Genomic DNA, 260,226 nt, shown 5'->3' with positions numbered 1-260,226 from the left:
CCCTAAACTGATGTGTTTGCTCTAATCGGCGCCGCGTTTTCCTCAGGCACCTTTCCGCCTTAGTCCTTTTTAGCTGACAGGAATAATTGAGCATTTGCGAGGATGCTAAGCTAAAAAGAAAACTCTGAAAATTCTACACAACTTCTTGCCCTACGTGCACGTCTGTCTGTGCAACGCGGTTTCCACATCTCCGAGGGAGGGCTTTTATTCACAAAGACTGCGGGTCTTTAGGGGCTTTTTAGGGCATATGGAAGGAAAATTGCAATGGAGTTAATGCCTCGGGGTAGAGAGTGAGATCAAGCCCTCACACCCTTAGAATTCAGAAGGTTCTGTTGGTACCACAGTTCCGTAGTCTGTTTAGGTTTTGTTGTTGTTGTTGTTTTGTTTTGTTGTTTTCCTATTTGCAAATTTGGTTTGACTCAAGCACCAGGATAGGGGAGGGAGTTCCATCCAACACCTTGCAGGGTCAGCCAACTTGGGTGGGATTTTGCTGGAGGAGAGGGGAGAAGGTGATGTGTCTGGCGCCATGATCGGAAGTCTGGGTTTAATTCTTAGCTGCAAGGTGGAAAAATTATGTGGGAGGGCGATCTTAAGAGGTGAAGTCTAGTCGTCCCTTCTCTTAGTAGGCAGAAGGGTTATTCTGAAGGCTGGTTTTGCTGGTCTTTCCTTATAGCTAGGGGCAGTTCCAAAGAGGTCTTCATAAGTGCACTCCGAAAATCACACTCTCTGCTTGCTTGTTCAAGTCTTCTTTAATCTCTTTATCTGAACTTGATGTAAATAAATCTCCACATTCCTTAAACTGGTTTCTGTTATCATATATATCAGCTATAATTAGGGGTTGTAGTAATACTTGCACAGAACTCTAAGACTCTTTTTAGTTGAAATATTTTTATACTGTTTACCCTTCAGGCAAAGAGAAGTTTTTCTATATAGTAAAATCCCTTTTAAAAAAGAGAGGAGCATATGCTTTGATTCATTAGTTTTATTTACTATATTTTATTTTGCCTAAAATGTCTAAAATAAGAAGCTGGTATTACTTTAACATTTGGCTTTCAAGAAATTATATCTAACACTCAGGAAAACAGGATTTCATTATGTTAGAAGGGCAGAAAGTTTATTAATTGGTAGTATATTGTTTTCCTTCAAATTGGGATCAAGAACTTAAGTATTTATTTGCCGGGGATGGAACTCCTGGCTCCATGCAAACTAGGGCCTCATGCATGACAGGTAAGCACTCTAAACCTGAGCTACATCCCACTGTAACCCTGAGTTACATTCCAGCCCTATTCTATTTTTGTTTACACAAAATTTTCCTAAGAAACATTAACTACCCTTATACATATATAGGGTAAATTATATAAAAAAGAGAAAAATGGTCTTAGGAAATTCACATGAAGAAATACATGACACTAACTTGGTAAGAATAATTAGTAAACAACTAGATATTAAACCCTTTCCTTTTTGTTGTCTTTGTAATATCTCAGTTGGGACATAGTTATTCACTACAGTGAGAAAAAAACATCAAAGAATCAGAACTTGGCAATGACTTAGCCACTACATACACAGACAATACAAGTCAAGCTTAGGTGAGAACAAAGGACTCATACTTGCAGTGAGGTCTGGCATCTATACTAAATCAGGATAAGTAGATTGTAACAACATCCCCGAAATTTCAACAAACAGCTTATTGCAACAAAGATTTATTTCTCACAGATTAGTTCTTTGATACAAGTCATCAAGGAACCTATCATGAATGAAGTTCACCAGGAAACAAGCCCTAAAACTGTGAAATTTGTATGCAGGAGGTTATTGAGTAATGCTCCTTGGGGACTGAGGAGGCAAGATTGAGTAGAGGGAGCAGTTGAACTATAATACAATTGCAAATGATCCTTCACCCAATTTCAGCATTGTCCTTCATTGAGTCAGGGGGTTAGGTCTTTATGCCCTTTCAGCAGCCAGTTACTGGCTATGGGTTGCACCCAGGGAAGGAAGTTAACCTTAGCCAGGAACAATCTCGGAGAAGGACTCAGCTTTTAGCCACCAACATTTCCAGTATTTGGAGAAAAAAAAAATGCTTCATATCTAAAGGGTGGATCTAGGGAGCTCAGCATAATATCCACTGCAGGGACCCTGCTCATTGTAGTTACTGAGATTCCCAGATTGATAGAGGCTTCACTGGAATATATGCTTTCTAGAATTGTCACAGTAGAAAATTTAAATCCTAGGGCTGCATCATCTTGCCCTAGCCATTAAAAAGTTTCCACCTAGAAAATAATGTCCTTACTTCCATTCACATTTTATTGGTCATTGAAGTCACACGGCAATTATGCCATGATACTAGGTGGAGCACCTGGATACTTATGAATAGTTTAATGACTACTATGATATCCAAGGGTAAAATAATACCTAGTACACTAATCACCAAAAGTCCAACAAATAGAATGGTATTATCCTCAACCAGATATCGAAGGGGAGCAACACAGAAATCCAGGAGAACAGACCAATAGCACCAACAAGACTGATAGATCCTTACTATGTATTACAGCCCCTCATGAATTATATCTTTCCTTTGAATTGGAAGGATTGGCAAAAGCAAATGGACATGGTTTTAGGAAAAGACAGAATTACTAAGCAGATTCTTAGAATAAGAATTGGAGTAAGAACTCAGGCAGAATTTCTGTTAAATGAATGAGAACACACAGGAGTTACCTGGGCCCAGGAAGACTGAGTACTTCTAATAAACTTGTGACCATAAAGGGGTAGTATCAGAGAAAAGTAGAAGAAAAATTCTTAACTCTACTAGAAAAACAATATGGATGCCCAGAGGTTAGCACTGGGACATCTTTCTAAATCAGAATAACAGAAGACAACTTAAAGCTGCTTAGAACTTTAGAATTTAATCTTTAGGCTTAAACTGAGAACATGGTATAGTCTCTTTTTGGCAGATCAAGGTATACTTATGGGGAGATAGGAAAACCCAATTGTGAGGTAAGAAGATGAAATTAAGATTGACCTCCTTGACATCCCAAGACTTGAAAACAACTTTAAATCTCTCTCAAACCTTTTTAAGGAAAGTAAATAAATAAATAAGAAGAGCTATTGAAACCTAAATCTATATTCCTGTCTTTTCCCTTTCCTTTTCATCTATCTTTTGAAATTTTAATTAGCTCAACTAACCTAGGATCACCCTTTCCTTCAAGAACAAAACAAAATCATCTGAGCCTCCCATCTTGAGTGACTGTCAGCAGAAAACCCTAGCTTCTCCTCAAGCATTTGAAAAAATCCCAAGGAAAACTAATATTTACCACACTTTTACTTGATTTGCTCTGGACTTCTCTATGGACATATTCTAAGAGTTTTTCCTTGCGAATGCTAGACACTGAGCTTAACATTCCTCCAGAGGATAGATACAGGGCCTTTCATTTAGTCTCCAAGCTACTCTATGCCCATATGTGGTTAAAATTTTGGGTGGTTAATTTGTTTTAAGATGGTTGCAGATGAAGAAGGAGAAGAAAAGGAGGAAGAAAGAGAAGGAGAAAAGAAGAAAGAGGAAGGAGAGGAGGAGGAGAAAAATGTGTATTCCTCTTCAAAACTATTATTCCTTAACCTGTAGCCAACAACCATATTCTTAGGATCCAGTCCCATCCTCTCCATTCAACCATCAATTTATGTAATCAGCAAATTTTGTTGTTGTTGTTTTGTTGAGACAGAGTCTGGCTATATTAAACAGTCAACCAGTCACTGTTGTAGGTATTAGAGATAAAGCTAGGAACAAGGTAGATAAGTTCCTTCCTTTCATCCTCTCGTGATACTGACTTATGCTCATTTTCTATTGTTGGGTAACAAATTACCATAAACTTACCAACTCAAAACAACATATTTGGTTGTCTCAGTTTCCATGAGGCAGTTGTCAGCAGTTTAGCTGGGCTGTCTGTTCAGGGTCACGAGGTTGTTTGTAATCTATGGGTCATCCAGGCTGTGTTCTCATCTGGAGGCTTAACGGGGAAGAATCTAATCACTTAGATGCTGGTTGTTTACTTCTAGCTTCTAGGGCCCCCACAGTTCCTCCCTATGTGGACTTCTCCACAGGCATTCTCAAAATATAATAGTTTATTTCTTCAAAATGGGGTCTATCTTATTTCCTTCTGCTAAGGACAGAATCTTACATAACATAACAATCATGGAAGTGATATCCCATCACCTTGGCCGTAGTCTAATGGTTAGAAGTAAGGCACAGGTTCTACTCCCACTCAAGGGGAAAGGATTATGCAAGAATATAAATATCTTGGTGAGGGGGAGTATCGCATTAGGATGTTCCTTATGTTGTCTTTTAGCAAGAAGAGACTATGAGAGAAACAGCTGTTTTACCTTAGAAAGACTCATCAGGGAAGGCCTGTTTGAGCAAATGAGACTTGGCCTGAGACATGAATGAAGAAAAGGAACCAATGGCTTGGCAGAGATCTAGTAGAAGAGACTTTTGGACTTGGAAAATAGGCAGAGGTCCTGAGCTAATAAAAACAATGTTGAGCTGGGTGTGTGGCACAGGCCTATAATCCCAGCAGTTCTGGAGGCTGAGGCAGGAGGATTACAAATTTAAAGCCAGGTTCAGCAAAAGCAAGGCGCTAAGCAACTCAGTGAGACCTTGTCTCTAAAGAAAATATAAAATAGGACTGGAGATGTGGGGCAGTGGTTGAATATCCCTGAGGTCAATCCCTGATATTCACTCCGCCCCCCCCAAAAAAAAAAAAAAAAAATGCAGGTATGATTTAGGAATGGAAAAGAAGCCAGATTATTGGAGCACAGGAGATGAAGTTTGAAAGGTAGGCATGTGCTAAGTGGATAGTAGACCATAATAAGTGTGTAGATCATTACCTATAGGTGCTCAGTTCCTTTCCTTCCCATTTTTTCTTCTTCTTCTTCTTCTTCTTTTTTTTTTTTTTGGCAGAGGGATGTTGTTTGTTATTGTTGTTTTTGTGTTTGTTTGTTTTGTTACCAGGGATTAATCCCAGGGACACTTAACCACTGAGTCACATCCCCAGCTCTTTTTTTTTTTTAAGATAGATGGAGAGAGAGAGAGAGAGAATTTTAATATTTATTTATTTTTTTAGTTTTCTGCAGACACAACATCTTTGTTTGTATGTGGTGCTGAAGATCAAACCCAGGCCGCACACATGCCAGGCGAATGCGCTACCGCTTGAGCCACATCCCCAGCCCTAAATTTTTATTTTTTTATACTCTGATATTTTCTGTAATACTAGATAGAGCTTTGTAATCAGGAAAAAATGGTTTGCTATTTTTATTTTTTAACTTTTTATTTGTTTTTTTGTTATTAGTGCATTATAGTTATACATAACATCAGGGTTCATTTTAACATAATAGAAGCATGGAATATAATTTGCTCCAAGTCACTCCCCAGTATTTCCCTTTTTCTTCCCTCTTCCCTCCCCCATAACTTTTCCACTACTCTAGTGCTCTTTCTTCTATTTATGTACAGTTTGTTTTTTTTTAATTAGTGCTTTATAGAGATACATAAAGGTGAAACTCCCATCCCTTCTCCTCACCCTCAATACCTTTCTTCCACTCCACTAATCTCTCTTTTATTTTCACAGGACTTCCCCACCATCACTTTTTTTTTTCTTATTTGAGTTTAGTTTCTGCATATGAGAAAAAAACATTTGACCCTTGATTTCCTGAGTCTGGCTTACTTCACTTAGCATGATGTTCTCCAGTTCCATCCATTTACCGAGCAAATGCCATAATTTCATTCTTCTTAATGGCTGAGTAAAACTTCTACTGTGTATATATGCCGTTTTCTTTATCCACTCGTCTTTGACAGGCATCTCTGCTGTTTCCATAACTTGATTATTGTGAATTGTGCTGCTATAAATATTGATGTGGCTGTATAACTATAGTATGCAGATTTTAGTTCTTTAGAATAAATACCGAAGAGTGGAGGTAGCTGAGTGATATGGTAGTTCCATTACTAGTTCTTTGAGTAATCTCCATATTGCTTTCAAGAGTGATTGTATTAATTTGCAGTCCCGCCAACGATGTATGAGTGTACCTTTTTCCCCACATCCTTGCCAGCATTTATTATTTGTATTCATGATAATTGCCTTTCTGACTAGAATGAAATGAAATCTCAATGTACTTTTAATTTGCATTTCCCTGCTAGAAATGTTGAACATTTTTTCATGTATTTATTTGTTAGCCATTTGTATTTCTTCTTTTGAAAAATGTCTGTTTAGTTCTTTTTGCCCATTTATTAATCAGGTGTTTAGGTTTTTGTTGTTGTGGTTTGATGTTAAATGTTTTTAGTTCTTTATATATTCTGGATATTAATCCCTTGTCTGAGGAGTAGGTAACATAGTTTCCTGCTTTTTGTTGTTGTTGTTGTTGTTTTTGTTGCTGTTGTTGTTGTTTGTTTTGCAACCACGGAGAGAACCAGGGAGAGAACCAGGGAGTGCTTAACCCTGGGCCACATCCCCAGCCCTTTTTTATTTTTTATTTTGAGACAAGGTCTCGATAAATCACATAAGGCCTTGCCAAATTGCTAAGGCTGGTCTGGAACTTGTGATTTTCCTGCCTCAGCTTGCATGTCACTAGAGTAACAGACATGCACCACTGTGCCCAGCTCAGTGTTAATCTTTGAAAGCTTATTATTTCAGTATGATTAACATGACATGTTGTCAAGAAGTGATAAAAGTGTTAAGTTTTTTCCTCTAATTATTTCATGTATAATTATTTAATGTGTGAAAATCTTATTTCCTAGAAAGATTTATAGTAGTGACTAAATCATATACTGTTACATACCCAGAAAAAGTTCAATAGTTACTGAAGTGAAAAGCCAGCCAATTGAGGACATAAAACAAATCAAATATTTAATCCTATGTAAGGTTATTTGTATCTTGAGGATTAGGGAAAAAATCATAATGAATATTTTATTATTTCACATTCTACAAATGTTTGGTACATTTCCAGTACTTTCTTCAGTTATTAAGCATGTCTACATTTTTCTCACTTAGTGGCTAAGGATGTTGTATACGCATTTGAAATGCACTGAATTTAAAAAACAAGACCTTCTTATGGCCTTGCATTCTAGTTTTTCTGACTTTTGATAAATATTTATCTGGCCCTTCCTAATGACCTCCAAATAACTGTGCTGGACTATCTGCTTGCAAAAATTACACAAATAATCTCAAGAGCAGTTTTTGTGTAATAATGAAGCTACTGTAATACACACCCTCATAACCTTCACTCTAGGGAAGATAAGTACATATTCATCCTTTTTTAGAGGCTCCTAAAACACATAAATATCCATATCAAAACTTACTTTTTTCTTTCTTAATCTAGAATTATCATAGTTAAAATTGATTAGATATTTCAAGCTGAATGTGATGCTTTTATTTTTCAAACACAAAACTAACCATGCTTTAAAATGTAGATTTCTTCTTCCACTTGAATGTATGACCTTTTCCTTAAAATAAGTTTGTTTTGTTTTGTTTTGTTTTTAGTAACAGGGATTGAACCCAGGGGTGCTCTACAACTGAGCTACATCCCTTGCCCTTTTTTTTAGTTGTAGATGGACACAATATCTTCATTTTTTTTTTATTTTTTATTTTTAGATGGTGCTGAGGATGGAACCCAGTGCTTCATAGTGCAAAGCAAGCGCTCTACCACTGAGCCACAACCCTAGCCCCATACCTTGCCCGTTTTAATTTTCATTTTGCAATGGGGTCTCACTACATTGCTCAGGCTGGCCTTGACTTTATGATCCTCCTGCCTCCACCTCCTGAGGAGCAGGGATTACAAGCATGAGCCACAGTGCCTGGCTCTTTATTTCTGTATGTTTTTCTATATATGTTAATTTCCTACAATGTATTTTTTAAAATAAGAATTATTTTAAAATATTAGTTCAGGGCAAAGGGGAAAAAAATAAAATGTAGTCCTTAATGTCCAGAACAAAAGTTATACTCAAGGTAAGGAAGTGAAAAAATATATATATAAACTCTCTGCTCATTATCAAAACTCAGTTGCTTCACAGATGATTCTTATTATAAGCTCCATATCCTAATATTTATTGAAGCCTTCTGGGTATGTTAGCATTCTGTGTAGCACTCTGATTTATAACTTTATTCTTTTAAAAAAAACATATGATTACTTTATCATATTGTGTGATTCTAGTAAGCCTCCTAAAGCCCTTGGTGGAATAGAAAGGGTATAACTAAGCTATTCCAAGTGCCAGAATTCTGATTGTTTCTGATGGGTAAAAAAAGTATTTTTTTTAGAGATTCAAAGTGAGTTCCTTTATTTTTTTTTTAATATTTATTTTTCAGTTTTCGGCGGACACAACATCTTTGTTTGTATGTGGTGCTGAGGATCGAACCTGGGCCGAACGCTTACCAGGCGAGCACGCTACTGCTTGAGCCACATCCCCCTGCCCCAGAAATAAGTATTTTAAAAAAGAATGCTTCCTTAGAGCAAGAACTAATGAAAATAGCAAAAATAACTAACCAAGTGGCTAAACTCCAACACAAAGTATAAAAGAACTTTCATATAGTCAACACAAACATGTTTATATGCAACAAACTATAAGTGATAGGTAGAAGCTTCTGATATTTATTTCCATTTTCTTGTCATTATACAATAGTGGAAATCCTTAGGCATACGTGGCTAAGTTCTGTTTTCTATATGAATTTATCTTCTTGTGTTGTCCAGTGCTGATTTTCATTCGTGTGTCCTATTTTTACACGTGCAGGTCTGGCTAAGAATGCAAGGTGGTTTCCAAGATAGTGACTTTATTATCTGTGAAAACAGAGAGGGGATGTGGCTCAGTGGTAGAACGCTTGCCTAACATACTTGAGGCCCTGGGCTCTATCCCAGGGTAGGGGGAAGGGGGAAAAGAAGAGTGATATTTTCTAATCCTATAATTTCTGAATGATGACATCAAATAAAGATTCTATCAGTGTATTGTTGAGGTGTTTGGCCAGTGCTTTGCAAAAGGTTCCTGTTTTATTTAATCCTAGGAAATGACCTTTCTCCTGTTCTACCCTGCAAACTCTGCTGTGATGCCAGCATCTTTCATTCAGCTGCCTTCATGTTTGATGTGATCAGCATTTTCTGTACTATTTTGACTGATGAGAGCCAAATTTGGTATACTATGACTTTTTCCACTTAACACAAAAAACTCCATTGTACTTACTGCAACATTAGTTAAAACCTTCTTGTCTGTATCTCTACAGGGGTTTTACTGTTGAGCAGTTTTAAATCTCACACTGCAAAATCAACAATAGTATTTATAGCATTGTGTTACAAATTATCTCCTTAGGAATAGAGATTGTGGGTTCCTTAAGGTCTGGGACTTTAGCACTAAGATTTAGCATAAATTGGATGGATCTTGGGTCCTCAATTATTCAATGCTTATTTCAATGAATGAATAAATAAGTGAAAATAAAGCATAATTTTCCTAAGGAGCAGAGAAACATCAGGAAAAATTCTCAAATAAATTGAAGATATGAACAATTTCCTGAAGTAAAAGTGAAAACCCAATTTAAGAATGGGCAAAGCATGGGCTGGGGATATAGCTCATTTGCACAAGGCCCTGGGTTCAACCCTAGCACCGCAAAAAAAAAAAAAAAAGGGCAAAGCATCTGAATAGACATTTCTACAAAGAAAATGTATAAATGGCCAACTGAGCCTCAGCAAAAGCAAGGTGGTCCTAAGCAACTCAGTGAGACCCTGTCTCTAAAGAAAATATGAAATAGGACTGGGGATGTGGCTCAGTGGTTGAATGCCCCTAAGTTCAATCCCTAATACCAAAAAAAAAAAAAAAAGATGCTCAACACCATGAGTTTATTAGGGAAATTAAAACAGCAATGAGATTCCACTTCACACACACTACAATGGCTAAAATTAAAAAAAAAAACAGAATCAAAAGAATAATAAGGTTGATAAATTAAAATCTCGATGCATTGCTGATAGGGATGCAAAATGATTCAACTTCTTTGGAAAGCAACTTTACAGTTCTTCAAAAGATGCAATTTTGCTGGGTGCAGTGGTGCACGCCCATAACACCAGCAGCTTGGGAGGCTAAGGTGGGAGGATGGAAAGTTCAAATCCACCATCAGCAAAAGCAAAGTGCTAAGCAACTCAGTGAGACCCTGTCTCTAAGTGAAATACAAAATAGAGATGGGATGTGGCTCAGTGGCCGAGGGCCTCTGAGTTCAGTCCCTGGTACCCACCCCCCTGACAAAAAAAAAAAAGATGCAATTCTACATATATAACAAAAGAGGTGAAATTAGATGCCTAGCAATGGGAATGTAGCTCAAAAGCACTTGCCTAGCATGTACAAGGCCCTCCATTCAATCTCCAGATTGTAAGCAAAAAACATAACCAAAAATAGATAACAACATAAAAACTTGTACACAAATGTTCATGGTAGCACTATGATAACTATATGGTATCTATGATAACTATAAAGTTGAAACAAACCAAATGTCCACCAAGTGATAAATGGATAAATAAAAATGGTATAGACATGCAATGAAAGATTATTTAGCTATAAAAGGGATAAGGTACATGCTACACACCTTAACATGGGTGAAACTTAAAAATATGCTAGCCAAGCACTGTGGTATATGCGTGTAATCTCAGCTATTTGGGAGACTGAGGCAAAAGGATCATGTGTTCAAGGCCAGCTGGCAATATGGCAAGAACTTACCTCAACAACAAAAGACATGCTAAGTGAAAGAAGCAAATTACAAAAAGGTTACAAATTATGGATGCTCCTCTACTTACCAGGGGGCAATATTCCAACAAACCCATTGTAGGCTAAAAATGTTGTAAGTCAAATGGATTGAATCCACCTAATCAACTGATCAGCAAAGCTTAGCCTAGCTTACTTTACACATGCTGAAAACACTTACATTAGCCTACAGCTGGGCAAAATCATCTAACACAAAGACTATTTTATAATAAAGTGATGAATAACTCATGTAATTTATTGAATACTGCAGTGAAAGTAAAAATCAGAATGGTTATATAGGTATACTTTGGCATCATCATAAAATTGATAAGTCAAAACTTCGTGGTTCAGGGACCCTCTGCAAATAGTTCTTTTTATATGAAAAGACCAGAATAGGCAAATCTAGAAACAGAAATTTGTCAGGGATCAGAAAATGATATGCCAAAATATGCCACTTGGACTTTTAATTGAGAGCACCTGGAAAGCAGAAAATGTAGGGGAGGGCTTTCTCTGAAGTTCCCCTACCTGTTTTAAAGACTGAACCCTCCAAAGTATAGTCTTTTTTGTGAATCCCTTCCCCAAATACCTCATCAACCAGGGGAGATTAATGGGAAGGAAAACTAGAGGTGACACCACATTCAGAGCCCAGACAAACTTTATCCCAGGATATTGTCTGTTCTCAGGGTCCATTCATTTCTCTGAAAACTTATTTACTTTTCTAAAACTGTCAACATCCTCCTTTTCCCTCTCCCCCAGGAAGAAGGTTTATAAGCTTCTACATCTTGTGGATTATTGGGCACTTTCTTATGATGCCCCCTTACGTGTAATAAACTTGTATACCTTTTCTCCTGTGAATCTATTATCTTTTTTTTTTGCAGACTCATTTATTTATTGAGCATCCAGAGGGCAAAAATAAGATCCTTTCACATCTACAAATTATATTAGTGGTTTCCTAGGGTTGGAGGGTGTGGAGGAGAGTTGGTAGTAAACAGGGAGTCAGTCACTACTATTGGGTAAAGAGTTTCTGTATGGGGTGATGAGAATATTCTAAGATTGATGTGGTGATAGTTCACAACTCTATGAATATGGTAAAGACTAGAAATGTCCACTTTAAATGGGTGATCTGTGTTCTATGTGAATTACATCTTAACAAAAGTGTTTTAAAAAGCAGCACTGTACTCTCATGTATATCTAAAAAGAACAAATTTTAAAAATTGTTAAAAAAAAAAAAGCAACTGGATGTCAGGAGTGGTCCACAGGTTGCATGTGGGTCACTGCACATGGAAATTTAGTGGACAGAGACATCTGGTGTCTGGGAATGACCAGTGGACATTTTCTCTTGTCAATTGCCCAGGGACAATGTGAATTACTATCCCATTCTTCCACGGCCCACACAGCACCTGAGACAGGTGTGACCTGCCAAGATGTCCATCAACCTGCTGACTACAAGATATCAGGAAGCAAGACTCCACTCTTGAAACCTTATGCCTGCCTTTGATGTACCTCCTTAAATAAACCACCGGAGCCATCTTTTCTTTGTCTAACTCCAGAACCCATGAGGACTAGATCTATCAGGGGCTTCACCTATTGTAAATATATTTCTGAATATGTGTGTTTTGTTATTCACTAATTATTTGAGATTTTAAGTTTTAGGGTGACTTAGGTTATCCTGGGCAGGAAGAAGAACCCTCCAATGAGATACTGGCGGGGGCTGGGGATGTGGCTCAAGCGGTAGTGCGCTAGCCTGGCATGCGGGCGGCCCCAGTTTGATCCTCAGCACCAAATACAAAAAAGATGTTGTGTCCACCGAAAACTAAATAAAATATTAAAATTCTCTCTCTCTTAAAAAGAAAGAAAGAAAGAGATACTGGCTATTGACACTGATAACTGGAAGCCAGGTGTGATGGCTCATGCCTATAATCCCAGCATCTCGGGCTGGGGATGTGGCTCAAGCGGTAGCGCGCTCGCCTGGCATGCGTGCGGCCTGGGTTCGATCCTCAGCACCACATACAAACAAAGATGTTGTGTCCACCGAAAACTAAAATAAATAAATAAATATTAAAATTTAAAAAATAAATAAAAAATGATCCCAGCATCTCGGGAGATTGAGGCAGGAGGATCAAAGCCAGCCTCAGCAATTTAGCAAGCCCCTAAGCAACTCAGTGAGACCTTTTCTCTAAATAAAATACAAATAGTGCTGGGGATGTGACTCGGTGGTTAAGCACTCTGGGTTCAATGCCCGGTACCAAAAAAAAAAAAAAAAAAAAAGCAACTAGAAGACATCTTGTAGCACTGTTAAATTACTAAGAACAATGATATAGCTCAGTGGAAGAGGACTTACCTTGCATGCACAAGGACCTGGGTTTGATTGCCAGCATGGGGAATAAAAACACAACACACACAAAGAGTCCTTATATTAATCTTACAAGTAGGAGAAGATCAAGATGATGAAATTAGATCACTCCTTTCCCATCGGCCTTTACCTGATATTATCATATTATAAACAATTTGGCTTGTTGAAAATAATACCTGAAATCTTATCCTGTTTTAAGATGTATGATGGAAAAACAACAAACAAAAACCTTAACCTGTAAATTTGAGGTCTCAAAACAGATCCTGGAATTTGTAAACTTTGCTTTAAATTACCAGTGGCTTTTCTACTCCCCTTAAAACTCTTTCAATGGAGTATTAAGCAAGAGACAGACTTGCGATAAGAGGAGAATATCTCATAATAAAAGTGCGTCTGACCCCTGCTGAGATATCATCTTTTTGGTGACAGGTTTGTTTTAATTTTTCTCAAAGAACTGCCAGCCAGTAAAGCTGGCACTCAATCCCATGCAACAGTTATAGCAAAAGAATACTTCACAGAGCATTTCAGTAAGGGCTAGAGAAGAAAAATTAAGGAGATCAGAATGGAAAACAAACGACAAGTCACTGCCTTGCTAGGATATCCTTAGGAAATCAGCAGAAGTCTGCAGGCATTTTTGCACAGAATGTCACTTCAGGAATAAGAAGGTGCTGGAACACCTTCAGAACAGTTCCAGGAAGATGGGTTTCTATGACTTATTTTAACAGTGAAGTGAAATACATTTAATTTTGCAAATTACAAAGCACTTCCACATATATTTGCATTGGAGCCTCCATGGATGGGCTAGAGCAGGTCTGTCATAAGAAATCACCCTTGCAGAGTTCTTAAATCCCAGGCCAAAAAAAAAAAAAAAAATGTGGATCCCAGCATTTTAACCTGATGAATGTTTTGACTGAGTCAGAGAGAAAAATCAAACTTCATGGAAATCATAGCCATAAAAGAAAGTTCACAATAGCCGTAGTTAAAATTGACAGTTTGATGAAGATAAAAACCTGATGACTTGGGGCTGAAGATGTGTCTTAGCGTTAGGGGGTTTGCCTGGCATGCAGGAGGACCTGGGTTCATCCCCAGCACCACAGAACAAACAAACACCCAATGATTTAAATGAATTTCATTTTAAAATGTACATGAAAAAATTTATCTTAAGAATAGACATTTCAATAAAGTAAAAACAGGAATAGAAAAAATAGAAAGCCTCACTGTAATGCATAAAAAATTTTATCAAAAATTAAATTGGCTATAATAATAGCTTAAAGTGATATACTTATAAATATACAGTTCTAAACGGCAAGAGGCTGGGAGTATAGCTCAGTGGTAGCACTTGCCTGGCATGCATGAAGCCCTGAGGCATTGGGTTCCATCCCAAGCACTGCAAAACTAACAAGTGAACAAACATAACAGGTTAAGATCACACAACTGATTCAAGGGTTCAAGCACAGGGTGGAACATGGGGAGGTGAAAATAATATAGCATTAAATAGAATTACTGAGCTGGGTGCAGTGGCGTACACCTGTAATCCCAGCAATTGGGGAGGCTAAGGAAGGAGGATTCTAAGTTCAAAGCCAGTCACAGCAACTCAGTGAGGCCCTAAACAACCTAGTGAGACTCTGCCTCAAAATAAAAAATAAAAAGGGCTAGGAATATTGCTCAGTGGTTAAGCACCCCTGGGTTCAATCCCCAGTACCAAAAAATAAAAATAATAAATAATAAAAGTAAAAGCATTATTGCTAGGCTCAGGGGCAAAAGGAATGCCTGTAATCCCAGCTACTCAGGAGATTGAAGCAGGGGATCACAAAGTTGAGGCCAGCCTCAACAGTTTAGTGAAACTCTGTCTCAAAAATAAAAAGAACTGGGCTGGGGCTGTGGCTCAAGCGGTAGCGCGCTGGCCTGGCATGCATATGGCCTGGGTTCGATCCTCAGCACCACATACAAAGATGTTGTGTCCGCCAAAAACTAAAAAGTAAATATTAAAAAATTCTCTCTCTCTCTCTTAAAAAATAAATAAATAAAAATTAAAAAAAAATAAAAAGAACTGGGCAGAGGCAGAACACTCCAACTAACACACACACACAAATGGCATTATTGATTTGATGGTTAGAATCCTGCCTCTTAAGCCTCCTATGTAATGTTAAATAAGTCTATCAGGTTCTCTTTTTATCTGTGAAATGAGAAGTATAATGGTTGGAACTACTTCATCATTTTATAGATTAAAGTACCTGGCACAAGTGAAAGGCATTTTAACCCTGTCTTTTTCAAGACTGTATCTTAATCCCAGCTGCCTGGAAGGCTGAAGCAGGAGGATCACAAGCTTGATGCTAGCCTTGGCAACATGGTGAGAACTAGACTCAAATGAAATTTTTAAAAAAGGGTTTGGCATGTAGCTCAGTGGTAGAACGGCCCCAGCACCACACAAATACCATGTACACACATTGTGTCTTAGCCTTAAGGTGTGCCAGGACATTTATCCTAAAACTCACTCTCCTACACACTGAACCACATTACTTCATCTGTAAGTACATTTCTTGTTTTGTTTATTGTGCTTCATTTATTTATTTTGTGTGCTAGGGATTGAACCCAGGGCCTTGGAGACATGGGAGACAAGTGTTCTACCACTGAGTTACACCCCATGCCACTACATTTCTTGTAACTGAAGAAATACCCAAAGCAGATTTTAGATGTTACTGTAATCAGACTCTATCTCTGATTGTTTATTTATGGATTTTCAAATAGAATTCAATTTTAAAACATTGTTCCAATCAACCTTTGTGGTATAGAATAAATTAAAAATACTCCAGATGGCTTAGTAGTACAAACAATAAAAATACTGTGTTTTAAAAATATTTGACATGTAAACAATTATTTTAGTTTGGTCTATTAACCAAACAGTTGCTTTATCACTTCAAAAAAATAAATAAATAAAAAGAACAATGGCTAATGAAGTAATAACATTATTAGTTTCACTAACAATAAGGAAGCAAGGGATACTGGGAAATCATTCAGCCTGTCAGTCTTCTCATGTGGAAAATACACATAATAAAATACACTCGCTTCACAGAATTGTTATGAGACCTAATTAAAGTCTTCAAACTGCTTTGAAATTCCTATATGAAAGACACTCTGATCTTTATCTAGGAGAGATAGATAAGGCATCTATGGAAGAAGCTAAAATTGATTCTTGCTTGTGTAACTTGAATTTCTACTTGGCAAGAATGTAATTTAGCAGAGGAAATGATGTTATACAACTTTTAAAATACATGTTTCAAAAGCATATAATATTATTTTTTTCATTATTTCATCCCTCACAGTATCTATGTAGTACTAACCACCCCCACACAAAGCTCTCAATTCAATAATCAAACACAGATAGTACATCAAACTATATTATTTATTTATTTTTATACTTCTTTTCTGTACTGGGGATTAAACCTAAAAGGCCTCACATACACTAGGCAAGGCTCTACCACTCAACTCCATACTCAGCCCCTTTTTTTTTTAGAACTGTATTTTGAAACAAGGTCTTCTTATATACATATGTATATATCCATATTTCTATGCTTTCTTAAAAGTTTGTACCAATTTACACAATTACATATATTATTCATTTATATAAATATTTTTCTGTCATTTATAATTTTAGCCATCCTAGCTGGTATATAGTGGTTTCTCATTGTGGTTTTGATTCAGATTTCCCTAATGGTAAGGATGTTGAACATCTTTTCATGTGCTTGTTGTCTATTTGGATATTTTCTTTGGAGAAATGTGTATTCAGATCCCTTGCTAATTTTTGTTACTGTTGTTGAATTCTTCAGATATTTTGAATATAAAGTCTTATTGGATATAAGGTTTGCAAATATTTTTTCTTATCCTGTGGACTGTCTTTCTCTTTGTTGATGTTGTTCTTTGAAACAACAAAAGTTTTAAATTTTGGTGAAGTCTCATTTATCTATGTTTTCTTTTGTTTCTTATACTTTTGGTGTCATGTCAAAGAAACTATTGCCCATTCTGAGGTCATGTACATTGATATCTAAGTTTTCTCCTAAGAGGTTTTTTTTTTTTTGGGGGGGGGCAGGCAGTTCTGAGGATTGAACTCAGGGGCACTCGACCCCTGAGCTACATCTCCAGCCCTATTTTTGTATATTCTTTAGAGACAGGGTCTTACTGAGTTGCGTAGTGCTTCGCTTTTGCTGAGGCTGTCTTTGAATTCATGTTCCTCCTGCCTCAGCCTCCTGAGCTGCTGGGATTACAGGCATGTGCCACCACGCCGGACTCTCCTAAGTGTTTCTATAGTTTTAGTTCTTACTTTTAGGTCTTTGGTCCATTTTAAGTTGTTTCTATATATAGTGTGAGGTAGATCCCATCTTTAGAACAAATAAAAAAAGTCAGAATTTGGGGGCTCTCTAAATACTTGTCTTCTCTATCCTAGTGGTCTAAAGATGCCAAACATCACAATACTTGGTTGTATTGTAGATACTGAACCTTTAATATCAAACAAAAATGTAACTTAGCAATGTGTCCATATCCAGAAACCAGAATGTAAATCAGATGTTATGTTATTTGTTTTACCATCCTTACCTTGAAAACTGTCCTCTCATTTTAGTTCATTTGTCAAATGACTGAGATTTAAATTCTTACATAGTAGTATACTCTTTTTTGCATAAGAGAACCCTAATAGTTTGGTAAAGTCAAAAAGAAAGGTATTTTAGTTAATAAGCAAATTCTACATCTTACTTCATAAAACATCTTAATGTAATATAAAAATGAATTTATGATTTGATTGAATTAATTTAATTTGTTTAGGTAGTTTAATGCTAAACTGTCCTTGCTTAAATTATGATTCTGAAATTACTTTCCCTTATATCACTTAAAACCTAATGCATTAATACCTAATGCATGCATGTAGAATATATTTTAGAATGTTGGATTTAACACTTTGAAATACATCATATAGTAGTATAATAATAACAATAATACTTTAGGATCCTAGGCAATGCATATTTGTATACTCATTTGATTTGCTGAGTTGACCATACCTTATCGTGGCAAGAATTTCCCTTTCTTTGTAAACGATCCTACCATGTATGTTTTCTTATTCTCATGCATCATTAAAACTTTAAGAGCTGAGTACAATGGTGCATACCTGTAATCTTAGTGACTTGAGAGGCTAAGGAAGGAAGATCACAAGTTTGAGGCTAGTCTCTGCAACTTAGCAAGACCCTGTCTCAAAATAAAAAATAAAAAGGGCTGGGGATGTTTGTATCTCAGTGGCAAAGCAGCCCAGGGTTCAATCCTCAATACTTAAAACAAAAACAAAAACAACAACAACAAAAAAAAACTTTTGGGTCAAATTTTCCCAATCAGCAATGTCCTCAGGTCCAAAGCAGCTCTCTCATTCACACTGAGGAATTTTTATGTTTTGAGCATTATTCTAAGTGCTTTACACATATAACTCAATACTCATAGCAACTTTTTTATTTATTCCATTGGCCTAAAATAAATCACTTGATGTTTCTATGGTCAGAAAAGGTTTGAACTCTGAAGAACAGATATTTGGAGGTGGTGGTGCATGCCTGTAATGGCAGTGGCTCGGGAGGCTGAGTCAGGGGGATGACAAGTTCAAAGCCAGCCTCAGAAATTTAGCAAGGCTGTAAGCAATCTAACAAGACTCTGTCTCAAAATAAAAGGGCTGGAGATGGAGCTCAGTGGTTGAACACCCTTGGGTTCAGTCCCTTATACCAAAACAACAACAATAATAATAATAAAAAAAATAGGCTGACAGGTTGAGGATGTAGTATGCCCAGCATGTATGAGGTTCTGGATTTGATTCCCAGCACTGCAAAATAAATACATAATAATGAAATAAATCAATTCATTTTGTTCACAAATCTGTAATTAGGGAGGGATTCAGTAGAAATGGCTCATCTGTGCTTCAGGATGTATGGAAACTCAGGTGATGGGACTTAAAGGCTGACTTGGCAGCTGAAACCAGAATTTTCTAAAGCCTCCCTCACTCAAATGTCTGAGTAGTTGACTCTGGCTGTCAGATGGGACCTCATTTGGGGTTGTCATGTGGTTTCTCTTTGTGGCTCCTTGGACTTCCTCACATTATGATGACCAGATTCTAAAACTGAGCATCCCAAAAGGCCGAGCATGGCAAGCTGCGTGGCATTTTTGTCATCGAGCCTAGCTACTCTTTATACATAGTCACAGTGGAGTCACAGAGACCCATCCAGATTCAAGGGACACCACTCAGTGAGAGGAGTTTTTTAAAATTTAGAAATATATTTAAAAACACTAACAATTGGGCTGGGGTTGTGGCTCAGTGGTAGAGCACTCATCTAGCACAAGCGAGGCCCTGGGTTTGATCCTCAGCACCACATAAAAATAAATAAATAAGGGTATTGTATCCAACTACAACTAAAAAATAAATATTATATTTAAAAAAAACTAAAAATTGATGGCTGTATGTAGAACAGCAAAGCTCCTTTTATGACCTCTATTAATGGTTAATCTGGAAGAATGACCTCTGTGGAAGCCACATTGAGTTGGATTCCCAAGTTTATGGGCCAGCCTAGATATAGCACAATGTTGAACTTTCTCCACTGAGTTTAAAAATTGTTTCTACTGAGCTCTCACAAAAACTCAGTTGAGGTACATAGATTAATGGTTAAGCGTTCTGACACTTTCTCAATTGTGTGACCTTGAGTAAATTAACTAACCTGTTGCTAAATTTTAGATATTAAATGTCACCCAAAGGTTCCTATGTTAAAGACTTGCTACCACAGTTATGCTATTGGGAGATTTTAGGACTTGAGGAAGTGGGGCCATGGAAGGTGTCTCTAGATCACTGATCATGAACTGGAACCTCCAAAACAGGAACCAAAATACACCTTTTATTTTTATATTAATTACCTCAGATATTTTGATATAGTAATAAAAGCTAACTAAACACCTGTCAATGTTTTAAGTTCCTGATACGAAGAATGGAGCTAATATTATCTTCCTCATAGGATTATGAAAAATCTTTTTTTTTTTTTTTTGGTACTGGGGATTGAACTCAGGGGCACTCAACCACTGAGCCACATCCCCAGCCCTATTTTGTATTGTATTTTATTTAGAGACAGGGGCTCACTGAGTTGCTTGGTGCCTCACCTTTGCTGAGGATGGCTTTGAACTCGTGATCCTCCTGTCACAGCCTCCCGAGCTGCTGGGATTACAGGCACACACAACCACCCCCGGCATGATAAATCTTAAATTAGTTAATACATGTAAAACATTTAGACGAGTGCATAGTATACAGAAATAACTCAATAGATGTGTTAGCTTTTCGTCACTACAATCAAAATACCTGAAAAAAACAAAAGGAAGAAAGATCCACTTTGGTTTATGGCTCCACAGTTTTCAGTCCATGATTGGACAGTTTCTTTGCTTTGCGCCTGCGCCTGAAGTGAAACGGAACATCTTGGCAGAAGGGTGTGGCAGAAAAAAGCTATTCAGTTCATGGCAGTCAAGGAGAGAGAGGGGATGGGGTTGTGGCTCAGTGGCAGAGTGCTTGCCTAGCATATGTGAGACACTGAGTTTGATCCTCAGCACCATATAACAAATAAAATAAAGGTATTCTGTCCATCTACAACTACAAAAAAGTGGCAGGGTGCCAGGGATAAAATATCATCCCAAGGTATGCTCCCAGTGACTACTTCCTCGAACCAGATCTTACTTCCTACAGTTTCCACTGCATCCCAATAATCCATTCAAATTATTTCAAATAATTAATCCATCAAATGAATTTATCCACTTATGGGGTTAGAACCTGCATTATCTAATCATTTCCTAAAACCCCCACCTCTGAACATTACTGCATTGGGGAGCAAGCCTTCAACACATGAGACTTTGGGATACATTCCAGATGCAAACCAAACAATGTTATTCATTATTATCAAGTTTTCTTATTTTGGAATATATGGAGGAGCTTTATATATTCATTTTCTTTGGAAATGTTTGGAGTATACTTGCTAGAGTGTTCATATTTTACCACACTGTCAATGGTTTTCCATATCTGCAAGATCCTAAGGACCATCAAATATCTTAGGGGCTGGGGTTGTGGCTCAGTGGTAGAGCGTTCGCCCAGCACGTTTGAGGCCCTGGCTTCAATCCTCAGCACCACATAAAAATAAGTAAAATAAAGGTATTATATCCAACTACAACTAAAAAATAAATATTGAAAAAATAAAATAAATATCTTAGAATTGTTTGCAAACTTTCATAATTTGAAATTTTGTCTAGTCTATGTAGAATTATAAGTATATTATTATAAGTATTATTATTTATTTAATTTTGGAGATGCTAGGGATTAAACCTAGGGACTTACACAAGCATTCTACTATACCACTAGCCCTCCGATCTTACATTTGTAATCAGAATTTTTAAATAGTTTAAGGATAGAAAAAAGAAACCTGAAAGAAATATTGAGGCATTTTATTTTATCTTTTTGTTTGCTTGTTTGTCTGTTTGATACCAGGGATTGAACCCAAGGGCACTTAACCCTTAACTGAGTCACATCCCCAACCCTTTTTTTATTTTTTATTTTGAGACAGGGTCTCACCAAGTTGCTTAGGGCCTCACTAAGTTGTTGAGTGAGGCTGGCTTTGAACTTGTGATCCTCCTGCCTCAGACTCTGGAGCTGCTGCAATTACAGGCATGTGCCACTGTGCTTGGTGACATTTTATTTTAAAAGCCAACTTCACAGAAAACATCAATATCATCACCCTTCTCCATGTTAGCACCAAATGCCAGAACGTGATAAAGTAATATTACAAACTTTGAGGGAAAATTATTGTGATCCAAGAATCCTTTACCAAGAGAGGCTGGTTTTCCTAAGCAGCACAACTGAAAGTATTATCACACAGTTTTCATTCATTCAAAGGCCCATAAAATATACTATGTACACTTTGCAGAAAAATGTTACTGAGAAGTATTCTAGTTGACCCCAAAATGATCAAAGACCCTTGAATACAAAAGCTATAATACAATAGAAGGATATGAAGAGTGATCAAATATGTAGAATTTATGAGTTATAATAAAAAAATTCAACTTAGTAGCCCAAAGTGGTGGCAAATCCCTATAACCCCAGCTACTTTGGAGGCTGAGATAGGAGTATCACAAGTTCAAGGCCAGCCTTGGCAACTTGGGGAGACCTTGTTTCAAAATAAAAAATAAAATGGGCTGGAGATGTTGCTGGGGGCAGAGCAACCCTGGATTTATCTCCAGTACCACAAAAAAAAAAAAAATGAATAAACACAAATGGGCAGGAAGAAAAAGAAAAAACATCACCTAAATTTATCTAATTGTTTATTAAAAGTTTCTTGAGCAAGCAGGGCACAGTGGCACACGCCTCTCGTCTCAGCTACTGGGGAGGCTGAGGTGGGAGAATGTCTTGAGCATAGGAGTTTGAGACCAGCCTTGGCAAAGTAGTGAGACCCTGCCTCAAAAAAAAAAAAAAGGATTTCTTGAGAAAAGACAACAGCTTTTTTTTTTTTCAGCTCCCAGTTAGGCGTTTTTAAGTGAAGCTCTCTTTTGGCAAATAACACCTACTCACTTGAGAAATTTTCTTTATAAAGTAGAGGTGGGAAGAAATCAGCCTGGAGGTGTTTGGGCTGCACACTACAGCTGCGTGATCAACTGCCTATGGTGACTCAAGCCAAGTAATAAACAAAGGGCGAGTCTCAATGTCTGAGCAGGACTCAACTTGATAGGAAATCAAGGGAATTCAAAAACAATCATCCAGCATTACATGGTTTGGGCCCTTGTTTTTCAGAACACTATAATTTTTCATAATCTTTGCCTTGAACTTTCTGTTATTAGATATATCCCTTCCTGTGGATTCTTTTATAAGTCTCTCATCAGTCCTCCTGAGGGTCAGATTTGTTCCAGAAGTGCAATGAAAATAATACCAGACATCATCAAAATGCTTACATTCTAGTCCAGCTCTGCTAGTTAGGAGAGTGATCCTTGGGCTAGTGATCAAAGCACTTTTTCTGAGTGTTAATGTCCTTATTCCTCACTGCTTCAGTCAGGATCAAATTAGTGGTTGCAGAAATGCACTGAACACTCTGAGATGCTATATAAAGGTAAAATACTGTTATTACTCTTTTACTCCAAAATCACCATTATTAAATCAGTCTCGATCACTTAGCACCCTTTATTTACCCTTAAGATTAATATCAATCTCAGTTTCACTGTCATCATGTATTGACTGAGAACCAGAAATTTTCTGTAAGCCATAGCTACCCCAAGATGAGAGTTAATCATTAGCATTTCCACTTCTACCTTTCTTTCCTCTTTTTCCAGGGACACTAATTTTTTTTTTTTTTTTGTGTGTGTGTGTGTGTGTGGTGCTGGGGATTGAACCCAGGACGTTGTGCATGCAAGGCAAGCACTCTACCAACTGAGCTATATCTCCAGCCCGAACATTGATTTTTTGTGCTAGCCCACAACATTCAACCAATCTGTAAAATTAATCAATAGACTAATTTATTATAAGATACTAGTAATGTGTTATCCTTAAGTGAGATATTTCTATTTCAAAAGAAGAATCTTGTCAGGCTTGGTGACTCATGCCTGTAATCCCAGCAGTTTGGAACGATGAGGCAGGAGGATCGTGAGTTCAAAGCCAGCCTCAGCAAAAAGCAAGGCTCTAAGCAACTCAGTGAGACCCTGTCTCTAAATAAAATACAAAATAGGGCTGGGAATGTGGCTCAGTGGTTGAGTGCCCCTGAGTTCAATCCCCAGTACCAAAAAAAAAAAAAAAAAAAGCCAAAATCAGAGAGGAAAGAGATCTTTGGGAAATTGCTGTGTTACTAATTCCTTGTAATGTTCAATGCCAAGTTCAATGAAAAGGCCTCTAAGGCCTTCATATCAAATCCAAAACTAGCCCAAGTGCACTGGCATATCTCTATAATCCCAGTGACTCAGAAGGCTGAGGCAGGAGGATTGCAAATTCAATATCAGCCTCAGAAACTTAGTGAGGCCTGTTTCAAAATAAAATATTAGAAGGGCTGGGGATGTGGTTCAGTGGTAGAGAGCCCCTAGTCTCTAGTACCACTTGGGACGGGGGTGGGAACCATAGCTACTTCTCCACTTTGACCCATCAGCCTAACCTTTCCCTTCTTGCTTTACACCAAACATGTTCTCACCTCTGAGCCTTTACTATTGCTATTCTCTCTGCCTGGAATGTTTTCTCTACTTTCCCATTTTCCCATGTCTCACCCCCTCACTTTCTTCAGCCTCTGCTCAAATGACATCACCTTGGAGGTCCTTCTCTGGCCACCCCATCATAGAGCTCCATTCTTTTACTCTGAATTACTTTTCTTCAAATCATTTATTGCTATAAAAATATATTTATTTATTTATGGGTTTGTCTCTCCCACTAGAATGCAGTCTCCATAAGTAAAGGCACTTAGTTTATTTTGTTCATTGTTGCATAGAGCTGGCATAGGTCCTCAGTAAATATTTGTGGAATGAATCATGAGTGAAGAGCTCTAGACCTTTGAAGTTCCTAGTTTCTCTAAATATGCCAAGAGTCTAGTAACCCTATCTCCAGAGCATCAGAGATTGGGTAGGTACAAAAGTGGAACAAGAGAAGAAGGCACAAGAACTGTGAAGGCTATTTGCAAGTTAATAAGTTAGCCTGTTGCTATTTCACAAATGCTGGCAATAGACATGAAACTCCTGAGTCAAAGGCAGAGTACTTTATCACTCATGGCACAGCAAATAACATGAGCATCAGCATATGTGCATTGGTTCATCTTGCCCCAAAGTTCTGGCAGGACAATGCCAAAGACTGGGATGACACTTGTATCAGCAGTGGGTTGCATTACAGAAGAGGGGCCAAGGGGGGCTGGGATGTGGCTCAAGCGGTAGCGCGCTCTCCTGGCATGCGTGCGGCCCGGGTTCGAGCCTCAGCACCACATACAAACAAAGATGTTGTGTCTGCCGAGAACTAAAAAAATAAATATTAAAATTCTCTCTCTCTCTCTCTCTCTCTCTTTAAAAAAAAAAAAAAAAAAGAAGAGGGGCCAAGAGCAAAGGGCTGAGCAAACATTATAGCAAGCAGTAAACAAGGAAATCCTCTCTTTGGATAAGGTTCATTACTATAAAGAACCACTTCCATTTGTGCAGAAAAGGAAATGTTCTCAAATAAGAAGGACATCTCAGGGAAGGAAATAATCCCCCAAATGTATATCCACTGTGTATTATATAAGTAAAGAACCCCAGCTTCTACAATAAATAAACCCCGAAGACCTAGCAGTTTAATAAAAGTTTACTTCTCTTGTTCACAGTCCAGTATGGGTTGGTGGAAGGGTAGGGGGTAGAGGAAGGAAGAGAGAAAGAAAGAAGTAAGAGAGGAGAGACAGAGGAAAGGGGTAGAAGGAGCAGCGTAAAGAGGAGAATGGGCTATGCTCCAAATAGTCATTCAGGGACCCAGGCTTTTCCCACATTGTGGCTCCACCCTTTTCTTTGTCCTTCTCTTTATCCTTTCCACTCAGCAGGAGAAGGGATGGCAGAGAAGTAAGGATTGTGCTTGAGAGGTTTTCATGGACCTAGAAGTGGTGTCCACCACCACTCCTGTTCACATTCCATGGGCCAGAGCAGGCACATGACCAAGCCTAACTGCAGTGGAGGTTGGAAAATGTACTCTAGCTTTGGGTCAGAAAAAGAGAACAAAATCATCTGTGAGCACCCATAGTTGTTGCTACATATAAGGAAACATGTGACACAATGTCAGCTAAGTCAGAAACTATTTTTTCTTTCTTTAGAATTCCTTCAGTATTTACATATCATGTTTCATCATATTTGATTATGTATTATCTTAGATTTATGTCTTCTGCTTCTATATTTATATCATAAGCAGGGATCACATTCTTTAATTGCTTTGATATTTACCACGGTGCAGCCTATAATATAGGCACTATAAATAAATTAAAAATCATGCTAAAGAATTTCAGTTAAGACCTAAGAGAATGGAATTTGTGAACTTTGACAGTCTGGAAATAAGTTTGGTTTAGTTGCTATGGCACAAATTAATGATTTAAATATGTAGAAGAATATTTCTAATAGTAAAGAAGCAGAAAGCAAGTTAAATATCCATTAAGGGTATATATTAACTTATGGTTCACTTCTTCTTACCTGAATTTTCCTACAGTGAATCCAGATTACTAATGTAAATTTTTTAATATTTAATTTTTAGTTATAGGTGGACATAATATCTTTATTTTATTTTTATGTGGTGCTGAGAATCAAACCCAGTGCCTCAATCATGCTAGGTGAGCACTCTACTTCTCAGCCACAACCCCAGCCCACTAATGTAAATTTTTTAACAAGTAAAAGAATCAAAGTGGTTAAAGATAGGGTTGTGGGTGTGATTCGATAGTAGAGCATTTGCCTAGCAAATATGAGGCTCTGGATTCCATGTCCAACACCACAAAAATAAAAACAAAAGCCACATTACTGCCAGGTACAGTGGTGCACACCTATAATCCCAGTGGCTCAGGAGGCTGAGGCAGGAGGATCTTGAGTTCAAAGCCAGCCTCAGCAACTCAACAAGGTCCTAAGCAACTCAGTGGGACCCTGACTCTAAATAAAATACAAAAAAAAAAGATCTGGGGATGTTGCTCAGTAGTTAAACACCTCTGGGTTCAATCCCCAGTACCAATAAAAAATAAATAAAGACATAAATAAATAAAACCACATTACTATTGGTAGAGCACTTGCTTAGCATTCATGAAGCACTGGGTTCTATCCATCCCCAGCATCATAAAAAATGAATAAATAATAATAAAAAATAAATAAAAGGAGTTAAATGTAAACCATGAGTCATTAAAATAGCAACACAATCAGATTAGGAAAACAATGCCTTTCAACCACCCTGCCCAAGTATTGTGGATGGAACCCAGGGGAGCTCTACCACTGAGCTATATACCCAGTCCATTTGAATTTTTATTTTGAGACATGTTCTTGCTAAATTGTTCAGGCTGGCCTTGAACTTGTCATCCTCCTGCCTCAGCCTTCCAAGTACGTAGGATTACAGGTGTGTACCATTGTGCCTAGCTAGGAAACCATTACCTGTTTGTTTGTTTTTTTTCCTTAGCTGTAGTTGAACACAATACCTTTTTATTTTATTTATTTATTTTTATATGGCGCTGAGGATCTAACCCAGCACCTTGCACGTGCTAGGCGATCGCTCTACTGCTGAGCCACTACCCTAGCACAAAATCATTACCTTTTAAAATTACTTTTTTTTTTTTGGTACCGGGGATTGAACCCTGGTACTTGATCACTGAGCTACATCCCTAGTCCTTTTTTATATTTTATTTAAAGACAGGGTCTCGCTGAGTTGCCTAGGATATTGCTAAATTGCTGAGGCTGGCTGGCTTTGAACTCGAGATCCACATGCCTCAACCTCCTAAACTGCTGGGATTACAAGTGTATGCCACCATGCCCAGCTAAAATGACATCTCTTTTGGACTCATCGAGGAATGGTCAAGTCCATGTATATAATGTTAAGAATAAAGTGCTTTAGAAGATAAATAATTATCTTTCACTTGTATGTTTTTAAAATTTTATTAAAATGGGAATGTGTCAAAGGGACACAGAGATCAACCTGAAGGAGCTCTAGAAAGCAAAAGCTGGAACAATCTGAGTGACAAAATAAATAACATAGTATTGGACTGTAACCCAAAATGTAAAATAAGTATATCTGTGTTTGTACAGATATTAGTGAGCAAATAATCAGGGAAAATAAACAATCTGTTAGAAAATAAACAATCTGTTAGAAAACATTGGAGAATCTTGATTTGAGGGAAATTCTACAAAATACCTGATCAGACATAATGACCAAATGTAATATACCCTGAATGGAATCTGCAACAGAAAAGAACATTAGGGAAAAACTAAATAAAATTCAAACAAAGTGTGTTTAGTTAATAGTTAATAGACTAATACTAGCTTCTTAGTTGTGAAAATGTGCCATAGTACAATAATATGTTAACAATGAGGGATATGAAGTATGTTACCTTTGCAACTTTTTCATTAACCTAATATTAATGTAAAATAAAATTTATTTTTAAAAACTTTTTTTTCCAGTACTAGAGCTCAAACCCAGGACCTCACACATGCTAGGCAAGTACTCTACCACTGAGCTCTTTCCCTAGCCCTAAATCCTTATAAAACTTGTGCTGTGCCTCACGCCTATAATTCCAGTGACTTCAGAGGCTTTGGCAGGGGGACCACAAGTTCAAGGCCAGCCTCAGCAACTTAATAAGACCCTGTCTTGAAATAAAAAATTTTAAAAGAGCTAGGGGTGTAGCTCAGTGGCAGAGCACCCCTGGGTTTTATCCTCAGTACTAGAAGAAAAAAAAATCCTTATAGGAAATGAGAGAAAAGGTAATTCTTTGGAGGGAGCCACAGGTGTTAAAATGCACTTTTTTTTTTTTAAAGAGAGAGAGAGAATTTTAATATTTATTTTTTAGTTTTCGGCAGACACAACATCTTTGTATGTGGTGCTGAGGATCGAAACCGGGCCACATGCACGCCAGGCAAGTGCGCTACCGCTTGAGCCACATCCCCAGCCCTAAAATTCACTTTTAAATAAATTATTCCTCCCTTAAAATGGTCCTAACAAGGGAGAAAGAAAGAGGCTACAAGGGTGTAGTGCCCTTTAGTGCTTAAAGTTAAGGATCTCTTAACTTCATAAACTGTATTTTAGGGCAGAAAAGATTAGCATTTGATCTAAGAACTCCAGGCTAAGCATTTATGAAGATTTTTTTTAAATGTTCACATAAGTAACATAAGGGCCAGCCTGTCCTTGCCTGTGGCGTTATTCATCTGTCCTTGTTTTCTGATAGAAGCTGGGATTTGACTTCTAAGAGAACATTTTCCCACTGATTTCTCAGGCTAGCCTGGGGCCTCCTAGAATCAGGGGGGTGAGCCATCCAGCGGAGCTCTGCCCTGCATTTAGTGAGGGCCAGTGGGAGCATGATTATGCACACAGAGCCTTCTGCCCGATTTTTCCTTCCTCTGCTTGGCAGCACAAGCACAAAGTTTTAGAGATAAAAGGCTTCCATTAATACCAAACCAATGGAAGTCAAAGAGATTTTTTTTTTTTTTACTATGGTTAGGTCATAACTACAGTTTCTGGTTTTCTTTCATTCTTTCATCCATTCATTCTTTCTTTCTTCATCTTTTTTTTTTTCCAAACATGTTTATGAATCAAAGTCAGGATTTTGACGCTCTTGGGCTATTTTCCAGCCTCTAAACTCTGGGAGTGCAGCAAAGAATCAGACGCAGTTTTGTTTCTAAAATGAGTAGGGACAAATGCCTTGATCTTTGGCAGCTTCTTTTCCTTCCAAGGAAGGAAGTAGGGAAGCAAAAGAAATAGTATGGTTTTCTTACACATCTTTGTCCTGTATTTCATAGGTATTTACTTCACTCACCATGCAGAATGCTGCCTCTACTGCATGTCAGGGACTCACCCACTCCTATACTCACTGGACCTCATCATTCCTGGTCCACTTCCTTCACTAATGTGCTCTCTGGTCACAGCCTCCTTTCTCCTTTGTTCATTTATTCATTGGAAAGCTATTGAGCACATCTTGTGAGGGTGTGTATGCTTCACACAGTACTGGAAATCGAACCCTCATGTCGAGCAGGCACTCTACTACTGAGCTGTGCACCCAGCCTGAGCACATCCTCTTATACTTAATTAGGTGCAAGGGATAGGGAGATACACAAGATGAAACTGACCCAGTTTTTGGAGATTTACAGGAGATCAGAGGAGGCATAAATGGATAGGGGGTGCGGAATAAATAACTGGATAATGAAAAGGGTTGGGGAATGGGGCAATGTCACCTCCTTTGAGGAGGTAATACAAGAAAAACAAACTGAATGATGGGAAATTAACCCTATGAATTGGAGGAGGAGTAGTCATGGGTCCATTACCAATGGGGATCTGTTCTGAGAAATGAATCATTTAATCAGGTGACATAGCAGCATGCCTGTAACCCCAGCTACTCAGGACGCTGAGGCAGGAGGATTGCAAGTTTGAGGACAACCTTGGCAATTTAGGAAGAACCTGTTTCAAAGTAAAAAAAAATAATAAAAGGACTGAGAATGTAGCTCAGTGGTATAGGCCCCCGGGATCAATCTCTAGTACTTCATAAATAAACAAAATAAAATAAATAAAACAAATCATTCAGCAATTTTGTCACTGTACAAATATCATAAACCTCATTTGGTATACCCTAATATAGACTCAGGCTACTTGGTACAGCCTATTGTTTCCAAACTACAAATCTGTACACCAGGTTACTTTACCAAAGACTATAGATAATTGTAACATGGTGGCAAGTATTTGCGAATCTGTGTCTAAACATAGAAGCGGTATAGTATATACTGTGTGGTGGCACACACCTATGACCAGTGACTCAGGAAACTGAGGCAGGAGGATTGCAAGTTGGAAGCCAGCCTGGACAATTTAGTGAGACCCTATCTCAAAAAACTTAAAATAAAAAGGGCTAGGGATGTAGCTTGGTAGTAGAGTGTCCCTGAAAAAGAAGAAGAAAAAGAAAGATTTTATAATTTTGACAAAAGTGTAGTTATCTAAGGAAATGTCCTTGTTTTTAGGAAATTCATGAAGCATATTTATGAGTGAAGGGGCATAATTGTCTGAAACTTACTCTCAAATGATGGAGAAAAAAATTGTATATAAAATTGTGTGTGTGTGAGAGAGAGAATGAAAAGGACACACACACACACACACGCACGCACGCACGCACGCACACACACAACCCAATCAAATAAATGAGGCTAAAACATAAGAGAGGAGGGGGATGGGATGGGGAAAATGGTGGGATGAGACCAGCATTATTACCCTAAATACATGTATGATTGCACAAATGGTGTGACCCTGTAAGGGTCCGGCGAACGTCGGAGGAAGAGACCACCAAGGGACTGCGGCTCATGCAACAGCAAAAGGGGTTTATTGGGATTCCAGCATGCTGGGGCTCCGTGCCCACTCGAGAAAGGAGAGCAGCCCAGAGCCCAGAGCAGGGATTGTGCAATGCTTAAGTACACTTTTTGGGGAGGGCGGGGACTTTACATACATCACAGTCTCCCTTAACAAATCATCATACACCGCGGGAAAAATTAAACAACAACTCCTAAACATGATTAGTTCATTCATTGGTGGGAACAGGTCGGGCGGGGGTGATAGGTCAGTTCTAAAGCGGGGTACACATTCAAACTGATTGGTTCAGGCCCTGCGATGCCTATGTGCAAGATCGCACAGGGTCCTGGGTTATTAAACAACCAGATGGTCAGGGGGAATATTTACTGGGCAGTTCCGGTATTGTCCTAACAGCTACAGGAATTTCAGGTAGCATAGGAACCTAACAATACCTGGTCCTTTACATTTTAACTCAGGCCTTGCAGCTTAGAAACTTTACAATGCCCGGTCTTTTATACTTTAACTTTTACACTTTAACTTCAATTTCTTTTACCCTTACAACCCTACTTTGTGTACAACCAGAGAAGTGAGAAAATGTGCTCCATTTGTGTACAATGAATCAAAGAGCTGCTGTCAAACAACTGATTAGAACAAACAAACAAATAAAGTTTAAAAACTGTAAGCAATTAGTGAATTTGAGTAAAGGGTACATGGAAAAAGTTATCTCTTCCAAAGAAAAGTCACTGTGTTAGTCCCCTGCTTATAACTCTATAATGGCTTCCCATGATGGTTAAAATGAAAACTCCTCATGAGGACTTACAGGGTCCCTGTGATGTGGACACTGCTTCATCTGGCTTCATCTCCTTTCATTCTGTTCTTATATATTGAATAAATATTTCACTACTGGGGATTTAATCCAAAGTGTGTACTGCTAATGAGCTACATCCCCACCCTTTCTTATTTTTTTTCTTTGAGACAGAATCTCCCTAAGTTGCCCATACTAGCCTTGAACTTGCAATCCTCCTGCCTAAGCCTCAGCCTTCCAAGTAGCTGGGGTTACAGGCACCACCCCTTGCCTTTCATTGTCTTTTCTTTTGGTTCTGGAGATTGAACTCAGGAGCACTTTACCACTGAGTAATATTCCCAGCCCTTTTATTTTTCATTTTGAGACAGTCATTGGTTACAGGTAAGCACCACTGCATCTAGTTCAAATCAGGAAATATAACATTGAAATAGTGCTACTATCTAATCTGCAGGTCATATTAAAATTTCAGTACTCCCATTAATATTCCTTATGACTACTTGTATCCTAGTCCCAGATCCTATTCAGGACAAGACATTATACTTAGTTCATTCTCTTTTTTTTTTTTTTTTTTGATTTTTTTTCATTGTAGATGGACACGACATCTTTATTTTATTATTTATTCAATTTAAAAAAATATTTATTTTTCAATTGTAGTTGGACAAAATGCCTTTATTTTACTTATTGTTATGTGGGCTGAGGATTGAACCAGGACCTAGCACGTGCTAGGCAAGTGCTCTAGCAATGAGCCACAACCCCAGCCCTATTTTATTTATTTTTATGTGGTGCTGAGGATTGAACCCAGTGCCTCATGCATACTAGGCAAGTGCTTTACCACTGAGCTATAGTCCCAACCCAGTTGTTAGTTCTCTTTAGTCACCTTAATCTAGACCAGTTCCTCTGTCTTTCTTTGTCTTTTCTTGACATTTTTGAAGAATGTAGTCACTTTGTAGAATGTTCTTCCGTTTGGGTATGTCTGATGTTTCCTCATGATTCTATTCAGATTATGTATTTTTATCAGCATATCTGCAGAAGTGATATGTTCTTTTCAGTGCATCATCAGGAGGCACCTGATTTGACAGTATCATGGATTTACACTTAAAAAGATAATTAGAACTTGAATGGAGAGAGGGTTACAAGATGATAGGAACAGAAGAAGGAAGAAGTCATTTCAGTGGACCAAGAAAGAGATGATGGTAGTTTACAACAGGTAATGGAAATGGTTAAATATGGAAATGGTTAGAGGTGGACAGATATGTGTATACTTAGAGCAGAGTTGCTCAATTATCCGCACTCCCCTAGTTCTCTGCTGACTAGCCCATTGACCCCCCAACTTACATTCCTTAGGCCCTATCTTCCCTCATTCTCTAGCCAACACCCTGTACTCCTCTGTCCTTTGTCTCTTCATTGCCCTTGCCTGAAACACTCCTGGCCTGGAAGACTCCAAGGTTTTGCTTTCCAGGTACCCACACTTGGGCTGTTAAATGTGGCACACCTGGGCTGACCTGCATCCCTCTACATTCATGAACACAACACTTCACAGTGGCTATTTCCAACCTTTCCCCTTTTCCCCAGATCTCCAATTTCTTTTTCTTTTTTTAGATTTTTTAATTTGTTCTTTTTAGTTATACATGGCAGCAGAATATTTTTTAGTTGGACACAATATCTTTATTTTATTTATTTATTTTATTTTATTTATTTTTATGTGGTGCTGAGGATCAAACCCAGGGCCTCGCACATGCTAGGCCAGCAGAATGTATTTTGACACATTATACATACATAGAGTATAACTTCCCATTCTTGTGGTTATACATGATGTGAACTTACCCTGGTTGCATATTCATATACGAACATCCAGATCTCCAATTTCTTAGACAACTCTTAATTTCAATAGATGATCTCTCTCCTTTCCAGGAAAAAAAAAAAAAAAAAAGAATCCAACTCAATTCCACAGACAAGTGAAAAATCCACCCAAATTCACAACTCCTCTTTTCTTTGTACCTGTTAAAGGAGATTTCCGTCTTTCTTTCTCTCATGTCCTCTTTGGATTTTGTGCTATGGATAGTTATCTCTCAGTCTCACCCTCTGAACTGGCTCATTCCTATTAGCATAGGAACACACAAGTACTTCTTGTACACGCACGGACTTATCACACACACGTGAACTTCTCACATCTCATAAACAAAACATCAACAATAAAAAGACCTCTGTCTGGATCCCACTTTCCCTTCCAACTGCTGATCGCAGTCTCCTTCTCTGGAAGTTTCTTTACCTCCTTCCTGCAAAGCCACCTTCCCTCTACCTAGACTGCTCATCTTCTTTTACCTCTCCTTCACTTGGTTAATGCCTATTTCTTCAGGTCTCAACTTAAAGTTCACTTCTTCATAAACAACTAGAGGAAGTGAAAAGAATAGAGAGAATTACTGTTGGCTCAATTAATTCCCCTGAGAAAAGACTTAATGACCTACCTTATGCCAACTCTTAACGCAGGGTCTGACTGAGTATGGAAGGTTAAACAGGATGATCTTGTTGATGTCTGGCAGAATATCTCTTCAAGAACAATCTTGAAATGCAGTAAAACTTTAAAAGACCCGTGTCATATAATTTTGTAGAAGTAGAGATCAACTTAACATCGTAATTTTAAAAATTGCTTTTAAAAATGATTTCCAGTTTTTGGAGAATTTTTTTGTAAACAGATAGTCTATGAAGAACAGTCATCATAAAAAGAAAACAAAAACAAAAACAAAACTTGTTTCCTCAAGGATACATGCCCTGGCTTCTGAGTCAGAAAGTGTCTTTGATATGTGTTTTCATAGAGTCCTGAACTTTCTCATATCATTACTAATATGTTGTTAAAAATTCCTCTCAAGTGCACTTACTTTCTCCTTTATACTCCTTAAGAATCAGGACTTTTTTTTCTCACTATTAAATCCCCAGCATCTGACACAGTGCCTGGAACACAGTTAGTACTCAATAAATAATTGTTGAGTGAATATGATCTTCAGTCATGTGGGAACTTGCAAGGTTAATATATTGTCAAAGTAAATGCTATATGTAAAGATGGTGTTAAATGTAGCACACATTTGATATTTTGAAATACCAACGATTTCTCCATATAGATTGCTAAATTAGGAGATGAACAGCAGGTGAAAAACTGGCGGTGATAGCAGTGGACACAGGGAAATTGAGGAACTTGCAAATTTCAGGCCTTTTTCTTCAGTGTAGCTCACTCCCTATCCAAAATCTCTTCAACAGCTCCAGCCGTTGTGGATGTCTGTTTCAGGCCTTTGTTCAAGCGCAGAAGCTGTAGGGTCACAGTTTGGCTTGAGAAATTTTGCTCCCTTTGGAGTAGAAATCCTAGTTTCTACAAATCTACAGGAGTGGCCCTGCTAAGTAACCTCCTTTTTTCTCTGACTATAGCCCTTACTGGGAAATCTTTGACAGCAAGAACCAAACGTCATAGGAATTAAGATTCTGGGGCTGGGATTGTGGCTCAGTGATAGAGCACTGGCCTAGCATGTGTGAAGCACTGGGTTCAATCCTCAGCACCACATAAAAATAAATAAAATAAAGGTATTGTGTCCATCTATGACTAAAAAAAAAAAAAAAAATTCTGAAGCCACATGGCCTGGGCTCTAATCCCATCTAATCCCAGCTCTTGCACTTTCTAGCTTTGTGGTTTTAGATGAACTACTTACTCTAAGTCTGTCTTCTTCCTTTACATATGCCTCATTGACAGTGGCATGTGAGAAAGAGAACAAAAACAAAGCTTTTAGCACTATGCTTAATATGTAGTAAGTGCTCAGAAAGGCTACTGTTATTAGTGCAGCAGAGCCTAAGAGTGTTCCTATCATCTGGGCATACCTCCTCCCTCAGATTCCTCAGACTATAAAGGGAAGTGGAGCCAGTGTTAGTTAAGACTAATTGCCCACTTTCAAATCATCCTTCCTTAGATTCTGAATTACCATTATTATTCAGCATTATTATATTTTGACACCTTCGTATCCAATTTATTTTAGAGCTAGGCTGCACCTCTTCTGTTTCATGAAGCCCCAGGAGCCTCTGAAATTAACTCTCAAGCCTGAACATCTGTCTTATCTGACTTCATAGGAACTAAGGATGGCCTTAAACCATAATTTCAGATTTCCCTGAAAAATGACAATTTTCAAGTCCAGCAGGCAGCTGGTAGGGACACTGGGCACATTTCATTGGGGGGCCTCATTTTAAGTTATGCAAATATAAAGACTGTCTTTGAACATGTTTTATATTTGCTTATGAATCAGACTTTGCTGGGGCATGGTGGTGGCACATGCCTATAATCCCAGTGACTAACTGGGGCAGGAAGATCACAAGTTCGAGGCCAGCCTGAGAAATTTAGTGAGACCTTGTCTCAAAATAGAAAACAGAAAGGACTGTGGGTTGCAGTGGCACATGTGTGTATAATCCCAGCAATTCAGGAGGCTGAGGCAGGAGGATCGCAAGTTTAAAGCCAGCCTCAGAAACTTAGTGAAGCCCTAAGCAACTTAGTGAGACCCTGTCTCAAAAATAAAAAGGGCTGGGGATGTGACTCAGTAGTTAAGTGCCTTTGAGTTCAATTCCTGGTACCAAAACAAAAAACAAAAACAAGGTGCGGGCATGGGGATAAGTTGGACATCATTACCCTAAATACATGTATGAAGACATGAATGGTGTGAGTCTACTTTGTGTACAATCAGACACATGAAAAATTGTGCTGTATATGTGTACTATGAATTGAAATGCATTCTGCTGTCATGCATAACAAATTAGAATAAATAGATAAATTAAAAAGGACTAGAGACATAGCTCAGTGGTAGAATGCCCTTGGGTTGGGTTCAATCCCCGGTATTTATTAAAAAAAAAAAAAATCAGACCAGTTTTAGAAAGAATGGGTCAGAATGTGACTTAGTATAATTTTTCTTTAAGTGAAGATCTAACAAGGAAAGTTAGTGATACTTGGAATGGTGGTGAGGGAGATGGAAGGTCAACTTGGTTTTGAAGTGGACAATTAGTGTCAATGAACCAGGCTTAGATAAAATGAAGAGTTTTGTTTTGTACACAGTAAATTTGAATAGCCCATGAGATGTCCAGGTGACACTACAGAGTATAAATTTTTTTTTTACATATGTATGCTCATATAAAAAGAGTTCTGGAATGACATACACCAGTGATTTTTTTTTAATATTTATTTTTTAGTTGTAGTTGGACACAATACCTTTATTTATTTATTTTTATGTGGTGCTGAGGATCGAACCCAGGGCCTCACATGTGCTAGGCAAGTGCTCTACCACTGAGCCACAACTCTAGTCCCTATACCGGTGATTTTTTCAGTAGTTATCTGAGTGATTCTAATTTTCTTTTATTTGCTGTGATGAACGTATTTGCATTATTTGTGTATAAAAGAGGCATGGGGGATGATCCAGAGGCACCCCTGGTTGTTCAGAGCTCCAATCCCAAGACTCTTGCTTTCACCTACTTCCCAGTTTTCTTCCTGTCAATTCAAGATTTTCTGAATTCTGACCCCAGGATTTTAATTTTCCCTCTTAGACTCTTTCTTTTTGAGAAAGGTCTTTCACTAAATTGCCCAGGCTGCCTCAAACTTGCAATTCTCCGGCTTGCACCTCCCAAGTAGTTGGGATTACAGGTGTATGCCCCCAGACCCAGTTCAGTTTGTGGAATTTTATAGGACTTTGGAGAGAAGGGCAACAATATGAATTAGAGGATGGGGGCGGGGGTATCTGACAGATTTATGAAGTATGTGAAAAGGACAAAGCTTGAGTTTTCAATTACCTCATGATAACTTCCTTAAGAGGTCCTTAAAATGAACTAGATGACCAACTGTTCTCCATCTCTACTGAGGGAAGACCAAGAAAAAAAAATGGACTGGACTGAAATTAAAAAAAACAAAACAAAACGATTCTGGTTAGATCAGGGGATTTTTAAACTTTTAACTATGAAACTCTGTAAATAAAGCAAAACCTGGGAGGCCAAAATACAAAACAGAAAAAAAAAAAATGGAAAAAGGAAGCCTGGGAGGCATATTCTGTAGCCAAGATAGTCTTTCTCCCCCTCAGATGGGTTGCCAAAGCAGTTTGAAAACCACTTCCTTTAGATCAGGGATCTGCAAACTATACACAGTTTACGTGGCCCATGAGCTAAAAAAGGCTTTTCCATTTTTTAATGGCTGGAAATTAAAGGAATAGTGTTGTATAATATGTGAAAATTAAATTCAATTTACGTTTCAGTGTCCATAAATAAAGTTCTATTGGAACATAGTCACGCTCATTTGTTTTGGTATCACAATGCTGCTTTGGCATTACAATGATGGAATTAAGTAAGTAGTCCCAACAGAGATCATGTGGTCTGTGAAGCCTAAAATATGTACTGGTTCTTTGCAAAACCAATCTTTGGTTTATTTTACTCTTGCAGTACTGAGGATTGAACCTAAGGCCTCATATATACTAGACAAGTGCTCTACCATTAAGATACACCACAACCCCAACCCCTAGTTTAGGTGAAAGAAAAGGTTTCATGATTGGGTTTTTAACATTGGCGATCTGTGATCAACAGAATTTATATGGTTTCTACTTTTAGAAGGCATTAAAATTTGCTAGACTGTGGTTTAATGGAGGTCCTGCTTGTATGGTAGAGAAATGACCAGGATCAACTCAACTCTCAGGATCCCTGAAAGTCCCTCCCTTCCAAGCCTGGAGGATGTGGTTTTACCCTCGGGCTCCAGCCAGTCGCCTACAGATGGCTAAAGGGAAGAAGGAGGCAATTACCTGGCAGTGTGCCAGCCTCACCCCACCCCCACCTCCCCCTTTTTGGAGCCTGAAATTCCTGGCAGTAAAAGAAAGGATTTCCTCCAGAACACAATTACAGTAATGCTCTGGCTAGCCAGTCCCTAGTTTTCACAGGGTGGGAAAACATCTGTGATTTGGAAAGGGAGAAGAAAACCCAATCACAAGAATTGATGAGAAATGAAGGCAAACTCTGAGGAAGAATGTGAGAAAAAGAAAAGCACATCTAGAGCACGTAGAGAATGAAGAGCAAAGTCATAAATATCTATTTGTGCTTTCCTTTCAATCATTACAGATCGTGTAAGATCAAATCAGGTCATTTGCATTAATTCCAATCAGCATTGCATAACATAATATTTCTTCAACAAATTAAACAGGTGGGAGCTGCAGTTGTAATTCTGTCACCATAACTCTTCTGAGATTACAGTTCTTCTGCTATAAAATGAAGATGAGGCATTAATTAATAAGTGATGTTTTGGCCTGAGGTATAAAGAATAATAATTGGAAGCTTATGAACTATGTACAGAGAACTGATGCAACTCAAAGAATTTGTCCATTCATACTTCTCTTCCAACTAAGTTTCTTACTGGAAAAACCCTACTGATAACATTGTTGAAACCACAAAACTAAACTACAAAAAAAAAAAAAGAAAAGAAAAGAAAAAAAATGCCTCTTAGATGGGCTCAGTGACATGTGCTTGCAGTTCAGCCTAAAGAGGCTGAGGCAGGAGAATTGCTTGAGCTAAGGAATTTGAGGGCAGCCTAGGCAAACTAGTGAGAACACATCTTGAAAACCAGCCAGGTGCAGTAGCACATACCTATAATCCCAGAAGCTCGGAAGGCTGAGGCAGGAGTATCTAAAGTTCAAAGCCAGCCTCAGCAATTTAGTGAGGCCCTGAGCAACTTAGAGAGATCCTGTCTCAAAATAAAAAATAAAAACGGGCTGGAGATGTGACTCAGTGATTAAGCACCCCCTCTCTCAATCCCTGGTACCTCTGCTCCCCCCCCCCCGCAAAAAAAAGAAAACAACAACAAATTCCCTCATGAACTCTGCAGGCAAAAAACAAACAAGCAATAATAAGATGAACAGCCAGCATCACTGCCTATAGCTTTGTTTATTTTTTTAATTTTTTTTTGCTGTTGGGAATTTTTTTTTTTTTTTTTAGAGAGAGAGAGAGAATTTTAAATTTATTTTTTAGTTTTCGGCAGACACAACATCTGTTTGTATGTGGTGCTGAGGATCGAACCCGGGTCACACACATGGCAGGCGAGCGCGCTACCGCTTGAGCCACATCCCCAACCCCATGCTGTTGGGAATTAAACCCAGGAATGCTTTACCACTGAACTATATCCCCAGACTATTTTTTAAAAATATTTTTAGTTGTAGATGGTCACAATACCTTTATCTTATTTATTTTTTACGTGGTGCTAAGGGTGGAACCCAATGCTTCACGTGTGATAGGCAAGTGTTCTACACTGAGCCACAAACCCAGCCCCTGACTTTTTATTTTTATTTATTTTTTTTTTACATTTGAGATAAGTTCTTGTTAAGTTGTTTAGGCTGGCCTTTAACTAGCAATCCTTCTGCCTCAGCCTCCCAGGTTGCTGGAATTATACCACGTGCCTGGCTAGTTTATGTTTTTGTCTTTTTTTTTTTTTAATGAAAATGTGAGACAATGACACAGGCATTTTTTTTTTTTAATGAAACTATGGAAGGGAACAAAGAACAAAAATCTTACCACCCTCTGATTTCCAAACCTCAAATCCCTGTCTCCAAAGGTGGCAAATGTTAATAGTTTCTTGTACACAGGTCATAGGGATAGGGGTACATACACATTGCTATGGTTTGGATATGGGTGAGTGTATGACTGAAAGATTCACATGGTGGTCAGTGTGGCAATGTTGAAGAAACAATTTTAAGGCAGTCCTCTTGGGTTAATTCTTTCAAGAGGGGTTGTAGTAAAAATGCAAGATCCTCCCCACCCTCTGGCTTCCTGTTTATGTGATCACTATTTATCTACACACTCCTGCCATGATTCCATCTGCCACGAGGCTCTCATCATAAACCAAACTAGTAGGGCCATCCACTTTAACTTCAGCTTCCAAATCTGTAAGTTAAATAAACTTATTTTCTTTATAAGTGTTCAGCTTTTGGCATTTTGCTGTAGTAATGGAAGACAAATTAGTACACATATCTTTCAAAATACTTTACAGGGCTGGGGTTGTGGCTCAGTGGTAGAGTGCTTGCCTAGCATGTATGAGGCACTGGGTTCGATCCTCAGCACCACATAAAAATAAAGATATTATGTCCACCTAAAACTAAAAAATCAATACTAAAAAATGTTTTAAAAAAAAATATTTTACAAACTAGTTCCACACTGTTCTCTGCACTTTGCTTTTCCCACTATAATAGTTCATCTAGGAGATCCATTTGTATTTTAATGGCTAAATTAAAAAAAATATATTTTAATACCTTTATTTCACTTATTTATTTTTATGTGGTGCTGAGGATTGAACCCAGAGTCTCGCACGTGCAAGGAGACCAATCTACCACTGAGCCACAGACCCAGCCCCTAAACTTGTTTTTTATACTTTTATTTTACTGATTTATATGTGGTGCTGAGGACCGACCCAGGGCCCGGCATGTGCTAGGCAAGCGCTCTACCACTGAGCCACAACTCCAGTCCCTTAATGGCTAAACTTTTTAGTCATAAGATGAACTACTAGCCATATTTATGGGATATTATAGTTGTTTCTGGTTTGTTTTGCTATTATAAACAAGTGCTTTAATGACTTGCTTGATTATATACGTACAAAACTAGCAGTAGCATTGCTTGGTTGGTATTTTTACTTTTCATAGCTATTAGGTAAATATTCTCCCTTCAAGCCTCAGTACTGCTGAGAAAAAAAAAAGAAAGAAAGAAAAAGAAAAAAAAGAAATATTCTCCCAGTGCTCTGGACAACAAAGAGTATTATTTATTTGGCAATTTAACAAAGTATAACTTTTCTTACATTCTTTGATCATTCATCTATGTATACTTTTTATCCTAGAACTGCCTGTTACTTTCTTTCATCTTAATTTTCTTAATCTCTTTACATAGTAAAGAAAATATTTCTTATATTTTGACTATCCCACAGTATTTTTGCTAACCAAGAAGTATTTTTCCTACACAATTTTTTTTTTTAAATGTCTGTGATACTAGGGACTAACCCAGGGGCATTCTATCACTGAGCTACATCCCTAGCCCTGTTTTTTAAAAAAATATTTTGAGATAGGGCCTCACAAATTGCAGAGGCTGGCTTTCAACTGCGATTTTTCTTCCTCAGCCTCCTGAGCCACTGGGATTACAGGCATGTGCCACTGCGCCTAGCCCTAGCCCTTTAATTTTTTAATTTTAAGACAGGGTCTTGCCAAGTTGTCGAGGTTGGCCTTGAATTTGCAATCCTCTTGCCTCAGACTCTCTAGATAATGGAATATGCCATGTGGCAGGTGCTGCTATGCCTGGCTATCCAAAAGTTTTAATATAGTCAATTTTATTAATCTTTTTATTTCTTCTTCCTTTTGTATTTATTTTGTGAAACCAAACCTAGGACTTCATACATGCTAGGCAAATACTCTATCACTGAATTTTTTCCTGTTTTCTGAATTTCTTTTCTTTTTTTTTTTTTTTTTTCACATCACCAGAGGCAACTGCAGGGCCTCTGCTCTGCTTTATTGACTTTAGAGCATATTTGGATACAGTTTAAAAAAAAAGAAAAGAAACACATACATACACAATGGAAACTGGGAATCCAGGCTGGTGTCACCTGATCCCAGAAGAATTCCCCAAAGTAGGTTTATACAAAATGCTAGAGGAAAAAAATGAGGCAATGTGGTGCTTAGTCCAGGGGTGGCCAGTTGACAGAGGAACAGTCAGTGACAGTGCTGGTGGGTCATGCCTCTTTCTCGTAAGTGCGAGTGCACACTACACTGCCACGGGTGAGTGTCAAGATGAGTTTCCCATCATTTAGCTCCCGCACAAGTGTAGTTTCTTGCCCGTCCCACTTCTGCACGTGGACAAGTTTTCCTCCATCCAGCGTCACAGTGGACTTGACCTTCCTGTCATCTGCTATAGTCTCATCAAACTCCTTCCCCAGATGAAAACTGATCTCCGTGTTCTTGAAGGTGCTCTGTGTTTTTAAGATGATGGTGTCCCACCCACTTGAATCAAAGTGTGGAATATGATATGTCAAGAAATTTGTAATGTTTTGAACAACCCACAATAAAAAATTAAAAAAAAAAAAAAAGATGATGGTGTCCCCATTCTTTTCCAAGATTGTAGTGGGCTTGGTCATGCTGGCCACTTGCCTGGTAGCAAAGCCCACACCAAGTGACTTCATGTAGTCATTGAAATTCTTGCTGTCCACTAGTTTCCAGGTGTCCATGAAGGCGTCCACCATGGTGAGGCTGGGCTAGGCTGAGAAGCAAGCTGCGAGAAGAAGCTTGTAGACTCCGGGACGGCCCTGTTTTCTGAATTTCATGTTGTGCTTTCTCACCCCATAATTATAATTTTCTCTCTCCCTCTGAAGACCTTAATGATTTAATTATTAAGTTTTGTTCCTTGGGCTTTTAAAATTGGGTTTGAATTTTTTCTTTGCTACACTTTTGGGGGCACTGATGAATTGAACCCAGGGCTTTGTGCCTGCCCTCTATCACTGAACTACAACCCAACCCTGCTTTGCTACATTAATTCTAAGTGTAAAACAAACAAAAACAGACAAAAATATTTTTGAGTGCATGACAGGAAAATATATTTGATTCAACAACAACTTTTTTTCTTTTGTTGTTAATACTGGGGATTTAACTCAGGGGCACTCAATCACTGAGCCACATCCTTAGCCCTATTTTGTATTTTATTTAGAGACAGGGTCTCACTGAGTTGCTTAGTGCCTTGCTGTTCTGAGGCTGACTTTGAACTTGTCATCCTCCTATCTCAGCCTCCTGAGCCGTTGGGATTACAGGCTTGCTCCAATTTGACTTTTTAAAAACTATGTGGGCCAACATTTTATAAAGCAAATAAAAATATTTTTGTACACAAATCTGGACCCAAAGTAGGCAGTTTACAATCTCTGATCCATGAACTCAAGAATCCTAATTTTCCTTCTCATCTTTGAAAATGTGACTGTTAAAAAAGATTTAGTTTAAGATGGTGGGGCTGGGGATGTGGCTCAAGCGGTAGCGCGCTCACCAGGCATGCGTGCGGCCTGGGTTCAATCCTCAGCACCACATACAAACAAAGATGTTGTGTCCCCGAAAACTAAAAAATAAATATTAAAAAAAAAGATGGTGTATGACAGTTACAATGCTCCTAAAACAATCCAAAATGTCTTAGGTTGAATTATGTAAAATTACCATGTTTATAGGTCAAAAGTAGTCAAACATTGACAATTTCACATAGTTCAACCTAATGTAAGTGGAACAAACGTAGCAAAAGTCTAAGTTGGATGCTCCTGATCTGTGAGGAGCTCTTCTCCATACTACTGTTGATTCAGGACCCCAGGCTTCTTCTTTTTTTTTTTTTTTTTTTTGGTACCAGGGATTAAACTCAGGGGCACTAGACCACTGCCCTATTTTGTGTTTTATTTATACAGACAGAGTCTCACTGAGTTGCTGAGCACCTCGCCACTGCTGAGGCTGGCTTTGAATTTGCAAGTCTCCTGTCTCAGCCTCCCGGGCTGCTGGGATTACAGGTGTGTGTCATCGCACCCGGCTTCTTCTATCTTGTATCTTCTTTGACAGTATCTCCAAAGTCACTGTGTCTGCAAGGGCCAGCATCTGAAGATTGAGACTTAAGGAGTGTAATTTTTTTTTTTTTTTTTTTTATGAAACAGACCTTAAGTGATGAGCATGGCTGCCACCCATTACCATCCCATTGGTTAGAATTCATCGACAGGGCCACATCTAACTGCAAGGCTGAGGAATAGTGTAGGTGTATGCCCAGAAATAAAGAAAATGAGTATAATAAACAGGTGGCTGCTAGATACCACACAAATTGACCTAATTCCTGTTATGATTTAAATATTAGGTATCCCTCAAAAGCTCATGTGTGAAACTATGCAAGAAAATTGCATGAAATGATTGAGTTATGAGAGCCTTAGCCTAATTGGTGCATTAATCCACTTCAATGGATTAACTAGGTGGTAACTGTAGGCAGGTAGGGTGTGGCTGGAGGAAGTGGGTCTCTGGGGACATGCTTTTGATATATATATTCTGTCCCTGGAGAGAAGAGTCTCTCTCTCTCTCTGCTTCCTGGTTTCATGTCCTGAGCTGCTTTCCACCATATGTTCAACCTCACCTTAGGCCCAGAGCAATGGAGTTGGTAGTTTATGTACTGAGATCTCTGAAACCATGAACTCCAAATATACTTTTCCTCCTCAAAAATTGTTCTTATTAGGTCTTTTGGTCACGATGACCACCCCCGCCCCCACCAAAAAAAAAACCTGACTAAAACATACTCCCATTGACTTCTCCCCTGGAATCTTTAACGCTTGCATTTTCCTGTTTTCTAAGTAGAACAGAGATTGAATAATAATAATACTTAAGTGTTCAGTTTATAAGGAACTTTAAAAAAACATATTTTCAGCTGTAGATGAACACAATATCTTTATTTACTGATTTTAAAATATTTTTTAGTTAGTTGTAGATGAACAATATCTTTATTTTTACTATTTTTTTATATGGTGCTGCAAATTTTAAAAAAATTATTTTTTTATATGGTGCCTGCCTCACACAGGCTAGGCAAGCATGCTACCATTAAGCCACAATCCCAACCCTATAAGGAACTTTTGCATAAATGATGTTTCCTGGATAAACAGAAATTTATGTCTGCTTTACAGATAGGGAAATGAGAGGGCACAGGTTGACTTGTTTAAGGACACAAATTAATAGATGGTGAAATCAGTTCATGACAATAGCAAGGACATTCCATAGCGACTTTTGGTTTATGCAGCACTTTAACATGTACTATTTTCTTTGACCACTAGTGCAGGGCTCTTTCCTTTCTGACAGTCATCTTGTGGCCTCTCCATCATGCTCAGTTGGTTATTAGCTTGTTGCTGGCCCAGCAGATTTTAAGATATAAATAGATGCACTTGTTGTCTGCTTGATTCTTTTCCTGGAGTCAGACACATTTAACCCTGCTAGGAACCAAGGCGTTCCCTTCTTGGCTCAGGTTAAAAAGGTAGCTTTATAAGGCCCCAAGAATGCACCTGATGGGCTCCCTTCATTTTTATGGCACAGAAAAGCTCTCCAGGTCAGTACCAAATTGCCAGAGCTCCAGGGACAAGTTTGGGGTGGGGAGATGGAGTACAATGTGTTGCTGCTGTATTTCCAGCTCTATTACCTGGCATGGCTCTCTTCTGCTCTCTAATTTTAAATGTGTAGTATCTTGTGGCTAGAAGAGAGGGGAGAAGGAGGTTTCTTTTCCATAACAGAACTTACACTTCATAGCGTTTGTCTGCTTTGCATAATTTCATAATTCTTATCTTTACTTGAGATCTCTATCTGCTGCTTCCCTGCTTTCCTCCTTCCTCAAGAAGGGCTTAAATGAGAACATGTCTACTCATTAGGATGGCTGGAGGTCTGAGGTTCATTCTGGGAACTCCCTATAGGCGAAATTGCTCCAGTTCTCCCTGCTATCTAATGAGTGCCTGGCCCAGTGAGTGTCCCAAATACTTGTTGGCCAAGAATGTCATAAAGACCTTGGAAGTTTTCGAAGAACTCAGAATTAAAGCAAAATAAATACCATGTTTTTGCTTTTTAAAATCAGATTTTTATTATGATCATTTAAAGTATACAGAAAAAAATGAATAGTATGAATTCCATATACCCAAATGCCACATATTTCAACAATTGTTTTCCATTTTTTTGGGGGGGTACTGGGGATTAAACTTGGGGGCTCTCAACCACTGAGCTACATCCTCAGCCCTATTTTTTATTTAGAGAAAGGGTCTCACTGAATTGCTTAGCGCCTTTCTTTTGCTGAGGCTGGTTTTGAACCTATCTCAGCCTCCTGAGCCACTGGGAATACAGGTTGCTTGCCATATTTGCTTCATCTATTTATATATTCATCAATTTTGCCGAACCATTAGAAAATAAATGATTGACAACAGGGTATTTCTCTCCAACAGAATGCATCTTTAAAAACTAAGAACATTCTCCCAATTGTCACAGTACCATTACCACATACAAAACAAGTTAACTAACTTCCTGAAATCAATCAACATGGTTTAAATTAAAATTTCCCTGTCTCATGCTGGTGTTGTACCTCAGTGGTAGAGCACTTGCCTAGCATGCATGAGGCACTGGGTCTGATCCCTAGCACCACATAAATTAAAAAAAAAATAAAATAAAGGTATCGTGTCTAACTACAACTTAAAAATTTTTAAAACAAAAAAAAAACTTGCCTTGTCCAAGCTTTTGTTTTTTGGAACCAGAGTAAATAAAGGTTCACAAATTGCATTTGACTCTGTCAAGTTCCTTTTTAATCCAAAGCAGGAGTCAGAAAATCTTTCCTATAAAGGACCATATAGTAAAGATTTTAGGCTTTATGAGCTATATGTCTTCATAAATACTAAATTCTGCTGTGGAAACACAAGCCAGACATATAGCTATAGATACTTCTGAAGTGAATGGGCATGGCTATGTAGTATTAAAAATTTATTTGTAAAAGTTGGCTTTGCCTAGATTTGGACCTCAGATTGTACTTTGCCCACCTGATATAGAAAAGCCCCTCTTCCCCACATTATTTCTTTTTAAATATATATATATTTTTAATTTGAATTCAGGATGGGTGTGGTGGTGCACACCTGTTAATCCCAGATATTCAGGATGCTGAGGCAGTAAAATGGCAAGTTTGAGGGCAGCCTGGACAGTTTAGGAAGACAGTCTCAAAATAAAATTTAAAAAGGACTGAGGATGTAGTTCTGCAGTAGAGTACTTGCTTACCTTTTGTGAGATCCTGGGTTCAATCACCAATACCGAAAAAAAAAATTATTATTACTTTTTTTTCTAAGCAATATATACACTAATAATGACATAATGAAACCAGTAGTCCTATATCCTCCACACCCCCCTTAATTCTGAAGCAGCAATCATAATGAAATTCTTTTGTAGCCTGTCCCCATTTTAATGTTACATATTCTGATCTGATTGCTTTCTGGGATTCCAATAGATGGATTCAAATGTTCAATTAAATGTGTAAAAAAAATTATATTGGGGATTGGTCTCAGGGCTTCTCACAGACTGGAAAGCTCTGTACCACTGAGCTACATCTCCAAGGCCCTTTTGAGATAGGTTCTCACTAAGTTGCCCAGGCTGGCCTCAAACTTGCAATCCTGCCTCACCCTCCCAAATTGCTGGAATTACGGGCATGTACCACCATGCCCAGCCAACACTTTTTATAAGACAAACTATTTTCTCCATATTGCTAAGAGAAAAGGGCAAACCTAAAATCCTTGGAATATGCCAGCACACTGGGTAAAGTGTGGTGAAGGTCTCTTTCAGACCAAAATCTTCACTTGCAGCGATAGAGCTGTACTAGACAATCTGATTCCTTTGGCCTCTAAAATCTCCTATTCTCCTCTGCTGGTACTAACAGACACATCAAATTTTTTGAGGAATTTATTGTCATTTTCCATTGTCTCATTTCCTTAAGTATCGTGACATCTACATAATCAGGGGTTGTAGTGTTTATGAGCATTTGTTCACCTTTGGTCACTTTTATAAGGGATGTCATCAAAGCTATGCTAATAATAGTGTGTCTTCCAACTCTGAAGGCTGCATTTTCTGCTATGATATAGGACTTGACATTGTAATGGCTGACTTGACCGGTGGAACCACAGGTGTACAAACACACTAGGCCAGATCTTGGGAACTACATCCAAAGCTATTGCTTGGTGGCCTGCTAGGTCTTTGGGTTTGGTTTAAATCACAGAATAGAAAATACTAGCATTGGGATCCTCAGGTTCAATGAAAAAGCTCTGGTGACAGCTATTTCAACCTATCTCTGCAAGGGTAGCCCACACAATTTATTTCTAGAATCAAACCATTTATTTATTTATTTTGAAATTATAAGATTCTCTTTAGGCTACTAAGAAAAATGTTCCAACACAAGAGTAGCTTGCATTTTTCAGAATCACTGGCCACTGGCCTTAGAGGCAAAATGCCTTCAATATTCCCATATCCCATTGTTCCCAATGATTTAAATGGCATCAACCAAGTTCCTTAACATGTTATCAATTTCCTCATGTGTAAGCAGGCAAGATGATAGAATCTGTTAGAAAGGGTTGTTAGACTTAAGTTAATTAAAGGGCTTGAGGAATGCTGGATACAGAGTAGTAATCAATAAAATGTTAATTATCCTTTTAGGCTTATTACTTTGAATTTTCCAATTAAGTGATGGTAGACCAGAATTACTGCTTGTTAAAAGTAGTGCAGGATGTTCACTGCAGAAAACCAAAATTCAGGGGCAGACACCTCCTAGTCATTGACTTACATTCCCCAAAATCTTCTGGTACTTCAGCATTACAGTGTTGAAGGGATACCTTTTTCTAGTCACAAATTCCCTCTTTGGATTAGTAGTTAAGGCTGAGTGGGAGTGTATGAGCTTCAGTATGATTTCAATGTTGTACTGATAAAGTAGAATTTTCTTATCCATCTTAGACTACAGAATTTTAAGAGGACACTATCCAGTTTAAAACCATTTGATTAAAATACCATTAAAAAAAAATGCTGCTGTGTCTAAAAGTGTGTAATGAGTAGGTGGGACAACTCTCTTAAAAAGATGAGAGTTTCTGAAATAGTGGCTTTCTAATATTGTTGGTTGGACTGAAAATTACTACTACGTTTTGAGCAAACTATCACTATTTTACACTTATCTATTCCCTTTGTCACAATAATTTTACATCTAAAAAATTTGCGGTGCTGGACATGGAAGTTAGGCCTTAATGCATGCTAGGCAAACACTGTACAACTGAACTACAACCCCAGCCCTATCCTATTTAAACACAAGCACATGATAAATGCACAAAAGGCATTCACTGAAGCTTTATGGCAACAAACAAAATCCCAAAACTAAACTTCAAAGAAAAGTACTAAATAGTAGAGATACTTGAATATTGTTTTAGTCAGCTTTTTTGATGCTGTGACCAAAAGACCTGACAAAAACAATTAGGAGGAAATGTTTATCTGGGGGCTCACGGTTTCAGAAGTCTGAATCCATAGATGGCTGACTTCACTCCTCAGGGCCCAAGGTAAGGCAGGACATCATGGCCAAAGAGTGTGGCAGAGGAAAGCAACTGGGAACATCACACCAGAAAGCAGAGAGAGACTAAGCTCACAAAATATATACATCAAAGGCACAGCCCCAATGACCCACCTCCTTCAGCTATACCTTACCCACTTAGTAACCACTCAGATAATCTCTGTGGGGGATTAGTTCACTGATTGGGTTAAGGCAACAGTCATAATGCAGTCATTGCATTGTCTCACATGTGCTTTCGGTGGACACCTAATATGTAAACCATAACTAATATGAAGTACCAGTCCTTGTTTATAATCAACCAAAATAAGTCAAGGATATGCTTGGTCATTTACATTTGTGGGACTAGTCATAAGTTTATTATCTAACTAATGTTTCTTTCAAATGATTTTGCATTACATGTGACCTTTTTGCTGTTTGTTACGTGCTGTTTCAAATGAGCCCACAAATTTAAACAACTGGTTTTTCCTCATTTTATACAAAATGTACACAGAACACTCACAGAAACAGGAATTAAATTAAAAAACTAAATTCTGATACACAGGAAACAATAATTCCAAGTATTCTTTAACTATGTAGGAAGAACATTAGTCAGATTGTGCCCAGTCCCAATGTGCTTCTGAACAATTGACAGCAAAACAGTTCAATTGAGGCCTGATGGTGGTATCTTGGCCATAAAATTAGGTTCTAGTTTGGAGAACTGCAGAGCTAGGTAAGATAATGGAAAGAAATCCTCCTAGAAAAGGTACTGTCCCTTAACCATCATGAGCTGGAATTTGTCAAAAATGAAAATTCTTGCCAGGTTTGGTGGTCCACACCTGTGATCCCAGCTACTTGGGAGACTGAAGCAGGATGAGACCAGTCTGGGGAACTTTGAGATCCTGTCTCAAAGAAAAAAAAAAAAAAATCTGGGGTTGTAGTTCAATGGTAAGGCACATGATTAGCAAGTGTGAGGGCCTGAGTTTAAACCCTCCCCTACCCCCATGTCCTCTGGGTATATCTAATCCCTACCAAAGCTTTTCGTACATTTCTAAAAAATTACTAAAAAATTTCTCCTTAAAACCAACCCAAGCATCAAAATTATTAAATACTCCAGAAGATCTCTAGGAGAATCTGACACTTGCTTTAATAAATGTTTTTGAACAAAAACTTACTGAAACCAGGCATGATACGACACATCTATAATCCAGCCATTTCAGATGTGTGCCACAATGAAAGCAAGCCTTAGCAATTTAGTGAGGCCCTAAGAAACTTAGTGAGACCCTGTCTCAAAATAAAAAGTAAACAGAGCTAGGGATATGGCTGAGTGGTTAAGGACCCCTAGATTTAATCCCCAGTACCAAACAAAACAAAATCTACTATAAATTAGCATCTACAAGCAGTTGTTCACCATGCACATAAAGCCCAGGGTTCAATACCCAGTGCTAGGGGGGAAAAAAAAAGAAAAAAGTACTTATAATGTTGTTATAATTAAAAAATAGTTAACAAGCTTTGACTTGGTGATGAGTTGCCATAGGATAAAGCAGATTAAAAACCTTAATAAATACTGGCTCAACCACCTATGCCCTTAATATTAAGTTAATGGGGGCTGGGGTTGTAGCTTAGTGGTAGAGTACTTGCCTAGCACAGGTGAGGCACTAGTTTTGATCCTTAGCACCACATGAGAAAATAAATAAAAATTCTTATTTTTTTAAAAGTTCATGCTGTTCTCAAGGCATCTGCAGAAAAACCAGAAAGGGCATTCTTTAATCAGAATAACACATAAAATTAGTAATTTCTCCATGAGCCATATACTCATTAGTGAACATTAAAGCCTATTTTATGCCAGGAACAATTGCTGATAGTAAGAAGAGTTCTACTGAAGATGTCAAGCAATGCAGAAGGAATTTTTTAACTCTTCACAAATACCTCATTCCTTTAAACAACCCAATTACAGATAAAGAAAAACAGATTCTATGAGTTTATTTACCCTAGTACTTGGCTACTGTGTGCACCTTCTACTTACACTACCTGAGACCTTGCTAAAAATGCTGTCTGTCATGGGTGCTAACCTAGACTTGATTCAGATCAATATAAGTTTGAGACACTTGGCCTAACTGCATGTCATTTAAGTGATAGAGTTGGGATAAAGGATGAATCCAAGTCACAAGCTTTTTTTTTCGGGTAGTGCTGGTTATTGCGCATGGCTGTGCACATGCCAACCAAGTTCTCTACCACTGAGCCACATTCCTAGCCATAGAATAAATGTTTTAAGAAAGGATTATTTTATGTGGGTTCATAGAAAATAATTCAAATTTGCTAACCAAAATTAGGTATAGGTGGGTGCAGTGGCATGGGCCTATAGTCTCACCTAACACAGAAAGGCTGAAATTTAAGGATCATATGAGACAGACTTTAAGGCTTTCCTCAGGCCTGTAGAGAACTATTCAAAACCACTAGAAGTTTTTAGTTAGCATTCTCAGTCTAAACTTTTTTCAGATGTAAAAGCTTTTGAATATACCACTCTTGGTAGATCAATGAATTACTTTCATGAAAGGTGTTAAAAACAGCCAGGTGTAGTGGCACATGCCTGTATTTCCAGCAGCTCAGGAGGCTGAGGCAGGAGGATCTTGGTTCAAAGCCAGCCTCGGCAACTTAGCAAGGTCCCAAGAAACTTAGTGAGACCCTGTCTCTGAATAAAATATAAAAAGGACTGGGCATGTGGCTCAGTGGTTGAGCACCCCTGGGTTCAATTCCTGGTACCAAAAACCATAAACAAAACAAAACAAACAAACAAAAGCCTCATACAATCTGGGACACATCCTACTGGGTACTACAAAACGACATTGTTTTCTCAAAGCAAAATAACCACACTATTAAAGCTAACAGCAAACTAGGAATCTGAAGTAGGGTTATTGACTTGCTTGTGGTCACAAGAAAAGCAGAAATCAAAGCTAGAGTCTCTAGCTTCTTCCGTCTGCCAAATGCTTTTATTGACTCTTACTTCAGCATTATGTCCACAGGATATAAAGAGGCAAGATATAATAGTTTGATAAACTTATGACTGTCATGATGATACAGAAAACAAGTTTCTGTTGGCATAATAAATACTGTTTTAAAAAAGTAAAGATCTTTCTCTAGCATTCTTTTGTAAGTTTATGCCTCATTTCTACTGACATTTTTTTCTCTCCAACTGTTTTCCAAGTGACATTGTTTTTCTTTTTGGTACTGAAAACTGAACCAGGGTGTTTTAGTAAGTTACAAACACAGTTTCTTCCTTTTTCTAGAAGAGTCCCTGAAATGGTTTGTTCACCTAATTTTAAATCTGAACATGAAACAAATCTTTATTTAAATAAATACAGAGCGTGGGTGGGTGGGTGGGTAGGTTATGAAAAATAGTCCAAAAAAGTAATAATGAGGTACTTAAATCGGTCCAATTTATCATAATTACAGCCTTCCAAAAGACTGTTTCAAATTAAGCATACCATTAACAACTTTTCAACTATAATGATCAAAACAATAATCACCAGATGTCAAATAAAGTATAGAAAAGACCAAAGACTCACTACTTAAATGTCAAAAGATCACAGACCTGCCTTAAAATACAAAGAAAATATTTTTATTTATATATCAAAGACTCTAACAAATGTTGACATAATAAGGTTAACAAGAGTTGACATAAAGACACAAGTGTGAAAAGCTAGAGATGATTAATCACTGTTTCATTCAACCTCTCCTTGATGATTTTAGAGAGCATCTCTGGCATACTCCCAACCGAATCTTAAGCATGATGTTTCCAGGTGCCAAAATTGTTTCCTTTTCCATTAGTCCTCAATGTCTTTCTTCTTCTTCTTCTTCTTCTTTTTTTCTGGACTCTGAAATAAGCAAAAAGAATGCTTTTTAAAGAGCTGCAATTGTATGCATGAGGAATAACTTTTCCTTATAAAATACATCAATGTCCCTTAAACAAATTTGGGAGTAAGACTAAAATATAAAAATGACCCTGGAGTGTGGCTCAGTGGCCCAGCACTTGCCTTATGTGCATAAGGCTCTGGGTTCAATCCTGAGCACTTAAAAAAAAAAAGTAAATCATGTTTTCTTCCTTCCTCAAAGCAAACTTTTTTGTAATAAGAAAATAAATTTGGAAAATGGTCTTTAAAATGGGAACCTTGGCACACGCCTGCAATCCTAGCAGTTCGCAAAGCTGAGAGGCAGAATACCAAGTTCAAAGCCAGCCTCGAAACTCTTCGAGGCCCAAAGCAACTTAGCAGGACCCTCTATCAAAGAAAACAAAATAAAAACCTGGGCATTAATAGTACAAATAAGACAATTTTATTTACTCCCCCATCAATGAAAACCATTTTTTTAAATGCTTACTCATTTCTCATAGAGAAGAGATTAAAATATGGAGACTCTGCCCACACTGAGACAGTACTGGTTAGTTAAAAAACAGGAATTATTTAAACATACAGGAATTGCTGTGCTGGTACACGGCTCTTCCTCAGAAACTGGTTCTTCTTTAATGTGTTTCTTTTTATCCTTTTTCTTCTTCTTCTTGGTAGATGTCTCTTCTTCTACTAGTACTACTTCTTCCTCCTCCTCTTCAACTGAATTGGGTAAGTACAAAGATCTAACAATTAACATTCAACCACACCTCAATCCACCCAAAATCTTCTTGGTTTTTTTTGGTCATTCTGGTCAACTATTCAATATTTATATCCATCTTGTAATTGAAAATGTCCTTCAAGGACTACTTTTTCTAATGCCATGAACTTTACAAATGATACAGATACAGCTCAGAGATACATACTTCTCTCTTAATCATGCAGTTACATATAAAACTTAGGACTAAAACAAAGGCTATCAGATTACCAATGCCATTGTTTTGGCAAGGAGGCAATTACATTAGAAATGGTTAGGAGATGGGCTGGGGTGTGGCTCAGTGGTAGAGTGCTTGCCTAGCATGCATGAGGCACTGGGTTCAGAGTGCTTGCCTAGCATGCACGAGGCACTGGGTTCGATCCTCAGCACCAATAAATGTAAAATAAAGATATTGTGCTCACCTAAAACTTGGGAAGGCTGAGGAAGAGGATTGCAAGTTTCAAAGCCAGCCACAGAAACTCAGGGAAAATATTCTAAATATTTCATTTAGGAAATAAAAAGGGGTGGATATAGCTCAGCGGTTAAGTGACCCTGGGTTCAATCCCTGGTACCAAAACAAATAAACAAACAAACAAATAAAAATATTTACCTTACTGGACTGTTACGTGAATTTAAAGCCTCTATTATGAATTTTATTTTAGGGGGAGAATGAAAATACAAAGCAAATAATACTATATACAATAGGAATTAGTGTTAAGGATAAAATGAAACAGGAAGAAGGGGAATGTAGAAGGGCAATTACATATTGACATTAAGACAGAGTGGTCAGGCAAACATCAAGACAAGGAAATGAATGATGGTATATCTGAAAGGAATACTCCAAGGAGAAAGAAGAGAAAATGGTAAGATTCCAAATATCTGGGGAGGGGTATTTAAGAAACTTCAAATAGGTCAATGTGGCTGGAATAGAGTAGAAATTTAGAACTCAAACAGAAAACTAATGTGAAGTATGTATTACCTCTACGGCCACTACATATTTTCAAAGTAGAACAGAGAAGATCTGATGCCAGAATAGGTTTGGATTATAAGAAAAAAGTTGAAGTTTACAGCCAAAATAACAAAAACTGCTACTTAGAGCATGGGGAAAATTGCAGGCAAAATATTAGGAATACACAAAGATCCAGTCACATTAATTTTGAAAAGCTTATCATTTAAAAAAAAACAAAAACTGGTGAGGTGGGGAGATAAAATTTAGAATTCAGTGATTCAAATTCTAGCAATGAGTTTAGGGATTTTCTTGATTTTTCAATAAGAAAACAAAAGGAATTTAAATAATTGCCTGTGTCCATTCTTGATGACAGTATGTTTTTGACAACTAAGCCATTTAGAAACCAAATTGAAGGGCTGGGGCTGTAGCTCAGTGTACAGCGCTTTCCTTGACTGTGAGGGACTGGGTTTGATCCTTAGTACCACATTAAAAATAAACAAAGATACTGTGTTTTACTCTTTCTAGACTGGCAAGAACTCAATAAACAGGTGCATCTAACAAATGGGGCACTGGTTTAATCAACTTCATAAGACAGTTTGGTTGTCTGGTGAGTACTTATTAAATATCACTATAATAGCAACCTACCATGCAAATATTCCAATTTATTAACCAAATAACAAAGAAAACCACTGATGTTAATAAGTCTACTTTCATTTAGTCATTTTCATGACTAAAAAATATCTTAACATCCAACTTAGAAATCACTTTATTCTTTTTAAAAAATTCTTAATTGCTAAAATAATGTACATAGAAGAAACTAAGTATTTTGGTAAACCTAGTTAAACACATAATTGTATGTATTTGAAGTTATGTTCTCACATTCCTATGAAATCTGATGCCTTTAACGATTCCACTTACTCGCAGGGAACATAATGACATATTGAAACACCACTGGCTTTCACTCAATGGTAAAGGTGGATACTATTCCAAGATTCACAAAGTCTGTAATTTTTAAGTGTAAGAGTAAGTACAAGAGTGTATCATCATAATAGCATAAGTGGCATTTAAAATTTTTAAACCAACCTTTTACTTTAATCTTGGCTTTCTTGGCTTTCTTTTCAGTTACTTCCCCCTCTTTGTCTACCTGTTCTATTTTGCGTTTTTTAGAACAGGTTGGAAGTGTGGAATCACCAGAGGGATCATAAGTCTTCACTTCACTAAAAGAACAAAAGAATTTTAGAAAATCCCTACAAATATCTGTCACTAAAATAATTCAAGACAAAAGAGAATGTCACTAGATGATACACAAGCATACAAGATAGCTTTATTTTAGTGGATTTGATGTCGTTCATGAGGACTTAAGTTTTCCCAAAGGTAAAAAGCATTGCCAGGTGTGGTGGCACACACCTGTAACTTGGGAGGCTGAGACAGGAGGATCTCAAGTTCAAAGTCAGCCTCAGCAACAGCAATGTGCTAAGCAACTCAGTGAGACCCTGTCTCTAAATAAAATACAAAATAGGGCTGGGGATGTGGCTCAGTGATTGAGTGTTCCAGAGTTCAATCCCCAGTACCCCAACTCACCCCCCACAAATGGAGAAACATCTCCACAATTAGCAAGAAAGTAAAAACTGAATCCCATTTTGAGAAAGTTGTATAATTAAATGAAATAAAATAAAAACCAAAATTTATACAGATATCTTCATCACAATATCCCACAGGGCAAAGGAATAAAAGGGGATTAAAAGGTTAAGGCAAGAGAACTGTAAGTCTCTTAAATTTAACTAGACCCTGTTTAAAAAAAAAGAAAGAAGATCTGAGGGAGTAGACCTGTGGTTGAAGGTCCCTGTGTTCAACCCCCAATATCCCACTCCCGCAAAGAATATGCAGCTATTGTAAACAACTTAGAAATTTACAATTAAAGTGTTAATGTCCACAGTGCATGCATTTGGCTTTTTCAAAGTATACAGGAAAAAATTTTCCAAACATGTATTTTTAATACCTGCATGTATGAATAGATACATAATTATATATTGCTTTCTCTGTTTAATTATTACAGCATAACCTAGCATGTGTGAGGCACTGGGTTCAATTCTTACCATCACATATAAATGAATAAAATAAAGGTTCATCAGCATCTAAAAATATATTTTAAAAAATTTTTTTACAGATGAGACTGGGGTTGTGCCTTGTACATGTGAGGCCCTGGGTTGGACCCTCAGCACCATATATAAATAAACTAGTTAATAAAAGTATTGTGTCCTCTACAACTAAAAATTCTTCAAAGTAGAATTAGGTTAATGACTGACTAGGAGCACTTTGAAGGATCTTGATACATAATGTCATAATGTTTTGTTTCCCAAAACAGTTGTATCACTTGACTTCTATCACCACAACCTGATGTGAATATGGAGCATTAAACCAAATGATAAACAAAGAACCCCTCTATACACAAATCTTGTTGACAGTGAGATCTGAGTATTTCATCATGCCTATGAACCATTTTTAAACTTATCTTCCATCTTTGACTTTCTTTTTAAGAGTTTCCTTTGTAGATTAATCCTAGATAAACTTTCTTTTTTATAAATAGCATAATTCATAGAGGAATTTTATACGAAAAATATTTAGTACTAATATCTGGAAGTTAGAAACTAGAAATTAGAAGTGATTAGAAACTAGAAATGAGTTTGACATGGAGACACACACCTAATCCTAATGACTTAGGAGGCCAAGACAGGAGGATTACAAATTTGAGGTCAGACTGAGAAATGTAGTTGGGTCCTAAGCAACTAAGCAAGATCCTGTCTCAAGATAAAAAATATAAAGCACTGGGGATAAAAAAATAGAAATGAGTATAAAAAAACTAAATGAGAAGGAAAAAAAAAGATGTGTAACATGGTGACTACTGTCAAACACAGCAGGTAAATTTTAAGTGTCTTACCACATAAAAAAGTAACCTAATGCATGTTAGCTTAATTTAGCCATTTCACAATATACATACTTGGCAAAACAACACTTATACGATAAATGTATATAATTTTTTAATAGTTAAAAAGATTGCGAGCTAATTAGGTGCTTAAGTTTATAATTGAAAAATTGCTGTTGCTGGTTGTAGTGAGGCATGCCTATAATCCCAGTTATGTGAATGGCTGAGGTAGATTGCAAAGTTGAGGAAAGCCTGGACCCTGGGCAACTTAGTGAAACCCTATATTAAAAAAAAAAAAAAAAATTAGGGGATGTAAGGGGGCCATGTATGTGCATGCTGTTGATAATTAATAAACAATGTGTTCATTTATTCCCCTAAATATACTCACCTTTTGTGTTCATACTTTTCTGTTTTTGCTAACGCTTTTCCTGTTCCACTTATTTTTCTTATCTGAGAAGAAAAATGGAAATTACTAATGAAATTCCAAGCATAATATCTTTTTTTTTTTATTTTTATTTTTTTGTGGTGCTGAGGATTGATCCCAGGGCCTTGTGCATGCAAGGCAAGCACTCTACCAACTGAGCATATTATATCCCCAGCCCCCAAGCATAATATCTGTATAATACATTATGTCTAGAAAGTTCAGTGGACCAACAGGCAGCAATATCTGATAATTTTTCTTTACTCTGAACAGCATATCTTAATGACAAACGTGATTCAATACATTAATTCTTGGAAAATAAGAGAAACTTAACAGCAGGTACATACTAAAGTGGATCACAAAACAACAGTTTCATAAGACTATCATTGTTTATTAACAAATCACAGGAAACATTGTGCAATTACTGGAATATGGTTCTTACCCCTCTATCCTCCAAGGTTCTCAATCTGGCCTCTAATTTAGCTCTATTCTCAACTCCCATTGCAGAACTGGAGTCTTCACCAAATGCATCATAACGTATAGCCAAAACGGTTTTGGCTGCTAGCATTCGAGAAATCTAATAGAAAACATGAAGTTAGAAGCAATCAAACTATATTCCAAGCTCAGATGTAAAATTCTCAGCTATTCATGAGAAAAATTATACCAAATCAGCATATTACCATTCATTCTAGATTTTTTTTTGAGGGGGTGGGGGTGCTGGGGACTCAAACCAAGGGCCTTATGTATGGTATGCGAGCAGTTATACCATTGAATTACATCTGCTAGACCTCATTTTAAGATGAAAATCAAAAGTATTATAAGTCATACAACTCAAATCACCTACTGTATTTCTTCATCTTTGCTACAGTATAATGGCTTACTGGTTATACATCACTGTTAATACTTTGGTGGACAAAAACACGTTTTAACAAATTTGTGTTTAAAATTACCTCAAACTAATAATTAGCCAAGCATGGTGGCGCATGCCTGTAATTCTAGCAGCTAGGGAGGTTGAAGCAGGGGGATCACAAGTTAAAAGCAAGTGAGGTGTTAAGCAACTCAGTGAAACTCTGTCTCTAAATAAAATTAAAAATAGGGCTGGGGATGTGGTTCAGTGTTTGAATGCCCCTGAGTTCAATCCCCAGTACCAAAAATAACATAATATAAAATAAAGTAAACTAAAACTAATCTTCCAATGTCTACCTTTAGTTTCACACAGTGATACTATTTCAATGCCATAAGAGGTCCGCTAGAACAACTATATTCATTTCTCTCATAACAGTCTTAACTATCGCGGGTACTTCTTTAAACTGACATTGTTTCATTGAACACTTTATTTCCATTACTGTGCTCTTAAGTTTATAAAATTTTAAGTTATTTCTGGGGCTGGGGATGTGGCTCGGGCAGTGGCGCACTAGCCTGGCATGCGCGGGTAGCTGGGTTCAATCCTCAGCACCACATAAAAAAATAAAACAAAGATGTGTCCACCGAAAAAATAAGTATTAAAATAAATTACCTCTCTAAAGAAGAAAAAAAAATTTTAGTTATTTCTGTTAAATCAGGAATTCTTAAACACTGAAAGTACTTAATTTTTTAAGTCTGTTTTCAATATCTGTAAAACAGGAAAGTACATACTATTATTACCATTATTATTCTTTTGGCAGTGCTGGTGATTGAACCCAGCCAGGGGTTCTCTATACCACTAAGCTACATCCCGAACCCATATTTTAAATTTTCAGACACGGTCTCTCTAAGTTGCTGGCCTTGAACATGGGATCCTCTTGACTCAGCCTCCTGAGTAGCTGGGATTACAGATGTGCACCACCATGCCTGCCTATGTGCTATTAGTTTTAATAGTTGATAAATGCGGGGCTGGGGATGTGGCTCAAGCGATAGCACGCTCGCCTGGCATGCGTGCGGCCCGGGCTCGATCCTCAGCACCACATACAAACGAAGATGTTGTGTCCGCCGAAAACTAAAAAATGAATATTAAAATTCTCTCTCTCTCAAAAAAAAAAAAAAAAAAAAAAAAAAAAGTTCATAAACGTTAGACTGGCTTTCTTGCAAAATCCTTTTGTGAATCACCCACAGGTGAATCCTAGGAAAAAAAATAATAGTGAAAGAAAATGGCTACAGATGGACCAATAAACTATTTCTTCTAATCTTTTCTTTCAGTACACACAAATGCTTTTAATTTAAACAAAATTAAATGATAAAGACAATAGAAAGACTGAATGTGCACTATAATTACAGGAGAAATGTGTGTTTTTAGAAATAAAAATAGATAGAAGATAGATGGAAAAGGCTTAACTTCAGAAAAGTTGTAACTCACCTTCCCTTTGTGTTTGGGACTTGACTGGCCCACAAGTGAAGCATGATAAATAAGACCATATTTAGGGGTATCCCGTCTAGATTTAAGGGCTCTGAAGAGTGCCTTTTCAGCTCCAAGAATCTGAACTGTAGAAGCTGCATGCTTAGCCAAATTCAAAAGAGAACCTACAAAAAATAAATAGTAGTCACTAATAAAGCACTACCAGATATGTACATTCCATGTATTAAATAAAAGACATAGTTTATTATAGCTAGAGTAATAAATTTAAAAATCCTCAAATGATGCAGAATTATGTAATCTTGTATAAATTCCCTGAAAATTCTAATGCTTCATTTGACTCTGAGGCAGAGATTTGTGATGTCTATGACAAAGTGAAGGTTAAGCTTAACTTAAACTTATTTGCCTGAGATGGTATTTCTACTGTATATTCATTAGCATTCCCCAAGTGATTAATATATAAACACAAGTATTTACACACATCAATCTATCCCCCATTTCCTGAGATTTTGGACATCCAATATTCCATTGTTCTAGATATGTACTAGGTAGTATCAACTATATGAATATCTCACTAGTATTAACTGAAAAAATATTCTCACTTCATTTAACTTTATTTCAGATATGGATTAAGAAGCAATATGCCTGGAACTAAACTAAGTTGCTTTCTTGGATATGTTGCAAAGAATACTTTGTATCAAAAAACAAAACAAGGGCTGAGTACACAGCTTAGTAGTATTAATGCTTGCAGAGCATACCAAGTACCACAAAAACAAAACACTACACACCCAATGTTAATGTTAGGAGCTCAATTACTGAAGACATGTTTGAAGTGCAAAAAACTCGTATTTCTGTTAATCTCTGTATGCATATGTTACCACCATAAGTTTAGATACATCTACAAAACTGGGTGAAGCCAAGGAAACCAGGCTAGATGATTGTGATCCTGTAGTGAAGGGTACTTGAATGGAATATTGTCTCATTAAAAACGTAGATAAGAGAGTTATTCCAGTTTAAACACTTTGATGTAGATAATAAATAAGAACTATGATGGATTATAACAATGTCTCTAATAGGACAAAAATAAATTGGGCCTGGGGTTGTGGCTCAGTGATAAAGCGCTTGCCTAGCATGTGTGAGGCACTGGGTTCGATTCTCACCACCGCATATAAAAAAATAAAGGTCTGTCAATGACTAAAAATATATTTAAAAAAAATAAATTGGTACTTCAACTATACTAAAGGTATTCAATTATACAGTGATTTTTGTTGTAGCATATCACCCTTACAATTTTACTACATACACATTAAGTTTATTATAAATTGATTCTTCAAAACACTTTGAAAGTCAAATACATTAAAAAATAGCATATTCAACAATGAAATTCACATAATTTATCAAGAATATACATTGCCTGAACTATATTCATCTTGGTCTGATGTGGGTTTTTGTTTTGTGGTACTGGGAACTGAACCCAGGGCCTTGTGCATGTTAGGTGAATGTTCTACAACTGAGCTACATCTCCCAAACTCATATGACTTTTTCTTTCCACATCTTTTTTATTGGTGCATTATATTTATATAAAATTATGAAATTTTTATATGTTTGTACATATACGCAACATAACAATATAATTTGGCCAATATTACTCCCCAGATCTTACCCCCCTCCCTCCTTCCATCCTACCCCATTCCCTTTCCTCTATTAATCTCCTTTTGATTTTCATACTCTTAACTCATGACTTTTTTTTGAGACAAGTTCCTGCTAAATTGCCCAAGTTGGCCCTGAGCTTGTAATCTGCAGCCTCAGTCTATTGAGTAGCTGGGATTACAGGAGTGTATCACTGTGCCTGGATTCATAAGTACTTAATATTATGAAAAATGATAAGTAATTATATTCTTCTGTAATTATCTGATTTTTCTGATTAACCAGAGCAAACATCTGAAAAAAGAACCACAAGTGTCTCAGAAGAGGTAGTGACTAAAGATGCCTTCATTATCCAAAAGGAAATCCAGCAAACAAAAATCATCATTGAACACTTGGCTGTTACTTTTTAATAGTTGTAAAGACCAAAATCCAGAAAAAATGACTTTAAATACTCATGTTTACAAATTACATTAAAACAGTCACCTGCATGAGCAATAAGCCTTGCTCCAACTAATTCACCAACCATAACTGTAACATTGGGTGCAATGGCCATCATTCGATTTTGTAGATATTCATAGAGCTGAGTCCTATATTCCGAAATTTCAATCACCTAACAAAAGGAATAAAATGAGTAAGTAATAAAGACCTATCAGTAAAAACAGTGTCAAATTTACATGACTAAAACACTCAAGTACAACAGCTTAGGCAAAGTGGCATGTGCCTCTAGTCTAATTACTCAGGAGACTGAAGCAGGTAGGTCATATAAGGTTAGGAGCTTGAAGCTAGTGTGGGTTACATACTGAGACCCTAATCTCAAATTAAAAAGGTCTGGATTCCTGAATTATCAAAGAACTGCTTGACCCTAGGTAAATTTACTTTTAAAACTGGTTTTCTATAAAATGACTTCTGTAAGTCTTGAATTAAACAAATGTATGTAAACCACTTACAGTATAGCTTCTGAAAAAAAAAGTTTGTCAATACTATTCTAATAGTTTTCAAAAAATTCCATCAGCTACACATTTGTGTCATCTGTAAATTTTTTTTATATAACTATCAAATTTGGGGCAAAAAATTATCATGGGCTATAAACACAAACTCCAATAACTCAAGCCATATTTCTTGTGCTTCTTAATAAATATGCTAGTAGTACAAATTACTTCATTCCACTATGTACTTCCCCTTCTAAGTATACCAAATAAGATGGCATCAGATGAGGTAGTGACTGAACACCCTCATGTTTTTATCAGGTGAACAATAACTATAAAAATCATCATTGCCATCAGAAAATTATTATAAAGCTGGAAACAGCTGGATTCACTATGGATACAATTTACCTGGGTACAAAGATGCAGAATGTTGCAAATATCTTCTTCAGAAACCTCTGTTCCCATAGATATTTCTGCTGCTGCTTTCACTTCAGCTTCAACTTCTTCTGGCAGAAATTCAGATAGTGTGGCAGAAGCATAGTTCCTCCTATCACCTACAGAATGTTTGCAGAGGATGAGGGAGAATCACTCTAACAAATTACATAAAATCCACCATACAGTCAAAAGAAAAGTAGATATAAGCCAATGTAAAGGATGCCTAAATGAGAGCTGGAGATATAGCTCAGTTGGTAGAGTGCTTGCCTTGCAGGCACAAGGTCCTGGGTTCAATTCCTAGCACCATCACCACCCCCAAAAAGGATGCCTGAGTGAAACAAAAAACAACTAAGTCATACCTACTAGTTATCCTGATGTGTAAATGCTTGATTTTAGAGATAAATTTCTCCCCACTATTTCCCTCCAAAATATAATTGTGATAAAAATAAGACAAAACATTCCATAAAAACTTAAGTTCAGAAAGGTAGCAAAAGTAAGTACAGGACTAATGTCAATTTTATATGGAAGATGGGGCCATTAATTCTGAAAATGTTAATGAGACAAGCAATTTGCACAGTACAGAATATAACATCAACAATATAGACAGCTATATTACTGTAAATACTAGATACAGTTAATATACTATAGGATGCCCTCAGTCTACAATTGCCTCTATTATTAATTAGCTTACCATAAGAAGCTACTTAAAGAAAAACTCAGAGAACCATTTTCTCTGTTGTATAGGTCAAAGTAAAAATTGATTTTAACTCTGAAATCAAACAGATTAAGTTACTAAAATTTGTTTTGACATGCAACCAAATTTAGTTATTTTCAATGTCTTTAAGGATATACAAATTTCTCACCAACTTTCTGTAAACACTTGCAGTATGTCAAATTATCTGAAATAATTTTTCCTAATTCTGGAAAATGCCAGCCATACCACTCTCTACATCGCATAATGTAGTTGTTTAGTTCTTTATCCAAGTCATCTAACAAGGCTGTAGTAGATAAAAATGAGGACACACAAAAAAAGTTTATTACAGTACAATATATGTATAATAAAATTCACATTTAACCATTTTCAAAATTACAATCCAGTAGCATTAAGTACACTCTCATATTTACATTCCATTCCCAGAACATTTTCATTATATGAAATTGAAAATTCAATAGCCATTAAAACATAACTGCCTATTATTATCTCCCCAAACCCCTACTAACATCTATACTACTTTGTCTCCATGAATTTATCTATTCTAGAACTTCATAAGTAGAATCCGGTATTATTTCCCTTTTACATTTATTTCAAGGTTTATCCACATTGTAAAATGTATCTGATGTGACCTTCCATTTTAAGTATACAGATGTTTTATTTATCCATTCATCTGTTAATAGATATTTTGTTTTTCTCCATCTTTGGCTACTGTAAATCATATTGCTGTAAACATGGGTATAACAATACAGGAGACTAACCTGAGTCACTAATTTCAATTCTCTTGGGTATGTATAAAGGAATAGAATTACTATAGGAATTTTAAAGATTCAAAGAGCTATGACAATGTTACTAAAAACAGTTCTCCGTGGAGAATAACACATTATTTAAAAGCTAAGTAAAAAAGACAATTAAATAGATCCTACCCCATTTTTCACATTACTAGAAGAAAACACATCAATTTACATTTTAATACTGTGATTCATGTTATCCTATACTAATCAAATTATGGGTAATTTCCTTCTTTACTATTTTTGTGATCTATCAACTCAGTAATAGCTTAACTCCTTTCTCAACAAATAGCTTCCATAGAAACAAAAACATGAAGAACAGAGAAACAGATTAGACCTTGCCATGTACTATACTTACAAATCGCCTGAACAATCATTGTATCCACTTTATCAGCACTAAACTTTAATCTGTATCGAGACAAGCTGAGGAGGAGAGAGAAAATGGCAAATTAGTAAAGCATTTAAAATTAACATTCTAGGTGTGCTGGAGCATGCCTGTAATCCAGTGACTTAGGAAGCTGAGGTAGGAGGATCAAGGCCAGCCTGGGAAACTCAGCAAGACCCTGTCTCAAAATAAATCCTAATTTGTTATATATGACAGCAGAATGTAATACAATTCATATTACACATAGAGCACAATTTTTCATATCTCTGGTTGTATACAAAGTATATTCACACCATTCATGTCTTCATACATGTACTTAGGGTAAAAGATGGTGGAATGAGAAAAATTAACATCTTAAATTCAAATCCAAATCTCTGTCCTCAGTTATACTGTTTTCAGCTTTTCTAAGTAGGAAACCAAGTCAAATATAAATGCACTTATGAAATATCACAAAGCACACATTTGCTACAACCTGCACTTCTGCAACATGAATTAGTTTATATGTGAATAACAAACAAAATAATGCTGTGTAGAGGTAAAAGTCATATTGGCTCATATGATTTTTTTGGTAGCACATCAAGGCTTTATATCACCTCTTTCAAGAAATATTCTAGGGCTGGGGTTGTAACTAAGTAGTGGAGTGCGTGACTAGCATGTGTGAGGCACTGGGTTCAATTCTTAGCACTGCATATAAATAAATAAAAAGGTCCATTGACAACTAAAAAAATTTATAAAAATAAATATTCTAGTCTCTTAACATCTAAAAACAAAGCTATAGAACAATTTCTTAATCTTGGCAATACTGGCTGGGGATGGTGGCGCATGCCTGTAATTCCAGAAGACTCAAATAGGAGGATCGGGAGTTGAAAGCCAGCTTCAGAAACTTAGTGAGACACTTGCAACTCAATGAGACCCTGTCTCTAAATAAAATATAAAAAAGGGCTGGTGATGTCACTCAGTGATTAACACTAAGTTCAATTCCCAGTATAAAAAGAAAAAAAAATCTTGGCAAAACTGACAATAATTATTACTTATAGGAGGGTGCCAAGCTATGCTTTGTAGGACATTTTCAGCATCCCTGATATTTACCAATTAGATGTTGGTGGCATACTCTATTACAGCATCACTTGCGATAACTGAAAATATCTCTAGATAGTCAAATAACTCAAGGGAACATCTAATTGTCCTTAAGAGAACCACTGGTATACACATTGTTGTTTAATCCTATATTTGAGTAATGATTCAGTTTCAATACTTATTCTTAGAGAAGCTCATTTAAAAATTCTTCCTGGTCTCTACTCTTATATCTATAATACAGCAGCTTCAACCTTTTCATTAGTCTATATTCACCCCTGTCCCTACTCTGTAGTTTGAACGCGGGGCCTCAAAAATGCTAGACTAGTCCTCTGCTCACTTCTTAAAATTTGTGTTAGAGACTACTATTTATTGTAATAATTCTTTCTTTGCACTACTGGGGATTGAACAGAGATGTGATCTACCACTGAGTTACATCCCCAGCCCTATTTTGTATTTTAGTTAGAGACAGGATCTCACTAAGTTGCTTAGCACCTCACTTTAGCTGAGGCTGGCTTTTAACTTTCGATCCTCCCGCCTCAGCCTTCCAAGCAGCTGGAATTATAAGTGTGCATCACCATGCCCAGCATGTAGTATTTATTTAATATAAACTTCATAAGACTTTTTAATTGTGCTGTACCACAAATAGAAAGAATCATTTTTCAAAATATATTGTTGTTGTTCATGAACCTTTATTTATTCATTCATGTGCAGTGCTAAGAATCAAACCCAGTGCCTCACACACTAGGCAAGCCCTCTACCACTGATCTACAAACTTAGCTCATAGAATCATTTTTGATAGTGCTACCTATACAGTTGCATAGGTTTTAAGTATTCTACCTATAATCTCTTACTTTCTTCAGAAACTATTTTTAGTACACCAGAGTATCAAGCTTTTTGTGAACACAGCACAGCAGCAATGTGCACAATAATGAACCTGTCATTAAACGTGGGAGAATTAAGATGCCTTATTCTAAAAAATTATTAAAAAACGGTAAAAAATCAACACTGACACACATATACAAAATGGAAACTGACACACACATACAAAATGGAAGGAAATATAGCAGATTTGAAAATTCTGGGAAGTGGCAGTGGGTGGAGGCACAGTATTAGAGTTGGTAGAGATAAAATAAAATGAGGGATCCAACACTAGAATGGTAAATAATTCCTATGATGAAGTTTTAAGAACCCAGCAATAGGGCCAGGTTGTATGGGTTCAAATCCTGGCTTTATCATTTATCAGCTTTACTATTTCACAATATTAGTTTCCTCATGAGGTTAATATGAGGATTAAGTTAATATCTGTAACATTTTGGGAACAGTTCTACGTAATTGACTTTATATTTACAGTATTTCTCACCTGTGGGCCAACCCAAGACACATGGCTGACATTTCACGTGGTTCTACACCAGGGATTAATCCATCCATTTGTGATCGGATTCCTCTCATAAGTTCATTAACGACAGGACTATGGATACAACTGAGATTCAGTTTTTCCTACAAGAATAAGAACATTTCTAATAAATAAGAGATTTCCTGAAATTAGTTCTTATATGTTAATGTACTGATTCGAGCACATGCATTTTCAGTTTGATGAAGTTTCTTATATGTTTATAAATACTCGAGTATATTGTGGATAGAAGTCAAATCTGTACAAACTTCCTGGAAGACAGCTTGACTAATCGAATTAAAAGCTGTAAATGATGAATATAATTTGACTTAGTAGTTTTGTTCCCTTTTTTAAAAAAAGCTTTGAGGATCTTTCATTACTTTGTTATTTGACTTTCAAATGTAATTAATTAAAAACAAAATTAAAGTATAAAGGTAATACACTTGTAAGATTATAATGAAGCCGACACGCCTATAATCCCAACAGCTTGGGAGGCTGAGGCAGGAGGATTGCCAAATTCAAATTACCCACAATGGGATAATTTTTTCTTTCCCCTGCACACCTTCAATTTTCCATACTGCAGTGTATTGGCTAACTACTTCACACAGGTCTACATAGTTCTAGTCTATCTCATGCAAATATTAACAGGTATGCAAAACGCATTTAAGAAGAAAATATATAGCTGGGTACAGTGGCACACACCTGTAACCCAGCAATTTGGGAGGCTGAGGCAGGAGGATTGCAAGTTCCAGACCAGCCTCAGCAACTTAGCAAGACCCTGTCTCAAAATAAAAAATAAATAGGATTGGGGATGTGACTCAGTGATTAAGTGCCTCTGGATTCAATCCATGCCCCCCACCCCCTGCCACAATTTAGTATATCATACATGATAATCTGTATAAAAACTTACTAAGTAATAAAAATAATTTTAAAAGATACCCATCATCAATATGCCCTTTTGCATGCCTTTGTAGGTATTCTTATACCACAAGTATGAACACTTGATTCAAGTACTGCTTACTATATTCTCTCAGGCTTTCATTCTCTTGAGTACAATGTCTACATTCAGAACTCAACTTGGAATTTGAATACTTCAGTTCATAAAGATACTGAAAATGTCTGTTTCTTCCTAATGTGCTAAAAGTTATAGCCTTTAACAAAAAAAAAAAAAATATATATATATATATATATATGTAAAGTTAAGCCTGTGTACAATGCAAAGGATGGAGAGACTGAAATCATCAACGAAAACCTCATTGCCCAATAGTATTAGAAGTAATCTATTTAAATGAACTTCTTAAAATTAACCATTGACTTATTACTAAAGCTCTTAAATCTTAGCACTTTGCTACCATTTCACATAGTTCTTTCCTGACTTCATGATTCAGAGGTATGTTTTATGATCACAACAATTAGCCTGTGGCAGAAATATTTACTTTAACTACTAAACTTCAATCTATCATGAATGGATCTCACTGTTCTACTTTTTGAGTTTGGTATGCTATTTTTCCAGTCTTTCCTTCCACTCTATTTCTAGCAAGTATATCCCCCTACTAAAGATTTCTAATAAACACCTAAAAAATAAAATCATGACCCCATTTTTGTTGAAAAACTGTACTCTGTATGTGTAATAAGAATTGTAATGCATTCCAATATCATATATAAATTTAAAAAAAGAGATTATGAGTAGCAGGGATAGGGCTAATTTTAATCTTTTTTTGTTAATCTGTATTTTCTACAATGAACAGGAACTACTTATATATATGTTTGGTTCTGCTAATACTAATGGAAATTATTATGTAGCTTAGGAAAAAAGATGTAATATGAGAACTTACGACAACTTATTACAAAGGCTAGGCTTTGTAATTAGAATCCTGTGAGATCAAACTAGCAGGCATAAAAGAAAGTCATGACTTTAAATTCATTCATTCGTATGTTCATTTTAGTGTTTGCGGGCCTAACACAGGGCTTTGTGTATACTCAGCACATACTCTTATCATTAGGCCTAACCCTGACCCCTACTTTACCTTTATGACTCCTCCTAGTTTAGCATCAGCTACAGCCAGAGGTTCATGTGCTTCTTTCACTATTTTCTTTAGAACTTTCTTCAACTGCTTATTGATTTTGCCCTCCATCAGAGCTGTGAATGCTTTTTAGAAAAAAGAAAAACACAAGAGTTACCTCAGATTTTTAACTGCAAGAACGTATTTTAAAATTTAAAGCAAAATACTTCCTTTTGAAAGGCCCAAATTTAATGTCACTTCTGAAACAATCAATGTGAATGGTTACATATCTTATAGGAAAGGTTTCTATCTTTACGTCACACAAATGTTCTCACAAACTCTAGGAGAGGATAGTAAAGTCTTAGATTCATTCTCCTGTCATTTCAGATAGATTAGCTTGATGTCCTTGACTGCAAAATACCCTAAAATCATATCAAAATGAGTATTAGAAAAAAGGAAGGCTGTGCAACAGTGTAAGCATGTTTGAGTGGAGGGAAGCCTTATTTTTGCTAATCCCCAAACCAGATGTATCATCAGGCCTGTGCCTGTAACTCTCCTGTTAACAAGCCCTTCCTTAGATAAGTATATGTACTTCCAGACCCATATGTACTTCTCACTTTGTCTGAGGTTAAAAGTATGCCTAGCAGAAAGAAAGACCTGCCAGTTTCTAATGTCAAGCAGTTTGCTTCATTAGCCAGGTACCTGGTTCTTCCCTCCTGATTCCATGTCATCCATTTGAATTACAAGTCCATTGCATCAGTTATCTGGGAAGATTCAAGGTGAGGACAAAAAGCATCTGGCTCTCACATAGCTTTTGCAGGTTTCTAAACTCTTATAATTTTTACATTGATTCCTTAAAATCTAACAGTCTTCTTTGCATGCCAGTAACCCGAGTTGACTCAGGAGGCTCAGGCCCTAAACAATTTAGTGAGACTCTGTCTCAAAATAAAAAGAATAGAAAGGGTTAAGGATGTAGCTCAGTGGCAGAGGGCTGCTAGGTTCAATCCCCAGTACCAAAAAAAAAAAAAACAAGAGAGAAAAAGGTCTTCTTTATATTTTTTCCTTATGTAAGGTTTTAAACCCTCAGATTGGGGATGTAACTAGTGGCAGAGCACTTGCTTAGCATGCTTAAGGTTCTGGGTTTGAGCATCACGTACCTACCTACCTACCTACCTACTACATGTACGTAAATAGAAAAACTTCTTAATTGAAAAGTTTAAATTTAACTTTTGCTTCCTGTTCCTAATCTTCTGTATCATCTTTTATTTATAACCTAGTGTTCATCCTCATTTCTTAAGTTAAAAATTCCTACTCTAATAATTATACGTATCTTCCCCATATCAAAATTTATTATTATATTTAATATAAAACATAAGCAAGACTAAAAACAAGCCTCTCCATACTAATGGCATATGTGAACTTCTGGTACCCATACAGAATTTTGGTTTCACACTCCATTAGACTCTAATTTTTAAAGCTATGGGATTTAAAATATACATAGTGACATTTACAGATACAAGTTTGGTGCTATCAATGTCAAAACTGGAATGAGGCAATCCCCAGTACTGCAAATCAAAACTCTAAGGGGATGTTTCCCTTACTGGTAAAAACAGGAAAAGGTACCACAGGTTTCTATGACTGGATTCCTTAGAGAACTTACTCGAATTCATATACCCCATGATTATAAATCCTGTATAGTCAGATGCTGTCCTAGAATCTAAAAATTTGCCAATTTACAGCAATCTCTGCATTGTGGAGATTAGACCAAGGCAACTTAATTTTTTTTTATTTTTGGTGGTTTTAAGAATTGAACCCAGAACCCAACACATGCAAAGTATGCACTCTACTATTGATATACTTTCCTAGCCAGAGATATGACTTAAAATAACAATGTGATAACATACATTGTTATTTAAAGTCATATGATCCGGGCTGGGGATGTGGCTCAAGCGGTAGCGCGCTCGCCTGGTTCGCCTGGCACGCGTGCGGCCCGGGTTCGATCCTCAGCACCACATACAAACAAAGATGTTGTGTCCGCCGAGAACTAAAATATAAATATTAAAAACAAAAATCTCCAAAACATTAGCAATGATATAAAAAAAAGAATTCACAAGATACTAGGGATCAAGGATGCAGCATTTCACAATTTGAGGAGGAACCGGTAATATCATGATCTATGCAAACAATGCCCCCTACTGTTGGAGTATAGCTAACACAATATTGCTTGGGATTTTATCAAAATTCTACCCATACTTAAGCAGATCTTTTAAAGAATTCTCCAGGGCAACAATATCATTGTTGTGCTATATGGCTGAAGGAGCCTTAGAACTACTTATTTAAAAAAAGAAACAACCTGGGCAGGCAGTGGTGCAGGAATGTAATCCCACCAACTCAGGAGACAGAAACAGGAGGATCCCAAGTTCAAGGCCAGTTACAGCAACTCAACAACACCTTGTCTTGAAATAAAAAATAAAAAGATTGGGGATGTGGCTTGGTGGCTAAAGCACCTCTGTGTTCAATGCCCAGTACCAAAAATAAACAAACAAACAAACAAACAAACAAACAAACTGGCCTCATTATTGGATCCTCATTTAGCCTACCCTCTTCAAGGATAGGTGGCCCAATAATATTCAAGCACATTTATTTTCAATTTTCACTCAGAATCATATCTTTTCCCATGGTTGATGAATAAATTATTTTTATCTGTCAAATTCTTAATTTTAATATTCTTCCTTACAGATGTTCATTTCCTAATTTTATCACCCAAGTAGTTGGCTGATTTGCAATATAGAATTTCAGCAACTTTATCTATCCTTCTTCTTTTTTGTTAACTTAATATAAACAAACTATTGTGCTCCTCTGTAGTTTATTCAAAACAAAAAAACTATTAGTTTTCCTACAATTTTTAATTATATTGATATGCTTACCTGAATGTATACCCCTGGAGAGCCTTATCTTTTTTTTTCCTAATTGTGAATCCCAGCTAGTCTCAACTTTACCCTTGGATCAAACTATCAGAGAGCTGTGTACTTGACCACATTACCTTGGTCCCTTGCAGAACAGCTTTTACTGAATTGTGCTTCAGCATTATGCTGCTGGTTTCCACAGGGAGATCAATTTAACCACTTCTCACCTCTCATCACATGGGGAAAACCAGCCCTATGGTGAAAAAAGCTAACTCAATGTTGTCTCAGTGGTAGTGACGAATTTGAGTTAGATCACTTAAATTCAGTTCCATTAAGAATGCATCATTGACAACATTGAATAAGGTTAACTCAGGCAACTGAAGCAAACAACCTTTTAATAAGGAAAATAAACTACCAACACCAAAATAAATTAAGAAAAAAAGCTTCTAGTCTCTTACTTTACCTGCTAATGCTTCTGCTGTATCCTGAAATTTCTCAAAATGCTTTAGCTTTACTCTAGAATTTAAAAGAAAAGAAATATATTATGGAAGCACACTATTCTACAAAAGCCATGAAAAAAGTGTTGGTGTTCCAAAGTGTGTAGCAATAAAAGAAATTGACTGTCGATGAGAATCAAGGTACAAAATTAGAATATTCTTCTTAAAGTGACCAGTTCTTCTAAATGTTGGGCTAGTAATGTCCAGAATGGTACAAACAAAGTTATACACTTTGAAGAAAACTTAGGCCAAGAACAAACATGTTGAAGCTTCAACATAATCCCCGCTGCTATGGACACAGATGACTTTTACTTTACAACACAGAACTGACCCAAGGAAAAAATATTTGAAGCCCTCTTAAGGAAGGTATCTTAAGATATTCACATGTCTAACCAGTACAAATACCTTTTAAAAAGTCTACTGTTGCCCCACACCACCCCAGTGGCTTGGGAGACTAAGACAGGAAGATTGTGAATTCACCCATCTCTAAATAAAATGCAAAATAGAGCTGGGGAAAATAGAGCTCAGTTGCCGCAGTCTGGCTGGGCACACAATCACGAGCCACCACACAGCTTGTAGATTCAAACAGCAACTCTTTATTCCCGAACTCACACCAGCCGTCTACAATCACGTTCTGGGGAAATCCACGTTCTCTGCCCAAATCCACCTCCACTGGGCTTCTGTCTCCCAAATATACTGTCTGAATCCCGTGAGAACTCAAGGGGAACTCAGGCAGCAGGATTCGCCCTATTCCCAGCAGGAATAATCTTAAACCTTAAACCTGGAACCTAAACTGGGAACGCCCTAAACACGATTATCTTAAAACCGGGAACACCCTAATCTGCCTTGGTCCTTGAGCAAGGTCACCTACATTCAATGTCACTGCAACATGTCAGCAACATGGGGTACGCTGGCAAGGAAATTGTCATACCTACTTGGCTAATGGCTCCCAGCACTCAGTGGGGCCCTGAGTGCCCCCGAGTTCAACCCCCAGTACCCCCCCCCAAGTTTGTCACATCTGTTTCCTTAACTTTTTGTTTTGCCCCTTTTATCCCATATGCATTTATACGCAGGGTTACATTTTATGTAGAAAGAAATGTACATGGTTAATTCATAGTTGTCTCAGTGGTAGTGACGAATATTTGAGCTAGATCACTAAGATTCAGTTTCAATTGGAATACATCATTGACAACCATGAATTACCTTAACCCAGCAAAAGCACGACCCTTGAAAAAGGAAAATCAGTCTTCTATTTGCCTGAAACAACTGTTTTGTTCAAAAAATTGTAACTATTAATAATTATTAATTGTACATTACAGTGTTAAATAAGATTTTCTTACCTGACAAGGGAACATGGCGATCCCTTAAAAAAAAAAAAATTAAAAAGCTGGCGTGGTGGCTCACGCCTGTTAACTGCAGCAGCTTTGGAGGTTGAGGCAGGAGGATTTTGAGTTCAAAGCCAGTCTCAGCAAAAGCAAGGTGCTAAGCAACTCAGTAAAACCCTGTCTCTAAATAAAATACAAATTAGAGCTGAGGATGTGGCTTGGTGCTTGAGTACCCCTGAGTTCAACCCCCAGTACCAAACAAAACAAATATATATGTATACACATACATATATATAACGTATATGTAAAAAAAATTAAAAATCACTTAAAAATATAAAAATCCGAAGGAAAAGTAATAAGTAATAAATTCATCTTTTTCTGCCCCACCTTATCCTCACGTCTATCTTTTTTGAAGTGGCATTTGTTTGTGTCTCTCAATACTTGAATAAATGCATATAAACAAAGACACTACAAAAAATGAAATCACGTTAAACAAATTACCCTGAAGCTTGGTTTTCTGAGTTTCATGAACATCACTCTGTACTGTGAAGAGATTTATATACTACAGTTTATGCAACAATATCATTACTGATGGACATTCAAGCTGTTTTAATTTTGGGAGGGGGGTTCTACTACAAATACTACAATCTATATTTTGCTTCTTTAATTGTTTAGTATGCCATTTCTTTGGGTTTAACATTCTTTCATAGCAGTAGCAAGTTTCTCCTGTTTAATCTCCAGATGTGCCCTCCTCCAAAAAGAAGTTTCCTTTTACTCTTTTGCCTTTTGTTAGCAATAACAGAAGTATTATCAAATACCCGTTGGCATCCATGGACATAATCATATACAGATCCCTCCCCAAAACCACAAGTATCAAGAGGATCAGTGGTTCTTCCTAGGAACACATTTATCAAATATTTCACAAGTTGATTCAGAGATGGTGGAATAACTATATTGACTCTACCTTGAGGAAATGCCAGCTGTCCCTCCCACCACTCATTTCTTCAGTTGAGCTATCAAAGTTATACTCTACTTTCTTGCCAAGAAATCTTGAGGAGTCCAAGACAGGACTTTATCTAGAATTTATTAGCTAGTTATTTTATTTTACTAGGAAGTAGAAGTCATTAAGAATGAATATGCTGGGCTGGGATTGTGACTCAGCGGTAGAGCGCTCGCCTAGCATGGGCGAGACCCAGGTTCGATCCTCAGCACCACATAAAAAAATAAAGACATGTAAAAAAATTTTTTTAAGAAATATTTAAAAAAAGAAAGAATGAATATGCTAAGTAAAAAAATCTGAATATCAATGCAAGAAAATCAGTATTCCTTGCTTTATACAATTACTTTTAACAGAAATTTATACTTAATTCAATCAACTGTTTTCAAATACCTATAAAATATTCATTTTGGGGTGCTGTCCACTCCCAAATAAGCTGAGATGGCCTATGTTCCAAATAAAACATCCATAAATTAGGCTCATATTACCATTATTCATAAAGCAGATTTCAAAACAAAACACTGAATGTAACACTATACTAATGGAGTGGGGGCCACAATCTTAAATGTTAAGTGTTAAATTCTAGGTTTCAAGATTACTTACATTTTATTTGCTTTCTCTGGAGTTTCAAATTCTTTCCACAAACTATCAACCTCTTGAAGTTTCTTCTCATTTAGAACCTACAATAAAATATTTAAATAGTTTTCTTCAAATGGACCAATGCAGGCATTTGCTATATTCTTCAAGTACTATACATATAAAATGAGGGTGGTGAAGGCTATTTTTCTAACTGAAATAATGAATTAGGTTTCTAACCCAGTACAAACTTTTGATCAAATTACTAGTTCATGCATACTTTTAGGAATTACACTGTATGAATATACCACGATTTTTGCTTTAAGGATGTCTAATTTTTCCTTTTTAATGCTTCAGAAAAAAATTATCTTTGAACTAGATGCAGTGGTACATGCCTGTAATCCCAGCAACTCAGAAAGCTGAGGCAGGATTGCCGGTTCAAATCCAACCTCAGCAACTTGGCAAAACTGTCTCAAAATAAGAAATAAAAAGAGGATGGGGATGTGGCTCAGTGGAAAAGTATCCCTGGATTCAATCCCCAGTACCAAAACAAAAAGACCTTTGTACCTACACGTTATATTCAATAAGACAAGCGATTGGAAGTAGAGTTAATTGATCATGTAAAATAGGCTTATGTTGACAGATGTGTCCACACTGCTTTTAAGAGATCTTATCAGTTTCACTTAAATCAGTAAATAAAAGCCCAGCACTATGGCCTATGCCTGCAATTCCCCAGCTACTCCAGAGGCTGAGGCAGGAGGACTGTGAGTTCAAGGCCAGTCTCAGCAACTTAGTGAGCCTCTATTTCAAATGAGTAGGGGGGTGGGAGGGTCGATATAGTTCAGTTGTATAGCACTCCTGAGTTAAACCCTTAGTACCTTAAAAGGAAGAAAAAAAGAAACAATACTGCAAAGTGTGTAACTTAAGTTTTCACATGAGTAAGATAATTTTAAAAGATCTGTTGTTCAAATTAAACCTGACACAGCTTAACTAGATATATTTACAGAATTTGAAAAGTTGGTCAAAATAAATCAAACTGAGAAAATATTAAAGGAACCACAAGTTACGGAGCTGTAAACATTACAAAGTATACTGTTGGTATGAAAAAACTATAAACTACACTAGTTTTATTTTGCAAAACATGAAACTTTGGAATCCAAAAATTCATGACTTCACTAAAATATTTACTGAAATTTTTTTTTAATGGAGGCTCATATAATAATCCCAACTTTTAAAAATTATTCAGAAACTGCAGGAACCATATCCAAAGGTCACCAACTGTCAAAAGGATGTGTATCAAATAAGGGATATAACTCATACAATTCACATTTTTTGTTCTAGCTGAAAAGAAAAGTATATGAAGATAACATTTGGGTAACAAAATTGGCATATTAGAAGATATATCATCACCCTTAAATTGAAGTTAAAATAACAAAGGAAACTTTCTTAAGGAAAACAAACCATGAAGTAACATGGAAGATAATATTACTAATAAAAACAGAAAAGCTGTGTGAACAAAAAAATACATTTGTTTTACATTTGCCTCAAATTTATAAACATTCATTTTAGATAAGAAAACTTCAAACACCTGTATACAAAATCCATCTTAAGTTTATTTTGGATTAATACAGTAATATTTTCCATTTCTAAGTAGAATCACTATATAACTACTATTACCATTAAAAAAAATCTTTAGGGGCTGGGATTGTGGATCAGTGGCACACGTGAGAAACTGGGTTCCATCCTCAGCACCACATAAAAATAAAAATAAAGGTATTGTGCCTACCTATAACTAAAACATATATATACTTATATATACATATGTAAATCTTTAGAACTGCTATTTATACTGCTTGCTATTTTTAAAACATGTCTATTATCTTATGGACACATATATTTACAAATGAAATGAAATGTCCAGATTTGCTCCAAAACAATCTAGTGGAAATGAGTGATCACTAATATAAAATGAGTCTATGAAGGCTGTGTGACAGGATACAGGGAAGTTTATTACTAACCTTGCCCCTGCTACTTGAAAATTCTTACAGTAAAAAGAAAGAAAAATTCCTTAGTGTGCCAGAAATGACCAGAGCATCCTTTTCTATTCCAGACAGAAAATAATCTCTGACTAGGAAAGAGTGCCAGTACACCAAAAACTATCTTAATTTGCATTTCTTATTATTTGGGATTTTCTATTTTACTTGATAGTTGATGGTATTTTTTAAAGTTTTGCTTCATCACAGACAACATGGACAAGTAATGTTTTATGAAACTTGTTTGTGTACAAGATAAATCAATAATTTAATAGTGTAAGATGTAAATTACTCAAAAAAGTACCAATTGGGGGGCTGGGACTGGGGCTCAGCGGTAGCACACTTGCCTGGCATGTGTAAGGCACTGGGTTTGATTCTAGCACCACATATACATAAATAAATAAAGGTCTATCAACAACTAAAAATAAATTTCAAAAAAAAGGACCAACTAATACATGCAACATGAATAACTTCAAAAGCATTATGCCAAGTGCAAAAAGCCAAACACAACGATTAAAATACTACTGCATTTACATGAAATCACAAAATTATACAAACAGAAAGCCGATCACTGGTTGCCTACAGCTGGGATCAACTTGAAAATATGCAGAAGATAGATCCCATCTCACTCCAATCAGAATGGCAATTATCAAGAATACAATAACAATAAATGTTGGTGAGGATGTGGGGAAAATGGTACGTACACTCATACACTGCTGGTGGGTGTACTCTGGAAAGCAGTATGGAGATTCCTCAGAAAAACTGAAATGGAACCACCATTTGACCCAGTTGTCCCACTCCTTAATATAGAAAATCAGCATACTACAATGACACAGCCACATCAATGTTTATAGCAGCTCAATTCACAACAGCTAAACTATGGAACCAATCTAGGCACCCTTCAACAGATGAATGAATAAAGAAAATGTGGTATATATACACACGATGGAATATTGCTCAGCCATAAAAAAGAATGGCTTTATAACTTCTGTCAGTAAATGGATGGAAATGGAAACTATCATGCTAAGTGAAATAAGCCAATCCCAAAAAAACCAAAGGATGGATGTTCTCTCTGACATGCAGACGCTAACACAGAAGGAGGATGGGGGATAAGAATATGAAAGGCAATAGAATGGATCAGACATAACTTTCCCATGTGAATAAACCACCAGTGAAACTCCTCATCATCATGGATAACTACAAGAATGGGATCCTAATTGGAATGGGCAGTACTCCACGTATGTATACTATATCAAAATATACTGTCATGTGTATCTAAAAAAAAAAAAAAACCTTTTAAAAAAAGAAAATAGGCAGAAGAGGCTCCTGAGATGAAGCATCCTAGAATGCAGGGGTGATGGCACAACTGCATTTTCCCCCCTAAAACTTATCAGGTGAGGGGCTGGGGCTGAGCAGTACTGCACTTGCCTGGCATGTGCAAGGCACTGGGTTCGAATCTCAGCACCGCATATAAATAAATAAAATAAAGGTCTATCAACAACTAAAAAATATTTCGAAACAAACAAACATATCAGGTGAGTTATATAGCATGCAAAGTATATTCAATACAGCTGGAAAAATATATTACTCAGTAATTTTGTTGTATACAAGCATTTGGTATGCGCACCAGAAATTTTCCTAAGTTCTAAGAAAATGAAAAAACAGAATGCTATGCTATACAGCTGCACTATACAATGTGACCATTAAAATTAAAGTTATTTTTATTTTAAAAAATCTGCGTGGGTCTTGGGATACAGCTCAGCTGTAAGCATGTAAGAGTCTCCCTGCGTTCACTCCCTAGTCCCACTTCACCCCTGACCCCCCCAAAATCATCCCCTCATACTAGCTATATGACAAGCAGGAAAGTTTTACATGTGGTTAGTGGCTACTATATTGGACAGCACAGCTAAAGGCCTGGGCTTAGCAATACTAACAGCTGTCTGTTCATCTTATGCTGTGCCCCAAGTGACACAAATTGAGTTTTGTTAACATTCTAGAACTATATTAGTTATAAGCAATAATAGAAGTAACTATAATTGGGCTGGGGATGTGGCTCAAGCGGTAGTGCGCTCGCCTGGCATGCGTGCGGCCCGGGTTCGATCCTCAGCACCACATACAAACAAAGATGTTGTGTCCGCCGATAACTAAAAAATAAATATTAAAAAAATTCTCTCTCTCTCACTCTCACTCTCTTTAAAAAAAAAAAAAAAGAAGTAACTATAATTAATAGCCAGGCATAATTCCAGCAGCTTGGGAGGCTGAGGCATGAGAATCACAAGTTTAAGGGCAGCCTCACCAACTTAGCAAGGCCCTAAATAACTTAGCGAGACCCTGTCTCTCTTTTTTTAATATTTATTCTTAAGTTTTAGGTGGACACAATATCTTTATTTTAACGTATATGTGGTGCTGAGGATCAAACCCAGTGCCTCGTGCATGCTAGGTGAGCACTCTACCACTGAGCCACAACCCCAGGGCCCCCTCCCCTTAAATAAAATATAAAAACAACTGGGGATGTGGCTCAGTGGTTAAGCATCCCTGGGTTCAATCTCTGGTACCCTGCCCCCAAAGTAACTACAATAGTTGCTATAACAATCTTTGCATTAGTACATATAAAAAAACTCTTGTGTGTGTGTGAGACTAGAAATTGAACGTAAGGCCTGTACTAGGACACCTAGGACATACCTCCAAGCCCTATATAATCTTCTTAATGAGTAGTAAAACTTCTGAAATTACTTTTACTGTATATATAGAATTTTATGTGTACACTGGGTTGTATATTAAACATTCCACATAATTTGAGGTGAAAAAAATTTCTTAAAGCATTCTCAAAACAGGAATTTTCTTGTAACCAATATAACTTTATACCCCAGTATTTTTAAAGGCTATGGGAAGCTAATAAACATGTACTGTATATCTACCTTTTTGATAATTCACGTTATACAATATTTACCTTCTGAAAGTACATAATTTGTTTCACAAAATTGTGATCATTGCTGCTATTTAACTTCAGAACATTGTTTTATTCAGAAGAAATCAATAACTAATATTAATGCTAAAAGTCATAAAATAATCAGTATTTCTATATTCAAGCCTGATTTTAGGTTACAAAAACCACATTAGGGGCTGGGGATGTGGCTCAAGTGGTAGCGCGCTCGCCTGCCATGTGTGCAGTGTGCGGCCCGGGTTCGATCCTCAGCACCACATACAAACAAAGATGTTGTGTCTGCAGAGAACTGAAAAATAAATATTAAAAAAAAATTCTCTCTCTCTCTCTCTCTCCCCTCTTTCTTTAAAAAAAAAAAAAAAAACCACATTAATTTTGAACAGTAACTTGCAGAGAAATAACATTGAAAACTGTAACAAAATACTTATTTTTATAGGCCATTAATATAAACCAGAAACTCATCAAGAGACACGGTTGTATACTTTAGTTTTATGACCCACATCTAGAAATCAGACAGTTGCAAAACCAATTCCCTTTCACACAATCAGAGGCATCCAGTAGACTGTGCAAACCTGCTTCCTCCTAACATCCAGTTCAGAATAGCATTAAAATCAATCCACCAGACTCATTGATAGACACTGATTCAAAATATGACAGATCATATGAATAAGAGAATTTAGGGCATATCCAGAATTCTAAAAAAAGAATCTAGATTCCAAAAGACTGGAGAAAGGCAAAATAAACACATTTTAGAGCTCTAATGGGAACGAAGGCTCTAAAAGTTCCTTAAAATTGCTAATACTGCAATTACTTACAGATTACTCCAATGACAAGAAAAATAAGCAAAGCTGTATTTTGGCTTTAAATTATTATTTCATTGGTTTCCTTAAAAAATAAGTATATGACATAACAAATGCACATAAAAGTATATTTCCAAATGTCAAAAGTTAAGTTTTCTGTACTTTCGGATTCCTACGACAAATACAAACTTTTGAGTTTTTTGATTGACAACTGAAACTGTACCATGTTCTAACACTTTTGTCTTACATCAACACACACACTTAAAATATGAAAACTGTTTTTCGTTGCTATATTTGAAAAGCTCCTGACTAGCACATGGTGAGCACTCAACCTAGCTCTTTCCTTCTAAGACCCCAATAACATTCCACTATACAAATGTCTCACTGTTAAACCATTTCCGTGCAAACTTTTCCTATTAAAACAACCAAGTCTCATATTGGTATCACCAGCTCAGATTTCTCCTCTAATCTTCAAACCTGAAATTCTGAAGTGTACCATCTACACAATTTAATTTAAAAGTTTAAAAGACAATGCAAGTTTCACATACCCCAGATCCACAAATCTCCAGCAGCCATGGCCAAGAGCCTTCATATCTAACCATCTTAAACCAGAACCCACATGCGATCCATCAGCCAACTGTCAGTTCCTACCTTTTAGAGTCCTCACCGTTCCCCTCCATAACTTTCAACACAAGCAATCTCAACTTGTTTTAATTAATGCAAATACATCCTTGCTTCCCTCCCTGTAACATAGTCTTTACATAGAATAACCTTCGTCAAAAGACATATTACATCAGGTTACTCCTCTGTTTAAAAGCTTTCCATCATTGCTCAAAGAATCCAATAAAACTCGATCTCTTTAAAATAAATGCAGAACCTTCTTTTTTTAAAATTTACAATACAGAACTTTCCTTAACACGGCTCCTGTCCACCTCTTCAACTAAGCCAAATTCTCTAAAGCAGAAAGGGTCGCCCAAACGGCAGGGCCACGTGCTCACCGCAACACCGGACCCTCAGGCTTTTCACTTCCTTTCCGAGCCCGGCGACCTAAAAGGCATCCACACGATCCTCTGTTCTTTCGGCCTCTCCTTTATCCCTCTTCTGGCTTGTTCAATACAGGCCTTCCCCTCCAACGGCTCAATCTCCCACCTACCTTAAAGATGGCGTAGCCAACCGACGTTTCAAATAGCACCAACATAGTGAGGCCAGGTCACGGCGCCGCGCGGGCCGCCACGAGCTCTTGTACCAGTGCAAAAAGACCCACCAACTTCGCAGCCAAAAAAGGCCCGCTAAGCCGAAGATAAGAGCACAAACGTCCACGCCTTCCCGTGAAAGCTCAGACCACGCTGGCTAAACGTCCCACGTTGGACTGCATGAGGAACGCAGGTAAGCGCGTCCCTTCCTCCAAGGATTCTGGGATATCACGTCACTTCCGACAGAAGACTGCCGCAGAGAATGCAGTCACTTCCGGAATGTTCCCGCCATAGGAGGTGGAGTAGTGGGACACGAGAATGTCGCGAGATATTTCAGGGCTCCAAACGAGCTTTGTTGCAACCCGGCTGCGTTATCAAAGGGAAAAGTGTTCGCGTTTTATTATTTTTAAATTCTTCCCGCACCTTTAAAGAAGTGTGGAGCCGTCTCGGTGCAAGTCTGTTTCAGACATCTGGAATTCGAAATGCTAGATAGTACCATTAGATTTCCTCCCTCTCAAGCCTTACCTTGAAGGGAACGCCTCGAATGACACCATGACGGTATATGCGAGAATTCTTGGTCTCCTCTGTCTGCCCAAACTGATTTATAGCACAAATTTCTTTCAAATATATGTAAAAGTCTCCTGTTTTTTCTGTATGTGTTAAAATGACTCCAGGGTATGAATTTAGACTTTGTCTCCTTGTCTCAATGTAATCTGCTTTTCTGGGACCTTTCATTCTTAGTGACTGGGTTTAAATACCTAAGGTTTTCCAATAGTTGTTAAAATTTCCTACCACATTTACCAAGCCTATGTTCAGATTACCTGTAAACATTAAATTGAAACCTGCTGAAGATTACGGAACACTAAATGATTTGATTTTTCTCCAACTCCACAGCCTGGGATCAAAAGAATCCTGATTTGAGTAATAGAAAAGATGAAAGTGAGGTAAAATCAAAGGATGGGGGATATAGAGAGAAGACAAAGTGATTAATTGTAGCCTTAGCTATAATCCAGTGTGATCAGAGAGTCAAGAAAAATCAAAATAGCTCAACGAATGGGGGCTGAGGTGGATGCACTGTTTCTCTATAGTTTTATTTATCTTCATGATATTTTTCTGCCTTGTCTCCTTAACAAAAGCGCCATTTGCTACAGAGTGGAATCTATTAAATTACATTTTTGTGTGTGTGCTCATATAGAGCATTATGTTGTGCTGGTTGTGAACTAGGATCTCATTAGGTAATTCTAAATTTTTAATGAATGAATGCCTGCAGGAAGTAAGATTTTTTCCTTGCATCTAAAGCTTTGTATCATTTATTTATCTAAAATAAAATGAAACCACTTACTCAATAAAATCTCTTCACCATGCATCTCCTAGATTTTGCTCTTGCATACTGCCATTTACATAATCACCTCGATTTGATTCTTCAGAGCTGACTCTGATTTTTTATTTGGATCTCAGCCAAATGCAGTAATTGTCTGGAAACTCCCTTTTGCAAGGGAAAAATGAGAGTCTTAATGCTTTATTAAATAGTACTAGGTCAAGGGGAGATAGCATAGAGAAGTGTAAGAAATAAAATATGAATGAGTATAGATAACAAGGGCTTTTATTCCTGGGTTTAGGGTTTAGCTCTGATAGAGCACTTGCTTGCATGTGTGAGGCCCAGGGTTCAATCCCCAGGGCTTCAAGGAAAAAAAAAAAATACATATATATATATTATATTATATTATATACCTCACACAGTGAAATGACAGTAAGGAGACACATGGTTCTTCTGTTTTCTCAGTACACTTCAACTCCATCTCTGTTCCAACTAGAATATAAGTTTGTCATAAAAATTTGTCACTGTGGGCTGGAGTTGTGGCTCAGTGACAGAGCGCTTGCCTAGCATGTGTGGGGCACTGGGTTCCATTGTCAGCACCACATATAAATAAATAAAAAATAAAGGTACATCAACAAGTAAAAATATATATTTTTTTAATTTTTATTAACTTTTTTTCATGTTATTTATTTATTTTTGTGTGGTGCTGAGGATCAAACCCAGGGCCTCACAAGTGCTAGGCGAGCACTTTACCACTGAGCCACAATCCCAGCCCTTTGGGTTCATTTATCTGTCAAATTTTTTTTTTCTTTTCGGAATGGGGATTGAACCCACAGCTTCAATGCCAGGCAAGCGCTTTGCCATTGAACCGCTTCCCTAAAAAATATTTTTTAAAAATTTTTAAAAATTTGTCACTTGGGCTGGGGATGTGGCTCAAGCGGTAGCGCGCTCACCTGGCATGCGTGCAGCCCGGGTTCGATCTTCAGCACCACATACAAAAACAAAGATGTTGTGTCTGCCAAAAACTAAAAAATAAATATTAAAAATTCTCTCTCTCTCTCTCTCTCTCTCTCTCTCTCCTCTCAAAAAAAAGTTGTCACTTAATCCCTGGTAATAGCTAGTATCTGCCATATTTAAATGTGACTAGTGAATGAATAAATGAGTGAGTAGAATGAATGAATCAAAGGTTTAAATTATTTCAAGGGGCTAGTAGAAGCTTCAGGTACTTTTCAAGACTTTATGAGAATAATAAAAGATATCATTATGCTCACAGACCCCCCTTATGCCTAGTATCAGGTAGAGAATGTTCTGGTTAGTGAACATCTTTTGCATATTCAACAGATATTTGACTGTCTTAACTCTGTTTCAGGCACTAAAGACCTAGCAGTGGCTGGTGAGGAGGGGACACATACACATTTTAAAAATATCCATACTTTATGGAATTTATATTCTAGTGAAGTGGAACAGAAAACCAAAAGTAAAATACATAGTATATTAGATGAAACTTTATGTTACAGAGAAAATAAAGCAGGGTAAGAAAATAAAGTATTCCAAGATGATCAGGAAAGAACTTGATAAAGTGACATTAGAGTAAATGACTTTAGGGAAATAAGGAGCTAGCCATGAAAGTATTTAGAGAAAGAGTTCTCCAGGCAAAAAGAATGTCATAGTCAAACACTGATGCAGGAGTATGTCTGGTATGTTCCCAGAGTAGTAGGACCTGCATTAGAGTGACTGTAAGTCACTGTAACCATTTTAATAAATTAACGTTTTTATTGATGTAACAACTGATATGTTTGTTTCAAGTGTTTGTTATATGATGTAATCCTAGGCAACAAACCTAAGAAATAGGTATACTTGTTATTACCCTCATTTTCCTCAGAAAAGTTGAGTAATCCAGCATTACACAACCTCCCTCACTGTTTCCTTTAGGAATACTCAGAAGATAGACATGGCGATCACTTGTATCATATAATTATTGACCTACTGCCTATAGCTTTGATACCTTTGCTCTATTATCTGCTAGTACTCCCTCCAGTCCTATGCTTGGTCAACTGCTACCGCTTTACTAAATACAAGCACATATCTATATCATCATCTATTGCACATACCTCTCCAGCTTCCAGGGAAGCAACTTTTGTGTTTCCTATCTTGTTCTTTCAGAGGTGTTGGCCACTTGTGACATTTTTTCTTTTGGCTAAAGCCCTTTCCTTTCTTCCAGAGCCCATGGGTGTTTGGAGGAAACAGAGGCAATTAGAACACATGTTGGAAGATGAACAGAAACATGATCAAACTTCTGGTCATTTCTCTCTCTCTCTCTCTCTCTCTCTCTCTCTCTCTCTCGGTGCTGGGGATTAAACCCAGGGGTACTTAATCACTGAGCCACATTCCTAGCCCTTTTTTATTTTTTTTATATTTTACTTAGAGACCAGGTCTTGCCGAGTTGCTTAGGTCCTTGCTAAATTGATGAGACTGTCTTTGAACTTGAAATCCTCCTGCCTCAGCCTCTCTGGCTGCTGGGATTATAGACATGTACCACGCCCTGGATGCATGATGGTTTCCTCACTTGACTATTATTTCTCTCTCCAGTCCTGCATTTTCTGAAATCTTCCTGCCATCAAGCTAGTCCTTGTATGAATCTCAATGTCTTTTTCTCACTTTACCCTGTGGGTTCTATGTAAATCAAGGGTATCTATTTCAGTTTAGTTCCTGTTTTAGCTAAAAAGTTTCTTCAACATTCAGATGTAAAAGTCTGGAGGTTAGTCTACCCAGAAAACACAGAGGATATGGGTGAGCTGTGTTGTTTAATCTTACCAAGCAATACAAGAAGATCTCATCTCTGACCACCTAAAACATAGTAACATTCTTTCATCAGTTTCTTAAGATCTTGAACCATTTCCTCTGAACTAGTCAACTCTAGGTCTATGGGTAAAACTGAGTTTCTGATCTCTGTTGGTCACATCATGGTATAGCCCTGATGGCATTACCATCTCTGCTATACCTTAAAGATTCCTTGCCCTCCGGGAGTTTATAATCTCTTTCAAAATATTTTTGAACTCAGGAGCATTCTAACACTAAGTCTTACCCCTAGCCCATTTTTTAAAGTTTTTTTGAGACAGGGTCACTGTAAGTTGCCCAGGCTGGCCTCTAATGTATGATCCTCTTGCCTCAACCTCCTGAGTTGCTAGGATTGCAGGTATGTGCCACCATACCTGACTAATTATTCTTTTAGAAAAGAAGAATCATTTTATTTCTAGTTACCTAGAAAAATGTGGTAATTTACAACACTATCCATTTTTAAACAATGCTTTCTGAGATGAAATGATGTCTGGAGTTTTCTTTAAAATAATTTAGGAGACCGCAAGGAGAAGGAGGAAGAGGAAAAGGAGGACAGGAAGAAAAAAGTGGGCAAAGTCTTGATTTTTTTTTAATCTGAATTATGTGTATTTGGAAATTAGAAAATGGGCCAAAGGACCTATGATTTGAGTCTTGCTAAATAGAAAAGGGTGATCCATGTAAAGGGCCAAGGTGGTACACAACTATAATCTCAGTGGCTCAGGAGGCTGAGGCAGGAAGTACACAAGTTCAAAACCAGCCTCAGCAACTTAGCAAGGCCCTAAGCAATTTATCAAGACCCTATCTCAAAATTAAAAATAGGGGCTAGGGTTGTTGCTTAGCAGTAGAGCACTCGCCTCTCACGTAGGAGACACTGGGTTCGATCCTCAGCACCACATAAAAATAAATAAGTGAAATAAAGGTATTGTGTCCAACTACAACTAAAAAAATAAATATTAAAAAATTAAAAATAAAAGGCTAGGGATGTGACTCAGTGGTTAAGCACCCTGGGGTTCAATCCCTGGTATATATAAAAAAAGGCAGGGATAATGTAGTAGGATGAGATGGTCTTCTATTCTAAGAGAATAGTGATGTACTAATTATTTAATTTTTTAAAATTTAATGATGCTTTGACATCTTGGAAACTTGAGAACCCAGGGAGGGACTGCTCCTTTCAGGGTTAGCCAATTCCTAGAGATGGTAAAGGATTTCTCTGAGAGCATGACTTTGATATGCAAACCAATTGTTTTAGTCAGTTTTTTCCTTGCCTCAACCCAAAACAGATACTGACAAGAACAATTTTAGAGGAGGAAAAGTTTATATTGGGGCTCACAGTTTCAGAGGTCTCAGTCTATAGACAGCCAGCTCCATTCCTCAGGGCTAGAGATAAGGCTGAACAATGTGGTGAAAGGGTGTGGTGGAGGAAATTGGCTCAAGGTGTGATGATCAGAAAGCAGAGATAAAAAAAAAAAAAATAAAAAAAAATAAAAAAAAAAATAAAAAAAAAAAAGAAAGCAGAGATAAAATATATAACTCAAAGTCACACCCCCAGGGACCTACCTAGTCCAGCCATAACCTACATGCCCACAATCACCAACAAATTAATCTCTATCAGAGGATTAATGCACTGATTAGGTTAAACCTTTTGTAGCCCAACAATTTCATCTCTAAATGTTTTTGCATTGTTTTATACATGAATTTTGGGGGCACACCTAATAGTGAAACCATAACACCAACTACTCCTGCAGTCTGGAACATTGTTATCCAACTCTAATTCAGGCGATGTCTAGGTATCAGACAACTAGGGATGATTCTGGTAGCTCAGAGGTCTCTGATTTATTCAGACTGTCCAATCTTAAACATGCTCAGCTTGCTAACCCTGTCTGGCCTGTGTCCTTACAGAGAAAACCACAATAAAATATTTTACCCAAGCTTTCGTCTTCTCACTTCATCTCTTAACCTGGTGTCAGTGACTCTGCATCATATGCTGTGCCTCCAACATCTAGGAAACTGCTAATATAAAAACTTCTTCCTTTATGACAGTGTTTGTATGTCTTCCTGCATCTTATTAAAAAAAAAAAAAACCCTGGGTGCATTTTAAGACAAACATTATCTTCCTAAAATAAAATTATATGAAGAGTTAGAAAAATTCTCTAAAACGTAGGCTTGATAAAGTTAGAGGCTTTCCTTGGTTTTATTAATGGCTTGAAGTAAATTTTAAAAATACAAAAACAAACCATAACTAAACATACACCATTAATATAGCAGGTCATGGTGAACTACAATGAATTTGATATCAGTAGATGAAAGATGGTATGTGCCGCAGTCCGGATGTGCACAAAATAACCGAGCCGCCATGAGGCACTTGTAGGTTCAAACAGGAACTCCTTTATTGCCCGAACTCCTGCGCACACCACCCACAGGGCCCTCCCAGGAACACCACACACCAAGTGGAACTCCCTCCACAGGAACTTCACCAACCAACACGAACTCCCCGGGAATCCCCACAAGAACTCCAAAGTAGCAGGCGCCTGAGGCGGACAGCAGGGGTCTATATACAATTAAATACACAGCCTGTTTCAATCCAGCATCATCCAGTCACAGCAATTATAGACAGCTTAACTTAATTATCATCATCTTAATGGCTTGCCTCTCAACCATTACTTCTGGCAAAATTCCAGGGGCCATTCCAGCATCTCCCCCCTTCTGTTTAATTAAACATCAAGCATGTGGCTTAGGGACCTTACCTGTCTTAGGTTGTCCAATACTACATATGGACCATACCCGTCATCAGATGAACTGACCTCAAGGCATCAGCCTCCTGTCTTAGGTTGGTACCATTGCAATTGGGTCTTACCCGTCATTGACTACCGGTCCAGCATACAGGCATACTTGTGGACAGGCCTTTGCACCAGTGGGGTGGTGAGGTTCTTTGCCTCACCTCTGTTGCCCCCCAAATTTGGCCTTTGCACCAGTGGGGGGGTGAGGTTCTTTGCCTCACCTCTGTTGGCCCCCAGAATTTAGCTGAACGACCATCACAAGCAGAAAGGAGAGGGATACAGAAATGCCACGACAACAAGCCAATTGATGGCTCCTTTTGGAAAAATTGACCATCAATGACACCATCAGCAAAGATACTCCAGCACTACCACAATTCGCTGCACCAACAGATAGTTCACAATGCATACAAATGATACATAGTCCAGGTAAGTTCTGGGAGCAGTTCAAAGCAGAGGAATCTATTAATATGTTCATTTTCTCCCAAAGTAAATCGACTCCTTGATTGAGCATCACTTGTTGAGTTACATTATTCATTGATGCATCAGTTTATACAGTTTGTTGTGATAGCTATCGCAGAGGCTGTAGTTTGTTTTTATCTTTGTCTTCACGGGCACTGGGATGAAGATAGGAATTCTGGCAACGATGGCTAAAATAAAATTATGTAACATTCCAACAGGTACTAAGAAAACAATTTTCTGAAAAATTTACATTATCCTGAACAGAATTATTAAATATAATGAAAAGGAAAGGTGAAAGTAAACAAACAGATCTGTTAACCTCCTTATTTGTTCACATATTAAAACAATCCTCAACAGCTGTTTACCCAATTTAAATTAAACCATTTAAATCACGTGAATAAAAAAAAATTCGGATCCATTTTTTTCATGAGCGCTCCTCATATATGATATATGGACATATGCACATATGCACATACAGACATACAACACAAAAGAGAAATGTGCACACATAACATACAACACATAAGACAATAGTAAAGGCCTTGTAGCTTTTCACAGGTGAAATCTCCATTGCAATGTTTAAAAACTCCACAGTCAAAATATAGAACTGATCAGAAAAACATTAACCTAGGTCTGTATGAGCTCAAAAAATAAAATAGAACTTCATGATGTGGGAAAGGGCAATAATAAAATAGATATTGAAAAAAGCATCCTGGTTACCACCTGGGTTTGAATCTTCTTTTGATATCTCATCCTTCTTCCTATAACTTGCATATGGGTCTGAAGATTCCCACAAGCAAGCCCCAAGGTTTTTTACATTTGAAATAGGCTTTAATGGTGTTCATTATTCATTAGCCTCCAGGTGTGGGAGAACCACTATTGCAGATGTAAGGATATCAGCTGTTATGGATTTGAGCCAAATCATCTTCTTTTTGGTCCTGTAGAAATCACTTTAGTTAATCTCTCTGGAATCCAAATCAGCTGCTGTTCTCCCTGTGGAAACACACAAACAGACCCTGGACTCCAGACAATCACTGGGTCAGGACATTTCCATTGTCCTGTTAGAATATCCTTCCAAAGTACCTTGGGCTTCTATACATTTTTTGGACACATGTGCCTTTCCGCAGCACTAAGCCCTGATGAATCCAAATTTTAAAAATTTAGAGTAAAAAGGGTTATTTTAAGTTTATCTTTGGGGGATATATACCCCTTCCCAATTCCCTCTTTTTGCTTTAATAAGTACATTTTAATAGTTTGATGAGCTCTTTCAATTATGCCTTGTCCCTGTGGATTATATGGGATTCCTGTTGTATGAGTAATGCCAAAAGATGAGCAAAATTGTTTTAAAGAGGTAGAAGTATAGCCAGGGCCATTATCTATTTTTAACTGTTTTGGAACGCCCACAGTGGCAAAATTTTGTAAGCAATGAGCTATAATATCTTTAGTTTTTTCTCCGGCATGAAGGGAGCCCATCAAAAATCCAGAAGAAGTATCAACTGTAACATGCAAATATTTTAATTTTCCAAATTCTGGCAAGAGTGTGATGTCCATCTGCCAAATATGGTTAGGTATCAGTCCTCTAGGATTGACTCCAAGATTAACTTGTAGTAAAAAGGTCACACAATTTTGACATTGTTTTATTATTTGTCTAGCTTGTTCCTTAGTTATTTTTAAATGCTTTTTTAAAGTATTTGCATTGACATGGAAGGATTTATGAAAATTTGTAGCTTCTTCTAGCATAGAAAAAATATGTATGTCATGTGTAGTTTTATCTGCTAAATCATTGCCCAAACTAAGGGCTCCAGGCAATCCTGTATGTGCCCTAATATGTCCTATAAAGAATGGATCTTTTCTGTCCCAGATTAGACTTTGTATAGTGGAAAACAAAGAGAAAACAGTAGAAGAAGGGGAAATCCTACCAGCATCTTCAAGGGATACTATAGCATTAACTATATATTGACTATCGGAAAATAAATTAAATACAGAATCTTTAAACATCACAAAAGCTTGTAATACTTCATTAAGCTCTACCTTTTGAGCTGATTGTTTGGGTACTAAAAATGTAAAAGTTTGATCAGGGGCAACTACTGCTGCTGTACCATTATTTGACCCATCAGTGAATATATTTGGAGCATTCATGATAGGTGTTTTTCTGGTCATTTTTGGAAAAACTACAGGATGAGAAGACCAAAAAGACAACAAAGGATTGGATGGTAAGTGGTTATAAAATGAAACATTAGATTTACACATGATTATTGCCCAAGTATTTAACTCATTAGCTAACTCATCAATTTGATCCATTGTATATGGAGTAATAATTTTATTGGGAGAAATTCCAAACACTTCCTTTGCTGCTTTTATTCCTTTGAGTATTAATTGTCCTACAGCCTCAGGATACCTAGTAAGAATAGTGTTAGAAGAATAAGATAAATGTATCCATAATAATGGACCTTCTTGCCAAAATACTCCTGTAGGAATATTTTTTGTTGGTAGTACAATAAATAATAAATGCAAACTTATATCAATTCTATCCAAATGCATATTTTCCATATATGTTTCAATGATTTTTAATGTCTTTCTTGCTTCAGGTGTTAGCATGTGGGGTGAATTTGGATCTGATGGACCTTTTAGGATATCAAATAAAGGTCCCAACTCTCCTGTAGGTATGCCTAGATAAGGCCTTATCCAATTTATGTCTCCTAATAACTTTTGAAAGTCGTTAAGTGATTTGAGTTGAACTACTCGTATTTGAATTTTTGGTGGACAGACCATGTTTGAGGATAATAGAACTCCTAAATAATTAATTGGAAAATTTAATTGTACTTTATCTATTGCTATCTCTAAATTATAATTTTTTAATAAGTTTGTTGAGTGTGGCATAACATTCTAGCAATGTGTTCTTATCTTTGTGTGCTAATAATACATCGTCCATATAGTGAAATATTTGTAGTTCAGGATTTTGATTTCTAAGTGACTGGATTGCTTTGTTAACATAAATTTGACACATAGTTGGGCTGTTAGCCATCCCTTGAGGGAGAACTTTCCATTCATATCTCTGATCAGGACCTTCATGATTCAACACAGGGACAGTAAATGCAAAACGTGGACTATCCTCAGGATGAATTGGAATTGAAAAAAAACAATCTTTAATATCTATAACTAAAACATAGCAGGTTTTTGGCAAAGCAGACAATTGAGGAATCCCCGATTGAGCAGGTCCCATAATAACCATCTCATTATTAATGGCTCTTAAATCTTGCAATAATCTCCATTTACCAGATTTCTTTTTGATGACAAAAATGGGAGTATTATGGGGAGGTATGGAAGGTTGTATATGTCCCTCTGCTAATTGTTGTTTGACCAGGTCATGGGCTGCTTGTATCTTTTCTTTAGTCAGGAGCCACTGAGGAACCCATACTGGTCTTTCTGATTTCCAAGTAATTTTTATTGTCTCAGTGACCGCTCCTAAAAACCCAATCCATGTCTGTCTGTTCCTTGGTCTATTTGTATTGGTGCTGCTAAACCTTGTTCTTGTTCTCCTAATCTTTTTCCTTTCCTAAAACCTTGTCTAGCCATAATAGTGGGCGCATTTGGATTGATGTTATTTGTTAATGTCAAACCTAATTGATCTAGGACATCTCATCCCCATAAATTTATAGGAAGATGATCCAATACATATGGCTGTATAGTTCCTTCACATCCTTCAGGATCCTTCCAATCTAATACCATTGCACTTCTATGGAGATTAGTTGCCACTCCTAGGCCTTGAAGCGTTTGAGTGGCTTGTTGTAACGGCCAATGTTTTGGCCATTCTTGACGAGAGATGATGCTAAGGTCTGCACCTGTATCCAGTAGCCCATTAAATTCATGTCCTTGAACATTTAGTTTTAGCATGAGGCGAGAATGTAAGTTTAAAGAAAGCATAGCCCAATCTACACTTGTGGAGCCTAATCCCCTGGAACCTCTTTCTATAGTATGGCTGGAAAATTTATCATGTAGGCTGGGTATTATTAATAACTGTGCTATTCTATCTCCTGGTGAAATTACTGATATACCCCTTGGAGAACTGGCTATAATTTTTATTTCACCTTCATAATCGGGATCAATTACCCCAGGACTTATCATAAGTCCTTTTAGAGTAGAAGAACTGCGTCCCAATAATAAGCCTACTGTTCCTTGGGGAAGAGGTCCTTTCTCCCCTGTGGGAATGATTTGACCTCCCATCTCTGGAGTTAGTACTGCTCTGGCGGAGGCATAGATGTCCAGCCCTGCACTCCCTCTTGTTTGTCTGATGAGAGATCTAATGGACAATGTGTCCTGGGCACTACCCTGGTGGTGTTGCTGGGTTCCTCCAGTGCCCTGTATATTTGTGGTTGTGGACTCCGGAGCATTGGGCCCCCCTGTCCGTTCTTTGGCAATGGAGCCCGATGCCTTTCTCCATGATATTGTGGGTAAACACCTGGTCCTTGTCCATTTTTTGATAATGGAGTACCCTCTATGGTGGTTTGAGAACAGCATTCATTAGCCCAATGTCTCCCTCTATGGCATCGTGGGCAAATACCCCGTATTCTACCCCTTTGATACCTAGTTTTGTTAAACCCTCCTCCTATGGGGCAACTCCTTTTAAAATGTCCTGTTTGTTCACAATTATAGCATGTTTTTGGCCTGGCATCTAAAGCCTGTTGTACTGCAGCTGCCAAGACTTGCCCTTGTTCATTAATGTCTCTACATAATTTAATATATGTGTTTAAATCTTCATGTTTCCATTGTCTAATGACTTCCTTGCACCATTTGTTTGCTTGCTCATAGGCTAGCTGTTTAATTAGTGGCATTGCTTGCTCTGTATCCCCAAAAACTCTGGTAGCTGTTTGAATAAGCCTATATACAAATTCAGTGTAAGGTTCATTAGCTCCTTGTATTACCTTAGATAATTGACCTTGTAAATCTCCATGTCCTTGTAAAGTCTTCCATGCCCTAACTGCATCTGCAGCAATTTGTGAGTATATAGCAGGATCATATGCAATTTGTTGCAGCTGACCCTCATAAGGTCCTTTTCCTAACAACATATCTAGATTTCTCTGAGGATAACTGGCTGCTGCATTTCGCCTAGCTGTCTCTGTGCAAAATTCCTCTTGGCAACCTTCCATAACAGGTATTGTCTTCCATTTAGCACAGCTTTGCACATACTACTCCAATCTGCTGGTGTCATGTCCAAGTTGGTAATGGATTTGACCATGCTTACAGTGAAGGGTGCTTGGGGACCATAGGTGGTTACAGCCTCTTTTAATTGCTTCACTGTTTTGAAATCTAGAGCATGGTGAATTCGCTGCCCTCCTGCCTGCTCAAGTACAGGGCATGCCAATCTTTGAGGGTCCTGTCTCAGGATCCCATCTATCAACTACGGGGGTTGGGCACCCCCCAGCATATGTTGTCTCCATAGATGGAGCTGTTGGTTGGACACTTACGCCCTCTCGTGATAGAAAGGTGTTAGTAGCAGTCTCCTGTTGTAACTTTCCCCTGATGGCTTTTTCTGCTCTAAACTTTCTTCCCCTTTCTGACTATCTCGAGAGGCCTCCTCTTTTTCTTGATCTAAAATGTCTTCTCCTTGACTAAGCAAACAAGATTGTACCATAACAATAATGTGCCAACTGGCAGAGTTCCTGGGCTTTCCTTTTCTATCCTTTTTAAATCTTCAACGTATGCCCTAACTGTTCTTGATTTTACTGGGGTGCCTCCTTCGTCTAACAATTTACTTAACATTCTTTCGATTTGTTTTTTACTAATTTTTAATTCCATATTTCCGTGACAAAGATATCCCTCACTAAGATAATGCAAATAAAACCGAGACAAAATGAAACAAATATGGAACAAAAATTCATTATATCAGCCTTTCTATCCTCCTGAAATGTCCATCTGTCCTTTCTCCCTATCTTTTCCTCAGAAGCAAATAGTTTTTCCTCAGATGTGAGAGGTTTTTCTTCCATCCCACCCATCTCCAGGGACTAGCAACTTAAAACAAAAGGGAAACAAAATGAAAGAAGAATCTTTAAATGGTTACCCATTCTCTCGCCTTCCCTCAGGGGCGAGCAATTTCACTTACCTCCAAGCTTCAGGCGTTCCCTGCACGGGCCACCAAATGCTGCAGTCTGGCTGGGCACAAAATAACCGAGCCGCCACGAGGCACTTGTAGGTTCAAACAGGAACTCCTTTATTGCCCACACGGCCCTCCCAGGAACACCACACACCAAGTGGAACTCCCTCCATGGGAACTTCACCAACCAACACGAACTCCCCAGGAATTCCCTGGAGAACTCCAAAGTAGCGGGTGCCTGAGGCGGACAGCAGGGGTCTATATACAATTGAATACACAGCCTGTTTCAATCCAGCATCATCCAGTCACAGCAATTATAGACAGCTTAACTTAATTATCATCATCTTAATGGCTTGCCTCTCAACCATTACTTCTGGCAAAATGCCAGGGGCCATTCTGACTCAGCTGTGGCTCTCAGCAGGTATGCCCAGAGATGCAGTGGTAGAACACTTGGCAAAGTTGTTGCCTGAGGTTACTTGAGCAGCAGACCATGTGTCTACTGAGTCAGCAATCCTGGGGAAAGGGAATAGAAAAATAGAAACTTAACATGATTATTTTTAACAGTATTTGGCAAGATATTAAAATGAATAGATGCAATCAGAAAAGAATTCATGGATTTATAAGTAGAAATAGAAGGAAATAGAATAAAAAATTAGAGGTTTGCAGGTGGGAAATGCTGACTGCTTCTAGACCCTATGCTGTGTTTGGATAAGTGTCCCCAAAGACCTTTGTGTTAAAGGCTTGTTCCCTAGCCTGTGGCACTATTGGGAATTGAGAACTGGTGGAACCTTTAAGAGACTGAGCTTTGTGAGAGGAAGTTAGGTCATTGGGGCTGTGTCCTAGAAGGGAATTGTGGGACAGAAGTTTCCTAGAAGGGAAGCTTCTTCCTTCACCACACATTCCCAACCATGATGTACTACCTCACCAAAGGCCCCAAATCAATGGAGCCAACTGAACATGAATAAAATCTCCAAACTGAGCCAAAATAAGAATTTCCTCTTTTTTGAGGGATGGGATGGAGTGATTTACCACTGAGCTACATTCCCAATCCTTTTATATTTTTTATTTGAGACAGAGTCTTGCTAAATCAGTAAGGGTCTCACGATGCTGCTGAGACTTCTCTCAAACTTGCAACCCTCCCTCGTGCTTCAGCCTCCCAAGTCCCTGGGATTATAGATGTACACCACTGCAAAATTTCCTCTTTCTATATTGAATATCTTAGGTATTTGTGTGTGTGGGTGTGTGGTGCTGGGGATTGAACCCAGGGCTTTATACATGCAAGGCAAGCACTCTACCAACTGAGCTATATCCCTAGCCTTTTTTTTTAAACAGTAAAGGAAAGCTGACCAACACAGGCAGCTATCCCATCACTAGGTAGCAGGAATTTCTCAGCTTCATACAATGTCATGTCTGTGTTCAATCATTAATTATAATATTATGTGTAACATGCCTATAATTCATATTAAGAATTACATGGATGGAAAACAACTGAGGAGAGAACTGTGAATTGAAGATAAATCAGGAAAATCCAGACTAAAAAAATATTTTTATTTTTTCTAGCATAATAAATTCCCCTATGTAGGGGCTGGGATTGTGGCTCAGTGGTAAAGCGCTCTCCTGGCATGTATGAGGCCCTGGGTTCAATCCTCATAAAAATAAAATAAATAAATAAAGATATTGTGTCCATCTACAACTAAAAAAATATTTTAAAAAACTTCTCTATGTAGCTTTTTGGATTAAAATGATATATTTGGAATTTATATACAGTCTTTAATTTTTTATTGAGATGAAATTCACATACCATATGGCTAGCCATTTTAAAGTATACAGTTCATTGACATATGGTATGTTTATTATTCTGTGCAACTACCACTTCTTTCCAGTTTAAGAATATTTCCATTACCCAGCTCTGTATCTAGTAACTAATTATTCTCAATTCTCTACTCCTTCTATCTCCGGCAACACTAATTTGTTTTAGTTTCTATGGATTTGTCTATTCGATGTAGTTCATATAAAAGGAATCACATGCCAGGCACCATGGCGCCCATCTGTAATCCCAGCTACTCAGGAGGTTAAGGCAGGAGGACTGCAAGCTCCAGTTCAGCCTTGACAACTTAGTAAGACCTGGTCTCAAAATAAAAATATAAAAAGGAGGGGCTAGGGTTGTGGCTCAGCAGTAGACTGCTGGCCTCACACATGAGAGGTCCTGGGTTCGACCTCAGCCTCAGCACCACATAAAAATAAATAAATAAAATAAAGATATTTTGTCCAACTACCACTAAAAAAGTAAATATTAAAAAAAATTAAAAAATAAAAATGAATGGAGAATGTAGCTCAGTGATAGTGTGCCCCTGAGTTTAATTCCTCAGTATCACAAAAATAAATAAATAGGAATCATACAATATACATACGTTTGTGCCTGGCTTCTGTCATTTAGGGTAACTGTTAAGGTTTGAATATGAGATGTCTCCTGAAAAGCTCATGTTAAACAATGTAGCAGTGTTCAGAGTTGAAATGATTAGATTATAAAAGCTATAACAGGGGCTGGGGTTGTAGCTCAGTGATTGAGCACTTGCCTTGCATGCATGAGGCACTGAGTTCCATCCTCAGCACCACATTAAAAAATAATAATAATAAATAAAAATATTGTTTCCACCTAGAACTAAAAAAATTTTTTTAAAAAAAGCTGTAAACTCATCAGTGGATTAATTGACTTGAATTAATAATTGGAATTGATTATTAGGGGTAATAGTAGGTAGGTGTGGTGTGGATAGGGGAAGTGGGTAACCTGGATCATGCCCTTGGGGATGACATCTTGTTCCTGCTCTGCTTCCTGGTTTCATGAACCCGGTAGCTTTCCTCTGCCTTGCCCTTCTCCTGTGATGTTCTGCTTTACCTCAGGCCCAGAGGAATGGAGTTGGCCTACAATGGACTGAATCTCTGAAACTATGAGCCCAAAGTAAGTTTTTCCTCCTCTCAGTTATTTTGACCATAGCAATGAAAAACTGCCTAACACATGTTTCCAGTATTCTTCAATGTTGTAGTGTGTATCAGCACTTACTTCCTTTGTTATGGCTGAATAATTGTATGGCTATTCCATGGAATATTCATGCATCCATTGATGAATATTGGAATCATTTCAACCTTCTGGCATTTTTAGAAATATGTTTTCACTTCATTAGATTATACACCCAGGAGTGGAATCGTTGGGTCATGTGTTAATTCTATGCTTAACTTTTTCAGAATCTACCACACTGGTTTCTACAACTGCTGGCTCATTTTACATTCCTACTAAATGTGTATGAGGGTTATAATTTCTGTACTTCCTCACCATATTTGTTATTTTCCATATTTTATTATCCATATTAATGAGTATGACATAGTATTTTATTGTGGTTTTCATTTGCCCTTTTATTTACTAAAACAAATCTTTTTCTTACAGAGAATTACACAAATGGCACTTTTCTGTATCGATGTAGTTTAGGTGGATAATTATTGTTTATAATGTTGGTGCAGAGGAAGTGCTTATGATTTCATTAAGACTGCATTAGTTAGAAAAGGCCAAATTATGTCCTAAATTTTCAGTGGATTAAAACAATAATGGTTTCAGATTTCTTTTTCACACTATGTGTCTATTATATGTTGGCATGAGAAGGGTACTGTTCTCATCATAGTCACTCAGGCTCCTAGATTAATGGCACAGCCACCACCTCCAAAGATGTGGAACTCTGCACCAGAGGAAAACAGTTTCAGAGGCTCTCACACTGTCAATTACATGTTCTTCTGTAAATGACATTAGTTAGAACTCCTTGGGTATTACTTGCCACATGCCCTCAGTGAAGCATAGGGGATCCAGGAAATGTAGTCCTTGAAGGTTGAGAGTTGTTTTAGTCAGCTTTTTTATTACTGTTACCAAAAGACCTGACAAGAACAATTCTAGAGAAGGAAAAGTTTATTTGGCACTAAGGACTTCAGAAGCCTCAGTCCATAGATGGCTGACTCCATTGCTCTGGGCCCAAGTTGAGGCAGAACATCATGGCAGAAAGGTGTGGAGGAGGAAAGCAACTCAGGACATGGCAATCAGAAAGCAGAGAGAGGTCAAAATATATACCTCAAAGTCATGCCCCCAATGACCCAACTCCTCTAGCCACACCCTACCTGTTGACTGGTACCACCCAGTTATTCCCTATCAGAGGATTAATGCACTGACTAAGTTAAAGCTCTCACAATCCAAACTTTTCACCTCTGAACTTGTTTTTTTTTTTTTGTCTCATACATGAGCTTTTGGGGGACACCTCATATCTAAATCATAACAAGAGCATAAATTGTTTTGTAAGCAGTACTCATAAATGCCACCATCTGCCCTTCTGGTGATAGACACTTTGTTTACTCTCCTTCCTGCTGGTGAGATATGCTTACTATCCTCCTAGGGAGATAAACCTAAAGTGCCATTCAGGTATAGCATCAAATTAAAAAGCAAGGATTTCTGGGTAATGCACAGTAGTCTCTGCATCAGGGAACTATGGGACAATCTTGTTGGTATGCTTGGATGTTTTTCTCTTGATCTATAGACATATGAGCTAAAAGAGGCAAGATATTTGCACCATACATTCAGTATGCAATGGTGGAACAGGGATGGAGCAAGTACAATGAAGTACTTATTTGGAAAGGAATATGGGAATCAATAGCAGTCACTGCTCCAAAGATTCTTTATCTTTATTGTGTGGAATATGGTCTTTGTTTAGGCCTTAATTATTGCCCAGCAGAAAGATTCCTTTGTCTATCATTCTCTAAGTATTCTTGCTGCTGCTATCTGGGAGGTTTTCCTTTTTTGTTAGTCTCCTTGAAGAGAATGTTGTAGAACATACCTTTTGGGAGGTTTGATCAACTTAGGTAGCGTACTTTCTGCTCAGAAAAAGGTAGGGGCTGAAATTTTGTTTTCTTTTTTCTTCCTTTTTTTTTTTTTAACTCCCTAGTTGAAGACTTTTTCAATCTGGAATTATGGTTTCTTTGAATCAGTATAGCTCTTTCAAGAGCTGAGGTTTCCTAGGAAATTCTGCTTATTGCAGTGGGAGACTATATTGTTTTGGACTAACTGTCCTATTAAAACTCATTAGAAAAAGTGAACAGAAAGAGAGAATGGAGCTGGGTGCTGTGGAGCATCCCTGTAATATCAGCAGCTCAGGAGGATGAGGCAGGAGGATTGAAAGTTCAAAACCAGCCTCAGCAACTTAGGGAGGCCCTAAGCAACTTAGCAAGATCAGTCTCTAAATAAAATATTTTAAAAAGGATGGGGATGTTGCTCAGTGCTTAAGCACCCCTGGGTTCAATTCCCAGTACAAAGAAAAGAAATAATGGAAGATACTAGTATTAAGGCATCTGAGACTTACCAAGGCAATGAAGATTTGGGAGAAAATGAGCCCAGAGTAGAGAGAAACTCAGTCTATGTTTTGAATATAATTGTTCTCCCAAACTCATGCAGGAGTTTAATCCCTAAAGTCTTAATGGTATTTTTTTTTTTTTTTGAGAGAGAGTGAGAGACAGAGAGAGTGAGTGAGTGAGAGAGAATTTTTTTAATATTTGTTTTTTAGTTTTCGGCGGGCACAACATCTTTGTTTGTATGTGGTGCTGAGGATCGAACCCAGGCAGCACGCATGCCAGGCAAGCGTGCTACCACTTGAGCCACATCCCCAGCCCATGTTAATGGTATTAAGAGGGTGGAAACTTAATCCCACTATGGTGTTTAGAGCTGGGGTCTTTGGGAAGTGATTAAACTAGATAAGGTAATAAGGGTGGAGTCTCCATGATCCTAGAGGATTTATAAGGAGAGAGAGAGAGACCACAAAAAGAGATAAACATATTGTCGTGCCCTAAAGTAATGCAACCAAAACCAAGTTCTTACTTTTCGGTATCGCACTTGTCTGACATGTGTGAGGCACTGTGTTCGATTCTCAGCACCACATAAAATAAATAAAGGTCTATCAACAACTCAAAAAAAATTAAAAAAAAAGAACTTGTGCCATCTTGGTTGTACTTCTAACCCCTGCCACAGTCTGGCTGGGCACAAAATAACCAAGCCGCCACAAGGCACTTGTAGGTTCAAACAGGAACTCCTTTATTGCCCGAACTCCCGGGAACGCCACCCACCTGGCCCTTCCAGGAACACCCCCCCCCCCACTTAGAGAACTCAAAAGTAGCAGACGCCAGAGGCAGCAGGAGCAGCCCTATTCCCGAGCCTCCCTATTGCCACACAGCAGGGGTCCACACACAACTGAATACACAGCCTGCTTCAATCCAGCATCATCCAGTCACAGCAATTATACACAGCTTAACTTAATTATCATCGTCTTAATGGCTCGCTGGCGTCACCTCTCAACCACTCCTTCTGGCAAAAATTCCAGGCGTCATCCCGACTTGGCTGTGGCTCTCAACAAACCTCCGAAACTGTGATCTAAATAAACCTATTTTCTCTATGAAGCAGCCTGACTCAGTTATTTTTTTTGCACTAGTGAAAAGCTAACTTGTATACCCAGAGAAGCAAGCCCTGCTTTGTTGATACTTTTCCCTTTCTGGAATTTGCCAACCCCAAACTTCTAGCTCAGAGACAAACAATGCCTAAGAGACTAAGCAGCTTTTGATTGAGGTAGGGGACATAAATTAGTATTCTCTTGAAGAATATACAATCTTTCCAAGTATACATGTGGATAACTTACCAAAGTTGACCATATACTAGAACTTAAAGCAAGTTTTTGTTTTTTGGTACCGGGGATTGAACCCAGGGGCACTTAACCACTGAGCCACATCCCTACCCCTTTTTATTTTTTAGTTATGAGAGAGAGCCTTGATAAATTGTTGAGACTGGCTTTAAACTTGAGATCTTCCTGCCTCCTGAGTTGCTGGGATTACAGGTATGCACCACCATACCTAGCACAAAGCAATTTTCAACAAATTTCAAATCATAGAGATGTTCTTTGATCACAGTGAAATTAAGTTAGACATTAATAACAAATAAATAAAAAAAACTATATATGTTGAAAATTAGGGATAAACTTGTAAATACTCCAAGAGTCACAAGAAATTGTAGTGAATATTTAGAAAATATTTTTACTTAAATAATAAAGAAAATATTAGTACAACATGTCAAGGTTTTTTTTTTTTGAGAAGAAGCTAAAACTGTGCAAAATAAAATTCTTAGCCTTAAAAATATGTACATATAGAAAAGAACAAAGTTAAAAATCAATTATCTCAATATTAATATCAAGAAACTATGAAAAGAAAACCAATCAAACCCAGAGAAAACAGAAAAAGAGTTCATAACCAACTTGAATCTAATGCATGAAATATGATATGTCAAGAGCTTTGTAATGTTTTGAACAACTAATAATAAAAAAAAGAAAACAGAAAAAGAAAACAAGATAAAAGCAGAAATAAAATAGTAAAAACCTATAATATAGAAGATCAAGAAATCCAAAGCTGGGCTAGAGGTGCAGTTTAGTGGTAGATTGCAAGCTTGTCAAGCATGCATGAAGCATTTAAAATAAGTAAAGAAAGCAAGCCAAAGTTGTTTTTTTTAAATCACTAATAAAACCAATACCCAGTAGGGCATGGTGATGCATGCCTGTAATCTCAGGAGACTGAGATAGGAGGATCGTGAGTTCAAAGCCAGCCTCAGCAATTAGTGAGACCCTAAGCAGCTTAGCGAGACCCTTTCTCAAAATAAAACATAAAAATGGGTTGGGATATTGCTCAGTGATAAGCATCGCTGGGTTCCTCTCAAGGTTTTTGAGAGGAAGTCAAAACTATACAGAATAAAATTCTTCGCCTTAAAAATATGTACATATTAGAGGGCCTAGGGTTGTGGCTCAGTGGCAGAGCGCTTGCTTAGCATGTTTGAGGACTGGGTTTGACGCTCAGCACCACATATGAATAAATAAAATAAAGGTCCATCAACAATTAGAAAAAATTTAATTCATTTAAAAAATATGTACATATTAGAATAAAACAAACTTAAAAATCAATTATCTCAATATTAAATCTCTACTACCAAACAAAAACTAACAATAACCACCTGATGATGCTGTTCAAGAAAGAGAAGGTACAAACAAGCAATATCAGGAATAAACTAGGGGGCATCCTATTGATCCTACAGACATTCAAAAGATAGAGATATGCTGGGTGTGGTGATGTGCCGCAGTCTGGCTGGGCACAATTCAGGAGCCACTTGTCAAAAGAAACTAACTTTATTTTTAGAACCACACACACCAAACAAAACAGCTCCTCAGGAAAAACCCTCACAGCCCAACTGCCACCACCGGCTTCCCACAAGCCTCTCCCACAATCCTCCTGCTCTTGAGGCCGATTGGCTGGGTCACATGGGCGGAGCCAAAAAAGTCCCCCAATGAGCAGCTCCGTGGTCTGAAAGGGCAGGGAAACAGTCCAATGAGCATCACCGCAGAGGAGCCAATCAGCTAGAAGTTGCTGGGGCGGCTGTGAGCCAATCATCAGCCAGCAGCTGGAAGTTTGCTGGCAGCTGGAAGTTTGCTGGGGCCCCTTCGGCTGTGGCTCTCAACAGTGATGCACTCCTGTAACTAATTCCAGTTGGTCTGGAGGTTGAAGCAGGAGGATCATGAGTTAAAAGCCAGCTTTAGCAAAAGCAAGTAGCTAAGCAACTCAGTGAGACCCTGTTTCTGAATAAAATATAAAACAGGGCTGGGGATGTGATTATGACTCAGTGGTTGTGTGCCCTGGAGTTCAATCCCTGGTTCAAAAAAATAAATAAATAAAAGATAAAATTTACATTATTCATAATTGATATACAATAGTTTCAGAATAATAATACTGACATTATTAATATTGAACTAGTTTTAGATTTGCACTCTTTTTATGCCTAGAATATGTCAATTAAGGATATATAATCAAATTACTGTCCCCTAAATAATTTCTCACTAATAGATCACTGATTTCATACACAATTAGTAGTTTAACTATTTTTATTTCAAAGGAAAAACAAGCTATATGACTATGTTTATGTTCCAACTTCGTATAGCAAGTTTTATGAGATACAGTGATTTAGTTAAAACATTTGTTTGGTGATACTTCTATTTAATCTCTCTCTCCCCTTTCTGGGGGGGCAGTACTGGGGATTGAACACAGGTCCTCGAACATGCTAGGCAAACCCTCTACAACTGAGCCACTCCCCACCCCCATCACCCCTCAGTCTGCCCCTTTTTATTTTATCAGGGTCTCATTAAGTTGCCCAGGCTTGTCTCAAACTCAGCAATCCCTCCTATGTATCTGGTATTATAGGCATGCACCACCATTCCCAGATTGATATTTCCCTTTGATAAGTTCATCTTTTCATATGAATGGGTTATTTTCCTCCTGATCTTTAAAAATTTACTTTTAGTTTAGTCACTATATTTAACAAAATTTGTTTAAGAATCTGTGAAAATGAGCATGGCTTATAATTTTGAAATCAGAAACAAATAGGTTAGGTTAAAAAATCACCATTTCAAAGAGCATCCAAGTTGTATTTTGGCTCTAAAAATCAAGTGGAAGTGAATCACAGTAAGAAGTCAAATTTTTCATTTTACATCTTTTCTCTTTTGACCCAATTTTTTAAAAAAAAAAACTTCTTTTCTACCTTCTGACTTTTCTGACCCAAGTGAGAAAATGAGTGTGAAGGTTGTAGTGTGAGTCAGTTTCTAATTTTTTGTACAGTTCTATTCATAGAAGACAACAAGTTAGTTTCAGTGGCTGAGGTAGGAGGATGGCATGTTCAAGGTCAGCCTTGGCAAGTCAGCATGACTGTGATCTTGTCTTTAGGTTAAATCTTCCAAACTCATCCCCAACAAAGACGACATGTTAATTGTATTTGAAGTTTTATAGAAAATGCTTATTTTCCAAGTTATTGATAATAGCAACAATAGAGAAATTATTAGAAAAACAGAGATAGTTGAAATTTTTCTAAGACAATTGAATGATTTGACAAGGGATGGGAAATGCTTATGTTTTTTGTTACTTTGCTTTTGATTGGTACTGGATGCATAAACTGGTGGTATTACCTCTTCCTAAAGTCACAAGAAAAGAGATGTTTCCAGAGAAGGGTCCAAGGAGTTCTCAGGGGAGAAGGGGAACTCAGGATCAGTGGGGTTCTTGGCATATGTGATGGAAAAGACAAAGGCATGGACAGAGGTTTATTTAGGAAGAATAAAAAACTTTTAAGGGAGAATTCAGGCTGTCTTGAGATTGAGAAGTAGCCCTGACTTGGGCTGGCTGAGGGGGTTCCAATATTTATAGAAGGGCTGTATCAGGGGCGGGATTGGAGGTGGGTCCAGGGTGGAGCTACACAATTTCGCTGTGCTTACATATTTCCCTTATTTTACAAGGGCATGGGCCAAGGGCATATTGCTCAAGACTTACAACAATGCTTGTGGGTGTTTCCTTGATTCTAAATTCCTGTCTCACTAATATGAGCAACTCGGTATCACTGTTCTCCTTTCTTATTTTTGTCTTTTTAAGCTCTTAAAAAATATTCTTAGGGGGCTGGGGTATTGGCTCAGAAGTAGAGCACTTACCTAGCGCGTGCAAGGCACTGAGTTCCATCCTTATCATCACATAAAAATAAATAAAATAAAGGTATTGTGTCCAGCTACAACTAAAAAAATAAATAATAAAAAAATGCTCTCAGATTACCAATGGTTCCCACAAACAGGGTTTAACTCCTTCCTATGTTGAAAAGGTTGTTTACTGCTAAACTGAGGAGTTTATTCTGATCTGATTTGTCTGTTAGTTAACACAGCTGTGGAATGCTACTTCACCCATGGTACCAGATGGGTGTGGGAGAGACTTGTGATTCTTTTTTGGACAAGGGAAGAAGAGATAAAGGGTGCCAGAGCATGGCTAGATTATGTGTGCATAATAGATATCCAGGTAATGTTTAATTTTAATTTGTCCAGTAACCTTATTGGAGAAATTAGAAAATTGGTCCAAGTATTTCATGTTTCTAATTCTCTCCAGTACTACTTTGACCACCATTTTTGTTTAGAAACTGTCCTTTGCTTGTAATCCCAGCAATTTGGGCAGCTGAGGTAGAAGGATCACAAGTTTGAGGCCAGCCTGGGCAATTTAGTGAGACCTGTCTCATGATAAAATAAAAAGGGCTAGTGTCTCGAGGGGGCAAAATTGCAACATATGGAGTTGAGGGGAGAAATAAAGAATGTCCACGCGCTTCTGACCTTTTCAATGCTTTATTCACTCAAATTACTCAATACAATTTCATTCTATAGGTTCTTAATCAAGAAAATGACAATCCTTAATGCTAGGCACTGCAATAGAGATAATCAATTCATAGCAAACAATTCTAGATTAATTCTAAGCAATGCAAAACACACTTAATCATGACAGGCTAATGAAAGACATTCCCTCTGCATGCTAAGTTCAAATGTCAGATCAAAAGTCTTAAGCCTTAGGTTTTGTGTCCAGCAGATGCACACTCACTCAGACCGAGGTGACCAAGTCCGGAACAAAGGCAGGCGTTTTCCTGGTGTGAAGTGGACGACCAGTTGAGGAGAGGGTTGTAGGGAGAAGTTCCGGCTCTCACCAAGGTCCAGACAGGCGGTAGAGTTTGAGAGTGGTGAGGATCACGCAGATCAGAAAACCATATGACAAGTGATGGGATGTCATATCCTCATCAGGCTCTCCAGCTGGAGTGCATCCTTGTTTCAGCTGGCTGAATCCCTGTTCATTTGCTCTATTATTTATACTAAATTCTGGGGCTTTTGACCCCTGTTTCAATCCTTATCAGCTACCACTGGATTTCTCAGTGACATCATTTGCCTTGGGGTCAGAAACATCTGGTCTGGTGGTCTCTGATCTTCTAGCTTTTTTCTCTTATCATGCGAGGACAGCCTGCCAGGGGCTTCACCCTGTTTATCAGGGTGAGGAGAAGTAACTTGTTTGAGGCCATACTGCAGCTTTCTGTGGGTGTGCTTAGTGAGACTGTAGGTTTCTAACTGGAATTTTTAAAATGGAGTTGCTTAGGCTCAAGCCTAAGGCTATCCTCATAGCTGGGGATATAGCTCTGAGATAGAACACTTGCCTAGCCATGTATGAGGTTCTGGCTTCAGTCCTCAGTATCATAGAACAAACAAAAAACCTGTCCTTCCCCTTTATTGTGATCTACCAAATTCATTCATTAGCTCACTGACTTTCCTATATTCTCAAGATCTGCTCTTATCTAGGATGACATCAATTTCTATGTAACCTATCCAACTCCCTCTTATTCCTCTATCTCTTCATTTCTTGGGACACTTTAGTGACTCACTTCCAAGGCCACACCCCTAGTCCTTATTATCACCAAGAATTGTTCCACCTCTGAAATCTTATTGCTGTAATACATTTGCGGAATGTAACAAATGTCCAGTAATAACTGGTTTAATATGATAGTAATTTTCAAGGTGAGGATTGAGGAAGAAAGAAAGAAACTTTCAAGGACATTCATCTGAATCTCAGAGGTTTGCTTGATTTGAAAACCTACAAGGGCGATTTTTTAAAATATAGTTTTTAGTTGTTGATGGACCTTTATTTTTTTTTTAGAGAGAGAGAGAGAGAGAGAGAGAGAGAGAGAGAATTTTTTAATATTTATTTTTTAGTTTTCGGTGGACACAACATCTTTGTTTGTATGTGGTGCTGGGGATCGAACCAAGGCCACATGGATGCCAGGCGAGCGCGCTACCGCTTGAGCCACATCATCAGCCCCTGGACCTTTATTTTATTCATTTATTTATATGAGGTGCTGAGAATCTAATCCAGTGCCTCACAATTGCTAGGCAAGTGCTATACCACTGAGCAACAACACCAATTCCTACAAAGGCGATTTTCATGGGCCTCCTATAAGTAGTATTTCTTCTGCCTTCTCTACCTGTTGTAAGTCACTGAAAGAATGGGAATCAAAAATGAAAAAAAATTTTTTTGACTAGTTTTTTTCGTTTTTAGAAAACATGGTCCTTTTTCATTAAAAAAAAGCTATATATGCTAACATATAAAGGGTTTTGTTTTTTTCCAATGGATTAATAAAGATTTAAAACTTTTTTCAGTTTTAATTTCTAATATGATAAATATTGATAGAACACACATAAGCAAAAACTCTTTGATGTCTTCAGTAATTGTTAAAAGTTTAGCTGGGCGTGGTGGCACATCCTGTAATCTTAGCAACTCAGAAGGTTTAGGCAGGAGTATTGCAAGTTTGAGGCAAGAGCCTACAATAAAAATGAAAAGGGCTGGGGATGAAACTCAGTGGTAGAGCACCTGTGAATCCAATCCTCAGTACTACTAAAACAAAACAAAACAAAAGACAAACAACGCCCCCCCCCCCCAAAGTTTAAAGGAGTCCTTGGGTCAAAATGATGAAGCACTGCTTCTCTAGCTTATAGCTTATTTCAATTTACCCTTTGAATTTCAACTTATATGCCATTTTTTGCCTTAGATTTTCCTGAACATCCTGCGTGGATGTGTGTTTTCTACAGGTTTTCTTAATATACTTTATAAGTCATTAACAGCTCTGTGGGGCCATTGTGTGTGTGTGTGTGTGTGTGTGTGTGTGTATGTATAGTTTTTTTATATACATTGTTAATATATATAATTGTTAACCTTTTTTTAATATTTATTTTTTAGTTTTGGGTGGACACAATATCTTTATTTTATATTTAGGTGGTGCTGAGGATCGAACCCAGTGCCTCATGCATGCTAGGAGAGCACTCTACCACTGAGCCACAACCCCAGCCCTTGTCTCTTTAAAATGTTGATTTTTAAAATATAATTATAGAGTTGTGCAATTATCACAATTTTAGAATATTTTCAGTACCCCTAAAAGAGATCTTGTACCCATCAGCAGTCGCTCCCTATTTCCTTCCTAATCCCCCAGCCCCTAGTAATATGTTGATGCAGTCACTCAGTCCCCTAATTTTTTTTTTTTTAGTACTGGGGATTGAATTCAGGGCCTCACTCTGCTGGGCAAGTACTTACCACTGAGGTACATCTCCTGCCCCTAATTTACCTTTTGCCTATAGATTTACCTATTCTGCATATTATATGAATGAAACCCTACATCATAACTAACTACCTTCTTTCAATTAGCACAATGACTTCAAGGTTCATCACATGGTAGCAAGTATGGGTACTTTATTTCTTTTTATAGTCCAATGTTCCCTTGTATGACTATATCAGTTTGTTTATCCACTTATCAGTTGCTGGACAGTTGGATTGTGTCCACATTTTAGCTAGTATGAACAATGTTGCTGTGAACATTTGTGTACCTGTTTTTTTTTTTTTTATGGATATATATTTTCAATTCTCCTCGGTACATACCTAGGAGAATTGCTAAGTTTTAAAAGGAAAAAACAAAAAACAAACCCAAACAAACAAGAAAGAAATGAACAAGCAAAAAAAAAAAAAAAGAGATTTGCTGTTATATGGTTACTTTATATTTTATAGTTTGAGGAACTGTTACCTGTTTCTCAGCGCATTTTATATTCCCATTATTAGTGAATGAGTATTGCAATTTCTCATATCCTTGTCAATACTTGTTAATTATTTTTGATAATGGTTATCCTAGTGGGTATAAAGTGGTATCTCTTTGTCATTTTAATTTGCATTTCTCTGGGAACTAATGATATTGAGCATTTTTTCATGTCCATTTGCATATCCTCACTGGATATTCCAGTTTGCTATCTGTTTTTACATTGGATTGTCTTATTGAGTGATAATAATTCTGTATTATTATAAATATAAATATACCCTTATCAAATGTTTTACTTGCAGGTATTTTCTCCCATTCTTTAATTTGTATTTTGAACGATAAAGACAAGTTATAATTTTCATCAAGTCCAATTTTTCAGTTTTTCTTTGGTTTCTTGTTATTTTGGGATTCTAAAACGCCATCATCTAACCTAAGTCATGAAGATTTGTGTCTGTTTTTTCCTAAGAACTTTTTGGTTTTAATTCTTGCATATACATTCTTCTTCTTCTTCTTCTTCTTTTTTTTTAGAATCAGGCGCAATCAGGGTGTTGCAGGTCATAATTAAGCAGAGATGCTAATCACTTACCATTTGAACTTCAATCATCATGTTCTGTCTGCCCTCTAAAGGAGGAACAGGTAAGGATTATCCCACCTGACAATTACATATATACTTTTGATACATTTTAAGTTAACTTTGTATATCCAATTTCATTCTTTGCATGTGCATGTCCAGTTGTCCCAGTACTAATTGAAGACTGTTCTTTCGCTTTTGAGTTGTTTTGGATTTCAAATTGATGTAAATGTGAGGGTTCATTGATTCCCCCCACTCATTTTTTATTCTATTTCATTTATTTATATCCTTATCATCCATGCTCGTGCCAGTTGAGCCAATGTATTCTGAAGAAATCTTAAAAGGTTCATTCTTTAACTCAAAGCACCAATTCAAGGGTTGGAATTAGCTCCTCCCCCCTTGAGTTTAGAACTTTCAGCAGCATCTTTCATCAGTAGCCATCAAGATTGTGTTCAAGGAGTCGTTTTTTAGTTGTTTCAATCAAGGTCATTTGACAGGGGTGCGGAAGTTGTGGGAGCGAGAGGATAACCAAAAATAGTAGCTCTAGAAATAAGGACTGGCATTCAATTCCACACTTTTAGGGAGGGTCGACGAGCAACACTGGGAGGAGACAAAAGAAGTATCTTGGCTCAGAATTCAGGAACGCGCAAGGTGTTGGAGGGGGAGGAGTCTGGGTTGTCAGTATGGCTCCAAACATTGAGACCGGGAGCCGGGACCTTTTCTCCATGGAGATGGGCTCGGGTCTGAAGCTTAAGGCGTGGTCCTCCGAGGCGGTGATGAGACTCCAGTTCACTTGTGCGACAACAGCAAAGCGGCTTCTGGGGATCTCCCGCCTTCGGACTGCTCCCCCACTCGTTTTCCCGCCTCCCTTTTCCTCTGTTCCCCATTCCTCCTCCCTGCGCGTAGCGGAAGTGACGTGAGGCGTAGCGGAAGTCCCTGCAACCGCGGTGTTGTGCTGTGGGGAAGGGAGACGGATTTGTAAACCCCGGAGCCAGGTTCTACTTACCCGAGGCCGCTGCTGTGCGGAGATCCCCGGGTGAAGCCACCGTCACCATGTCTGATCAGGTACTGGGCTGGAAGCCATCCGGCGGTGGCGGCCGGGGCCTTACCCTGCAGGTCCGCCTGCCGCTCGGCTGGGGCTGGGGATGGAGGCGCGGGGGAGGGGAGCACGGACTTGGGGAGGGTCGGCTAGTGGGGATTGAGCGGGCGAGGGAGGGGAGCGGGCTCTGGCCGGAGACGCCCGGACCTGCCTCGGTGCTCCGGGAGCTGCCCCGCCCCTCTTCTGTCTCGCTCTTCACCCCCTGTGCCCCAGTACTTCTGGTCGCGGCCTCCCTCAAGTCGTCCCCCTTCTTTCTCCCGGGTCGACCAGGTGCAGAGCCCTGCTTCTACCTCCCTGAGAGGATCCCTGGGGAACCTGTCCATCTCCCTCCAGAGGACTGATTGCAGAAACGGGGCCTTAGGCCCCAGTTATGTAACGGGCGAGAAATCCCTGACTGGGAGGCTCTGTGGCCCTGAAAAGCGGCTGGACTCTACTTTCAGATTCTTGGTCCCGGAGGGCGCGGGGCGGCGAGGGAGACGTTGTCTGATATTGCGGGGAACCTGGAAAGGGCTGCTTTGCGTTCGGGTTGCTTCTAGGGCCCAGCCGACGCTGCTCGCCTCGGAGTCCTTTTCCGTGTGGGGGTGCAGAGCTGTCGCCTCTTTTCTGTACTTTCCAATTTCTTACTCGGGATTGGTTCATCGACTCTCCACTTGTAAGAGAGCACTAAGAATAACCAAGAAACAAAACAGTAGAACAGAACTGTTGGAGCAACCAAAAGCTTTTTATCTGAGCATTAACCTGCAGAATATTGATACTTTTGAGGAAAACGATAAGAAAACTTTGTGCTTGTAGAGCAGTTCCAGAACATTTGCAAAACCCTGCCTGTTAATGGCAGAGTGCTTCAGCTCAACGTTGTTCTCAAGACTTTGCTTGGGATTTGCATTCAGTCAGCAGTGATTGATTTTGCCTAAAGTTGTTTTTCCTCAACCTGTTCTAGTTAACTAGGTTTATGGCTAGTTTTTAATTCAGAGTTTTGATCTGGTCCTCGGTATGTTTTTTTTGCTCAGAAGACTTTGAGTTTTAAAAGTATTTTTGACCTTTTACTTGTTTTGTGATAATTATTCAGAAAAATATGTTTAACGCCAAAATGTACTTGAACTTTTAAATTTTACACACTTATTCCTTTGGTTTTTAACTCAGTTTTGTATCACATGGTGAAATCAAGTGAGGTTTTTGTTGATTTGTACTATTACAAAAAATGTACACTTCTGTATTTAAAGCTTAACCATAATCTAGATTAGTTTTGGGTGGATTTACTTAGTGATAATCTAGGTTAATTCCCAAGTTAGTATGGAAATGGTATTATAAGTACCTCTCTAGACAGTTGTTTACTTGGTAACCAGGGAAGAAAGAACAGCTATAAATGCTCAGTTTCATTTTGATGCTCAGAAGTAGCTAGAAAGCATGTTGAAATTTATGATAGCCTGATGAAAGAATAGTATGCAGAAAAAAATAAATTGTAGAATTATTTTTGCTCCAGTTTGAAGTCAGATAATTTAAAAAGGCTGTGAAGAAAGAAATAGAGGACATAGGACGCAAAGAGATTGTTTTCATAGGATCTGTGAGGCCAAAACTATTTTCATATTAATATTAAGACAGTGTGTGTTTGTTTATTGTCTTTCTTATTCTTCCATGGGTGTTAGTGAAGCTTTCTAGAAACTAACTTGACTTGTGATATCACAACAGATTGAAATATGGAAGCATGTAGAATATCCAGCTGTTTTCTATTGAGCCAGACGTTACAGAGATTTGCAAAAATGTGAAAGTGCTACTTTTCTCACTAATTCTGTTTTGGAAAATATTATTAATAAAATGTTATTTGTTAAATAATGGGTTTATTCTTATTTTAAAATGAATTAATAAATATTTTAAACATTTCTCAGTTTCATTATTTAATATCATAAATGTCAATAAATATAATCTTTTTTTTTTTTTTAAAAAACAATAGTTTTGTGGGTTTCAGAGACCAAAATGTTGGAGAAGTCTTGCTCCAGGCTGATTGACTAGCATCATTAATAATTAGGGCCCAGTACAAGTTCAGTGTTGGGTGCTAAAGATTTAACAAGATATGAAAATGAATCCGTACCTTCAAGAATCTTGTGAGAGCAAAAATGTCCATATTACTACTGTGTAATATGAAAAGTAAGATAACTGAACCACTATGCCCAGAAGACAACCTTAGAATGATGTGGTAGACTTTTGCCTAGCACCACCAAAAAAATTTTTATTTTCTGAGGCAACCCAGAATTTTATTGTTTGGTGCTAAGATAATGAAATAGAATAATAATTTCAGGTTAAAATAAGTGGACATTAGATCCACATAAAACTTAAATTGCTGGGTTCTCCATTGATAAATTAATTTTTTAAAAAAATTTGAGTAAAAACATTTTTATAGTTTTAACAATCCTATTATCTTCTGGTGGATTTGTGGACCATTATTGTCTGAAACAGGTTCTAAACCTAAGGGCCATAGATTCTGAGGGCTAAAAATCCACTGAGCTGTGTGAAGTGTTTTGTGCATTTTTTTTTTAAAGGGAGAAAGAGCCCATAGCTCTCATCATGGGTACATGATCTCCTAAAGAGGGTAAGGAACTGTCGTGTAACCAGTGACAGCCATCTGACTGGGATTCTCCTTTTGCCTAATTTCACTTTACAACAAAACCAAGCACTCATATAGAAGCTTAATATCAAACTGTCATTTAATCTGTACAAAACTTCCCTTACTCCTTTCTTATTTTCTAGTTTATTTCTTTTTTCTTTCTTTCTTTTTTTTTTTTTTTTAATGATAATCATCATCAAAAGCATCTTGGGCTGGACATGGTGGCACATGCCTGTGTCCCAGCTGCAAGGCTCTATGCACCTCAGCAAGACATTGTTGCTAAACAAAATATAAAATATAAAAAAAAGTACTGGGGATGTGGCTCAGTGGTTAAGTGCCCCTGGGTTCAATCCCTAGTACCAAAAAAAGCAAAAAAAGAATAAGAAAAAAAAAAAAGCATCATTATCTTGGACCTAAGCTCCTCAATTCAGGTCTGTTAATTGACAGTGCTTCTCTATAACTGAATCACCCCACCCCCACCCCAGAAAGAGATATTGATTAAATGATTTATCTCTAGACGAGTATTTGGAATCTTTATATAATTCTGGTTATCTGTTGCTTCCGAACAAACTACCTCAAAATTTAGTGACTTAAAACAATCTTTTATTTTGATGATTTTAGCTCTGTGGGTTAGATTCATCTCTGCTCCTTGGTGTGTGGGGCCTCAGCTGGGAGGTGTATAAGGCCTAAGATGCCTTGAGGGAGGTAGAGTAGGGTGGAATTCTGCTCTTCACAGAGTGTCATAGCCTCTCTGAGTAGAGCTAGACCCCTGGGTACTCAGATTTATGGCAGGTCAAGTGCTTATAAAGAGTGTGTTTCAAGATAACCTGAGTGGAAATAGTAAGGCTTCTGGGACCAGCTTTGGAAGTTACATCTGTATTCTCTTGCTCAGTCAAATCCTTGAGACCAGCCCAGATTCAAGAGAATGACATTTGGACTCAATTTTTCAGTAACAGAATTTGTACTTATCTTTAACACATAAATTGTGTTTTTTTTCTGTCTTGATAGCATTAGCAATGTTCTTTATAGATCCCTGCTAATGTTTACTGATCTTAGCAACTGTAGATGGGGGCTGCAGGAGAACTGGTTGTGTAATAAAATTCATAATTATGTGTATTATATATCATAAAACAGTTAAGCTCTAGCTATTACTCGAGCATGTGATTAGCAGTGGGTACCTTAACCATTTCATGCCCTTGATAGACATGGAGTGCTGCTGGTGGATAATGCAAGCATAGATGATTATAATGAAACACTTCAAATAAAATGTTACCTAAATAATAACTAATAGTATTTTGAAAACTGAATCTGATTGTAATGGTTAGAGTACTCATTAAGGTTAGTTGAGTAGTTCAACTTCAAAATTATAAAGCATTTGTCAGGGCTGGGGATGTGGCTCAAGTGGTAGCACGCTTCCGCCTGGCATGCGTGCGGCCAAGGTTCAATCCTCAGCACCACATACAAACAAAGATGTTGTGTCCGCCGGAAACTAAAAAATAAATATAAAAAAAAATAAATAAAGTATTTGTCAGATACATTATGAAAGCCATTAGCCCTATAGCAAAATATTAATATTATAACTCTTCTATGTAGTATTACAATTATTTACATTTTAAATATCTTTTTCCATTAATCTGTTTGCTTTTGAAAGTTGGAAATCAGGCTTTATTCATCCCCCTCCCCCAATAATGCCAGTATAGTGAATGGGTACTTCATTTTTTTGAAGGAATGAGTGGTCAGGTACATTCATTAATAAATATTAAATGTTATGTTGTCAGCACTATTTTAGACACTAGATTTGGAAGGTTGCCTCAAACACATGAAGTAGCGGGTATCCTCTCTCTGTTTCTGATTCCTTGGTATTGTTTTGTTATTGAGGAAGCATTGGTTGTCTCAGAATAGGTGTTTTTTTTTTTTTTTTTTTTTTGATGGTGGTGCTGGGGATTGAACTCAGGGCCTTGTGCATGCTAGGCAAGCACTCTACCAGATGAGCTATATTCCCATCAAAAACATCAAAATAGTTTTTTTTTAATATGATGTTTTTGCATACTTTATCTATTTCTCTTAACAATAGACCTGGTAACTTTATATCCAAAATTGAATGATTTACTTCTTCCAGGACATTGGAATTGTTATGGATGGTTTTGTCTTGACATCCTCAGCATTCCATTTTGGAATTTCCTGAAATTGTGGAGTTTTTTTTGGATAATTCTGTTACTGTTCTAGTTCTTAAAGTCTTGTAGGAAAGTTCACATGGATTCTATTGTTGAGCAACAGTTTTGCAACTAAAAATTTGTGTATTCTCTAAATATAACTATTTAAAGGTGTGTGTATATATAAAGTATATACATATTGTATGTGTGTATTTATTTGACTTATTTTTTTTTGCATTCAGTTGCCTTGTCTGTGCTAATGAGAATCTTGAAGGAAGGAAGGGTGGAGTTCTGTGCTCTGTTCTCAGTATCTAAGGCCAGTTATTTTTAATGGTTTTACTGAAGATTACTATACTTACAGTAAAGTGCACATTCATGTAAGTTTTGCTAAATTTTCACAAATAATACATCTGTGCAATTTGTACCCAGATCAGGAGCCTCTGTCCTAACTTTAAAACATATAGATTAATTTTGTCTGTTTTTGTACTTATAACATTTTATAAATGTATACATACAGGATGTACTTCTGGGTCTAGCTTCTTTTGTTCAATATTGTTTAGAGATTTGTCCATTAACATTTTGTGTAGTTGAGTGTTATTAAATCTTGTTGCTGTATTGCATTGCATTGTGTGACTACCACTTATTTATCCATTCTGCTTTTGAAGCACGTTTAAGTAGTTTTCTAGGATCTGGCCTTTTTTTTTTTTTTTTTTTTTTGGACCAGGGATTGAACCCAGGGGCACTTAACCACTGAGCCACATCTTCATTTTTTTTTTTTTTTTTTAAATATTTAATTTAGAGTCAGGGTTTTGCTAAGTTGCTTAGAGCTTTGCTAAAGTTGCTGAGGCTGGCTTTGAATTTGTGATCCTCCTATCTCTGCCTCTCCAGCTGCTGGGATTATAGGCATGCACTCCTGTGCCTGGTTTTCACTTGGGTCAAGTGAAACCTGTTTATAATACCTTCTGTGTCAATTAAGATTGCTTTTCGACTGAATAACAGAAAGTCTGATACATACTGGGTTGAACGTATGCTGTTAATTTTTCTTAGCAAACAAGAAGTCTAGACATAATTAGCTCAAGGGTTAATGAGGTAGTTCCACAATGCTTTCCTGCTCATTTCTCCTCCATGCTTAATTTATGATTCACTTTCATGCTTTTTGCCTTGTGGGTCAAACAAACAAACAAAAAAATTACTTTATGTTTTAGGCAGGAGAAAAAGAAGGAGAACAAAGGGAAAGAAAAATATGTTGTGTCTCTGACCAGCACTATGTTGCAGGGCCATAAAAGAAGCTGGGAATAAGAGCCAACTCTGATGGTACATGTCTATAATCCCCACTACTCCAAGTTGAGACAGGAGGATTGCAAGTGTGAGCCTAGCCTGGACAACTTAGTGAGACCTGTCTCAAAGTAGAAAATGAAAAGGGCTAGTAGTCTCTGGGTTTTGATCGACAGCAACTCAAAGGAAAAAAGGAAAGGGCTAGGGCTTGTAGCTCATTGGTAGAGCACCCGCCTGCCTTACACATGTGAGACACTGGGTTCGGTCCTTAGAACCACATAAAAATAAATAAAGATATTGTGTCCAACTACAACTGAAAAAATATTTTTTAAAAAGCTAGGAAATATATATGTATATCCTTAAGATATTTCTTTTTTTGGTTGTAGTTGGATACAATACTTTTATTTTCTTTATTTTTATGTGGTGCTGCGGATCAAACCCAGGGCCTTGCAGATGCTAGGTGATCGTTCTATTGCTGAGCCACAACCCCAGCACAGAAAATTTCTTTTTTTAAAAAAAGCTGGGCAAATTTAGGTTTCTCCTGGTAAGTAGGAATGGGAAAGAAGATGTTTTCTAATTTTGGATACAAACAACCTAGTTTGTTCCAGGTTTTGCCTAGGTCCGTAGTCTACAAAACCAGCAAAATTTTCAGTTATAATTTTTAGTTACTGATAATTTGTGCCTGTTTAGTTTTTATCACAATTCAAGGTTGAGTGTAAATATTCAGAAGGCCCAGTGTCTTGATGACTTTGACTTAAATCTTGAAGTTTTAGAGTTAAATCTGGTCAGTTCTATTCCAGATCTCCAGTACTATTTTATGTTTGAAGATGAAAGTATATGTGTTTTTTTGTGTTTTTGGAATTCTGGTAAATTTGTTGAATTATGAGGAAAGTGGCTTCTTGTAATTCTGAGTTTTTACCTTTTAATAATTGATGTAAGTATTAGGATTATATAGTTTAACCCTTGTCAAGCTTTCTTTATTAGGAAATAAAGTGAAATAAATTGATGCATACAGATTTTTTTTTTTGAAACTTTGAATGCCCTCTTTTTTTTTTTTTTTTGGTGGTGGTACTGGGGTACTGGGGATGAAACCCAGGAGGGGGTACTTTATCCCTGAGCTACATCCCTAGTCCTTTTATTTTTTGAGACCAGAGTGATCCTCCTGCCTGAGTATCTTGAGTTGCTGGAATTACAGGCATATGGCATCACACACCCACTTTTGAGTGCATTTAAAAAATTTTTTTTTTTTTTTGGTTGTAGATGGACACAACACCTTTATTTTGTTTGTTTACTTTTATGTGGTGCTGAGGATGGAATACCCAGTGCCTCACACATGCTAAGCAAGTGCTCTGCCACTGAGCTACAGCCCCAGCCCCTTGAATGCATTTTTAATGAAAAATTTTATAAAATTGTTAGTGTATATGTAGTGAAATCTATGTACCCTTCCCATGGCCTATTTTATTTAATCTGTGGGACCCCACTCCTTCATGTTATTTGGAAGCCAGTCCCAGACATTGTATCATTTTGTTTGTAAATATTCAGTATGTATCTCTGAAAGAGGACTTTTTCTTTTAACATAACCATAATACTGTTGTTATATCTTTAAAAATTAACATGCTAATATCACCAAATAAGAGAAAATTAATTTTGAATTTGTTTTGGGGTTTCTGCAGAATTTCTCCTCTTTCAATAACAATGAACAGTCTTTGACTGTTAAGTTTGATGATATGTCCATGTGACTGAATTGCCAAGGAACTGATTGCCAGAGTGCATCTTTGCACAGATCTTGTTTTGACTTTGAAATGGCATAATACATTACTTTTTATGATTTTTTTTTTTACTTTTGTAAATGAGAACTGTTATTTTTCATATCTATTCCAGTCTAGCCCTCTTTCCAGACCCAGACATCTATTTGCAAGCTGTTTGATCTGTAACTTAGAAAGTAGGGTTGATAGTGCACAGTACTTAGTAAATTCCTTTACCACTGCAGTTATCAGGGGTCAATCTCTGAATGACCCAGACCTGAAAGATTACGGGTTTTAGCACATACACTTATTTTTTGTTCCATCCCTAGTTTCTTCTGCTCTGGGGCTGTGTGTATCATTTCCAGCTGAATCAACCAGCCCTCTCTGGAATTCTCTTTTCTTTGATGATCAAGTGTCCCCGACCCAGAGCTGAATACTTTCACTGTTTTGTAACCATTGTGACATACTATTATTCTGTATTGACTGACTTTCTTTCTTTCTTTCTTTCTTTCTCTCTTTCTTTCTTTCTTTCTCTCTTCCTTTCTTCTTTTTTCTTTCTTTCTTTGAAAGAAAGCATACAAACGACACTGACTGAGATCACTGAAGACAAACTTTAGCTTTTTTTGTCCAAGATCTTCTCATTTTCCAGGCTCGTTTGTTAAAGGAAAAGATAAAACGGGCTAGGGTTTTGGATCAGTGGTAGAGTGCTTGCTTAGCATGTGTAAGGCACTGGCACTGGGTTCGATCCTCAGCACCACACAAAAAATAAACAAACAAACAAATAAAAGACAAATAGCACACAAAAAAACTGATGACTATTAAACAAGCATGGCTACTGTAAAACAAATGGTATAGATAATATCTGTTACTATAGTGATTCAACATTGGGAAGACATCACCAAAATGGAGTGCCTAGGGAAGATGGCAGTTGATTTTTGGAAATTTCAAATCCTAATGTTGACACTTTCTTATGAAATTGAAGTGAAGTCATTGTCTGTCTGCCCCCCCACCCCCATTCTCTCATACTGGGGATCAAACACAGGGCCTTGCCTTGTGTATGGTAGTTCCATTCTTTACCTCAGAGCCACATCCTCAGCCCTTTATTTATTTGTTTATTTTGGTACTGGGGATTGAACCCAGGGGTGCTCTCCCACTGAGCTATATCCCCAGTCCTTTTTCCCAAGTTCTTTAAATTTTTAAAATTTTGATTTTATTTATTTATTTTTTGGAGCTCAGCTACTTTAATTCATGAGAATCAGCTTTCAAAAAAAGTATATCATCTTAGAGAATATTTAATATGTCAAACCCAGGGAAATCAGTAGACTAAGTGAAAAAAGGGCTACTTTAAAAGAAAAGTTGGTGATCAAAATGTTGTAATATTGTTTAAAAATTTTAGCAATTGGACCTAGGAACCCGAAAGTGTACACATAATGAGAATTTTAAGTAAAGACCCCCATGTTCTGCTTTATAATCACTATTATACCTTGAAAGAATGGAGTGGGCTGGGCTGCTGTAATATATTCTCTACTAGTGTAGACCACTGTTTCTAAGTTTTAAAGAAACAAGATGGTGATACACATAAAAAAGACTGAAAATAATATTTGTCCCCTCTCTCAAAATAAAATACAATAGGAGCTCATCAACTTATAAAGGAAACTCTATCCAAATGTTGACCAGATTAAGCCACACTATCATTTCCCTTCACTGTCTTGGAAAGCTGAGCACAAGTGTTCCCTATGAGGATGAGGTGATGGGGTAGGGCCCAAGCTGTCTCCTAGTTGCAGAGCAATGTGGAAAAATGGCCTTCAGCTTCCCTGGAGTTTGTTTCTTCCTGTATAGAATTGAGGGGAATGGGTTAGATGGTTTTTAAGAGACCTTCCAACTAAAAGGATCTAAGTAGGCTTTGAGCAGACTCTTAGGATGGAAAAAAAAAAAGTCGTAAAACAGGTGGATAAAATATTCCTCACTTTTTTCTCTCATCACTTGGAACTATTCTGCACTACACTTTAAGGAAGTCTTTTTCCTAGTACTGTTGAAGGGTACACAAATGAGGCATTTGACAATTTTGATAAAAATGTAAAAAAAGAGGTCATGCCAATTTGGGTAGAAAAACAATGCACTGCCATGTTACTATCAGTAGTCAAGGACTTCTCACCTCTGAGTTTTGGGAACCACTAATCTGGTTGGGAAAATGCCCATGAGATGCACATTTAAGCCATTTGATACAAATTTAGCAAGCACATACCTATTAACCTGTTTTGTGAATTACTGTCAGGGAGGCAGTATTATTGAAACTGGTTCTAACAGAAAGGAATATGAGAATTAAGTGTAGGGTAGGATTTTTTTCTTTACATAACAATGATCCAAAAAGAGCAATGGCTTCTCATTTTCTGCCCCATATAGAGAATACAAATATCATGTGTTCTGGAATCTAACATACTGGCTTCCATTTTCAAAATGCATCACTTTATTTTCCTCACAAGGTGGCCACATATTATAAACCTTAGGCAAGTGACAGTGACATGATTTCTTCAGCAAGCTCCAAGGTTTCAGCAAGCTTTCCTGGAGTTTACAGCCAGAGGAGTCCTGAGGTTTCAAATATTAAAGCTTTCTCCACAGCCACAAGTTCCTTTGATGTTTGGGTTATTGAAGACAAACTCACTGGATAATTTGTCTTCAACATAGTCCATTTCTGTTCCTAAAAGTGTCAGCTGTGCTTTCTTTTCGATAAACACTCTGACTCCATCTTGAACAACTTCTTCATCAGAATCTCCCTTTGTCTTTGTATATTCCAGAGTGTAAGAAAGGCCATTACAACCCCTAGTTCGGACACCGACTTTCACACCTACCAGGGTGAGGGCGGCTCCGGTGGGCTGCAGCTTCCTCTTGCTCACAGCCCGGACAGTGGCCCGGACTAACGAGGCCGACATCTTTGCTGTCCCGGCGCCCGGGTGCCTCGGGCCGGAGCTCGGCCACCTCAACCTCTCTCCATGGACACCGTGGGCGCCAAAATTTTGATTTTATGATATTGGGGATTTAGTTCAGGGGCACTCTACCACTGAGTTAACACCCCCAGCTCTTCTTTATTGTATCTTGAGATATGGTCTTGTTAAGATGCTGAGACTGGCTTCAAACTTGTGATTCTCCTGTCTCAGCCTCCTGATTTGCTGGGGTTATAGGTGTGTGCTACTTTGCCTGGTTTAAATTTTGTTTGAGACTACAGGCTTCCTCAGTTGCCCAGGCTGTCCTCAAACTTGTGATCCTCCTGTCTCAGCCTCCTGGGATTATAGACTTGTGCCATCATTCCTAGTAAAGTAAATTATCTCTTATTTGCAACCATGAATATAAAAAACTGAAAATATTTTTGCTTAAACTGTTGATTATATACAGAAGTATGATGTGAGTAAAGTTTTATGGTAAAACCGATAATAGTGCTGTCAGCTTTATTCAGTGAACATTTCAATAATTGCCTTGTATTTCCTGGTATTATAGAGACTATGAAGGTGAAATAGCTTAGATGTTTGTAAATTTGTAAAGAAGACAATGCATATAAACCTGTCATAGAAAACCTATGTATTTTTTCCCATACTGGGGATTGAACCTAGGGGTGCTTTAGTGCTGAGCTACATCTCTAGCTCTTTTTATTTTTAAATTTATTTATTTATTTATTTTGGTACTGAGGATTGAACTCATGGGCACTTTACATTGAGCTACATCCCCAGACCTTTTAATTTTTATTTTGAGTCAGGGTCTTACTAAGTTGTTGAGGCTGACCTCGAATTTGTGATCCTCCTATGTCAGCCTCTTGAGTTGCTGGGATTATAGGCATTTGCCATTGTGCCTGGCTTTATTTATTTGTTTTTGGTACTGGGGATTGAACCTGGGGTGCTTTACCACTGATCCACATCCCCAGCCCTTTTTATTTTTTAGTTTGAGATAAGAGTCTTGCTAAGTTGCTTAGGGTCTCACTAAGTTGCTAAGGTTGATTTTCAATTTGTAATCCTCTGCTTCTGAAGTAACCCTCCCAAGTGACCATCCTAAGTAACCATCCTGAGTCTTTGGGATTACATGTGTGCGCCTTTGTGCCCAGCTTTGTTTTTTATTTTTGAGACCAGGTCTTGCTAAGTTATTTAGACTAGCCTTGAAATTGCAGTTCTCCTGTCTGAGCCTTCTGGGTTGCTGGGATTACAGGCACGCACCACTATGCCTCACTTGAAAACATTAATTTGTTGAATATCTTCAGAGTAATGGCTCTATCCTTGACTAGAAATATAAAGGACATACTAATAAGGAACTCAAATCTTAGATATGCAAACACATGGTTATAATAGATAAAGTAAGCAGTATGTGAGCATTTAAGAGGGTAATGGGGAAATCATTTTTGTAGAAAGTGATGTCTGAGTGGTCTTGAAAGGGGAGTAGCATGAGAAAGTACATTCCAAGTAGAGGAGATCAACATGTGCAGAGATAATTGAGATAAGGTAGAGAGGATGCCATGTTCAAGGAACTGTTACAGTTTATTATGACTGTAGGATAGGCTATACTAGCAGAGAGAGGTAAGGGACTAGCACATAAATGACAGTGTTATATCAGCAAAGGAGTTTGAATTTAATCCTGAAAAAAAAATTTTTTTTGAGGTACTAGGGATTGAACTCAGAGGACCACTGAGCAACATCCCCAACCCTTTTTTATATTTTATTAGAGACAGGGTCTCACTGAGCTGCTTAGGGTCTCGCTAAGTTGCTAAGGCTGCCTTTGAACTCGCAATCCTCATGCTTCAGACGTCTGAGCCTCTGGGATTACAGGTGTGTGCCACCGCACCTGGCTTCATCCTGAAGATTTTAAGCAGATCAAATTGCATTTTAGAGAGATGGCTCTTGTAGCAGTTTGGAGATTTAATTGGAGGGAGCAAGACTGGGGGTGTCTGTAAATGCTGTTCTAGTAGCATTATTGATCAGTGAATACCTGAACTAAGGCTATAGTAGAATGGAGAGAATTAGAGGAGCTCAAGAGCCAGCAAGCATTATCAGAATGATGAGGTATGAAGTTTAAGAGGGGAAGAGTAGCCAAGGATGATTCCAGGTTTCTATAGGCAAGTTTCTATGGGCAGCTGAGTGTATGGTAACCACTTATTGTAATTGGGAATCCTAGAGGAGTTGTAATTTTTTTTCTTTTGGTGCTGGGCATCAAACACGGGGCCTTGTACATACTAAACCTGAGTTCTGCTACTGAGCTACCTACACTCTCAGCCCTATAGTTTGGTTTTTAGAAAGAGGATTTAAAGCTAATAGAGAAGTTAGAGATAATAGGTTTAGTTTTGGACACTTTCATGGCAAGGTACCTGAGGGACATCCAACAACAGATGTTCAGGTACTTTGATTAAAAAAAGAGTCAAACTCAGTAAAGTTGTCAGGTTGGAAAGAATGATTGTGAGTCATTAGTATCTAAGAGATTGTTGAAATCATGGGTCACCCAGGGAGGCAAAGAAAAAAGCAGAGGTTTGAAGGTCAGTGATGCAAAGGAAGTGGCTGAAATGAGAAAATGGAATCTTGAAAACCAGAGTTTCCAAGGAAGAAGTCACCAGCATCTGTGTTTTCTAGAGTTAAAGATGAGACTTGAAAGTGTTGGATTTACAGTAAGTAAGGTGTCTAGCTGGTAGCCATTGGTAAGGGCAATGTTGAGCAGGATGGTAAAGCATAAACCAAATTACGGTAGGTTGAGAGTGAGAATGGAATAGGAAATCTTAGTACTCTTGTGAGAGGTTTGACTATTGAGAAAAGATAAGGACAACAACTAGATAAGTCAGGTCAAGAGGGGAGTAGTTGAATAAATACTGTAGAAAATATGAACAAATTGAAAATAGGAACATTAAAGGAAGAGAATGGTTGGGAGGATGCTATGGTTCCTAGAAGAGGGTTTTTTTTTTTGGTTGTTGTTTTGGGGTGGTACTGGTTATTGTACGCTTAACACTGAGTTATATCCCCATCCCTTTTTATTGTTTTTTTTTTTTTTTAATTTTGAGACAGAATCTAGTTTAGTTGCCTAGGCTCACCTCAAACTTGCGATGCTCCTACCTTAGTCTGCCAAATTATTGAGATTACCCGTGTGTTCCATTGTGCCTGACTATAAGAGGGTTTTTTTGTTTTTTATTTTTTTACGATGAACTTCAGCTTATGTGTGGAGTAGAGTAGACTTTTCTCTCTTGAGATGATTTCAGGAAAGGCTGAGAGAGGGTGTGTGTGTGTGTGTGTGTGTATGTATGTGTTCGAAATAAAAAAAAACTGGGGCCATAAAGGACGGAAGATTGAATATTGCTGATGGACAACTAGTCCAATTTATCAGAATCTTTAGGTTTATAAATGAATGGTGAGGGAAAAATAAGAGTTGAACTTGGTAATGGAAATATTGAATGCTGTGCTGTAGGATTTGGTTCTTTCAGACCTTAAAGTACTGGAAGCCATCTTTATTTATTTATTTTTTTAGAAGTAGTTGGACACAAACCTTTATTTTATTTACTTATTTTTATGTGATGCTGAGGATCGAACCCAAGGCCTCTCAAGTGCTAGACGAGCACTCTACCACTGAGCCATAATCCCAGCCCCCCATTTATGCTTTTGATCTTAGTAGTTATAGAATCAGAGAAGCTGTGTTTTAGAAGGAGAGTTCTGAAGTACTGTGGATGGTGGATTGGAGGAGGGGAAAAATTCTTTTTCTTCTGAGTAACCTCTTAGTTACCCTCCAGAAACGCTGGAGCGGAATCACTCCTATTGTGCTGATGTATTGCTGCTAGGGGAGGGGCCCTGTCCTCCTTTTTGTTAACTTAAACAAAGCTGTTTCCACCCCCTCTCCTTCCAGTTAAAGAGGACTTCAAGGCTTGGGTACTTTTTATTGCCCTTCACTGCAATAAATAATAAGCTATCTTTGCCCTCTAGATACTTAAAGGCAGAAGCAACTGTTTATTAAGAATATAAGTCATAGAAATGCGGTGAGATGGTATTTGAAGACTCGGTCTTCTGGTTTCAGGTGAAATACTGTCTCTCTAAAGAAGGTTAAGATTGATCACTACTGTAATATTAATAGCCAGCAAATGTTGAAAGCACTGCCTAATGAAAAACCAGCAAGGATTCATACTAATGAATCAATTCAGTTATCTAAGCATTTCCCTAGACTACCTCAAGTAAAAATCTACGCCTAGTTTAATACGTTCTCTTAATATTTGAGTGTTAAGGAATTTGTTAAAGTTACTGGCGTGAGATACATAGGTAATGATTCTGTGATTTTTTTTTTAACTTGCAGGATACAATATGGTTAGTTATATTGTTACCGAGTATGGGTTAACTCTTTGAAATTAGTATGAATGATAGAAGAGTATATATTAAATAAGTGGATAATTTGGTGGCCTAACTAAGGTATAGCACATAGGATACTCCTTTAATAAAAATGATTTACTTATTTTTTTATAATTTGTCAATGGACTTTATTTATTTATATGGGTGCCGAGAATCGAACCCAGTGCCTCACACATGCTAGGCAAGCACTCTTCCATTGAGCCACAATCCCAGCCTGGCTTACTTATTTTTGAGATGCATTATGATAAATTTGTTTTGCTAATTTATTCTGTTAACTTCATTTTCTTTTCAGTTTCCTTTTATGTGAAATTATTTTGTAATCCTCTGTTCTTGTCTTCCTATGGGTCTCTTTTTTTTTGTTTTTCTACTTATTCTGTTTGTGTGGTTTTTTTTCCCCCAGTTCCAGTTCAGTTCTCCTAAATTTTGTTTTCCTTCAAACCTTTTCTTTTAAACTTGTATTATAATGCTTCAGATAGTTTATTTTTTATTTTTTTAAGAGAGAATTTTATTATTTATTATTATTATTATTATTATTTTTTTAGTTTTCGGCGGACACAACATCTTTGTTTGTATGTGGTGCTGAGGATCGAACCCAGGCTGCACACATGCCAGGCGAGCGCGCTACCGCTTGAGCCACATCCCCAGCCCCTGCTTCAGATAGTTTAAACTAATAGATGACATAAAACTGATTTTTTGGCTCTATATTAGGCTAGTACTTTCCTATTTGACTTTCCTTTGGTAGTAAACACCTCAGGATAGGCTGTGAGAAGATTATCTTGGATTCATAATGTTTGGAGGAGAATTCAGAATTCATGGAGAAGAAGCTGGGCACAGTGGCACTTGTGTAATTCCAGCTACTTGGGAGGTTGAGGCAGGCAAATTGAAAGTTTAAGACCAGTGTGAGCAACTTTGTGAGACTACTGTGTCAAAATAAAAAGGGTTGGGATGTAGCTCAGTGGTGTGGTGCTCTTGGGTTCGGTTCCATTCCTAAAACAGGTGTGGGGAGATCTGTGGAGGATGACCTGGCATGGTGGCAAACTGCTGTAATGCCAGTGACTTGGAAGACTGAGGCAGGAGGAATACAAGTTTGAGGGCAGCCCAGGCAATTTAACAAGACCCTGTCCAAAAATAAAAAGGGATAGGGATGTAGTTTAGTGGTATACAGCTTGCCTAACATGCTCAAGGGCCTGGGCTTGACCCCCAGTCCCCACCCCTCCATCCCCACAACCACACACATACACATGAAAGAAAGAAAATAGGAAAGAATACATGAATTGAGGATATAGGTCACTAGTAGAGCTTGCCTATCATGTGCTATGACCACAAAAAACTAAAAAAAAATAAAATAAAATTTTGCCGAGGATTCACTTCCTCTAGTTTCCAAATGGTTTCTCTACCCAGCAAATCAGTATGACCTGGTAATTTGTTAGAAATATATTCATTCTTATTTCCACTCCAGAATAGAAAGTATGATGGGGCCCAGCTGTTTGTTTTAACAAGTCCTCCAGATGATTTTGATGCATGGTAAAGTTATATCCCATACTGTGGTATACACTCAAAGAAAGAGACCTCTTGCTTGATTTGTAGTGAACCAGTGTTTGGGAGAATAATTGACTTAGGACCCTTTTTGCTTGCCTGGCAGAGAAAATAAATGTTCTTTGTATGCTCATGTATAGATTTTGTACCCTGAGGGCAAGGAATGGATACTCATAAATGAGTAATTGAAATTGCATGTAAGAGCTTTTATTTTGAAATTTACTTTTCTTTCAGGAGGCAAAACCTTCAACTGAGGATTTGGGGGATAAGAAAGAAGGAGAATACATTAAACTCAAAGTAATTGGACAGGTGAGTTTCATTATTTTTCTCCTTTGACTCTCTCTTCCAACATGTATGTAATTTCTCTCACAGGAAAAATAAAGGTTTAAGTAAGGCACATTTATTTAAAAATGGCATTTTCATTTACTGTACATGCATCTTTTGGAGGTAGAAGAAGCAGATACTGTATTTTAAAATTATTTTGCTAGGCAGGTTTAGACTACCTTATGTGTTAGTCAGCTTTTTGTTGTTGTGAACAAAACACTTGACAAGGACAAGTAAGAAGGTTTATTTTGGCTCCCATTTCAGACGTTCAGTCCAGGGTCACTGACTCTATTGCTCTGGGCCCAAGGTGAGGCAGAACATCGTGGTAGAACATCAGGGCATGGTGGATGAGCACTTCTCCTCTCATCTCAGCCAGGAAATGGAGATAAAGGGACTGGGACCACAGGGCAGATGAACCCTTACAGTGTACACTCCTAGTGACCTTAGGAATGGATCCATTAGATTAATTACAGCTCTGACAGTCCAAACATTTAACCTCCAAGTATCCTTGCACTAACATAGACAGGAGCTTTTGGGGGGACGCCTCATATTTTAATTTCTCCAAATGGAAATTTACTGTTGACTCTTATGCTTCAGGGGCAAATACAATGAATATCATTAAATGGTAATTCTAGGGCTACCCTTAAACAAAAGAACCTGTCAGCCCTTTTCCTAATCCCACCTCCACACTTTGGCCTCTTCCGGCACCTCATTTCCTTGGACTCTAGTCTGCATCTTATTGATTCTTTCTGAGGTGTTAGTTATGGTAAGCTGAAAACTGTTGGAGGATGAATATTCATAGTTTCTCCATAGTTACTTTTTCTTCTTTAAAGGACAAAAGACAGAATTGGTGGCATTGTGGAGTCTTCTGATCAGATTGTACCAGTTCCCCACTTGTTTGGGAGATTATCAATCTTTAAATTTTGTGTCAGTGTGATAGGTAAAACATTTTTGTTATTTCTCCATTTTCCTAATTATCAGTCAGGTATAATTTTTTTTTGTCTTCTATGTTTTGTTCTTATTGTGTATTCATAGACGTGCATTTATGAAGGAACACATTCTTCCATGTACATACTTAGATTGACCATTTTAACACCTAAGACAGATATCTTTGTTTTATTAAGTTTCTTTTGTAATGGATATAAAACACCTTTGAGGATGATTCCAGTATTTTATAAAACCTTTTAGAAATGCTAAGAAGAATATCTTGGTGGAAAAAAATAAAGATGATTGGTTTATGTTTCTATTTATATTACATGTATAATTAAATAATTTGGTTCAAACAAGTAAATAGTTTATAAAAAGAGGGTAATTGTTTTTCTTTTATCTTCATAGGATAGCAGTGAGATTCACTTCAAAGTGAAAATGACAACACATCTCAAGAAACTCAAAGAATCATACTGTCAAAGACAGGTTTGTAAATTATGGTATTGACTACAATGGTTTGCCCTATTTTTTTTTTTTTTAAACTAAAGGTTGTCAAAAGACAAAATGATCTGTTTTATTATTGTCACCTTAGGAACTCAAGGAAAGCACTCTAATTTTATCATACTCTGTTTAATTTCCTTTTTCCTCTTGTGGCCTATTTTTAAAAGTTTGAATTCATAAGATGCCAACTCGTTTGAAAACTTAACTCTGTTGTAAAGATATATCAAGTGAATGCTTCTATCTTGATGGCTTACTAGTTATATAACAAGAAAGGCAAGTAATTTTTGGTGATTTCTATGACATTTCTCTGTGCTTCTAATCATCAATGTTTAGCTAAATGTTAAATTTAAGTAATAATATTGTTAGTATATTATCTTTTTACATAGGACTAACATTACTATATGCTGCTGATTCCATCCATATTTTCAACACCAAGGAATTTTCTTTTTAAAAGAAAACCTGGGGGGGAGCTGGGGTTGTGGCTCAGTGATAGAGTGCTCGCCTCACACGTGAGAGACCCTGGGTTCAATCCTCATCACCACATAAAAATAAATAAACAAAGGTATTGTGTCAATGTATGACTAAAAAAATATTTAAAAAAAAAAAAAAGAAAGAAAACCTGGGGTCTGAGGATGTTACGCAGCGGTAGAGCACTTGCCTACCATGTGTGAAGTTCTGTGTTTGACCCCAGCACTGCAAACAAAACAAATAAAAAATCTGCATGAAAGTCTACTTAATTTATTAATACCAAATCCTCATGGATTTTGGTTTTCATGAATTACATCATTAGAACAATAACTAATTCCTTTAACCTACCTGATTCATATTTGGGCTATGCCACTGCTTTTGCCTTCATTAGTAAAGGATATTATAGTAACACCTCACAAAGATAAATTGAGATAGCCTACAAAAAGTCCTTAACACGATGCCTAAAAATGCTTAATAAATGTTATTTATTATTATCCTTGTTAGTAAAATAGTTTTTAGTAAATATAGTTGAAATTAAATAGGAGATAACTAAGCTTTACTTCTAAATGAAGTTATGATTTAAAATAATTTACAAGAAATATGTTTAATCAGTGTCTTAAGTTGAATTTTAAAAAATATTTAATTGTATTACATGATATCAATTCAGGTATTGTAGGGCTTTTTTTTTAAGGTACTAGAAATAGAACCCAGGCATGCTTTACCACTGAACCACATCATCCCCAGCCCTTTTTTATTTTTGGTTTTGAGATAGGGTATTTCTATGATGCTGACTGAGGCTGGCTTGACACTTGTGATCCTACTGCCTCAGCCTCCCAAGTTATTGGGATTACAGGCATGCGCCACTGCATCTGGCTGTAGAGCGCTTTCTTAATTTAAATATTTGTGTATTTTTCTGATACTGAGAATTAAAGCCAAGGCTTTGCACATGCTAGGCAAGCGTTGTGCCCCTGAGCTACATAGTCTGTAGGTTTTTTTTTTTTTTTTTTTGGTGTGGGCAGTACCGAAGATTGAAGCCACGGGCACAATACCACTAAGCTACATTCTCAGCTTCTTTTATTACTTTTACTTTGAGATAGGGTCCCTCTAAATTGTTGAGATTGGCCTTGAATTTGTGATCCTCCTGCCTCAACCTCTTTTAGCTGGGATTGCAGGCATGTGCCACAATGCCTGGATCGCCTTGTAGGTTTTTCTTTAGAAGGTTTACTTTAAACAATTAAAATTTTTAATTTAGATAGAATTTTTGTATCAGAAGTCAGAGACTAGTTGTTAAGATTAGTAAAACAGCCGGGTGCAGTGGTGTATGCCTGTACTCCCAGCAGCTTGGAAGGCTAAGGCAAAAGGATCCTGAGTTCAACACCAGCCTCAGCAAAGGCAAGGTGCTCTAAGCAACTCAGACCCTGACTCTAAATAAAATAGAAAATAGGGCTGGGGATGTGGCTCTGTGTTCAATCCCCACTATCCCTTTGCCCCTACAAAAAAATAAAAACAGTAAAACAATATATACCATTGTATCTCTTGTTATAGCTTTTAATTAGTAAGTTCAGTAAAATTTTATTAATTGGGTCCCAACTAATTTACATTTGTAATAATTTTGATGTGAGCTAAAACTGAGGTAGAATTTACTCATATTTATTGAATAATCATGTACATGATACTATAAGTACCTAAGAAAAATGTATTTAATCTTTGTAACAATTGAAGATAATTCATATAGTTTCTTTTACCTCATCTATAGGGAATTGATTTTTGAGGAAAAACAGTGCAAAGTAAAGAGGTAAACCAAAGCTTAAGTGAAAACTAAAAATTGACCCCAAAGTTCAAGGTGCTAGGTTTTGGGAGAAAATTATAACATTAGTAGGATCTTTGCCAAGCTTCAGAGTAACTTTACAGTCTTTAGAAAAACTTTTTATACTTAGTTATAGACGCTTGGTAATTTTTCCCTTAGCTTAATGATATACAAGAAACAGGAAATTGCATTTATCTGAACTGTGCAACACTTACCTGTGAGTGGAAAGTCATAAACTTCTTTTTTCTTTTTCTTTCTTTTTGGCATCACTGGGGATTGAACCCAGCAGTGCTCTACCACTCGTACTTTTTATTTTTTAAAATAAGGTCTTGCTAAGTTGCCAAGCCTGGTCTCAAACTTTTAATCCCCTTACCTCAACTTCCTGAGTCACTGGGATTACAGACATGTGCCACTGTGTCCAACCTGTAAATTTATTATTTATTGAATTATTTTATCATTTTTCTTTTATAGATTGGTGGTTTCTACGGAAACTTTTTTTTGGGGGGAGGGGAAATGCTGTTGGTTGAACACAGAGCTTTTCACATTACTGGGCACACACTCTGTCACTGAGCTATATATAATCCCAAAGCCCTGTAGGAACTTTTTTGATTCTATTATAAGGTAATTAAAAAAAAAATTCTGTGAATCAAAGAATATTCTGCTTTTGTCACCCACTTTATTATTTTATATAACCTTGGAAGGAATTTAAATCAAATGAAAGGTAAGTTTTCATGGTCTCATATACTTATGTAATAGTGCATATTAACAAATAGTTTTAATTTCTTTGGGTATTTTGGGATAGTGTTTAAATACCCACAGTGAAAATCTTAATATTAGATATTGAGCAAAACTGTCGTAATAGTTTTGAACTAACTAAAAGATTCTTGATTTGTATTTACTTTCAGTTACTTCCCTTTAAATGAGACACCTCTCCCCTTTTAGCTATTACTGTTCAGTAAGTGATCAGAAAAAAATATATAATCAATACGTTTTATGATATTTGAAGTGCCATCTATGCCATTGTAGGTTCTTCTTAGCTTATCTGGCTGGCTAGCTGTTGTGCTCTTGATAAATTCCTATGATTTAATCTATTTAAAACCAAGTTTGCTTGTATTGTTGGAAGCTGTTGAGGATCTCATCTAATTTCTGATTTTGTTTTATGCTAGCTCATGGGTTTTAAGGGGAAAATGAATAGAATAGTGGTCAAGAGCACAGACTTAGAAGATTTAGGCTAAAGTTCCTAGCAGACTATGTTTTCTCCAAGCCTTAAGTTTTCCTAGTTATAAAATGAATATGAAGAACATTTTTGATTATGTGTATAAAGTATTTGGTATAGGAATAGACTAGCAGATAGTTGGTACTCAGTGTATGGTATTATGATTGAATTAGCTGTGTAGTTTTAAATTCTGTTGTAGCTTATTTAAGGCTTTCATACTTGCTTTTTGTGGATCAAAGTTCGTATTATTTCTTCTGAGGTTTGTTTGTGTATATGTACATATATATACTTTTTCCTTTTTTTTTTTTTTTTAACCTTTTTAGGGAGTTCCAATGAATTCACTCAGGTTTCTCTTTGAAGGTCAGAGAATTGCTGATAATCATACTCCAAAAGAAGTGAGTATAATTTCTTTTTTTTAATTAAAAAAAAATTTTGTAGTTGGGATGAACATCATGCCTTTATTTTGTTTATTTTTATGTGATGCTAAGGCTCGAACCCAGTGCTTTACCCATTGCTAGGCAAGAACTCTTTCACTGAGCTACGAGTATAATTTCTTCCTCAATTAAAAATTAAAAAGTTTTTTGAATGATTTGGTATACTGGTATTAAATTGTTCTTTTCTTAAGTATCCTCCAATTTAAGTGGTATATCATTTGTCAGAGAGGAAAAATAATCTTTTGGGTGCCAATAAAGGAACTAGGCACTTTCAGGTACATGCCTGAAATTCTAGGCTGAGGCAGGAGGATCACAAGTCCAAAGCTACATGGGCAACTTGGCTAGATTCTATCTCAAAATAAAAAATTAAAGAGGATAGTGCAGGAGATATAGCTCAGTATAGTTCTTGCCTCACATGCACAAGACCCTGGGTTCAATCCCCAGCACCACAAAAAAAAAAAAAAAACAGGATAAAGCTCAGTGTTAGATCACCCCCTGTGTCACCTATCCCCACCATCCCCAACATATACACACAAAGAAAAGTCAATAAAGGTAGGTAGCATCAGGGATTGAATACTGAAATTATCATAAGGCATTATTAAAACTTTTGAAGATGGATAAATATTCCTTTAATTTGGCAGATTGCTGATACTCATTTATGGTGAGGCTAACCTTAAAAGTTGGATTCTGATATTTGACTCATTTTAAGATTGGTTGACTCTGTTTTCTTGTTTTATGTGTGTTTTTTTTTGCTTCTGTGTTTTCATTTAGTTGTTCTATTGTATGGACTATTTCATTTGCTTATATGTTCCACTCCCCTCAAATAGGTATCTCAAAGTAAAGTGTGCATTTGAATCTATGTATATATGTTTATCTCCCTCTTCATATACAAAATAACATTTCTGATATTTCTGATGGTAGGAATGATGTATCATTACTATTAATTTTTACTTTTAAACTGTTTCAAACTTATAGAATTGTGAGATAGTGTATGTAATACAGTGCTACTGAATACCCTTCCCTATATCATCAGTTATGTTACATTGTGCTGTGTCTACTTTGTCACTTTCTGTATATACATATTATTGTTGACCCACTTGAGATTAAGTTACAGATACCATAGCCCTACCCCTAAATATTATCTCTTTTCTTGTTTTTATTTATTGGAACTGGAAATTAAACCCAGGTGTACCCTACCATTGAGATACGTCCCTGGACCTTTTTAAAATTTATTTTCATTTGAGACAGGGTCTTGCTGAATTGCCCAGGCTAGCCTTGAACTTGAGATCCTTCTGTCTCAGCCTTACCATGCCGGGTTGTTAATCTCTTAAGAGCCATCATTTACTTATTAAATTTAGGAGATTTGACATTGATATAGTATTTTTATTGACTCTACAGTTAAAGTAGTCAGATTTGTCTTTTTTCCTAGTAAGGTCTTTTTATGGTCATATTTTTATCAGATTCATTCAGGACATGCATTCTAACTGGTCAGCATACCTCTATAACTTTCTTTAATCTGAAATATTTTCTCATTTTTCTTTTCCTTTCTATTTTTTGTCACACTAACAATTTTTAAAAAGTTTAGACCATCTTCCCTTTTTAGAAAGTCCTTCAATTTGAGTTTGTCTAGAGTTTCTTCTTGATTAGATATAGTTTTGCCTTTTTGGTGGGAATGTCAAACAGAGTGAAGCTGTATATTCCTGAGTGTATCACATCAGGAGATATGTGATGTCTGTACAATTATAGATAATGTTAACTTTGATCACTTGGCTAAAGTGATAACTGCCAGATTTATCTACTATAAAGTTATTTTTTCCTTGTAATTAATAAGTAATCTGGGGAGATGCTTTGTAACTTTGTGAATAGCCTTTAGCTATTGGTAAGTGGGAGTTTCTTTAGTTTAACACAGGAATACTTGTGTCCTTTTTGAAATTTCTTCTTTTTGGTTTTTATATATATATATGGAAGAATTTTCAACTTACAGAAGAGTTGCAAGAGCCAGGTACAGTGGTATATACCTGTAAGCCCAGCTACTGGCAGGAGGATCATAAGTTCAAGGCCAGCCTCAGAAGTTTAGTGAAAAACCTGTCCCAGAATAAAATTTTAAAAAGGCTGGGAATGTAATTCAGAGGTAGGGGGGCTCCTGGGCTCAATCCTCAGTACCTGTGTGGGGTGGAGGTTAGGGAGGAGGAAAAAAGAAAAGTTGCAAGAATAGTACATAAAATTCATATATACTCTCTACCTAGATTCATGTATTTTTAACATTTTTTGACTTGTGTTTCATCTTTCTCTCTCCCTTTTTGTATATGTGTGGATCCAGATGTGCATGTTTATTTTTCACCTTCCCTTCACTAAACCATTTGGGAGTAGTGTGTACACCATGGCCATTTGCTTCTTAAAATTTCAGTTTGTTTATTAAGAAAAAGTGTATTATTTTATATAACCATAGTACTATTAATCAAATTTAGGAAATTTAAGCTTAAGAATATTTTTTATCTACAACCCAGTTTGCCATTTATCCCAGTTATGTTTTATAACAAAATTTTCGCCTGTGATAGGATCCAGTTCAGTACCAGCTATTTTATTTAGGTGTCCCTTTTAATCTTTTAATTTGGAGCAATTCTTAGTCTTTTTGGTCTTTTCATACGTTGAGGGATGCCCCTCGCCCCAGTACTGGCAGTTGAACTGGCATTTTGCATAGATAGGCAATCTGTCACTGATCTATATCCCCAACCTTTTTAAATTTTTATTTTGAGACAGGGTCTCCCTAAATTGCCCAGACTTCTTATACTTGAAGTCCTCAAAGCCCTAGCCTCCTGGTTTTTTTTTTTTTTTTTTTTTTTGGTGGTGCTGGGGATTGAACCCAGGGCCTTGTGCATGCGAGACAAGCACTCTACTAACTGAGCTATATCCCCAGACCCTAAGTAGCTGGTATTATAGGCATGCACCACCACACATGGTTCATACATTGACATTTTTGGAGACTACACAGCAGTTATTTTGTAGACAACCCTTCACTTTGGGTTTGTTTGTTTCCTCATGCTTAGATCCCAGGCAGTGTAATTTTGACTGGAATATTATATAATGATTACATGTATTTTTATCTAAAGTACATGAAGCTCCTTATTGATGATGTTAACTCCCTCTGCCCCCAGTACTAGAGATTGAACCCAGGGGCACTCTACCACTGAGCTACAATCCCCACTTTCATTTTGAGAGAGGGTCTTGCTAAGTTGACGGCTGGCCTTAAATTTATGATCCTCCTGTCTCAGCTTCTGAGTTGCTGGGATTCTAGGTGTGTAACCTTGGCTTATAAAGGCATTTTGAAGATCCTCTTTTTCCCTGCAAGAATTAAAAATGAATGGGCTGAAAAATCTTGCTTGTAAAATTGGAGACATTAAATAAGTGTTAGATGTCTAGGTAAGCTTTCTGCATTGAGAGTGATCACTATTGAAAAAAATAATAGCTATACACTTGAAGGAACTGTAGGTGACAAGGCAAACCATTTAGAAATAATCCTTAGGCAGTATTTTTCTAACTAAAACCATATATATATATATATATTTTTTTTTTTTTTTTCCCCCTTTATTTCTTTTCTTTTGGTACTGGGGATTGAACCCAGAGGTGCTTTACCACTGAGTTGCATTCCCAGCCCTTTTTATTTTAAGGCAGGGTCTTACTCAGTTGCTAAGGCTGTTGTCAAACTTACAGTACTCCTGTCTTAGCCTCCTGAGTTGCTGGGATTACAAGTGGGTGCCACTGTGCCCAGCCTTAAAACCATATATATTTCAAAGTGAAATCAAGTTTTTGGAAGAAGTGAAATTCTACAGTAATTACAGCTAAAAGTGAAATGCTTTTTAGAAAATAAGCCATCAAACTTTATCTGACTATTAAGTACATGTCTTGTTAGATTTAAAACTTCTTTAACCTGTTAATAACACTTGAGGGTTTTTTTGTTTTAAATATTTATTTTTTAGTTGTAGTTGGACACAATACCTTTATTTATTTGTTTTTATGTGGTGCTGAGGATTGAACCCAGGGCCTCACACATGCTAGGCGAGCGCTCTACCGCTGAGCCCCAGCCCCACTTGAGTTTTATATAGTAAATAAACTAGGAAGTAAAATTGACTCAGAGCAAAATGAATGACTATATAGGCATAGAACCAGAAGTAAAGGTATACCTCTATGTTCTTTAGATTAAGAAACAGGATTTTTTTTTTGAAAATTTTTTAATTTTTAAAATTTTTCGGTACCAGGGATGATTGAACTCAGGGACATTTAACCACTGAGCCACACCTGCAGCCCTTATCTTTTTTAGTACCTTTATTTTTTAATGTGGTCCAGTGCCTCATATGTGGTAGGTGAGCGCTCTGTGATTGAGCCACAACTGCAGCCCCAGGAAACAGGATTCTTAATCTTAGAAAGAGTATAATTAAGTATAGATCATTTTTGTATCTTTTTGCACTTTAAAATAGTGGCCACATAATTGTAGCCAGTTTAAAAATAGTGCTTTAATATTCTACTAACATTTTTCTTTTTACAGCTGGGAATGGAGGAAGAAGATGTGATTGAAGTTTATCAGGAACAAACAGGGGGTCATTCAACGGTTTAGATATTCTTTTATTTTTTTTTCTTTTCCCTCAATCCTTTTTTATTTTTAAAAATAGTTCTTTTGTAATGTGGTGTTCAAATGGAATTGAGAACTGGCACCCATCTCTTTAAAACATCTGGTAATTTGAATTCTAGTGCTCATTATTCATTATTGTTTGTTTTCATTGTGCTGATTTTTTGGTGATCAAACCTCAGCTCCCTTCATATTGCCCTCTCCTTTTAAAAAATTACACGTGTAAACAGAGAGGCCACCTTTTTCAGGACTGTGCATTTTCAGGCTTTTGGTGGTAAATAAGATCGACCAATGTGAGTGTCTATATAATGACTTTCCAGTTGGCCCTGAAGTTCTAGCATGTGACTGCTTCACTCCTGGACTGTGACTTTCAGTGGGAGATGGAAGTTTTTCAGAGAACTGAACTGTGGGAAAATGACCTTTCCTTAACCTGATGCTACTTTTAAAATCTGGGGGTCTGGACCAAAAGAGGAGGAATATCAGCTTTGGAGTCAAGACGAACAGACATGGTGAGAGTAACGACTAACTCCAAAGATGGCTTCACTGAAGAGAAAGCATTTTAAGATTAAAAAAAAAAAAAAAAAAAAAAGTCAGAAGATCCCGGAAAAGTTCTAATTTTCATTAGCAGTTAATAAAGTTATTCATGCAGAAGTGTATACAACCGAACACTGCTCCTTTGATTTTATTTGTACTTTTGGCCTGGGATATGGGTTTTAAATGGACATTGTCTGTACCAGCTTCATTAAAATAAACAATATTTGTAAAAACCTTACTAATGTTTATTTTATTTTAATTGTATAGGAAAGAAAAAAGAAAATGCCTAAAATAAGGTTTTCTTGCATAATACTGGAAATTATTTGCACATCATACAAATATTTCTTCAGTACTGTATAGTGATGATGTTAATGACTTTGAAGCACTGGAAGTTATTGAAGTGCCTTCTAAATCAAAGATTTAATTAAGGCTAAAATATCTCTTTAAAAACTCAGTGATTTGTTTTTTAAAAATTTGATATTCCTGTATGGTGCATATATATGATAGTTACCCAATCATGTTGAACAAGTGGGCACGCCAAAAGTTCTGAAATTGATTTATATTGATAATTTTAGTGTTCCCTTTAACTCTGCTTAGTTAAGGTTTGGTATATTTTGTTTATATTTTCCTTTTATTTCTTTATATATTAAATCTATAAAACTGTGTGTAAAATTAAAATACCATATTAGTTTGTTCATTTCAGAGTGCCTAACTTCTTTTTTTTAACTCATGAATACAGAATTCAGTATATCTGTGCATACATACAATCCAGTTTCATGTTATCCTAGTGTCATCTGACTACTTAAAAAGAGCAAATAAAACCAATCTTTTATAAACAATCATAGCTTATATACTCTATTCAAGTCACTAGATGAAAAATAGATTGACTTGATATTAAAAATGTTTAATATTTGACCCTAACTGAAAAGTTATTTGTATGTAATTTAGATCTTCCTGGCTTTTATCATTGTATTCATTAGTGACTGGAATTAGGCCCGTTTTTAGAGAATCTTTATGAGTTGTTTCTGTCAAGATTGAATAACAGATCTGATTGGCTATTAGAGCCATCCAGAATACATGAGCATTTAATCTTATATATATTTAAAACAAAAAAAAATTTTTGTAGTTGTAGATGGACACAATGCCTTTATTTTTATTTATTTTTATGTGGTGCTGAGGATCAAACCCAGGGCCTCACACATGCGAGGCAAGAGCTCTACCGCTGAGCCCCAGCCTCAGTCCTAATCTTATATTTTAATTTTGTTTGCATTTCTACACATCTGAAGGCTCTCAACGTTTAGATAGTAGAACTTACTTTAAAAGTAATTTTGTTTTTAGTTTATTGGATTCTTCTAAATGCACTGCACTCTGCTGTTCAACTTAAAAATGTGCTTATTTGTTGAAGTAGTGCTGATAAAATAGGTGCTTCACAGTAAGAATCTAATAAGAATATATTTGAAAGGGACTTTGAATCACATTTAGTGTAGCCACATTAGCTGGTGCTTGGCTGTAACATCCTACATGTAAAAGAAGGGAGAAAATAAAGTCAGTAATGATAATTTTCCCCACAAAGGTGTTTTCCTTGAGTGTTAATACTTATGTTCTTGGTTGAATTGTTTGAGATACTCTTATCTGATTGAGTACTTAATATTGAGTGAAGTGATTGTGCACATAGGGTCAACAAGCTTGATAAAAAAATTATATATTTTTTTAGTTTTAGGTGGACACATTATTTTGTTTTTATGTGATGCTAAGGATTGAACCCAGTGCCTCATGCATGCTAGGCGAGCACTCTACCACTGAGCCACAACCCCAGCCCGAGAAAAAATTTAAATGACGTGTTCAAATTCACTGTGATATTATTTAGTATGTTGGCTATTTTCTATAAAACAAGGAGTTGAAGTACACATTAGATCTAAGCAAGTACATAATTTAGCAATATAGAATCCAAATTAACTTCTGGGTTGTAGAGGTGTAATGCATATAGAAAGCAAATACCTGAGCATTAATCAGAAATCAGAGGGAATAACTTGTGAATATTAAGTTTTTCACTTGTGGACAGTGAAGTATAGAGTAGGGTCAAAGGAAATTTGTGAGAAAATGCAGGTTTAGATTCTGGGTTGATTGAACATCCTTTTATACATCTTGTTTCTAAAGCTCTTTCATAACTTTTAATGATGATTTTGTGATAGATCACTTTTTTTTAAAAGGGATGTTCTATTAGATATAAAAAGATGTTATCTGATGTGATGGCACATGCCTATAATCCTAGCAACGTGGGAGACTGAAGCTGTAGGATTGCAAAGTCGAAGCCAGCCTCGGCAACTTGGCAAGACCCTGTCTGAAAAATTATAAATGATTGGGGCTCAATCCCTAGTACCGTAGGGTGGGAAAAGAAAAAAAATATTTAAGATAAATTATCCCCTCAAAACTTCCTTTTGGAGTCTGTGTGATTATTAAAATTTTGTGAGTGGTTGATTTGTCCACGCACAGAAACAAAATCTCAAGATTTGTTAATTTTCAGGGATCAAAATAACAAAAACTTTTTGTCATGTTGGAAGTGTTCTACCGCTTAGCTGTTAGCTACAGTAGTCTTGTGGCCATTGAGTACTTGAAAAGTGGCATGTGAGAATTGATTCACAAAAAGGTCATCTTGTTTAAATGAACATTTAACAAGTGATGACCAACACAAACATACTTTGTTCTGAATAGACAGTTAATTTTGGATTCTTGGATTAAAAGATCATGGTTTTTGCCTTATGTTGGGATTTCTTAATATATAAATAAATGAACTAGCTCCTCTTGGCTAATTCAGAATTATTCGAATTACAGATTCTCTATTAACCTACAACTCTACTAAAATACATTGGCTGAAATGAAATACATTGAATATCCTAAGACTACACAAAGTGTTTCAAACTAAAATTATGGAATTATGGGCAGTTCCAGGCATCAAAGGTTTTGGATTTAGTTGGGTCTAGAGAAAATAAAGTGTTAAGTAGGCAAAGGGTTTATTGGGTTGAATGAGGTATCTGGTGCAGAGGTTAGGGTGGGAATGGTTGTTTTGGAGTAGAGAAGACCTTAGTTTTGGATTGAGGTTAACCAGGAGAAATGGAACTAATTGGGCTGAGGGCGGAACTTTATTATGAAAAGAAGTTTCTCTTTTTTCCATCACTGCTTCTCAACTTACTTTTTTAAAGCTTTCTTTTATCCTTATAGCCTGGGTATTTGTAGGAACTGGAAATAAGAGTAAACCCATGGTCTGGAAATGTTCTGTGTCCACTGCAGGCCTCTGGCTTCCTTCTGTAGTTCTCGATGGAAATGAAGATGTTTTTCCAAAGCAGCTTTTTGCCTAAGGAGACAACCCCAACCCCAATTTCAATAATGATTGATCACCCTAGAAATTGTCCTTATAAGTTGATAAAAGGTAAAATAAAGTCAGCTGGCATTAAGTTGTAATCCTTGGTGAAGTGGGCCTCCACCCCTTGGTCTGGTACTTTACTTGGTTTCTTGCTGTGAGCTACTTGGACTAGCTGACTTGTGAAATTTTCCACTTCCCCTCCAATGACTGTCAGTTTTCTTTTCTTGGAAAGTTGGAGCTCCAGTAGCTTGCTTTTGGTCTCAGTACTGCTGCTATGACCCCAACCCTGGTGTTATGATACACGGAATCCATATTTCTGAAGCTGAATCAGGCTTTGCTAATGATCTATTTTGTAGATTTCACATAATATCTGAAGAACATCCAGGAGAGGAACAACTCAAGGTTAGTGGAAATTCTTAAAACAAGAGTTGTTCTGGCTGCCTTCTCTTTTGGTCCTCTAAAGAGTATTTATTGTCTTAGAGTCAGCTTAAGTTGTGGAAAATGCATTTCAGGGGGAGAAGTGTTTACCGTTTAGTTTGGAATCAAATGATTTTCTGGATTGTACTTCTTTATCCTTAAGATAGATTGATTGATTTTTACCCTTCGGTTTTTATAATTCTCAAAAGGAATGACTATTAGTTGCTTTCACTAAGAAAGGGACATAGTGTAGCAACTACAGAGGACCTACTTTTAAAAGAGTATTGAAACCACATTACTCAAATCCTATTATCAGAAAGATGGATTGATCACTATTGCAGAATAAAGGGGGAAAATGTCCTTGGCTCTTAAGGAGTTTGGTGCTATTTCTTCTAATAAGGCTCTCTTTAGATTTGATCTTGGCCTTTCTCTCTGACTTCATTTGGAAGTGTTCTTTGTCCCCTATTAACTTCATTATAGCCTTATTCTTCAATACCTTATTCTCATTTCTTTGTTCAGACCTTTGCACTTACTGTTTACCTGCTGAAATATTTTCCTCCTAGATGTTTATGTGATTAACTCCTTGTCCTGCAGATCTCACTTTATATCTTACTTTGGCCAAACAGTCTGAAATAAGCTCCTGTAATCCTATCACATGTTTTAAATGTTTTCTGAATAGCATTTGTTGCTAGCTTTAAACAAATAAAGGTTTTTTTTTTTCTTCTTCTTCTTTTTTTTAGTCTGTTTTGCCACCCCGACCTATGCCATGGAAGATACCTTGTCTGCCTTGCTTATTCCTGAATTCCCGGAGTCCAGAAGTTACACAATAATCTCAATAAATATTTATTGAGGAAGGCAGTGGATTCATAATCAGCCGGTTGGTCTTAGATCTTATCCTGGCACTGTCTTTAACTCATTGGTCGGCCCTGATCAAGATCTTTCCCTTCTTTGGGACATACTTTCCTTCTCTTTTGGTGGTGGGGATCCAAACAGGGCCAAAGCATGTTAGGCAAGTGCTCTGTAGTGCCACTGAACTACATACTCTCAGCCCTTGGACTTGACTTGCTCATCTCTAAACCGGAAGATTCGGATTAATGGTCTCTAAAGTCCCATTTCAGCTTATTATAAGTTTTGTAAGCTATGAAGGAATCCCATGATGTTTCCAGCCAAAGAATCACTCTTTGTGTTTTAGTTTTCCAAACCATGCTGGCTGGGGTTGAGGGGTGGGAAGAGGACTTCGTGCAATTGCAGTACTAACACTAGCACCAGGCAGTTAAGCCCTTGAACAATCCCCCTACTCAATCATTGCCCAAATACCAGTACCTGGCTTGTTCCTGATCTTGTTTCATGGCTTCCTCCAAAGCCAGCTTAGCTGCTTCCTCTTCCTTCTGCCTTCTCTCCTCAGTCTCTGCCCGAGCCTTCTCTTCTGCTTCACGTTTCTGCCTCTGGTACTCCAGTCGTTCCTCTTCAGCCATTTCCATCAGGCGTTTTTGTTCTTCTGCTAACTGCATTTCCAGTTCCTTCTGCCTTTGCTTCTCTGCCTCTGCAGAATACATAAGGGGCATGGGCTCAGCAAGAGGGCACTGTTGGGGAAAACCATATATATATATATTTTTACCATGTAAGTATGTCTTTATTATCCTACTAGTAATATAATATACCAATATTAAATATTAAAGGAAATAGTTTAGGAGCTCTTTTAACATAATATGCTCTTCCATGAGAAAAATAAGTCAATTATGTGTTTCACAAGTATACTTTCCTGAGATGAGGTTCCTTGGACTTAGGTGTTTCATGTTTTCGTATCCTTGGGCATTGCTAAGGCAGGAGATGGGACCACACTTGCCTGGTGGAGCCAACACCGGCAGAATTAGGCTTCTAGGACAGTGAAGGCCCCCAACTTCACTGAAGTCTGGGTTGTGGCCTCAGGAAATAAGGAACGAAGGGTTGGGTAGAGCACTTGCAAAGTCCTGGGTTTGGTTCTCAGCAAAGGAGGGGAGGGGAGAGAAAGAAAGAAGGAGAGGAAGGAGTAAATCAAGGTAAGGGAGGAGAAGGGAAAAGAAGGGGAAGAGGAGGAGAAGGAAGGATTTGCCGTTGATACTCAGCTCACTCCCTAACTACCTGAGACATGCTAACAACATCCATGTGAAGACAGAAGCTATTTCTCCTAAGGCAAAAAGAGGGGAAAGAAATACAGCCAAGACATGGCTCTAGGCAGAAACTACATATGAAAATCTTCCCTTGGTCAACCTCGCAGTAAGGGCAGACTCAGAATGAGATGAGTCTCCCAGTCTGAGTGCCCGCGAGGGTGCCCACTGTGTATCAGTAAGGAAAGGGGATATTAACAGGGATTTGCCTGGCAGGCCTCAGGCCAAGGATGCCAGCTACACCACAGAATTAGCTTCACTGGAGGCTTCTTGGTGAGAAAGAGGTAGTCATGTGGCATTTTGTGTTTTAAACCTTCAATAAAAGCCAAGAACAGGAAAACCATATTTTGATTCAACTCTCAAATCTGATTTCGAAGGACTCAGTGTGAGAAATTTTGAAGCCTATGAGGCTGTCACATCCTCTGTGGGGATTACCTTGGGAATTAGTTTATCAATTTGAGTCCTTTATCAAGCACCTTCTATGTAGAGTGCATTGATGACTAATAAAAGTCTGTGTGGAAGATTCTTCCAGAGCCTGGATAGCTCATGGGGTGGTATGGAGCAGGGTTGGGATGGAGTGTGGTATCAGATCAGGGTCTAGAGAAAGTTGGCGCTACGTAGCTGAACTGGCCCATTTAAAGAGCCAGGACCAGGAGGTGGCCATGGCTTCATCTGCTGAAGTTACTACCTCTAGAAAGTGAAGCTGAAGAGATTCTGTGCAATACCTGAAAGCATGCCCTAAAGCTACCCAGGTACTTGTAGTTATTCATTTGCTAGGGAAGGAAGCAAGGAAGAAGGTTGTGTCTCCAATTTATGTAGTTCTTAAACAATGTTGAAAGAGCAAAAGAAGGGACAGAGTCCCAGTTCAGATTATTGAGTTGGGAGCAGGACCCTGGAGTCATTTGCACAAGTCAGTCCTTTTTATATTCTGACCATCTATTATCACTTCATTGTAGTCACACATAATAATCACTTTGAAAAAAAATAGCTCATACATTTAGAGTATTCATACACGAAAACCTAGGATAGAAATAAATGAACACCCACAGGAGGGATAAAAATATTTCTGCCCCAAATAGATGGGCAAGGAAAGAGCTCAAGAATCCTCCTCACCATCTCTCTCAGCTTCCTCTTGCTGCTTTTTTCTCTGTAGTTCTTGCAGTTTCCTCCGGAATTCCTCTTGCTGCTGCCTGGCTCTCTCCTGTGCTGCCTGCAACTGGAGCCGCTGCTTTCTCTCCACCTCTTCCTGCCGCTGCCGTTCTTCTTCCAGTCTCTGCCGCCTCAAGCTGAGAAAACACAAGATGGTCAGTAAAATGGCAGGAAACACTGGGGCGTCCTGGTGAGATAATCCAACAGGCAGTACCCCTGGGGAGACTTTGCAGCCTACAGTGTCTAGGGAGCATCCCCTTCCAAGGAGGAGATGACTTAGCTTTCCAAGGGAAGCCAGGATTGAAGGATAGAGGCAAGAACATAAGGGTCCTAGAAGGAGAAGCCTAGAAGTTTCAGTACACAGCTCAGCACTCTGGGTTAGAGACCTTCAGTTCTCAGAGCTTCATTTTCCATTCTTATAAAATAGATTTTGAGTTTCCTGCCTCACACGGATATTGTGAAGCTAAAATTAGAGTTAAGGCCCATGAAAGGGCCTAGTGCAATGCAGACAGTGTGGTAAAATTCAATGAATATTGGTGGGACTGAATCTCAAAGCCTTCCAAGAAGAGTACATGAACATCTATCTTGAGTAACCTGGGCCAGGTTGCTCCTAAGGAAAACTGAGGAGAGAGCAAAATGAGACATGGTTTTGCCTCATGTCAAGAGCCTCAGCTCTGAACCTTGCCCATCGAGGTGGTCCACTCAGGCCTTTTCCATCTACTTTCTAACACAGCCATGTCTCTTGGCTGCTGACCTACCGGTTCTCCTCTCGGCGTCTCTGCAGTTCCAGCTCCAGCTCCTCCTTCATCTTCTCTGCTCTCTCCAGCTCCTCCTGCTGGAGCCTGCTCTGCTGTTCCTGCTCCCTTCTCTTCCTCTCCACCTCCAGTCGCCTCATCTCAGCCCTCTCTGCTCGCAGCCTGTCCTGGGAAACCTTCTGCTGCTCCCTCTTAGTGAGGGCCTAAGAGACAAGAGTGTTCTCCGTCAAGGAACAGATGGGGCTGCAGCCCAGCCAGTGTTGTCTAATGAGAGATGGAGTCATGAAGCGGACTCCACTCTCTGACCACAGCCACATCTGCCCTGCCACCACCAGCTTGAGCACTGGGGTCCAGTTGACTTAGATTCAAGTCTCTTCCTCACTTACTTGGGATTTGGAGGTCACAATTTAATTGTCCTGATATTGTGATCTTCATGGGGCTGTTACCAGGATTCACTGAAATAATATAATGCCCAATATATCATAGGTTCAAGAGTTCTCAATCCTAGGTGCACTTTAGAATTGTCCAAGGAGGGGCTTGGGATGTGGCTCAAGTGGTAGCGTGCCCGCCTGGCATTCGTGAGGCACTGAGTTCGATCCTCAGCATCACATAAAAATAAAATAAAGATATTGTGTTCACCTAAAAAACTAAAAATTTAGACATTAAAAAAAAAAAAAAAGAATTGTCCAAGGAGCTTTTGAAAATGGCTGGAGGCCAGAGCTCCACCAAGACCAATTAAATGAAAATCTCTAGGTAGAGGGTCTCCTTAGGTTTAAAATAAAACAAAACAAAAATTTTTAACTTGAAGCTTTGGCTGGAAACCACAGGGTCTAGGTAGGGATATTGTACCATGGGCAATTGTAGATATGGAGAGGTCAGACTCATATTTAATCAGTAGAAACCCACCTTCTCAAAAATAGGTCTTTCAGTTTGCATGACAATTGTAGTTTTCTTTTTCTCCCTAATGATTGCCTCTGACTCAGAAGTATGCCTGTGAGGGGAACTTTAGAGGCTATTTCTTCATGAGATTTCTGTGTCCAACCCAAAGTGAAAGCTCCTTGCTTTTTACCTTTGCAGAGATAGGACAGTATTATGGATTGATAATAAATCTAAGAAATTCTGATGATCTAGCTGGCTCAGAAAAGTTCTGCCCATAGATTAATATTTTCATCTGTTGTGCAGAGCAGAATTCTGTTATCTAGGCTGCTGAGAGGGTTTGAGAACTACACAGGAAAAAAATGTCTAAAATCTTATTTGGAAGACATGGTACCATAAAATAGACAATCATTTAAAATAGTGATGAGTCCTGAATTTGGATTTAAATGATCTGAGTTTAAATCTTGGCTCAACCATTCAATAGTACAATTTCTGGTCCCCTGGCATTTAACTCACAGGTCCATAAACTGAGGTTAATCACATGTGGTTCACAAGTATGATAAAGGTTAAAGGAGACAACATTATTTACCATATGCACATGAAACTTAAGCAAGCTAACCACATACTTTGCTATGTGTGCATTTGTAGTGTTTAAAGATACTTTTTGTTTGTTTGTTTTATAAGATGTCTTACGATGTTTACAAGATGTTTAGTGTCTGCATCTCAGTGGAAGAGATAGTGATATGTTTCAATAGCAAAGGGAAAATGGGCTGTGTTGTTTTTACTGAGAAATGATGTATCTATATATGTGGCATTCTTTTTGGTGAACTACAGAGAATTTTAAGAGTAATTTTCCTCACACTCAGTTTTTATCTTTAAACCTCCAAAGGAGAATCTGAGCCTCTGGATCAAAACACCTCTTCTGTGAAAAGCACCTTGTAGAAGCAGTTGTGTGTATACAAGCTGTTGTGTACCACAGATAAGCAGATTCTGAAAGAAGGTATTTCCTTGGACTTGGGAGACAGGTAATAGATGAGCTCCAGGCCAAGTCCAGGATAATCACTTGGCTCTGAAGGCCTGTATCTACCTTTCTCTGCTCTGAGGAGATGTGCACCTCTCATGGGTGGGTGCTTTGCCCACCTCCTGCTCTTTAAGGGGTTAATAGGAAGCTTTAACAATTTTGGGCCTCATAGAATGCCTTACTTCAGAGGGATATCACCCTTCTGTGACTCTGATCAGCTCTGGCTTCTAACTAGGGTCAGAAGGCACCGAAGTAGACCAAAGAAGAGTAGAGCTGTTCCAGGGATTATAGTTTCATTCAGGCAGTTTTCCCTGTGTCCACAGTTGTGTCAAGTGAAGACAGAATTCCCTTGGCCAAGACTCTACCTCTGAAGGGTCTTCACAGCTTCTCTCTTCTTTTGATTCCACATTTCCAGTGACTGCCATGGTCTGGGTTTGTGATGATCTTCCATCTATAGAAACTTGGCTCTCCTGAGCATCGTATCTGGGAGAAAGCCAAGGATCCTCCACATCGGAGTGTGAAGGGAAGAAACCTCTATCTGGGATGTCATCAGGCCCACTCAGCTCTGTTGCCATCTCCACATTCCTTTCCTTCTGTGGCCTTTTCCTTTTGGCTCCTGCTTTTTTTTCTTTGGGAATTAGCTCTGATTTCTTTTCAGACATTGAATCCTTTGACTTGCCTAGGGGGGAGAATAATTGGGGACAGAGGTATAACTGAATTAAGGAAATGTGTCTCTGCACAACCTTTTAAGTACCTTTTAAACTTTAGCATGCAATGGAATCATCTGGGGTAAAGACTCTTGAGCCCCAGGTGGGTCAGTAGGAATCTGCATTTGATAACCACCTGTACTGTTTTGACTGGTTGTCAGACTACCTGTTGAGAAACTTCTTTATCCTATTTAGATCAATTGTCATTCAGCAGTTGTTATGGTTTAGATGTGAGTGTCTCCGAAAAACTCATGCAAGACAACTTAGAGGTGAATTGATTGGTTTATGAGAATATTAACCTAATCAGTGCATTAATCCCCTGATAGAGATTAACTGGTAGTAATTGTAGGCAGGTAAATGTGACTGGAGGAGGTTGATGGGGATGTGCCCTTGGGGTTTATATTTTGGCCATGGAGGGGGGAGCAGTCTCTCTCTGCTTCCTGGTGGCCTGTCCTGAGCTGCTCTCCTCCTCCACATCCTTTTGCCATGGTGTTTTGCCTCACCTTGGGCCCAGAGCAATGGAGTCAGCTGGCTATGGACTGAGATCTCTGATTGTGAGCACCAACATAAACTTTTTCTTCTCTAAAATTGCTTTTGTCAGGTCTCTTTTATTATTAGTCACAGCAGTGCAAAAACTGACTAAAACAGCAGTGTTGCTATTTTTAAAACTCCATTTTACCCTGACCTATAGGGGTGTCAAGACTTTGTGGGGAGACCTGAAACACAGCTGGAAAGTCCTACCCAGAGAATCTGACTTGAGGTTGCCCCTCTGTAACCTGGTGAAGTTGAATACCCTCAGGACTCAGTTCACCTCTGGGAGCCATGAAGAGTTCCTTTTCCTAATCCTGTCAATGCCAGGGACTACACAATGTAAATTCAGCAGGAGTTTATAAAGATAAACATCAAAAATAGATCTGACCCAAGAGTGTCTCCAGTCCTGTCCTTTCCAACAGCACTGGTTTTGTTTGGAGGGTCTTCTGAATCATGTGGGAGGTAAAGGGTGGGTGTTAAGTGTTAAGCTGAAGGATGTCTTCAGAAGCATAGGAATCTGGATTCCTTGTAAGGTGACTGAGGGAACTGAGAAGAAACATGGTTCTGGAAAGATCATTCAGAGCTTGTTGAACCTTCCCCATTCCCAAATGCTCTCACCACCCAATATGATTATGACTTACGGGTTGAGCATCCCTTATCAGAAATGCTTGGATCAGAAGTGTTTTGGATTGAATGTTTTCTGATTCTGGAATGTATTTGTTATATTTATATTATACCATATTACATCATGTTACATTATATTATACCTTAATGAGATAGGTGGTACCCAAGTCTAAACAGAAAATTTATTTATGCTTCATATACACCTTATACACACAGCTTGAAGATAATTTTATACAATATTTTAGTGTGCCTGCATTATGATCATAACCCATCACGTGAGGTCAGGTGTGGAAATATTCCACTTTTGGCATCTTGTCAGTGTTTAAAAAGTTCCAGATTTTGGAACATTTTAGATTTTGGATTTTCAGATTAGGGATACTCAACCTGGAGTCAAGTGGTACCAGTGCAGTGGTAACAGTGTGCATTGGGAGTCAAATAGGAAAGGATAAACCCTAGGTCCACCTCTTTACTATCTCTGATATTATGTAAGTCACCCACAGCAGCACTCACAGAGATGTTCTGAGGATTTCATGAGCTCCTAATGCAGCAGGTATTCAGTAAATGTGTGCTGTTATTATTAGTATTACCATTTCTTCCTTTGGTGACCTCAGGTCTCCAGAACCCCACCCCAGTCTCTATCCCTGTCTACTAAGATAGTGATATGCAGTAAGATAGCACTGCTGTTTAAACCAGGGTAGTCAAGGAGACTCAAGACAGTGAGCTTGCCCTACAGAATTAATGCTGATTCCAGGTACCACCTCCTACCCCTATCAGGAGACTTCTGGATTGTTCCTCACAGACACACTCTTACCTAAAATAGCCTTTGCTTCTCCAGGGACAATTCCTTCATTCCCCTTCTTGGGTGCTTTGGTCTTATCTGTCTTGATTCTTTTCTTTCTCTTGGACTTGTCGATCAACTCCCTCTCCTAAAGGTAAGAAATTAAGGAAAGAGACTGTGATACATGTAGGAAAGGAAAAAGCCATCAAGGGAAGATCGCATTGAACAATGTGACATAATGGCTTGAAATGGTTTGTGTGGGTTCTGAATCAGCAGAACAGTGAGTCTTAGAGAATTTGGAGCCAGTGGGGAGAGTTGAAGTTTGAATCTTTGATTTAAAACAGCTAGGATAATTTCATAGGAGAAAAGAGGAAGAAAATACACTTTATGACCTGCCTCCTTTTTTGATGCTAAATCATGATCTACAGAGCTGAATCCAGGTGAAGCAGTTTTCACCTTTAATAGATTGGTGCTGTCATGTCAGTCTTCACCTTTCCCATGGGCTGCCTCAACATGGAGGTTCCTCTTAAGACAGGATGGTAGTGTGGGGACATGGTTGCCCATTCAGTACCTTTGAAGGAATTAGCAATGGATTCTGCCCTTCAGGATGATGTTCCCTAATACTGAGGTGATGACAGCTGGCTGTCAGCCACCACGCCCTTTGTCAGGTGCCCTTGTATAGTGAATAGCTCATACCAGTGTATATGGTAGCTTTGGCAGGATCCAGGTAGGGTTTTTGAACCAAGCTTCAAGGTGTTCACACTCACATTGCTGATGCTGGCTGGTGCCTCCTGGTTGAATAATCTTGGTCCAATCTTCCCTTCTCTTTCTCTTAGAAGAGACATATCCACAGTACCAGTCTTCTCTGGAGACTCAGGCCTACTTCCTGGAAGTCCTCTGTACAGGTGTTGTGCCTCATAATTGCTGCCTCTTTTAAATGAGCAAAGCAACAGGACCAAATGAAAGAAAATTCTGGCAGTAAGGAAGAGAGTAGTGGACAGACATCAACTGAGCACCTGTTCTCTGGCAGGCACTGTGTGGGGTGTTTGACATACTTAGTCAGCTTTCTTTTCCTCAGCATATCCCTGGATAAGAGAGATGAGAGCCGGGCGCAGTGGTGCACACCCGTAACCGCAGTGGCTCGGTAGGCTGAGGCAGGAAGATCGTGAGTTCAAAGCCAGTCACAGCAAAAGCCAGGATGCTAAACAACTCAGTGAGACCCTGTCTCTAAATAAAATACAAAAAAATAGGGCTGGGGATGTGGCTCAGTGGTTGAATGCCCCTGAGTTCAATCCCTAATAATCCCCCCTAACCCCTCCCAAAAGAGAGATCAGAATGATCTAACTTAGTGGAAGAAATACTTTGCCTTTTTGCATTTGCACATTTATGCCTTTAATTAAATGAAATAAAAAGTTGTAACTGAAATTTCTTCCATCAAAGGCTTAGCTGAAAAAAAAAAGTGACCTTTAAAAAAGATTATCTTAAGAACAAGCAACTACTATCCATTTCTTTATCCTCTCTGAGTTTCATTCTTGATCAAATCCAGCCACTGAAAGGTCCTGTGCTTAGTTTTATCTGTTGTCATTGCTACCAATTACTAATGTCCTGAGGACAATTGATGTGTGCCCTGTGGGCAGGACACGCCATAGATTGCAGTAGCTGCTGCAACATTGAGTATTGTGTGTCTGCTGTGTGCCAGGCCCGGTTCTGGCATTTTCTCTTTTTATCTAAATCAGTATGATTACTGTGCTTTGCTTGTAAAAGGCCTTACTGTGGAAACTTGAGAAATGTTTGTTGAATGAGGTAAATGGAATTTCCTGTAAATATATGAGTCTTTAAATCATTCAGTATCACTCTATAAAAACCCATAGAAGTCTCCTTAGGATTTAGTGCTAGGAAAACCTTTCTTTTCCCGGAGGAACAGGTAGGCTGCAAATGAGCACCACAAGCCTGATTGCATGCTCTTTTCTTTCTTTCTTTCTTTCTTTCTTTCTTTCTTTCTTTCTTTCTTTCTTTCTTTCTTTCTTTCTTTCTTTCTTTCTTTCTTTCTTTCTTTCTTCCTTCCTTCCTTCCTTCCCCCTCTCTCCTGTTTAAGAATCTTTATTTTAAATCTGAAATTTAGTCATGGTGACTATAATGGTCATTGTGGGGCTTTTACGTGTTTTCTGGTTCTCCTGATTTAACAAAAATTCTCTTTGATTATTCTATCTTTTTTGATGGTGAGTTGTTGCACTAACCATTTAAATATGTGGTGGAAAAAGGGTGTAAACATTTTAAAATGAAATTCCTGTTGCAGTTGCCTCAATCACCCAAGTGCCCTTCTCCCTTGGTTCCTGGAGGTCAAAAAAATTTGACCTTATACTGCTGGGTAAGTGAAAATCTCAGGGAGGTCACATGGGGCTATGGGTTCCAGGTGGAGGCAGAGATGGCTACACCAGCTGCTGGGTCCAAAGGGGACTCAGGTCAAATGTCTGGGCCTGACTGGCTGAGCTGCTGTCAGAGAGCTCCTAATAAGCAACCAGGGAGAACACAGGAAGCACTCAACACACGTTAGCAATTATCAATAAGTGTTAGTATTATTAATGTTACCCAAAGATGAGAGAATGCTGAGAGGAGAAACCAAGTGAACTGATAGAAAGCTTTCTAGACATCTCTGTAGATCTCAGATATATGGACAATGGAAGAAGATGCCTCCAATACTGTTAAACTTCACTCCTCATCCAACTAGCAGAGTATGTGGTTTGAGTAGGAAACTCATCACAATGTAAATTTGTTTCTTTCCATTCTGGCTGTCAGCATGTTGTGTCAGTTGAGAATGCTCATGAGTCTCAGAAAACCAAACCAAACCAAACCAAACCCAAACCAAAACCCCAGAAACAAAATTAATTAAAAACAAAGAGAAACAAAAGCAGGGAAGTCCGCATTGTTACAAATTTGAACACTTACGTGTTTTTCATAAAATCTGCCTCAGGGGTCTGGATATGTTCAGCCAGGGAAGCACTGGGGGGGTCAGTCACACTCCTTCGCTCTGGGTCTGTGAAAAAACAGAAGATCCTCCATCAGCAAAGGACACCGGTAATTATCCCAGGCGGGGATTAGATGGGGAAGTGTCCATCTGTGTGAGTAGTCAACAGTCTGCAAATTGGAACAATGACGTATGTTACACTTAGAAAATTAGCAAATACTGTGGGAACCAGTACTGTCACAGGGCAAGTGACATTGAAATTAGTATTAAAATATCTTCGGGTAAAGTAATATAACAGTGTGTATCAAGAATCAGAAAAATGTTCTGGTCTTTGATTGGGACTCTTACTCCTGGGCATTTATCCTACAGAAATAACTCAAAAGAAGAAACAGTTTTTGAACCACTTATTTATTATGTTATTGTCAATAATGAAAATTAGAAACAGCTCAACAAGGGAGACTTTCCTTGTAATTTATGATGAATTACTTTGACACTTAAAATTGTTGTTAAAAAGAAAAAATAAATAATATGGAAAGAGTTTCTGATATAGGACAAGTAAAAATACGGACTATAGAATAGTGTGTTAGAACTCAATAATGTCTGGGTGGATAAGGACTGGAAGAGAAAACAGGAAAAGGAAATAATATGTTAGATGGGGATGTTTGTATATATGCTTCAATTTTTTCCCTAAAACCCCAGTGTGGTTATAACATTGAAAAGCAAATTAATTTAAAAAACAAACGTTACCCTATGAGGAAGGAGACACATGTCCCATTACCAGGGCTTCTTTGCAGCTTGAGTTCCTTTCATTCATCCCTAAGCATTCAGATGGCATTCACTCTCTCACACAACTTCCAGATTTTGGAGAGGGGACAAGAATGAGATTGAGAAAAATGGAAATGCTGACTTAGGGCTATGCCTGGGAATTAATTTTGCTTCCAATAATATGCAACATTAACAGAGAGCAGAAGCTGATTAGAGAATCTTCACAAAAAGAGGAATTCTGTGAGGGTTTCTTTAGAGTGGCTGGCTCAGAAAAAAACACAGGTCTTCGCAATTTTCAAACTTGGGTGCAGGGCGCAATGCAACCAGCAGAGGGCGCGTTTGCATTGCCCAAAAGCAGAGGTTCTACATTGGTGTAATTTCAACATTTTTGATTAGAATTGATGGGAACGACAGAAGGGTGACTTCTTTCCCTTAGTAAAGTAACTTGATATTTAGGAAGTACTGGAACAAATTAAGGCAGAACTTTGAATAATAACTTACAATTTTTTTAGTTGTAGGTGGACACAATATATTTCTTTCATTTTTATGTGGTGCTGAGGATTGAACTCAGTGCCTCATGCTTGCTAGGAGAGCACTCTACTTCTGATCCACAACCCCAGCCCCGAAATTTTAACTTCTTTAAAAAATATATACAATATCTTAAATGTGATTTACCTCCAAATACCATCACACTGGTGATTAGGTTTCAACATAAGAAGTTTTGGGGGGGAGGGACACATTCAGATCATAACAGCTATTTTTGGCTGTTATATGAATTTTAGGATCAACTAATCTTGCTCTGACAAAAAACCTGTCAGGGATTTTTAAAAAAAAATATTTTTAGTTGTAGATGAACACAATACTTTTATTTTATATATTTATTTTCATGTAATGCTGAAGATTGAACCCAGTGCTCACATGTGCTTGGCAAGTGCTCTACCACTAAGCTACAACTTCAGCTTCTGTCGGGGATTTTTTAAAAATTGGAATTTCATGAAAGTATAGATTAGGGAAATTGTTATGTTTATGATGGAGATTCATCCTATTTATGGACACCGTACACAGTATTATATAGAACATTATACTTATTCAGGTATACTTTTGCTTAATTTAATGAAATATAATTTCTTCATGAAAGTCTCACACATCTTTTTATACACTTATTGCCAGAATATATGTTATATTTAAAAATCATATTTTTATCTGTTTAAATCCACAAGTACATGATACTAAAAAAAAACAAGGTCACTATAGGAGGATCCTGGGGAACTGACTCATTATTATGACAACTGATACATAAAAGCATAACACTGAGCATTTATCCTTTCTTCCTACATAAGCTATACCACTGGATAACTAAATAGTAGATGAGGAAAATTTTATTTTTGTAGAGTTTCTTAACTAATACATGAAAAAAGAATGATAGCATTTCATTATCACTATTTCGCAAACTCTAATGAGTTGATGGACCTATAGCCATTGGCATCATGGAGATGAGGAAATACCATGTGTCCTTAAAGAGAAACACACATAAATTATATCAAGAGCTGCACCATCAACGAAATCTAGTCTGTGGGAAACCCAACAGGACACATGATACAGTTTCCTAATAAAGTAAAAGGAGAAAAAAAGAGAAATGAATGGAATCTATAATTTAAATGATACTTAAGACCATATTGAGCACTTGTAAACAAATTCAAAAACAATTATAAAACTCTGAAAACTGACTACTCATCTATAATAAGGAATTGTTTGGATTTTAGGTGTAATAATAGTATCATGGCTATGTCCAGAGTCTTTTTTTGTCTTTTAGAGATATATGCTTAAATATATGGGTAAAGTGATTTGATCCTGGAATTTGTTTCATAAAAACATGGAAGAGAGGAAGGCGTTGGGGTTATGAATGAACAATGTTGGCCAAGAGATGAGAACACAGGATTCATTTTGCTGTCCAGCTTCCTTTGTGAATGTTCAGGTTTTTTCCTACAATAACAAGTGTTTTAAAATTTCATTTTAAATTGTGCTTTTTTGCGTTTTGAAACACTGTTTTTCCCACAAGTGATTTCTGTGTGTTTGTCTATATTTAGTAATTTGGTTAGATTCTTTTGTCTTTTAAGGGCTCACCTGTTGTTATGGTTTAGATTGTAAATGTCCCCAAAAAACCATGTGCTAGGGGCTTAGTCACCATCCTGTGGTGCTATTGGGAGGGAGTGGACCTTTAAGAGGTGGAGCCTTGTGGAAGGAAGTTAGGTCATTGGGGGTGTGCTTGTGAAGGGAATATTGGGATTCCTAGCCCCTTCTGTGCTCTCTCTCTGCTTCTTGGCCACCATGAGGTGAGCAACTTTACTCTGTGGTGCTCTCTGCCATGATGTTTTTCTTTGCCACAGGCCCAATGAGATGGGACCAAGTGACCACAAACTGAAACCTCTGAAACTGAGCCAAAATAAACCTTTCCTCCTTATAAGTGGTTTATGTCAGGTATTTTGTCACAGCAATAGAAAGTTGACTAACACATCTGTAGAGCCCTTTCATAGAAGTAATAATATTGTCTGGGAATAATGACAGTGTCATATCCTCCTTTCCCTCCTTCCAGCTTACTTTTTCTTTTGTTTTCCTTACTGTGCAGACTAGGACATCGAGTATGATGGAGGAACAATGTTAGAGGGGATCCTTGTCCCAGTCGTGTCTAGAGACACTACTTTGAAGGCTCTATCATTTGTGTGTGGTGATTGATGGTACTATAGATATTTGTATGCTATCAAAATCAGGAAGTCCTTTTTTATTCGTAGTTTGATTTTTTTTTTTTTTTAGATGGGGGGGGGTCTTGCTATGTTTCCCAGTCTGTGTAGAATTCCTGGGCCACAGCCATACTCCCGCCTTAGCCTCCTCAGTACCCACTATGCCTGGCTGATAATTTTTAATCATAAATAGGTGAATTTTATAAATTTTACTTCTTTTTGCATATCTACAAAATGACCCTAAGACTTTCTCCTTTAACTTTTTAAAAATTTTTTTTAATATTTATTTTTTAAGTTTTTTTCAGCAGACACAACATCTTTGTTTGTATGTGGTGCTGAGGATCGAACCCAGGTGGCACGCATGCCAGACGAGCGCGATACCGCTTGAGCCACATCCCCAGCCCTAACTTTTTTTTTAATATTTATTTTTTAGTTGAAAACAATAGTTTTTTAAAATTTATTTTTATGTGGTACTGAGGATCGAACCCAGGGCCTCGAATGTGCTAGGCAAGCGCTTACCACTGAGCCACAACCCCAGCCCTCCCCTTTAAGTTCTTGAAGGGAATTACATAATCATATTTTCAAATCTTAGGCCATCTTTGAATTCCTGTGATAAACTCAATTCTGTCATGGTGTATTTTTTTTTTTTTTAAGTACAAGCTTATGGATTTGCTTGGCTACTATTTGTTTAGGAGTTTTGCATCTTTGATCATAAGTAAGATTGGCCTATCATTTTCTTTTTTAGGCTGTCCTTGCCTCTGGCTTCAGCTGCCTTTGGGTTTTGGTAAATTTATGTCCCTTTTTAGAAATGAGCTTTCTTTCCTGAAGGTGAAGAGAATTTTCAGAATAAAGGGGCAACAGCTGTGTTCTGGGGACTTTTTGGGGGTCCCAGGCTGGGCTGAATGGGGAATAAGCCAGGAACATTCTTAGGAATCTGCTACCACCCACCTCTCCTCTCCCAGCATGAAAGAGAACTTTGAAATCTTTTCTAGAGGAAAACCAAAGCAATGCAGAGTGTGTAGGTCATGTCATCTAGGTGCTAAGAACCAGCAGGATATTCTGAACCTAGGCTCAGGTAGAGTGCTGGCAGCATGCTGAGACTGAAGTCCTCTCTGGAGCAGTGTGGGCTGGAGGACCCCAGGAGCACATGACGAGGCTGATCTTCTTACAGGACGCCTGCTGGGCTCTAGATTCTAGTGAGTGGCACCACCTTGACTCCTGGGCACAGGCTTCTGCTCCTCCTATTTCCTCCACTTCTTTGCACAGGTTGGGTGGCCATGATATTTGATATAAGAACTGCCCTTGAGGAAAGACCTGTAAAACTAAACTGAACTAAACCACATACCCACAAACACGGGAAGGAGACTCCAGTTACCTTGGTTTTGATAATTACTTGTGGCTGCATAATTCTCTTAACTTGTAGGCCTCAGGTTCCTTCAACCATAATATAAAATAATTTCTAGGGACTCCAAATAATCTCCACGATTCATGCTAGCTTAAAAAAAAAAGCTACCATAATTTTTGTCATACATCTCTGACTTTGTAACTATTTCCTAGTCAAAAACACATGGTTGACATTATAACATCTAAAGAGACTAAGGCCTTGGAGTCATAGTAACTGGGGTTCATATCTCAGCTCTTCCACTTACTGGCTGAGTGACCTTAGGCAAGTTACCTAACCTCTCTGAGCCTCATTATCTGCACCTATGAAATAAAGATAAAACATGAGTCTTATAAGGTTATGGTGAGACTAAAATGAGACAAATAAACACAAAACGCCTAGCATCATGTCTTGCTTCATATTAGGTGCCAAAAATTACTTCTGTTTTTTCCATACTTCCAGTGACTATGTGGAAAACTAGCAGAAAGACAGCCTGTACAAGTTAAAAAAGACTAAATTGTTTGGGTGGAACTCCGAGGCTTGTCTGCCTCCCACCTTTCCCCTAGGTTCTTTGTCAGATTTTCAGACCTTTCAGGTCTGCAAGTCTCCACCTAAGGATGGAATCTATAGGAGGTCCTCATGCTTGTGGGGATATCACAAGCCGCCACAATGAGAAGAAGAAAAGATGACACAGCTGGGAGGCACCCTCCTGGGAGAGCCCTGCCTGAGCTCTTTTTGTAAGGACAGGGATGACCTCGCCCAGGGGAGAGGACCTCATCAGGAGTCTCCTGGTGAGCAAGCTCTTCGGGAACTAGGGAGCGGTATTATTGAAGTCACTAATGCCGTGATCAGGGACAGGAGCTGTGTCCAGGCCCTGCGGGCTGTGGCTGCCTTCTCTTTCTTCACTGGCCACCCCCACCCCCCCTTCTTTTCCCCTCTGTCTTAAAAAATCCTGGCAGAAAAATATTTTCATTTCGATTGCTCCACTTAGAGGTGGGGGGGGGGGGATTGATTTATTCAGATCTTGATCCCCCCTTGACCTTCCTGCGTTCCCTCCTCTACTTCAGAGCATCCAGGATTCACAAACCCACTCTCTTCGAGCTGTTAACAACCAGAAGAACTAATCTTGCAGCAGAACCTGGGAAGGTGGTCAGACCCAGGGCTTCTCCATTGTTCAGCTCTGGCCAAGGATGTGCTACTTAACCTCTCTGTGCTTGGATTTTCTCAAGTGACAAATGGCCTACCCAGGGATTCTGAGACACTTAATAGGAAACAGCAAGTGTGGACCGCTGCCCTTTTTGCCTCCACTAAACGTGGACAAAGGCACTCTGGGTTCAGTCACTCCTTCCTCCCTTGTTCAGGGAGCCCTCTGTGTGGTTTGGATGTGAAGCATCCCCAAAGACTCATGTGGGAAGCCTTGATCACCAGACTGTAGCTCTCCCTGAAGGTGGTGATACCTTCCTGGGAGGAAGTTAGGTCACTGTGGGTGAGTCCTGGAGGATGTTATGGTTTGGATGTGAGGTGTCCTCCATGTTTGAGGCAAGGCAAGAAAGTGAAGAGGTGAAATGACTGGCGTCTGAGAATCTCAACCTAATCAGTGCATTAATCTCCTGATAAGGATTAACAGGGTGATAACTGAGGGCAGGTAGGGTGTGGCTGGAGGAGGTGGGTCATTGGGAGAGTGCCTTTGTGGTGTACATTTTGTCCCTGGTGGGCACACCTCTCTGGGTGCTTCCTGAGCCATGTCCTGAGCTGCTTTCCTCCCTTCCACCATGATGTCCTGCCTCACTTTGGGCTCAGAGCAATGGAGTTGACCATCTCTGCACTGAGGCCGCTGAAACTGTGAGCACCAAATAAACTTTCCCTCCTCTAAAATTGTTCTTGTTGGGTCTTTTGGTCACAGTTATGAAAAAGCTGACTAAAACAAAGGGGATATTGGTACCCCAGCCCCTGCCCTCTCTCGTGCTTCCTGGCCTCATGAGGGACCAGCTTTATTTTGCTACCCGCTCCCTGCCATGATGTTCTGCCTTGCCACAGACTCAAAGTGGCAGGGCCAAGCAACCATGGACTGAAACCTCTGAAACTGTGAGCCAAAGTAAATCTTTCCTCCTTACGGATCCTTTGTCTCAAGTTTTTTTCTCACAGTGATGGAAAGCCCATTAACATACCCTCTGTGCCTTCTTGTCCTTCCTGCTCTGATCTGGATCAGCCACCATTTCTGTGTTCTCTCAGGCACCGCTGTGTTACAAACATCTACACACATGTCTTCTTTTTCCTCCAACCAAAGCAGGAGCTGCAGCAGGTACTACTGTGAAGATGTGGAACTTAGATGTGAAGATGTGATTCAGTAAATGTTTGTTGAGTGAACAAAAGAATCTTTCATCCATGCAGTCAGTGGCTAAAGACTAAGGAAGGCTTGAACCTGGTGGCTGAATCATGGAGCTCTATGAGTATTCTGTTTTTTTTTTTAGTTGTAGGTGGACACAATACCTTTATTTTATTTATTTTTATGTGGTGCTGGTGAGGATCAAACCCAGTCCCTCGCACTTGCCAGGCAAGCACTCTGCCGCTGAGCTATAATCCCAGTCCTGAGGATTCTGCTTTTTTCCTTAGAAAAATTAGAAACAATTCCAAGGTCATTGAACCACAGAAAATGAGAAAGAGAGATTGACCAGTCGATGCTGGTACTTTCAGAGGAGGAAGTGGAAACCTCGTGAGGCCGAGGGATTATTGAGGCCTTGCACGGTGCAGAAGACCATGGCAAAGCTGCCTTCTCATTTATGACCTGTTGGGCTCTCACTGGCTGCTGTCCCCAAGCTGGGGTTCACATGTAGCATGGGAGTGCCTGTCACTTCCTGGGCTGTCTCCGTCATCACCTATCCAAAACAGGGCTGGGTGTAGCAGAGCTTTACGTGGGACACAGTGAGGATGGCAGGCTGGCTCCCTGGGAGCAAGGTGGAGTGGAAGGAGCTTGTAAGGAAGTGTGGTCCCAGCTCTGGCTCTGCTGCTTGTCACTGTCAAACCTGTGTGAGCCATAGATGTACAGAGCGTGAGAGTGGGACATGTCCCTAGAGATTATCCAGCCCGACCTCCTTGGTTATATGGAAAAGGAAACCAAAGCCCAGAGGAGTGATGTACCCTGCTCTAGACTGTGGAACTCACCAAGGACAGAGCTGGAAAATGCAAAAATTTCAATTTGAATTTGAAATCCAGTGTCCTCAATGAGTCTATATTAGAGTTTTCTCAAAGGTTGACTGGCATGTGAATCACATGAGAATCTTGTTCAAATGCAGGTAGGTCTGGGTGAGACCCTAAGTTTTAGCTAGAAAGGATCTAGACAGCTGGTTCTCACAAACCCACTGGTCCAGACCTCCCAGTTGAGCTGTGATGTAACTATTTAGAGTCCTAGCCACTAATTAGGGCAGTCTCATCATGTTAATGAGGGTGCTGCAGCTTTGTTCACCTGGAAGCCAAAGGAGCCAGTGTCCCCTTCCCCACTGGTGGTGACTCTTGCTACTCTTGTCAGCTGCTTTTTGTTTTCTTTTTTGTCTCTGGTGGAGATGCAGGTCCTCATTGGTTGCTGTGTGTTCTTTCTATAAGTCCCACCAATTTGAGGTCTGCGACCTTCCTAATGCCTGCACTCACTGTTTCTTCCCAGGGAGTCTATAATGCCCAGAGCTGAAATCCTCATTGTCAGCTCTTGAGAATGGGGAACTTGGAATCATCATTTATGAATCTCCTCCATACTTGACATGTTCATTTATTTATTCATTCACCTTTGGAATATTTACTAGGCAGGAATAATGTCCTTCTCTTTGAGCACATGTAGATACGGGGCTAAAAAGTAGTGCACTGTGGCTCCCCAATACACATGTGTGAACTTGAATTAGACTCAGGGACTCCCAGGGAAGTGAAAGCACCATCAAGTGATAGAAAGTGTGATGAGGAGCCGTCAGTGTCAGCTGCTTCCTAATAAAGGGCTTATTTTCAAAGAAGAGAGCTGGGCTCCCTAGGCAGTTTCCATTAGGGTCACCGAAAACCTCACGGAAGGCTTTGTTCTTTTAAAAGTTATTGGACAAATTCACAGACACATTGAATAGTTTTCCTTCTCCCTTTTGACACCACAAAGACCAATGGAGGAAGCAGAGATACCCTAGTTCCTTTTTCCAGGCAAACCACAGGGCTGACAGCAACAGCCTGCAGTGTTTGTGGCTACCAGGGAATACATGTTGAGCTTAAAGAGTGGGCATGAGACTGAAAAATGCCTCTTTGGGCCCAAGAGGTGGGAAATTGTCAGCATCCATAAGGACAGAGACATCTGCCCACTTGTGGATAAGACAGTACTTGGCCCCCAGCATCCATCCCCCTTCTGCCTGTGGGTAGCAGATCCCCCTCAAGTTTTGGTATAGCACACACATCTAGCAAGACCCTCTAATTCCCAGGCTTCTTTGTGGCTAGGAAGGCCCGAAGGATTGAGCAAATGTGGGTGAGGAGCAATTCCTGAAGGGTGCACTTAAACAGCAGAACAAGCCCCACACTGACACTTTCTCTCCTATCCTGCATAATGAGGGAGACTTTGAGCCAGTCATGGACATGCATACAAGGGTCATGGCAAAAAGAAATGCAGAGAGAAACAGAAGGAACCTGGGTCAGTGCACAACCTCAAGGAGTGGACTGTGTCTCTTTCTACCAGCTCTGACTTTTCCATGAGAGTGAACTAAACCCTCCCTCTTGTCTCTCCTTGGCTTCCGTTAAAATGCTGCTAGCAACTATGGCACATCCATCTCTTGACCAAGGCAACAAGACTCTGAGCTGCTTTTTCTGCTAGAATAAGATAATAGAAGCGGCTTGCTGTGTACCCCAAAGAAATGCTTTTTGTTCCTCCCATTTGTTGTTCCAGGCTGTTCCTTGAAGGCTCCCTGCAATTCAAGCAGTGTGTCCTAAATCTCTCAGTCCTCTTAGAATCTTGAGGTGAGGACTTGGGATTCAGCTCTGCAGCAGAGAGCTGGCTTGATCCTCAGCATCAAAAAACAAATAAACAAATAATCTTTTTTTTTTTTTGGTATTGAGGATTGAACCAAGGGGTGCTTAATCCCTAGCCCTTTAAAATAATTTTTTTAAAACAGATACAACATTTTTAAAAAATATATTTATGTGGTGCTGAGGATCGAACCCAGTGCCTCACGCATGCTAGGCAAGTGCTCTACCTCTAAGCCACAACCCCAGCCCCCAGATACAACATTTTTTATACGTTTATTTTATTTATTCATTTTTATGTGGTACTGAGGATCAAATCGGTGCCTTGCACATGCTAGGCAAGCGCTCCACCACTGAGCCACAACCACAGCACCCCCAGCCCTTTTTATGTGATATTTTGAGGCAGGGTCTCCCTACATTACTTTTAAGGCCTCACTAAGTTGCTGAAGCTCATGATCCTCCTGCCTCAGACTCCTGAGCTGCTGGGATTACAGGCATGTGCCACTATGACCAGCTGGGGAAAAAAAAAACAACAATCTTGGAGCAGTTCTGCTTCATTTTAAGGAGTTATGCAAAGGCTGGAAAGACTGCCTTGTTTAACAAGCTCCAGGTGATACTGATGTGTGAAGTTTGAGAACCAGTGACCCAGGAAATGAGAACTGAAAATTCATTCTTTTCTTGAACTCTGTGGTGGGGTGGAGCAGTGGAAAGGAAAGTTTTGTACTTAAACTAAGAGTGATTTCTCCAATCTTCTCTGATTTGGATGTTGTTGATTTACTTTGTTTTGTGAAAACTTGCATGTAGTACTCTCACCAAGTCCAAGCCTCATGCTATTCTCACTGGAGGTGACATTGACTTCCTGCTTATAATTAACCATGAAGATCACTACTTAATTTGGAGTAGGGGAAAAAAAATCCTGACAATTAGCCTTAAGACTTATGGGGGAAGAAACTGATCCTAAAATAGTTGAAAAAAGTTCCTTAACACACCCTCCTTTTTTTTTTTTCTTCAAAGACTTGAAATTCTCTTTAAACAGCATTTATCATTCAGGACAGGAAAATGCCTTCTTTGACTTTCTGCAGTGATATTTCACTGCATTAGAGACTGAATAACCTTTATGGAACCCAGCCGGAGCCTGCTCTGCTGTCATGAGACAGGAAATCTGTTCTGACTGACTTGGTCATTTGCTTAGTTTTGGCCACATTCTGTACCGCCTAAAACCTCCACTGCACTTGGCCAAGACCTTGGAAGCTTGTCAGTATTCACGTTCTGCATATGTGATTTACGATATGGAAGATCTGAAGAGTGCTTTTTCCTGGCTAGTGTCACTTTGCTTTGAAAATGGAGGTGACAGGAGCATCATGTTAGCAGAGACCTTGCTTAAAAGCTTGACCAAACCCAGGGTTCAGGCTGCTATAATATATTATTGCTTGACATGCAGAAACAGTGAGACCTTTTAAAAATTAGTATAAAATTATTTTTGAATAGGACATTAACAGAAAGAAATGGTAAAAGATGTAGACAGAAAAAGATCAAATTTAGGCCTAGCAAATGTGAGGCCCTGGCTTCAATCCCCAGTACCACCACCCAAAATGCGAAAAGTTGGGCTGGGGTTGTGAGTCAGTGGCAGAGTGCTTACCTAGCATGTGTGAGGCACTGGGTTGGATTCTCCGTCCACTGACAACAAAAAAAATATTTAAAAAAAAGTGCAAAATGTTTTGGGTGAAATTCAAAACCTGTGACTTAGTACATTTCTCTCCAGTGTTCTCTTAAGGTCTCTCTCTTTTACCTGATAGGATCCACAGGAGATAGGAAGAACCATTGTGTCATTGCACAGATTGGTAAACAGTGATCATGGGAGGGTAAAATATATAAGTCGAGATGAATAACCACTAAATGGCTACTTTATGTGAACTTTTTCATTCGTTCCTCATGCAGCCAAATGCGATGAGTTCTGTTCCAACTTTTGCTGACAGATGAGGACTCTGAGGCACTGAGGGGTTAAGGCCAGCTCCAGAGTGCACACTCTCAGCTCAGCAGCTCTGACCTGCAGCTGCTATGCATCACCTTTATTTGAATTAGGAAATCAGGAATTTAGGAAATTAGTGAATTAGGAATTCACTGCAGTCCGGGTGCTGCAGTGAATGTGTCAGGCGGTGGAGCACAGGCTGGATTCCAGCCCCACGAGCTCCCTCTGCTGGACACCTTCGTGCAGCAGCAACAAGCACACGGCTTCTCTGTGGCCCTGCACAGACTGCCCGAGAATCAATAGTCTTTAATGTTTCCACTTCTGCAAGAAGCAATGAGGACAAAAAATGGCTCTGCCACCTGGGCCTAGCCAACGGAAGTGTCATAAAACATGCCCTGTGTGCCCTCAGGGTAGGGCTTCGAGTCAGTTCAGGGCACGAGGAGGCTTTAACTATGCTGAAAAACCCAGTGGTTCTGGGCCCAGTGTTTCATAGAACTCTCTCTCCTTCCTCTGACCCCTATCATCATCAAATGCAGGGTCATTTCTGGAGTAAGCTACCATCAAGCAACTCTTGTCACCCAGGGCTGTGGGTGATGGGGGCTGGGTCTGTAAAGAAGATGGTCCCTGTTCTGTTGGAATAGTGTTTCTCTAGGCAAGAAACCCCAACCCCTTTGCCAAACCCTCCACGAAGGCAGGTGGAACAGAGAGGTGGAAGTGCTCGGGGGGACTTTTTAATAATGTCCCCAAAGTTTTCACTCTCTTGCAACAATCTGCTGTTTCTCGCAGAAAAAAAAATGTTTTAATGTTTTAGTTAGCTATTTCACTGTTGTGACTTGAAAAGACCCAACCAGAACAAATGTAAAGGGAGAAAAGTTTATTTAGGGGCTCATGGTTTCAGAGATCTCAATCCATAGACAGCAAACTCCATTCCTTGGGGCTCAAAGTGAGGCTGAACATCATGAGGAAGAATATAGCAGAGGTAAACAGCTCCCATGATGATCAGAAAGCAAAGGGAGAGACTCCATTCACCAGATACAAATATATACCCCAAAACCATGCCCACCTCCTCCAGCCACATCCCATCTGCCTTCAGTTACCACTCAATTAATCCCAACAGGAGATTAATTCACTGATTGGGCTAAGGGTCTCACATTTCTCCTCTGAACCCTCTTGCTTTGTCTCATACGTGAGCTTTTGGGGGACATCTCACATCCAAACCATAAAACAACAGAACAAGGACATAAAATACATTATCATTTGCTTGTGTTTCACTAAGAACACAGAGTCTGGACACTCAGCAGTTTTTGGTCTGTGTTATGACTTTAAATTCATAACTGGAAAGGAAATGGAAGGGTCATTAACATCTTTGAACAGCACAAAGTTCACGTGATGATTATAGTGATAAGGTTCTACAAGCCGACTAGCTGTCCCTACCTTGGCTGACTTCATCATTTTCTCTGAGGGATCCTCCTGGTTCTTCATGAGAGTCCAGTTCATCTCCACTTTCCTATTGGGTTAATACAACACAAAGAACACAGAAGACAAGATGAATGCAAATATTCCTCTGGTCCATGCTCTTTGGTAAAAGGGAATTCAGTTTTCTTAGTTGTTTCTTCTTCTTTTTCTGCGGGTGCTAGGGTTGAAACCCCTGCCTAGAACCTGTGAGGCAAGTGCTGTACCACTGAGCCACACTCCGAGCCCTTTTCTCCTTCTTTTTCAACTTCTTTCAGCTTAAGTGTCCAGGAAGGCTGCTGCTAGTATGATTAGATTTAAAAGAACCAGGCAGACTTAGCAGTGGCACCAAGTACTCATGATCAGTTGTGCTTTTTCTTTACATTTTTTTTTCTTTCTGGTACTGGGGATTGAATAAGGGTTTTCTACTACTGAGCTGCACATCTTCAGCTTTTTTTTTTCTTCTCATTTTTAAAATTTTGAGATAAGGTCTCACTAAATTGCTGAAGCTAGTCTCAAACGTGTGACTTTCCTGCTTCAGCCTCCTAAATTGCCGAGATGATAGGCATGGCCATGCCACTGCACCCGGCTGTACTTATCTTGAAGGGGTCTGGTTCCATTCATCTGTGCACTGCTTGATGTGTGGCACATATAGGAGAAGGAGAGATGAATGTCATAGGGCAAGGCCTGCAAAGAGAAGCAGGGCATCTCCAGCAATTTGGCAGAGGACTAGACTGGCCAGAGCAGAGACTGAGAGAAGTGGGAAGGGTGGAAAGGGGTCAGAAGCCCAAGGCCTTGAAGGCAGGCTGAGGATTTTGTCCATTATTTTGAGAACAAATGGAAGGCATTGAGGATTAATAATAGCAGGGGAACCAAAGGGTCAGCATGGCCTTGTGTGGAGTCCCCAGGATCACCACGGTTCAGTTTTTTAGTGCATTCTCTCCCCTTTTCCTCCTCCTCCTCCTTTTTTTGTGGTGTTGGTATTGAACTCAGAACCTTGTCCATGTTGGACAAGTGCTCTGCCACAGAGCTACACAAGCAAGCCCCTCTCTTTCTTCTTTCTCTGAGTTAATCAGCTATTTGCAATCTCAACACCCCAAAATATCTAAAACAGTGGTTCTCAACCCTGGCTGTACATTAGAATTATTTGAAGAGTTTTTAAAAAGTATAATTCCAGACAATAACATCAAAATCTCTAGAGCTGGGCTTTTTTTTTTTTCCTCTTTCCAGTATTGGAGATTAAACCCAGGGGTGTTCCACCACTGAGCTACATCCCTAGCCCTTTTTATTTATTTATTTATTATTTTGAGACAGGGTCTTGCTAAGTTGCTCAGACTGGCCTGGAACTTGCAATTCTCCTGTCTCAGCCTCTTGAGTAGCTGTGATTACAGGTGTGTGTCACCAACTGGCTGAGTTGGGGCATTTTTAAGGTTTCTGCTTGATGTGTCTCACATGGAGGAGAAGAACCACATATTGCACATGTGGTTTCAACATGCAGCCAGAATCGAGAATTACTGATCTTCTCCAGAGGTTTAAAGGCAGCTCTTTAATAGTGGAAGAAACATGGCAGGTGGAGTTGGTGACTCAAGTAAAGCCCGAAGTGTCTAATGAGGCCTGTAATTGGCCTTTGTCACCTGGGTTCCAGCTCCAGCCACAGCTTCATTTAGGCAACAGAGCTGGAATCTAATGTGCAGGGCCTTGACAATCTGCTGTCTTATTCTCACCCATTAGTGACAATCAATTTCCTACTTTATCAAATACCAGCCTGCTTTGGGAAGAGACAACGGCTCATTCAGCACATTCTACAATTCCTTCCTGAGTTGCATCACTTACTGGCTTTTTATCATCTGTTTCTTACTTGTTAGTTGATAAGATATATTGACATAAAAAAGGTAAAGCAGGTAAATAATTTTCTTTTGTTTGGGTTTCTCACTTTGGAATAGGCAGATTTGTACTGGTACAGTGAAGAAAAAAAAATCCCTGAATAAATGGAAAGGTTTAAAAAAGTATAACAGGAAAAACAACAACAACAACAATAACAACAACAACAACAAAATCCTGCCTTAGTTGCAGTAAATGCCCTAATTAGAAGACCAGAAAATAGATACGTTTTTTAAGGGATCCCTGTGTAAAGCCTTTTAATCTAACAGGAAATTGGATTGAAAGTCAAAGTGAGAAACAAGCTTCCTCTTTTGGAAGAATTTCAAAGCCAAGAATAAAACTTACAGTCTTTTTTTTTTTTTTTTTTTGTGGTACTGGGGATTGAACCCAGGAGCATCTTACCACTGAGCTTCATCCCTAGCCTTCCCAACCTGCCCTTCCACCCCACCATTTTTTTTTTTTTTTTGAAAATTTTTTTTCTTTTTTTTTCAAGAATTTTAATATTTATTTTTTAGTTATCGGCGGACACAACATCTTTGTATGTGGTGCTGAGGATCGAACCCGGGCCGCACGCATGCCAGGCAAGCGCGCTACCGCTTGAGCCACATCCCAGCCCTTGTTTTTGAAATTTTGAGTAAGGGTTTCACTAAGTTGCTAAGGGCCTCACTAAGTTGCTGAGTCTGGTCTCAAACTTGTGATCCTCCTGTCTCAACCTCCTGACACTACACTTGGCAAAACCTTCAGTCTTAACAATATGTAGCTATGAGCCTTCAGGGCAAAGAATGTTCTCATTTCACAGATGGAGAGTTGGAGGCAGAGTCAGGGATTTGGAAAGCTCTTCAAGCAAATCCTTGTTAGGAAAAAAAGAGTCTTAATATGAAATTCTGTCCATTTAATTGTATGTTGCTTAGAAAAGTGTCCAAAGAGCTATCTTTTTAAAAGATATGTGAACACACATGTGAAATAACACCTAAGGTCATTCATTCATTGGGAAAGATTGGAAATAAATGTCCCATCAACTTGAGACTTTAAATAAATTATAGTAATTTGTACAATGGAAGACCATACAACCATTAAGAAGAACAAGGTATCTCTTTTTGAATTAACACAGAGCTCTAAGAAATACTAAATGAAAAATAACGATTCTGAAAAATATGTATAATATACTAAATTTGCACAAAAAGTCTTTTTAAAATTTGTTCTTTTTAGTAATCTGCACAAAATTTCTATCTCCTATTTATCTATATGTATTTCCTTATACATGCTTTCTACATCTCAGATAGGGCACATAGGAAACTGGCAATAGAGATAGTCTATGGGAAGGGAAATGGGCAGCTAGGAAACATACCATATTATACTTGAAAAATTGAAAACTTTGTCAGTACATTTTATTTTATTTTTTGCAGCACTGGAGATTAAACCCAGGGTCCTCTATTACTGAGCTACATCTGTAGTTTTTATTTTGAGACAGGGCCTCACTAAGTTGCCCAGGCTAGCCTCAAATTTGTAATCCTCCTGTGTCTGCCTCCCCACTTCCTGGGATTATAAGCATGTGCCACCATGCCCAGCATATATTTAAAATTTAAATTAAAAATAAACTAAAACTGGGGCTATTGTGGTGGCACATGCCTTTTGAATTTTTTTTCCAGATTTTGAAATATTTTCATATGTATAAGGAGATATCTTTGGGATGGGACTCTAGCCTAAAAATGAAATTCATTTGTTTCAGATATACTTTATACACATAGCCCGAAGATAATTTTACACAATATTTTTAGTGCATTTTTTAGTGCTACCTGTCATATAAGGTCAGTTGTGGCATCTTGTTGGTGCTCAAAAAGTTTCAGATTTTGAAGCATTTTGTTTCAGATTTTCAGATCATTGATGCTTATCCTGTAGTACTTGATGAATAAGTAAAATAAACTGAAAGATTGCAAATTCATATCTCAGCTCTGTTATTCTGGCAAAATCATTAGTTCTCCCTTTATTCATTCAGCTAATGAACATTTATTGAATGTCTGCTGTGTTTCAGGTACTGTGTGTGCTAGGTACTGGAGGCACAGAGATGAAAGATCTATTTGTAAGAAGCTTACTGACTTGTGGGGAAATGATGAGAAATCTCACAGTTGCAATGCAGTGTGGTAAATGCTGTGACAGATTATAACAGGTTTCCACAAGACCTCATGGGAGGTGAAACTAAATTAGGTTAAGAAGTTTTGTTTACCAGTGGACATAGTGCTAAGTCTTGCAGTGAAGAGAAGATAGGGCGATCCCAGGCAGAGGGAGTCGCCTGTGCTGGCTAGGGATAGTCTGATATTACTGCAGTGTGTGGACAGTGTAAATTAGACACAGGCCAGAGCCAGATCTTGCATGGTGCAGTTTGGAGTTTTAGAAAAATTGCATTTGTTTTATGTTCCCTGTTATCTTGTAACAGGAATATATCTTGATACTGGGAATTTAACTGAAAGACCAGTCTTTACACAGTAAAGACTTTCAAGCAAACCAGTGATAAGAACTGAGCTGCTTTGGGAAAAAGCAGCAGTATAGAAGGAATTATAGGTCTGGGGCAGGGAGGGAGGAGATTAACAAACTCTCTATAAACACAAAGGGTAATGCTGTAACCAGCACATGAGAGGCTCTTCCCAGACACTGGGTTGCAGATCCTGGAATCAGTCTGCTTGCCCTGAAGTCCTATCTCCTGCCCCTCATGTCTTACAGACCATGAGAGAGTTTCTTAACCTTGAGCCTCAGTTTCTTCTAATGGTTCTGCCCCTAGCCCTCATGCCTAGCACTCCATCTGAGCACAGTACTCCTAGTCTCATGGCAGGTTTTCCTAAGACACTGTTGGATGGGGAACATAGGATGCAGGAGAAAGAAGGGGCACTCCTCTCTGCCTCCTGTGACCTATATGACTTCTCATTGAACCGAAGTTTCTCTATCTGTGAAATGACAGTAGTAATGAATATTGTACAGAGTTCCTGAAAGGCTTAACTAGGAAAATACATCTGGAAATTTTGTATAATATGCCATATGATACACAAAAGTCAATTACTATTTTCAATACTTTCTTAATGATGGAAGAAAATGAGTATTTTATTTGAAATTTTCAATTTCAGGGTAGTCCAGTTTTTCTTGTGTACTTCATACTTCTTCTTAGTAAAGAAAACTGATGCTGGGGGTGTAGCTCAGTGATAGAGCACTCGTCTAATACATGTGAAGCCCTAGTTCCATCCCCAGCACTGAAAGAAAAAAAATCTCCTGGGGCAGTGGTGCTCACCTGTAATCCCAACTACTCAGGAGGCTGAGGCAAGAGGATTGCAAATTTGAGGCCAGCCTGGGCAATTTAGCAAGATCCTATCTCAAAATAAAATAAGATAAAATAAAAAGGACTGGGATGTAGCTCCATATAGAATGTCCCTGGGTTCAATCCCTAGTATAAAACAAAATAAAACTGACTCAAGAAAATCACAAGGTACCTTGTATGATTATTAATATGTTTAAGATGTTTTTTTCAAATCTCTGTTCTTTCTCAGGTTCTGAGGCCAGAACAGGGATGTATAATTAAGCTGGTCATGGGAACAGAATAGGCAGAACTCTCTCAATATGGGGTACTGTGGACTTTATGGCCTTGAAACCCAGCTCCTGCTGCAGGCAGCCATGCCACTGATCATATCTGAGCCTCAGTTTCCTTATCTGCATAGGAGAGTTCTGCATACTTACCAGGAATTGGGGAGTGAGGGTGGGGAGATTAAATAAGGCTTAATATATGAAGGACTTGGCCCTCAGCAGGGATCAGTGAATGTTCGTTCCTTTCTCTCTCACAAGGTGCGTCCTTTATAGATGTGAAAAATCTTTGAAAGCTATTATTTCATGTAATTCTCACTTCACCATTAAGAGGCAGGTGTGGAGTTCCCAGTATTACCATCTCCATTTTACAAAGAGGAAACGGGAGTCCCAGAGCATTTCAAGGTCACTCAGAGTCAGAGAAGACCCAGAGCTTCCCAACTACTAGCCTGACACCTTAATATTGATCACATTCCACTTTAATCCCAAGCTTCTTTCTTTTGAAAATTTAAGACTCGCTGTCCTGAATATTTTTTCCTGGAAATATTATTCGAATGTCGTGGAATCATTGAATCTTGAAACCGAGCTCTGATCTTGAAACCGAGCTGTTCCTGACAAGTGGTTAACAAAGCATATTTAAAGGACTCTGGGGATTGGAATTTATCTCCTAAGGTACCCTGCTCCATCTTTGGGCAGCATCTTAAGCCAAGCATTATTTTCCTGCTACTTTCAGTCTTTGAAATTCATGTTGTTCCACCTCAATGTGACCACAAGATTTAGTGGCAGTCCTCCTCTACTTGGAGGGATGTCCCACCTCTGTGGGAGGGCTGCTCTGACCTCAGGCATGGCTGGCTCTTGTGCCTGCTTTGAGGCAGATCCTTCCACCTTGCACCAGAGGACACCATGCTCTCACTGTGATGGCTGTAGAGTGGAAGTTTATTTCTCATTCTTTGTATTTTCTGGACATAACATACATACATTTTCATGCTAATATGGAGTATAAGTATATTTGAATGTATCCCTAGCATTCAGAGACATTATTGCCATTTTCTTTCTTACTACAATGACCTAACCCTGACAATTTAAAATATCTATTCTAATTTATTAATCACGTACCATTTCTTTTTGAAAAAGAATAGATTAAAATAGATTAAAAACAAAACATAGTTCAATTTTTATACAAACTCAGAGTTACTCAGGATTGTATTTTCTCAGATTGAAGCCTGACAGAAACAGGTTATCAGCTATCTTTAGTGTTGTAAAGAGGTTCTTAACTAAGCGGAGGATTCCATGTGCAATAACAGAGAAATAAATGGTTCTCTCTGGTAGCAACCCCAGTCTGCCTCTGCCACAACATTATGCTGATATTGTCTGCTACATTGTTTATCCCCCTCTTAGATTATAGGCTCCTGGAAGGTCGAGGGTGCAGATGATTCATTTCTTTATCCTCAGGGCCTGCATAGTATCTGATACACAGAGGATGCTCATTGTAAGTTGTTTGAAGGGAACTAAATGAATGCTGGGAGAGAAAGCTTTATATTTCCATAGAACTCAGGTAGGAATAGAGAAAAGGGCTGAGTCTTGCAGGATAAGAAAATCTTCCTATAGCAGACTGAATGCATGCACAGAGTGGAATTTTCTAGAAGGATTGTGCTGGAAGCTTAGTTAATATGGCCGGCAGTGCTTTTGATTGGATAGGGCTCAGCTGGGGTGTTCAGCAAAGCTTTACAGCAGATGATTGAGCACAAGTTCTGAAGCTGGGCGGCCTGCCTGTGAATCTGTGTCTGCCATTTACCACCTGACATTCTGCAAGTTACTTAACTTCTCAGTACCTTATTTTTCTCATCAGTAAAAAATAGGTACATTCTTACCTTCAGTTTGTGAATTAAATGAGTTCCTGCATATAAAACTTAGAACACAGCCTAATAGAATAAGTGCTCAGTAATGTTAGCAACTGTGATTATTTACATCTTTCCATTTTCTTTTGCTGCCTCTGTCTTATCTCCTACCCTCATCTCTTTCTATACGTATCAGGCAAAAATGAATAAAATGCCCCAGGGGTGGGCAGGAAATACATGAATGAAATGCATAGGATGGTTTGGTTCCCATGCAGCTCCAGCCTGGGTGCTTTTCTTTGTTTAAACTAACCGTTCTTGTCTGTTATAACCCTGAGATGGTGTCATTCTGTGATTCATTTCTCAAGAATCCAGGAGCTACCTGTCAATAGGGAGAAGGCCTAGGTAGGGTAAGCTGTTAACACTCAACGTTCCCAAGAGAAGGTGTGGTTTTCTGGGTAGGGACTTGTCTGGGAGTAGGTGTTCTGTGAGTCCGATGGAATTTCCATTCACTGAGTCTTGAGGAGGGTGGACTAGAAAGTGGGACTGAAGGATGTTGCATTTTTCCTTCTTTAGGGCTGTGCCAAAATTGCAGAAGAAAAAAGTGTAACACAAAAGCTTTGTGAACACTGAATATACAAAAAAATTTATTGTAAAGTTTCCCACTCTGAATACTTTGCTTATTTGCTAATAACAGATGCTAATAATAATTTGTTGCCTACACTAGTATGGAACAGGGTAGGATTTTGTTCTTCCCAGCCCCTGTGTTTTTGATTCTTATTTTGTGGTGCTGAGGATGGACACCAGGGGCCTCGCACATGCTGGACATGTGCTCTACCATTGAGCCTCTACCCCAGCCTATCCTGGTCTGTTTTGTTCACAGATGTATCGGATGTTCAGAAAGCGCAAGACACTTAGTAGGTAACCGGTGCTAAAATATTGGTTAAATTAATAAATAGCAATAATGATGATGACATCACATCCCAGGAACTACCAACCATAGTTCTTCAAGTCCTAAGGGAAGAACTAAGTCATAATTAAGAATAAACAGGATAATTTTACTAATATAAATAATAATGCATGTCAACAGTTTTTTGAATTCTTATAGCAAATATCTTTTTGTTTTTGCTGCCCAGAATCATTTTCCCTCCTTATATTTTTGTTTGTTTTTTGTTTGTGGTGTTGATTGAACCCAGAGTCTTGTACATGTTAGGCAAGCGCTCCATCACTGAGCTCTACTCCCAGCCCTCTTGTAGTTTAAAGCACCCGGTGAGACACCCTTCTTTTCTCTCTTTCTAGTCCTTGTGGCTCCAGGCTAGGCTGATGGCATTTCATCTGGGCATGTCACTAAAGACAGTTTCACATTTGGTTCTGGAATAATCTGGGCAGGAGAAGCCAGTGGCCATCTTACCACCGCTGGGAAAAGCCTAAGAGGAAGCCCAGGAAAATGCAGTCACAGACAGAGACACATTTGGGTCAAGTGCCTGACTCTTAATCTAAGCCCCACCTTGCAGAACTGGGCTTAGGGCAGCTCAGAGAGGTGTCATCTGAGAACTCTGAATTGGTTGAGGGTAGAAAGGTGACGCTCATGATCTCCAAAGTCCCTGGACCTGTCTACATAGCACTAGGGGTGCCATCATTATGAGCATTACAAGGGTCTCTTCTCTTTCCCCCTGTCTTTCTGAATCACTTCCTATCAAGGGCCTGGAATGGTGTCCCCTAAGGTAGTATGAAGGACCTGAGATCCTTCCATGCCAGACATGGCTTGGTTCCTGGTTAATTTCTTGGACTCCATGGTCATATATTTCCAGTTCAGTAAACTCTTAAGGAGGCAAAAAATGGGTGGGAAGGGCCCTAAACAAAAGGGCTTGGGAGGAAAAGGGTGGGCCAATTCCTGGAGCACTTGGTGAGCACCTTCCATGTGCCTGGGGATGCTAGGGTGGGAGGAAGTACTGCAAAGATAGACAAATGACATCCTCACCGCAAGAACTCTCGGTGGCCTTAACTAGAAACAAAGCTGAGCTTGGGAGATCAATGAGCTCTTATTAGAGAACAGGAAACAAGGCCAGATATCCAAAAGAGAATCTGCAGTTGACTTCTGACTAGTTAACTCAAGAATCAGTCTTCTTCACAGTAGGAGTATCAACTCTACCAAGTTACAGTGATAAACAGTAGCAATTATGTTAGCTACTGTCAAGATAAAATGAATTATATTTGCCCATTTTATCAGGTGGTTCAAAGTTATCCTTTTTCTTCTCTGTTCCCTGTCCCCACCACCCAAACCAGACACCCAACTGATTTGTTCCCGATGGCTGGCTGTGATTACTGTCCTAATTTGTTCTTTCCTCATCTGCTACAAACTGCGTATTTTCTGTCCCTTCTGATAAATCAGGAGCACTGAGGGACTTCTGAAGCTGTTTTTGTACCATGCAGAAGTGTATTAACTGGAATTCCTGTGTATGTGTCTATAAAACCCCTCGTCTTCTCAGTGTGAGATCACCTTCAGGAACGGCGTCATGTCGATGTGCAGCTTGCGTGTGTAAAATTCTTTTCTGTTTGAACAAATCAGCCCTTTATTTATACAACTTTGAGGTTCTCCCGTCTTCTGAGCTGCTGCCTCCAAGGACTGTGGGGCTCCCTGGGAGAGAAACAGAAAGCCCAGCTTTCATAGGCATGACACACAGAGCAACAAGAGCTAGTCCAAATCCCCCAATATTTATAAAAAGCAATGTTTTCATCATGGAACACTAATAATAACACCTATTTTTACCATGGAAGACACAGGGGACCCAAATGTGCAGAGAATAACTCAAGACTGGTTAATAATTAGTACCCAGGGAAGTGGAAAAATGGACCTTCCCAAGGTTGTAATTATTTCATTTAATTCTCTGGACAACCCTGTGAGACAAGTATGGTACCCCCATTTCACAGATGAGGAAGGGAAGCTTCAGGAATGTAAGCAACTTGTTCAAAGCCATTCAGCTGGCATACAGCCGACCTAAAATCACTGCCCAAGACTCCTTTTTAAATTAGATAATTTTGTTACTTTTATAGTTTCAAATAGCTAGGAATGGTTACTAAATCTGCCTTGCAACAAATAAGGTCACAGCAAGATTCCAATTTATTTCCAAGCTGAAATGTATTCAGTGTGTTAGGAAGAGTGATTGGAACAAAAGTGGCTGAGAGGGAAGGAAGAATGGGCTAAGAGAGGAGGCCCAGTGTGGGGTGGGGTCTGTCTCTTCTGCAGTCACCACAATGTGCAAATGATGTCACATTTCTTTCTTTATTGTGTCCAACTACAACTTACTTTTTAGTTGTAGTTGGACACAATATCTTTATTTTATTTATTTATTTTTATGTGGTGCTGAGAATTGAACCCAGGGCCTTGCACATGCTAGGCAAGCACTCTACCGCTGAGCCCCAACCTCAGCCCCAAATGATGTCACATTTCAAGTACCAAAAAGCTTGACCTGAAATTGCCTTCCAGCCTGTGCCCTGCACTACAACCTGGGTGATCTTTTCAAAAGGCAAACTGCCCACATTACCCCTCTGCTTAAAACCTTTAAAGGCCATTGACCTCAGGGTGAAGGCCAACAGGCTTAAAAGGTTTAAGTTTCCTGCCCAGCCCTGGACTATCTCTCTGGCCTTGTTCATTCATTCAAGGAATATTTATTGGATGCCTTTGCTATGGCAGAAAGAGTGAATCCAGCAGCGGAAGTCTGTACCCCCATGAAGAGTGCACCTCCATTGCACAGAAAAGGGAGAGAGAACAGAGAAGGAGAGGAACAATAAGTTATGTCTGAAGGTTATTTGTGATATAGAAAAAAGAAATACAAAGGTGTTGAAGGGCAGATGGGGATGGATGTGGAGACCTCAGTGTTAACCCATCATGTCCCATCTTCTATATATAGGTCACCTATAAAAATCTATAACATTGTATAGGACACCTACAAAATTGCTCAATTTAAGTTTTTATAGGTGCCCTATATATAGGACAGTGGGACAGAGTGGGTTAAGCAGGAGAGTTGAGGAACGCCCCACCAGAAAGTGAGGTTTGGCAAGGCTCTGAAGCAGGTGGGAGAAGGTGTGTGTGTGGCTCTCTGTGAGAAGTGTTGACCTTACTGTGGAAACAGCAAGTACAAAGGGCCACCACCCACACTGGCCTTTCAGTTCCTGGAGCAAGACATTCACTTGCCCTTCCCTCTCCTGGGAACACTCTTCCTCCCTTTCATGACCCCTCAGCCTTCAGGTGTGGCTCATCTGTGCCCTCCCGGGGCCACTCTGTCCCCATTGCCCATAGTGATGCTGAGACTGTGCAATGCTCTCCCCACGAGATGACAGAAGTGATAATGGAAGCAATGACGTAAGCTTCACCAGCTCAGGGACCATAGCTATCTTGTTCCTGTTGTCACAGCCGTGCCTGGCTCAGGGCTTGGAAATGAACATACAGTTGCTATATACCTGCGGGACTGATGGGTATTGGACACAGGAGCGAAGGACGCCAGAGGCAATCTGCAGACAGGGCCTGCCTCAGTTCAGAGGAGGAGGGGGCAATAGCACTCCTCCACAGGGAGTGTGTGCTGACCTCTGGAGGCCTGACCTCTGCACGTGGCACTGGCTGCCCATTCCCAAGGAGGAAAGTTATTTGTTAGTTTTGGGGGCTGATTTGCTGGGGTCATATACATTAGTGTGCTATGAGATCACCCTGGGTGTGGATTTGATCATTTCCATATTTTCTAGGAGACGAACTCTCAGATGTCAGTCTCTCTGGGCAGTTATAAACTCTCCCTCCCATAACTTTTATATTACCCACAAGTATTCATGAGGCATGAACAGTTGGTGGGTCCCCACAAGTGGCCATCATTCCAATGAACACCCACACCCTTTTCCTTTGTTTTGAAATGTGGCTTGAGATAAAGATTTTCCTGAACAAATACATATCCAATTTCTTGTCATCTCAGCCATATATCTGATTAGTTTCTCAGGGTGAGATGGCTCCTCCCCTTTTCCAGATCAAATGAAAGCTTTTGGTTCAAGCACAAATCATACAAAGCATTTCAAGCTTTCACGCCTCCACAATCTTGCATAAATCACTGGATGGAATAATAGAAATCAGAAAGTACTGATTTGAGGGAAATGTCTCCATTATCTCTAAAGATTTTGTGTTAGACAAAAGACATAGCCAAGACCAGTTCCAATGGATGGGATTACTTTCACTCCTTATATGGACTCAGATTGAAGACCAGAGACTCGAAGTGCTTTCAAGAAGGTCCCTCCCAGCCACTTGACCTGTAAATTTTTTTTTTCTAACAATTCTCTTGACTGTATGGCTCATCTCTCTAATGATTAGGGGCCATCAATTCTAGCCTAACGGAATGTTTTAGTGAAGGCTCTGTAACCCCTGGAATGTGTAGTACTGCTTTTGCCTATTATGTGCAAGTGTTCTATCAAATTAATGATAGTGAGAGGGAGTTTGGGAGATGGGAGGAAAGAAAAAGTTGAATGTATAAAGAGGATTCTGGAAGGTAAAGATAGGAGGAGAAAAATGTCAGACAGTTGAAACCAGGAAAGCAAGTCATGTGCTTGAGTTGTTTTTCATTTATTCATTAAATTGATACTTTTGGAGTGTTACCATGTGTCAGACAAATGAGCACATAATGAGATGATTTGAGGTGGTGACTCATCTATGAAGACAATGCAAGGGTAGTAGGATGGAAGGTGATGGGGAGGTGCTGGCCACTTGCCTTTAGTTGGTTAGGGAAGACCTCTCTGAGGAGGTAGCTTTGGAGCCAAGAGCTGGATGGCGAGAACTAGCCAGCTCTGGATGGATCTATCTTTAGCCGTCAGAGTAGTCTGTAGCTCTGTGGTCTGAATATTTGGAGGCTAAACTCAGGCAGGGGTTCTTTCGAAAGGAAAGCTGAGCATTCCTGATTTCTAGGCCTGCTCTGCCCCAGCCTCCTAGGCTCTATGTATCCTGTTTTCTCAGGGGTAGAGCCTTTGAACACTTCCAGCTCTTGGGTATGTTGAGAGCAAAGAGAACAAAATAAAGAGTAATCAGAAGTCTAGGTCTCTAAAAGCATAGTGGGGAGAAGAAAACACAAGGCTAGTTGGGTGCAGTGGCCTGGTATCTCAGCAGCTTGGGAGGCTGAGGAAGGATTGTGATTCAAGAGCTAATGAATTCAAGAAAATCCATGGATCACAAGTTCAAAGCCAGCCTCAGCAACTTAGTGAGGCCCTAAGCAACTCAGTGAGACCCTTGTCTCTAAATAAAATACAAAAAGGGCTGGGGATGTGGCTCAGTGGTTAAGTGCCCTGGGTTTAATCCCTGGGAAGGAAAATGGGGGACTGGAAGAAAGCAGAGAAACTTCAAGCTTTTTTGTTTACTTCATGTGCACACTTTGGTGGGAATGATTTAAAAACTGATGGAAAGGTTAAATGTTTACCAAAAAATCAAAACCCAGCTCTTCACCTATATTGTACTGTAAATAATATTTTATGTTCTCCTAAAAACACCTGGAAGCCTTTCTCTTTAGTAAGTGAAACAATAAAGATTAACTAGTTAATTTGGTAAAGCTGATTTGAATTGCACAGAAGGCATTGAGTAATACTTGGCATTTAAAAAGTTATCTGACATTTAAAAGGAGATGACTGCTAATGAATTCAAGAGCTAATCTTATACTCTGACAGAGTGAGCCATGGAAAATCCAGGATTATTATCTTGCTGTAAACATAATGTGATTCAATTGAGCTATCAAAAAAGGGAGCTATTGCTGTATACAAATATCCATAGGCACACATGTTTACCACAACTTAAAGGGAATGGCCATTAAAATTAAGTAAATTCTTGTCATTTTTTTTCTTTACCCATGGACTGTAATACCTGAGTTGAAGACCCAGGGGAAAAAAGCCTTCTTCCCAGTAATTTTTTCTCCTCCTTTCAGTTGGTATTTTAAAGAGTCATTATCAGGAGTTGGTTCTACAAACAGACCTCAGATGTCTAATGTAATCCCAGCTACTTGGGAGGCTGAGGCGAGAGGACTGCAAATTCTCGGTCAGCCTTGGTGATTTAGCAAGATTTAACAAGATTTAGTAAGATCTTGTTTCCAAACAAAGGGTTGAAGATGTAGCTCAGTGCTTGCCTAGGATGTGGGAAGCCCTGGGTTCAAACCCTAGAAGAGGGGAGTGGGGGCAAGGAGAAAGAGAGAAAGGGGAGATTCTGAACCCAAGCTGTCACATCCCCATGGGTCTCACAGTGTAACCAACCATAAGGATCTGTCCTGTAGGCGTCCCTCAGGCCTTCCTCCCACGGAATCTCCCACTCTTTTCTAATTGGGGTTCCCCACCTTTGTAGCTGCCGCTCAATGGCTCCAAGAAGAGCTATTGTCCCTCATTAAGAAGGCTGCAACACTCTGGCTGTCTAACTGCCTCCCACGCAGCTCACAACTTCATTCTGCCTGAGAGGGAGCTGCCAAGAGTCTCTGGGAACCTGTGGGCAAGCTGAGCTGAAGGAAGAAAACAGGAGGAGGAGGGCCTTTGTAGCCAAGATCTGAAATGCACGGGGAACACACCCCACCATTATCTTAAAGCATGGGGAGCAGGTGGGGAGGCCTTTGCTGAAACCCTTAAGAGGTCTATGAAGTTGTCATATCAAACCTCTGTGCACACAGGGCATTTGTCCCCTCCTGTGAGCAAACAAAGGAAAAGAGTCTGTCTCTCCTCCGACCACCAGGCCCCCCCACCTCGGCTGGGAGTTTGTTCCTTCACTTCCCTGAGTCCTGGTGGGGAAAGAGAGATCTGAGAGATTTAGTCACTGGGGGTGGGGGAGAAGGAGGGCTGTGATTTCGGAAACCCTCCCCCCACAAACCACCCCAGACCAAAGCCTGGAAGGGGCAACTCTTGCCAGGAGCTACTGGCTGAAGGGCCTGGCTAGTTTCCATCTTGGGCTCTGTTACTTCTTCCCATGGCAGCCTGGGGACCTTAAGTAGAAATGAGGACATGGATAAGACTGTGCACTGTATGGAATCTGTTGGTTCCCTGGGACTGGGCTGCCTGAAGAGAGGATCTGAGAGGGTCTTTGTACACTGTCAACCTCAGGTGAACTTACAGGGGACCTATCCTGCAGCAAGGCTGACCACCCCAGCCACCCGTGAGGCCTCTACGTGAGACCTTGCCTCTGTCTAGTTTCCCTGGCTTGGAGGAGGAGGGACTCTCTGGTGTACAGAAGGCCCCATGGGACACCCAGGATCTCAACTCAACAACCCAGCCTGCCTGCACTGCTTCTTTCCAGGGAGCAGAAAGATCTCACACTAGGCCTGCTTTCATTCACCACAAATGTGCTCAGCGGTCCTGTGCCAGTTCCCTGGGTCCATCCTGCTCATCTTGGCCACCTGAGGTCATGGTCCACTTTGTATGTTCTAAAGGCAATTTGGTGCTGACAAGATAGGCCAAGTAGATAAGTTTCAGGATAGTTCCACCAGCAGACAGGGTGGAGACAAAGTTTGGTTTTTAGCTAGAAAAAAGCTTTTGGTTCCTCTCCTGTCAGGAATTTTGTCTCAATCCATTCAACTCAATAAAAGGAGATTTTTTTACATTCTCCGGAGTATTTAGTAAAATTTAGCCCAAAAGCTAGCAAGCATTAATGTAGAAGAGAAATATAGCAATCTCCTATCCTAGCCTTTATGAAGGACTCATTTGCTAAGTCACTGGATTTTCGGTGCCTCAGTTTCCCTACCCAGAAAACAGGGTTCATCTCATTGTTCTCTTGAAGGAGATTTAGAATAGTGAAACACAGGACACTTTCATTCTAGTTTATTTGGAAGTAAATCTTTATCTGTGACTTCTAATTTATATTGTCCTCAATTTAATTAAGTGCTTTGTTGACACAACAGAATCATTGTTTATCTGGCTTAGCAGGAGCTGCAGAAGAAAAATTTTGAGCCAAAAGAATGAGCTGCTCTGCCCCTAGGGAGGCAGAAGCCAGCGTTTTCTGAGAGGGGGTGTCCAACTGTGCTCCAGCTGGGGCTTCACCACACTGGGTCGATGACATATCCCATCTTAGAGCAGAGGTGGGAGGTGGGGTGGAGGGCGGGAAGTGGGAACAACTCCCCAGCTCCTTCTGACCCCGAATTCAAATCTCACACTGTGTGACTTCCCTGTTCTGTTGAGTCTGCTATGACTTTTCCAATCTGACAACGAACAGACAGGGAAATTCCACTTGTACATTGATTCCAAAAAAGTTATTTTAAACCAGTCACTTTTCACTAGGGAATAATAAAAAAAAAAAAGTTACCCATGGTGCTTTGAATCCCAGATCTCATAAAACTTTATCTAATTCATAATTTAGCTGGACTGGGCAAGCCCTGGGAATGCTGGGACAGCAGAGGGCTGGAAGAAGAAAAAGAAAAATGTCCTTTGCTCTCCTCTGGGTCCTCCTGTCATCTGACCTCCCAGTTTTCCTCAGAAGCTATGTGCCGTGGGGTAGAGGCCCTGCTGGACAAGAGGCCCCATGGATTCCCTGCCTCCCCTCCTTCCCTCCTCCCCCAGGCCTGCAGCCCTGCTACCTCAGGTAGAGGTGGAAAACAAGTTTTTTTAAAAAAAAATTCATGAGATGGAAAAAACCCAAGGAATCTCTAATAGGCAACATTTTGGAGCAGTGAAACAAGGTCAACCCTCTAGACAGTACAGAGGATGCTCAGGAGGACGGGGTGTTAGGAGCCGGGGGTAGGAGAGACGGTTGGCTCAGTCTTCCTTTCAATTATTCTTGCTTTTCAACTTCTCCTTTTACACGTCTGAACACTTAGATTGTATACAAGCTCCAAGTCCTCTGTCTCATGGCTTTCAAGGCAGGAGACTAAAATAATAATCGTTATTATAATTTACTGGGGGCTGCAGAGTGCCTAGCGTTGTGCTAATCCCATCCCATATGTTGTTTCATCTTGTCCTTGTCATGACCCCATGAGGGAAATATGATTCTCCTGTACGCATGAGGAAAGTAAGCCTCAGAGAGGGTATATAACTTCTTCACAGCCAGTGAAGAAAAGTGGAATCTGGATGTAGCTTTATGGGCCTCTTACCTCTAGGCCTCTTTGTAAGTGCAGGTCATTGTGAATGACACCCTTTTGGTCCTGACATCTATTTCCTCATGAGTAAAATGGGAATAGTTACTGTGCCTACCATAGGGCTGTCATAAGGATTAAGAGAGATAATCTTACACCCTGCACACAAACCTAAAAAGCACTGGCTGTTATTACCACTCAGAAAGACCCTCTTACTCTGCATGGTGGTGCATACCTCTAATCCCAGCAGCTCAGGAGACTGAGCAGGAGGATTGCAAGTTTGAGACAGTCTTAGCAATTTAGCGAGCCCCTAAGCAATAAAAATGGTTGGGGATGTGGCTCAGTGGTTAAGTGCCCCAGGGTTCAATCCCTGGAACCAAACCAAACCAAACCGAAACCTCTCTTAAGGTACTGAGACAGGAGGATCTCAGAATTCAATGCCAGCCTCAGCAACTTGGTGAGGTGCTAAGCAACTCAGTAAGACCCTGTCTCTAAATAAAATACAAAAGAGGGCTGGGGATGTGGCTAAGGGGTCAGTGCCCATGAGTTCAATCCCTGGTACCAAAAAAGAAAAAAAAAAGGGGGGGGGGAGGGGGCTTTTGAATCAAGTTCTACAACCAAAGATATTTATAAACTCATGGAGGGAGGTGGGGAGAGAGAGCATGAGCATGAGAGTGAGGACCTAAGGGAAACAGAGCTGACTTTAGAAATAAAGCAAGTGTAGAGTTCCTTGCATTTCTCCCCATGGGAAGTACAGAAAGTTAATTCTAGTCGTCAGTGATCCTACTCATCAGCTTCACAGGGATCTCCAAGAAGGATGTCTGCTGACATCTCCAAGTCTGCACATGATCCAAAGCAAAATACCAAAATACCAAGTACCAAATGGCAACCACCAGCAGGAGGCACTGGAGGTTGTGTGAATTGTGAGAGAAATGTCAGCTGAATTTCATTGTCATTATCAGAGAAGATAAAACAAGTAAAAGCTCTGATGCCTCCTTCCAGGATTCTTGGCTCACCCTTCCTTCCTTATTCCTTCTTCCCCTTCCTTCTTCTTAGTACTGGGGATCGAACCCAGGGGTGCTCTACATCCCCAGCCCTTTATATTTTTTTATGTTGAGATAGGATCTCACTAAATTGCTCAGGTTGACCTTGAGAACTTGCAATCCTCTTGCCTCGGCTTCCAGAGTAGCTGGGATTATAGAAGTATGGTCTTTTTTTCTATGAATTATGTATTTCTATAGATGATAGGCTTCCTATGATATGAAATCTTTCATGTCACTGAAGAATTTTATTTGTTGATTTTTTTAATATTTATTTTTTAGTTGTAGATGGACACAATACCTTTATTTTATTTATTTATTTTTCTATAGTGCTGAGGATCCAACCCAGGGCCTTGCACAAGCTAGGTGAGTGCTCTACTGCTGAGCTATAACCCCAGCCCTATTTATTGATTTTTCTAAAAAAGTGGTATCCATGTGCCAGTAACTGTGCTAAACACAGGGATACAAAGATAAATTAGGCAAGATTAAAAAAAAAAAAAGTCTTTCAAGTCCTGTAGCTTGTTCTTTTTTTTAAAAAAAATGTTGTCGTTGTAAATGGACAGAACGCCTTTGTTTGTTTATTTTTATGTGGTGCTGAGGATTGAACCCAGTGCCTCACACATGCTAGGTAAATGTTCTGCCACTGAGCTACAGCCCCAACCCATGTTGTTTGTTCTTTTAGGTAACAGTTTTCCAAAATGTTAACCAGAATAAAGGGTATGGTATTGCTTTGAAGGACCACTGAGACAAAAGGCTACTTTAAAACCTTTGTACAAAACATAGTGGGTCCACAGGTGTATGTGTGGGTTTATTGTCATGAAAGAAGGCAGCTGACAAGAAATATGAAAAACATCTATGAACTCCCTGAGGAAACAGATGGGGTACACAGGATTATTCATCCCCAATCCTAGCATGCTAGAATTACAGGTTACTCTCTGAAATCCCAAAAGAGCAAATTTAGGACACATAGGATCAAATTGAACAGAATCTTTAGGACACTACTAAATTGTGTCTAATCTCCACAAAGCAACAAAAGCCAAACCCAAGATAAAGCATGTGAGAAAGGCTGTTTGCTCTCCCAATATTGGAGATAGTTGGAACAAAGAGAGAAAATCCATTAGGTGAGGCCAGGGGAGATACTCTTTTTCTTATTTTAGACAAAGTGATGCAAGGATTCTTGGGAAATCTAATTAGAGGTTGAGTTTGCTCTTTACTCTTTGCTGACAACCTCTTTGCTCTGTCAGTTCTTTAAACCACTGGGCTCAGAACCCCTGCCTTTGTCCCAAGCTGACTGGAGTTTCATACTTGAGACCCAAAGTTTTCTGAGAGCTGGGAGGGAGGCACAAATTCATTGTCTCCCTGAGCCTTACAGTCAGAGGGATAAAATGTTGAAAAAGGGTTGAGGTCTTTGAAAGGTGAATTCTGGTGGCTCTATTCAATAGACTAATAAAAACCTAGCTAAGGTTAAATACTTAAACCAATAGTAGTTGAAGAAAATGATGGTGCTATGGTGTTGAGCCCTGCTTAGTTTGCTGTATTCTTGTTGTATATTGTGACTCCTAGATATTTTAAGCTACCCTTGGATAAAATCAGCTCTTCTCATGATCCATCTTTCCCTTTTATAGGGAGAATTAAAAAAATTGAAAAAAAAAATCCCAGGAAAACAAAATAAAAGCAAAAAAACCTCAGCACACCCCAATTTCAAGTTAGCCTGATTGTACTTTTTTATTGTATCATTTGCAAGTCTTTTCCTTATAGATAGTTTAAAACAAAACAAACAGTAGTTTCAATTATAATTGTACTTTCAAAATATTAAATCAGTGGTTCTCAACTGAGATAGGCGATTTTGCTCCCCTGGGGACATTTAGCAAGATCTGGAAACATTTGGTTGTCACAACTGGGCAGGTGTGCTACTGACATCTAATGAGTAGAGGCCAGGGATGTCACTCAACAGCCTACAAGGCACAGAATATCTCCCCATCTGGTCCAAAATGTCAATGATGTTGAGGTTAAGAAACCCTGTGTTGAATCATTAGTATTAAGTCACAGTTTCTAGCATGAATAAAAAAAGTGCATGAATTAAACCCCTATGCCATCATAATAATCAATTCTCTGATAGACTTCTAGGCTGTTTATAATTTTTTCTCTATTAAGGAAATGCTGCAATGGACATGTTTACTCATTTTTTCCCCCTGCTGAATTATTTCCTTCATATAAATTTCTAGAAGTCAGATATACTGAGTCAATGGGTATGAATACCTTTTCATAGTTCATGAGTCATACTGCCATTGCTTTACAAATGAATCCAACCAAATTATAATACAGCATAAGTTTGTAGGTGTACCAGTTTTACCAACACCTTGGCAGCTCTGGGTGCAATCGTTTAAAAAAGTGGGAGGTGGCAGAAATCTCAATATGGAATTTGCCTCAATATGCATTTAATTTGCTACTCAGAAAAATTATTGCTATTAGGATGAATATTTTTTCCATATTTGTTTTCTATTACCATCTTTTTTTTTTTTTTTAATGGTGATGCTGGGGTTTGAACCCAGGGCCTTGTGCATGCTAGGCAAGCATTCTACCACTGAGCCACACCCCACCATCATTTTTTAATGTTAATTGCTTATGTCTTTTGCTTATTCTTTGGACTGGTTCTCAATGTTGATTTTAATCTTTATCGAGTATGGACAGTAATGTTAAAGTCAATGAAACTATTTTACTTTTTCTAGTTTTACTTTCTACCACTGCAGAGATATGTTAATGATTCTTTCAGGAATTTTAATACTCTTTTTAGGTGCTGGTCATCTCACCCAACCTGCAGCCTCCACAGAGAGGCCCTGGGGAGGAGGAAAAGCTCTCTGGCGATTGATGTCAGCTACCCACAGAGGGAAGAGCAGCGCTTGGTCTCTGAAGGTATCCTAGGAACTAATTTCCCTTAATGAAATGCAGGGCCTGAGGAGGAGCCACAAGGCAGAAAGGGAAATAAATCTGAAGAACACCAAATTCGGTGAGGAGTTGGGAGGACCTGCATTAAAAAAAGGGCACCGTACCTTTAGGACTTCAGAACTGGCAAGGCTCCATCCATATGCAGCTATTAATATGCAAAAAATGCCTTCATAAATACTTGATTCTGTTCACAGTGGGGAGGCAGTTCATTTGAAAGAGGAAATGGGAGCTTGGAGTTGAAACATGTCTGCTTGTCTCCTTTTTCTTTTTTCATTGCTCTTTTCATCTCCACATTTCCCCTTGTAGTTTTCTTCCCCCTCTTTCCCACAACTTAACCCCCTCTTCCAACTCCTAGAAGTTGCTCGTGGCAGTTGCTGCTTTCATTTCTACTGAAGGATTTACCGCCGAGGCCCTGATCCTCCTGATCTTCTGGTCAGACGTAGAAGGGGTGCCTCAGGGGTTCTTCTCACCTTTTGCTATCCTTTCGGAGTGTTCTGCAGGCTACTGGAGGCAGGATCCTAACCCGTTCTGCTCCGGCCAGGGCGTGGGGTGCTCAATCCCACCAGTAGGGGGCACCAGAGGCAACTTCCCAAACCTGGAAACTCCACTCAACCCAGGCTGCTAAGCACAGTCTCCCTGACTCTCCCACCCACAGATCGTCGTGGTACCAAAATATCCCACCTTTAGGGATAGCCCGCCCCACCCCCACACCTCAGCAGGCACTGTGATTTAAAAAAAATATATTTTATGTGGCTCCCTTTGGGGCCAGATCCCAAGGGAGGGGGGTTGAGTTAGTGGGGGAATTAATGGAAAAAAAAACCCAAAAAACAAAAACAAAACAAAACAAAACAAAAACAAAAAACAAACAAACAAACAAAAAAAACAAACAACAACAAAAAAGAAAACAAGGGCAGGAACGGCTGATGCTGATTACAATCAATTTTGTGTGATATCCTCGCCTGCTGCAGAGTGGGAAAGGCCACAGTGGAAGGAATCCACCCTGTTTGCCAGTGGCCCATCAAGGTAAGTAACTGAAATCTGCTGTGCAGAAATTTGTTTCTAAATCCTTTCCAGATGCTTTATAGTAAACATGAAATTAGTCATTTATGTGGAGTGGGTTGAGGAAGTGGTTAACATGGAAGTCAGTGATTAATCCAATAAAGGGCCATTAGCTTTGAGAATTAGGGGCTGTGAGAGGCCTAACCTTCTCCCCATTTTCTCTGGGTTTGGGGACTGGTGGGGCCCCCTAGACTTTTCCTCAAATGGTTTCTTATTCAGGCTTTTTTCTAAAGAAATAAAGACCACTGAGACTTTATAAGGAACCAACTGGTTCTGGAGGGAACTACCCCCTCTTTTCACAAAGGAGGTCCATGAAGTTCTCTTAGTAAGTTCTCATAGTAAAGCCTGTCACAGCTATGCAGGAGGAACCAGGATTCAATTTTAAGACCCAGGGCCTGGTGCTCTTCTTTCTAACAGCAAAGTTCATGATTGAGCCTAGGACTTAATATTACATGACTGAGGTTCTCTTTCATTCCCAGTGATGTTAAAATGCAGTCATGGGGCTGCATGAATTTGAAGTGTGGAGGAGGCATCTGCATGGCCTTTGGAGTTGTGGAATTACCAAAATATACCATATTATATTTTCCTTAGTCACAGGTTCTCTTATTTTTTTTTAAAGCCTCTAGATTCCTTATAAGGGGTGTCTTCAAAATAGGCATTTAAAAAAACAAAAAACAAAAAACCTTCATGGTTGGTTCTGTAGCAGGGAGGGGCGGCCCAGCTGTGTTTACCTCAGCAGAGGCCTGACCCAAGCCTGGGTTCCAACAGTGAGCTCAGGCCCACCTCAGAAGCCTGCATGGGCACTGGGGAAACACCCATTTCTATTGTTATTTTTAACAGGTGAGGGAGAGGAGGGGAGCCAGACTGTGGCAGGAAGTTGGAGATATGGGAGAAATAAGAGATCATGGCCCCAGAGACTGTCACACAGCAGGGAGAGACCTGAGTGCCCTGGGCTTTGCGCTGCTTCTGCCTCAGGTTCTTTGAGACTTGGATTCAGCTCTAGGAATTGCCCTGAGTTGACTCTCTAGCGGGAATCTGAAGGTGGTCCCAGCTTCAGAGCTTCCAAAGAAGAAGCAGACTTGTAAATATTTCTGCACATATGACCTTGAAACACTAATAGATATTCCTAGTATCTATTAATAGAGGAAATGTTTTCTTCTTTCTTCATGATCATCGCATTTTTTTCCATGACTGATAATTTTCCCCCCATTAGGGATGAAAATGTGTGCCTTTTGCCTCAATAGAGGATAGCTTTTTGGTGTTTCCTTGTTCCTTCTCTGACTTTGAACAAGTCAGGGAAAAGCCTTCTCAGCCTATTGATATACATGAAGATCCAGACAATAGTCCAAGCTCAGTTAAGACATTCCAAGTCTGAGTATAGTAACCTCTGTGATGTGATGGTTTATGTGCTTCATTTTAGTGAGTAGGCAAAAGAGGCTCAGAGAGGTAAAGAATCTCACCTAGGGTCACTCAGCAAGCTGGAATAAGAACCCAAGAGTCTTAATCCCGAGTATCATGCTCATTCAGAGTCAATACTGTACCTGCTTCTCTGTTGTTTGGGTCAAAGGTGAAATTTCATAAAGATTCATGGGAAGATTGGTTCCAGATTCAGTGTTTGCTATGTTGAAAATCGGAGAGAAAAAGAATCAGGTTGTCATATCTAGGTCTCATGAATTTTTATATGAACCACACACATGCATCCCTACTTCATAGGTATGTAAAATTATAAACACATATACACCTATGGAATTCAGATTTATCCACCAAATAACACCTGTGACTTTTACAGGCACAGACTAAACATCACACTATACATGGTGTTAAGACCTTGTATTCAAATTTGGATTTTTTTCTTGTTTTGGTTGCTCTTTAGAAGAACAAAAGTAAATTCTTCGTGCTATTAAAATTCAAATAACACTGAAATTAAAAAGGAAATATTGATGGAAAAAACCTGCTGATGCTGTGGAATATAAATTTTGTATGATTACCCTTTGCTAAAGTAGGAAAAGGCTTCTGCAAACTCCCAGATAGAGAGATGAGAGACTTCCGTTTCCCTTCAAAATGTGGACCAGCGACAGGAGAGGTGGGAACAAGGAACAAAGGAAAGGTCAAGGCTGAGGTGGGGCTGGTGGGAGGAGACTAATGGACATGATGAAGACTGTCTAGAGGCAAGAACCACATGGTGTTGTGTGTAATCCCCAGGATTCTCCTCTATGATGATATGGAATGCCAACAACTAGTGAGGGCTTCAGTCCAAGACTGCCTGACTCTAAGACTCCATGATGCTTCAGGGTAGAATTTATTTTTTCTTTTTCTCTCCCTAAGAAAGTAACTGTAATGTTTATAAAGGAATGTTTATTTGAGGAAAAGATTTAGCTAAGCACATGGCTCTACTCATAAGGATTCTAGTCTCCTCTAAGGGATCAGTGTCCAACAAAAAGTTCTCTCCATTCTTGGTTCATAAGTAGCTCTTTTACGAGCCTGTGACCATCCATGACTCTGTATTTTTGTCTTTTTGACCTGAAAAAAGGTCCCCTGTGGGTTGATCTTCCGTTTTTTTTTCCCCCTCAGCCATTCCTTTCTGTCTTATTTGAAAATGGCTTCTGCAGAGACTTTAAACATTTCTTATTTTAAGTCAGGTTTCGGGGAAACTGAGGCCTAGAGAGTGGTTTTATGAGATTGGCTCAAGGCCTTATCTCAGAATAGCACAAGACCAGGAACCAGAACCCAGATGTCCTGACTTAACGTCTTGTGCTTCTCCCTCCACATCCCTGCCTCCTGTTCGCCTGGCTTGGAGCTTGCCACATCACAGCTGCCTGGCGGCGATCCATCCTCTGGACAAATCCGGCCCAGCCGAATTGTGTTGTGATGAGGTTCACTTCACTGTGGCTTGGAAAGAACCTTGGGTCTCTCAGAAACGAAACTTATAAATTCTAATGCATAAGGGAAGTTCTTGCAACACCAGGAGAATGAATCAGTCAGCCAGAGTTCAAGAAATGTAAACACATTTTTAGATAGGAGACTGAAAAATCACTTAGGACTTCTCATCTCTTGGGTCAAGACCCTGGTAATTTACTGAGGTCCCAGCTGTCAAGGAGGAGACACCACTCCAACTGCATTCCTGGGAGATAAAGCAATGGGGGTGGTAAAACTGCCTCTTGGAACAATATGGAAAGATCTATCCCTGCGATCAAGTCAGAGAAACCGACTAACCCGTTGACCAACCCAGGGACCTGGCTGTGAACACAAGGTCTGATTCTTCCTCCTTGCCCAGGAGCTGGTGTATACACGGGCTACACACTGCGCCACTTCCAGGCATGCCTGAACCTGGGAGCTCACAGTCTTTGTGTGATGAACATTTCTGCCACTAAAGAGATAAACAGAAAACACATTCCTTCCCTGGCTGCCCACCATCAGGCCCCAGCAGATTTTCAAACGCTTGCATTAATCTAACCACAGGCTTTTAGTGAGGAGATAGCATTCCTAGCCAGATAACCAGGCCGTCTCAGAGATGACCCTTATTAGAGGGGGTTTCATCCCAAACCCCTTCTGCCTTTTCAGATCATGGGATCCTTCAGCTAACACTCAAAACCTAAAAAGCAGGAAAGAGCATCAGATTCTAGACAGAATATGGCCTCTTAAAATTTCCTTCTAAGTCCCCGTGGACAGTGTTCCATTCCCAAGTTGTTGTTTAAAGAGAAATGGAACATAATCATAATTATGACAATTGTTTCAAGGTATTTATTTCCTTTGGTACGGGCCTCATGGGCCTCATCTATGTCAAAATAGAAACCTAACTACAAAGAGTCACCTTATCAGGCTAGGAGGGCCACCTGGCTCCTTCCTAGATACATGTCAGGGCTTGGCAAAGAACATGGACCTTCCTATAGGCTCCGAGGTGGCCATATTTTCTGTGGTTACCAGGGCAGTAGTGGTCAGAGGCGTTGGCAGGAACCTCTTTAAATCTGATTAGGGCCTTTTCCCACCCATACAATCTCTCAGGGATGAGTGCTTTCTGATTACTAGAATGCTCTCATGGAATCCATAATTTGTAGTATCTCACAGCCAAAAAGATCTCAGAAACTGCCCTGCCTTCTCACAGCTTCATAGTAGACTTCTGGCCCCAACAGAAACCAGTAGGTGAAGGCTTAAGTGCCAGCCCTGGTACCTTCATGGTTTTGTGGTTTGGGTCATAAATGGAAAATGCAAATGCAAATTCCAAATTATTAAAATAAAATTCTTCCCAGTATAAACTTAACTATAAAAGGAAGAATTATTCTGGTCCTGCTGGCCTTAAGAATATCTAAAAATACTTTATTTTATATGGGGTGACTCAAGATGCCTATGACCTATAGAGCGTTTGTAGCATTATAATAAATTTTAAGTCTGCCTGTTTCATGAAGGAGACCAAGACCCAAGATGGCCTTTTGGTATTGTAATTATCAAATTCTTGGGACAAGATTTAAGACCCTGTTTATGCTACACAGTCTCCCTTTAAATCTTCCTAGATGAGGAGGAGGGTGAGATAGGCATATCAAATAGTTCCTGGAGACCTGAGAAAGTCTCCAGGCTAAAGATATACCCCTGGGAGTAGATGGATCTAGAAAATATGAGTCAGTCTGAATTTAAATGTGGAAGTGCCTAGCAAATAGGAGGGCTGTATTTTTCCTCCAATTTGGAATAGCAGTCCTTTTATTTACTTATATTTTCTTAGACAAAGACTAGCTAAGTCTCAAAGATCTGGCTTTCGTTTTGGGAATACCAGCTTCTCTCAAAAGTTTATGAATTATTTTTAATGGGGAAGTCCAAAGGTGCATAGCAATTTACCAAGCCCCAAATGGAAGCCAAGTTAGATGATGGAATTTAAATTTGAATTGTGTTGTAATAATATATCAACTACGTGAGAAGCCCTCCAATCAGGATACATCACAGGATTGATTAGGATATTTGTGATAGAAGACCGACCATGTGGAGGAAGGGAATTCAAGAAAAAGCTGAAACTACATCTGCATACAAAGTGACCAGCCAATTCAGTTTCTAGGGGTAGTCTCTATTTCTTCTTCTTTACTTTTTTTTTTTAATTTAATTTTTTTTTTCCAGTACCAGAGATTGGACCCAGGGGCACTCAGCCACTGAGCCACATCCCCAGCTGGTGTTTACATTAATTTTCAAATGAGGAATTGAATGGAGAATAGAGGAAAATCCTTAGGCCACAGGGGAATGTGTGAAGAAAGCAAGAGCAACAGAAACTAAGAGGGAAAAAGGCCTTAAGAAAAAACTCATTAAAAAAAAGAGAGAGAGAAAAAAAGAAAAACTTCATGCTTTTAATGACTGTTTTTGATGAGAAGATAACACAAATATTTGAAATGTGATAAAACAGAAAATAATATTTATAGGGCTGGGGATGTAGCTCAGTGCTAGAGTGCTTACCTAACATGTGTGAGGCCCTGGGTTCAATCCCAGTTCAGGAAAAAGGTATTCTAAAAAATATTTATTGGGCTTGGGTTGTGACTCAGCGGTAGAGCGCTCACCTGGCACACTCGAGGCCCTGAGTTCGATTCTCAACACCACATATAAATAAAATAAAGGTATTGTGTCAACTACAACTAAAAAAATTTAAAAGAAATATTTTTTGATGACTGGTTAATGAAAATTATATTTTTTTGATTACTCTGACAAAAAAATTCATGTTTTAAGTTTTATTATAGGTTGAGAAATAAAACTGATACACACCATGCAAGCACACACACAATTTTAAAATTCATTTCAGCTTGAAAATGCATTTTACCAAATACTTCACTGCTTGGGCCTCCTCCCTCATGCATTTCACATACTGAATGACAGCAGATCCTGGCTACCTGGGAGGGACACACCTTGAGAATTTTAAGAATCCTTAGATTGTAAATATCCCTGATATATCATATCCACAGTAAAACTGAAGTTGGAGTGAAAAAAGAGGGAGGGTTCTTTAGACTATTAGTGAATCTATAAGTAAAAGGTTAGAGAGATTTATAAAAACTATTTTTTTTTTTTTTGGACAGAGAATCATCAAATTGTTAGACCATTTCACTTTTTCTTACTTTCATCTCTGACCCAAGAGTTGGTCTTTTAGGGCCTTTACAAATGTATATGTGTATGTGTATATGTAGGTTATATATATGTATATTAAATATAAATGAATAAAGGCTCTTCTATGTAAAATAATGGCACAAGAGCTATTGCAGATGTTATAATGACTATAAACCACGTTACGGAGACATGGTGCTGGCGTATTGTCAGGCTCATCTACTAGCTTAGTGATGGTCTTCTTCCAGCTTTGTAGTGTTTATGATTTGACTTAATGCCTCTGTAAAATACAAATTATATGTGTTCCTGACATTTTTTTTTTCTGTGTATAATACTGGGAATTGAACCCAAGGGGGTGCATTATCACTGAGCTTCATTCCCAGCCTTTTTTTTTTTTGTACCAGGGATTGAATCCAGGGTTGCTTAACCACCAAGCCACATCTCTAGTCATTTTTATTTTATATTTTGAGACAGGGTCTCACTAAGTTGCTTAAGGCCTTGCTAAATTACTGAGGTTGGCTTTGAACTAACAATCATCCTGCCTCAGCCTCCCAAGTTGCTGGGATTACAGGTGTGCACCACAGCACCTGGCTGTATCCCTCACTTTTAAAATAATTTGCAAATAATTGAAACCAACCTTCACATTCACAAATACCCATAAAGTTCACCATCTATATAATAAATATGGAATACTATTACTTAAAAAAATTTTTTTTGTAGTTGTAGAGGGACAGCATGACTTTATTTTATTTGTTTATTTTTATGTGGTGCCAAGGATTGAACCCAGTGCCTCATACATGCCAGGCAAGTGCTCTGCCACTGACTACAGCCCCAGCCTACTATCACTTTTATTGAAAAAAATGTTCATTAAAACCAAATGACCAAAAAGAAAACAAAAAGTTGCAACAGCTATGTCGGTGATTCCAATGCAAAGATGTCATGAATTGCTCTTTTAGCTTAGTTCAAGAGGATATCAGGTATTTTCATATTGCTGTTACATCCATCTCCTTAAAAACAAATCAAGTATTTTCATATTACTGTTACATCCATCTCCTTTGTGTTAGACACAAAGAGATGTAGGGATTTTTGTTAAGGTCATTGAGCAAATGGAGGGAACAAATAAGGTTCTTATTTTTTTTTTTTTATTTTTTTGTAGTGCTGGGGATTGAACCCAGGGCCTTGTGCATGCGAGGTAAGCATTCTACCAACTGAGCTATATCTCCAGCCCCTAAAGTTCTTATATTCTAAGTTCTGAAAGTGGCACTCTGAGCTTATGTACGGGCAGTGATGGAATGCATTTTCCAGCAGAGACTATGTTTTGCATGGCGATTAGACTCCCAAGTCAATGTGAAAACACAAAACAAACAACCAAACAAAAACCCCTGTTTAACTCCTCCAGTAACTGAAATCCTTCAAGCAGCAAATACTTAGGAAACATTAACAATTGGTGTGTCACCACTAGCACTGCACTGGGTACTGGGCATGCTAAAGCACTCTGCCCTTAAAAGGCTTGCAGTCTCATAAAGAGAAAAGTCTAGTAAGTCAACAATACTGTGAGACAGATGCTGTGATGGGGAAAGCATCGCTACACTGTGTGCATGTGGAGGGGCCTGTCACCAGGTTGGAGGGGTGGAAGGTGAGAGCGAGGAGGGGGGGTGGGGGTGGGGGTGGGAAGGTGGGCTGAGGGAAGCAGAAAACCTGCCTCTCAGCTTGAGAGCTAAATCGGGAACTGAGGATTAACAGGAGTTAACCAAGACCCGGGGTAAAAATTGAGGATAACAGAAAGTAGTACAGGTTGCTGGGGGTTAGGGAACAGGAGAAGGTGGAGTTGTTTATTGGGTATAAAGCTTCAGTTTTGCAAAATGAAAAGAGTTCTTGAGACTGGCTGGTAACGATGTGATTGTAACTCAGTGCTACTGTGTACATTTAAAAATGGTTCCGATGGGAAGTTTTAGGTTATGTGTATTGTACCACAATTAAAAAAAATACATTGGATAGGAAGAGATGAGGATTGTGCCCCAAGCACAGAGAACAGTATATTTTAAAGTTTGGAAGCAAGAGATTTGTGTTAGTTTATGATCTTTTAGTTATTAGGAGTAGAGAGGAGAAAGAATAAATTTCTTTTCCCTTTCTTGGATATAGAGCTGGCCATGGGGCCGTGCTGTGAAAGGGTAAGTTTGTCTCTGACACCCTACATTTCCCTTACTGTGCTTCCTCCTTCCAGTGTCCCCCTCTCCATACACTGACGTGCTTCTATTCATCCAAGCTCTCTGGGGTCTTCCACCTGTCAGGAATGTTTCAACCCTTAAAACTCCACTTACTTCCAAATAACTCATCTCTGTTTCTGTCCTGTATCAGAACTTTTAGTCCCTCAGTACATCTAATCTCAGCTGGGCTGCAAAAGGACTACTGATTAAATTTTCACTAAAGTGTGAATGACTATATATTAGCTTCTCAGAAGTATGAACCCAGGGCCTTATGCATACAAGGCAAATTATTTACCATTGAGCTATACACTCAGCCCAAGAGGATTCTTCTTAATCCAAAGAAAATCTCTTGTTTGGTGACATTTTAATAAAAAATAAGTGAAATTATAACATTTTTTGGCTGTACTAGGAAGAATGTTTTGGTTTGAAGAACTATCCTGTAAAACAGACTATCTTGATTGAAAATTTGCCTCCACACTGGTTCTCCCGTAGTTTTATTTTTTTTTCAGTTTCTTCTCTTTTCCCCATAAATTTGCAAAAAGTCATTTTCAGTGACCCACAAAAGGGTATTTGATACTGAGTAAGGGGAATTGGAGGGGAAGATGGGTGTTCAACAGAAGCCATTTGTTTGCAGAAGTCATTATGAAGTCATATATTATCAGACAGAAATGTGCCTATTTATATTGATACCACTAGTAACCAGGCATATCAGAAAAATGCAGGATTCAATTCTAGCTGTGTACTTCATATAACTTTGGGCAAGTCAGTTAACCTTTCTGAGCCACATTATCCTAGATAAAAAGTGAAGATAGGGGCTGGGGCTGTAGTTCGGTGGTAGAGCACTTGCCTCACACATGCGAGGCACTGGATTCGATCCTCAGTACCACATAAAAATAAATAAAATAAATAAAGATACTGAGTCCATCTTTAAAAAAATCTTTAAAGAAAAAAAAACCCAAAACCTCAATGTTTGGCATATCAGAGCTAAGTAGGGTAACTATCACTACCACCAGCACCATCATCATTCACCATGATCACCATACTATCGCCACCATCATCATCACCACCATCATCATCAACATCATTATCACCACCACCACCATCATCATCTTACTAGAAGGCTGCTATTTAAGAGTTGCTCTGGCCCAATGTGAAAATGAGCAAATGAACACTGAAGTTCCTCCTACTGAGGTCAGGGTGTCTGCTTGAGAAGATAGCAAGCGGGGAATGCAGGGTCTAGACTCGCAGGTATTTCTCTGCTTAGAGATTTTGAGATTGGCAAGGATATGTCTGTGCCTTTTCTCCTACTTTTGCAATCTCTGGCAAGAACAATTGCCTCCACCCAGCTCTGGCTCCAGCCCTCAATCTGTTGCTTCCTGTTACTAGGCCAGATCCCTCCTGCAAGCTGCTTCTCTCCCCCCCCACCGCCCCCCAAATAAGCAGCAAGAGAGACCACACACATTTCCCTGTTAATCAAAGACTATTTTTAGGAGAGGGAGAGAATGTCTACCTAATCATCATTTCCCCCTGGTCTGAAGCAGCAGCAGCAGCAGCAACAGCCCTGTCTGTGGGGTCTGTGGGTGGAAGATGAGCTACGAAGTTTTGTATATCTTTCCATGGGGGAAATGAAACTTAAAGGAATCGGAAGAGGCAGAGCTGGCCTCAGTCTTCCACTTAAAATGCAAGTCGGAGGGTCTTTTCCATAGAGCTTCCTAGTTTGTAGTTCTGCAGGCTGAGCTGTGAACAACTCCAGGGAGCAATGTCCACCTCATTATTGTGGGAATTGTACAGTGTACAGCCTGTGGGACCCACAGGACAGCCCTGCAATTTACCCTTCTTGGACCAGCTAAGTGCAATTTGGTTGGAGCCAAATTCTAGTGTTTTCTAATATTTACACTCAGATTACAGCATACTGGGCTGTCCACGAGTAATTCATGAGGACTCCACTTTTCTCAGGCTTCCCAAGAAGTAAAGCCCCTTTTACTGGTATATTAGGGGAGGCACGATGTGCTCCTGGAAGTGTAGGTATGAAAATCATATGTTCACGAGTCAAATGAGACAGACAAGTAGAGACAGTCTTTCAGGGAAAAGCTTACTTTGCAGGACTTGCTGGATACTGGATCCTTCCTCTTCATGGCTGATGTTTGAATAGGCAGATTCATAGACTGAAAAACAATCAGGGAGTTTACCTAAGAGTGTGAAAAACTCGAGGAAAGTCCCTTTTCCTTACCCCAAGATAGGGGAAAAAAACAAGGAGATGCCTTGATGCCTAAGCATCAGTTGGATAGTTTTGAGAATCTGTTGATGCCACTAGGGAGAGAATGTTGATCTAGGATTTTTTAAAAAGTTGAGGAAAATACTGTTTTTAATCTAAGATGTTTAAAGGTGAAACACTCCTGGGCCCATGATGCTGAAATTCTGAGAGAACTTCTAACAGAAAGAACATAAAACAGTGAACGTATGACATACGCTGGAGGAGGTGCCCAGATTTGAAGAGATGTGCAGCCACAGGACTGAGACACAAGTGTGAGGAGCCCCAGTCTCCAGCTGTAGCTCCCAAACAAGGGGCAAATTGGACCAGGCCAGAGAGGAGGGATCCCAACCCATCTGACTTCAGCCAACAAGACAAGCTTTTCACAGCTCTTGATGAATCCTTTTGTGATCTGTTAGAGCCACCAGGGGTGAGAATTCTTCTCCTAACTGTCCTTGTCAGTCAAAATGAAAATATATTAAAACAATGCTGTTTGAATGACTGAAGAGAATAAGGATGACAGACCTAAGAAAGAAAGTTCAGGGACAGGTAACAGCAAAGAGGCCCCATGAGTGGATCCTAAATGAAGGTAGAATGGTTTATAAAGGGAAAGTGTGTGTGTGTGTGTGTGTGTGTGTGTGTGTGTGTGTGTGTAAGGGGGGCGGCCAGAAGTGAGCTAGAGAGAGAAAGATGTGAGATAATAAGAAAAAGTCAGAGAATCCTAGCAAATTTGATCTGGAAAAGAGATCTTTTAGGCTAATTACCCACCTCAATTTATTTCAAGTATCTTATTTATTTTTGCTTCATTGTCTCATTACTGGTAATAAATATATTAGGGAGTTTGCCAAAAAAAGAACGTTTGGGCTTTATTGATTGGCTCAGCGGCTGGGAGGCCTGGGAAAGGCAGCCTCCTGTGCGCCTGCGCGCTGCACCAACGGAGCACATGCACGCCCATCCCCGAGGCGGAGCCGGCAACCTGGGACTCTGAGAGCCCACGGTGGAGGGAGGAAAAGCCATAATTAGTGTTAATTGTTGACCCCACAGTTCAAGAATAGATGCTCTGGAGAATGGAAAATGAGAACAAACATTAATTATTGAGTAGGGACCTTGGAGACAGACACTCTGGATTAAAAGGAGAGAGATAAATTGCATAATGAATGTTAATTTTCCCTCCAAGAATTGAGTGGTCGGTGGTTGAAAAGGAAAAAAGGGGCTATAACAGTCCTGAAAGAGAAAACTCCATGTGTGTCGGATGAGAGGGTAGAGGAGGGTTACTCCAACACTTTCCATCACCATTCATCACCGCACCCTTTGCCTCATTGCTCCCATGAAATCTGCTCTCCGGGGTTATCCTTAGAACTCTTTATTTTCCACGGTTGTCTGTTAGAAAGCTCAACCGTTTTCCCTGTAGCATATAAACCAGAAACCAGCCACACTGCATTACTGACAAGCTGAGGGGCACATACCACTGGATCTATTTTTTGTGTGCTGTGAGCCCTGTGACTTGAAAGGAGGCCCTGACTGGAACTGTGGGCCTGTGGGCGCTGTTGCTGGGATATGTGGGCTCCAGGGCCTTAATTGTTGTTTTATCTTAATTTCAATACAGGAGCCACATATACATCACCTCCCGCAAAATAATTTCTTAACTAAAAGTAAAAACAGAATAAAGGTAATTATAGCCAATTTTCAGACTCCACAAACAGGCTTGTCACTGGTTACTCCGATTTCAAAATGCTGATTGACATCCCCACATCCAGGCAGTGTCCCTGGGGATCTTCATTTTCATCATCCTCTGACCAGGCTCTTTTTTAAAAATATTTTTTAGTTATAGATGGATGCAACATCTTTATTTTGTTTATTTATTTTTATGTGGTGCTGAGGATTGAACCCAGTGCTTCACATATGTGAGGCAGGCGCTTGGCCACTGAGCTACAATCCCAACCCTGTCCAGGCTTTTATCAGCAGTTGTATGGATGATTTTCCTGTAGCCAAGACTCTTTGCCTCTCCTGTTCCTTCATGCTGGCACACACGTTGGGTTGCATGACATCCCTTCTCAAACATCTGTGATTCCTTGTTGCCTAAATGGCAGAATTTCAGCCCTAGCCTGGCACACAAGGCCTTCCCTGGTCTGGCCCTGGCCTGCCTTTCAGCGCCAGCTCCCCGCCTCTGTGGTCCACTGACACTGGGCCACTACTCATTTCCCACATGTTTGCTATGTCCCTGCCTCTTTTTATCTTTGTTCATGTGGGTCTCTGAGTGGGCTGTGTTGTTCCTTCCCCTTCTCTGTTTTTCTACTTATACTAATTTCTCAAAGGTCAGTGCAAATAAGGATTGCTTTGTCAAAGCTGTTCTCAGTCTCCTAAGCTGGAGTTATTCACTCCTTCTTTGAGCAACCCTGAACTGTGTTGCTTAGTCCTCCTCTATAGATGCATTTCCTTTTGCTTTGTGGCAGAGAAAGTTGCCTGTGAATCTGTTCTCTTGCACAGATTGTGAGGTCTCTGAGGGCATTAGCCATAGTACTGGTGCAGCGTCCTGGGGAGTTGAGTAAGGAAAGCACAGACAGGCCTAGGAAGGAATTCCAGCTCTCCCCTTACCAGGTAACTTATCTACCTGTGTCCCAATTTCTTCACCAATGATATGTGAATTAAAATACTTCTTAGGATTATTGAAATGACAAAATGGGATGACTAATGTAGCATAGGGCCTGAGAAGGTTCACTCTCAATATATATTTTTAAATTTTTTTTTGTTATAGGTGGACACAGTATCTTTATTTTACTTTTTTATGTGGTGCTAAGGATCGAACCAGTGCCTCACGCATGAGAGGCAAGCGCTCTTCCTCTGAGCCACAATCCCAGCCCCTCACTCTCAATATTAACATCCTTTTGAATCCCTTGCACATGGTAGGTGTTCAGAACATTACATCAAAGGAGTCAAACATATGTAATGGGCGTTCTTCTTTTAGGCCCAGTGATAATTTCATATTGGAATTTTACTTAATACAAGATGGAGTGTAGGTATAAACTAGTTTGATTTTCACAGATCAACATGACATAGACCAGCAGATCATGTTAAGGTACAAGGTAATCTGCGGTTACAAGATGACCTCCTCCCCCCGCCCCCGCCAAAATAAACATTTACTTCTCTTTTGCATAAGAGCCCAGAAGTAGATGGGCAGATCAGGATGGTTTTGCTCTAGGAAGTTACCTGGGCTCCCTGGCTCCTTATATATTTTTGCCTCATTAACCCATTGAGTATGACTTTCTTCTCCATGGTTAAAGCTATTTCCCCAAGTCAACCAAGACTAAACAGAAAGAGGAGGGGCAGAGCAAATGGTTTTCTTTTAAGGAAATGACCTGGAAGTAGCACATATTACTTCCATTCACATCTCATTAGTCAAAATGTAATCACTTTACAACTTATATATGGAAAATCTGCAAAGGATGTTGAGAAATCATCTTTAGGTAGCCATGTGTTCAGTTAAAGTTCAAGGACAGAGATACTATTAATAAATGGAATAATGGAAGAATGGGTATTGGGGAACAATTAAAGTCTCTACTACTTAACAGTTTTGATCAATGTTTATGGGCAATGCTCTGTGAGTACCAGCTGATTTCTGGGATATTCAGAAGTAAGGAAAGGGAGTCTACCAACCAAAGTTTTAAATCTAGAAGAGGAAAGAAGAAAAAGGATAAAAAAAGATAAAGTGAGGGAGTGCTTAGTAAGAGGCTCAGACAGTCATACTGTATGGAACCTAAGCTCGTAACAATCCATGTGGTTGGGGAGGTCAGGTCAGGTGTCACTATGAAGGTGAGACTTTAGCTAGTTCTGGAAGCCTCAAAGCATGGACAGAAGGGACTAGAGGCAGTGTGATGTTGTGGGAAGACCTCTCACCTAACTAAGCACAGAACCCCAGATTTGCCATATATAAGTTGTATGACTTTGAGCAAATCACACCTCTCTGAGCCTTAGTTTTCTTATCCATAAAATGAGAGTTTTTTGATCATGGCCTTCTAGCTCTAGAGACCTTGCACGGACATTCCCCAACCCCCTCCATAGAACGCCTTACGAGAGGAAGATTTAGCTAGACTATGGATAGGTTAAGAGAGACATAGGACCATCCTCACTTCATTCAAACAGCTCTGCTTTTTTGTTTTTATCTATTTGTGTCTGAGCAAGTCTGATTAAATGCTTCCTTTGCATCAATGCTAATGACAGTGAAGCTCAAGGTCTGTCTGTCTCTCTCTTTTGGTAGTACTCATTGAACCCAGGGGAGATTTACCACTGAGCCACACCCCCAGCCCTTTTAATTCTTTGTTTTGATACAGGGTCTCACTAAGTTGCTTAGGGCCTCACTGTGTTGCTGAGGCTGGCTTTCACCTTATGATCCTCCTGCCTCAGCTTCCTGAGTTGCTGGGATTACAGGCGTGCACCATCTTGCCCAGCTCCAAGGTCCCTCTTGACTTTAGAGTTCTCCAAAACAGAACAAAACTAGGGGAGGTAGAATTCCTAACTTCATATGCTCTGTAAAAAGAATATATCCTCTGCAAAAAATAAAGACAAATATGCTTCATCCTTTTTAGTAAACTTTTTATTCAAAAAAGAAATTCTTGTATATTCAGAGCAAACTATTATTTTTGACATTTTTCTTCTTTGAAAGTTAAGTGGTGATGATGGTACCTTTTCAGTTAAATATGAGGTCAGGAGTCTTTGTGTTTATAGGAATCACAAGGCTTTTGTCAAAGGGAAGGAAGGAGAGCCCTAATTTTTTTTTAGCTACTCTGCTGGTGGCTATTTGGACACCTTTCAATGTGGGCTTTGGAGGCCTTCCTGGTTTCTCTATGACAGGGGAAAGAACCCTGCTTCTTTCTAGAGTCTGGGACAAACACACTGTTACAGCTGGCCTTTTTGCCATCACTCAACACTATGGTACATGTGACTGACCCAATTTAGCTCCATACAGAGGCTGATGGGAATCTTCCATAATTTCTGTAAGAAGAGCTTATTGGTTAGGGTTCAGTGCAGAACAGAAACCACCCACATATTTTTGGAATAAACTGGGTCAAAAAGCTGCTGCAGAACCTGGTGTGGTGGCACAAACTTAGAATCCCAGTGACTTGGAAGACTGAGACAGGAGAATCCCAGTTCAAAGCCAGATTCCACAATTTAGTGAGATTTTCAGCAACTTAGTGAGACCTTGTCTTTCTCTCTCTCAATCTGTCAATCAATTAATCAATTGGACTGCGGATGTAGCTCAGTGATGAAGCACTCCTGGGTTAAATCCCCAGCGCCAAAAAAACAAAACAAAACCCAAAAAGCTCTGTAGCAGCAACTGCTTCTAGTCATGCTCAGTCTTCATGAGCTCAACGCCAGCTTAAGTAGCCCCAGACTTGGACACCTTTGCCTCACTTCTGCTCTCCAAATCTCAAGCAAGCACATCTAATTGGAAGAACGTAATTTGCCTAGCTGCAAAGGTTATCTGGGAAATGTAGTTTTTAGCCTTCTAGCATCTGTTGTACAGAAAGGCCCACTGGGAGGAAATGCTGGGTGCCCAATGATCATATCAGCCATGTTTTCATTTATTCAAACATTTGACCTAAAATCAGTAGAACTGGTAACATCTGCCAACATTATTGCATTATTAAGAAACACTGGGCAAAAAGAACAATGTAAATTATTACCACATAGACCTCCTCTACCTTTCTCTACTTCTCCCCACCTAGAGGTGGATGGATTGTGGACCCTGTGATTCAGAACTAATGTTTATAGAATAAGAACAATCATAAATTAGTGAATGACTGAGATCCTGCTTCAGGATTTAGACAGCAGAACTGCCCCCACTGAGAGTCTCCTTGGGGAAGGGGCATATTTAGAAACATACCCTATTAGAACTGGAAGGGAACCTTAGAAATCATCAGTTTAGCATTTTCCAAAGTATGTTCCAAAAACAATTTAGATTCACATGATGCGTTGCTGAAAACAAAAGCATTCAGTGGTCAAATAAGTTTGGGAAATGATGCATATCCCCATCTGAAAAACCATGATTCACATTAGCAGATGAGAGATTCTATGAAGTCCTTTGTAAGGAGTCTGTTTAACTTTAGTCCACTGGTTCCCAAATGGATTTGACCCCAGAACCCTTCCCTTCTGAGGCACTGGCATTTATTCCATAGGACATATGCTGTGAGGATTGGATGTAATACCGACTTCTCTGTTTCCATATGAAAAAGTTGAGGTCCAAAGGAAAGAAGTGATTTGCCTGTGATCACAGAAACCACAGGTGGTAGAACTGGAAATAAAACCTAAGACTTTAGACATTCAGTCCAGAGTTCTTTTTTCTTCCTCACATGGTCTCATCTAATTCTCCTCTGAATCTCTAAGCATCACCTTTAAGACAATAGCTGCTATGAGACAGGCTTCTCAAGGAAGATCATACTTTATCAAATATTCTACCAACATGGTAGGTCCTCCCAAGGGGACCCCACAACTTATCACAAATGACAAAGTGGAGAACAGAAAGTCAACTACTGAGCATATGTTTGTCCCCAAATAATCATTGTTTAGAGATAGGTGGAATATTCTCAGACCCTTGGTCTTTCTGTTTACCAAATCATAGACCATCAGGAAATGACACCAAATATATTAGTCTATTACCATAAAGCAAATTACCCTAAACCCCGGTGACAAAGAGCAATAAACCTGTGTTGTATCTCATCTTTTTGGTGGGAATCTGGGAGTGGTGTAGGAGTGGGATTCTGGCTTAGCCTCTCATGAGGTCACAGTTACACCACCAGCCAGGGATGTAGTCATCTGAACACTTAACTGGGGCTGCAGAATCTCCTGTCAAGGCAGCTCACTTGCAGAGCTGAAAAATTCATTCTGCTGTTGGCGGGAGGCTAAGGTTCCTTGCCATGTGGACTGCTTGCCATACATGGCTAGAGTGGCCTCTTGGCAGACACAGTGGTTATCTTTCTCCAGAAGGAATAATCTAAGCAAGGAGAAAGCTGCAAGGCCTTTGTGATTCCACAATGGTTTGTCCCCCACCAAGATTTATGTTGAGATTTGATCCCTAAAAGAGAGGTGGTAGGATCTTCAAGAAGTGTTTTGGTCATGAGGGCTCTGCTGTCTTATGGGACCCAAGCAAAAGAGTGAGTTCTCACTCTTGAAGGACTCTATTAGTGTGAGTGTGGGTTGTTATTGAGTGAGGCAATCCCCTTGTCTCTCTGGCACTCACTTGCTTTCCCTTCCATTATGTTATGATGCAGCAGGAGACCCTCCCCAGAAGCTGAGAAATATCAAAGAATTTGTGGACATGTGTTGAAACCACACACCAGGGAAGAGTTGCAAGGGGAAAGGATGCTAGTTAAATGACAACAAACAAATAGACAAACAACAACAAAAGCAACAACAAAATAAAACAAGAAACATTTTGGGAGTAAAAAAAAAATCTATTTAGGACAGGGCAAATGCTAATTAGAACTCTGGAAGAGACCAGGAATTTAAGTTTACACAGACCTGAAATCCCAGTCTGAATCCTTGGCACAAACATTCTTGAACTTCTTGCATTAAAAAGTTCTGAATAAAAGAACTTCTGAGAGAAAACGTCTATTGCTGGCACTGTGACCAGGAGAATGGATGAAGGATTTGAATCAAGGGGTAAGCAATTCAGAAAGCAAATCCAATGTTTTGACTCATATCCGTCCAAGTTGACTTTTTCTTTCTTAAGCCTTTGAATTTTCTAAGTGTTGCAACATCCCAACATGACCAAGAGGGTCAAATTCCAGCTCTAGTCTTCACATCTTTTTTTTTTTTTTTTTCTGAAGGTAATATTCATCTCTTGATGCTGTCTGAAAACAAGAGATCATGATCTAATTGCCTAAGAATTTATTTCCAAATAGTTGTTGACAGAGTCTGAAAGTTTCAGAAAGATCAGACAGATCATATTCCCTCCTTTACTTATTTTTTTTTTAATTAAAAAAATAAAAACCAAGATCTCCAAAGAATTTTCCTTTATGGCACCTGGAGTATTCAGTCAATCAACAAGCATTTCTTGGACATATGATAAAGAAAAAGAGTTCCCTATATAGGAATATATAGGACTCCTATATTTGGGAGCTAAACAGAAAACAGATGCAGACAAATACAAATACAGTCATCACAGAAGTGAGATAGAGTGAGAGGAATGGGCCAAGGCTACATGGAGGCAGTTGTATGAGATGAGGATTTATTCAGAAAAAAAAGTCCTAGAATAGATAAAGCTATAGTAGATATTTGGGGGATGATCTGGGTAAAGGCTTGAAGAGAAAAGAATGGAGACCAAATGGGCTCCTTAAAGAGATGAGAAAAGGGTGAGCTGGAATGTAGGGGGAGATGAGATGGGAAGAGAAGAATGGAGATGGTGATGGAGATGGATTTGAACAAACTGAGCAGATTCTGGGTAAGAGGGAAAAGTTTTGTTTTCAGTATACTTCTCAAACTTAACCAAAGCAGACCAAAAAAACCAATTCTCCCCAAAGAAACAAACAACCTTTTCCCTTAATAGAAATTCTTAGAAAGCTAGACTTGTTCTGTAGATCCCTGTAGGAAGATGTGGGTTTAAGAATTTCCCCCACCTTCCAGGGGACCATCCAATCACCAGTAAGGCTGAAGGTCAACCAACTGTATATGGAAGACAGACAAGAAAGAAGTGAGTGACTGAGCAAATTGATTATTGGATCAGCTCATTCATTCAACAAACACGTGGTGAATGCCTTTGGATTTGAGAGGCAAGTGGGATTAAATGTATTGTCCATGGGACTGGGACAAAATGGAGACAAGTCTCCATTTATTCAGCACAAATTTCATTTCTCTCTCTACTGGAAATTATCAAAAGATTTTTCTTTTGAAAAATCTATGTGTCAGGGACTGTGCGAGGTGCTGGGAATACTGAAGTGACCGAAGCCCAAATATTTCTTTTTCTGCTTCTGGCTTTTGCTTTGCCAAAAGGGAAACTATGTCTTCTGGAACACAGTGGACAAATGTGCAGCAGGTGAACAGAATCACATTTGCTGTCCAGCTGTTGTACCAGCTGTGCCACACGGGCAGTCCCCTCCACCTGTTTCACTCCTGTTCCCACCAATTCAGAACCAAGATATTCCAAGATATTTTTATATTCATCTCATATAACCCGAGCAGTGATGGAAGTTCTTTGACACTGAATTTGGAACCAAGCACATTCTATTTTCTGGAAATCCACATACTAGGTGGTTACTGCAATAGCAACAGACCCAGGTTGTAAAAGGCAGCAAGTCAGGGGGTTTCTTGGTGGCAAGGAGGTCAGTCCTCTCACTTCAGATGCAGGAACCATGGACAGAGAATGGATGAGGGAATGACCCAAAGTCATCTGGCCACATAGAGGACAAGCCAGTGTGACTCAAATCTCCTGGCTTTAATTCCACACTTTTTAAAAAAAATTTTTATTAAGTCAGTTATGGCATAACCCACCAAATGAATGCAGCTTTTCTTCTCCCTCATTGAGGGGCTTGCTGGCTGCACAACTCATGTGGACACATCATGTAAATTTCAGGGTGGTTGACACCCTCTGACTTTGTCTTTTTCCTTTTGCAAAATGGTTACTGCCCAGAGCCAGCATCTCTTTTCCAAAAAGTGAATGTGCCAGGAGGAGTTTTGGAAACTGCTTTGTTATCTGTTAGGAGCCAGATGATTCACAGCAATGAACCAACACACATGACAAGGATACCTGATTGGATTACCAATTAGCCACCTCCACCTCTGGAGAGTGGTTGGAAAGAAGAGAAAAGGCAGTGTTTAGTTTGGGCAAATACCAAAAGGGCTTTATCATCCCCATCAGGGCATCAGTATGGCACAGTAGACCTCTTCCAAACCATTCCTCTGGAACTCCTCTCTCCAGATGCTCCAGCAAGAGTGAACTTGTTATGTGAACATAGGGTTATTGTGTCTGAGCTACAGAAGCACCTCTGTGTCAGCGAGAGGGGAGAAACCGGCTGACTTGTGTCTGTTTTTAATGATGTCTCTGCTGCTGTGGAATTTTGGAAGCTGCAGGTAAAAATTTTTCCCTTTGAAGCCAAGGCTGACCTGGGATATGTCAGCTCACTCTCGACCTGGCAGTAGCCTTGGTTCCGGTGGGCTCTGGGAGGGAAGGGCAGATGTTTTCTCCATCTGGACCCAGCAAGAAGCGCCCCAGTGTGGGATCTCTGGAATCTTCTTGAAAATAAGCATAAGCATGGGCAACATTAACCCCAGTGTGGGTGAGGGAGGCTGAACCTGTATTGTTATGTTCCCCTAATCCCTGGTGGGTACATGGTCACAGTTGCTGGTGTGCTCAGGTGCCTGCCAGAGTCCAGGGTAAGCCCTACACCTGGGAGGTGGAGGAGCAGAGCCATTGCTTAGGCCCTGTCCTCTGGGGGTCAAGAAGGGATGAATAAGGAGGGGAGCCACAAACCCCTATCACGCCTTTGTGAGAGTCCAGAGAAGGTAGTCTCTTTGGCCTCTTGGGGGCAGGGCAAGGCTTCTGGGGGCACCTCATGTGACAGGAAGGAAGCCCTTTCTCCAGGTTGTATAGCCTAGCCTCTAGGCATGGGGCTGGTGACTTCTGCCTCTGCTTTCCCTGTCCTTCAGATGCCTCTGGGCAGCACTCAGCCTGCTTAGCTGACATCTGGACACAAATGCTGGAGCTGCTTAGGCATTCCAGCGACTCAGGCCAAGGAGCAGAAGGAAGCCATGTTTCCTTCAGTTACTTTAAAAGAATGAAGGTGTCTCTATAACCTTACTATAAAGGCAAAAGTAAATAAATTAATTAAAAAACAAAACAATCCAAATAACCCTTTTCACCTACTCTACTCTCACATTCACCATAGAATACTTCTGTGACCAGCACCAAGCACCTCTCTAGCAGACCTCGACTTGGCATCCTATTACTCAGTTCAGTCCTGACATTATCTACCTGGCGATGGCTCCCACAGGGTGAGGACTCAGTTCCACAAGACTGCTCCTACTTCAGATACCAATCGAACATCCCAGTGGGTGGCTTGTGCTTCTGACTCCCTCCTTGAACACAATATTTTTGCTCCTTGGCTCACAGAACTCAAGGAAACACTTAAGTTTACTGGTTTGTTATAAAAGATGTAAAAGCTGGGGGTAAATACCAGATGAAGAGATGCATAGGGTGAGGTCTGGCAGGGGCGTGCGTGCCAAGCTTCCATGCTCTCTCTGGGCATGTTACCTCACACACCCCTATTTTCAGCAGTCAGAAGCTCATCAACCCTCTTTGAGAGCTTGATCTCCAGCGCTATCCCTCCCCTCTTTCTGGAGGCTGGTGGGTGGGGCAGAAAGCTCCAATCTTCTAATCCCATAATTACTTGGTCTTTCTGGTGTCAGGCCCCATTCTGAGGTTATCTGTGGGGCCTACCCTAAGCCACTGCATTAGCATAAACTCAGTTGTTATCAAAGGGTCTCCCTATGAATAAGATACTCCTATCAAGCTGGAAATTCCAGGGGTTTTAGCTCTGTGATAAAGACCAAATACAGTTCATATTATACCACACTTGTATTCCCCATCTCCAATGCAAAGGGATCGGGGTAGGGCAGGCTTCCAGCTAGAGTGCTTAGGAATATACACACACACATGTCCACACACACACGCACACAAACACACACACACCAAAGCACAACACACACATGTTCACACAGAGCTACATATTTTTTGCACACATGCATATATGTTTACAGTCATAAGACAAACATGTACACATGCACAACCACACACACAGGCATGCATGCCCATACACACGTATACACATATATACATATGTGTCACACATGAACAAGACACACATATACTGAAACATGCACTCATTCATAGGCCTGCATTCATCTATAGACACAAAGTCACTCATGAGTGTGCATGGATGCACACAAGTACACATACACACCACACAGGTATGTAAGCACACACACACCACCACTCAGAGACACGTGCTTACAACACACATTCACCTGGACACGTGCACACACCCACCATACACACTTGAGACTTCAGGCTGCCCTCTTGTCCCTGTCATGGCCATGACATATATTCCAGTCAGAACTCTCCCTTTATAAGGCTGTCCAAGAGAAGGTGTGTGTCTGTTTGTTGTGATCTGTCCTGAACGATAGAACCTCCACGAGATGGTCCTAGGTGCTGACAGGACAGCCCTTCAAGCCTGGCTCATTTGCCTTAGAATCAGAAGACCAGGGCTGCCACACCAGCATAAAGCAGAAGGCTCCAGAGGTGGTTTTGTGCGGGCGAGAGAGAAAGAGTAAGTGTGGGGGATTGTGGGGAGGAAGGGATTGTATTTTGACCATCTCAGCCTTAAATAGAGAAGCTGCAAGCCCAGAATGGAGTTATTGATCTAGATATTTAATTTATATTTACAAAAATTCAACTCTTTTGAAGCTGAGGCATGAGGATGATGAGTTCAAAGCTAGCCTCAGCAATTTAATGAGGTCCTTAGCAACTCAGCAAGACCCTGTCTCTCTATAAAATAGCAAAAAGGACGGGGGATGTGGCTCAGTGTTTAAGCGTGCTGCGTTCAATCCCTGGTACCAAACCAAACCAAACAAGCAAACAAACAAACAAACAAAATTTAACTATACTTGCTTTGGGGTCAGAATGAGAGGGGGCAGGGAGGGAGAGAGAAAAGAGATAAAGAGACAGAAAGAGAATATTTAAATAGAGAGGCATCGGGTCCCTGAGTGAGCCTGAAATGCAAGAGTGCTGTCATCTTCCTGATGGCTCTCAGTCCCACATCCACTGAGTGTGAGCTTCTCACAGCCTTTCTTTGCACAATCTGTCCCCAAACACTTGCCAGCCTCTTCATCTGGTCGTCCCTCCCTTCCCAAGTGGTTGGGGGCGGGGCTGCAGTGAAGGAGCAGCTGGCTGGGCTGTGCTTTCTTGATGATGGCCTGTCAGTCTCCAGCATGGCACCTCCCTGGGGATTTTTGGCGGGTGATGGGGACTCAGCAATCTTCGCTCTGTGAGCTAACTTGAGAGCTCCTGTGGTCACTGCTACTGCACTGCCCTTGCACTGGTGCACTTGGCTAAGCATCGAGTCTCCAGGCTCCTTCAGGATGAGACCTTTAAGCAGGCTAAATCATAGGGGGGCGTGGTCTTGCCCTGCCTCACCCTCCAGTCGAAAGCCAGGGTTTTTTCCTCGCTGTGACTGCCTAGGCTGGAAGGTGGCTTCTGAGGACTCTTGCTATGGGCAGGGTCCCCAAGGTCTCTTACCTCGGGGATAGGTTATGACTGGGTGTGGAGTATGCCTGTGGTGTGTGCCTCTCCCAGGAGCTCCCGAGCTGCGTCATCACCCGCTGCTGCCAGGGTGAGGAAAGCACTAAACAGCTTGGCTGTATGTGTTGGTGCAACAAACCCTCAAACATGTACCCACTCTTTAGGATGCGTGAACATTAATCCCACTGACATGAGAGGAACACTGCTGATTTCCCCTTTTCAATGACGAACTGACATTGCCATGCAGCCCTGAGTGTGAAACACCCACAAGCTGACCAGGGAGGGGGAATCCATGCATCCCAGGAATGAGTACCTTGTCCTGTTGCTAGTGTCCTCACATTTGGGGTGCCTGTGGGGCTGCTGCGGCTTGATGTCTGGAGGCTGTCCCGGTCCCCCTGGCTCTCCCGCCATTTCCTTTCTCTAATCAGGGGTTGAAGGTCCAGTGGTGGTTTCACATTCAGGGATAGAACACTGTCATCTTCAAAAGTAGAAGGGGAAAAACAGGAGTGAGAGCTTCTGCATCAGCAGAGGGAGAGCGAATCTCTTTTCCTAACTTGGTTGTTAGTTCCTGATGCTTAGGTTGATGTAGCCACTAATCCTCAAGTTCCTCTCTTTTCCCATCTCGATAAAGAACGGGGACCAGATATCCCCCATAGCCAAGATGAAATTGCCCTTCATTTGGGGAGGAATTGAGTCTCCGTGTTTGTTATTCTCATCTTATGGATGGGATCCTGAGATGGAAGTAGGACTAGAGATGCTGCAGACTCCTTCCACCCCCAATCTGAAGGCTCTGACAAGGGAGACCCAGGCTTTAGAGGTCATGGGATTATTGGATACAGATTTCTGACCACAAAATGATTTTTCTAGGTGGAGCCAATGGTCACATTCCATACTTATGATATGTAAGGTAGGAAGTAAAGCTGCCCCTTAGTGTCCAGGACATGCTGGATACCCAGATCCTCAGATTCTCAAGTCCCTTATAGAAAATGGCATAGTATTTGCATAGAACCTACATGCATCCTCTCATATACTTGAAATTATCTCTAGATTACTTATAATACCTAATACAATCTGGTGAATAATGGAAAGAAAAATGTTTGAGTTCAGTACAGATATATATGTATTTTGCTATTATTTTTGATTTGTGGTTGGTATGGATTTGGAACCCAGAGAAATGGATGGCCAATGGTACCACCCTCTAGAGGATAGTCAGACGGTCACAGGATTGATGATAACACTCCAGAAAGTACATCATACCCCCACCTCTCTTCTCTCTTTTCATAACCCACAGGGACTGGGCTAGGATGGCTGAAACCCAGGAACCTAAGTGACTGAGCTTTGGCTTCATCTTTCAGAGAGAGTGATGTTTATTTCAAGTCCAACACAACTGTTACTTTTGGGGTTTAAAAGCTGGCTTCCCATACCGTCTCAAAATATCACAGACTGCTTATTTATTACAAAAGAGAAAAAGAATCTTTGTAGAATGGAAATCTAGCAGACAGCATCTTTAACTGAGCAATGAAATTTAACATTACCTATAATCGAGCAAATTGACATTTTGTGTCCCTTGGTGTGATGCACCGAGAAGGACACTACATCCTATGTGATATTCCTGTGAGAAATGTTGAATCTGAATCTCATTATGAGGAAACAGACCAACTGGGTGGTAATTCTGGCAACTGGCCCATCTTCTTCAAGAATGTCGATAATCAGGGCTGAGGCTGTAGCTTAGTGGTAGTGCTTGTCTCACATGTGTGAGGCACTGGGTTCAATCATCAGCACCACATAAAAATAAATAAATAAAATGCAGATATGGTGTCCATCTGCAGCTACAAAAATTTAAAAAAAGAATGTTGATAATCATAGAAGAGTCTGAAGAACTCCTCTATTAAAAAATTCCAAAGAGATATGACAACTAAGTGTCATGCATGACCCTGAGTTGAATTCTGGATTGGAAAAACAAAAATCTGTAAGGAATATTACTAGTATAAAAAGAGAAATCTGAATGTGGATTGTATATTAGAAAATAGAATTACGTTAATAATACTTTTCTTGAGTGTGATAATTGTAGTTAGGAAGAGAACTTTCTTTCTCTTAGGAGATATGTAGTGATAAGGAATAAGATACACAATGTCTGGAACTTGCTCCCAGATGGTTTGACAATAAAATAAAATATGTATGTGTGAATATGAAGATATAAACATTGGTTTCTGTGCTATTAAAGGTGAAATAATCCAGGGCTAAACAAGTATATGGGCATGTGCAATCTCTGTGTCCATGGGACAGTCCCAATTTTTAGCTCTAAATGCCCTTGCTGCAAGGCATGGTGGTGCATACCTGTAATCCTTGCTACTCAAGAGGCTGAGGCAAGCAGTTTGCAAGTTCAAGCCCATCCTGGACAATTTAGTGAGAATTTGTCTCAAATAAAATAAAAAGGGCTGGGGATGTAGCTTAGTAATAGCACTACATGTATGTAAGTAAGTATATGTACTTAAGAATGTATGTATGTGTATGTAAATATTGCCACATACCCTTGCATGAGGGTATGAGCAGAGTGCCAAGAAAAACTTGCTTCTTTGGATCCCTTTCTTTATGCATCTACTACTGGGTTAGGTCACATACTGAACTAACTCACATCCAAGTATCAGATACTTCTTAACTTCTGCCTGGCAGGCTGGCAGGAGATGGACAAGTTGTAGATACTGAGCCCCTGCTCAGTGGATATGGCAGCTCACAACTAGCAGAGGGCAGTGCAAGATGAACCATACTGAAGACAGAACTTGCCCATGTTGTCATTTATCTTGTGACTGTTATAGCTTTGATCTGGAATATCCTTCAAAGATTCATATATGGAATGATTTTTTCCTTAAGGCAGCAATGTCCAGAGGTGGGAGTTTTAGAAAATGATTAGATCACGAGGGCTCTAGCCCTCATCATTTAAGTTGAACACGTTATTGGGAAGTGGGACCTGGTTAGAGGAAGTAGATTACTGGGAGCTGCCCTGGAAGGGATGATCTCGTCCCTGGCCCTTTCTTCTCTCTTCCTTTCTGCTTCCAGGCTGCCATGAGCTAACAACTTTTCTCTGACATACCCTTCCACCATGATATTCTGCCTCACCTCAGGTCCAGAGCAATGGAGCTGGAAGACCATGGTGCGAAACCTCTGAAATTGTGAGCCCCAAATAAACTTTTCATACTTTAAGTTGTTTATGTCAGATATTCTGGTCACAGCAACAAAAAAATGACTATTGCAGCACTTCTGGCTGTGCACTCGACAGGGTACCCATAGGTAGAAAGCTGCTTTATTAACTATTTGCACACAGAGTGACCCTTACTAACATTTTAATATTTTATAAAGGAAACTGTAAAGTCTTTAGGATGATGAATGCTCACATAACATACTAAATAAGCCTCTGCCCCAATAGTCAGAGGATGTTCTTAAAACCTACATGTTTCAAAAATGTCCTGAGCCAAGTTTATTGATGGATTTATTCTAAAAGGCAGTGCAGTGTAATGGGTGAAAATCTGAATTTTGGCACTAGAAAATCCGAGTTCTAATCCCAGCAAGGCCACATGGAGTTGTGTGGTTTCAAACAAGTTACTTATCTCTCAGGGCTTCTGTTTTCTGATTTGTAAAATGAACATATAAGATTGTTGTGGAGTGCCTGAGATAATACATGTTAAAAACCAAGAACAGTGATTGGTACAGAGGGAGAAGGACATACATCCTTAATGTGCATTCTTCTCTTCCTGCTTTACTAGTCAGAGATCACTTGATATTGTGAGCGTCTTATCTTGCACATGCCTCTTGAAAAGAAGGCTCAGTTTTCTGAAAACGGGGAGCTTTCTAAATATGGTCCATCACTTCCAACCTATCTAACACATTAAAATACACACTTAGCTGCATGCATGTGTATAATTCCAAAGACCATATAATATTTTGAAAGCCTAGCATGAAGATCTTCATTGATATTTTGGACTTTTTAACAAACAAGTACATTTCCATAAACAGATTAAAACTGAAATTTCATTGTTTAAAAACAATTAACTATATGGCATACAGCATATTTTTAATGAGTTTGGTGCCATTTTACATCTGCAACCGGAAAATATTATAGAAGGATGATTTAGTGAGTAAGTAATTTGTGAGCTAGATACTAAGTTAGTTGTACTAAAGCACTTTGGTTAAGGCAGCTGCTGCCTGAACAAAAGCCATCTTCAAGTGCTTGGGGATGAACTGACCTCCCTTCCAGCCTTCTTTTTCTTGGCTGAGGGCCTTTGTGTGTCTTGCCTTGCTTCCCTTCAGGGTGAGATTCCTGTGGGATGCTGGAGGGAGGGAGGAGCTACCTGATGGAGAGGGCGTGTCCCTGCCTGTGTCCACTGGAAGATGCACAGTTATGGCCATTGGCCTTTGTAATGATGCATGCTTCAGGGGAGGCCTCCATAAAGGCCTGGCCTCTTCTGTTTCTGGTTCTGACTCAGGGCATGGAGCACCTAGGAGACAAAGAGAAAGCCAAGTTGTAGTAGATGGCCATTGTTTTTGCCAGGTGTTTCTTCTTTTGGGGGACCCATCCCTCCCTGGCTCATGCCATGTGCTTTGGGTGGAGCTCTGTCCGTTCCCTGACTCCAGAGTTGGGCATATGACTATAGCCTAGATTGCAGGCGGACATTATTGCCTTAGCCACAGTGATTAGTTCTGAGGGAGGGGTGTGTATCTGTGTGCGCACCTTGGGTAGAGGTGGTGGGCACATAATCCAAGCTTGGCCAATCAGAGGCAATTTTGGCACTTCAGCAAGAGCTTTGATATATATTTAATAAAGGTAAGCAGGTAGGAGGTTAGCATGGAATGCAGGAGGACATCTTTGTTGCCACAAGTGGGAGCCTGCTTGAAGAGAGAAGGTAACATACTTGAGAGACTTAGCCAAGAGCTGCCCAGATATTTTCTGAGGTCTAGGTCCAGTTGGTCCTGGAATTAGCTGATCCTGCCTGCCTCCTTCCTTCCTTCTCTCCTTCCCTCCCTTCCTTTCTTCTCTTCCAATACAGCAGTCTTGAGGTAGGCTTCTGATTCTACTAACTGAAGGAGTCCTCACTGTTCCTCAAATTCCTCTTGTAAAGGAAAGAAGAACCCAGTGGATTTACTTTCTTAATACTCTATTCCTATTTTCACTTGACAGTGTATTGCTAAGCTCACTGTACCTAATAGCTTTCAGAATTTGGTTCATGATGGCCTGGTGGTCTTCCTAACCTTCTTGCCAGGGTCATCATGGAAAAACATCAGATTTAACCCTCTCTTGTGGATAATCTTTTCTCTGTTCATGTTAAGTATGTCTTTTGTTTGCTATTTTGACATCTGGAGCCTATTGACCCTGGGGAGACTGTCCCTCCCAAGGCTAGCCAACTCCTAGAGAAAATAAATGACTATCCCGTGAGGGTATCTGTCACATGTAAACCAACCAATCCAGAGTCCTTAACACCTAATTATCTCCTTTATTGAGCTCTTATCCTTCTGGGTCATTATCTCCCTGCCTTAATCACCCCAGAGCCAGTACCAGACAACCAGGGATAGCCCTTATATCCGAGGGCCCACTGGATTAGTTAAACTAGCCAGTCCTGAATTTGCTTAGCCTGCTCACCCTGCCTTGTACATTCCTTCTGCAAAAGTCATAATAAAGACACTTCACACCCCCACCCCCGCCCCTCACTTTCTGCCTGACCAACCCCAGTGCTTCCCTATGTGGCCTAAAAGGTCCTGGTATGCCCACTTCTCTTGGAACCATGAATAATGAACCATCTTCTCAGTGCAATTGTCCTCTGATCTGTTGGCCTCATCATACCTGAATAAGACCTACATTTACAAGCACTGTTCTGTCATTGTTGTTGGAAGGAGCTTTTTTTTTTTAAAGTAAAATCTACAAATAGTGAAATGCACAGATCTTAAGTATGCAATTCAATGAGTTTTGACAAATGTATCAGTCTATACAACCAACCAAGACTTAGGCATTTTCATCACTCTAGAAAGTTCTCTTATGCTCCCTTCCATTGACTGGTCTTTTATCCTAAACATTTAGGCATTCTTCACAGTGAGAATTCCACATAGCCTTAGAACAAAATGGCCAGAAGTCAAAACTCTCTTAAGAAATCACTGGCAGTTTCTGATGAAGTTTCTAGAAAGTTCAGAACCCCTCAATACTGGAGTCATCTTTTGCTTTAGACTGCCCAATAAAGTCCCAGAAGCAATAACTTGTTTGAGGCAAGCATTCTATAGAATGGCTTATGAAGGTCAGAAAGAATTTCTCCATGTGACACAGGGTGAGAGATCCACTAGACCTTTTTCACAAGCCTTCCTAAGTCCCCTGATTTCTCACTTGCACATAATGTCTTACAACTTGACTGAGGCGAGGGCTGGGGTTGTAGCTCAGTCGTAGAGTGCTTGCCTAGCCCACAAGACACTGAGTTCCATCCCCAGCACCACGTAAAAATAAAAGATATTGTGTCCATCTACAACTAGGAAAATACTTAAATGTTTCTCTTTTGCTAGCAAGGCAATAAACCTTCTTTTTCCTTTTATAAAGAAAAGAAAAAAACTTTTGCTGAGAAGCACAAAATCTCTGCCCTGACAAGGATTGTAGACATCATCTGTTAACGAATAACTTAATTCAAAATCATGAAAATGATTTTTTGGACAAACTTTTATCTTTGTTTTATAAAATGAAGGCTCAAAGATCCAAGAATTATTTTTACCTTGACTGCCAGGAAACTCTGCTAAATTCGGTTGTTAGCTATAACTTCATCCCAGATGACTAATAACTTCTATTTTCTGCTCCTTTTAATCAGTTTTTTTTCAATTAGAAATGTCTCGTTTTGTATTGCATTTGTTTTGTTTTGCACGCTGCCTGAAAATTCCTGCACATTTATAACACCTGTGGTGCACTGGACCTGTTTATGGGCATGCCTGTCTTTGTTTCCTTTCCTGCTTCAGCAAAATGCGCTGCTTAATGAAGGACTCCATAAATATTTTAAAAATTCAATTAAATGTGACCAGAAGAGACCCAATTCTAGATTTTTATAGTTACCCCTTTTACTTCTTTTAAAGAAATTTATCTGAAGAGGATAACCCTGGGAAGTTCAGACTTGATTCATGAGTGGGTAGTTGGCAGGAGGACCCCAAGGGTCAGTCCTTTGTTGCAGGCCTGAGTTCTCTCAGGAACACCCATAAAAGGTACCTACCTCTTCTGCAGGCTTTTTCTTTTGGGGGGTGTTTGGTGTGGAAATGAATCTCCATTGGGATGATGAAGAGCTCTGCTGGGGGTTCATTAGCTTTAAATTGCCTCCTCAGGGGGTTGGGGACTCCGGGTGGTTCTTCTGAAATGGGGGGTAATTTCAAAGCCTTTGGCGCCTGAAAAATTTAAACACAAAACCAACATGGCAGGTCTCCAAACCCTGCTGCCTGCAGGGGGCAAACAATATTGTATCTTATTGTCTATCTTGCTGCAGAAGCTGCTGGGGGAAGAAGCAAATTAATCCAGCTCCTGCCTTCAATGGGGCTGCTTGGCTTGTCTCTTGTGAGGATAACATGTGCCCGTATCCTGCCTTCGATTATCCTGAGAGTTACCAACAGAGTTAAGAGGTTTTGAGAGGATATATTGTCTTTCTTTCTCATGAAGCTGGGTAAACTGATACAAATTGAAATGATATCACTGAGACCTCTATGTACGGAGAAGGAGAAATCTCCACATACATTGTTAAGGGGCAAAGCCAGGTCAGAACATTGTTTGACTGCAAACTTTCAAGTATGAAGGGGCAGAATATAAGAATATGTATTTGTGTTTGTTTACCTAATGTAACCTCTCTAAGCCTCAATGTCTTCCTCTGTAAAATAAAAGTTATTTAGATACAGTGGCACATGCCTGTAATCCCAGTGATTTGGGAGGCTGAGGCAGGATGATCACAAGTTTGAGGCCAGCCTCAGCAACTAAGCAAGACCCTGTCTCAAAATAAAAAAATAAAAGGGGCTGGGGATGTAGTTAAGTGGTAGAGCACTCCTGGGTACAATCACAGGTAAGGTGTGGGGGAGATAAAAGTAATATTACCAATCTCTTAAGGGTTGTTGTGAGGATTAAATGAGTTAGTATATGTAGTTACAATAGTGTTTGGAATTAGGGTTATTTCTATGCTATTTCTCTGAGAGTAGGTTCTTTTTTAATTTTTAGTGTTTAATACCCTATCTGGCCTTTGGCAGAAAATCTAAGCTTCACAATTATATCAACATAGCTAAAAAACAATCATCAATCATGTGTATCAGAATCACCAACAATTTGGCCCAATTTCTTTCTGTTCACACACACACACACACCATGGTGTGTGTGTATATATATATATATATATATATATATATATGTAAATATGCACTTACATATATACATATAAAATATACAAATTTACATGGATGGAAAAATGTTATACATTTATGAGAGAGAGAGAGAGAGATAAAATAAGGGTATTACAGTCTCCCTTTTCCAATTATTCAGAAGTTGTTGAAAATTTCACTTTTAGCTTGCAACTGTTAACGTATGAACTTGGCTCTATGAAATGTATATGGTGCTGGACTTCAGAGAATTCGATTTCACAGGAGGAAAAATAAAAACATTCTCATTTTTTCACTGTGTAAAAAGAAAAAAATGATCAGAAACACACATAAGCATCCTACATGCTTACCAGTTGATTGAGGAAGGAAATTCTACCCAATTTATGCAGGATAATATTTATAATTTTGAGACATTAAGAAAATGATTAACCAAACACATGCACATAAGATCTTTATGCTCCTGGAGACCTTCCCTGTCCAGGTGCCTGTTGCCCACCAACTGCCCTTTTGTGAATACTGACCTTGTGCATTTAGTGTGACAAGGACTGCATTGAGAAATCTGTGTGGAAACTCAAACTATTTGTGTGAGGTATGGTTGACAAGCCAAGACTTAATTTCTTTATTCTAATTAGAAATTCACACAGAGTTTTAATATAGTGGAAAATATTGCTCTCCTCTGTTAAATGAATACTTGGGTTGAGGGAAGAAACTCCTTTCCTCTGAGCCTAGCTTAGTTCCGGCCTGAGCCAGGCATGAGAGCCAGGCCTTTCCTTAGACTTGTGGTGACTCTGGCAGGTCAGACCTGCTGTTTGCTCTTGGCCCTTCTGGTGTGAGTGGAGAGGTTTAGAGCAGCTCAGACACAGGAAAACAGAAAAACCTGAGTAGAATGAAAAACGATGCCCCTCATGGGCACTAGCACCACTTGAATGCCCACAGATCCTTCAGGGCCACTTTAGATTACCCAAATCTTCACAATTAATTAAAATCATGGTAGTTCCTGTATAGACAGAAGATTCTCTCCTCATCTGTTCTCATCCTTCCATCAGCTCTGTGAAATTGGCATCATTATCCAGGCATATAGATAAAGTCATTGTGGCTTTGATATCATAAATGACCTGCTCTCATTCACGTAGCTGCTATGGGGCAGAACATTCTGGAACCCCTAAGCATTTCCATTCATCACTGGTGCCTCCAAAACCACCAAAGACCCATATAGAATTGCAAGGCAGAACCAGGCCAGAGACGGTCAAGGACATCTCTGAGAATGGAGGGGGTTGATAAACTTACAAAATTTACTCTATATTTGCAAAGGTAGACAGACCCTCAATTGAGCAAAGTGTTGCTGGAGTCAAGTTTTCCCACATTTCGAGTTTGAAGTGGGTCCATTGTTTACAAGCCAAATTCTGTCCTTACTTGTTTAAAGATAATCCCCAGGTCCTTGCTGGGTGCACAGTGGCACAGCTGCTTGGGAGGCTGAGGCATAAGGATCGCAAGTTCCAGTTTAGCCTGGACCGCTTAGTAAGCCTCTGTCTCAAAGTAAAAAATAAAAAGCTCTGGGGATGTAGCTCAGTGGTGGAGCATCCTGGGTTAAATCTCCAGTAGTGAAAGAAAAAAAAAAATCCCCAGCCCTTTAACAGAACAAAGGATTCTGGTGCCCCTAGAGAGAGTGTGGAAGAGCATATGCTTTAAAGGTATAATTGGGGGCAGCTGGATTCCTTGATCTTGATGATTTTTAGTACTTAGGAAGTTACTACAGCTCTTTCCCAGCTCTACCTGCTGCGCTCTGAGCTAGAGAGGCTAGTTCTCTATTGAGACATCCTTTTGAGTCACCTTGTTTCTAAAGAAGGATCTCACACACACACACACACACACACACACACAGGCACACACATGTGTGCACACACACCTTTTTTTTCTTTGCTTCCCCAGGGGTGTTTTGTTCTGAGCCAATGGCAGATGTTATTGGAGGGAGAAGGCACCTTGCAGCAGGAAGCTCCTGTGGCAAGTGGCTCCCTCTGGCCCTGTGCCATTTCATATTTCCTTGTTTGTCTGTAGAAACAGGATGAGAATGAGAACCTATTAGCTACAGGTATGGAGATGGACAGTTGACTTTCAACTTTTATCACTTTTTTTTTTTTTTAAGGGAAGAAAGTCTGGGAGAGTGTGGGGACTGAGATGGCCAAGGCTTTGTCTGAGTCAGGGTCAGGGAGTCCCAATCATTCTCTGTGTTGGGTTCTGAGTCAGGTGATGGAGAGAATGACAACAATAATAACTAATATATATTGAGCATTAACTATGAAAAGAGAATTATGCATTAACTCACTTAATCCCCACAGTACTCTTGTGGAATATTATTATTCCCCTTCTACAGAGGAGGAAACTAAACCTCAGCCAAATTAAATAATTTGCCCAGGATTATAGCTAGTAAATGGGGGATAGTTTGAGCCCAGGCATTCTGATTGTAGAATTTGCATGGTTAAGTACCAGACAAGGAGGTATCCCCCACTCTGGCTGTTATTTTCTAAGGTGAGTGGCACACAGAAGTGACATTCATCATGCCTGTGTTCTCAGGTGAACTCTGCACAATTAATTTTAACCGGATCAATTGGACAAGAATTTTAGTTTCTTACCACTGAGATCAGCCTTCCTATTGGGGAAGGCACCTCCATAAAATGTCATGTGGGATTTGTCACTCAGGAGCCAGGAATGACTGACGTAGGCATGCCCAAGGGCCTTCTTGGAGGTTTGCTGTGTCTTTTCATTGTGGCTTTCCTCTGAAGCATGTCTATGAAGGCGATCCTCCACTGATGTGTCCTAGGGAACGACAGATACACAGAACTATAAACAGGCTGTCACAAAGCAACAGAACAGGTTCCTGTCACAGCCCCTGTGGCTAGACTTGTGGTTCTAAGGATGAAATTTGTTTTGCAAGCTGGAAAGACATACAAAGCTGTGTGTAACAATGAAACATTTTATTATTGATGATAGAGAGAATGATATAGTGCGTTCTTTGTTTCTTTTGGTACTGGGGATTGAACCCAGGGGTGCTTAACCACTGAGCCATATCCCTAGCCCAACATAGTGCTTTCTTTAAAAATTGTTTTTTAAATGAAAATAAAAATGAAGTGATTGTATCATTGCCTTTATCCATTATAAAATGTCTCTCCTCTCCTTGCTTTAGCTATGTGGCTCTTTCTCCTGTTTACATTCTCCTTGGCATATGACCTTGTAAATCAAACAAGTTTATTCAAGATGGGAGCAGATAATGTCTATGTTGCTCTGAACAACTGTTATCTCATACCACTCCCCTACACAGGCCTTCGAGTTGACAAAGTGTTTCTACATTTTAAGTCATTTAATCCCCGTAGTAACCTTGTGAGAAATATATGATTATAGTTCCACTTTGTAGAAGAATTCATTCAGATTCAAAGTTAGTTGAATTTCTTTTCTTTTTCTTCTTCTTTTTTTGGTGTCAGGGATTGAACCCAAAGGCACTTAAGCACTGAGCCACATCTCCAGCCCTTTTTATGTTTATTTTATTTTTAATTTTTGAGACAGAATGATAGAAAGAATGACATAGTGCCTTCTTTCTTTCTTTTTTTTTAAAGAGAGAGAGAGGGAGAAAGAGAGAATTTTTTTAATATTTATTTTTTAGTTTTCGGAGGACACAACATCTTTGTTTGTATGTGGTGCTGAGGATCGAACCCGGGCCGCACGCATGCCAGACGGGCGCACTACCGCTTGAGCCACATCCCCAGCCTTTCTTTCCTTCTTTCTTTCTTTCTTTCTTTCTTTCTTTCTTTCTTTCTTTCTTTCTTTCTTTCTTTCTTTCTTTCTTTCTCTCTTTCTCTCTTTCTCTCTTTCTTTCTTGGGGATGTCTTGCTAGGTTGCTTACCGCCTTGCTAAATTGCCAAGGCTGGCTTCAAACTTGAGATCCTCCTGTCTCAGCCTCCCAAACTGTGGGATTACAGATGTGTGCCACCACACCTCCTTTGAGACAAGGTCTCACTAAGTTGTTGAGGCTGGTCTCAAACTTGTGATCCTCCTGCCTCAGTATCCTGAGTTGCTGGGATTACAGGCATGTGCTACCATGCTCAGTTCAAAATTAGTTGAATTTCTTGTACCATGTTTAAAGCCAAGAGCTCTTCTTCCTAGATAAGGCTACAGATGGGGTGAAGAGTCAAGGGAGGAGCCGTGGTTCAATGATTTGGAAAATCTGGAGTTAAATAAAGTTAGGCTGGTGACTTCACTATAGGATTGCCTGAAGTGCTCCATATCTAAGTGCGTCCTCTGACTTTGCTTGAAAGGATGTATGCAGCATTTCCCCAATGTCTTTGGCTATAAAACCCTTTTCTTCAAGGAATATTTGACAGTGTTCTTCAAGGAATATATCAAGTGACACTTTGAGAAACTGGTCAAAGCATTCTTCTCTTCTCTGGAGAACCCCAAGAAATGGCAAAGAGAGGAAGGATTCCATAAGTTTGCAACCATGTCACACAGAGTTCATTAAAGTGGTACCTCTGCTGGGGTTTTCTCTTCCTGCCAGGGCTGCTTCCTACGTGGCAGCAAGTGAGTCTCTCGACTACTGTGGTTCTTGGCTACAGAGTCCTGGTTCATGTGTCCACCAGCCCCAGCTTCCTCTTCATCCAGGCCCCATTGACCTGCAAGAGTGGACAGTGGATCAGCCTAGAACCCCAGAAATGGGCATGGTGATTTTGCTATCTCCAAATTGCCCCCCATCTTGCTTCTTTGAGCAAAAGTAGTCAAAGCCCTTGTTTCTCCTGCCGCTCCTCCTTTACTTCTATTTTTTTTTTTTTCTGGTAGTGCTTCTATAGAAATGGCAGCCAATTGCTGGAAACAGGGTCAGGAGACTAGGGGAAGAGGCTCTGTTGACCACTGTTTTCTCACCTGCAAGGTGAGGATACTAATTTCTTGCCCTTACTTCCTTGCAGAGCTGTCTGGAGCTCAAATAAGATAATGAATGTGGCTGCCCGGGATTTGTGGATTTCAGCAGTGGCACTATGGTGGTGTGACCTGCAACCTTGCTTGGTTGTCATAGAGATGCTTCCAGTCTACAGCAGGCTCCTGGATTTCCTGGGTGTCTCCCGGTTGTTTACTTAGGGAAAAAACCCTTAGGTGTGCAGCGAGGTGGGACTGCTGCTCAGCTCTCTGGATTTACCCTGTCTGCAACCCTTGGGAGGGATCTGAGTCAACAGATGACTCCAGCATAGTTAACAAATCTTTCATCGATGGTTTAAAGGGTCCTGCAGCTATTTTCATCACTTACTCAAGGTAGATTTATTGCTGAAACTGTCTGGCAAACCTTCCTTGTTTGGAGCCAAGCTTTAGCAATCCCTTCATTCCCAGCATGCAGCTCTGCGGAACAAAGCAGGGTTGTCTTTCAATCAGGGGCTCTGGAAGCCTTCAGGAGCCCTGTGTGAGATGGAGCACTAGACTTCCGGGAGCTCCTCCTCCTTCCCCTAGTCGGCCTCACTGTTCCTCTATGCTCCCCAACCCTCACCTGCCCTCATCATTCCCTTCCTTGTGTGTTGGGTCAAGAGCTGAACGCTCATGAGTGGAGCTGCTCACCCCCTCCAGCTCACCTGCCTCTGCCCATTGGTTCCTGAAGCCTACTCTGATTGATGCTGATTCTGAGAGAGTGTTGGTGGCTGTGACACAGGTGCAGGTTCCAAAGTCTGCCCAGGTTTTAGTGGCCCAGGGAAGCTTGAAGCCTGATGAGTCCTGGGGATTCCTCAATCTAGGTGGCCCAAGGCCACATTGGACTTGCTCCCTAGGGGATCTCAACTCCAACTGGAGTGCAGCACTGAAGAAGACCTTTTGGGGTATTCTAGAATGTTTCTTTGGGGTCCAGTCAGACTACAGATGCATCCTTCTTGGAGCCGGATATACTTCTGAAGGTGGAGAAAGTGAGACTCTAGTCAAATGGTCCTGCACTCAACTGGGTAACATATTAGTGTCTAAGTTGGGACAGGGGCATTGTGGTAGGGGAGAGAGAATCATCAGCCTCTTTGGCCACATCTCAGGTAAACTCAATCTATGTGATGGTAACAAGAATTTTATCTTCGTAAATGTCATTATCCAGCTCATTTGTTTATGCCTAATAGAAACCAGTTTGTAAGAAAAGTACTGGAAGTTTCAATTATTGAAAGAAGCCCACAGAACTGTCTCTCTGTATCTCACATATGCGGCGGGGGTGGGGTGGGGTGGGGTGTGGGTGGGAGGGCATCCAGATAGCAATTCAGAGCTTTTAGGGAGCTTTTCCCCTCTGTCTTCACCTGTGATTTGCTACATCAGCCAGGGAGGAAGGAATGCAGACACCCTTACTAGCATTTTACAGAGGGGCAAGCCAAGGAGGCAGGGAACGTGAGCAACTGGGCCAATGGCTTGCCTCATTGTTGGGGGGCCTGGGGCTTGCAGTCAGGACTTTTGCTACTTCTCCAGATAAAGAGTTTGGCAAAGAGAGGGAGGCCAAGGGGAGATAAGGTTAAAAACCAATGAAAACATTAATCAGGTTTCAAGTTATAGCCTCTGAGCTCTGTTTACTTCTTAAAACATTGATTTTTTTCGGCCCCTGTGATTATGTGCAATTGGGCATTGCAATCAGTTAGTAATTATACTTAAAAAACAAGAGCTTGGACAGTTTATAATTAATATTTATTGAGCACTTACTATGTATGAGGTACTAAATTATCCCATTTAACTCTTACATATGACCTTGTGAAGTAAAGGTGATTTGGTCACCTCCATGTTATAATGAGGAACCCAAGACCCAAAGAGGTCATTTATCTTGGAGCCTGGTGTTAATAGCCACATGCTTAGTTATTATTCTATACTGCCTCTGTGTCCCTGCCTGCCTGTGACAGCTCAGTAAATCTCTGTAGTATAGAACAGTTTACAGACAGATCACAATGATTTCCTGTGCAGTAACCATGTAGGTCTTGATGTGCTGTTGCAGGGATGAGCAAACAGAAACTCAAAGAGGTGAACTGACTTGCTCAAGATCCTATTACTTGGGCTGGGGTTGTAGCTCAGTGATATAGCACTTACCTAACATGTGTGAGGCACTGGGTTTGATCCTTAGCACCACATAAAAATAAATAAAGATATACATATATGTATGTGTGTGTGTGTGTGTGTGTGTATATATATATATATATATATATATATATATATATGAGATACTGGTTTTAAAAAAAGTTCCTACATCTTGTAAATGACAGAACAACCACAACAATTCTGGCTCCAAAGCTTATTTTCCCCCCATATGATATTGCTACCAAAAAAATCAAAGGATTAAAGAATATTCAAGTAGAACAGACCTAAGAAATCATCTAAAACATAGAGTCTATGCATGCACAGCTCAATACAGTATATATATAGCCATTAGAACATATGGCTATTTAGATGTAAATTAATTAAATTAAATAAAATAAAAAGTTCAGTTTCACCATTGTAGTAGCTACATATCAAGTGCTCATTAGACTTAAGTGGCTGATGGTTACTGTATTGGACACTATATAGAACATTCCATCATTTCAGAAAGTACTCTTGGATAGTACTGGTTTAGACTAACCCCTTCATTTTACAGATGATGACACTGGAACATAGAATCCCTAGATCTTATTTTCAGAAAATCCACTTTAAGGTGTTAAAATCCAAATATTTGAGCACTAGTCCCAAAAGCAACATGTACCTTGTTCAAAAGATTTTTCTTGTTGAATCCAAAATGGAGGGAAGACAGGCAGGAGATGGTATTTGGGGGGCACACCTGAAAGATCCTGTTGTGGCCTGAGACTCTTTGGCACATTAAGTTGACTTTCCTGAAGCAGCACAGAATCCTTGATGTGCCCTGAAGAACAAGTCAGAAATTTTTGGTAGAAATATGGTCTCTGATCTAGAGTTTTGGAAACAACAAGTTTCCCCACTTGAACTAGTTTTGGCTTTGGGTAATGCCCATAAAGGAAGATAGTTAGAAGATGAGAGGGATTAAGAAATGAGATTGAGCCTATTGAGGTTTCTCTGTTCTTCTAGTCTTATGCTATAAGTATGCTTCTTTAACTTCACCATTCCCAAAAACTGGGTCTTCCTCATGTAAGAAACATGGCTGTTTCCTTGGAGTTGGGTGAAAGGCTCATTCTGCCTAGGAGGAGGGATCCAATGGTAGTGGATATATCCTGTTTGCTTCTGTGGGCCTTCTCAATCTAGTCATTAAGCAAATTTCTGTTTAAGGCTTACCCTCTGTCAGGCAGTAGGGTGGATACAGCAGGACCAGACATGGGCCCTTTTTAAAGACACTCAGTCTATTAGATAGACAGAGCTCCTCTGTGCTCAACTGTGTGGCCCGAGTGTCAGTAAGGATCGAAAACAAGAATTTCAGTATGGGCTAGAGTTGTCAGAAAAGCCTTTGGAGAAGATGTTAACTTGAAGGGCAGAGAGAATATCTCAGAGAGGCAGAATGAAGGGACCAGAGAACATACTAGCATCACAAACATGGTGGGCTCTGAGATGTGAGGGAGGGAGAGAGTGGCAGGGGCTATTGGGCAGGTCATTTCTCACCAGAGTCTATCCATTATTTCTCCAGCTTGAAGGCCTACCTTTAAGAGGAGCTTAGGCAAAAAGTTATGAAAAGAGCCTTCAGGTATACATACATGTCTTTTGTTAAACCACATGCTTTAGCCATTTGACTCCCATAGAAGAGTCTGTGACATATATTGATGTTAAGAGGAATTAACCTTCCTTCCTTCCTTCCCTTTCCTTTTCTTATGGTACCAGAGATTGAATCCAGGGTTGCTTTACAACTGAGCCACATCTCCAGCCTTTTTTTTTTTTAAAAATTTAAGATAGGGTCTTGCTGAATGGCTGAGGCTGGCTTTGAACTCATGATCCTCCTGCCTCAGCCTCCTGAGCTGCTGGGATTACAAGTGTGTGCCACCATGCCCAGTGGTCCCTTCTTTCTTAGAGATGTTGGGCTCAGGCAATGGGGCAGTGGCCTTCTCTGCCTCAGCCCCATCCAATGATAAACACATCTTGGGCTAAGGGGCTCTTTCTCACAAGTGCTGAATAAATGAACTGCCTGCGACCATGGTATTGCCATGAAAGTAAAGCCAATTATTGGACAAGCCCACATCTCTCATTTTGCTTCAAGTTACCACTTACTAGGGAGAGAGCTGTTTTCTCAACTCTCCCAGGGTAAACCTATAAAGGAAAAAGAAAGCCAGAATTCTTCTGGTCTTGCCTGTTTGTTGGTGCTGAAGAGATGGCAAATAGCAGAGTGGGTACTGGCAAATATTACAGCTTACCTCTCATCCCCAGTAGGTTTGCCAAATAAAATACAGGATGTCCAGTTAAATTTGAATTTCAGGTAAACAATGAGTACTTTTTTAGTTGAAGTATGTCTTAAATATTTCAAGTTTAGCTGTGTGTGTGTGTGTGTGTGTGTGTGTGTGTGTGTGTATGCCCTCAACCTGGCAACTCCAATCCTCATTTCCCGTTTTCATTTTTAAGCCTTTGCAGAGTGCATGTAGGGTCTCTGTTCTGCAGAAGGGTGTCCATCTCACCCTTAAGGGAGTTATGCTGGAGAGCCGCCATCTTCAAGAGGTCCTGGAGGATCTGAGATCGCCTCAGATGGGGAGCTAGGGAATGTTGGCAAGAATGTGGAGCTGATGGTGCAGGGGATCTGACTTCTGGCCCCAGCTCCGCTTTTGAGTGATTTTGGAAAAATACTTTGCTTCTCTGGGCCCTGCTTTTTTTTCTTACCTTATAAATAGTGGAAGTTAAATTGGAGGGTCTCTGAGGCCCCTGAGTGGGGAAGTTTGGGAAGAAAGTTCTGGCTTGGGATGTGGAGTGTGAGGCGTGAAGGCAAGACTTCAGTCTGTCCTTCCCTTTGCAAATTCTGAGGGAGGATAAAGGGCCATGGCCGTGATAGAGACTTGCAGGCTACTGAGCTCAGAGACTTTGCTTTAATACACAATTGGGCCTGAATTCCTGGTGCTTCAGGTCTTGATGGAAAACACACCCTCCCACCAGAATGAGAAGTGGGGCAGCCTGGGGTTCACCCCTCCCATTGCCCTACTGACCTGCACATTGGAGCCTGTACATGGTGTCAGGGGGCCAAGTCCGCAAGAGGCCTCGGAGGTATCTCTTAGCTGAATACCCAGGTTGGATCTTTCTTTGGGCCTGGCTGTCTGGCTGACTTCGGAAGTACAGGTACGGTTGCCAGGCTCTGTCCTGCTCCCTCTGTGGGGACACCAGGCAGAAAAGAGCACATCTGATGAGCCCTGAGCTTCCCAAAGATGCAGGCTGGTTAGCACAATCCTCATCAGTAATCCAGAGGCTCCCAGAGGTGACAGAAGGCACCAAAACCAGATGCCTTGGCTAATAGACATAAACCAAGAGCCTATGGAGCAAAGCCCTGAAAGGCCCCAGCAGATTTGCAGTTGGAAGGGGAAGGAGAAATGACAAATCCCAGACCCCATCTTGAGATAGAGCCTTAGAAAAGGATAAAGCCTCAGAAGAAAATGCATTACTTAGCTTGGCCTGTGGAAATCATTTTAGTCCCTTCAAAAATGGCTCTGCACAATGGGAAAGCCAGTGTGTAAATGAACATCAGCACTAAGTGTTTGTAATATGAATGAAGGGACAGACAAGCCATGTCCATGTTCATGGGGAGCCTGGCATTTTGAAAATATCTGGCTCTGCTCTCTGCTGCATTTCATTTCAGCTAGGAAGAATTTTGGGGGAAACTTCCTGCCAAAGTCAGTCCTGCTATGCAAGACATTGCAGGGAATAAATGTATATAACATTTTACACTTGGCTAGTGATTCACATTATACAAAGAACCTTCACCTTATTATAATCCTCTAAGGTAGACACTTAAATGACGCAGAAACTTCTCTCGGAAGATGATCGGTTAAGCATAAGAATGGCAACTGTGTGGTACTTGTGTTGACATCTATCACTTTCCCCCTGTCCATGGCAAACATCACTAATCAATCACAGCATTCTTGACTACCAAACTCATTATGATATCAGAATCCATTCTTTCTTAAAACATTTTTTAAAAATTGAGGCATAAATTATACATATATTATATATTTATATATACATATATGCATATATGTGTGCATATAAATATACATATATATATGTATATATATACATACAAAATACAGAAAACTTCATCAGCCCAGAAAGTTCCTTCATGCTACTTCATAGTCACTGTCCTTCCACCTACCAGATAATCACTATTCTGATTTCTGGCACTACAGATTATTTTTGAACTTCATATAAATGGAAATATATATCATGTATTTTTTTTAAAGAGAGAGAGAGAATTTTTAATATTTATTTTTTTAGTTTTCGGCGGACACAACATCTTTATTGTATGTGGTGCTGAGGATTGAACCCAGGCCGCACGCATGCCAGGCGAGCGCGCTACCACTTGAGCCACATCCCCAGCCCATATCATGTATTTTTTGCTGCTCCATAAAAATGATCTACAATATTCCAATGAGAATTAGCATAAATATAATACTTATTTATCACTCCTTGGTTCAGCAGCTCCCCCCAAGACAATAACACAGACTGGGAAGATAAAGGGTGTCTTAGTTCAATTTCTGCTATCATAACAGAATCCTAAGATTGGGTGCTGGGAGCCATTAGCCAAGTAGGTATGACAATTTCCTTGCCAGCGTACCCCATGTTGCAGTGACATTGAATGTACATGACCTTGCTCAAGGACCAAGGCAGATTAGGGTGTTCCCGGTTTTAAGATAATCTTGTTTAGGGCGTTCCCAGTTTAGGTTCCAGGTTTAAGGTTTAAGATTATTCCTGCTGGGAATAGGGCGTATCCTGCTGCCTGAGTTCCCCTTGAGTTCTCACGGGATTCAGACAGTATATTTTGGAGATAGAAGCCCAGTGGAGGTGAATTTGGGAGAGAAGGTGGATTTGGGAAGAGAACGTGGATTTCCCCAGAACGTGATTGTAGACGGCTGGTGTGAGTTCGGGAATAAAGAGTTGCTGTTTGAATCTACAAGCTGTGTGGTGGCTCGTGATTGTGTGCCCAGCCAGACTGTGGCATTTGTGCCCAGCCAGACTGTGGCATTTGGCGGCTCGTACGGGGAACTTCTGAAGCTTAGAGGTAAGTGAAATTACTCGCCCCTGAGGAAGAGCGAAAGAATGGGTGACCAACTCAAAAAACAATGTGTTATTGTTTTGATTTATCTTGTTTTTGTTTCAAGCTGCCTATCCCTAGAAATTTCTCAGGCAAACTGGAAAAAATGGTTGACTAAAGGTTTGAAGTTTGTCGGCCCTGAGGAAGAGAAAATTGATACAACGATTTTTTATTCCGTTTTTGTTTCATTCAGTTTCGGCTTTGTTTTGTGCTATCTTATTGGGTTGCGTTATCTTTATAGTAGATTAGAAATTAGTAAAAAACAAACCGAAAAGATGTTAAGTAAATTGTTAGAGGTTCAGACCATGGAGAAAGACATTTTAGATCAAGCAAAAGAGAAGGTCTCTCGAGCTAGTCAGACAGAGGAAGAAAATTTAAAGGAAAAGGGGTTGTTAGGAAAAAGGCCACAACAGGAGGCTTTTAGTAACTCCGTTTTATCACAAGAGGGCGTAATTCAACCAACAGCCCCACCGATGGAGACAGCTGAGTGGCCCTCAAACCCCGTAGTTGATAAATGGGATCCTGAGACAGGACCTCAAAGATTAGCATGCCCTGTACTTGAACAGGCAGGAGGGCAGCGAATTCACCGTGCTTTAGATTTTAAAACAGTGAAGCAGTTAAAGGAGGCTGTAACAACCTATGGTCCCCAAGCTCCCTTCACGGTAAGCATGGTTGAGTCCATTACTAACTTGGACATGACGCCAGCAGATTGGGCTAGCATGTGTAAATCTGTACTAAATGGAGGACAATATTTGTTATGGAAGGTTGCCAATGAGGAATTTTGCGCGGAGACAGCTAGGCGAAATGCAGCAGCCGGTTACCCTCAAAGAAATCTAGATATGTTGTTAGGAAAAGGACCTTATGAGGGTCAACGGCAACAAATTGAATATGATCCTGCTATATATGCACAAATTGCTGCAGACGCAGTTAGGGCATGGAAGACTTTACAAGGACATGGAGATTTACAAGGTCAGCTATCTAAGGTAATACAGAGAGCTAATGAACCTTACGCTGACTTTGTAGATAGGCTAATTCAAACGGCTGCCAAAATTTTTGGGGATACAGAACAAGCAATGCCATTAATAAAACAACTGGCTTATGACCAAGCAAATCGTTGCTGCAGAGAGGTTATTAGACCATGGAGACATGAAGATTTAAACACATATATTAAATTATGTAGAGATATTAATGAACAAGGGCAAGTCTTGGCAGCTGCAGTACAACAGGCTTTAGATGCCAGGCCAAAAACATGCTATGATTGTGAACAAACAGGACATTTTAAAAGGAATTGCCCCATAAGAGGAGGGTTTAACAAAAGTAGGTATCAAAGGAATAGAATACCGGGTATTTGCCCACGATGCCGTAGAGGGAGACATTGGGCTAATGAATGCCGTTCTCAAACCACCATAGAAGGTACTCCCTTATCAAAAAACGGACAAAGACCAGGTATTTATCCAAGATATCGTGGAGAAAGGCATCAGGCTCCATTGCCAAAAAACGGACAGGGGGGCCCAATGCTCCGGGGCCCACAACCACAAATATACGGGGCAGTGGAGGATCCCAGCAACACCATCAGGGTAGTGCCCAGGACACATTGTCCATTAAATCCCTCATCAGACAAACCCGAGGGAGCGCAGGGTTGGACATCTGTGCCTCTGCCAGAGCAGTATTAACTCCAGAGATGGGAGTTCAAATCATTCCCACAGGAGTAAAAGGACCTCTTCCCCAAGGAACAGTAGGCTTATTATTGGGACGTAGTTCATCTACATTAAAAGGACTTATGATAAGTCCTGGGGTAATTGATCCCGATTATGTAGGTGAAATAAAAATTATAGCTAGTTCTCCAAGAGGTATATCAGTAATTTCACCTGGAGATAGAATAGCACAGTTGTTAATAATACCCAGCCTACATAATAAATTTCCTAGTCATAGTGTAGAAAGAGGTTCCAGGGGATTAGGCTCCACAGGTGTAGATTGGGCTATGTTGTCTTTAAATTTAGATTCTCGCCCAATGCTAAAACTAAATATTCAAGGTCATGAGTTTAATGGGCTACTGGACACAGGAGCTGACCTTAGCATCATATCTCGTCAAGAATGGCCAAAACATTGGCCATTACAACAAGCCACTCAAACGCTTCGAGGCCTAGGAGTGGCGACTAATCCCCATAGAAGTTCTATGATATTAGATTGGAAGGATCCTGAAGGATGTGAAGGAACTATACAGCCATATGTATTGGATCATCTTCCTATAAATTTATGGGGACGAGATGTCCTAGATCAATTAGGTTTGACGTTAACAAATAACATCAATCCTAATGCGCCCACTACTAGGGCTAGACAAGGCTTTAGGAAAGAAAAAAGATTAGGAAAACAAGGGCAAGGTATAGCAGCACCAGTACAAATAGATCAAGGAACAGACAGACATGGGTTGGATTTTCAGAAAGGGCCACTGAGACAATCAAAATTACTTGGAAATCAGAAAGACCAGTGTGGGTTCCTCAGTGGCCCCTGACTAAAGAAAAGATACAAGTAGCCCATGATCTGGTCAAACAACAATTAGCGGAAGGACATATACAACCTTCCATATCTCCCCATAATACTCCCATTTTTGTCATCAAAAAGAAGTCTGGTAAATGGAGATTATTGCAAGATTTAAGAGCCATTAATAATGAGATGGTTGTTATGGGACCTGCTCAATCAGGGATTCCTCAATTGTCTGCTTTGCCAAAAACCTGGCATGTTTTAGCTATAGATATTAAAGATTGTTTTTTTTCAATTCCAATTCATCCCGAGGATAGTCCACGTTTTGCATTTACTATCCCTGCATTAAATCATGAAGGTCCTGATCAGAGATATGAATGGAAAGTACTCCCTCAAGGGATGGCTAACAGTCCAACTATGTGTCAAATATATGTTAACAAAGCAATCCAGCCACTTAGAAATCAAAATCCTGAACTACAAATATTTCACTATATGGATGATGTATTATTGGCACATAAAGATAAAAACATATTGCTGGAATGTTATGCCACACTTACAAACTTATTAAAAAATTATAATCTAGAGATAGCAATAGATAAAGTACAATTAAATTTTCCAATTAATTATTTAGGAGTTCTATTATCCTCAACCATGGTCCGTCCACCAAAAATTCAAATACGAGTAGATCAACTCAAATCACTTAACGACTTTCAAAAGTTATTGGGAGACATAAATTGGATAAGGCCTTATCTAGGTATACCAACAGGAGAGTTGGGACCTTTATTTGATATTCTAAAAGGTCCATCAGATCCAAATTCACCCCGCATGTTAACTCCTAAAGCAAGAAAGGCATTAAAAATTATTGAAACATATATGGAAAACATACATTTGGATAGAATTGATATAAGTTTGCCTTTATTATTTATTGTACTACCAACAAAAAATATTCCTACAGGAGTATTTTGGCAAGAAGGTCCATTATTGTGGATACATTTACCTTATTCTCCTAACACTATTCTTACTAGGTATCCTGAGGCTGTAGGACAATTAATACTCAAAGGAATAAAAGCAGCGAAGGGAGTGTTTGGAATTTCTCCCAATAAAATTATTACTCCATATACTATGGATCAAATTGATGAGTTAGCTAATGAGTTAAATACTTGGGCAATAATCATGTGTAAATCTAATGTTTCATTTGATAATCATTTACCATCTAATCCTTTGTTGTCTTTTTGGTCTAAGCATCCTGTAGTTTTTCCTAAAATGACAAGAAAAACACCTATCATGAATGCTCCAAATATATTCACTGATGGGTCTAATAATGGTACAGCAGCAGTAGTTACCCCAGATCGAACTTTTACATTTTTAGTACCAAAACAATCAGCTCAAAAGGTAGAGCTTAATGCAGTTTTACAAGCTTTTTTGATGTTTAAAGATTCTGTATTTAATTTATTTTCTGATAGTCAGTATGTAGTTAATGCTATAGTATCTCTTGAAGATGCTGGTAGGATTTCCCCTTCTTCTACTGTTTTCTCTTTGTTTTCCACTATACAAAGTCTAATCTGGGACAGAAAAGATCCATTCTTTATAGGACATATTAGGGCACATACAGGATTGCCTGGAGCCCTTAGTTTAGGCAATGATTTAGCAGATAAAACTACACATGACATACATATTTTCTCTACATTTGAAGAAGCTACAAATTTTCATAAAAGGTTTCATGTTAATGCTAATACTTTACAAAAGCGTTTTAAAATAACTAAGGAACAAGCCAGACATATAATAAAACAATGTCAAAATTGTGTGACATTTTTACCACAAGTTAATCTTGGAGTCAATCCTAGAGGACTGATACCTAACCATATTTGGCAGATGGACGTCACACACTTGCCAGAATTTGGAAAATTAAAATATTTACACGTTACAGTCGATACTTCTTCTGGATTTTTGATGGGCTCCCTTCATGCCGGAGAAAAAACTAAAGATGTTATAGCTCATTGCTTACAAAATTTTGCCACTGTGGGCGTTCCTAAACAGTTAAAAACCGATAATGGTCCTGGCTATACCTCTACCTCTTTTAAACAATTTTGCTCATCATTTGGTATTACTCATATAACAGGAATCCCATACAATCCACAGGGACAAGGCATAGTTGAAAGAGCTCATCAAACTATTAAAACATACTTATTAAAGCAAAAAGAGGGAATTGGAAGGGGGTATATATCCCCCAAAGATAAACTTAAAATAACGCTTTTTACTCTAAACTTTTTAAATTTGGATTCATCAGGACTTAGTGCTGCGGAAAGGCATATGTATCCAAAAAATGTACATAAGCCTAAAGTACTTTGGAAAGATATTCTAACAGGACAATGGAAAGGTCCTGACCCAGTGATTGTCTGGAGTCGGGGGTCTGTTTGTGTTTTTCCACAGGGAGAACAGCAGCCCATTTGGATTCCAGAGAGATTAACTAAAACAGTTTCTACAGATCGAAAAGAAGATGATTTGACTCAAATCCATAACAGCTGATATCCAGAACTCCAGCTTGGCCATTCTTACATCTGCGACAGTGATTAACCAGGATGCTTTTTTCAATAGCTATTTTATTATTGCATTTTTCCACATCATAAGGTTCTATTTTTATTTTTTGAGCTCATACAAACCTAGGTTAATGTTTTTCTGATCAGTTTTATTTTTTGACTGTGGAGTTTTTAAACATTGCAATGGAGATTTCACCTAGGTAAAGCTACAAGGCCTTTACTATTTTCTTATGTGTTGTACGTTTGTGTACACTCTTGTGTTTTGTGTTGTATGTCTGTATGTGCGTATGTCCATATTTCTTGTATGAGGAGCGCTCATGAAAAAATGGATCCGAATTATTATTATTTTTTTTATTCACGTGATTTAAATGGTTTAATTTAAATTAGGTAAACAGCTGTTAAGGATTGTTTTTAAAGGTGGTTAACAGATCTGTTTGTTTACTAATTTAAATTAGGTAAAAAGCTGTTAAGGATTGTTTCTAAAGTAGGTTAACAGATCTGTTTGTTTACTTTCACCTTTCCTTTTCATTATATTTAATAATTCTTTTCAGGATAATGTCTCTTTAGCATCATTGCCAGAATTCCTATCTCCATCTCAGTGCTGGTGAAGAACTCAACAAGTAATGCTCAATCAAAGACTCAACTTACTTTGGGAGGAAACGGATTTTGGGAGGAAATGGACATATTGATAGATTCCTCTGCTTTGAACTGCTTGCAGAACTTGCCTGGACTATGTAACTATCGTTTGATGGTGTCACTAGTGATGCAATTTTTATTTCCTTGCCAGCGCACCCCATGTTAATTGTGGTAGTGCTGACATATCTTTGCTGATGGTGTCACCAGTGATGCAATTTTTCCCAAGGAGCCGTCAATTGGCTTGGTGTCGTGGCATTTCTGTATCCTCCTCCCTTCTGCTAGTGATGGTCTAAAATTTGGGGGCCAATGGCTTATGCTGGACCGGTAGTCAGTGACGGGTATGATCCAATTGCAGTGGTATCAACCTAAGACAGGAGGCTGACGCCTAAAGGTCAGTTTTCCGATGACGGGTAAGAACCATATGTTGAATTGGACAACCTACCAGGCACGGTCCATAAGCCACATTAACCTCACTCCCCCACTGGCACCAAGGCCAAATTTGGGGGCCAACAGAGGTGAGGCAAAGAACCTCACCCCCCCACTGGTGCATAGACCTATCCACAAGTATGGCTGTATGCTGGACCGGTAGTCAGTGACGGGTATGATTCAATTGCAGTGGTATCAACCTAAGACAGGAGGCTGACGCCTAAAGGTCAGTTTTCCGATGACGGGTAAGAACCATATGTTGAATTGGACAACCTACCAGGCACGGTCCTTAAGCCACATTGCTTGTTGTTTAATTAATCAGAAGGGGGGAGATGCTGGGAGCCATTAGCCAAGTAGGTATGACAATTTCCTTGCCAGCGTACCCCATGTTGCAGTGACATTGAATGTACATGACCTTGCTCAAGGACCAAGGCAGATTAGGGTGTTCCCGGTTTTAAGATAATCTTGTTTAGGGCGTTCCCAGTTTAGGTTCCAGGTTTAAGGTTTAAGATTATTCCTGCTGGGAATAGGGCGTATCCTGCTGCCTGAGTTCCCCTTGAGTTCTCACGGGATTCAGACAGTATATTTTGGAGATAGAAGCCCAGTGGAGGTGAATTTGGGAGAGAAGGTGGATTTGGGAAGAGAACGTGGATTTCCCCAGAACGTGATTGTAGACGGCTGGTGTGAGTTCGGGAATAAAGAGTTGCTGTTTGAATCTACAAGCTGTGTGGTGGCTCGTGATTGTGTGCCCAGCCAGACTGTGGCATTTGTGCCCAGCCAGACTGTGGCAATTGGGTAATTTATAAATACAGAGGATACACACACACACACAAATACACACACACATACACATATACACATGTGTGTATATATGTGTGAGTGTATATCTATATATAGATATAGATATAGATAGGTAGATATAGGTATCTTGAGGCTGGGAAGTCCAGAATCTGGTGAGGGCCTTCTTATTGCGTCATTCCTTGGCTGAAGAAAGAAGGACAAAGGAGGATGCGTGAATTTGCACACATGTACACACATGAAAGATGGGTGGAGAGATGGGAAAGAGGCTGAATTCATTTTTTTATCAGGAACCCACTCCCTTGATAACTAACCCAATCTCATGATAATGACATTAATCCTGACCACTTTTTAAAGGTCCCATCTTGAAACACTGTTGCAGTAGGGATTAAATTTCTAACACAAACTTTGATGGACACAGTTGAACCACAGCAGAGGGTAAATGGCTAAACCAGTTACCAGTGGAGTCAGTACCAGAATCCAGGGCTTCAAAACACATAAGGGCAAAGCCTTCTGTTCTTTAAGAACTTATCATCTCGTCAATGGACCAGGACTAAGCACCACAAACCAGCCTGATGTCAAAGGAAGAGGAAATGACAGTTTTGCTTCAACAAGTGTCCTGGGGAGTAAAAACTGTGAGATTAGAGACACCAATGTGTTCGTGCTTGTTAGGATTCAGTAAAACCTAACTCAACAGGCTGATACAAGGAAAAAGAAAATGTATTAACTCAGATAACAAACAGACCAAAGTTTAGAGACTACCAGCGTTAGCTAAATCAGATGTTCAATGATCCAGAGGTTCAATAGCTCCAACGTTCTACAGGCACCAAATTCCTTTCTACTTCTGCCTTTTCACTTCAGTCTTATGGGCCTGCTGAGCCTGAACAATGGACACAGGGAGACATCAAGTGGGTCCAGAAAGTAAAAGTGAAAGATTGGAGAGAAGACAGCTTATGAGAAAGCCTGGGGAAGTGCCCCTGATGTAAGACCAGGGCATCTGGGTTCCAGGCTCATTTTGCCTCACAGGAATTTTATGATCTTGGGCAAATCCTGGAGTTTTTCTGAACCTAGCTAATAGCATAGTGGAGAGAGTAGAAAGTTCATGGGGTTTGGAATCAAATAACCCAAGAGAGACAGCCAAGGCAGGAGAATTGAAAGTTTGAGGCTGACCTCAGCAATTTAGCAAGACCCTCAGCAACTTAGTGAGACCTGTTTCAGAATTAAAAAATAAACAGGTTTGGGGATGTAGCTTAGTGGTAAAGTGCCAGTGGGTTTAATCCTAGTATGAAAAGAGAGGAAGAAAGAAAGAAAGAGAAAAAAAGTGTGTCATATATGTACAAATTTGGTGGGAGAATGGAAGATAACAGATGAAGATGCTAATAATGGCAGTTTGAGGGTGCTAGGCCAAAGAGTACAAGTAATTCTCCTATCTTTTTATAAAATCAAATTTTGAGTAATATGATTAGATTATAAATAGGAAACTAGTTAAAAATTAACTAGTTTCATGCTGCCCCCCTTCTTACCCATATTTCTTGTCACACCCCAATGTTATTCTAGACCTAACCACCCACTCAGAATTATTCTAAAAGATAAAAGGAGACAGAAGGGAGCTGGGAAGGGAGTCTCTGGAACAGGGGAGTAAACACGGCAGCAGGAGCTGGCTGTGGATGGTTTCAGCCGTCCAGGTTGCCTTGACTTTGCCAACCCCCTCCCCCCCCACCATCTTCGGTTTCTTCTGGGATGAGCAATTAATGAAAGCCGAGTGGCCTGTTATCCACAGCCCACCGTGTGTGGCTGCTTCTTTTAACAAGGGACTTGCTCAGCCTGGCTGCCTTCCTGTTGTCTGCCAGGCCTACCAATGTGGAGGGGTAGAGGGGAACCTCAGCTGCCTGTCGCTGCCTTCAGATCAGCTGTCCTGTCCACTCACCCCACTGCTGGCAGGATGGAAGGAGGAGGTGGGGCCTGTGTTCCTGCCCAGTAGATATGAGTGGCAGGGTGCCAGAGTCCCTAAGAAGGGCAGAAGCTGGCTTGGACAGCCAGCTGCCACCTTACTGCAGAGGGTAGCCCAGGCTTTGTGTGCAGGAGTCCACAGAGGAGCAAAGAGAGAGGCCCAGAAATCCCAGGACTGGCCAGCAAAGCACTCCACAATTCAGCCCTTACCCACTTCTTTTGGGTATTTCTAGCCAGAGCCAAGCCTATTGAATTGCCCTGAACTTCCTGTTCTCTATCTCCCCTCCAGGCCCAACTCACCTATGCCTAAGAAATTTATTTATTTATTTATTTGTTTGTTTATTTAGGGTCCTTGGGATGAACTCAGGGGCACTCAGCCTCTGAGCCACATCCCCAGCCCTCCATTTATTTTCGACCACTAGACTCCACTCAAATTTTACCTCCTCCAAGAATCCACTCTAGCTTTTCCCAGTCAGAAGTGTCACATCAATATAGGTAAAGATTTTGATAAGACTCCAAAAGTACAGATAACAAAAGCAAAAACAGATGAAGGAGATTACATCAAACTAAAAGGACTAAATGGTTTTTGCACAGTGATGGAAACACTCAACACGAAAAGACACACCCTACAGAATGGGAGAAAAAAAAATTGCAAACTATTCATCTAAAAAAGGATTAATATCCAGAATATATAAGGAACTCAAAGTATTCAAGAACAAAAAACATACATCTAAAAAATGGGCAGATGATGTGAATAGTCATTTCTCAAAAGAAGAAATTCAAATGACTAACAAATTTATGAAAAAAATGCTCAACATCATTAGCTGTCAGGGAAATGCAGATCAAAACTACAATGAGGTATTATCTCACTCCAATTAGAATGACTACAATAAAAAAGAAAAACTAACAAGTGCTGGTGAAGACGTAGGAAAAAGGAAACTCATATACACTATTGGTGGAAATGTAAATTAGTACAGCCACTGTGGAAAACAGTATGGAGGTTCCCCAAAGAACTAAAAATAGAACCACCACATCATCCAGGAATCCCACTGCTGAGTATATATCCAAAGGAAGGAAAATCAGCCTACAAAAGAGATAGCTGCACTGCCATGTTTATTGTGGCACTATTTACAATAGCTCAAATATAAAATTGACATAGGTGCCCATCAACTGATGGAGAAAGAAAATGTGATACACACACACACACACACACATACAATGGAATATTATTTGACTGTAAAAAACAATGATATCCTATCATTTGCAGCAAAATAGGTACAACTAGAGGACGTTATGTTACGTAAAATAAATCAGACACATAAAGACAAATACCTTATATTCTCCCCCCCCTTTCATATATGGATGCTAAAAAAGTAGATCTGAATGCAAAACAGTGATTATTAGAAGCAGATGGAGGTGGAGAGGAAGGGAGATACAGAAAGAATGGATAACAGGTACTGAGATGCAGTTAAATTGAAGGAATATAATTAAGGGTGTAGCTGCATAGTAGAGCACTTGCCTCGTGTGCTTGAGGCCCTAGGGTTCCACCCGAACACAAAAGGAGAAGGAGAAGGAGAAGAAGAAGAAGGAGAAGAAATAAGTTCTAGTGAATGTAGTTCATAATAACCTATTATCTCTTTTGTGAATACCTAGAAGAGAGGAGCTCAAAAACCCCAAATACAAAGTACAAAGTAAAGATGAGGAGGTGGAAATGTCAACTACCTGATTTGATCAGCACACATTGTATATATGTATTGAAACATCACACTGTACTTCATAAGTATGTACAATTGTTACATATTAATACAAATTTTTATTTTTCCTCCCATCTCAGCATCCTGGGTAGCTGGACAATAGGGGCTCTGAGCCCAGCTTGATCAGGAAACACTCAACACAACAAAGATACATCCTACAGAATGGGAGAAAAAAATTTGCAAACTATTCATCTGAAAAAGATGTTTAAGGAAAAGGAAATGCTAACTACCCGGTTCTTACCATTATTCACTGTATATATTGAATCATCACACCACACCCCACAGATAGTGCAATTAAAATGATAATATAAAAGATCAGTCACAATTGCTACCTTATTCATACCATAGCATATTCATAAATTATATCTCAGCTTTTCTCATAGAGTGCCTTGTATCAAGTGTCACTAGGATACAAATCAGCCTCCTTCACTAGATTATGAACTTCTATTGAATAGAGGTCGCAACCACCCCCTGATATGCCCTGGCAGCTAATATGCTCATCCAATGACTTTGTTCAGCATCTGCTACATGTCAGGTATTGTTCTGGACACTGTCTACTTAGTGATTACTCATTAGTTGTTAGTTCAGTTCAGTGGAAAGAACCAGTCATGTCTGAACTCACGGCTGACCACCTGTGCCCTGAGGTGACAGCTCCAGACAGAAGTCCTCTCAATATGCACAGCTGGTGCCTCCTGTCCCTCCTCAGCTGGCTGGAGTCAGTGTGCTCTGGTACAGCCCAAGCCTTAGATACAGGGTGACAGCCCATTATTTTCACACCTGTGCAGGTGTGACTAGAGCCAGTCTTGGGGCTGCCAGGTGAATGCAACTGGAGTAGAGGTGGGGACAGGGTGGAAAGAAGAGAGTCCAGGCAGCTGTGGCTGAAAAGCCTTTGCTAGCCCCTGCCTGCCTTCAATCAGCCTGGACAAACAATGCCACTCTCATCCAGTCCCTTTCTCTGCAGATTTCATTTCTGAAATTATGTATGAATAGTATTCTCACTCCCATTTATCTTTGGCAACCATGTGTTCCTGATCATATGGTTTTGGCAACCACACATACCGGGTTATAAAGAAGAAAGTCCTCGAGCTGGGATTGTAGCTCAGTGGTACAGCGCTTGCCTACATGTAATGCACTGGGTTCATTCCCCAGCACCACATTAAAAAAAAAAAAAAAATATATATATATATATATATATATATATATATATATATATCCCATCTACAACTAAAAATATTTTTTAAAAAAGAAGAGAAGCGTGAAGTGGTCTGAATTTTCTCATTATAAGAAGTTTTGATTCCTGAACAAACCATTTAGCATCAAAAGCTTTGACCAGCCACATGTCACAAACATAAAGGTATAACAACCAAAATTGCGAATGGCAAAAAATTAAGCTCCAGTTCCTATAAAAGCTCAGTTGGCTTGGGTTTAAATTCTATCACAATGACTTCTTAGCTGTGTGACCTTGGGGAATTTATTTGGCCAATCTGTTCCTTGGTTTCTTAACCTGTCAAATGGGGGTGATATAAATAAATATCTTACATGAAAATAATGAAGTTGAGCCATGACTTCTTTACTCACAAAAAAATTAATTCAAAATGGAACAAACACCTCAACATAAGAGCTAAAACTATAAAGCTCTTAGAAGAAAAACTTCATAACAATGGATTTGGCAATGATTTCTTGGATATGACACCAAAAGAACAGGCAAAAAAAGAAAGAAAAAGTAGATAAATTGGATTTGAGGGGAGGGCTGAGGCTTTGGGGATGGGAAGGACGGTAGGATGAGACAGACTTTATTACTCTCTATACCTGTATGATTACACTACTGGAGTGACTCTGAACTATGCACAGCCAGAGGAATGAGAAGTTGTGCTCCATTCATGTACAATATGTAAAAATGCATTCTAATAAAATAAATTAATTAATTAAAAAAGAAAAACAATTAAAAACTGCTGTGCATCAAAGAATTCTATGAACAGTGAAAAGGTAACCTACAGAATAGGGTAAAACATTTGCAAATTTATGTCAGAATATTTAAGAATTCCTACAACTCAAAACCCAAAAATCCAGTTAAAAAATGGTTTTTGAATAGATTATATTAAAAAAAAAAGATGTGCAGATGGCCAATAAACCCATGAAAAGATGCTCAATGTCACCTTCCATTAGGGAGAGGCAAATCAAAACTGCAGTGAGCTACTACTTCATACCAGTTAGGATAACTTCTATAGAATTTTAAAGAGAGAGGGAAAAGAAAACAGAAAACCAGTGTCGGCAAGGATATGGAGAAACTGGAGTGCTTTGTGCACTGCTGGTGGGAATGTAAAATGGTGGAAAACAGTACAGTGGTTCTTGAAAAAATTAAAAAATAGAATTGCTCATTATCTAGCAATTCCATTTCTGGATACATACACAGAGGAACTGAAAGCAGGAACATGTACAGATAGTGTATTCTCATGTTTCTGGGGCATTATTCACTATAGCCAAAGTCTGAAAACAACCCAAGTGTCCATTGATGGGTGAATGGATAAACAAAATGTGGTATAAACACATGATGGACTATTGCTCAGTTTTAAAAGGGAAGAATTTCTGTTAGGCATAGTAGCCTGTAATCTCAGTCAGTCGGAGGCTGAGGCAGGAGGATGGCAAATTCAAAGCCAGCCTTAGCAACTTATCGAGGCCCTAAGCAACTTAGTGAGACCTTGTCTCAAAATAAAAAGGCCTGGGGATGTGAATCAGTGGCTAAGCATCCCTGGGTTCAATCTCCAGTACCAAAAATAAAAAATAAAAATAATTTTTAAAAGGCTGGAGATGTAGCTCAGTGATAGAGTGTCCCTGGGTTCAATCTCTAGTACCAAAACAAAAACAAAGAGGAGTGTATAAGGTTTTTCTGTAGAATTCACTCATATGATGCACTCAGAGTAGTTGAATTCATTGACACAGGAAGTTGGAAGTTAGTTGCCTGGGGCAAATGGCAGGAGGAAATTGGTTGTTAATATTAAATGGATACAGAGTTTCAGTTTGGTAAAATGAAAAAATTTCGAAAATGAATGGTAGGGGCTGGGGATGTGGTTCAAGAGGTAGCGCGCTCGCCTGGCATGCCTGCGGCCCGGGTTCAATCCTCAGCACCACATACCAACAAAGATGTTGTGTCCGCCGAAAACTAAAAAATAAATATTAAAAATTAAAAAAAAGAAAGAAAATGAATGGTAGGAATGTTTGTACAACAATGTGAAATGCACTTAAACCACCAAACTCTACACTTTCAAAAAATGGTTAGAATGGTAAATTTTATTATGTATATGTTGCCACAATAAAAATGGAGATAAATTATAAAGTTATTGTGAGGATTAAATATAAAGTGAAATGATTTGAATGGTGACTGCCATAATAGTAAGTTCTAGATGAGCATTATTATAAATGTTCTCTGTTGCTTATACAGGGAACTGATGGATGAAGAACATAAATCTAGAAAAACAAGAGTCTACTGGATCATATATATTGTTTAATATAAAAATGTTATTTATAACCCAGATTGATTTTTAATGAAAATCTGATTTGTTTTTAGAATTGAAAAGAGTTATTTTAAGGAAAGACAAAACTCTGTGTGTGTGTTGTGGGGGATGGAACCCAGGGCCTTGCACATGCTAAGCAAACACTCCATCACCAAGCCACATCCCAGCCCCAGATCCACTTTTTACAAACACTGTTAAATCTGGGGAGATGCTTTCTCCACCTGGGCTATTTGGAGTCTTCCAAAGTCAGGCCCTCTCTTAAGAGTGGGGCTTTGGAAGGGTTGTCCAAGCTCCAACTTTAACTCTGTTGCATGTGTAATTTTGGACAAGTTATTTAGTGTCAAGTCCCAGTTTCTTTCCCCTATAAAATGGAGGCAATTCAAGCATTCAGTTCATGGGCTTGAACGGATTGAGAGAAGCTATTACACAGATACGTAAGAACTCCACGAGTGTCAGGTTATTGACATTACCTTTGAGTTCGCCCACCTTTCTCTTTGGTCCTTCCTACTTCTAGGTTTATGAAAACCTCTAAGTACAAGTGCTCAGGACCTGCACAAATGCAGGACACCAGGAAAAAGAGCAGTCAAGTCACTTCCTTGCTTAGCCTTGCTGCCTCCTTAACACTTGATTGACAGCTGTGGGAATACTTCTCCTTTTTTAGGGACATCATCAAACAAGTAGCCGGTTATTGATCAGGTCTTGCAAAGGGAATTTTCATCCCCCTGATCTTTGGCTGAAAGGGTAATATCCTCCATTCTGTATTTTCTTATTTTAAATGAGTTTATGTTATGTAAGATGGGAAAAATAAGCTTGATTCAAATACATATTTCTCATAGTATTTTCTTACTTGATACAGTGGTAAACTTCCATGGGTTAGACAGTGTCCGAAAACAATAACCAAAGAATTAAGTGCCTTGAGTATTAGAATGTGGGGAGAAATTAGGGGGTATAGTTGAGTGTGGATCTAATCAATGGAACAAGGCTGACAATACTTCAAAATATAGTCCCACTTATAAAGGAAATGGTTGTAGCAATACAACCTTGGTTGAAGTCTGCTATAATTATCTAAATCCCATTTATCCCTCCACAGAATAGAAAAATGGCATGCTATTCTTTATTTTAATATATTGCTTAATCAACATCTCATTATGGGGCATTGCCATGGTTTGAACATGTCCTCTAAAAGTTTACATATTGGAAATTTAATCTTTGCATTCATATGTTGATAGTATTTGGAAGTAGGGCCTTTGAGACATAATTGGGATTAGATGAGGTCATGAGGGTGTGGTCCCTATAGAAGCATTAGTGGCTTTTTAAGAATAGAAGAAAGCTTGCTTGCTCTATCACTCCATTTGATGTTTTCTGCCATGTTATGATGCAGCAAGAAGGCCCTCACCAGATGTGGAGCAGATGCTGGTGCCTGCCCTTGGACTTCCCAGCCTCCAGAACCTCCATTCTTTATACTCAACTGTCATATACAGTTATAGCAACAGAAAATGGACTAATACAGACATATTAAAATATCAGTAGATTTACAATAATTCTAAAAATATAAGAATAAGAAATACTTAACAATTTGAAAATTACTTGATATTTTTGATTTGAGAGATACCTTAGAATTCTGTGATGCTTCAAGAGCATCATTATGACTATCATTTAGAAACTACTCCCAAATTATAGTTATCTAGGTTTTATAGCTATTTGACTTCTAAATAAGAAGTTGAAGGAATGAAAGACCTGAAGAAGAATGATTTTAACTTTCAGAGTGCTGAACAAGATTTATTTCTGTTCTAAAATGCAAATCAAGGGCTGGGGCTGTAACTTAGTAGTATAACACTTGCCTAGTACATGTGAGGCACTGGGTTTGATCCTCAGCACTACATACAGATAAATAAAACAAAGGTATTGTGTCCATCTATAACTCAAAATTAAAAAAAAAAAAAGATCAACCAGCCAATCCCAAAAAACTAAAAGCCGAATGTTCTCTCTAATAAGTGGATACTGATCCATAATGGTGGTGGTGGGGTTTATGGGAAAATGGAGGAACTTTGTTTGGGCAAAGGGGAGGGAGAGGAGGGGAGGGGGCATGGGGGCAGGAAAGATGGTGGAATGAGATGGACATAATTACCCTAGGACTGTGCATATGGTGCAATACTACATGTATACAACCAGAGAAATGAAAAGTTGTGCTGCAATTATGTACAATGAATCAAAATGCATTCTGCTGTCACATATACCTAATTTAAATAAATAAATAAATAAAATGACTCTAAAAATAAACAAATATATTTAGGGAAAAAAAGGCAAATCAACCGCCAAGGAACATATTTGTATGTATCTTGAAGTATGAGAACTCTTGGTCTCTTGACTTCACATTTATCTTTGCTCCTTAGGAAGCTGGGCCATATAGAGTATTAAAGAGTGAGTGTATGTTGAGGCATAAATTCCAGAGATATTATCATGTGCATCCCATCAGACCCACACATAGAACTGGGGATGCTGGGTGTTACGGTTTTTATGTGAGGTATCTCCCAAAAGCTCATGTGTGAGACAATGCAAGAAGATTTAGAGGAGAAATGATTGGGTTGTGAGAGCCTTAACCCAATCAGTGAATTAATCACCTGATGCGATTAATTGAATGGTAACTGAAGGCAGGTGGGATGTGGCTGGCGGAGGTAGGTATTAGCGGCATGGCTTTGGGGTATATATTTGTATTTGGCAAGTGAAGTCTCTCCCACTTCTTCCTGAGCACCATGCAAACCACTTCCCTCCCCCATACTCTTCTACCATGTTGTTCTGTTTCACCTTGAGCCCCAAGGAATAGAGCCTGCTGTCTATGGATCGAGACCTCTGAAACAGCCCCCACGTAAACTTTTCCTCCTTCTATAGTTGTTCTGGTTGGGTCCTTTTGTCACAGCAGCGAAAAAGCTGACTAAAACATTGGGAGATACTTTGGACATTGAATTGCACATCCTTGTAAAGACTCCATTTTCCCAGATCTGAGTGGGGCCCGAGTAGGTTTCTTGATTCTTGGTCCAGCCAGTAGAGATTCTTCCCTCAACAGTTCTACCATACTGGTGAACCCTCCTCATTTATTTCCCTCCACCTTTCTATTTTACTTGGAATATGGTGTCTTTAATTCTTGACCTATCCTATGTGTACAAAGAAATACTGCCCCTGGGGGAAGACAGTATGGTTATCAGTGGTTTCAATTTACAGCATAGTATGTTGGATAAGCACTCTATTGCTGAACTACACCTTCAAAGCACAGTTTGCTATTTCATTTCCTTCCTTCATCTCCCACTTGGATCTCTAGGGCCAACTGTCTACCTCCTTCAAAGCCAAAAATATTTTCTTTTTTCTGTTTTTTTTTTAATTCTATGGCTTTAAGAAATAATGTCTGATAAAAAGAAATATATAAATAAAAATATGATTTATAACTACACTAGTCATGGTTGAACCCAGAGGAAAAATTTGATGTGTATACTTCTAAGAATGTACAATTAATCTTTTAAAAATTTGGATCATTTTAGGATGGCAATGTTTTCTATACTGCCAGGTCTGGAATTCTGGTGCAATGATCTTCTTGAGCCAATTACTCAAATTATCTGTGCTTTAGTTTCCTCATCTTTAAAATGGGATCATGGAATATCACTTACCCCCAGGACTGTTAGAAAGCATAAATTAATTATACTTGGGAAGCACTTAGAAGCAAAAGGAGCTCAGTAGATATTTAAAAAATATTATAGAACATTGATGTTTTTATTACCTATATATGAATACTGTTTTATTTTTGCATGTTATTTATGACTGATACATGACTTATCGTCTGACCCAAAACCCATTAAATGATTATACTGTAATTTTTCTAATCAATGTTTATTGTGTTACATTTATTATTTTCAGTGTTTTGCGTACTAATAAATAACTAAAGGATTTAAGAACAATAAAAATAATAATAAAATAAAAATTAGAGATACAAATAACACTAAACATTTTGTGCAATAAATCTTTGGACATATCATTTATTTCCTAGGGGCAAGTTCTCAAAGTAGAAAACTGAATCAAAGTGTATTCACTCATTTTAGATTTTTTTTCAAAATGCCTTCTAGAAACATCATGTGAATTTCTGTTCCTAATGCATGAAACTGCTGTTTCCCTGTAGCCTTTTCAGCTCTGGGTAGCATTTGGAAATTGTCTTCTTAGTCTGTACTCTTCCTAATCAGATGATGCTCTTTTTTCCAGAGTTCTTCTCTTTGAGTTGCTTTCTCTCCTCTTTTAATGTTCTGTGTTTTCTAATCTTAATTTTCCTGCCCTGCTATTATTCCAAACCTTATTTCCTTTCTGGTTTCTTCACATCATTTCCCTTCTACCCACTTGGAGTTAGACTATTGTATTCTGTTTTGTATGAGCTATAAATCTAATAGATGGATACCAGAGACAGGAACTTATTTTTTTTTTTCATTGAGCCCAAATCTGACCCAAATGAAGTTGTTCCCAAATGGACTCACCTACTTCATAAATTAACAAGATCCCTGTTGCCCAAAGACTGTAGCCATATGGACATGCATCTGAGTGCTGTGGGAAGTATTACTCTGGGCAGTTGGTCTGCATAACAGTCAGTGTCTAACCAGAAACTACTCCAAGTATTTAAACACAGAAGGAATTTAATTTAGGGGATTGGTTACACACAGGTTTGGGGAGCTCAGAAATCGGATATTGAAGCAATATATTTTCCATGGAGTTCAATACATTCCCTTATCTACCCGAACAAAAGGGTAGATAAGTCTCACAGAGCAGGGCCACATTTATGCCAACATCCAGATACAATGCAACTAACGCTCCTGCCTCCTGCTCACGAAGGCAGACTGTGGCCATAATCCTGCCGGTTGCACCCAGGCTGCTAAAGACTACTGTTTCCCACCATGCCACAGGAGAACCCCATACAAGACAACTCTAAGATCAGTAATATCAGAAGCTGGGACCACTCTTATGCTAGAGGGACAAAGGAATTGCTGGTGGAGTCACCTGAAGGAGCTCAGGGCCATCATGTGTCTGTCTGTTGGGAGCTGGGTCACAGATGATGCAGATGTATCTAATCACTTGAGGAGAGTTGGAGGGGGAACCTACCCATCTTTCTCCTTCTCCCTCTCCAGACTTCTCCCCTTGTCAAATCAATCAGGAACCAGTTGACACAGACAGTTGTGGGATTGTACATAGCCTGTGTTCAACCCCCTTGTGACACAGAGCCAAGCAGGAGAAGGGTGTGCAGAGAGAATCTGAGGGCAAACAGGCAAACACCAGACAGACAGCCTCTGGTGTCCTTCAGGTCCACAGACAATAGGACAAAGTGCAGACCATGCTGTCCCTAGAGGTAGACAGTCCCATTTTTTAATCCTGGCTTAGTGATTTACTAGCTCTCTGGCGTGGGGCAAATCACACAGCTCCTATGAGCTTTAGTTTCCTTATCTACAAAAGGGGGGCAGAAAACCACATTTTACAAGATCATTGTGAAGATTAAATAAAATAACAGCTACAAAGTAGCAGTAAGCATCTGAGAACAATTGGCTTCCTTTCATCCTAAATGTAGGATTTCAAGACAAAGGACAATTGAGTGTTTGGTCAAGGTCATCCAGCCTTTCTATTTTGAAGTGGGGAAGGAAACAGAAGGAGCGTTCCTTTGAAAGCTCTGTCTAGGGTGGCGGTAGGTGATAAATTGTCCAATAATGATAATGGGAGACAATCTAAGAAACATTGAAAGTATCATGCATGGCTGATTCATTCCATAAACATTTATGGAAGTGATTTAGACATAGTCCCTGTGATGGGGGAGATGTTATTCTATCAGGGATGACAGATGGTCAGAGATAAATAATGCGTGATGGTATGGGAATGTTTGCAAAAGTAGGAGCCCAGGGATATCTCTGCCTAGGGAAGTGGGAGAAAGCTTCAGAGAGGAGATGATATTTGAGCTGTTTGTTAAAGGGTGGGTAGGAGTTAGGCTGCCATAGAAAGGGAATAGGGTGTTGGAGTGAACTAGGCACATAGGGGGCTGAGGGGCCCCAAGTAGAGATGTTGGCAAGAATAGGTGGGAGATGGAAGAGAAACCAACGTATGGAGGGCCTGGTGTCAGAAGCTAATGATTTTATTAGTCAGCAGAGATGCAAACCACAGAGTAATCCATCATCTCAAATCTAGAATTTCATAAAGGGACACATCTTCCCAGATAATATTATGGCCTTAGTCAAAGGGCCGAAGCCTGCAGTTATATAAGGCAGGGTCTACGTGGGCATCTCACAAGAAAGTCTGAATCAGAAAATGAGCATACTGGGTTCCCCTTAATATTAAATGCAGAATGGAAAAGGTCATTAATTTGTCTTCCAGACGCTGAAGGGACCAAGGTAAATATTTAAAAATGTTCTTCTCTTTTCCACAAAGCCAAGAACATCAGAGGTAGGACGATGATGCTCATGATTCTGAGACAGGATTTCAAGGACTCCTGGTGAAATGTCTGCTGGCTTGAATCTGTCTGAAAGCTTAAAAGGACTTTGTTACTATAACAGAAAAGAAAATACAAAATGGTAACAGAGCCCTTCCTCATGTATTAGCTCATGCAGGCCTCATGAAGATTGTGTGTGGCCGACATACAAACATATTTTAGTGATGAGGAAATGGAGATCTGAGGGTTTCATACCTTTCCTGGGGTCCAGGAAGTTATCCCCAGGACTGCAACTGGATTTCTAGACACACAGGCCAGTGCCTTCCCCAAACCCGAGGAACTGCTCTGCCTACCTGCTTCCTTCCATATGCCAGGACAGCTTCTTTGAGATCTTGAAGGGTACGAAGTTCAAGATCCAGCCCCTTCTTGTGACCTTTGGGGCAGCAGGAGCCCTTTCTCCTCTCTTTGGGGGTCCATGCTGAGATGGCTAGTCCTTCTGAGTAGAGGATCAGGGCACCCTTTCGTGTGCTAAAAGTCTTAGGGAGAAAGAGGTTCCAAGAATGCTGGTTGGCATCCTCCTCATTCTGAGGTTTGCTGACCAGGACATAGTCTTCTGGGGACTTCCAGTTCAAGTAATCCTGTAATGAAAAGAAATTGCCTTGATTGAATCACTGTGGAAGACCCTCTTTTAGCAAATTCCACTCGTGCAGTGTTTGACTTTCCCTTCAGTTACTGATTTTCTCTGAGTTGCTTCATGTGGAATCATGGAACACAATTACTCTTTTATTTTTGGTACTGGGAATTGAACCCAGGGGTGTTCTACCACTGAGCTACATGCCCGGCTCTTTTTTGACTTTTTGAGACAGGATCTTGCTAAGTTGTCCAGGCTGGCCTTGAACTTGCAATCCTCCTGCTTCAGGCTCCTGAGTTGCTGGGATTACCGGTGTGAAACACAAATACTCTTCTTAGCAACTGGTTTTTCTTCCCGCATCTCAAAATTAGTAGGACCCAGGGCATGATTCTATTTTATTCCTTACGATTGTCAGGACAGCCATTCATGTGCTGAGGCTGGAGTGGGTACAGTGTAGGTAATGGGCCAGTTAAAGTTTCCTGATATGCAAGTAGGTAGTCAGAATTGTCAAGGGCAGCAGATAACTTTGAAATTAGATCTGGATAGGTTGGCAGTTTAAATAGGAGAAAACCATTCCAACCCACTACTGGTTCAGCTGCACACAGGGAGAATTTCTACACATTCCAGATGCTATGTAACTTTACCTAATTTGGCTATTTAGGAGCCTATAAAATAGTTATATATCTTGTAAGTAAATGGCATTGGCCATAGAGGTCCTTTGAAATTTTATATGTCTTTTAACACAGCAAAGGTCAAATATCATGACAAACTGCCATGACAATGGAAATCTCTGTATGACCCCAAATTTGCAAAGCACTCCCAATGGATTTCTTATTCCTGGCAGGATTCAAGAAATAAAATTCTAGTACAACCAGGAAATTTTACCACCTCTTTAAAATCCTCTAAAATGATATATTTTTTTTGCATATATTAAATATGAATCCTGTGGGTTGAATTCCAGAAAGTTCAAGGAAGCCATTGAAATGGCACAAACACACATAGCATTTCAACCTCAGAGCACGACTTCTAAAAACCAAATAAACAACGGCTTGCCTAGAACCCAGGTGGGAATTCTGGTCATGAACCAAACCACCCAAATTCCAGGCAATCTGGATTCTCCTTCCATCTCAAACACAGAAGGCTGTCCGTCAAGGTGCAAGAGGAAGGAAGAGGGCCCCAGGGGCAATCTTGGGATATGAGGCCAACTACATTAAGATCTGCGAGAGACCCTCACCATCTCAGTAACAACCCACACCAAAACACACCTGGTTCATCCTCAAGTGAAAGGATAGAGCATTCCTCCCCTCACTCCCAAAACATGCCCCTTTTCAGCTATAAGACTCACCTCTGGTTCAAAATAGACTTCCAACTTCTGTTTGTTCTGGACCAACTTCCCGTGTCCCCGGCTCAGAAGAGAGAGCTTAAACATGTTTCCCCTCTGACCACCCTTCTCAGGGGCAGTTCATCTTGGTTTTGAAGGCTGAAAACTGGTCACACCTCAAGATTTCCGAAGCTCAGCAGCAAGCACAAGAAGACTACAAACACTGGGCCTTTTATTAAATACATTTTTCCCTCTTACAGCAGCTTCTTAGTAACAACCAGCCACACAGTTTAGACAGTGTGCATCTTTGTGCAGAGAAAAACAAACTGCCTGCCCAGACTCCTCAAGCCCCGGATTGTATACTCTCTGGACAACCTCTCTGTCCTCTGCGGGAGCCCTTGTTGTCCCTTGGTTCTGGTTGCTCTGTTACTGGCTGTGTGCATCTACAGATCTGGGCCACAGCACCATCCTTTTCATTGTGGCAGAGGTTGTTTCCCGGTTGCTATGGCAGCACAGGGAAATGAAGTCCCTTAACTCAGCAGAGGCCAGGCAGAGACTGCTGAGGGCAGTAGTGTTCATTCTCCAGCTGGGATAGAGGTGGGGGGTTGTCCACTGGTCATTGAAAGGACCAGGCTCAAATGGCAAGTCTTGGTGGTGGGGGTGGGGGAGGGGGCCATATGCTTTCTGTTGTATGCTCACCTTGCTTTTAGAGTGTCTTCCCCTTTCTCCTGACACATGAGCCTGCCGCTGACAACTAACCCGTAACAGACTCAGGGGAGTGATCTAGGTCACCTAAAGCCACCTGTGATGTTTTCCTTGGCTGAGCCCCAGCATCCCATGAACTGGACACAAGACCTCATTATAGCAGTGGCTGCTTCGCATGAGTGAAACTGGGACTCTTCAGTTTCCTTTCTGTGCCTGGTTCTCAAATGGGCAGCTTCTCTCCCCAGAGGAGGAACTTTGGAAATGTGGGTGGGGCATTTTGATGGTTACAATAACTGGCTTAGCAAAAGGGGCCTAGGATTCTGCAGTGTGTGAGATTGTCCTATAAAATGAATTGTCCCACTGGAATTTGACAGTAGCATCCCCATTGAGAAACATTGTTATTCCATAGGCTGCTTGATTCTCTTCAATGCTGACGCCACGAGGAGCACAAGATGAGAGGGAAGTGAGTCCAGCAACAAAAAGGCCCCCTTGATGGTGATCTAGGACCCTCCATTGGCCTGGGCAAGCAAGCTGCCCTGCCATCTGTCCGTCGGTTTGTGGAAGTGCCCCCTGCTGGCCTGGATGCAGAAGTGCAGTAGGCTA

The 260,226-nt window shown here is 39.3% G+C and overlaps 5 protein-coding genes and 6 non-coding genes across 17 annotated transcripts; 1 reads left to right on the top strand and 10 right to left on the bottom strand.

Moving 5' to 3' along the window:
- Window positions 1–42,486: 42,486 nt before the first annotated feature.
- Window positions 42,487–43,200, bottom strand: LOC124105723 (fatty acid-binding protein, heart-like). The gene is made up of 2 exons (XM_058578155.1): window positions 43,020–43,200; window positions 42,487–42,920 (listed from the first exon to the last, which is right to left on the bottom strand). The coding sequence occupies exons 1-2, from the start codon at window positions 43,167–43,169 to the stop codon at window positions 42,663–42,665; spliced, it is 408 nt and encodes a 135-aa protein (XP_058434138.1). The 5' UTR covers window positions 43,170–43,200; the 3' UTR covers window positions 42,487–42,662.
- Window positions 43,201–53,605: 10,405 nt separating this feature from the next.
- Nop58 (NOP58 ribonucleoprotein) lies at window positions 53,606–84,138 on the bottom strand. Of its 4 annotated transcripts, none has more exons than XM_046462988.2 (15): window positions 83,869–84,137; window positions 76,966–77,042; window positions 74,007–74,059; window positions 70,662–70,783; window positions 68,605–68,741; window positions 66,141–66,205; window positions 65,143–65,277; window positions 64,253–64,398; window positions 63,402–63,528; window positions 61,275–61,438; window positions 59,385–59,519; window positions 58,910–58,971; window positions 56,682–56,815; window positions 54,479–54,615; window positions 53,606–53,883 (listed from the first exon to the last, which is right to left on the bottom strand). In XM_046462988.2, the coding sequence occupies exons 1-15, from the start codon at window positions 83,911–83,913 to the stop codon at window positions 53,833–53,835; spliced, it is 1,590 nt and encodes a 529-aa protein (XP_046318944.1). In that variant the 5' UTR covers window positions 83,914–84,137; the 3' UTR covers window positions 53,606–53,832. The 4 variants fall into 4 exon arrangements, with proteins under 4 accessions (XP_046318944.1, XP_046318945.1, XP_058434136.1 ...); XM_046462989.2 differs by lacking the exon at window positions 83,869–84,137 and adding an exon at window positions 73,681–73,796 and having other exon boundaries at window positions 76,966–77,044; XM_058578153.1 differs by lacking the exon at window positions 74,007–74,059 and having other exon boundaries at window positions 83,869–84,138.
- On the bottom strand, window positions 63,231–63,310 carry LOC124105801 (small nucleolar RNA SNORD11). Its single transcript, XR_006855873.1, has one exon. It is a non-coding gene; the product is annotated as a small nucleolar RNA SNORD11 (small nucleolar RNA).
- Window positions 64,117–64,200, bottom strand: LOC124105802 (small nucleolar RNA SNORD11B). The gene has a single exon (XR_006855874.1). It is a non-coding gene; the product is annotated as a small nucleolar RNA SNORD11B (small nucleolar RNA).
- LOC124105799 (small nucleolar RNA SNORD70) lies at window positions 73,816–73,902 on the bottom strand. Its single transcript, XR_006855871.1, has one exon. It is a non-coding gene; the product is annotated as a small nucleolar RNA SNORD70 (small nucleolar RNA).
- Window positions 75,151–75,239, bottom strand: LOC124105800 (small nucleolar RNA SNORD70). The gene has a single exon (XR_006855872.1). It is a non-coding gene; the product is annotated as a small nucleolar RNA SNORD70 (small nucleolar RNA).
- A 28,300-nt stretch (window positions 84,139–112,438) lies between the features above and the next one.
- On the bottom strand, window positions 112,439–112,568 carry LOC124105796 (U8 small nucleolar RNA). The gene has a single exon (XR_006855868.1). It is a non-coding gene; the product is annotated as a U8 small nucleolar RNA (small nucleolar RNA).
- An 811-nt stretch (window positions 112,569–113,379) lies between these two features.
- On the top strand, window positions 113,380–144,821 carry Sumo1 (small ubiquitin like modifier 1). Of its 2 annotated transcripts, none has more exons than XM_058578152.1 (5): window positions 113,380–113,545; window positions 130,471–130,545; window positions 131,896–131,973; window positions 135,803–135,874; window positions 144,789–144,821. In XM_058578152.1, exons 1-5 carry the CDS (start codon window positions 113,534–113,536, stop codon window positions 144,804–144,806), a joined length of 255 nt encoding a protein of 84 aa, XP_058434135.1. In that variant the 5' UTR covers window positions 113,380–113,533; the 3' UTR covers window positions 144,807–144,821. The 2 variants fall into 2 exon arrangements, with proteins under 2 accessions (XP_058434135.1, XP_046319020.1); XM_046463064.2 differs by lacking the exon at window positions 144,789–144,821 and adding an exon at window positions 140,457–141,309 and having other exon boundaries at window positions 113,382–113,545.
- On the bottom strand, window positions 123,796–124,362 carry LOC124105748 (iron-sulfur cluster assembly 1 homolog, mitochondrial-like). Its single transcript, XM_058578151.1, has one exon. The coding sequence runs from the start codon at window positions 124,279–124,281 to the stop codon at window positions 123,946–123,948; it is 336 nt and encodes a 111-aa protein (XP_058434134.1). The 5' UTR covers window positions 124,282–124,362; the 3' UTR covers window positions 123,796–123,945.
- Kiaa2012 (KIAA2012 ortholog) lies at window positions 144,193–259,396 on the bottom strand. 3 transcript variants are annotated; one of them, XM_058578148.1, is made up of 22 exons: window positions 258,943–259,392; window positions 257,320–257,604; window positions 234,338–234,497; window positions 231,955–232,110; window positions 228,759–228,901; window positions 226,871–227,054; window positions 226,147–226,289; window positions 223,103–223,271; window positions 220,118–220,369; window positions 216,190–216,354; window positions 202,434–202,502; window positions 193,606–193,682; window positions 179,465–179,602; window positions 169,667–169,739; window positions 156,384–156,471; window positions 154,205–154,367; window positions 153,471–153,585; window positions 151,163–151,476; window positions 148,904–149,103; window positions 148,110–148,282; window positions 146,173–146,392; window positions 144,193–144,423 (listed from the first exon to the last, which is right to left on the bottom strand). In XM_058578148.1, the coding sequence occupies exons 1-22, from the start codon at window positions 259,024–259,026 to the stop codon at window positions 144,285–144,287; spliced, it is 3,510 nt and encodes a 1,169-aa protein (XP_058434131.1). In that variant the 5' UTR covers window positions 259,027–259,392; the 3' UTR covers window positions 144,193–144,284. The 3 variants fall into 3 exon arrangements, with proteins under 3 accessions (XP_058434131.1, XP_058434132.1, XP_058434133.1); XM_058578149.1 differs by having other exon boundaries at window positions 220,223–220,369; XM_058578150.1 differs by lacking the exon at window positions 144,193–144,423 and having other exon boundaries at window positions 146,309–146,432; window positions 258,943–259,396.
- Window positions 190,587–190,660, bottom strand: Trnaa-agc (transfer RNA alanine (anticodon AGC)). Its single transcript has one exon. It is a non-coding gene; the product is annotated as a tRNA-Ala (tRNA).
- Window positions 259,397–260,226: the final 830 nt, after the last annotated feature.

The sequence above is a fragment of the Marmota monax genome, unplaced genomic scaffold (genome assembly GCF_021218885.2).
Source record: "Marmota monax isolate L192 unplaced genomic scaffold, Marmota_monax_Labrador192_F-V1.1 WCK01_AAM20220418_F8-fsc00095, whole genome shotgun sequence".
Classification (NCBI taxonomy): Eukaryota; Metazoa; Chordata; class Mammalia; order Rodentia; family Sciuridae; genus Marmota; species Marmota monax.
This window is presented reverse-complemented; position numbering and strand designations above follow the sequence as displayed.

Bases quoted from the DNA above. Each gene is read 5' to 3' on its own strand.
- Kiaa2012 (XM_058578148.1), bottom strand. From the start codon at position 259,026: ATGTTTAAGCTCTCTCTTCTGAGCCGGGGACACGGGAAGTTGGTCCAG. The intron at 151,477-153,470 runs GTAAGAGTGTGT...TCTCCCCCCTAG, and splicing joins AGAAGCAAAGGCTATTTTAG to GCAAGTCAAAGGATTCAATG. The intron at 149,104-151,162 runs GTAGAGTCTTGG...CTTGTCTCTTAG, and splicing joins GCTGTGAAGACCCTTCAGAG to GCCCTCACTAAGAGGGAGCA.
- Nop58 (XM_046462988.2), bottom strand. From the start codon at position 83,913: ATGTTGGTGCTATTTGAAACGTCGGTTGGCTACGCCATCTTTAAG. The intron at 70,784-74,006 runs GTAAAGTAAGAG...TTTTCTAAAAAG, and splicing joins TACAGCAGAAGCATTAGCAG to CATTCACAGCTCTGATGGAG. The intron at 56,816-58,909 runs GTGAGTATATTT...TTGTTCTTTTAG, and splicing joins GAAAAGTATGAACACAAAAG to TGAAGTGAAGACTTATGATC.
- LOC124105723 (XM_058578155.1), bottom strand. From the start codon at position 43,169: ATGGTGGACGCCTTCATGGACACCTGGAAACTAGTGGACAGCAAGAAT. The intron at 42,921-43,019 runs ATCTTTTTTTTT...AGTGGGTGGGAC, and splicing joins AAAAGAATGGGGACACCATC to ACCATCATCTTAAAAACACA.
- Sumo1 (XM_046463064.2), top strand. The intron at 130,546-131,895 runs GTGAGTTTCATT...TTATCTTCATAG, and splicing joins AACTCAAAGTAATTGGACAG to GATAGCAGTGAGATTCACTT. The intron at 131,974-135,802 runs GTTTGTAAATTA...TAACCTTTTTAG, and splicing joins AATCATACTGTCAAAGACAG to GGAGTTCCAATGAATTCACT.
- LOC124105748 (XM_058578151.1), bottom strand. From the start codon at position 124,281: ATGTCGGCCTCGTTAGTCCGGGCCACTGTCCGGGCTGTGAGCAAGAGG.